Source organism: Ischnura elegans, chromosome 6 (genome assembly GCF_921293095.1).
Source record: "Ischnura elegans chromosome 6, ioIscEleg1.1, whole genome shotgun sequence".
Lineage (NCBI taxonomy): Eukaryota > Metazoa > Arthropoda > Insecta > Odonata > Coenagrionidae > Ischnura > Ischnura elegans.
In genome coordinates, this window is record NC_060251.1 from 121,740,878 (window position 1) to 121,991,373 (window position 250,496).

Here is a 250,496-nt window from a genome sequence, read left to right on the forward strand (position 1 = left end):
AGTTCACTGCACGTAGTTTCCTTTCAAATGCAGCCATACAAAAATTTCTATTCTTGTCACAAATTACACTACATAAGTTGCCTGCCTAACTTGAAGAATGCATTTTCGTGTTCTATTTTGTCACAAATACGTAAAAAACCATATTAGAATACAATTAGAACCGCAGTACGATCGCCCACAACGGTCCGCCATTGGTATTTTCCTCGTTTCTCCTATGGAGAAAATGAATCGCCGGGTCCCGGGCGGGTGACTCCGAAGCTCCCGTTCAGGGCGCGTCAGTTTCTCCAAATCGCGTTACGGACTTCAGTCGGGAGAAAGATACTCTCCAGGAGAAACAGTTTCTCCGTTACTGGGAGAAAGTTTTCTCCGTTACCGGGAGAAACGAGTTACAGACTTCAGTTGGATGAAACTGGTGCTTCACGAGTCTCTTTTCTCCCAACTCGGGAGAAAACGAAGTTACAGACTTAGGCCCCTGGAGTACGCATTTCACGCTTTTAGATTTTTTTCGCGATTAAATGTAAAGTGAAAATTTTCAAGCGCGCGACGGCTAAGTATGAATGCTGGGAAAACCCCGTGTGACGTCATTCCCACTGCCGCAAGTGAGGTGACCTTGGGGCGAGGCTTAGAGCGCTGATACGACGCAGGATTATAGCAGGTAGCAGATTACCCTGTTAGCAGGTAGCGCTTGGCTTAAATAAGGATTATTAATACCTTATCAAACGAGGAAAACTTTCCGACCTTAGCCAGTTTTAATAGGTGATTATTAAGATATGTTTCCCTGAGCTCTGTGCCTCATGCACGCATTGGTAATCTCAGACGATGTAAAACTCCTATCTACTCGTAACTAACTCGAAACTAGGTCCCTGTGACGTCACGTGGAATGGCATCGCATGGGCGCCAATCTGGTCTTTTTCAAATGCGGTTAAAATTGACTATTGCCATTCGTCTAAACTGGGATTTCTAAAACCAAATAATTTTTTACATTATGAATACACTAATTGTGGGTAACGAATCGCAATCAATGCCTTTCGTTTTCTTTGATGAAGGGAACTACCCAATTGCACACCAAATATCATCAAATGCTGTGTTTCCGGGGACATAGGCAACCTAGCCAAACATTCCTGCATCGATCGTTTTTTCGTCCATCCCCCTAAAAAAACGATAAATCGAGGTTCCACAGTACTTCCCAATACAACACCTGATGACATTTGGCATAAAAATCGTCGCCTTGGAAAAAATTATTATTACATTTAAATTGCCAGCCTCCGTGGCGGTAGGGTTAAGTCCTCGCCTGCCAAATCATAGGTCATCGGTTCAAGACCCACCTAGGTGAGTTATCCTCATCCAGGGCATGGATGTTGGCGCACCATTGATTGTTAAATTCTATCAACCCCAATGTAAAAGTCAAACAGGGCTGTTTTCAGTGGTGTGTGAAATAAATAAAACAAATAAATTACATACCTTAGCAAGTCCATCAAGACAGAATAGAACATTCATTTAAAGGAATTTTGATAACTCCCAGCGTAGATGTCGAGTGTGCAAATAAAAGACTATTTATTATAGTGTAAAGTGCAATGTTTACCTTCACACAAAATGTTTTTACAAGTTTCATTTGAAGTGATGATGAAAAGCAAAAGATGCAACCCAAGAGTTTAAATGTTGTTTTTCATCTTTATTTACCGGAGTGCTCCTTCCGTTGCATACACCAGTGCCGGCCTTAGGGTGGGGCGACTGCCCCGGGCCCCGCGCTTTGGGGGGCTCCGCGTTCGTGAAAAAAAATTAAAATATACGATAGTTTGAAAACGCAAATTCAACTATTACTGTATTGTTAAGTCCGTGCTAGACAAAAAATTATATTATGAAAAAGGAATAATAATGCAGTAATTTTTATTGTGCAATTGCGTTTGTCACATACTTAGCCAGAGAGTGGTAGGGATTCAAAATGCTCGAGTTTGTAGATGGGGTATAGAGTTTAATATTTTAAGTGAAGGGCCCCGCACTGAAGGTTCGCCCCTAGCCCCGCACCTGCTAGCGCCGTCACTGCCATACACACAACATTATGAAAATCGTTTATTATGATGAATGTAATAATTTTTTCTGAAAATTCAACCTAATTAGACCAAAATAACCCTTTTTGTGCCAGTGGGTAGTAATTGCAAAGTGTGCCAAGGGCCGATCTATCAGCCAGGCTTATTTTGCACTGATGCCTTTTATTTTTTGAGCTTCGTGTAGATTTTGTCTCTATTTTTTTTTGTATCTATCATGCTTTAACATACCCGTAAGTATTGAGAGTCAACGAAAAAAAAATAGTTTCAGAAAATGCATGTTAGGCTTTATATAATTTTTTTAGAGCAAACCTACAAATTCAGCAACAAAAGGCCAAAAGGCATTCTTCAGCAAACCAGGAAAAATGGGCTGGCACTAAAAGGGATAAACTGAAAAATACGAAAAAAAATGAAGCTATAAGCCCTACATACAGTCCAAGGAATAATGGGTTTATATATTTTGTGGCAGCTTTCCCATGGTAGTTTTCAGATATGGATGACAAAGTGATTTCTTCTTTTAGGCATTGAAGTGGTACATACCTAATAATGAAGTACACCATGATACAGCTATAGGGTAGGTCCAGGGGGACAGAGTTTGTATCCATGGTGTAGGCAACCCGCATTATCACATGAAAATTTTAGGGAAACAAAGAACTAACCTCTGAAGGTAAATTTAACCACAAAGTTGTCACAAGTAGAAGTTGAAAATTTTATTATACATGCCATTCAAGGTATGGTCCTTAATGTATTTTAATGGGGGTCACTAAAAAAGTCTTGATATTAATTCTAAAGCCTTAATATGCGCTTCAGGTTGGACAAATGTGCCTTCAACTATGGTACAGTTCTCTGCTACAGAATAAAAATATTTGCTTGATAATTTCATGGTACTAAAATTGTTAAATTGCCAGGGTTAAAATTTGGCAGGAAAATTCAAAAGGAAGCAGCAGGAATTCAAACAGGATCAACATGCATTATACGTACTAAGAAACTTAAGAGAAGAAAACAATCATTCCTCATCATCCACAGGGTGATGCAATGGAAAGGATAGGAGTTTCTAGTTTCTAGGACCTAAGCTGATTTCGGAAGAGCAAGGACACAAGAGAACTGCGATTGTCCTGGATATAAATTCTGGTACAATCGAGACTGGCCCCTACAATCGAGCACCGTAAAAACAATTCACACATAGTTGACACTTTTCCAGGCAGAGCTAGTTAGTAAAGGGAGGGACACTTAGGGGTGCAATGGAGGAGATGGTTGAATTGGGACAAGAGGGAAGACAGATCAATGCACTCATTGAAAAGACAGGCTTACGCTGTACAAAGGAAGGCCTCAGACACCAAAGCACCAATGATGATGGTGGGATACACCATCAGGATAAGAGTTGAGTGATTATCAGCTAGAGCCAACGAATATCCACAGCTATTACATGTCACTAGCAGAAAATATTCCCAACCAAGTAATACAAAGAATGAAACAGGGTAATAAGAGAAGTAAAAAGATGAGAAGGTTATACATACTTACAGAATACATTCTATACCAATAGAGATCATATGAGGGTCATTCAATAAGTCTTTATAAAAAAGTTTAAAAATTAATTTTTTGGGTCAGTTTCTTTTTATTTTTCAACTAAGTCTCCTTTCAGCTCCATACATTTTTGGAAGCGTTTCTCCAAGCACTTTAAGCCATCCAAAAAGTAAAATTTATGAATCTCCACAAAATAGGCATTAGTTTGGGTGATATCTCCTCGTTTGACATAAACATTCGCCCACCCAGCCATTTTTTGAGTTGGCTAATAAGAAAAAAGCCATTCTGGTGAATTTAGTAATGATGAATTGGAACTTTCATACCATAATTTTGGTCATTGCAACTGCACAGATGTCAATCAACCCATGCATTGTTTTGTTGAGAGAAGAAATTATTGAAATTATTGTTTCAAATGAAAATGCTTTCCTTGACTTCTACCATCCAGTGGCGCAGCGAGGGGGGGGGGGTTTAGGGGACCCCCCCCACCCCCAGAGCTCAGAGAAATTTTTTAGTTTAATCCATTTTACTTAATTGGATCATTATTACTTATAGCATAGTGCTAGGATTAATCAAATACCCCTCAGAAAGCCATAAAACCATTTTGAACCATTTATCTTTATTTTTTCAGGGGGAAAGGCACCAGAAACTCCTGCTTACCCTGGCAGGTATGCAGTAACCCCATACCCCCAAGTATTAGTTGTGCCTAAAACCCCCCCTAGCCTTAATTCTTAGCTGCCCCAGATTTCACACCCCTATGAAAAAATTGTATAAACCTGTTTCAAAATTTTATACAATCTTATACATTGCCATGGCAATTGTATAAATTGTATAAAATTTTGAAACAGGTTTATACAATTTTTTCATAGGGGCAGTCTTTGCCTTTCTTGGAGCCCAAAGGAGCTCTCATTAAATTAAAAAAGTAATTTTTTTTTACATCCATTGATAGGTAAGTTACAGTCATTTATGTATGCAAGATATGGCTTCATTATTCTCGATATTCTTGTCGCTACAGAGCTTCAAAGTTTGCGAAAATTACAAAATTCTTAGGCATTACAAAAACATCCTGTGCCGTCAGGATGCCAGTAAGCAGATTTGCTCCATGGCTTTAACGAACAGCAATGACGATACTGATTCATCACTTGAAAGGTGTTTCAAAAACAGTTTTGAATAGTTTTTAAGATTTTACGGTGTACATATGGCACAATGGCTGACACCTACTTACTATTAGTACAGGAGCATTCAGGGAAGATTCTGAAAGTAGACACATTCATGGTCGCTAATTTCTTATGTGGCAATAAAATTATGTTGGCACAGAATAGTAAAAAGCTGCAAAATTTAAAGGTTAGGTAAATTAAATGAACTGCATATGCATTTCATTCACCAGTAATCTAGAGCTTGGTTAACTACTGTCAATTACTCATTGCTTTTAATATGTAATGAGTACAATATTGGACTATATGAAGCTAACTTTTAGAAAAATTACGACGGAATATATTTGACGTCAATTTACAAGTGGACGCATTCCTTAGGTCTGGAAGAGAGACATAGGATGATTCAGCAGTTGGATACATTCAACTGAAAAGAAATTAGAGCATTTACACTGCTGGGGCTAAGGTGACACCAAAACAGAAAGTGAGAACAAAATCTTACAGTGTGAAAATCACCGTAGGTGAGAAGGATGAAAAAGAAATAAGCGCCATTTGTCAAGACTGTGCTGCATCTCCCAGTATGCATACATTCTAAAATCCTGTCAATTATTCAATATACATAATTCTATCACAAGGCTGATGATGAAATTCACATGTATTGCTATGAAAAATAAACTGTGCTGAGCACAAAGTACTGAGAGACACAGTTTATTCTAAAACAGGGACTAATTGTCAACTGGCATCACTAAACATATTGTTAACTGGACTCTGACGTCACACTCATCAAACATGGCATTGGGTCATGTGGAGTGCAATTTTCAAAGTGGAATTTTACAAATAATATGCAAGTAAAAAAAGAACTGCTTTGACAGTAATTTTCAGCTCGGAGGATATTTTTTTATCTCTTAATTAATTATTTTCAGTGGAATTCCCCATTGCCATCAAAAATCCACTGTTATAACTTTTATTTTGACTCTGAAGTGTAGTAATGAACCTATATGTCATCAAAAGTTATTTATCAATGCAGAAAGTCCTCAGGATTTTGACATAAAATCACCAAAGCAGCCTCAGAGTTGAACACACATTTGCATTTATTCTTCACTCTAAGCAAACACGGCAACTGTCTTGGAGAATTTTCTTTGCATACAATTTTTCGTGCAAAATTAAAGTGATTGCACCTTTCACTTTGCTAATGTTAGTTCTGCCAATCACTTCTGGGGTACATACTTCCACAGGGCATCCAGAATGATGTTCATTTTTTTTATCATTTACCCAGAAGTGCATAAATAGTAGCTAGCACAGGCACAGATGTACTTTGAACATCATCATCAACTCTGCTTTGATTTCTTTTGGTGTTAACCCTTTTAATAACAAGTGTTTGATCATCGCATGACAATCACTTTTATCAATTTGTATAAACAAATTAAATTTATCTTCCTTAATTGAGAACAACAATGAAATTATGGAATAGATACATCTGAAACTCTAACAGCTGACTAGTCACGAGTGCTGCTTACTTGGGAAAATTTATTCTTTATTCCAAAATAAAAATCCCTTGGAAATTCTAAGGACTTATTGAACAACCCTTGTAGTAATGTTTTTGATAGTAAATACTAAGAAAGACCAACTTCAAACAATTCCTTTATTATTGTGCCCGCAAATGAGGAAAAACATGAGTAACAATAGCGTGTGTGGAATGTTTCTCCATCAACCATTTTAGCACGACCTTTGACACAAATCAATCAATGAAGTTGACAGATGCACTGGATGAACAATTGGGGAAATGAAATCCTAAACAAGGGATTGAAAACAGCCACTCACACCACTTTTTTTGAGGAGCACATCACCCAGAGTATGGATTGTAACTACACAACAGAATCCTTCAATATCTTCCTCCTTGAATACTTTCTCCAGAGACTTTCAACCCACTGTCATGGTGATGAGTTCAGCCACTTCTGGATTCGTGGCCCTCACCGTGAGTTGCATCGTCACACCATCGCCGACAAGAGCCAACTTGGATCTGACAAGCACTTCATGGCTTCCTCGGAACACACCTATACAAAAAGAGCACAAACGCTTGAGCCATTCCCTACGAGCAAGCATTTGACACTGTATTTTATGCCGATTCAAAGCATTTTCATACAAATATTTTGTTGAGGAGATCCAAATCAAAGTGAAACTTTAAATCAATGATTCTTCCCAACTTTCTTATCTAAAGCCTGAATCACACCAGATCTTAAAATATGTCAGAGTACACTTGTGAGTTTAGAATTTATAGTATTCAAGTTGTACACAGAGTAGCAATTTCCAAATTTGCAGAAATTTCACAGGTTTTCCAGAAAAATAGCTATGTTTTCCATAGTGCTATCCAGTCCAAAAAATATGGATTTTTGGCAAAATATTGACCATAAAGGTAGAGAGATTACTGACCCCAAATATTATTGTCAAGTCATTTTAATAATGTTGTGTATAGCATCTTAAGCGATAAAAACTTATCCACTCATACAAGTTATCCCAATTAGATGAGGCTAAATGAACCTTCAGAATATTGTATGAAGCGTCAGCTCAAATTTAATTCAAAACAAAGGGAAGACAACAACATAGGAATTATCACAATACCCTCATAATAACAAATAAAACCATGGTGGATACTCTTCACTACCTCCTCCTAAAAATTCCTAACTCAAATGTTTTCAACAAGACAAATTGCCCAGTTAGAAGCTTAAAATGACCTGGAACTGAAACCCACTACAGTTCTGCAAACTAGTTTCCAAATATGAGCTGTAGGTAAGGGAATAATTGATGAAGTAGTTTCAGGTAAAGATGGGTCGGTTCCGGTACCCATTCTCGGTACTACCGGTTCTTGGCCAGTGGAACTGATTACATAAAGTCGGTACTTTGGAACTGACTCGGAACAGTGGCGAGGATTTCAATTTTTCACCCAAAGCCAAAATAGTCAGCAGCATATTTAAGGTCATCACTAGCGACTTGCACGAGATTATTCCGGTTTTCATTCATAACTTAAATACCGTATTGTAAGACAGCATTATCAGAAATTCTTTAAAACTCTTTTCGTATGTTCAATCCACTTTTCATTGTCGCAATCATGGCAAAATAACTATATCATCAGATGCCAATGAAGGCTGCCACACACCTGAGTAGCCGTGGTGTGTGGCTAAACAAGAACGTAGTGTTCGGTGTGTCCACATGCACTAGAGTGACCTGATTCGTGCCACCGCAACCTGTGCAGCGGTTGACCGCCGCGGTGGCAACCAAACTCCTTTTGAGTTTCGCCGAAGGCCACGGCGGCTGATGCCTACTAACAATAAGTTTCAACTTTCTAATGGGATAATTTGACAAAACTGGGCTATGCAGACATGAAACAGTTGAAATATTTATTTATTAATGTTGGCAATAGTTCGTCATTGCTTCCACAATCACTATTGATCCTGATGCTATGCAGTATATAAACTGCGCTCCAAGCATATTTTGCACGGCCCTTCAAAATCAACATCGACCACCACTATTTTCAGTGAATGTCTGTTTAGAACTGCAGGCAATATTTCTGCCAATAAAAAGAATACATTACACCCAGATAGGGTAAAAATGTTTAATTTTTTTAAATCAAAGCCTGGAGAAAGAACCAGTGCCTGACTGGTGTAATGTGACATATTGGTTTGATCATGCATTATTTATTTAACAATGTGTTAGTTTTTTACACTTAGTTTAAGTGTGCAACTTTTTTATTCCGAAAATAAAATTATCGAGACGATCTTAAGTTTTTTTAAAGATCTTTCCTGCTTGTTTACATCTCAAGTGAAATTATTTCCATTCTCTTCTTATGCTTGTTTATTTAAAGTTGCCATTAATTCAGATAATAAGAGTTCATCCTTGAAACAGAGGATCTAGTACCGATGGGGGAGAATCGGACTGGTACTGAGAACCAAAAAAATTTAAGAACCGACTCATCCTTCACATCAAGTGTGTCACTATCCCAACAGCAAGTATTTTTAATGGAAACTTATTATATGAGCTGCTCCCATTTAAGGGATTTCAAGGGCTGGCTCAATTAGAACAAAAATCAAAAAATATTTTGTTTTTTGCTAGGCATTGGGCGCAGTATCAGAATGCCACACATTGGGATGGTTTTGGCCACATGCTGCATGCGTCCCAAATCGATTTTTCCTGGACCCTTGACAAATTCAATAAGTTTTCCCCCAAAAACTGAAATTCCCAAAGTATTCCTGATTTTCCAGATTTGTAGACACTTTGAGTGCATATTGTGAATTTCAGATCTACCACACTGGAAGTGTTGTATCGTTGTATGCTTGCCCTTGTCATAGGTGGGATCCTTGAGTCATACTTCCTCCCAGTCAAAATTAAGTGGAGCTGCTAAATTGGCTGACATGAAACACATAAATGTGTGTCTTAAAACCAATTAAATTATCAGTCATACTATTTTAATTGGATTTATGACATACACTTTTAAATTTCTTTCTCCCAGAAGCAAGTTTGTAACCATCAAGTAATCAAGTTTGATATTTGAAACATAAATGTAAACTCTAATTATATTTGCCAATTTTATGCATCAAGATCTTGATTCAGTTGAGCAAAAAACAGCGCCTCCCACAGTAACACAACAACCCAAAACAAACTCTGAGCAAGTCCATGAAGCATAAAGTGATTCAGGCAATAAGGATAGCATTCAACGTTTGATCACGGTTATCTTGCGCTCTTCTCCAGCTTCCTCAGACTTGAGCCAGGAGGTCCTGCAGCATGTGACGCATATTTTGGCTTAAGCCTCTGCGTACGCAATTGCAGTTCCAAAAAAAAGGTCAGTGAATGTTATGATCAGCACACTGCGGCTTGCTCACCTGAGAGGAGGAGGGTGTGGGCACTGCGCCCTTCTGGCACGCGGTCGCTGCGCTCGCATGGCGCCATGCCCATAAAGCGAATGATGTTGCGCACCGCCTCTTCCAGGTTTCCACTCAGAGAGTACGTATCTTCTAGCTCAAACTGCGTGGGCGGGTCGGCGCTCAACCCTGTGCTTGCTTCCTCCCAGGCAGATGCAAAGTTCCCCTTGGTCACCTTCCGCATGTGGTCTGCAAGAGACACCTCTATGTCCTCCAACTGAAAGGACAGTGGAGAGAATACATATGCTACAGTCTTCAACACAGGTGAGCAACAAATTCATAATTTGAACAACTAAATGTGCTTTGGGAAAAATTCTCAACAAACAGAGCCACCACAAATCTGCCAATGACTGAGAGGTGAATACCCTCCACAACAGTGGCATAGCCACTTAGTACATACACCACAGCAACTGAAATGAGGAAAAAATCCAAACAAGTATACATATTTCCAATGCATCAAAGGAGCAAAACATCTCAAAAGAAACTCGAGGGAAGAACAAACTACAGGTGGTCAAAAAATCAACTTAACATCGATGGAACAAAACTACACCATTCGCAAAGCTTCAACCATGACTGTTTTTAGCCATATTCTTACAACCCAGCTGAATGTATTTTTAATGCATTGTCAGTTTTTAAGAAGTAATCATTAAAATATAGGATCTTACAATTGGGATCAATACCATTCCAATCTAAGCATTGGAGCCACATGAATACAGCGTAAGGGTTGTATAAATGCCTTCAGATGCACCGACCCTCGAATGCTGTGGATGGCCATGACTGTTAATCAACTATTGGCACACTGCTGTGCAATGCAGATGCCACAAGATAAGCTGGAAATGTCTCCATCTGAGCCACATGCTGAACAGTAAATCCTCTGAAGTTCACAGTGCTACATCATGGGCAATGCAATCTATAGCCTTCCAACATCACAGGGAAACACTTCATAGTATGTACTCTAATATTTACACTTCCAACAGGTAGAGGCCAATAGGTAGGTTCAAAACCGTCCTGAAATGCTTATCAGGCCTAAGTTTATTCTCACAAGACAAACCCCACCAAAATGCATTCACCCCCAGAAAAGTTATCTGGCCATAACCTTGGCTTGGACATTCGAAAGCCAAAAGTGTAGTCATGGGCCACAAAACAAACAATCATGAGAGCAGGTGGTTGACGGATGGTTAACGGACGGCACTAACAGGCTGTTCTGTAGATACTCTACAGACTCTGCAATGCGCTCTTTCAATCTTGTGGGGTTACACTTCGGAGGCAAGGTCAACTAGCCTAAGGGTAAACTACATCCCTGGAAGGGGCCGCATTTTGGCAAGTGAAGTTCATTCACGGTGAAGCACAAACCTGACACTGTTCCACAAACTTTAATTTGCTGTCGACTAGTTTCGACGGCTATATGTCATTCTCACGACATGCAGAAGGAGCACTTACAATGTCGGGATGATTGGGAGTTTGCTGAAGGTCTACCTCAAAATTGTCCATTGAAAAGTTTTTGGTTGGCAATGCAAATAGCATCCACTCATCACAACCCTTCAAATCAAGGTAATGCAAGGGAGGAGAAGAAGCAGTGATTGAACTCACAATGTATTCATCGTCATATCCTTCTTCAGAGTCAGGCTGTCCAGTGGCTGGGTCACAGTCCTTCACCAAGAACTTCAAAGTGGCACCAAACGTCCCTGTTGAACGGTCAAGATCACAACAAGTGATTAGAGAACGACATGAAATGCTCTCCATAAATTTAATACCCAGCATGAATCACCAACATAAAATAACACCTCTTCTCACCAAATATCATATTAACACTTCCATAGTAAATGCCAAAGTACAGAGATGCACTTCAGATACCATTATAAGCAATTTCTATTTCCGAAATGAACTTCATCAAATGTCCCATAAACCTGCAATCTTGACTGCTTCATGGAATGAATTTTGGAACTATTGATGAAGAAAAGCTCTTAAACTGCTGCATTGCTGGAAGTAAATCACTTCTAATTCAGCTATCATACATATGGACATGTGGATGATTCAAATGAAATAATTTCTTCTAAAGCAAGTAGTGCGTGGCTTGATGGAAAACAAAAACAATGGTTGAAATGCAAAAGGGTCTAGCAGGTTAAGATGGTGAAAAGTGCCCCCAGATATTTTGAAAAATAAAAAATATACACTTAAATTGCATTCAAAGTTTCAAGCCTCAACAATGGAAGAAAACCCCAAAAAAACATTGAAACACAATTTTTAGTTTTTTAACCATATCCCCAGTTTTTATTTTTGTAAAGTCGTTTTCTTGATTTTAAAATGTATACACTACTATGTTCTACCATCCTGATTTTTTAAAAAGTTTTTTGACCGAAAACTAAACTTTTACATTAGTTTGAAATTTTCAAAATGAAATAAAAAATTTAGGAAACAATAAGACACTCAGAAAAAAATATACATATGTTGTTACCCCTACATCAAAATATAATCATAATTTTTTTCAGATTTTTAAAATTGGTGGAACACAGTCAAAAACATGAATAACTGCTTTGCGCCATTTGCACCTATGTATTCCACGAGGATATTTGATTTGATTGTTGATCAGTTTGAAATATTATTGATTAAGCATACACATTAACATAAACAATGCCTATCACACTTAGATCAATCTTAATTAATGTTTATAACCATACTGTTAAGCATAAAGTTAGTCTCCAAGCTTCGAGAAATACAATGCCTGCCGAAATTGATTTTTTTTCATATCTTTTGGCTCTAATTAACCATGAAGCTATCGCCAGAATTTGAGCCAATTTCATAACTACTGTGCAAATATGACTGAATACTTGGGGACCAGTTTTCGACGAAGTGATGACACTTCATCATTGATGATGCCAGCAACAGACTTACTCTGAAGCTTAATTTCTCAATCAGTGAATGTTAAACAATACAGACGAGTCACGAGCAGCACCGAGAGAGAAAATTATTGTCCTTAATAAATCCAGGAACAATAATGTGGCTGACACAGTTTCCCTATTTACATGCATACTCGTAAACATGACGTCGACAATACTTCATTGTTTAACATGTGAGTAAGGTCGCGAGGGGTATTTCTTACACTCCTTCTTAAACCCTACACAACTGACTCATACCAAGAACATGCTGCAAGTCTACAAAAATTGCTCAAATTTCAACATTCTTGGCAGTAAATACCACTTTTCAACTCCACAGTTGGAAACATGAGGAAAGAAGAGAATTAAGTCACTCAGTGATAGAGGAAATATTTTTCATTTTAACGTTTCATTATAGAGACAATGTTACATTTTGGGGGGGGGGAGGGGGGACAGGCGAGGGAAAATTTTGTGGTTCCCCTTCCCTAGCATTTCCCACACCTCTCCGGTGACAGAGCTTGAGTGCGTCATAAAAAAACACGGCCCCCAAACGCAGTCTCAGGCAAGGCTGAAGGCCCTTTACTCCCCACCCCTCTACCTCCCACCCACTGCACCTCTCTTTATCCTGCCCCCACTTCCTCAACCAGGCAATACCCATCCCACTCTTACTTACCCCACCCCCTTTGAACGTTTTGTGGCTGTGGAGGACATGGTTAATCTCTCCCAGCAACAGGGATATGTTTCCAACTGGAGAGAGGCTGGAGAAGTATTTTTCATTATCAGGGAAAGGAAGAGGAAAACTTTGTTATCAACATTCATTTTATTGGCTACAACATTTGTTCAGTCATTTCTTGACATATTTTCAGTCTGTTCTTGCTCCCATGAGCTTGGCAGGGTAGCATGCCCTCCAATTCCATACAAGCAAAGATACGGCTGTGCTACATGCCTCGACAATTCAGTAATTGATCCTTTTTAATCATTTTAGCCAAGTTAGGAGGCACGAGTCGCATATTGGGGAAAACTAAATGAAACACTAACTTTTTAAAATCAATTATTTATTATTCATGGGATTAAAAAAATTAGCAATCTGCTTAATATTTGAGAAGATTGACTAAAACCTGACGTCAATTGAAATTATGAGTTTATTTTTTGATTTTATTAAACAACCATAAACATTATTGACAAACTTAAATGATGCCAGAAATACGTCCTGTTTTGGGCACATTATTTTCTAAATATCGTGTAGATTTAATATTTTGCAATATTGGTTTAGTTTCGTGAACTCGTGAAAATTATACCTCAATACGTTGCCCTTCTTTAGTTTTCGAGTTTGATTCTTCACCGTATTTAAAATAATGCTATGTAAAGCTGATATAGAAGAAAGGTTTTTTTAGTTTTAGCACTAGAAATAGGCGCTCCATAAGTGTAAATAAATATTAGCATGGAAGGAAGAAAGAAAGATCGAATTAAATACTTCTCGGGTGCCTGTCCGGGTATGGCGATCCATATACCTTTGAGCCAACGATTCAATCGAAGACTCTTCAATCACTATCAATGGCTTGATGTATGATTTTTTAACAAACTTTCACAGCATAAAATCAATAATAAGAAGCATTTTTTTTTATTTTCGCGTAAATAACAACAAAAAATGTTTAAAAGAAGGCCATTTAAGACAAAAAAAAGGGCAGTGGCAACAAAAGCAAACATTTTTTGGACTTATTAAAAAGGTTTGAAACTATGAAACTTGATACAGTAAAACCTCACCTTAACGAACTCCCGCTAAACGAAGAACACCGTTAAACGAACAAATGCTATTGGTCCGGCCAATTGTCTATGTACACACAATAGTGAAAAACCCTGATGAACGAAATGAAATTTTGGCGCGGTCGAGTGAAATTCACCTCTCAATGACAAATTTTTCCGATTAAATTTTTATTTTCATATGAATAATTTAATATTCGTACCGTTGTAGGGCCAATCAGAGTCAGACTTCCACTGAATGAGCCAATCAGAATCGTCGTTATTAATCGTAACCATAGCCTTCTGTAGAGTGTTTCTGCCGACCCTAACTCGCGGCGAATTGCGAAAAATGTTAATGCTGACTTTCGTAAATAACTCAATGTCCCAATATGTACATGCTCAAAGATATTAAATCTAGAGCTATGTACTTCGATTGCATTCTTTTGACGTTTGTTTAAGATAAGAAACTTAACAGAATTGCAACGCGTAAATTCCGAGAAGCATTTTTTCACTCACCGCCATCTTGGAAAAACTTCTTTCAATTACGTAAGATACAATGCGCACGCTAGAAGATGGAAGCCAAAATTTGTCTCTCTTAATTATCTTGAATATGACTCAGTAGTAACTCTTGTTTCAGTCACATTGTTTATTTCAATATCATCTAAAAACTAGGAGAAACTTCTGCATTTGCCGCAATCTTGGATAAAAAATATTCGCACTTAAGAGACGAAAGCCAACCTTTTTCCCATTGATCTAGACGTTACTTGAATTGAGTGCTTTATTCTAAAGGCGTGTCTCTGTCATACGATTGTAGCGATGTCCTAACGCGATGTGAAGCGGTGTTGATTTTCTGTAGAGGGAAAGGTTTGCGGCGGCCGTCGATCGTTGCATGAAGAAGGCGGCAATTTCGCAATTAAGTATGATATTCAATCATGATACTGTAGACAATTCTTGCATAACGGTCGGAAATTGTTAACGCTGCATCCCAGGGGCCTAACCAAAAATGCTCCATTACCAATGTCAATGGACAAATGTCTTCAACTATCTTTCTGGAGCTGATCCCCATTTCAGGGCCCATCCTGCAGGAGCAAGCAAGAAGTTGGGAATGGATAGCTGAATAAAAACAGTTCTAAGGAACTATTTAATGCTCATTTGTTTCATGTAATTTGCTTCCTGACCATACTCTAAAGGAATAGGCGGGCCGCGGAGGAAAAATGAGCAAAGAACGTTTTATAGTACTCCTATGCACCGATAGTGATGGCTCGGAGAAGTTACCTCCGTTTTTAGTGGGGAAATACGTGAAACCCTGCTGTTTTAAGAATGATCGAGTAATCGGTGTGTCCAGGAATTTCGTTCGGGGGGGGGGTCCAAAATATGGGGGGAATTTTTGAAAAACAGAGTAATAACTTATTACTACTAAGTAGAGAGTATTAAACCAATTTTAACACTATTCATAATCGAAAAAACTTCATTTTTCAAATGAATATTTTGTACCCCCCCGATCTCCTCCCTGGCTACTCTGGAACACTGGTGAGAGTGATGCCTCGCCCCTGGTAGCAGCAAAAATTCATGAATGACAGCGGGATTAATTCAGCGATGGTTGGCGGGAGTTGATGCACTCATGGGGAAAGTAGATTTATTCTCCGATAGCTGCACGGGCCACAACATAGGACTAACAAGAAGAAATGTGCGCCTTATTTTCTTCCCCCCAACTGCACCAGCTAAGTTGCAACCTCTCGACCGAGGGGTCATTTCTGCGGCAAAGTGGCATTACCATCGGATTTTAGTGGAGTTTTTGGTTTGTCGAATGGATGTAAGGGATCGGCGACATTGAAGAGGACCACTCTGCAGGTAATGCAGCGGCTTTGCAAAGCTTGGAAGCGTCTGTCATAATATTTAGTTATTTTGCAAAAACCGGGTTTGCAGTCAATAGCATCATCATCGCGACTTCTTTTACTTTGAGAACTCATGCATGAGGCCTTTCAAGCTGTTTTCTTATCGGCAGTTGTCTATCCGGTTCGCAGTCAACTGCGACCACGCGATGGAGAGTGATGGCGAAATCCGTGAATCCTGGCAGGGTCTCTCAAAAGACATGAATATTGAAGGGTCGTTTGATGAGTCCACTAGAGTAGACTAAAATTTAGCTATCCGCGAAGCCAGTGAACTGAGGGTTGCAGAATATAATTTCTCGAAAACTCATTTTTCAAAATCGTGACGTATTTTACTTCGAGAACTCCTGCACAAGGCCTTACAAGATTTTTTCTTACCGGCAATTGTCCACCCGAAATACGATGGAAGTGATGCTAGTTCAATGAATTATTTACGAAGCTCGCGACTGCAAATATTGCGATGGATTATTCTGGATTCGACTACTATAAAGAAATGCTGCCACCCACTACGCATTAATAGGTCGACGAAAGTCGCAAATCTCGTCGTTATGGTAGAGCGATCTAAATTTCATGATGAAGCTATAATTGGCGCTGTTACCTTAACTTTATATTAGTATTGGTTAAATCCATCAAATTCTTAATTTTTCAGTGTAAAACTCGCGAATACAAGTACTCTATTACAAATGTTGAGTATAAAGGGATGGCCTCGTGCTCACCGCTACGCTGCATACATTTTTGAAAACCGATAAAAAAGCACGCGAAGTGATTGAATAATGTGAACTGGGGCTTCCTAAATGTGGTCTATTGCCCGCGATTTGCATTGAAGTTGAAGAAATCAGCACTGTTTAGAAGTATGGGAAGGTAGACTGAAGATAACGCATGCAGACTTGCTTCAATTTCCGAGCCCCTAGGATGATGCAACGTGCGTATCACCTCCGGGGAACGAACTCCCGATCAACGAAACGGCAAAATTTCGGTCCCTTGAGTTTCGTTTAAGAGAGGTTTTACTGTATTACAAAGTGCCTATTTTCTGGTGTCGCTGACTTCGTATATTGAGAGTCTACTGTACAGCTTATGCTGTACCCACATTCTCTGTTGATACCATGTCCCCAAACAAGCCTACCCAGGATATATGTATAAAGCTGGAACCCAGCACTGGCACCATCAGCCCTGATTAAAATACAAGAGGATTTCATTAAAGCGTTGGCAGCGATGGAGATTGAGGATATTACCCGGATGAAATACTGAGAAGAATTTACTGCCACCATTCACCAGGGAAAAGTGAAGTCCCAAAGAAAAATATGTAATGGTTTCTTTGACACCCAGTACACAACGACTGACATTATAGGCTTCTGGAACAAATTATTAAGTGCCCAGTAACCACTCCATGAACCCATACAACTGTGAATCCTTTTCCCTAGCAATGACCCTGACTGGAACACCCATCATTTCCAGAAAACACATTACTCAAGCTTTTATGATGTTATGTACTTTGTTAAATTTATCATCTAATTGGCAAAAAAAATTTAAAAGTGCTGAATGCACAAACATGTAAATGCATAAAGTGTTGATTTCCAGGCAGACTCACCGGTGGTGGCGGAGAGCACTTGTGGGAACTGCAAGAGAACGTAGGAGGAATGCGTTTCGGAGTAGGGCAGGTGAGAGAGGGGCACTTCCTTGACCACCTCAAAGTCCTCTGGGCACTCGAGCTGAACGCGAACATTCTCCAGCAACTGGTCGTTCAGCGTGTTTGTGCACTCAAACTGGAAACACAAAATCAATCATCAAACGAATTGTGACCAACACACAGAGTCCCCTATGAGGATGGGCAGAGTGAGGGCAAATGAAGTCAATCAATGATATTCAAAAGTGATCACATTCACTTCATGGATTTAGCCCAATTAACGCATTTCTGAGTAAGCCATTCGCCATGTACTCACCATCTCACAAAATCAAAGAAACAACTTATCTAAGGAAGGACAATTGCATCATATTTAATGGAATACAAGACTCATCACCACTCAAGGTGCGACCCATTTCAGGAAAGTGCAATCATATGAAAATATGTAAATTTTTATTTATCATTAAGAAAAATTTAATTAAAAAAAAGAGAAATGCAATTGGTAATAAAAGCTCTGCATGACATTTAGTTGCATTGTTGAAATAAATGATAATGCAATGCAGCTGTTGTCATGACTAAGTGTTGATCAATGTAGCTGTACTACATTGCCTAATGTCACGCCACGCAGCATCACGCACCCATGGACGACTATTGCATGACGACCTGGGCTACCTGACCATGTATGTATGTAGCACAATTGCCCCATTTTTTTTAGATGTCCATGACGCTTGGAGACCAGTCACTATGAGATTCGTATAGGCAACTGCAGCACAATCTCTAAGTTATGCAGCCACAGATGAATGATTCTTGGGAACCATCTGAATAGTACACTCCATCCGTGAAGCTACTTAGTTACTACGCCAAGCAAGGTAACTTGTTTGATTGCAAGTACTGTGCACTAGAAACTTCAAGGTGCAGTGGTTGGAGAGATGAAGATTGTACGCCTGTGCTCGGAGTTTCTATTCCAAAAATGAGAGACCCAAGCTACTTTAAAGCTCACTCATTGCTCTGAGGAGGTGTGCCTCATTATGTCAAGCATACCCTAAACCCCTCCCCTTCCAGCCTTACAACACGGGCTACTGCACGCAATGCACACAGCATGAAACTCATACAAGTTACCTGAACATTCCATTATGTAATGGAAATTAAGTTGAACTCGATACATACGTATGTCTTTTTAGTGGAAGTTACAAAGTACTTGGAAAACAGTCCTAAAAATGACCCTCGTGACGTGACTTACTTGCAAGAGCAGGTGGTCCTTGTACACGTGTTTGATGCAGCGCACGACGTACTCCGTTTCCGACTCTGTCAGCTCCACTGGCTCCACAGAGCGGAACGGCAGGGCTGAGCCGAGCACCTCGAGGCCAGGGACTGCCCTCAGCCTCTCGGCGAGGCGAGACGGCTCATTGGTGGCCACACGCTGGTGGGGGGGCACGACCGTGGCCCCCGGGTGGTGCACCCCAACACCCTCCACCTCCACACCCCCCACCCTGGACTCGTCGGTGCCAGGGGGCTGCCTTGGCGGGGCTGCAGGCACTGAGGACAAATCAAAAGGCTCGTCCATGGGGTTCATTGTGTACTGGTGCAAGGCACACTCCAAGCTGGGAATGGACACCTGGGAATGAGAGAAGGAACCACTGAACCACTTCTGAAGGAATAAAACAAAGTTATTTTATTACATAATGAAGCAATTCCACAAAGTAATGCCTGAGACCATGTCTTACACTTCTGAATCTCTATCATATCCATGCTTAGGTGTTCCGAAAAGAATACATCTAGACATACTCAATGAACAACTCATCATCATCACCATCATTAGTCAACAATCCTAAGATTGGTTTGACACAGCTCTCCATTCCTCTCTCCCATCCGCTAGCCTTTTCATAGTGATGCATTTCTTCTCTTACACATCTTTTATAATCTGTCATATGTAACCCATTCAGGGTCGTTCCTTGCCCTTTTTCCCTTCCACTTGTCCTTCAACTATTGTCTTCATCAGACCATCGTGCCTCAAAATGTGGCCAACTAAGTCATCCCGTCTTGTGCTTAACGTTTATATGAAGCTTCTCTTTTCTCCCACTCTTCTTGGCACTTCCTAGTTACTTACACAGTCAACCTATTTTATCTTCATCGTTCTTCGGTAGCACCACATTTCGAATGCTTCCACTCTTGATTTCTCTGCTGCTGTCTACGTCCAAGCCTCGCTTCCAGAGAGATACATACTCCATATTGTGACGATACGTACCATCAGATGAGTTTCCCACAGATGGGGCAATCCCACAGTCAATTGCCCAAACGATTGTGCAAGATAGGAGTTGAATTTCCCCCTAATAAATTAGCACGCCAGAATTCAATAGCCATGCAACATCCTCTGGACCTCTTAATGGGTTTTGTGATGATTTAAGATCAGAAAAATGTCCACAGTGGGTGTGCAACATCCGTAACTGAGACTTGATCCATGGAACCTCTGATTCGTTGCATGAAACTTTAACCACTAAGCCACCGGAATAATTCTGTCCTAGTCTCAATGCCCAATATGCTGGCTGTGTTCACAGATGTCCCAACAAGAGTACCGTATAAGCGCGTGTAAGAGGCACACCTTTTTTCCCAGAAATTGAAGCCAAAAAGGGGGGTGCGCCTCTTACACAAACTTCTTATCTTCCCCTCCCCCTTCGCCGGCCGCAAGTCCAAGGGGAACTGAGTCTGTAACACCTAATTTTGAGTGGTTTGTTTTGGTATTTGGTGTGACGTAATACAAGCAATAATAAGCAGCAGAGGTGGAGTGAGGTAATTGTTGTGATTGTTGACGGCGCGGGAGGAGATGAAAAGGGGGGAGTCGGATTGTGATAGTTATGGCGGACGGGTGTTCCCTTGCTCCCGAGTTTGTATTATTTAAAGTGAAATAAAATATTTGTAAGTGACGTGAAAATAAGAGTGATTAAAAAAAAAACGTTACATTTTGGCGCCGCAACGTGTGGGGCACGACTTCTCGAGAGGATCGAGACCACGGAACGCCTGAGGAACGAGTCGCGTCGTAGAGAGCGGGAATTCAAGATGGCGGGAGTGAAAAAATTTTACGAACTGAAAAAGGTGGATTTACAAAGTTTGTTGAGGGATCGGGGATCGACGACCCAAGGGGCGAAATTTGAGCTGCAGGAACGTTTAAAACGGCTTTTGATAAAAGAAGGGGTAGATATAGAGACACATGAGTTTGAGATGGAGACGCAGGACCAAGGATACAGTGACCAACGGGTGCTACTAAGACAGATGCTAGAAGAACAGAAGAGTCGAAATAGAAAATGGGAAGAAGGACGGGAGAGTCGAGATAGAAAATGGGAAGCAGAACTGGAGAGACGAGATAGCAAACAAGAAGAAAGAGACAAAAAGTTGGAGGAGACAATGGAAAGCATCAGCGAAGGGCTAGCGGCGTTTCGGCGAGAATGTAAGGGGAGAAAGGAAAAACAAGCGGAGGAAGTGCCCGGGATGATGGCGGACGGACAACAATCCACCACAAAGGCAGCTGGGCTAGATGAGGAAGCAGTCCAATGCATCGTGCGTGAGAAAGGCACGGGACCCGACGTCGCAGTGGCATCCGCGGTGCAGTTGAGGGTCCCGACGTTCGATGGGGGGCATACATCGGGACCCCGTGAGGAGCGTGCGTGGAGGACGTCGGGAGGCGCGTTCCAGCCCAGCCAGCAGCACGGATGGGACTCGAGGAAGTCGCAGCAGCGGGAGTGGCAGGCGTCGAGCCAGCAGAGAGAGGGACGACGAGACAAAAACTTTCTCGGCGATGGATACGTTCACCGGCCGGGAGAGAGATCAGCTGATCAGCGGCCTGCACTAAACAATGTAGCGGAGGCGCGCCAACCGGAGCGACAGCACCTTGTCAATTCCATGATGGCGGAAGGAAACAATCACATAACCGAGCTTAGATCAGCAGGAAAAAGTGACTCTGAGAAGATCGTGAGAATATTTAGGATACGTGAAAATAACGTAAGAAAGGACGAAAATCGGGTGGAGAGAAGGAGGAGGAAAGAGAAAAGGAAGAGAGTAAAATTTAAAATAGGGCAATTAGATAAGTGGCGAAGGTGGTTGCACCCTGGAGGGACGGTGGAAGGGTGATATGAAGGAAAATGAGGGTAAATACATGTGAAATGGTTTGATATGGATGATTGCAAAAGTGTTTGTTGATTATTTATTAAGTGCATGGTTGATATTTGTATGCTTGGAATGAATGATGACAGTGATGAGTGAAGTGAGCAAAGAGGGGGAGTGATAAGTAAAGGAGGTGTGACAGATAGAATAGTGAAATGCCGGTGTGTGAGGTGGAGTGAACTGTGTTTGTGTGATGGAAAGGGGGAGGTTCAAGACTGAAGGCGTTGGGGCCACGCCCGTAACCCATAATACTTTGTTTTTGAAGGCTTTGAAAAAGAAAATTGCATGTCATTCCATTTTCTTTTCCAATGGGGCAAATGTAACACCTAATTTTGAGTGGTTTGTTTTGGTATTTGGTGTGACGTAATACAAGCAATAATAAGCAGCAGAGGTGGAGTGAGGTAATTGTTGTGATTGTTGACGGCGCGGGAGGAGATGAAAAGGGGGGAGTCGGATTGTGATAGTTATGGCGGACGGGTGTTCCCTTGCTCCCGAGTTTGTATTATTTAAAGTGAAATAAAATATTTGTAAGTGACGTGAAAATAAGAGTGATTAAAAAAAAACGTTACAAGTCGCCTTGGTTTTCAGCGTGAGTCAGTCATTTGAAACCCTGGGTCAAAATCAAGCAGCAGGTAGGGGAGTTTCTCCCTTAGTGACGTTTTTGTAAAATGCTCCTGTTTGCATTTATTGTAAGCATCGCACCGTCACGTCGGTACCCAAGAGGTGAACTTGGAAAAGATCGCGCTGGGTGATTCGCTCCGGAGCGTGCAATAAATTTACTGCCACGAATGGGCATTCCGCGGCATTTATACTGCGTATAGTAATCGCTTATCAAACGTAGAGAAACGCATATTTTTGAGGGACATATGTGGTTAATAGTCAACATCTGTCTTGCCGAGCAATTTCCATTACGCTGAGCACATGATTTTTCAAAAATTACCTTCAGACGCTTACATGAGGATTTTTGCAACTGAAAATTATATTGGTGTCAAAAGCTGCAGTTTAAAAAATTTGAACGAGTGTGTTAATTGTTGGACTAAATGGTGGATAGAAGCAATCGGAAATACTTATAAGTGAAGAGCGCTGAAGAAGAGGTCGAGAGGAAGGAGTGTATCCGTATTTCAAGCTACGAGGAGCGTATCACCTCCGTATTTTAAGCTACGAGGCTATGAGCCGCTATGAGCGAAGGAGCAAGGGAAACCACATCCGATTTTGCATTTGACGTCGTTGCCTTGAAAGCGAAGCGGCGAGGGCGCAGCAATGTGATATACGTAGTTTACGCGTCCTGAAGTTTCCAGTCCGTCTCGTCTTGTTTAAGTGCGCTTATGCTACGCTTGTTTCTTCCGAAATTGTGCTGTTAGGACTAAGTTGAATATTAGTAGCCTTGTTTTAACTTTAAATCTTTGTGTCAATCAATTCGAGTTCAAAAAACTTAAATGCCGTCAGATATACGTCGCGTTAGGTCTCATTCGTTTTAGAACCTCGTGCGCATCATACAATTGCTGAAAGATATTGAGATATCTTCGAGCTCAGTAGGTGACTCACCTAGTATTTGGCCTCCAAAAACTAGGAGAATTGAACCTGGTAGGCCGAAATAGGTCAGTTGGTGAGATGGGGTAGGGATGAAACACATTTCCATTGTTCCCTGAAATTTTTTTGATACTTTATATTTTCCTATTTTCCTGTGGGGTCTCGGAAAGGAAAACAAACGGCAGAGGCATCAGCTGATGGAGGGCCGAGTAGAGCTCCGTTAAATCTACGACGTGGTTATTATCCCACGGTGCTGAGATTGCCCTGATTGTTGTCCAATCTCTTGGGAAGGTTCATGCTATGTGACTGTCGTGTTTTGACTTAAAATTTTCCACGGCTGCAATTCTATTGCAAAACTCGTGCGAGAGCTTCTAAACAAAATTGTTCGTGAGTAGGACGAGCATGGTAGAGCAACGGCGTATGCGAAGAGAGGATCGGAACTCTTTCTACTCCCTCTTATGCCGCTATTACCGTCGCAGTTATCAAAATTTTCTCTTTCAATTAGCGTTGAAAGAGGAAATTTCGACAACAGTCGAAATACCAGGCATACGTCTGCAACACCGCACAATAGGATAAAAAAATGCCGCAAATTTATTTTCTTTATAGCTTCGATGCTCAAAATAGGGGTGCGCCTCTTACACGTGTGCGCCTGTTACACACGCTTATACGGTAAATTCCTAAATAAAGAGTGATTCATGGGCAAAGTATACTTCGGAGAATATTGGGAAGAATTTGTTGCTGGATCTTTTGCATGATGTCATAATGCAGCGAATATGATAATTTCCCTGGCATAAGGGGCATATAGCTTTTTGAAATTCCCGTTTGTATGAGAGCATTGTGAGGGCAAAATATTGGAAGGCAAGTAGTTCCTGAACTGGCTGCTTTCAGACACCAATGAGCTGTGCGTTAATTTTTTCCGCCACTGTACTATTTCTTCGATAAAAATATTGATAATTGAGTTTTAAAGAACGCACAAAAGAAAAAAAGGAAAGTTTCGAAACACCGGCCATGAGAACAGAAGAACTACTTCTTTAAACCCTCAAGCAACAATGCCACTTGGACAAACATAAGCAGTACCACTGGAACACTCAGCATGTCAGCGATCATTTAGTGAATAATTTATGAAAATCATGTTAAATGCGTAGATTATCACTTATGGCAATAGTAAGTTTTATCAAGATTCAAATTCATCCCAAAGTCCCTTATTGATGCATCAAATTCTTATCTTCAAATTGGGGGGACACCTATCAACATCCCTTTCAAGAGCTATCACGCTAAGACTGTCTCTGTCACTGAGGCAGTGGCAACAGGGTACAGTCCTCGCCTGCCAACCTGAAGGTCACGGGCTTCAGTCCCTCCTGGGTAAGTTTTGCCCATCCAAGGAATGGACATTTGTGAGTGTCCCTCTTTGTTGATTGTTGTATACTCCCCGTTAAAAGGCCTTTGAGCTGAGTACGGGGAGATGAAAATAAATACATAAATATTACACTGATTCCTTACTATCCTATACGCAACTTAGACCTTTCCACGAACAAGATTTATTTTTGTATTCACATTCATTTATGTATTCTTCATTTGTGTTTTTCTACACATCCACCATTTCTTCATCTTAATAATCTGTTTTAGGCATGTAAGCCTACATCAGCAACGAGTTTGATTAATATCTTCACCATGATCCTCTATAATTATCATTTCATCACATTACGGATAGCTTATCATGCACATAAAGGTGCACTTTCTACACATTACCCACTCTAACATCACCATTTTACTATCCTATGTGCACTATTCTATACCTCCACTCTACAAATCTCCCTCTTCAGGCACTGCATATTATGTACTATGTATTCCACAATGGATTTATTATCTGACAGGTTTCATCACTTCAGTGCCATTTTCGTGGGACTCAAAACTCTAAGCAACATTTGGTTCATTGCCATTGTTATCATTATTGTCTTCGTCATTATGACTATCATTAGGCTCAGCATTTTTACATCACCATTTAAAACTTACTACTTCTCTATTTTCTCAAAAATAAATTTGGACGAAGAGGCACATGCTTGAGTACAGCAGAAGAAATAAAAAATAATAGAAAGGCCACAACCTTAGTTACATTTAAACTCAATTCCATTCTAAAACAAAATTTGTTCAGAAGTCATTATCGAATGTCTCATGGAGGAAGAGAGCAATGATTGCATATTGCAATGAATATAGACAGATGAGCTCTTAAAATACTGCCACCAAAATATACATAAATTAGAAAAGTAGAAATGCCAGGCAAGTGCAGTCTTGGGCAAAAAAATGAATGTCACTCAGCAGGACTACTGGGGGCAACACTTTCGAAAGCTCAGCAATCAATTTGGCAATGCTGCAACCCCAAGCTGAGTCTTAGGAAGCCCCACCCCAAACAGCATATTGGCGAGGAAAAAGCTGGCTCAAGGGTCAGAGAAATCAGCCATTCTGAGGGTAAACTCGAAAATGTTGCTTGTGAAAAGGGCAGAGAGAAGAAGGTATCAGCATATCTCTGAAAGAGAGCACATTTGTATGCAGAAGTCAACTAGAACAACTCACTGCCGTTTTTGCACTACGCACGTTTGTCATTTTGAATCTATAAACAAAGACATAAATGAGTTACTTTGGATTGTAGTTTAGAGTAAATTATGCATAAGAGCATCACTTTAATAAAGATTTCTCATTGATTGGGATGTTTGTAAGATGTTAGCAAGGTGGGTAGATTGCAGATGAAAGTGATCTTTCAAATCACCATCTCCAGAATTTATCGCATGGGTTGCGCAAAAAATATCATCCTCCACAAACTTGAGTTGGTCACTGAAACACAAGATCAACTTAGAGGAAGACTACCATTTGTGCGCCAATAGAAAATAATTGAATACTTTCTGGTAAGAATAATTTCCTGCCCTTCAATTAGTTTTCTGATTGGTGATGTGGATGCCAAAGCCACCCTGGGGTCAACCAGTCTCCACCTCCTGAGACCATTATACGAATCACTTCACTCGAACCTTCCACAACAACAGGACGGAGGTGGGGGCAGGACCAAAGAAGCAACCTTACCACCACCACCACCACTACATATACACCAGACTCCCGATTTCCCATCTGCAGTTTATCCCTGTTGCGGCTCATCCATGCATGAGTTTTACACTTCTTTGATATTTTGCACAATTTTTATGAAATAAATTAATCCGACGCAAAAGCACCAGGATGTTAGCATTTTTAATGTGAGGCTACACCGCCCTTTATTATGTACTTCCACTAGAATCCTCTCCGTGAAATGGAACTATGAATTCTCTTTACTTTTTGACAGGGAATGTTTCAAGTTTACTTGGATGTCTGCTCTAGCATGCAGATGACAATTAATGGGGGGGGGGGGGGGGGGAAAACCTCTTGATTAATTTTAGGAGAATCTTCAATGGTTAACCAATCGCACATTAATAACCCCATGATGCAGCAGTTGCATTCCGGGCAACTTGCGTCAGACGCAACTACATGGTGTAGTGCCTGAGGGTGCAGTTTCCGACGTCACGCAGTAGTTTTCAGCATTCGTGCAAACTAAATTTCTGAATCCGTGATCTTGCAGATACAGATGTGCGGTTCGGAAACTAAGTACGTATTACATGGAAAAAGAGTTATACAATCACATTATCGCCGCTAAAAACATCATGTTCAGGAAAAGATAGGTGTGAATGATTCCAGAAAGCAACCTAAGTAATGGACAATACACATAAATAACAATAATTTTTTTATTTACATGAATTATGAAAATTACACGAAATTAAAGTGAAAGCTTGAATTATTTGCGTTTATTCCGATTATTTGTGCGACCTCTTGCCCTTACAGCCCATTTGGATGTATGCTTTAATTAATTCCACCCATTAGAACACGCAAACATAGCAGAGAATCATAGCTTTCACCATTATTCTAGTCAAATGGCATTTATTCTGGTTTGTTGATCAATGATCTACGATTAATTTTAATCATTGCACATATTTTAAGCAATACAAAACCAAGGCATTTGAAATACGAAAGGAAGATGAAAACGCATACTATTTAGCCTCATACTTGTAGTCCATCCATCAAAGTCCATCTCCAGCCCCTCACCATCCAGAGAAATTGCCCTACTGGAATCAGACTCAAGTGGAGAGGTCGCACACTTGTCGTCCTTTCCTCCGAGGCATGCTCTTTGGGATAACTTCTGCCTATCTCTGCACAAAATGGGTTCACTTGCTTTGCCCAGGACAGTACATAAATCCTTACCTAACATGTACACACTTTGCAATGCGTTCAATGAGCATGTATTCCTTTGCAGTGAGTGAGCAAGCCCAACAAAGTTGAGGGGAGAAAAATGCAGACACGCCCCTCACTCAATGTGAGTGAGGTCTCAGTGAGCTGCTCCACAGTCTGACTCCCATGCAATTCTTGTTTCATACTCACCAACCATTGCGCACTGGGAATGATTGATGGGGATAAAAAGACATGCAAACAAGATCCATATTTCCTCACCTGCGAGCATTCGCACCTATGAGCTCTAAGAGCCATCATGACTGAGGATTCAAAGAAACATTTTTGCAACCGAAATTTGAATCACAAGCATGTTATATTTCAGTCAGGTTTAGAAAACATAAATTGCAGGAAGAAATGAAGAATATTGGAGTGTTTCCAGCATGTATGAAACAGTTTCAATCAACAAAGTTTTCCAGAATACGCAATATATACCAGAGCAACTGCTTAAAGCTTGCGAAAAATCCACAGAGGAAAAATCATTCGCCTTGACCGGGATTCGAACCCGGATCCCTCGATTTCCGGCCGAGTGCTTTAGCCAGTTAAGCTACCGAGGCGTCATTCTCCCCTGTGGAAATTTGTGGACTATACCGGACAAGGTGGTATGGACTGCTGAGCATATGATGCGACTAGCAGTCCAGGTCGTGCGCATGGCGCCACAGCCGGAGAGCAAAGCCCGAACTTTGAACACTAGAGGTGTTCGCTCTGGACTTATGAAAGTATACCGGGACTAGCCACGGTGATAACTTTTTACGGAGTCACCCGCAATGCACCTAAAGCTTGTGCTCAAATCATATGCAGGAAAAGGTATTCACTAGTGATGGGTCGGTTCGATTCCTCGATTCTCAACCAAGAACCGGAATCGAAAACGAGTACTTGCCAAGGTGAAAAATCGATTCCGATTCCAGTAGTACTTCAGACAATAAAATATACGACCGCCTTTCCAACAGTCATTTGAATTTTTGCGCCACGTAATCGTAATGACAAAATACATATCTTCTAGGGATGTGCGAGTACTCGAAAATTCAAGTCGATCGAGTAGTTGGTACTCGACTCGAGCGTTTCGAGTAGCATTACGAATGTCGAGTCGAGTAGTTAAGGTTACAGAGCTTTCGAGGCTAGTAGGTCCAGCAATCTGCCGACAGGAAGCGCTATCATGAAACTCATGTAATAATGCAGTTTTTAAAGCCGATAAGTCATTCTAATGCCTTGGCCAGGTAGTTTCAGCTTGCCGAATTACACTACAGTTGTCGACATGGGCGCCGAATACCTTTACGCCAGCCGCGGCGGCCGATCGTCATCCTACCCGGCGCACACTGGTCCGAAATCGAAAAAAGCTGAAATGAAGTCCAAAATGACCTTTTTGGGGATAGAGACTTGAAACTTAGCGTAAATAATCATAAATCATTGCCAGATATAGATTTATATGCCATTTTACATACATACGAACCTTTAGTGAGATACAGAGGCCCAAACATGACCAGTTTTTCAATGCCACGCGAGATATAGTTTTTCCTCAAAAAATCTTTGAATTTATCCTAGTGGTTTTGCGTCGGTATGAGATTTATGGAATAAAAAACGCAATATTCCTTTGATCTGGTGCTTTGCCTATACTTTCAATGACTTTTGAAGATTTTGGCTCTCATCTGTCTGGTTTTACAACACAAAATGGCCGACCCGTTTTTCACGTGAAATTTGACATAAAGTAGACATTCTCTTTCGTTTACGAAAAATATAAGTCGGAAAATTTGAACAACAATATAAAGTAGAGATTTCTAAAGAGTACTACTTAGAAATCTTGGAAAAAAGTTCGCGACGAAGGAAATAAGAGCGATTTTTCAATTGCGAGTCAAGGCTGACCTAGACGCCGCGGACCTCTGAGGCTCAGTAACTGAGGCTGATTTTTCTAGTTTTTTAAAACATTAGTCTTGAAAATCATCATTAAAAGCATGGATAATCGTCTTCATTGACTTAAAACACTAAACTGAAGATGTTAAAAAGGATTATGTAAAGAACGACTAGTACATTTAGCGCATTACTCGAGTGAAAATACTAAGGATTGGATATTTTTCGGAACTATCGCACGCATAAGAAATATGCCTCTGGTATTGAAGTAAAGTGAAGAGATTATGTCAGCATGCTTACCCCTATGAAAAAATTGTATAAAACCGTATAAAAATTTTATACAACTTATACAGGTTGTATACAATTTGTATACAAAATATACAAATTGTATAAACTGTATTAATTCACATGCTGTATACAGCATTTACAATTTGTACACAATGTATACAATTTGTGTATAGTATATACAATTTGTATAACAGTAATTCAAAGTAGGTGCCAAAAACTTAAGTTCAAAAATCAACTGAGTAGGGGACCAAAATAATGTTCCACACTCAAAGAGTTCAATTGCTTCTAAAGATCATGAATCGCGTTTTAAACAAGATTCTTGGAGATCCATCAATGTTAGCCATTCAATGCCACTTAAAATTTTTCAACTGAGGCGTCAAAAACCTAAGTCCGAAAATGAACTGGGTTATGGCCCCAAACAAAATGTTCCACAATCAAGAGTTCAATTGCTTCTATAGATCATAAATCGTCTTTTAAACAAGATTCTTGGAGATGCATCATCACTAGTCATTCAATGCCACTTGGAAATTTTTCAACCGAGGCGTCAAAACTTCCGAGGATTTTCAGGGCAGCCAGAGAATGGCCGGCTCCCGTCCTTGCCATCCGTCCCCACTCTGTCCAATCTCGGACGACCAGCGGGCGTCCATTTCTCCATAGTGTCCCCGTGTCCCGTTTGTACGAAGCGGTACGAAGGTTTTAAACAGTACACTGTCAAATTCATATGCAGCGATAAAATTGTATCACATACGCCCAAATTTCCTAAAAACTTTGATTTAATATATGACACAGTAGTCATTTCGTATCTGGATACTCTGGATAAAAAAATTCATATCCGGTGTGGGACTATTTTCTTTTGCGGATGGGGCCATAGCCACCGAGAAAGAGAGCCCGCGGAAGGATCGCCCAGGATCGCCGTTGGAGATTACGTGGTTCACGTTATGTTTCACCATATTCCATGGATTTTTGTGGTTAATTTGGTGAAAATTAGAGTTTTTGTGAATAGTGAAGTTTCCGTTATTCTTTAATTTCATTCGGTGGGCTTCAGAAACTTGTTTGTGAGGCATTTTTGTTAAATATGCCTTTCTCGTGTGTGGTGCCGGTATGCGAAGGAAACTCCTGCAGGACTAGACCCAAAGTTCAAGTTTTTAGCTTTCCTATAGATCTTCATGGATTGAAGAAGAAGTGTATTTGGGCGATAAGAAGAGACAATTTCACCCCTACGAAAAACATTAAGGCATGTACCCTTTCTCCCTGAAATTCTTTGGACGTAATTTCTAGTTAAAAGTGGCTTCATGATGTTGATGTACAGGACAAAGTGGTGTTTTAAAATATTGTAGCAGCAATTCATTTGGAAATTCTTGCATTTTAGTTGTGTTCGTTGTATTCTGTCGTTCGGATCTGTCGTGCAACAATTGCTCTATGAAAAATGTTCTTAATTATAATATATGTATTACTAGTATATTTTATAACTTTCATTTATAAATATATAATGTATTAATATTTTTACTTAAAATCTTTTCTTTTTTAAGAAGAAGAAAAATCCAAAGAAAAGTTTCTAAAATGTTTACGGCCTAAAATGGACAGGTTTCCTAATTTTGAAACCTTAAGAATGTTAAACACGAGTCTAATAAGACTTTAGTTTCCTGTCTTATTTAATCTGCTTGTTACCTACAAGAGACGATCTCTTGCTACAATGAAATTTTTATATACTTCATTACAGTGCAACCTCGATATAACGACACCCCACGGTGCACTAATAAACACTCGCTATAGCGAATTGTCGCTTTACCGGAGGTGGAGCAAATAATAGCCAATATACCTGTTGCGAACAGATATACAGGAACAGGAGTGGTGCGGCGACAGATAAACATCTATCCGATAAACATAAGCATAAATCCAGATGAAAGGCGATGTATTTTTTTGCATCACTAAATTTCCTTTCTCAAACAATGACTAACTATTCAAACAATTTATAAGCGCCGCACTGAATAAAAATCATGGAAAGCATTGTTTCGTCAAACATTATGCCAATGCACAACCGACGAAGCCATTTTTCTATGCACTTAATCAGTTCATTTACGAGATCATTCTATTATTTTGGTATTTTCCTCTGAAAATTCAAAAATTAACTGATAAAACAGTATCGCGGTTATTTAATGCCTCAAATGTTTCCATTGGTGTATGTTTATTGTTTCTGTACGTTAAGCGGCAGTGACGTGAAATAACGCATTAAATTTGTCACTACGGGCAAAAACGGTGGAAGGTTGTATAACTTTCCCGGCGTGGAAGACTTTTTCTATCAGATAATGTAATATCTTCATCAATTTTTTCATTCTTTTTTTAATTGTGAAGAGCGAATAGGAAGATAAATAAATTTCGACACTCTCATATTGCTCCTTTATTTTTATTTTCTCGCTTAGACGTGTTTAGTATTTTTTTGGCCATGGTGACTGCCATCAAAATCTTTCTATTCACGCAACTCACGGACGTGCGGGTATGCTGCCGACTGCTTTCTGCCGCCCGAGGAATAAAAGAAGATGATGCATTCGCGAATGCTAATGCCACAATATTTTCACCAAAATTAACTACTTATTTATCGAACGACAGTTTACCACATAAATTTGAGACTGAGCACTCGATTAACTTCATTTCCAACAGATCGCTAGCAATTACAGAGATTAAGGAGTCTTGATGAAAGTCTTCCGGCGGTGAAACCCTCGCTATGGCGAGAGCCAACACCAAAAGGGTCTCGTAAAAACGAAATTTTTAACACGCTCATTATAGGGTCAATTGACGGTGCATCGGCTCTCTCGTTATAGCGGGAGTGTCGCTATAGCCCGTACTCGCTTTACCGAGGTTTCACTGTACTACAGTAGCAGTGCAGGAGAGCATGTCAGTCCCTGAAAAAGATGTGGAGGTGGCTATCAGAAACTCACTAAGGCACGCCAAGTGACTGCAACAACACGGTTGCAGGGGGAGAAGAAAATTAAGTACATAATACGTATGTACTTTCTTGTGTTGTATTATTTTACCAAAGAAGCCCAATAAATATTGTGTATGGAATTGATGCCTAATTTATTTAAATTCTTGTCTGGACCTATTATTTAGATACTAGTATCGAACGAAATTCAGTCCTAACCTAAACGTGTCTTGAAGGTGCCCGGAGCGGACACTTTCAGGAGGTCTGTGGGCATCCTTTTTTTACTGACATGCGGACTTGCGGCGAACATCCTCTGGCATGAATTCGGGCGGTCTACGGATGTCCGTAGGCCACTTGGCGGGCAGTCACCGGACGTCCTAAAGGTGTCCGTGTGCTGTGTGGGAAGTACCTTGTAGACGTTTATTTTTTTATGAGTAAATGATGTTTTACTTTGAATTAATTACATGCTATTCTTAATTTCTACTGTTTAACTTGAGTATCCCCTATGTATCATTTAAACATCTGGTATTGAATTGTTGATTAGTTTTCAGTTTAACAATGTGTAAAGGATTATAATGTTATCTTTTGGAGAGCATTCACTCCATTTTCATTTATGCCTTTGTATGCATGTGGGTTCCTAGAGGGAGTGTGGTAAGGGAAATGGTCTGTTGGTATAATTTTTATGAGTGTTTCTTTAGGACCTGAGATGAAATGAGGAAGAAAATGGGTAGTATTACTCCACCTATTTTGGATGAGGTATTCCTATGTCTTCTTTCATACAGTCCGTATACAATTCTTATGCAGCCCATGTTTAATTCTTATACAGCCTGTATGTAATTTGTATAAAAATGTATATTTTTATACAAATTACATAATATACATTAAAATGTATATTTTTATACAAATTGTATACACTCATTTTTGTATATAACTTGTATACAGACTGTATAAAATCTGTATAGAGATTTTATACAATCTGTATAGAGACTGTATACAACTTGTATAAAATTCTATACAGAATGTATACAAAAATTTTATACAATTTTATACAGGTTTTATACAATTTTTTCATAGGGTAGGTCTTCTTTCATACAGTCCATATGCAATTCTTATTCAGCCCGTATACAATTGTATACGGCCCATATACAATTCTTATACAGCCTGTATAAGAATTGTATATATACACTCATTTTTGTATATAACTTGTATACAGACTGTATAAAATCTGTATAGAGATTTTATACAATCTGTATAGAGACTGTATACAACTTGTATATTATTCTATACAGAATGTATACAAAATTTTTATACAATTTTATACAGGTTTTATACAATTTTTTCATAGGGGTAAGAGAGAGAAAAATGAACTGTTTCCGTGAAAGGCAACAACCGATACCCTTTTTCCTTTTCCACCTTCGCCGAGGTGAGTCGCGCGGAAGGGGGAGTTTTCACACCACAAGGCTCTTTTAGCCTTTTTTATTACTGCGTCCGTACGATGTGATATTCATTTGTAGCGTTTAGTTTCTTTCTTGAACTTAACACGTTGCGGACCGGCCACGGAGATCTCCGTGTTTTGCGTGCCGAACGCTGAGGACCGGCCACGGAGATTTCCGTGTTTTCACATGTGATAGTAAAACTTACTCTGCTTCTTTTAATATTTGTTACTTATGTTCGCATTTGCTTCTGGTGTATTTCAGAATGTGCTTTCATTGATTTAGATTAGTTTTATACCATTCAAATTATAAATTTATTAATATTTTTTTGATGAACGTAATCCACTTTTAGAGTTAACTAATGCCATAGGATCAGAATGTCACTAAGCCGTAACGTGTGAAAAAAAACTCGATCAAACATTCATTTTTCTATAACAGCAACTCTTTAAATTCTACAATGTTCTGAAATTACGAAAATTACGAATACATTATAATGAATGGCGCAAAGTGAATAATGTATATTTCACCTCTGGGTGCATTCGGCTGTCTTTCACACGCTCCATGGTCTGGATTCTCACAAGACATCCTATCTCCAGCGCTCAACGTAAACACATCAATGGGTCTCGAGGGCCAAGGACTATGATGGTCATTTCAGCGGGACCCTATCTTTCGGTCCTTGATAGAAAAGGACCAGATGGCCACAACGCTTATCTTTGTTAGTCTCTAATGTTTCCCTTTGCTAAGAATGCATATTAGTCTCCTTTGGGACGTTCTTGTGTTCTTTACTCTCTTCGTTAGAGATCTGAAGTCACGTAGTTTAGTGAGGAATCATTTCCTTGGATGAAAGTTGGTGTACGTTTACCCTATGAAAGTGCACGCATACGTAGCCTTCGTAAATTTCATTAATTTCCTGCAATAATTCCTGCGTATCTTGTCAACCGAAAAATTTCTCCAAAAACAATACGACCTTATATATAGTAATGGCGTCAACTAGTGGTGGTGCTTGCGGAATGACGGAGAAGGATATATACGAAGAACTTTGTGTGGATGCATTATCAGACGTGCCAGATGATTGTGTAGACGAGTGTGAGAGCTCAGATAGTGAAATTGGTTTTGATATTGGTGGAAGACTACATAAAAGAAAAGCTGCACAGTTAGTTTACACTGATGATAGTGACTCGGATGCAAGTGATAGCGATGGTAGCTTAGTGAAAGACACCTCGGTGACATGGAATAAAATTGACCTTCCAAGAAGTTTGGAAGATTTTCAGGGAGTGGCAGGAATCATCAATGCTCCTGATAATTGTGAATGTGTTTTAGAAGTGGCAAAAATGTTTTTTGGGGATGATCTTCTCGAAATGATGTGTAATGAGACCAATTTGTATCGAATGCAGAACGAAGGCAGATACAAGTCCTCGCAGAAAACTGGGAAGTGGAAAAATGTAACTGTGGGAGAGATGAAAGTTTTTTTAGCTATTATAATTTTGATGGGAAAAGTCAGGAAAGATTCAATCAAGGAATATTGGAGCACTGACGAATTTATCAATACACCGATTTTTAGTCATTTGCTCAGCAGGAACAGATTTGAACAAATTTGGAATTCTTGGCATTTCAGTGATAACGAATCAAATTCTGAATCTTCCGATAGGCTACATAAAATTAGACCAATTCTATCATATTTCTTAGAAAATTTTAAAACTGTGTATATGCCTAAACGTGATCTCTCTCTAGACGAAGGAGTAATACCTTGGAGGGGAAGATTGAGATTTAGAACATACAATCCAGGGAAATTGGTGAAGTACGGATTATTGGTGCGAATGGTGTGTGAGAGTGAAAGTGGTTATATTTGCAACATAGAAATATACACAGCCGAAGGAAAAAAATTAGAGGAAACCATATCGACACTTTTAGATCCGTATTTACACCGTTGGCATCATGTGTTCCAAGATAATTATTACAATAGCGTAGAAATAGCTGAAAATCTTCTAGTGAAAAAAACTCGAGTTTGTGGAACCATTCGTGCCAACAGGGGGCTTCCCACTGAATTTAGGCATGAAATAAAAACTATGAAGAAAGGTGACTACACATTCTGTAGACGGGGGGAAGTTCTGCTGCTTGCGTGGAAGGACAAGAGGGAGGTGAGGATGATTTCCACAATCCATAACTCGAGTATGGGCGAAGGAAAGCGAAACAGATGGACGGGGCATATACAGAAAAAACCGATTTGTATTTTGGAGTACAATAAGTACATGGGAGGTGTAGATAAAGCTGATATGTACTTGGCTTACTTTTCAGTACTTAGAAAAACTATGAAGTGGACAAAAAAAGTGGTGTTGTGGTTGATCAACTGTGCCCTATTTAATTCTTTTGTGGTATACAAAACATTGAACACATCTACCCGTTTGACCTTCAAAAAATTTGTTTTGGAAGTAGCCAAGGGCTGGGCTAAATGTGAGGAGGGAAGAAGTGCATCTTCCAGCGATGATGACACAGAGGGCGATATAGGAAGGCCGACTCAGCGAGCGCCTAGGCAGGATAACCCAGCAAGGCTAGCTGGGGGAATGATGAAACACACTCTAGAGAAGATAGTGGGGCATGGGAAGAAGAAATATCCATCGCGGATGTGTCGAGTTTGTTCTGCTAATATACTTAGGAAGGAAACTCGGTATATCTGTGGATTCTGCAAGGTTCCCCTGCACAAAGGAGCATGTTTCACCAAATACCATACAAAAACTAAGTACTAACACCTCTGGTAAGTAAAATGCTTCAAATTTTATTAAAATACGTTAAAAAGTAAAGATTTTATGAGTGTTTTCGTGAATCAGTGTCATTTAGGTTAAAGTTCCTTTAAATGCCCGGTCCTACCCGATGAGATTGGAATTAAATACCCGGTCCGCAACGTGTTAAAAAAAGCAAGAGATTTTAAGGTTGATTAAATGACGTGAGAAGTATAGAATTTTTTTTGGCTCTACAAAACTAAAGTTTAGCTCTATAGTTTGTTTGCTTCGTCCACTTGAATTCCATGAAGATTCAAGATCCAAAAAAATCGTTGATATAATTTTTAATAAAAATTCCAAAGTCTCCATAATCTTGCAATTTTGGTAGGAAAGTACTTGCCCAATCACACAAGTGTGTAGCAAAAGGCAATTTTCTACAGGCAGTAATACTGTAACATGGAGACGTCAAAATCTGCTGGCTGAGCATGTAGAATAATTGGTTTTTCTGCTTGAGAATTTGATTACATGGTTCATATATGTAGTATGTAATCTTTATTATAGCTATGAAAATTTCTGTACTCAGGGCTCTCCCTTGTAGTTTGGATACATATATATGGTCGACATATTATGAGTGCCAATACACCCATGTCTCGTATAGCGCAATTTCGATTAGCGCAAATTCGTTCCTCGGGGAAACATTGCTACGCAGTGTAGCCTAATCAAAAATCTTAAACGCTCTCGTGATAAAACGTGAACTTGCGCTAAGTACACACGAAATTTCTATCATTTTACGCATATTAATATTATTGCTTGCCTCAAATCTTCTTTTTTGTTCATACATTAATCGAAATTCATTGCTGTGCAATTGCCAAAAGTATTACTCGTCATTGGGTCCAGATAGCCGGCCTACCGAAGATTTATCTCGTCTCCTTAACAGAATGATAATAAATAATTTAGATCGTTAATTAAGCGTGGGGCTAGTGGAAATGAGTTTTTTTTCAGCAATACGGTTTGAGACGTAGTTTTGCCGTCGTAGGTTACCGGACGATTGACTTCCAGGTAGTGTCTACGCTGAAGCCTTCAAGGTCATCGGTATTCATGGGGGAGAAATGGAGCGGTGGCCGAGTTGCGCATGAATAGCATCGACACATAAAAGGGTCCGCTATAGAGTCTCAAACACAATGGCTTCGTTCCCTCCCCGCAGTCATAGGCCTTCTGCGTCTCAGGAATACAGTTCAGCAGAAGAAGGTGATTAAGATAGAGCCATACAGAGTAAAAACCAAGAGGATATGGCAAAAAATAGGAATGCGTGTAGAAAAATCAAGAATTTATCAAGAAAAACCATAAACCTAGAAGAGGACTTGAGAGAGGTCAATTGCTTTGAAAATTGAGAGCGTCAAAGCGATATTGCGCAGAAGTTTAAACTCACGATGCCTTATTCTGAATAAAGACGAAGCTAAAATATCAGTGACCTCAGCCGCACTAACTTCAACCAAGCGGTCTACACATACGGAAAGTTCATGGTGAATCAGTACAAAAAGACGAGAGTGGTAATCGCTCCGAGACATTTAGTGAAAGCTCCGGTTGGTTCCAGAATTTAAACGGCAAGCAGGTATTTTCAGTGCGACGATATCAGGTGAATCTGCAAGTGTTGATAGCGCAGCCACCACAACATTTTCTAATAAACTCCAAGCTGTTATTGAAAGTGGCTCCTTTCCCCCTCAACTAGTTTTTAGTGTTGACGAGACGATATTCTTTTGGAAAAGAATGCATTCTCGTTCATTCAATTTCAGGGAAGGAAAACCTGGGTCAGGTTTCAAGGTATTTAAAGACTGTTTCACGTAGCTGCTAATGACTCGGAGGACTTCAAATTAAAATGATTTATCATTCATAAACTCCGCTAGCTATGAAATGGCATTCAAAATAGCATTTTCCTGTCATTTCGATGAGCGACAAAAGGGCCTGGGTGACACAATAGTTGTTTTTAGACTAGTTTGAAAAATCGTCAACTGCCGGCAACGCATTACAATCCCCTGAGATAGCAGATGTTAGCCCACCCGCACGACAGGATGGAATTTCGAAAGCACGTAAGAATTTTTTTTAACGTGAATAAAAGTCTTCAAATGCGTGAATACTATCTTTAAAGATGTTTTAAACTACAGTAAACTCTTGATTTTACGAAGTCAGTGGGACCGGAAAATTGGCACTTCGTAAAATCGAGTTTCGTAAATTCAAACCTTTTTCATAAGTCACGAAAAAAATGTTCGCTTTTGTTTCTTCCGCCGTTTTTTGTCTTTAGTGGTCTTATTTAAATGTTTTCGGTGGTTATTCTCGGTATAATTCATAGAAAAGGCTTTTTGCTATCGATTTATGATGTGAAAAATCGTTAAATAATTATACCACCATAAAATTCCCATTTCTTGTTCATACTTCAACATCAACGATCGCTAAAGAAATTCCCGACCAGTTTAGAAAACGTAATCAAATAATGAATTGCAATGTTTATTATAAGAATTTACAGTAATAAATTTGTGGTTAGGAGCCAATAGCTACTATTAAGTATGCAAAAGATAGATATTTGTTTCTGACACCCACGGAATTTTAGCGGCAGCCGGCCTAACCGCCATTTATGTCGCCCTCTATCGCTCAGTGACGAGAAAAAAAGAAAAACAAGGGTCTTAGCCCGTTTCCAAAATAACCTTCGTAAATTAATATTTCGAGTTACTTCGTATTTTCAGCAGAATGTGCTCTATTTTCACTGAGATTCAATTACGATCATAAATAACGTAGGATGTGATTATCTTCTGGCGAATATTTGCAGTAAATTCTGTTTGAGTTCTCCGTCCGACTACTGTGTTCCAACATCTTCGCAGACGTTGCCATAAAAGACTTAATTCTTCATCAGGACTGTATTCTTCATACCGGGTGTGAGGTGACCTGTTCATATAGTATGTTTCTCTCCTTTTATGCCGACAGGAGCAAGGTTCCAACCGGAAAACGACAGGAGAAACATCTTACAGTATCGGAGAAATATAGATAGAAACGTTATTATCCACATTGATTGTTTTCCTACAAGAGACGTTTTATCATTTCTCAACGTGGTTAAGTATTGGTTCACTAGCGTGAATTCCCAAAAAATGACACGCAAAAACCTGTACCGTCACCTCATTTAGTTTTCGTGTTCCTTTCTCCGCCGTATTGAAAGTTATGCAAAGGATCATTGACATAGAGAAAAGATTTTCTTAGTTTTAGCACTAAAAATAGTCGCGCCATAATCGTAAATAAATATAGTGTGGAAAGAGCAAAGAAAATAATTTCAATTGAAAAGTCAGCTGAGAAGAAGAGAGACAATTATAAGCGCGGCACCATTTTCCCGATAGTGGAAGATACTTCTTCCGCCTCTCTCCGGTAATTAACTTCCCCCAGTTGCAGGTAAAGATGAACCATGCCCTTCTCCACAATCGGGGAACGTTCCCAGTGGGTGGGGTGAATAAGAGTGGGATGGGGATTGCCTTGAGGAAGAAGTGTGGTCATCACAAGGACTGGTGAAGGGGGCAGGACAAAGAAGGGTGGGGAAATGGCCTTCAGCTCTGCCTCAGTCTACTTTTGGGGGCCGTATTTTTTTGCGACGCACACAAGCTCAGTCACCTTAGGGAGGGAGTGAATGGGAAATGCTGGGGAAGGAGGGGTTTGGGATGCTTAAGGTGGGTGTCAGCAAGATCAGCCAAAGGCGGCAAGAGGGAAGTGACAAAGGCTTTTGAAAGACAGAACCCCAGCATGGGAGAACGGGGAAGCGCGTGAGAAGAAAGTTCATGGTTAGACTTGGAAGTGCGTCTTCATTACGAGAAGCCTGAAATATAAATTGGCGGTAAATAGAGCCTAGTACTTAAGATATTTAAGTTGTTCATTCACAAAGGCCAATATATACACGAAAAGATATTATGGCGCGGATTGCATTAATCAACGTCCATTTCGGGATGTTATTAATTTCTGTTCCCATTTATAAAAGTAGCAAATAGATTTGAAAGAATGATAATCATGAATAAAAATATCTAAATCGATATCCAAACGCACATGAGCAAAATAGATGAATGTATACATACCGATCCATCGCAAGTAATACCGCTCAAGCTTCTTCCGGTACAGGACTTTAAAATATTGGATAATGCCTTGGTCCAAGGGCTGGGACTTGCTAGTCGAGTTCGGGGGTAAAAAGAGGACTCGAACATTAGCCAATTTTGGATCCTCCACGTATTTATGAACGGTGGCATTATCCATTATTAAAACAATTTTGCTGTTCTCTCCAGCAATTTTTCTCTGTAGACGTATAACAGTTTGCTGGAAAATTTCTCGGGTCATCCAGCTGTTTTTATTTGCATGGTAAAAAACGGGGAGGGCTTCCAATTTTACATGTTTTAAGCACCGTGGCCTTTCAAATTTCCCAATGACATCGGGCTTATTTTGTCCGTGCCCGTTTGGTTGACGCACAGCCCCACAGTAACACGCACTTTACTCTTTTTCCCCCCATGGCACCTTTGCCCTTTGAAACCCAGGGTTGCGTCAGGTAATGCATTAAAAATAGCCCAGTTTCAGGGGCCAGCGAGGGTGAGCTCGTCGAGGAAAGGGTCCCGGATTAGGGACCCTTCGAAGTGCTTCGGCGAAAAGTAGTCAAGTAGTCTTCGTTGTACGTTCACAGCAGTGCAAAGGGTTAATTAGGGGTGTACGAAATACTCCGCGCGACCTTTCTGGCATGTTAAACTACGAATTATTGTCGATGCTATGTTTACGAACAGGCACGTAAATAGGGGCATAATGTCAGCCGCGATATTTTAACTGAACTCCTACTCCCCCTAAATTCCCACAGTGAGGTTTTTGGCGACCCATTTCTCTCCAAAGTTGCATTATCATTTACGATTTCGCACTTTTGATGGACCACAGTTGGAAGCGCTGATTTTTTAGCTACTTACGCCGGCGTAACTAGTTTTGTTGACAAATTTTTCGCCGTAGTTCGTATAAACGAATGCCATTTGTTCCTAGGGACCGAGCCGAGGTTCGTAAATTCAAAAAATTTCGTATAATCGAAACTTCGTATAATCGAATAGCGCCATGTATTTAGCATAGGCTTTTCACCGGGACCGCAATATCACTTCGTATAATCGAAAACTTCGTAAAATCCTGCTTCGTAAAATCAAGAGTTTACTGTATAAATATTTTTAGAAATAACGTTTTCTAAGGCTTTTTATGGGAATATAGATGTTTTAGAGGAAATTCAATACCCAAGATCTATGCTACCAGGAATGCATCCCTATCTTCCCTATGTTAAAACGCTCTCGTATAACGCAAATTCGTATAGCGCAAAGACCCCAAGGAACGCATCCCTTGCGCTATACGAGACATGGGTGTATTCTAAAATAATACCTATCATGTAACACCACTTTTCAGGTATTTTCTGTTTTGAAATTCAGCTATTATATTTTAATTACATAGTGATGATATGAAAGATGCTTTTGTCAACTGACTCTTTTACAGAGTAATATTTTTTAAAGTGGTTTTCTTGTTGCCTGGAATTATGTCATATTTTTCTTGGAGCCTACGGCATCAGAATCGATGGAATCGGTATCGGTAGAATCGGAATCGAAATGTCGGAATCGGAATCGGGATCGGAATCGATAAAATTTTGGAATCGACCCATCACTAGTATTCACAGAGGCAAGGCGGCAAAGTAGAATGCATCCTGAGAGGAGGCTTTTGACATTAGCTGCCTTGTCTGTTACGTGAAGCAAGCAGCTCAAGGTAATCAAAGGGGCAATCGCATCACTCACCTGTAATCCATCCAAAATGTATCGGTTGCTAAGAGACCGATCATGGCAAGCCAAAATGCTGTGATAGTATGTGGCGCGGTCACGAACCTCATCATCCGTATCCATCAAGCACCTGGCCAGCAACACCTATTAAACGTAGGATATATTTGAGGAATGGTTACACGCAAGCAATCACATACATGTGCAAACTCACAATAGAGTTAGCAAAAATTAAATCAAATCACTTTGACACCTTAGAAATTGAAATCTAACTTTAGGCCATTTCAAAAATCAATTCATCGTTTTTATCCATCATTCAACTCATTCACCATTACATATATGATTAAGTTCATTATTAAAGTAAGCTAACCATGTGATGGTAATTTTAAGAATTCCAGGCTTCAATCAAACATCCAAGATTAAGTCACTGAAATTACCTGGTTCTAAATTCAAGGATAATTTGCATATCTCAAGGCTAAAAGAACAGCACCGGCTGACACCTTGCAAAACATTATCATGCTTTCAAGAGTAATCAAGTTAGCAAGCAACTTACCTGAACATTTGGCAAAAGATCAGGGCAGGTCGCTCCAAATTGCGCCATAGCAGCCACCGCGGCAGCACGCACAGCTGAGTTCTCCAGAATCATGCGGTTGTAAATGAAGCGAATGTACCTGAAAGCGCAAGAGAACAACTTAAGTGCCACCTATGCTGAAGACCTTGAGTTGTTCACATATCGAACAGTTGAGTACAAGGGTAAGTTAAGATGGCTGCACACTAGATTGCTCCAATTGTGGCCGAGGGTGCAATGACCTTGTCTGCATCTGGATTACCTACTAAACAATTTCCATTTCTGTAGTGACTGATACATAGCTGGCAAGTAAGAACATATAATCTCTTCATCTCTTTCATCGATCACCATTTCATACTACTGAATTTAATAAAGAAGATCTACAACAACAATACTTATCTCCATGTAAATATAGAAATGTAAAAATCTGTAACATAAACATTTAATGACGTTAGTCTCCCCCACTTGTTTTAAGACAACATAGTCTTCAAGATAGGCCGGCTTCTGCCGATTCTTGGCAGGGTGCGGGAGGAGGCTACTGGTCGAAGGAGGCATGTTCGGTCGAGCCACTTGCGGTAGACACGGCACCAGCAGCAATTGGTGGGAATGGACAATCAGGAGACCCCCCGCAGCTCCTGCTGAAGATGGCACACCCATTGCGTGCTGTGGAAACAAAGGAAGGTAATTCCATTTCAAATCACCCAATATAAATAAAATTTGTTGCTCGACATTTTGAATTATCCTGATTGTTTTATCATTGATTCCCTACCAGTACACAATCACAAAACACTATTTGAAAAAAATTTCCTAGCTATTCTTTTTTTTGCAGCCATTTTTTAAAAGAGCAGCTGGGCAAATTTTGATGAAATGCGTGGTTTGCATAAAGTTTAATTTGTAAGCTATTTTAAAGGATGTGAGAATAATTCCAAAACCAGTGTGTTCAGCATGAAAAGAACTTCAGCAAAACATTTTTTGAATGTTTCTATCATAAAACACAGTCAAAATCTTTCCATAATAACTGGGGGAAAATTTGTCACTACCAACTTTGGGAGGAGAAATACTAATAATAATAATATATTTATTTCACCGTTGGCATATACATGCATGGTTTCGTCAAAAAGCATACAGATGGGACAAAGACATAAGTTACAATGTTTCAGGTACATATACATCGATATACCACATAATTCCTTAAGAATGAGTTTTACTGAAATTCACTGCTCCACTACTCTAAATGTAGTCGAGTTCCAGTCATAATTTTTTTGTGAGATATCATTATGGGTATAAGGTACATTCTGTAAAATGTTCACTTTTTTTCATTCAGTCCCTTTTTAGATATTGACCGGCAAAAATTCACGTTAAAAGACTTTCAGCATTGTTTGACAAGCTCTTGAAAAAAGGGAGTGCATTCTCAGAACTAAAACTTATACTGCTAGTAGTTTTTTAAGTATTCAACTCAGAAATAACATTTTATTGGAGAGTCTCGTTTCCTTCATAAAAATTCATGGTGTTTAGAAGTTAGTGCATACTGACAAATTTTCCCCGTGTTTTTATGGAAAGATTTTGACTAACTGTGTTTTATGATAGAAACATTTAAAAATTGGTTTGTTAATGTTCTTTTCATGCTGAACTCACTGGTTTTGGAATTATTCTCACATCTTTTAAAATATCTTCAAAATTAAACTTCATGCAAACCACGCATTTCATCAAAATTTGCCCAGCCGCCCTTTTAAAAATGGCTGCAAAAAAAAGTATGGCTAGTAAATTTTCTTCAAATAGTGTTTTGTGGTTGTCTACTGGTAAGGAACCAATGATAAAAAAATCAGGATCATTAAAAACGTTGAGCAACATTGCCTGGGTGATTTGAAATGGATTGACCCAAGAGCTAATGTGACTTGTTTCTCCCGAACCAATGTGGCAATTGTGTTGTTGCCGTAAAAATAAGTAAACTCCGTTCCTGGTTTCGGCCTCTTTATTCAGTAGCCACCTAGCAACTTTACACTGTCTGGTTTTACAGCAAAATAACCCCCGTCTGCCGCAAGACACGGCCTTTTATATCCGTCGCTCCCGCAGCTCCGCGACCTCGGCGCCCGCTGTCTATCCGGGGTTGTCATTAAATGGGGCCTCCGCGACAAACCCGCCACATCTCTCCTTCTGAAAAAACACTGAATAAAACAGGGAAAGGAACAGGGAAACGGGTCTAAGGAGTGTATCGTTGAGGGGGACGCACAAGTCGTCCGTATCTCGTCCTGAATACTCCCGTCTCTGGTGGGCTGTGGCTCTTCGCTGTAGACTCGAGGTCTGGAAAAAATGCTTCATAATCACTCGAAATACTCGGCTGCCGTTCAGCTAATGTCAGCGCCACCCGATTCCTCCTGATGACTCCACTACCCGTCTCAATGAGATAGGACCGGGGATGGCCCGACTCTCCGACAACCGTTCCATACTCCCGTCGATCTCTCACCCAAACGGTGGCTCCCGCAGGCAATAGGGGTAGTTCTTTCGTCCGGTGTCGTCGGTCGTAGTTCCTCTTCTGTCTCTCCGCGATGACCTTATTCTTATCCCGTAGGACCGTGAGGCTGGGCCATTTGGGATTCAACTTCGTAGGATGAAATGGCAAAGTCGTTCTCAGCTTACGTCCCATTAGTAGTTCCGCTGGGGAATACCCCGACTCCATGGGTGATGCACAGTATGCAAGAAACCCCAACCACGGGTCTCTTTCTTTCGCCAGTATGTTTTTTACCGTTTTCACCGCTGCTTCCGCTAGTCCATTACTCTTTGGGTAGTATGGACTGCTATTTACGACATCCATTCCGTATTTGTTCGTGAATTCCTGGAACTCTCTTCCTCCAAACGGTGGCCCATTGTCCGTTCGGACTACTTGTGGGATTCCGTGACGTGCGAATATTGATTTTATTTTTGCTATCACGTTCGTGGCCCGCGTATTTTCCAAATACGCGACTTCAGGGTATTTTGAAAAGTAGTCTACGATGACTAAGTACTCACGCCCTCTGCTATGAAAAATATCCATTCCCACCATCTGCCAGGGCCGTGCCGGTGTCTCCGTAGGTCTCAACGGCTCTACTCGCGATGGACGACGTTCGAGACATTCCGGGCACTTGCTTATCATTTCCAGTATTTGATGGGATGCTCCTGGCCACCACACCGACTGCTGCATCCGCCTCCGGCACTTTGAAATACCTAGATGGCCTTCGTGGATACGGCTCAATATCTCTTTCCTCCATGATTCCGGGATGTAAACCCTGGTCCCCTTGACTAGTAGCCCGTCAAGGAGGGAAAGATTTGCTCGTTCGTGGTAGAAGCTGGTATCCTCCAACAGCAGTTTCTCTTTACGTGGCCAGCCTTCTTTCACATACTTAGTTATTCGTCGAGTTCTTTCATCTTCTCGTTGCGCTTTCAACACTTCCTTGAGTTTGTCGCTCATTGGTAAATCCGCTTTCACAGCTTCGACGTACAATTCCACGTCTTCATCGGTGAGAATATCGCCTTCTTTTGGGGTTTTGGAGATTGGTGATCGTGAGAGAGCATCTGGCGTATACAATTTCTTTCCGGGAACATAAATTACCTCATAGTCGAAACGCATGAGGCGCATACGGAAACGCTGCACTCTGGCGGACAATTCGCTGAGGGGTTTTGTTCCCAATAGTGCCACGAGTGGTTTATGATCCGTACATAGAAGAAATTTCTTGCCTACTAAATAATTTGCTAATTTTTCACACGCCCAGGTAAGCGCTAATACCTCCTTTTCCAATTGGGCGTAGCGTCTTTCGGTATCTGTCAACGTCCGTGACGCAAAACATACCGCTCTCCAATCACCATCTGACTGCCGCTGCTCTAGTGTAGCTCCCAATCCATATGACAATGAGTCGGCTAATACTCTTGTCGGTCGATTTGTCTCGTACATGGCTAATGATGGGGCACTAGTTAATCTTTGCTTGATTTCTTGGAAAGCTTTGGTGTGCGTAGCTGTTTGATAATAATCGAGCGAGAGGCCGCTAGGTGTCGGCCTATAACACAAGACCTCCCAGGTTATAGAGGAGGAACTGATTGTTGAGTTGTATTGTCGAGTGGGCAAGGCAATACGTGACAGTACGGTGTTGTGCGTGGTGCGACGCGGACCGCGAGCCGAACTCATCGGGGGAGAGGGGAGAAGGCAGAGCAGCGGAAGGTAGGTGGACATCGGGGCGTTCTCTCTCTCTCATATTCTCATAATCATAATACAGTCCATTTTTTAATCTTTTCTTTTGGGGCGAATTTTTAAATTTCATATTTGCATGAAATTATATTGGCCCATACATTTGTTGGTCCTTCGGGCCGGATTTTATCCGGAATATCTCATGGTTGGATCTGTATTCCAATAGTGCTATAGCTATTTATTTTTGTGATAATGAAAAAAGTAAAGGGAACAGCAGGTGAAGTAATGGATGAAGCACGTGGTCAACGCTTCCTTAAGCTGAAGAAAGCTCGTAGGGACACGTTAATTCAATCTATTGAAAGACTTTATACCCTCACACTGGGACAACCAATTGATATTTCGATGTTTAAAGCAAGGTACGAATGTCTCGAGGAAAAATATAGCTCTTTTTTGGCACTTTGCGATGAGATTCGTGAAGACCTAGTTGAGAATAACATGGAATTCGGTGAGGAATTCAGCATTTCCAATCGCGTCGAAGAGCTATATTACGAGATCAAAGCGGTAGCAAATCAGTTGCTACCAACAGAAATTAGTAATGCGAACACGGAGCCGTCTAATGTTTCTCAAACGGCCAGGCTGCACAAGATTAATATTCCTACGTTTGACGGGGAGTTGGCTAATTTCAAACCATTTCATGATGTTTTTCGTAGCCTTATAAACGATAGCACTCAATTGACTGACATCGAGAAGTTCCATTACTTAATAAGTAGTGTTAAGGGAAATGCACGAAAAATAGTAACGGGTCTTCCACTTGTATCCGAAAATTACCCGATCGTATGGAAAACATTGGTACAACAATATGAGAATAAGCGAATTCTAGCTTTGCAATACCTAGAGGCAATAATAAATGTCCCTAATTTGAACCATGACTCAGTTGAAGGTTTTCAGTCATTATTCGAAAATTTGTCCGAAAATGTTACTGCTTTGAAGGCCATGAATATCCCAAATTTAGCTGATTTCATCCTTTTTGTTCTGGCAGTAAGAAAGCTGGATAAAAATTCGCGAAAGCAATTTGAGATGGAACACCATGAAATGGAGTTTCCGCTTGTTGAGGATCTAATGAAATTTGGCCAAAAGCACGTCAATATACTCCGATCAGTGGGATCGAGGTCAAGTGCTTCTTCAAATCCTAGGTTGGCTCAAACTAAGAGGAGCTTTACCAGTCCAAGAACCTCGCTCTTGGCAGCAAGTGAAAATATAAAGTTGTTCGCATGTCCTAAATGCACGGAACAACACCGTTTATATTTATGCAAAAAATTTATCTCGATGTCGGTAGATGAAAGGAGGGACTATGTAAAGTCAAATGGTATTTGTTTCAATTGTTTAGGTGGTAAACATAAAGCGAGTGCTTGCCGATCACGTATGTCTTGCCGTAACTGTGCTAAGGGGCATCATACATTGCTATGCACAACCAAAGTTTCGGAACCCAATTCACGAATAACCTCGCATGCTTCCAGCACAGCAAGCAACGATTGTAAGGTTCGGGAAAAAAATAACACCAACGACATGTGTGAAATTACAGCACATAGCAGTGAAAACAGCGTGTCGAACGAGATAGCTTGTCCAACGAGCCACATTATTTCTCAAAACTCAATTATATTATTGGGGACAGCTATTGTTGCTGTGAAGTCGGCATCTGGCATGTTCAACAATGTTCGTGTTCTGATTGATCCGGGGTCGCAAGCCAGTTTCATCACCACTGCTTGTCAACAAAGGCTGGGTCTCCCGCGAAAGCAATCCATGGTTGCATGCAAAGGCCTTGCTGAAAATCCCGTCACTACTACGAAGGGTATTTCTTCATTGGTAATTCGGCCTCGTCAAGGAGGCGAGGAATTAGTCACAAACGCCGTAGTAATTCAAAAAATTACCTCAAAGCAACCTAGCGCTCTAATGCCAGATAGTGTGCGTGATAGTTTCCGCTATTTGATATTGGCGGATCCAGATTTCCATAAGCCTGGGGATATTGATATTTTAATTGGTGCAGAATTATACTCGCAAATTATGGTTGACGGACCCCCGATTCGCTACGAAGGCAATCCTACTGCGTGGCCTTCCATTTTTGGTTATATCTTAATAGGTCCTGTAAAATCTGCCTCTAATCCTTTGAATATGTGCGCAAACATTTCCTCGTGTATTGTCACGAACGAGGAACGTGATTTGAGCTCTATGTTAGAAAATTTCTGGAAGGTCGAAGAGATTCCGAATAATTTCCCTGCCTCACCAGACAACGATAAGGCGGAATCGCAGTTCAAATCGCTTCATTACAGAGAAGAAAATGGGAGATATGTTGTACCCATTTTATTTAAGGAAGAGAACCATGACGATTCTCTTGGCCACTCTCAGACCCAGGCATTAAAGAGGTACTCTAACCTCGAACGGAAATTAGCTCATGACGCCAATTTACAAGCAGAGTATAATAAATCCTTACGAGAATATCTCACAATGGGGCATATGTCAACTTCCCAATGGGGATCTGGAAAATATCTCATTCCACATCATGCTGTGATTAAGGAGTCTAGCTCAACCACGAAAGTGCGCGTCGTGTTTGACGCTTCGGCGCGTACCTCATCCGGGTGTAGCTTGAATGAACTTCTTTTAAAGGGTCCAAAGCTACATAAAGATATAGCGGATTTAATTATGAGGTTTCGTCTACATGCCGTGGCATTTGTAGCCGATATTTCAAAAATGTATCGTCAAATTTTGATACGCCCAGAACACAGGGCTTATCAGAATATAGTTTGGCGCCCTAACGAGAATTCCACTTTGCGTGAATATGAACTGAATACAGTTACGTTTGATTTGACGTCATCTCCATACTTGGCTATGAGAGTGGTTAAGCAGCTGTCTCAAGATGAAGCGGCACGCTTCCCCCTTGCAGCTGTAGTACTCCCACAAGACGTATTTGTGGACGATTTAATATCAGGAAGCTCTACTAGCACAGAAGCAATAGAGCTTATTGCGCAATCGAAGGGATTATTAAATCGCGGAGGTTTTGAACTTCATAAATGGGCCACAAATTCTGTTGATGTTTTAAGGGCCATTTCACCGGAGCTGGTGCAAAGCAAGGTGGAATTCACTGATGAGGAGGGCTCAAACTTTCGAATATTAGGTTTATGTTGGGATCCTAAGTTGGATTTATTTTCGTACAATGTGAGGATATCCTCAAAACCACCCTCAAAAAGAGGTGTTCTATCAAATTTAGCACAACTATTCGATCCATTAGGATGGATCAGTCCGGTTGTGTTTTGGGCGAAACATTTTATGCAGAGCCTTTGGAAATTAAAGATAGGATGGGATGACGATTTACCTCCCGAGGTAATTGACGCATGGAGACAGTTTGTAAGCCAGCTGTCTTTGTTAGAAAATGTTAAAATACCTCGAGGTGCGTTAGGCCATGTAGTAAATAATGCAGAACACCACCAATTAGTGGGTTTCTGTGATGCCTCCGAGCGGGGCTATTGCGCAGTGGTTTATTTGCGCTGTGGGGCTCTACAAACTATGGGGAAAGTTCACTTAATGATGGCAAAAACTAAGGTCGCACCGATAAAAACTTTAACAATACCAAGGCTAGAACTTATGGGAGCAGTGTTGCTGACGAGGCTTATGGAATTCGTATTTGCATCTCTCTCACAGAAAATAAATATTGAGTGTGTTTACGCATGGACTGACTCCACAACAGTCCTAGCATGGATCAATACTCCAACGCATTTATTAAAAGCATTTGTTGCAAATAGGATTGCTCAAATATCAGAAAGGCAATTGGGTATAGTGTGGAATCATGTAGCTGGTAAAAATAACCCTGCTGATTCAGGCAGTCGGGGATTGCTACCCCAACAAATAATTAACCATGATGTATGGTGGAACGCACCTTCATGGGTAGCTAATAGTATTGATCAATGGGAGGTTAGCAGTTTTATGGGAATAAATGAGGAACTTCCGGAAATGAAATCTGTGAGGACCAATGCAGCTGTCACAGTCAATGATACGGTAGACATTACATTTGTGGAACGTTATTCTTCCCTGTCTAAACTTAATCGAGTGATTGCTTATTGTCTTCGCTTCATTGCATTCACAAAAGGGTTTTCAAACTTGAGCAAAGATAGTAATCTTAGCGCAAAAGAGATCAATAATGCATTAAAAATATGCATAAAAGTAACTCAACTTGCTTATTTTCAGACAGATATTGAAAACCTGAAAGGAGGGCGTGTATGTTCCAGAAAACTTCAGACACTGTCTCCATTCATAGATGGCGATGGTTGCCTCAGGGTGGGTGGTAGACTAATTAACTCTGACTTGTCCTACAATCGCAAACACCCATTACTGTTACCCAAGGAAGCTTGTCTAACTGCATTGATCGTGGACCATTATCATAAAATGTATTTGCATGTGGGACCCGTGACATTGCAGTACTTATTAGGATTGAAATATTGGATTCTCTCAGCACGTTCCGTGGTTCGACATCGAATCAGAAAATGCGTGACTTGCACCAAACTGAAGGCTTCGTGCAAGGTGCCGAGAATGGGAGATTTACCCTCCCCTCGGGTGGTGGCAACGCGTCCATTCTTACACACAGGTGTTGATTTTGGAGGACCGTTTCTTGTAAAGGAATCCTTCGGGCGATCCTCTAAATCTTGGAAGGCGTACCTATGTTTATTTGAATGTTTACCCACAAAGGCTATCCATTTAGAGCGCGTGTCGAACTTAACCTCAGATGCATTTATTGCTGCACTTGAGCGTTTTATATCTCGAAGAGGTTTATACACGGACATATATTCAGATTGTGGATCCAATTTTGTAGGCGCCAGTCGATACTTAACAGGAATTGATCGTCAATGGCGAGAGGTGCTGAGTTCAACGAATATGATAGATAACCTTTCTAACAGAAACATTCGCTGGCATTTCAATCCTCCCGCAGCGCCTCACTTTGGGGGACTGTAGGAGAACTAGTTTCCAAAATTATTTTTTTATTTTTTTTACTAGGTATTTAATTTAGCTGGAGGAGAGTGGGTACTCCTAAAGAATTAGTCATGATATTAGAATTTATGATAGTATATTTGGTCTTTGCATCCTAATTATCCGTACCGAGGGCTTCTTTCCTTAAACAAGTCTCTGGTGAAAGCCCCCTCCAGAGTGAAAACTACCTTCCCTTCCTTCCCCTTACAAAGACTAAATATAAGGCTATTCACTGGATACAACCATGAGATTCCTTATTGAATATTAATTTAGTAATTTTAATTGGTTTATTTTCAAAATTTGCTTCTCAAATTTTGGGGGGGAGTATGTTTGATAATAATCGAGAGAGAGGCCACTAGGTGTCGGCCTATAACACAAGACCTCCCAGGTTATAGAGGAGGAACTGATTGTTGAGTTGTATTGTCGAGTGGGCAAGGCAATACGCGACAGTACGGTGTTGTGCATGGTGCGACGCGGACCGCGAGCCGAACTCATCGGGGGAGAGGGGAGAAGGCAGAGCAGCGGAAGGTAGGTGGACATCGGGGCGTTCTCTCTCTCTCCTATTCTCAAAATCATAATACAGTCAATTTTTTAATCTTTTCTTTTGGGGCGAATTTTTAAATTTCATATTTGCGTGAAATTATATTGGCCCATACATATGACGATGAGTCGGCTAATACTCTTGTCGGTCGATTTGTCTCGTACATGGCTAATGATGGGGCACTAGTTAATCTTTGCTTGATTTCTTGGAAAGCTTTGGTGTGCGTAGCAGCCCATGGCAAAGGCTCTTTTTCCCTCATCAGCTCTCTCAACGGTTGGGTAACATCCGCCAAGTGAGGGAGAAATTTCAGATGATAATGCACAATTCCAAGAAATCGACATATCTCTGCTACCGTTTCGGGCTGCGGCAATTTCTCTATTGCCGTAATTTTTTCAGGATCTGGCTTGATTCCATCCTCGGCCGATATGACATGACCTAAGAATTTTGTCTCTGCGACCCGAAATCGGCATTTCTCGCGATTCAACGTGATCCCATTTTCTCTAAGGCGCTGGAGGACGGCGTTCAATCTCACGTCGTGCTCCGGCTGCGTCGCTGCAAATACGAGTATGTCATCCATAACGTTGACTACTCCCTTTAACCCCGTCAATGCTTCAGACATTCGTCTTTGAAAATGCTCTCCAGCTGAAGATAATCCCATCGGCATCCGGTTAAAACAATACCTTCCAAAAGGGGTAATGAAAGTAGTCAGCGGACGGCATTCCCTCTCTAGTGGTATTTGGTAGTATCCTCTGCAAGCATCCAATTTTGTGAAAATTTTCGCTTCTGAAGCCTTCATCAGTGTTAGACATTCATCCACGGTTGGCAGTTCGTGCTGTTCTTTCCGAATGCATTTATTTAATTTAGTGAAATCTACACATATTCGCACTCCTCCGTCTGCTTTAGGCACTACTACCATGGGCGCCCACCACTCCGTCGGCTCTTCTACCGCCGTTATTATTCCTTCCCTCACCATTTTCTTGATTTCTTTCTCAACCTTATCTCTCAATGGCAAGGGCACTCTTCTCGGCGTAGATACCGCATAGGGCACGGCTTCATCCTTGATGCGAATGACGTAAGGTTTCGGCATTCTTCCTAGCCCACGAAAAAGTTCCTGGTAATTTTCTTCCGGATGGCCAGTTGTTATTTCTCGCAGCCAAGTCAAAATTCCCAGGGATGATATAGCTGGACGTCCCAAGAGCGCATCTTCAACTCCATTCACCACGAAAATCTCGTCCTCGTACACGCGATCCTTCCAACGTAGAAGTGACCGGAATTTTCCTTTGGCCTGCAATCTGCTTCGATTTGGGCCGCGGAGGAATGTTGAGGTGTTTTCGAGTTGTATTCCCTTCAACGTTTTAAATAATTCGGCGCCGATGACAGTGACATCCGCGCCTGTGTCGACTTTGAAGGGGATTTCTTGGTTACCGATGACGAGTGAGACCCTCCATGGTTCTTCTCCCGTCGAAATGCTTCCCAAAAAGAAATGGTCGTCTTCACCCGGTAGCCGCTTGTCAATTTCAGCAACCGCCTTCGTTCTGCAAACTGCTGCCCAATGTCCTTTCTTTTTACAAAGGGCGCACGCAGATTGACGCGCCGGACATCGTGCGAAAGCGTGCTGCGGCGTTTTCCCGCACCGTGGACATTTGCGACCACTCACCTTCATTTGGTCGGGTAGGGCGGCTGTTGACGTCGATGCCTTCTGGTGCCGTGGAGCCTTCTTCCGCACCACGTCCACCTCAGATCCTCGTGCCTGCGAGTGGACTGTTTTATCTTCCCCTGAGTTACTCCTTATCAGCGTCTGTTGCCTGTGCACGTCTTCTGCTTGCCTCGCCTTTGTAACGGCTCTCTCCAGCGTAAGCTCCGGATCCAATTGTAGGGCTTCGGACCACTTGGCGTTCCGTAAACCAACTACCAGACGGTCCCTCACCAATTCTTCACGCAGGGTGCCAAATTTACAGTTTTTAGCGAGAATATGCAGATTACGAACGAATTCTTCCACCGTTTCGGTCTCTCCTTGCAGTCGCTTGTTGAAACGGGCACGTTCGTAAATTATATTTACCTTCGGGACAAAATGCTCTTCAAACTTTCCAAACACGATACTGTACTTCTTTTCTTCTTCCGCCGATAGGTTGAAGGATGATAGTATATCGTCCGCGTCGTCACCCATTGCATAAATCAATGCGTTGACTTGCTCATCTTCTGGCTTTTTGGCGAGTCCAGAAGCTCGTCTGTACCTCTCGAACCGTCGACTCCATCTTGGCCAATCTTCCGCCACGAAGGAAAACTGCTGGGGTATGGACCAGGTAGGACCTCCTATCCCTTCGACTTGCTTATTCGACATAATAACACACCTGACACCATGTGTTGTTGCCGTAAAAATAAGTAAACTCCGTTCCGGGTTTCGGCCTCTTTATTCAGTAGCCACCTAGCAACTTTACACTGTCTGGTTTTACAGCAAAATAACCCCCGTCTGCCGCAAGACACGGCCTTTTATATCCGTCGCTCCCGCAGCTCCGCGACCTCGGCGCCCGCTGTCTATCCGGGGTTGTCATTAAATGGGGCCTCCGCGACGAACCCGCCACAGCAATCAGCTGATTGATGTGACATTTTATGATTCAGCCATTATCCAACTCAACGATGTAATGACAATTGCTGAGCTTCATCAAGATGGTACGAAACTGCCAACTGTGATGATTTCCCGCATACATCTTTGTCTGCACTCTCTCCTTCACTTGGAGACTTCGAATATGTGAGTCAGTAGGTTTTGTTGGGGCAAGAGCTTTGCAGTTGGGAAGCAGAGTGTTGAGACGAGTGCGGATTCTCCTCTTAAAGTACAGCTCTGCAGGAGTCTGACCTGAGGCCAGAGGTGTTACCCTATAGCAGAACATAATGGCCCGTAACTTGGTGGTGGGTGGAGTGGGATCATCAGTGGCAGCCTTGAGTCTCCTCTTCAGCATCTGCATTCCATTTGTGGCTGGGTGATTAGGTGCACTCTACTTTTGGAATACCGTATAAGCGCGTGTAAGAGGCGCACCTTTTTTCCCAGAAATTGCAGCCGAAAACAAGGGTGCGCCTCTTACACAAACTTCGTATCTTCCCCCCCTCCCCTTCACCGTTCGCAAGTCTAAGGGGAACTGAGTGGCCTTGGTATTCAGTGTGAGTCAGTCATCTGAAACACTAGGTCAAAAACAAGCGGCAGGCAGGGGAGTTTCTCCCTTAGTAACGTATTTTTAAAATGCCCCTGTTTGCTTTTCTTTTAAGCATCGCGCCGTCACCTCGGTACCCCAGAGGTGAACATGGAAGGTCGCGCAGGGTTTTTCGCTCCGGAGGGCACGCTAAATTTACTGCCACGAGTGGGCATCCCGCGGCATTTATACTGCATATAGTAATCGCTTATCAAACGTAGAGAAACGCGTAGTTTTGAAGGAAATACCTGGTTAATAGTCAATATCTGCCTTGCCCAGTAATTTCCATTACGCTGAGGACCTGATTTTTCGAAAATCATCTTCAGACGCTAATATGAGGATTATTGCTACTGAAAATTATATTGGTGCCAAAACCTGCGCTTTAAAAAATTCGAACGAGTGTGTTCATTGTTGGACTAAATTGTGGATGGAAGAAATCAGAAATTCTTATAAGTGAAGAGCGCGGAAGGAGAGGTCCAGGGGAAGGAGCGCGATCCCTCCGTCTTCGAAGCAAGCAACGAAATACGGAGGGGAAGGAGCGCGCTTGCTCCCCTCCGTATTTCAAGCTACGAGGCAATGAGCGAAGAAGCACGGGAAGAACACGTCCGATGTTGCATGTGACGTCGTTGCCTTCAAAGCGAAGGGGCGAAGGCGCAGCAATGTGATATACGCAGTTTGCGTTGCCTGAAGTTTCCAGTCCATCTCGTCTTGTTTGAATGCGCTTATGCTACGCTTGTTTTTTCTGAAATCGCCCTGTTTGGACTATTTTTAATATTAGTAGCCTTGTTGTAACTATAAATCTTTGTGTCAAACAATTAGGGCTTAAAAAACTTAAATTCTGTAAGATATGCGTCGCGTTAGATCTCTTTCTTTTTTTGAACCTCGAGCGTGTCACACAATTATTGAAATCTATCGAGATATTTTCGGGCTCAGTAGATGACTCACCTAGCATTTGGCCTCCCTAAACTGGGAGATCGATCAAGGTCAATTGGTGAGACGGGGTAGGGATGAAACACGTTTCCATTGTTCCCCTGTAACTTGATGTTTTCCTATTTTCCTGTGGGGTCTCGGAAAGGAAAAAAAAACGGCAGAGGCATTGGCTGATGGAGGGCCGAATGTGGCTCCATTAAATCTACGACGTGGTTATTTTCTACGGCACTGAGATTGCCCCGATTTTTGTCCAAGCTCTTGGGAAGGTTCATGCTATGTGCCTGTCGTGTTTTGCCTTAAAATTTTCCACGGCTGCAATTCTATTGCAATACTCCTGCGAGAGCATTTAAAACAAAATTGTTCGTGAATAGAACAAGCATCGTAGAGCAACGGCGTATGCAAAGAGAGGATCGGAACTCCCTCTTATGCTACTATTACCGCCGCAGTTATCAAAATTTCCTTTTTCAATTATTATTGAAAGAGGAAAATTCGATAACAGTACGCCTGGAATTTCAACAGTTATTAAATATATACGTCTGCAACACCGCACGATAGTATAAAAAAATGCAGCAAAATTTTTTTCTTCATAGCTTCGATGCTCAAAATAGGGGTGCGCCTCTTACACGTGTGCGCCTCTTACACACGCTTATACGGTATCCCACGCTCATGGCAATATTTTAAGAACTCTTCACTCCTGAAGATGCTAGCACTGTCTGCAACCATTATGGAAGGATAGCTACGTACCGTAAAGATTCCTTCCAGCGTAACAATTGTTGCGGCAGAGGATGGAGTGTCACAAATCATGTGGACTTCTGCCCACTTCGACCTTGCATCCACACTCATCCGGAAAAAAATGGCTCTCAAATGGCCCTGCAAAGTCGATATGCACCCTCTCCCAATTCTCATCAGGCTGATCCCAGGGATGAATCTGCACTTTCTGAGGACTGTGGTGGACCTCTGCACAGGGCTCACAACCCTTCACAAGACGCTTTATGTCTTTGTCCAAGCCTTCCCAGTACACATATCTACTGGCAAGCTGTTTCATCTGCATGACTCCCAAATGTGACATATGAAGCTCTTTAAGAATTTCAAGAGACTATGGAATTACTGCACGATCAGAGCGGCAGAGCATGTAGCCAGATATAGTGTATGGGCTAACCTTGTGGCTGGTCTTGAGCTCCTGTAGAAGCGCTTGCAACTCTGGATCCTTGGCGGTTTCCTCAGCAACAATATCTGCAGTTATTGATGAACTGGAGTTTTGAAGCAGGGTTTCAGCATGCAGAGCGTTGATTTCTTGATCAACTGAGATCTCTAGAGAATGACTAGATGAAGAGGCTGGGGTGGGATATAAACAGTCGACATTCTCATTCTCTCTCCCCTTCTTGCATCCAACTGTGTAATCAAGACCACTGAGAAAAGATGCATACCTCAGTAAAAACGCAAAGAGTTCATCTGTGGTAGTGGACGATGTGGGTGAAAAATCCTCGAAAGTGGCTGATTATCTGTGATGAGAATGAAATGCTTTCCAAAAACGTAGTTGAAGAAGTGAGTTGTTGCATATACGATGGGCAATGCCTCTCTATCTAGCTGACTATAATTAGACTCCGCCTGCGTCAGAGCTCGTGAGGCATGAGCGATTGGGTGCTCATGACCATCAATTTCGTGGCTGAGCACTGTAGCTATCCAGTTGGCAAGGCATCAGTTGTGAGTATGACTTGCTTTAATGGATCAAACGGAATGAGTAGCCTATCCGAGCACAACTCTGATTTGAGATTTACAAAGGCAGCTTCTTCAGCAACAGACATAAAGAAGCGTTTGCCTGTTCTTAGCAAGTGGCGTAACAAATTTAGCATCTTGAATATACCTTAGAAAACAGATTAGAAGAGTAAATCACAACACCTTTGGTACGCTGTTAGAGTGCATATGCAATGCTGTAACCTTCTCATGACTATGAGAACATTCAAGAATTTTTAAAAAACCCCATCCCTGGAATCTGGTGAGGTGCATCTGAATCTGGTGAGAGGAATCAGAGAAAGATGGTGCATCACAAGAAAGAAGCCCTTACTCACCTGGACGGATGCTTGGTCCTGGGCCCTTCCTTGCCCAGCAGGTGGAGAATGCGAACTGCCAAGCTCGTGTGCTCACAATCCTCGATGAATTCACAGAGGTGGGCAAGGCCTTCACAACAGAAACAGAAACACAAGTCACAGCCACTCTCATTCATACATTTCACATAAAAAAGTTTTCCTTTCTTAGTTTAGGATGATGAAATTTCCACTGATGATGAAAATCTAACTTAATATTAAAAATGCACATACTGACAACAATCCAATGCTTATATTTTAAAACTAACGTTTTTACAAGCTTGATGAGAAGACTGATGCCATTTTCTTTAAGCTAACTAGGTTTCACTTAAACTATATTTAGTAACTTGCAAATAACTTAAAAAGTGTTCATATCTTATTATCATCATGATTCCTATGGCATAACCAATTGGAATACAACTATATTTATCATATCAGCAGAGACAACCAATTCTATTCAACTTTAGCAGAGCTCAGTGAGAGAAAATGGGTACAAAGAGAACTTTCCACCAGAAATGAATCTTAAGTCATCATCTGATTTGAATTTTGAAATTTTTTAAATTTTCATCAACAACATTAAGATTTTTTCATGACTTACATTACACTGGGTGAAAAAAGGCTCATAGATGGAGTTATAATGGCTAAACTGGCATTAACCTATTAAACGATATTTAACCAGCATGTACTTCACTATTTAACCACAAAAACTGGAAGCTAACTTGTGAGAGCTGTAAAAATGGGTGGATATGCCTGTTTTACTAAGGGTTGCATTCCCAAAAAAATGTTTGATCAGATTACAGAGTGGTCAGAATTTCAAATATAAAATTCTTGTTGCATAATGCAGTGGTGCAGCGAGGGGGGATTTTGGGGGATAATCCCTCCCCCCTCCCCCCCCCCCAGAACTCAGAGAAATTTTAAAATTTAATCCATTCCACTTAATTGGATAAAATTACGGATAGAATAGTGTAATGATTAATAGAATATCAATAAGAAATTTTCTGGGGAGGGCACCCGCACCCCTGGTATTCCATACCCCCAACATTAGTTACTTCCAAAATCCCCCGAGCTGCGCACCACGCATAATGCTTCAGAACTGGTTGTGCATGATTCCTTGAGGAGGCTGAAGAAATAAGCAATTTTCACTCACCCACACAGAACAATGAACCTAATACATAATTTGAACAAAAAAATATTGCTGGAGCCTATACAGCCAAGGAACTTCACCAGACAAATGTATATGTAATGATACAATCAGCAATGACGAAGTCCTGGTCAATTTTGATTGCACACAATATCATAAAAAATAGAACAGACATGAGAGAAGTTAATGAGGAGGAACTAACCAGTTTCCTTGGCATCTGGATTGTCTTCAATGACAGTAATAATAGTGTCAGCAATGGATGCCTTGTAGTCCAACCCACCCTCATCACGCAACATGCCCGACAAAAAGTTCATGAGGACACTATGCTTGCGTGGGAATTTCAGGCACAATGCTCGGATCGCCTAGGCAACAGGAGAAAAAAAATAAAGAGCAATCTACATTTGAAAGCCCTAATTTCCAAGTAAGGGTCAACTGAATTAATAATAGAAAAACAATGCAGGAAGGAATCTTTATATGTTATACAGGATTTCATATTTTTGATGTGTTAGACAAAATACTTCACTAATAATATCAACTGTTTATTTTACCACTATTTGACTATGCATCATTCACAAAAATATAAAAATCAACTAACTTACCAATTATTTACTAGGCAACATAATACTACGGCTTTGTTTCATTGAATTCATACTTGCATATTTCTTGAGGTTAAATGGAAAACTTACTAGAAATTTTTCACTAATTCAAAATGGCTAACTTAAATTTCTAGGGATGTGCGAGTAGCACTTTTTGATCCCGAGTCGAGTATTGAGCATTGAGTCGAGTTGAAAATTACTCACGAGTGCCGATTCGATTATGATAATTTCTGAACCAGGCAATACAGCAATGCATACTACAATATATGTATTCTACTCCAATTTTCTATGATGAATGTCTAGTCTAATGAAAGAAGGAAATTATAACGAGGATCATTGATGGTTAATGTCAGGAGTTGGAGATGAATGAAAATTAATGTGTCTTCAATAGTTCCATAGCCACACGTGAAATTAATTAACCCCAAGTAATATGTCGACCATTTAAGTCATATATGTATCCACACTACAAGGGAGAGCCCTGAGTATAGTCATTTTCACAGCTATAATAAATATTACATACTACGTATATGAATCATGTAATGTTTGGCCCTTTCAAATTCTCAAGCAGAAAAACCAATTATTCTACATGCTCAGCCAGCAGGTTTTGACGTCTCTATGTTACAATATTACTGCCTGCAGAAAATTAGCTTTCGCTGCACACTTGTGTGACTGGGCAAGTACTTTCCTACCAAAATTGCAAGATTTCGGAACCTATGGAATTTTTATTGAAAATTACATAAATGACTTTTATGGATCTTGAATATTCACGAAATTCAAGTGGACGAAGCAAATGAACTATAGAACTTAGCTTTAGTTTTGTAGAGCCAAAAAAATTCTATACTTCTCATGTCGTTTAAAGACTCTTGTTTTTTTTAAGTTCAAGAAAGAAACTAAATGCTACAGATGAATATCAAATCAGATGGATGCAGTAATAAAAAAGGCTAAAAGATGCCTTGCAATGTGAGATCTACCCTTTCCGACTCACATCAGCGAAGGTGGAAAGGGAAAAATGGTATTGGTTGTTGCCTTTCGTGGAAACAGTTCATTTTTCTCTTTCTTAAGCATGCCAAATTACTCTCTTCCTTAAAATTGACCTCAGTTACCGAGCCTCAGGTTCCCGCGGCGTGTAGCTCAGCCTTGACACGCGATTGAAAAATCGCTCTCATATCCTTCGTCGCAAGCATTTTTTTTCCAAGATTTCTACTTAGAGCAATTTATAAATCTTTACTTTATATTGTGGTTCAAATTTTTCGTAATTGAAAGATAATGTCTAATTTATGTCAAATTTCGCATGAAAAACGGGTTGGCCATTTTGCGTTGTAAAACCATACAGATGCAAGCCAAAATCTTAAAAAGTCATCGAAGGTATAGGCAAAGCACCAGGTCAAAGAAATATTGCATTTTTTATTCCATAAAAATCATACCAATACAATACCACCTCGATGAATTCAAAGATTTTCGAGGAAAACAGGATCGCGCATGGTTTTGAAAAGTTAGTCATGTTTGGGCCACTAAAGTCGCATTTATGTAAAATGGCATATAAATGTATATTTGGTAATAATTTATGAGTATTTATGTTAAGTTTCAAGTCTCTATCCTCATAAAGGTCATTTTGGACTTTGTTCCAGCTTTTTCTGATTTCAGACCAGTGTGTGCCGGGTTGGAAGACGATCGGCCACCATGGCTGACGCAAAGGTATTTGGCACACATGTCGACAACTATAGTGAATACAGCCAGTTGAAACTACCAAGGGGCCAACACATTAGAATGACTTATTGGCTTTGAAAACTATTATTACATGCGTTTGATGATAGCGCTTCCTGTCAGCAGATTGCTGGACCTACAAGCCTCAAAAGCTCTGTAACCGTAATGACTCGACTCGGCTCGACATTCGTAATGCTACTCGAAACGCTCGAGTCGAGTACCAACTACTCGACTCGAGTGTTTTTTTCGAGTACTCGCACATCCCTATAAATTTCATAGGCTGAAATTATAGCTGTCCTAAAATAAGCTTAAGGCCAGCTGCAACACCAAAATCCTTACCTGTACGACAACAATCTTGAATTCATCACTAATTTCGCTGACGAAGCTTGATATTTGCTTCATAAGACGATCCACAGATGATTCAGCACCAGTTTTTAAGAGAGTGGTAATTGCAAGGGTAGCAATGGAGCGATTTGAATCAGTAATCAGATTTTCAAGATCTAAATTACAAGCAGTGACTGCAGCTGGATGAGTCATGGCCACCTGCAAGTGAGAAAATCAGAATCACTCAATCGTCCCCACACACTTTCTCTGGATCAAAACCAAGCCCAATACATACTTTGTTCAACGTCCGCACAGCAGCAAATCGCAAAGTAGCCTTAGGATTGCTACAGAACAGCTGCAGCACACTGATGGCAGGAGCCAGTTCCCTATTGGCTGCTGTGGACGAGCCCGTTTTGCCCGAAGGGGTCTTCTTGCCACTACCACCACGGCGACTGCGATGCCTCACATTCACAATAGCATGGGCTGCTTCGTAGATGACCATCTCCGACTTGTGACGCAGGCAAGCCTCGAGGAAGTCGTGGAGAGGGGAGGGGGGCGAGGGCTCATCACTGCCGTCCTCATCTCCGTCGTCACCATTCTCCACCGTGCTCCCATAACCCTCCTCTTCAATCAGCTTGCACACAATTCGAATCTGCAAATTTAGAGGGATGAGGACTTCCTTCTCTGCTTAAGACAGACAAAATCCTTACTTTAAGACCAGCAAAAGTGAGCTCAACAGCCTTGACAGCAGGATGAAAGGATGGCCTCTAAAGACCATAATGTTTAAAACCTCGTCAATGGTACAAATTGGATAACGGTGCTTATTCCTGGAAGCAGAATACACCTACATCTACATGCTACCACACACTCCACTTCAATAAGAATGTGGCAAGGGGTATTAGCATACCAGATATTAAAAAATAAAAAAGAATTGCAAGTACCCTTGGAAGCCCTTTACTGCTCGGAGGAAAAATGAATTCATACGCCTGTCCGTTCGGCAAAATATCTCTGTTTATTTATCTTGATATATTGTGAAGTGCTAATATGATGTTCTCGGTGCCCCTCTGAAAGAAGGCCACTCTTAATTGCACAAGTAGTCTAACACTGGCGCAGAGCCTTCGAGTCTTGAGCAGTTCCTGGTTTCTGATTTACGTGAATACCCGTTGAACATCACATCGACAATACTTTGCAGTTAAACATGTGAGGAAGGCCTCGTGGGGTATATTTCTTACACTCCTACTTACACCCTACATAGGTAATTGAAATGACACCAAGAAAATGCCGCAAGTCCATAAAATTGCTAAAATTTCAATATTGTTGCTGGTAAATAAGCGATCTCATGACACCACTTTTCAAACCAACAGCTGGAAATATGAGGAAGGAAGAGAATTAAATTTAAGAGAAATTTATTCCTGGCAAATATTCAATATGATGCGGCATTGCTCCTTCATGAGGACAACAAAGGCAAAGACGGAACCCTGTTGTCAATATCAAATATCCGTTCATACATTTAACATAAATGCATTACCTTAATAAAAAAATGATACAAGTTATCATTTGGCGAATTGCCAAAGTAACGAAACGGACACTTACAGCGGCATTTTAAAATAATCAGCGATATCTGAGTGAAAACTACTTATCCCAAATATCAGCTACGCTCCAACAGAAAGGACAGTATTTAATATTGAATCGAATAATATTGCTTTACATTCAAAGTTAAATTCTTTCAATAATATAAACCTGATTGGCCAATTGTGTATGAAACCGATATTGTTAACTTAGTTTTGCTTTTCAAAACAAACACAGCCACTCTCATGCATCTTACTGTGCATGCGCCCAAGGAAAACAATAGCGAAACGTATTCCCAATTCCAAGTAAATGTGACAATACTGTAACTTTCGATAGCTTATTGACAATCGTCCATACACAATCTCACCTACAGCTTACGTTCAAATAGCGATTGCTCAATTGAGAGTGAACGGTCGAAACGTAGCCAAGTTACACAATCGGACCCCAGAACTCTCCCAGGTCATAAGGATCCATTGCCATGGTTCCATCAACACTGCCCCCACTTCACGATTCCACTCAGACGCCCCAAATGAAATGCTTGCTCACACACTCCGTGGGTTTAACTCAGAGGGAGTGTGCTGGAACTCGAGCAATGCTAGGGGGACCCAGGCATCCTTAGCAGGGTCCCGTCAGCCCTTGCAAAGGATTCTTCAAGGGGGGAGAGAGATGAGAGCGTAATTGAAAAGGGTTTGTAGTTGAGAGGCTGTGGTTGGTGACGACAGTAAATGAACACATTCCAACACAGTATATCAATTCATGCCATTGACAAAGATTACAAAAAGGCCAATGCAGTTCCTCCTCGAGTTAAGACCATTCTAACTTACCAGCATGCAGAAAGCATATGGTGATTTTAGGGACGTCCGAGTGTGTTTGGCGACTAATTTCTTCACTGCCAGTCGATCAGATTTCCTGATGTGATATAATACTCCCAAGGCATGGTATTGCACCATCACACTGAAAATAAGCCAAAAAACTTATACATAGACAGAACTGATTTCACAAATTCCAAATTAGTGAGATCAAATTCAATGATACTCAACAAATATTAATAGCAATAATTTAATTAGCTACCACCCAACAATTCGTTCTTCCAAAATGACAAATCATGCACAAAAGGTTCTAAAAAATGGGTAGCTGACATATCCTGATGAACCCGTCCCTCACCATACTGTGTGCTCATGCCTCAACTCTTTTCGCTTCCTCCTTTCCATGATTACAGAATATCAATTTTAATTTGGCTCACTCAGTCGTGCCCAACTTCACCAGTGATTCAAGTTTTCCATGAGTTACACATCGTAGTTCTTACAGGTGATTTGGATAGGCTTGCATTGCAGTCCAATTTTCAATGAGAGAAACAAGGTGCAGCGGTTAACCATTTTCTTCTAGACTTTATCGATGGTAAAAAAATACAGTGCAACCTCGATATAACGACACCCCACGGTGCACTAATAAACACTCGCTATAGCGAATTGTCGCTTTACCGGAGGTGGAGCAAATAATAGCCAATATACCTGTTGCGAACAGATATACAGGAACAGGAGTGGTGCGGCGACAGATAAACATCTATCCGATAAACGTAAGCATAAATCCAGACGAAAGGCGATGTTTTTTTGCATCACTAAATTCCCTTACTCAAATAACGACTAACTATTCAAACAATTTATAAGCGCCGCACTGAATAAAAATCACGCAAAGCATTGTTTCGTCAATCATTATTTATCGAAAGAGAGTTTACCACATAAATTTGAGGCTGAGCACTACATTAACTTCATTTCTAACAGATCGCTAGCAGTTACAGAGGTTAAGGAGTCTTGATGAAAGTCTTCCAGCGGTGAAACACTCGCTATGGCGAGAGCCAACGTCGAAAGGGTCTCGTAAAAACGAATTTTTTAACACGCTTATTATAGGGTCAATTGACGGTGCATCGGCTATCTCTCGTAATAACGGGGGTGTCGCTATAGCCCATACTCGCTTTAACGAGGTTCCACTGTAATGTAAACGATTGGTGAAGAAGTACAAAAAATGTATGCTATGCTGTCATATATGTCATATCCTTCATTTTCCTTAAACATTGATTGATATGATGTTTTCAGTGTATTGATGTCTTGTAAAACTCATCCTTTTCTTCCACCTTGTGTTACCTTTCATCATCATCACTGGTCAACAATCCTAGGATTGTTTGACGCAGCTCTCCACTCAGTCATTTTATCTGCTAATCTTTTCACTCCTACGTATTTCTTCTCTTTCACATCTTTCTTTACCTGTTCCATATATTTTGTTCGATGTCTTCCTCTTCCGTTCTTGCCTTCCACCTGTCCCTCGACAGTTGTCTTCATCAGTCCATCATGTCTCAAGATGTGGCCTATAAGGTTGTTCCGTCTTCTTATTAAGATTTTCATGAGGCTTCTCTTCTCTCCTACCCTTCTTAGAACTTCCTCGTTACGAACTTGGTCGATCTATTTGATCTTCATCATTCTTCTGCAGCACCACATTTCGAAGGCCTCTATCCGTGCTTTCTCCGCGGTGGTCATTGTCCATGCCTCACTTCCATTCAGGAGCACACTCCCAATGTAGGTTCTTATAAATTGTTTCCTTACTTCCATATTTAAGTTTCTTGCTGTAAATTGTCTCGCTGTAAACTCGCTGCTGTCTCTCTTTTGGTGGAGTGCTCTCTCCGCTTGGGCTATTCTGCTGATAATTTCTTTCTTGCTTCTTCCGTCGCTAATTATCATGCTACCAAAATAACAGAATTCGTCCACCTCCAATAGAGTTTGGTTCCCTATTTTAATGTTAGTCTTGACTAATCCTTTCCTGCAACATACTAATATCTTTTTTATTTTTAATAAGCTCTGTGGGGATATCATCATTTCCAGACGCTTTATTTATCCGAACGTCTCTTACAGCCACATCAAATTCTGATCTTAAAATTGGGATCCCATGTCATCCTCATCTACTTCCCTCTCGTTTACAATAGCATTCGTTCTTAGGCTGCTTCCTTTGTACAAATCTTCCAGATATTCCTTCCATCTCTTCCCTTTGTCTTTGTTTTCAATCATTAGGTCTTTGTTTTTGTTCCTAAGGGTATTACATCTTACACCCCTTTCCTTAAAGTGGTTCCTCACTATCCTATGGGTGGCCTATACTTTTCTACACACACAATTGTTTTGTGCAACTTCAAATATTTTTCATCCATGCTTCTCTTGCCTTCCTCGCTTTATGACATACCGTATAAGCATGTGTAAGAGGTGCACCCCTATTTTGAGCATCAGAGCCATAGTAAAAAAAAATTTTCGGATTTTTTGTCCCATCGTGTGGCATTTAAGACTTAAGCCTGGACTTTCGGCAGTCATCAAATTTTCTACTTCAATACTAATAATTCATGCGGCATTTTTCAGCAAAATTTACACAATATGTATGGCACTCTGAGATTAGTAGGTATTCACTAGTACGTTTATGATGCTTACCAGGGACGGTCGGATTGGATATCTCAGATTTAAATACATATCCACGAATTATGCCCTTCTCCTTAATGTACTTCAGATCCAAATTTGTCGAAGAAATTGAATTTCAATCCGAAATTTTCAATCATTGCTTTCGTGAATGCAACAACCCATAAGAGGGAGTAGAAAGGGTTCCAATCCTCTCTTCGCATACGCTACACTTGCAATACGATGTTTGTCCTACTCACGTGCAATTTCTTTTTAAAAGCTCTCGTAGGAGTTTTGCAATAGAATTTCAGCCGTGGAAAATTTTAAAGCAAAACATGACAGGCACATAGCGTGAATCTTCCCAAGAGATTCGACAACAATCAGGGGAATCTCAGCGCCATTAGAAAATAACCACGGCGTAGATTTCACAAAATAACCCCGGCCCTCCATTAGCCCATGCCTCTGAAGTTTTTTTTTCCTTTCCGAGACCCCACGGACCATAAATCACGTGCCTCATAGGAAAATATCAAGTTATAAGGGAACAATCGAGACTTGTTTCATCCCTACCCTGTCTCGCTTACTGACCTTGATCAATCTCCCAGTTTCTAGAGGCCAAATAGAGGGAAGATATTCGTCCGAGTTATGATGTCGCAGTGAACCACCAAGGGATTCCTGTCGGATTTTCGTATTTTTCCGCGCTCATCTATTCTACCGTGAGTATGCGGTGATTTTTTTTCCAGCATGAGCGATTTATTTAGAGTCATGGACCGTGATAGTTCATCAAAACTCCGATTGTCATTCTCTTTTGACATTAATTAGCACCAGATAAATATTTTTGAATCGACAGCGATATCAGCCAGCTGCATGTCGATAAATTGGCTCCGGGATATCTAAATTACGATGTAAAATAATGTTGTTCCGTAGGGAAAGAATGCTCTCACTCACGGTCATGACAGGGGAAACACTTCCTCTGTTCTTTCGCTGTTCCTCCGTGGAAACTGACCTTGGAATGGATTATAGAAAGAATCTTCTAGTGAACTGCGCAATTGATATTGAGCCTCCTCTTTTGAAAAGAGAAAGTAGCCGACTGAAAAAATATTGGGCTAATAATCGACTGCCCGTAGGAAGTAGAGTTGAAAGGGGCATAAGCCATCAATTGAAAACATTACGAGAAAACCATTATTGCAGCGGCCCTCGGAGGATAACTCGTGTCATCAGTCATCACGTATCATCGAAGTCAAGTTCAAGAAGTGAAGGATAAGGTAGTTCGAGGTTATTAAGGGATGACTTTGCTCCATTAGATTGGATCTGATACAAAAAGTGCCTGGTGTTTGGATCAGAAGGGGAGCAAAACGTTACGAGAAGACAAATCACCCAACTTGCGAGTTGAAGGTCGCAGCGCTGCGCTCGCGGAAGAAAGCAGTCGAAGAAGCGTTCCCTGGTAGATTCTATCCACTCTTGGTAAACTTTCATTAGACTGTTCTTGTTGATGAGCATAAATTCGAAGATTTGGACGAACCGTCATGAAAAAACGTTAAATCGGGCAAAAAAATCTTGAGCGGGACAAATTTTTACGACCATAAATGCGGAAACACTAAATACGGAAAATTTTTACATTGTCCTAATAGGGAATGAATCGGGACCCAAAAAAATAAACGCTAAATGCGGAAAAACGTTAAATGCGAAGACGTTAAATCTGGATCCGACTGTATATCACATTGCTGCGCTTTGCTTTGAAGGCAACGATGTCACATGCAAGATCGGACGTGTTTTTCCCTTTCTCCTTCGCCCCCAGCCTCGTTCCGGAGGAAAGACGGAGGGAGCGAGCTCCTTTCCTCTACCTCTCCTTCAGCGCTCTTCACTTATAAGCATTTCCAGTTTCTTGTACCTGCCATTCAGTCAAACAATGTACGCACTCGTTTGGATTTCTTTAACAGCATTTTTAACACCAATATATGTATGTAATTTTCAATCGCAATAAGCCTTATAAAAGCATCTGAAGATGATTTCTGAAAAAGCAGGCCCTTATCATAATGGATATTACCCGGCAAGACAGATGTTGACTACTGACCAGGCATTGTCCTTCAAAACTGTGTGTTTCTCTACGTTTGATAAGCGATTATATATGCAGTATAAATGCCGCGGTATGCCCACTCGTAGCAGTAAATTTAGCGTGCCCTCCAGGGCGAAATACCCTGCGCGATCTTTTCCATGTTCACATCTGAGGTACTGACGTGACGGCGCCATCCTTACGAGTAAGAAACAAAAACAGAAGCATTGTAAAAATACATCATTAAGGGAGAAACTCCCCTGCCTCCCGCTTGTTTTTGACCTTGATTTTTAGATGACTGACTCAAGCAGAAAACAAAGGCCACTCAGTTCCTCTTGGGCTTGCGACCGGGGAAAGGGAGGAGGGAAAGATAAGAAGTTTGTGTAAGAGGCGCACCCCCATTTTCAGCGGCAATTTCTGGGAAAAAAGGTGCGCCTCTTACACGTGCTTATACGGTATCTCATTCCTTATTCTCTTGTAACAAATCTGCCCTTCCTGTTTTCGCAGCCTTTTAATTTCTTCTTTCTTCAATGAGATTCAATTCTTCCTGCGTGAACCATGATTTTTTCATGACTTTTCTTTTACAAAGAACTTCCTCAGCTGTTGCCTGCAGACCACTGCCAATGGTTATCCAACTCTCTTCCACTGATTTATTGGTCGTATCCTATCTTTTCTACAGCTTCTTTCAAAGCCATTTTATGCTGAACCTCCTTCAATTTCTCAACCTGCCACATGTTTTTCATAGCTTTCTTCAATTTTTTGAATTTTACGTGATATTTCATCATAACGAAGTTAATGGTCACTGAGATATCTGCCCCTGGGTAGCTTTTGCAGTCCTTCACTTTATACCTGAGTCTTTGTTTAACTAGAATGCAGCCGATTTGGTATCTTCTAAGGTCTCCTGGCATCTTCCATGTGTATCTTCTTTACAGAGGATTTTTGAATGAAGTGCTGGCAACCACTAGCCTGTATTCAGTGCAGAATTGAAGTAGCCTTTCTCCTCTTTCATTTCAATTTCCTAATTCATATTTCACAGCAACCATTCCCTCATCTTCTCATTCTATTTTGACCTTTGCCAACGACGGTGTTCAGGTCACCAAAAATAATAATATTTTCTTCCCCTCTTTTCTGCTTGATAACATCCATTATATATTGGCAGAAAACTTCTACTTCTGCAGGTAGCTTTTAACACACATTTCAGCATTCTCATTTAGCGATCCTGTGTGTATCACTCTGTAGCTTCCACTCCAAAAGCCTCTTTCTTGCGGCGACTTCATTTCGCTGATGCCTTATTCGTTGAGGTTCGTTCTTTGCATCTCCACCTTCAAGTTCTCTAGCCCACCTCAGGTAAGAAGTGATCAAACATTTCTATCCTTAACATTCTATCACCTTTGACCGAAGTACCATCTTGAGTAGTCCCTGCCCACAGATTCGAATGGGGGACTAGTTTACCTTCAGAATATTTTACTCGTGAGAATTCCATCATGTCATTACATAAATTGAGTATAGTAGTTGCGACTCCTTGGGATGATAATTTGGTGGTTTCTCTGTGCCTTCCACATTGCAGTACAACAGCCGTTAAAGTAAATGTTACCAGAATTTAAGTATACCGGGACTAGCCACGGTGATAACTTTTACGGGAGTCACCCGCAATGCACAATTGTGCGAAAAATCCACCGAGAAAAAATCATTCGCCTTGACCGGGATTCGAACCCGGATCCCTCGATTTCCGGCCGAGTGCTTTAGCCAGTTAAGCTACCGAGGCGTCATTCTTCCCTGTGGAAATTTGTGGACTATACCGGACAAGGTGGTATGGACTGCTGAGCATGTTATGCGACGAGCAGTCCAAATCGTGCGCACGGCGCCACAGCCGGAGAGTTAAGTCCGAACTTTGAACACATATAGGTGTTCTCTCTTTGACGAATTTAAGTATACCGGGACTAGCCACGGTGATAACTTTTACGGGAGTCACCCGCAATGCACAATTGTGCGAAAAATCCACAGAGAAAAAATCATTCGCCTTGACCGGGATTCGAACCCGGATCCCTCGATTTCCGGCCGAGTGCTTTAGCCAGTTAAGCTACCGAGGCGTCATTCTTCCCTGTGGAAATTTGTGGACCATACCACCTTGTCCGGTATAGTCCACAAATTTCCACAGGGAAGAATGACGCCTCGGTAGCTTAACTGGCTAAAGCACTCGGCCGGAAATCGAGGGATCCGGGTTCGAATCCCGGTCAAGGCGAATGATTTTTTCTCTGTGGATTTTTCGCACAATTGTGCATTGCGGGTGACTCCCGTAAAAGTTATCACCGTGGCTAGTCCCGGTATACTTAAATTCGTCAAAGAGAGAACACCTATATGTGTTCAAAGTTCGGACTTAACTCTCCGGCTGTGGCGCCGTGCGCACGATTTGGACTGCTCGTCGCATAACATGCTCAGCAGTCCATACCACCTTGTCCGGTATAGTCCACAAATTTCCACAGGGAAGAATGACGCCTCGGTAGCTTAACTGGCTAAAGCACTCGGCCGGAAATCGAGGGATCCGGGTTCGAATCCCGGTCAAGGCGAATGATTTTTTCTCTGTGGATTTTTCGCATAAATGTTACCAGGCCCGTAGTGAAATGTGTGCCGCTGTACCGACCAAAATGGTCTCCACCTTCGCACATATGAAGAAGAGCTGCTGCCCTCTCCCCCAGGTGATGAGAGGCATAATTTTTGGCGGCCCCCAGTCGCCAAGTCACGGTATCTCCACAGGTTTTGGTATCATTTAAATGGTGTACCTTACCCAAGGGTAGCCCAATACCCCCTCAGAACACCGCTGCTTTTTGTCCATGACTGCTTATTTGACGAGAGAACTCGCTTATCTTGCAGCTAACCTCTATAACTAAAGGTCGACCCACTATCCACAACCCGGTGGATGCACTCGGTGGCTTTAAGCTCAGCCACGAGAAGTTACCTTTAAAATAATAAATACCTCCAATTCCACTCTCATTGAAGTTATAATGTCTATATCAAGTTGAATTTTGTAGTTCCTAGTTAGATCCATAGATGGCTCAGCGATGCCAGTTACTGTGAGTGTTTTTTAGAATAGAATAGAATAGAATAGAATAGTTTATTTGCCCAAAAGATACAAATACCAAAGTGAGTACAGTGGAACCTCGTTAAAGCGAGTACGGGCTATAGCGACACCCCCGCTATAACGAGAGGTAGCCGATACACCGTCAATTGACCCTATAATAAGCGTGTTAAAAAATTCGTTTTTACGAGACCCTTTCGGTGTTGGCTCTCGCCATAGCGCGGGTTTCACCCCCGGAAGACTTTCATCAAGACTCCTTAACCTCTGTAATTGCTAGCGATCTGTTAGAAATGAAGTTAATGGAGTGCTCAGTCTCAAATTTATGTGGTAAACTCTCGTTCGATAAATATAATGATGACGAAACAATGCTTTGCATGATTTTTATTCAGTGCGGTGCTTATCAATTGTTTCATTAGTTAGTCGTTATTTGAGTAAGGAAATTTAGTGATGCAAAAAAACATCGCCTTTCGTCTGGATTTATGCTTACGTTTATCGGATAGATGTTTATCTGTCGCCGCACCACTCCTGTTCCTGTATATCTGTTCGCAACAGGTATATTGGCTATTACTTGCTCCACCTCGGGTAAAGCGACAATTCGCTATAGCGAGTGTTTATTATTGCACCGTGGGGTGTTGTTATATCGAGGATTCACTGTACATAGGGCATGTCATGAAAAAAATATATATACACAAATACGATCAATGTATAGATGCCAGATATTCATTCACTGAGTAAAAACATTTATCATTTTATAGTTATGAATGTAAATAAGGATTCTAAAAAGGGAACCTAGAAAGAAAAACAATATCTGTTTAGCAAGTTTTAGGACTTTCAAAGTCTCTGCGTCATCAAGGTTGCAGGAAAAGAAGTTCTCAAGGCCATCGGGAAAGCCACCATTGAAATTTTATCTTTTACTGAAGAAAAGGCTTTGAAGATGACTCTAAGAAATACTTGGTGTGTTCCAAATTTTTCGAGATACATACCTATTTTCTTTTTTAGCTGCCCAAGATAGGAATGAACATAGCAAACTCCATTCCACAACAACTGAGTGTTGGCTGGAAGTCAATGGAAATGAAATACTGCGCAGAAGTAACGAGAAAGGCAGCTATTGAACCAGCTGTTCCCAAGAAAGAGAAAGGGTTAACATGTTTGAAGTGGAAAATTCGACACTGCAGCTGAAGAAGACAAGAAGGTATCACGAGAGAAGATGCAGACAACAAGACATGTGATGGATATGCTCAAGAGAGAGTAGTGAAAATGGCAAGAGAATTTGGTGAGCCATATCACATAGTGTACCATTTGGCACTACATAGGAGAGAGGCATCAAGGCCAGGAGAATGTTTTCCCTCTAATGTTGTGAGCCCATTCTGCAAATCCTTTTCATGAAACAGATCTTAGCACATGCAAGGACACTTGGGCATCACATTAACCCGTCAATGCCCACGGGTGCCATATGGCACCCAGTGCAGTGCTGAGCCAATACTCCTGCAATGCATTTAATATGTGAATTTCTGTGTACATTTCGGTGCATATACTTAGTAGAAGGTTTCCTCTATTATTCAGTAAGTCTGAATTGTGTTCATTGTGTTGAGCTCATATGTATCTTTTTTTTTTAAGTGAAATATGTGTGAATTTTAAAAAAAAAACTTTGGGCACTGACAGGTTAAAGAGCTTCTCAGTGACAATGGAGACGAATTCGACTGTGAAGAGATAAAGCTCATTCTAGCAGAGAGCGGAATCTCTCAAAGAGTGACAGTGCTAAAAACACCTCAGCAGAATGGCGGCAATGAGAGCAAGAATCAAACAATGAGAGCAAGAATAAAACAATCATTGAGATGGCAAGAACTTTCAAGTACTCAAACAGTGAAGTTGAACTTCCTGGTGCAATATGGGCAGAGCTAGTGACAACAGACATTTACATTTTTAACAGAACAGGAAAATTGTCAGAAGATGGAGTCAGTCCTTCAAATCCTTCCAGTCAGTCAGAAGATGGAGTAAACTGTGGATGGGAAAGGAACCGAGAATCAAACATCTGTGTATCATTGGGCCTTCCTGCTACATTCACATTCCATCCAAAAAGAGGAGAAAGATGGACAGGAAGAGAGAAAAAGGATTCCTAGTAAGATATGACAGAGATGAGCGATACAGAGTTAACGTTCCAACTAAACACAGAGTTATCCTTTCAAGAGATGTTCAATTCAATGATAGAATTAAAGCACGTACGGAGGAAGTCAAGCCATAATTGAAAGATACAAGGCATAGAGGAAGAAAGGGAGAAAAGGAGTAGGGAGAAGAGCCACAGATCGACATTGAGATCACATCATCAATGAGTGATGTAGAATCACTTGGTAAAGGTGAGTCAGATACAGATGAGGAAGCAAACACTGAGCATTCATCTGGAAAAACTCTGAGAAATCTATCCATCTTGAAGAGACCAAAATATTTTGAAGGTTACGCCCTGAGAGTAGAGGAGTTTTTGAATCAAGTGATAGCGAGACCGTTGAAGATGCACTTAGAAGCGAGGATTCAGTAAAGTGGAAGAAAGCCATGGATCATGAAATTGCTTCATTGAAGGAGAATCAAACCTGGATTTTGACGGAGCTTCCACCAAGTTCAAAGGCAATTCCATGAAAATGGGTCTTTCAACTCAAGGAAAATCCTGACGGTAGCATTGACAAGTAGAGGGGAGAATGGTTGTTAACCTCTTCCCTACGCAGGGCGTGATTTCACGGCCTGAATTTTCTGATGCTATAGAATGAAGGCCGGATTTTCACGGCTTGAAGTTTTCGAAGCAAAAGGCCAAAGGCCGTGTTTTCACGGTTTCGCGGTCAAGCATGCCAAGTGGGTCCCAACCGCCATAAGGGTCTCTCGGCGCGAGAGGTCCGACCCTTTCCTATTGTCCGTGTGGGGATTATCTCGGCCCAGTCCGGCACTTAGTGACCCACTCAAGGAAGGTGCTCATGGTTGCTTATTTGTTTATAAGTTAAAATAACTAAAAACGTTCATGTTGCATTTATTGAAAATCAATGCGAGAAATTACATTCTGCATGTTCTGCTGATTGGTTCCAAATTTTAAACGGAATTCTAGCGTTCATATTAACGGAGTTGATCATCACCTAGTACAATTTTTGGAGACGCTAAGGTTAGATGTTTAATTGTTATTTTTATAACTCACTAGCAAGTTTATAGGAGCGATATGGTAATTTTATATCTAAAAATTTACGATACTCTGTTAGCTACATTCTAAATGTACATTTGCGGTGAAATTCAATAGAATATTCGATTTAACTTCTATGAAAAAAAGCCCTCGTAATGTAATAAAATATGATTCTCTCAGTTCTTTGTCGTGAGCCAAAATTACAGCGACTGTTTTTAATAACCTCTTACCAACCTTTGAATACAAAGGTATTATAAATGAATTTCGCTATAAATACTGATTAATGCATATCCTAAAAATTCGTAAATTTAATGTACAGATAAGGAATGTTTTACGTAGGCACATGTTGTGAGAAGCATTCCATACCATTGCAGGAAAGACAACTGCTCTACCCAGGTAGTTATTCTTATATCTTGGATCAGGGCCGTCGCGTGGGTGGGGCGACCGGGGCAGTCGCCCCGGGCGCCGCGGCCAGGGGGGCGCCGCTACGGCAGGGAAAACGGGAATTTTGCGGTAGAATAAACGGGAATCTTGCGGCAGGGAAAACGAAAATTTTTACTACCAGAATTTTTAAAAAGTTGTTTTTACAATAAAAAAATTAACATTCTGCAATAATAACTAAAATATTCGTTATCTTAAGTCATTATCTTTTCAAAATTTAGTAATTGAACATGTGTGCTTTTCGTTTACGTTTTCTAAAGCGGCGCCCCCACGCACCAACCCTAATCACTGCAGTTGTGCGCCCCCCAACCGTAATGTCACAGGAAAGACTAAATTCACTAGCCATCTTATCTATTGAAAACGAACTGGCGAGAAAAATTGATTTTAAGGATGAGCTCATAAAATTTGCTCATGCAAAAGCCAGGCGAATGCCGTTCAGTGTTTAGTGCCTCTGTTTATTTCCTTTCAACTTTAACATTTGTAGGTACATATATTATCTTGGTAGGTATGTATATTATCTTGGTTTGAATATTTTCAACAATACTGTACGTGGATTGTGAATAAATGTTAAAAGCATATATGTTAGTTGTTATTTGGTGATTCGTAATTCCTGTAAACCTGCCGCTCGCATTGTGTTTGGTTTTGAGTGTAATTTGTGGTGCGGTCGCCCGGGGGGGGGGGGGGGGGAAGAGGGAGGGGGGGGGACGCTTGACAGAATCTCGCCCCGGGCGCGGCCACACCACGCGACGGCCCTGTCTTGGATCTCTGGTCAGGTTATATTGCACCTCACAGACTTAGTTCGGGACACATTAGCGCATTAATGTTTTCTTGGAAAAACTTATTATCCTCCAACTGGAAGACCCAAGAGTATATTGGTGTAAGCATTCTCCTACTGAAATATGTACGTTGAAGGTGATAACCTCACTCTTCTCGGAATAGCTCATTTTCTTTTCAAAATTTTCTTGGCGTATATTCAAATTAAACCGTAAATGTTCTGTATGCATTCCCCTTCCTCCTCCTGCAAGGATTTTTTTTCAAATGATTTTTCTTTTTTGAAAATTTGCTTTAAAATAATATTTTGCCATTTCAAACAACAAATTTGTATGATTCAAGTAGTTTTATGAGAATTTTTCGGGAAAATATTCTTCTAAAAAAATTCTAAATGTATCATTCTCATGTTTTCAGAGAACTGGAGAACAGACGCAAATAAGGAGAGTGTGGATTTTGGCATCATGGATCTAAATTATGTAAATATCATAAATCGTAAATACCTAGAAGTAGGCTAGGAACATTGAAAGATTTCATTCCTTTTAAAGTATTTGTTGGTCTATGATATAATGCCGTTTTGCTGAAAACCCTAAAAATAACCGTAGAACTTCGTTTAAAAGTTCTACAGGCATTGCAAAATGAAAGGAATACATTGATGAACTGACATTTAATGCAACAGTAACAATTAAAAAAATTAAAATTGCACTGGTAACAATTAACTGACCGCAAAAGTACGCCGGGATGGGCTGCCTTCGCGGAAGAGGGTCGAGAATTATATTTGACGAGTTGCCGAGGAAAGGGTCCTGGATCCCGCTACGAAAGGTCATCAAGGGGAGGAAGCGACTACCTGGTCAGTCCCAAGCCGAAAAAAAACTCCGTACGGGGCGAAAAAGAAAATCTCAAACCCTTCGTAGAGCCAAAAGACACTTACCGAGAAGGAGCTCGGCGCGAAAAGGTTAAAGGGTTCAGCCGGCATCACAACATTGATTACAGTGAGACCTTCAGTCTGGTGGCGAAGATGGGAACGATATGCTCAGTTCTCAGCATTGCAGCAAGTAAGAAGATGAACCTGACACAATTCAATGTGTCAACAGCACTCCTTTATGGAGAACTTGAAGAAGCAATTTTCATTAAGCAGCCTCAAGCATATGACGGCGGAACCAGCAAGGTTTGTGAGCTGAAGAGAAGTCTTCATGGACTTGGGCAAACACCAAGGTGCTGGAATAAACGACTTGGAGCATTCCTGCAACAACATCGGTTTAAGGCCAGTGATGCATAACCATGTTTATACATTCGAGAGAGGAGTGGCAGGAGGCTCATACTTGTAATCTATGTAGATGATGGCAAGGAGGCAGCAACCAATCTACAAGACATGGAAGACTTCGTGGAAGAGTTGAATACAGAGTTCAAAATGGTTGAAGAGCGAGCAAGCTACATATTTCCTCGGCCTAAGTATTCAGCAAGAAGAGATGTTCCTCAAGATTATTGCAAGAGCATATGCAAAGAAATTTTAAGAGCGCTTCAATTTTTCAGAATGAGGACCAGTTTCAACCGCATAAGTGAAAGAATTTCCACACCAGGGAAAGATGATGAGGCAGCAAGGTTTCCCTGCAGGCCAATGGATCTCTCAGGTATTTGATAATTGGAACAAGACCTGACATGGCTTATGGTGTCGGATTCCTTTCAAGGACAATCAAAAATCTAGCTCAAGGAGATGTGGTATGAGTCAAGAGAGTTTTCAGATACATATCAGGGATATTGGATCTAGACAAGCTGCTATAGCAACTTCGATGACCACAGCAGAGATCATCAGAGCAAATTAAGGGACCAAAGAGGCAATTTGGCTTAGTAGACTGTTCAGAGTAATTATGAAACTTAAAATGTTCCACTCATTTAAGTTGACATCTCCTTGATTGAATCATTTAATGAATATCATAATTACTTGCCAAAAGCCTGCATTTCCTGGGACATATGCAACCTAGCCAAACATTCCCGCATTGATCGCTTTCCTGCAATCATCATTTTTTCATCCATCCCTCTGAAAAATGATAGATCAAGATTTTACACTTTCCCGGCGAACAACATGTAAAAACTCTTCCCAAGATTTCGTGCGGGTAAGAATATATGAGAGCGCCGACGTTTCGGGTACCAACTCGCTACCCACTCTCACGGCTACTGACAGCAAATTTGAAGTGACCGTTGAAGCTCAGCATTAGGAGGGGCCGGATTGGTCGAGTCCCGATTGTTGTCGCAGAGGACCGTTAGGAGACTTAGCTCTGGCAAGCATAACTCTTTTAAGGGTTCTATTCCAAGAGCTGCTGATCGAAAATCCGGCGTCTCTGTTTACATTCTTATTCTCAAGTCTTATTTCAATAGCCTCTTTGGTTAAACGATCCCGGAAATGATTTGATCGCCATAAAACTCTGGTGTCATCCCACCGTATTTTATGGTCCTCATCCAGGCTATGCTCAACTATGGCTGATTTTTCCCGTTGACCAAGTCGGAAATGCCTTAGATGTTCTTTGGGACAAGCAGATATTATTCGCCCAGTCTCCCCCACATTTCCACACTCACAGGGGATTTTATGAACTCCAGGAGTCATAAGGCCAATTGGATCTTTTACACAGACGAGGCAGTCTCTTAAACTTGTCATAGGTCGATGGATGGTTTAGATATAATACCTCCTCAAACCCTAGAAATTTTGCCCGATATCATGGAAATATAGGGTAAAAAGGCCCTGGCTGTCGGTTTAGGTTGGTCTTCCTTCATATCCGAGCCCTTTGCTCTCTCATATCATCTTACCCGTGCGGTATCCCGAGAAGAGTTTTTACATGATGGATCGAGATTCCACTGTACATGAAGTTTACCAGAAGACATGGACAATATTCCCTGAATTTTCCCAGATCTGAAACAAGTCTGATATCGAAAAGTAAAAAGGTGTGCAAAAATGAAGAACACAAGAAAGCAGAACAAGATTAAGAGCATAGCAACTGGTGGGGTTTTCATGTGGAAGTGATATTTTTTCCAGAGAGGAAATAATACTGTCCCCTGGATACTAGGAGCAGGGCACTAGGATGGTAACGTTGTGAGTGATTTGACCGACAGGTATGAGGTGACCATTCATAAGAACTACTCTACTGTAGCAGCGATAACTTGGGTATTGATGAGATTGTGTGTTTAACACATAATAGGATGGAAGATGTTTATGGCCAATGGAAAAAATAGAAAATGCTCTTGAGATTTAAAAAGTGGGAATACCCTCTAGGCAGATGGTACTTCCTGTGAAGTAATAAAATATGTTGGTAGACTGTTTAAGCATTACAGTTAAAGCCTAAGTACATCATCTACAATCCTAAGAGCAAGGAGAGAAACAAGTAGCATGGAATTAACTTGTCTTTTTGATTCCTGAAATAGATGTGTGCGACAAAAGCCATACCTGTCTGAATTTACTGCTTCCTGGGCCTCATTCACCCACCGCTTAACTACATCGCCAGCAATTCTGGTCAGATGCAAACTACTGACTAAAGCTGCACTGCTAACGCCAGGATTTCGATCAACGATAGCTTGCTTCATGTATCTCTCAATGGCTTGCAACATGGTACCCTATGCGAAATAAGAAGTCCATAAATATTAGAAAATTTACAGAAAATAAAGGGGGTTTTGCAAAGTATTTCCTCATATATAGGTTTCCTAATTTAAAACAATTAGTCCACAAAAAACACTACATCACTTAAGATACACAATTTCTCAAGAAGGTGGATGGCAAATCTTACATCTGTAATGCTGCAAAGAGCTCGAATGGCGGCTGCTCTATATAGATCTTCTTTCCCCGTCATGTCACGAGTAAGACTGGATGTCACGATGATTACATCGTCTGCAATTGACGACAACTCCTTGATTCCCAGGTAAACCATGCGTCTCAAAATTACATCCTTCGACTGAAATAACTTTGTGACAGAGAAGAATGCTCCAGTGGCTTCCGCTGTGCCAAATTGCTCTCCCTGTTGCAATCAAAATGATGTGTCAGAACGAAAGAAAAAAAAACATGACTGTGATTAATGGCATAAGAAAATATTGAATGTGCTAACCTGATTTAGGAGATACAAGATTTTCGTCAGTATATGAGTACATTTTCTGGGATTGACAGGAGTGTCATTAAAAGTACGAGCCTCTTGCAATACAGTTGTCTTCTCAAGATTTTGAAAAGGATTGCAACTTCCTGAAATTTAATGGGGAAAACATCATTTCCTCGTAGAAATTCAACGTCATTCAGATAGTAAGCATAATAATAAAATTAAAACTATTTATACTAGGATAATATAAGATAAAATTCACAGTAAAAAATACGTCGTCCTTATCCTACTTCAAGTCATGACGACAGGCCGGCTGGGTAAACATACCTTCCTCCTCCTCTTTCTTGTCTCGCTTAAAAGAAATCATTCTAGATTACAAAGTATTAAACACAGCAATAATCCCAATCATCAGGGATATTGGACCACTAAATATTACAAAGGATTTCCTTCTAATTCAACCGTATAATTCCACTGACATCGACGTGAACACGTATTCAACACAAACTTGTCAATAAATGACGCTCAAAATGCGCTGACAAGCGCGCCAAGTTAGAAAAATTAATTCAAAAGGGAGAGAAAAAAGTAACCAAATAGAAGATATTAGACGCGAATTGCTGCAAAATTTTCAAGCATATATGTTCAGAACACCATAGTGATTCAAATTATAGAAAATTGAAGCATAATATGGGCACATTTTCCTTTTTTTCATACAATTCCTGTAGTAATAGTCAGCAGAGTTGAACAAACGGGTGAATTATCGTATTCTCTGGTGCTCCTCGGTGCAAAGCAAAGCTTGTCGGGTGGATGCCACGTCAATATTGACCCGATAGAAAACCCATGTAGCTTTCCAAAGAGCTGAGTTATCGTAATAATTTACAACGATTTCCGTTTGAACTTTGCCTTTCAGTCAATTCTCATGCTGTTACTTTTCCCAAAAACTACCCAGTCAACTCAAAAATTGTAGTTTACGTGTGGCAGTTATGGCTACGGCTAGCCTCAGCTTGCCGTATTATGGCCTGACTGTGGGTGCCATCCGGCAAGCCGTAGTTTTGGCTTGCCAAACACCTATGCAACTATGGCCGCAATTTGAATAGGGTGGTTTCCTATTATTTTTTTATTGCCTAAATCAAAAGATTATTACTCCTGGGTTACGTATTTCACACTTTTAGATTTTTAAATCACGATATCTATTTTTCCCAATTAAATGAAAAGTGAAAAATTTCAAGCGTGCGAAAACACGACAGCTAACAATCTACTAAATAATCAACCACCGTAGTCGTCTATACTCAGTAGTCAACCACCTTAACCACTGGACCAAGTCTTGGAGGAGACGGCAGGAAATACTGCTTATGTAAAGTAGTACTCAAATGTACACAAAACTTAAAATTAAATAACAGAGTAAAGGCCTATTCACAACAACTAAAATTGACTTAACCTGGCACAAGCTGTGGAAGTGGCTAGGAGTGTTAGAGAATAGTGGTGCAACAAATCCCTTTCAGAGTGAATTTGTTAAATTAGTCACCATCTGTGTGGAACAAAACTATTTTATTTTCAACGATGAGTATTACCATCAAAAAGAAGGTTTAGCTATGGGCTCCCCCTTATCACCCCTCCTCGTGGACCCTTTCATGAATAACTTTGAAGAAAAACTTTTTACCAGTGACTCAATAGATACAAAAAATATTCACTGCTGGTACAGTTACGTGGATGACATTTTAGCAGTATGGACAGGCTCAATTCAACAGCCTGACATCTTTTTTAACTCGCTGAACTCCCAATCCAAAACAACATTAGTTTCACTTATGAGATTGAAGACGAAGGGAAACTAAATTTTCTTGACTTGACTATATCAAGAACAACTGAAAAGTTTGATTTCACCATTTTCCGGAACTACTCCGCTACAGATCATGTCATACCATCCATCCACCTCCCGTCACCACTTCTCACAAAAACTATCCACTTTTCACTAATTAATTAACCGGCTACTGAACATCCCCCTTTCTAAAAACAATTTCGAAAAAGAACTGAATACTATTAAATTTTTAGCTTCAAGGAATGGTTATTCAGATGATTTGGTAGAAGAAATGTTAAAGAAAAAACTATCTGTAAGAGCCAACAGCATGTTATACCAAAACAGGGAAAAAAACAGTGAGTTTAAATGGTGTTCACTACCATATTACGGGTGGCTGACTGAAAAACTAACCAGTGTCTTCCCCAAAAAATATAGACCAGCGTTTTACAACCACGCTAACTTAAGGAATCTCCTAAATAGAACAAAAGATAAAGTGAAGAAGTTGGAAGGCAACAGGATTTACAAACTCAAGTGTAATGATTGTGACGCAGTGTATGGGGGCAGACGGGTAGGGCGTTCCGGACCAGGACAGAAGAACACAAAAGGTGTTTACGCACGGGAAATTTACAACAATCCCACTTTGCAAAGCACCTGTGGGAAGAGGGACATCACAGTGATTTCGAGCAGGACATTTTACACAAAGTCAAGAAGGGGAGGAAGATGGACGTCCTGGAGGAGTTGGAGATAAAAAGGAATTTGAGTTTGGGTCATGTCCTTAATGACATTGTCTTCCTAAGAAACTCACCTCTCACTTCACAATTTACCCCTCTCCAAACCGACCCTTTCCCCCCGCTGAGGAACCTTACCTGCCTCTCCTAGCGTAGGCTTATATATGTAGTCACGCTTCCCAACCATTCCCTAAACAAACCCTCCCACTCCTATTTCCCTCCCTGTATAACCCTTCTCCCTTTCCCCCCCTGCCAGAATTTTGGTATACATATATATTGGATTGTCGATATTATAAACAGTGTACTTGAGAATGACGCCTCAGCGTCGAAAATGCATTGTACCAATAAATAATTTTCCAGTGAAAAGTTACCAAGGTTTTGTATTTCCATTTTAACTGTAAGTTAATTAATACTTTAGTAACAACAAAAGCAAAAAAAATTAAAATGCTCTGTTTCATGCTCAAGTGGGGCAAGTAAATCCAAGAGGTCTTCTGATGGGCGGTGAGCTGCACTGTTCTTCGATCGAATGCTTTCCATTGCTGCTGATATGTGGGAGCTGGCATATATTCTGCAAGTATGTAGATCTACTCCACGAAACCCAGAGACAATATGCTCTCAACGACTGAGTACATAAATTTACTGACAGGGGCATTGAAAAAATCACATTTTTCCTACATTACTTTAGCTGATGATTTTTTTATGAGGCCTATTCCAAGGCAAGTACAAAGGATTTTTAAACAATGTTAAAACTTTATTCATCCTTTACAGTTATGTGCTCAACAAGAAAATTCAACCTGGAAAATCAATAACAATAAGTCCGCTATGGAGCAAATGTTAGAGAGACATGGGAAAACATAAAAATAATAATGATGACGATGGCTCACTCTTGAGGAGCACACACTTTCAACCATTTTCGACGGATGGTGGTGTATTGCCCTGCGAAAGCGCCCCATTCTCTGCGTAATATGCCTTGATGGTGCCCTCCAACTGGTCCAGCTCCTCTCTCGTGAATACATCGTCCTCTTCGACAGCCTCACCCTCAACGGCCACCTCCTCATCACCATCCACACCTGAAATCAAGAACACGCCGTGTTTTGGTGACCAAATTGGTGTCTCACATTGTGTTTAAAATTGCTTTATACGCAATAGCTCAACTTTGCAATTCCCACTTTAAGTGAATGGATTTTTGCTCGTTGATAACAACGCATTTCTATTAGCTGTGAGAGCTTTCTAGAGAATTGAGTTTTTGCTTTCTTTGTTTTGTTTTTCCGCACTGTGATATTCATTTGAAAATTGAATAAAGGGCTCAGACTGAGTAACAATCATTAAATTGGTTAACCCACGCTAAGATGAATACAACTGCGCGCCAAGTTCTGATTACAGTGGAACCACAATAAAGCGAGTACAGGCTATTGCGAGACCCCTGCCATTACGAGAGATCTTAACTTAACCATCATCAATTGACCCTATGATTAGCATGTAAAAAAAATTATTATGAGACCCTTTTGGTGTTGGCACTCACCATAGAATTTCCATTTACGGAAAACCTTCACCAAGAGTCCCTAATCTCTGTAATTTCAGGCGATCTGTTAGAAATGAAGTAAATGTGGTGTGCTCAGTCTGAAATTTACGTGGTAACCAGTCATTCGATAAGAAAGTAGTTAATTTTGTTGAAAATATTGCGGCATTAACAATCACCACTGCCCGATCTTATTTTGTTCCTCAGGCAGCAGAAAGTAGTCAACAGCATACTTGCACGTCCAAGAGTTGCATGAATAGAGAGCTTTTGAAGGTAGACACCATGGCCAAAAAATGCCAAACACGTCCAAGCGAGAAAATGAACATTATGGAGCAATACGAGAGTGGCGTAATTAATTTTAAACTATTTTCTCTTCACAATTAAAAAAATAAAATCTCCCAAGGAATGCAGACCATGAAGATTTAAAAGGTCTTCGGGTGGTTTTGCCCACTTCAATTAGTGGAAACTACTGAGAAAGGGGCTGTGCTTAAGGCTAAAGCAGATTATTTCACTGAAGATTGAGAATCGAGAACTTGAAGTGTTTAGAAGGTTGGTAATACTAATTTAAAGCACGAAAGAGTTATCTCCCTTCATAGTTGCTGGTGATGCCTGCAGTGTAAACCCGAAGCCGTGGAAGAAAGGACTCCAATCCTAGCAGAATATGTTAAGAAGTATGTATTCCCCACATGATATTATGCAGATGATACGGAACCCTTTTACAACCTACTCTCCAACAAAACCCTTGGGGAATGGGTGTTTCTTGCAATGATGCTTCTAGATGCAGGTAATGCGCTGATAGCGATGACGTATGGGAAAAGCTGATGCTGCACTTTTAATTTATTTCATTTTAAAAATTCTGCATTCTTTTTCATGTTTTGCTGTCATTATTGAAAATGTTAAATCAATAAATTCATACTTGTAAGTTTTGTTGGCCTAAGGGTTCATCAGATGCATATGCTTTTTCATGTCTTTGTTGCATATCTTACCCATGCATGTTACGTTAGTTGGCATTTCTTGCATCTTGCTTTTCTTTTACTTAAGTGACATCAGCATAATATCTGCATTATATTTTTTGTGAAATAATATTAAGTTAGTATCTTTTCTTATATTACCAATTTTAATTCAAATCATTTTCACCTATTGCAGTTCCGTGGATACATACACTCAATGTATTCTTTCAATGACGTTGCGGGCATAACACTCAAAATGGAACTTTTTTGAAGCATAGACAATTTTAATCACATCATTATGAATGTTTAGCAGACTTTTTAGTGCAGATAATGAAGATATTAGATTGAATGATAGAAAAGGTCTTCCGAGGTAGGATCATTCTACCACCTTCCACCTTTTTCATCAGCAAAAACAAATGTGATACATTGTTTTAACATAACTTCCGCAAAATTTACGGGAACAATAAACATAAACCAATGGAAGCATTTAAGGCATTAAATAACCGCAATACAGTTTTATCAACAAAGTTTGAATTTTCAGCGGAAAATATCAAAATAATAGATTGATCACGTAAATGCACAACGCACTCAGAAAAATGTGCTTTGGGATAATTATGACAAAGCAAATCTTTGCATGATTTTTATGTAGTATGGCACTTATAAATTGAATGGCTAGTTCGTTATTAAGGTAAGGAAATTTAGTGATGCAACAAAAACATTGCCTTTCGTCTGGATTTATGCTTAAGTTAATCGGATAGAAATGTCTCTATCGCCACACCAATCCTGTTCCTACATGAGTTGACAATACATATATTTATTGGCCATTATATGCTCCACCTCCGGTAAAGAGACAATTCACTAAAGTGAGAGTTTATTTGAGTACTGTGGGAGTCTCGTTTTATCAAGGTTGCACTGAATTCAGTTTAAGCCTGCCAACCCAAAACCTATGCTTGTCTAAAGAAATTTTTCTCTTTCATGAGCTCTCTTAGTTAAAGGCAGCCTTGGTAGATGCATTTAGAAACAGCTGTTGTCAAATTCAAAGCAATTAAGGTTCCCAACACATGAAAAACAAAAATCTGTTCTAGAAAAGCATCTTGCCTAAGAATGTCGCATTTTAGCATTGGCCCTCATCACTAAAACTTGGGCATCGTTTCCTGTCCAAACCCTAAAATGAATGGTTTCAACCCATCAGGTCAGGTGTACCTTTAATTTGCGGAGACATTTGTCTTGATGGAACTGGCTCCTCCAGCACAGAATACAAGTAATCGTAAAGGCTGGACGTGAATGACCCATTGCTATGGCAGTCCGTGTAGTAGTGGCATAGGTGCTGCCATAATTCACCTGCAAAATATAAAGAGGCACAAGAATTAAAACCTTAAATCCTCCAAAGAAACGTTTATACTGACTTGGCCAGCTCAAATGAGATATACCTTTTGAAGATGAAGTGCTACATAAGATGAATTATTTTTTTATGAATATTCTTACAAGCTACAAGCCACAAATCAAGTCCAGAAAGGATATCTAACACCATTCCAATGGTACAAAGGAAGGGTTCAGCTAAATATTTTGTATGAAGTTCGTCGTCTAATAGCATCATAATGTGGACCGACTGTGGAAAGTTTCAAAAGGTGGTAGTAGAGAAAAATACGCAATGTGAAATGCAATGATGCAATGGCGAACAACCAATAAGAATGAGAGAGGGAAAAAAACACTTTGAGGAAATGAGGAAAATGCCTTTGAACTATGAATGACTATTGAGGAAAAAATAGAAGAGAGGCCAGGATGGGAATGGACACGGATTCACACGTTCACTTGTACATATTACATAATTCATAGTCGTAAACAGGCATTAAGACAAATATGCACATGATCACCTATTGAAGTCAGAAGTTTTGCCTTGCAGTTGATATTGCAACAGATTTGAGACAAGGGTGAGGCTGGAATATTTCCTAAGTGCGATGTTCGGGGGGAGAACATCGGGGAGGAAGATTTGCTGAGATAGCTGTGGGTAACACACAAGACACCTTTTGTATCAGAACATCTTGGTGGATGGGTCGAGAGATCAGAGAGGAGACTGGTTAGGAAGATTAGGTGGATGAGAGGGAGGAGAGGAAACCATTATTCCCCAGTTCAATACATACATGGGCGACCCAATCCGTGAGCGGATATAGCATGATGCAAAATGCTGTAAGCATTACAAATTGGTGTGATGCAATCAGCCTGATGCATTACAAAACAGCATGATGCAATCTATGGGGTACATTACACTCAGGACAAAGTAACAATTAAAAAAGGCACTCCAAGATGCGAGCACACCCATTAGATGTGTTATTTCGTGTGCTGTGCTGTTCTGATGGGCTACTTCAGACTCTTATAACCGATGGCAGCACTGAAGGAATATCCCATTATGGCCAATGCATCATGGATATGTTGAGGATAATTTTGTGATGATAAAACTGGTGTAATAAGAGGAATTGTCGAGCTACTGGGATAAAATATATCAATATGATAAAATATGATAAAAAAGTCTTCCTCCTTCAGAAACATGCCTTACGTATTATTCTAAACCTGCCCTATAGAGAATCATGTAGACCCCTTTTCCTAGCTCATGAATTACTCACATTACCCTGTGTCTATATCCTAAATCTGTTACTCTTCATCAAACAAAACCTCCACCTAGTTGAATCAGATGCAAATATCCATACTCATTTCACCCGTACTAGTAAACATAATCATAAGGCCTATCATCTCTCATCAATAACATTACACAGTCCCTTAGCTATTGGAATTAAATTGTATAATAATTTACCTGTCGCCCTCAAGTTGGTAAAAGAACTAAATGTATTCAAATGTAATTTCAAGAACTATCCGATATTAAATGCTTTCTATAGCTTGGACAAATTCAGTGCAAAATGCATATAGTCATCCTTCTTTTGTCTATCTGCTATTAATCTTGTTTAAATCACCATGTTTCTTTTTACTTTTGTTTGTATCGCCTGATTTCATTATGTTTGAAAAAATTATGTGTATCATTTTGATGTATCTATGTATCATCTTTGTGTTTACATCCATTTGCTCTTTTTTCTGATGTATCCCATGTGATTTATGTCTGATAAAATCATATGTATCATTTTGATATGCCCTATATTTGCTTTTTGCAAATCGTTGGGCCAATAAAGATATTATTATTATTATCATAAACAAAGTAAAAAATATCAAGGAAGATTTTTCTGGTTTTAAGGGGGTACATACTAACTTTGGGTCCAATAATTTGTATCAAATTCAGTTTGGTCCAACAGGATAGTACAAGTTATAAATTTCCAGACAGTTGGATGAAACCAACCAATCACAGGGGCTTTGAAAAAAAGCACCCTCACATAGGTCATCACTTATTTATCGCTTGCATGAAAAACATAATAAATAAATGTACATACATATGTTTGTATGCTCATAATCACATATTCTGTCACTTGGTGACTTCCTAACGATAGAAATGAGAAAATTGCTTTCAAGAGGTGATGACAACTCTCATAAAGGATAACTGTAATAATGACTTTACATGTAATACGAAGCAAGTGACGTATTATAATGGCAATATGTAAGAAGAGGTGTTTTGGAAAGAATTAAGGATTTAATTATGGCATCAAGGCCAAAATCCAGGGCTTTGTGGAGGGCATGCGATTCCCCAAAGCAGCAAAGAGAAATGACTCCCTGAGAACCACTGGAGCCACCCGTTTCGATCACACACGCTATGGACCTTTTCACAACTGCTCATTTTGAAGAGAAAAAATGTGTTTTCAACTTAAGTTTACCGCATTACAGCAGCCTACTCATCACATCATCACAACTACTATATCCATAGTTTATTAATAACGTTTTCCTCGTGGGAATACACTGCCTCATTTTTGTGCCCCGGCATTTTATCCTGCCCAAAACCTTGCTGAGAACGAACATGAAAACATTTTCACTCATCCTCAAGTAGTTTTGATAATGCACGGGATCTCTGGCAGCCAACTCCTTCTCCAAGTTGCTTGGCACGCCTCCAACAATGCCTTAATCTCTTCTTTCTGGCCAAGGCCAAGTCAACTGCAGCCCACCCTTTCTTTTTACACCTCTTAAATTTTCAAGAGGCTGGCACAGAGAATTCCCACTGTTAAAACTGCAAAGACAAAATCCACCACATCAGAAGCTTCCATGTTTGTTTATATAAAAGTCATCCTTCATTTGTTTTCCATCTTTTGGTCCAAATTAGATGCATCATGGGAAACACCACCCCATTGTATACAAATTTGACCTGCTGAACATGCTGGCTTTCTTCAATTCCTTCAACCTACAAACCACTGTCACAGTTAATGATGAACTGGAGCAATGAATGGCAACTGAAAGGCATTATAAACTAATATGAAAGCATAAAATACATTACTCACGATGTTATGAATGCTAAATACTAACAAAATGACAAGTGAAATCAGAAGAAAACCTACAATGCCAACCATTTCCCAATTGGTTTTGTAAGGTAATTGCCTTGGAGCTCTACTACAGAATTTGCATCCATGATAATTGGCATCTCACTTGACTGGATTCTCCAATAACTGCTTTTTAATGTTGCTAAAAATTGTACGTCAGAGTTGTACTCTGACGTAAGTGACTCCATTGCAATAAATTAAGATGGCAAGATGAGTAACAGAATAAGATTCTTAAACAGTTTATAATTATTAGATGTATTCCACACCTGAATCAATAAATTTCTCTCTCTCTGAGCAGTCAATCTTGAGTTTGTAATAGCAAATGCTAAATATTCTAGAGACCATTTTGAAGAATAACGTTATCGCCTCACTAGGGTGACCTTGGTACAACATGTTCAGGGACATCGACGAGGAGAAGGGGTCATTTGCTTATCAAATGATACGTGCCATAAAACCTCCATAAAATGAATTTCTTGGGACCGGAAAAACATTGACTTTGGTGCAGGAGGTTTCGTTGTATGGCGGTGGCATGCGGGTTGCCATTTTGCAGGGCCATCCAGGTGTTCTGTGTGCTTTACGAGAGTTTATTTCTCAATCTTGCTTTATTCACTTTAAAAAACTTTTCCTAAAGCGATGATAAACAATTTTTATTACTTACCATAAAATACCGTGGCTATTACCGCATGATTTTAAATCTGTGTATTTCTAATTGAAATTAATGTTTTCTTTATCCACTCTACGCCTCATTGCTTACTTTCATTACTGTCTGAAATTAAAGGAATGCCAAAATTGATGCCTGTGGATGACGCATTCACAACTGGATAATTTTCCAGGGTCTCTAGTCTGTACTGCATATTCATTGAGTGCAATACAGTCAACATCAATTGGCAGTTTTATACAGCAATTATGCTTGTAAGAGCATACATATATTTCCCTAAGTACTTACGAAATAAAACACATTGTTAGAATGCCATTTAAAATAACATAAAACATCTATGTTCTTGACCACTATATATGTACTGTATGTATCGAAGTTAGGAGGGGTGAGTTAGTTACCATGAGTGAGTGAACACAAGGCTGATGGCAATGCAGTGACGTGACCAAGGCAATTGCTGATTGCTGATGGTGCCTTTAAAGAAGCTGAACACAATCGCTATTCTGTTTGGCACACCCGCTCTCCTGATAATGAACCAAAACGCAGTACCATCCGTGGTAATGAACCGATCTGATGAATCTGAGGTACACCAGGTAATGAAATTGTTACTACTTTCGCTGTCCATGTATGGCCAACTAATAAAACTTTTTACTTCACCCACGTCTTGTGGTTTAAAAGTCAATCTTTCTTCCTCCCTAACTGCCAAAGCACATTAGTCCTGAAGAGGCCCCGAGCAGAGGGAAGAAAGGTTGACTTTCAAACCAAAGTATGCAGGTTAATACAAAAGTTTCATTAATGATGCCAGGTGATATTTGAATCCATGCCTTATTGCCGTTTATCCAGTACTGCAAGGCAGAGCAATAAACGGAGCCGTGCAGAGCAAAGTCATAGACGGAGGTGTGTGGAGTGGAGCTTTGGGTTTCCTTGCATGTTTCTAACAGTGGGAACCATCAGCATGGAATATGGCCTACACCGAGCCAGAGCGTTAAGTTTCCCCATCCTTGAAAATAATAAATAAATGCTTTTGGGTTGGAATGTTGAAGAAGGGTTGTACCACTGAGGATAATTGGGGTCAGCGGCGTCCAGTCAGTTTAGCATATGTGAGTTTTCCACAGGGGCAGTGTCTAGTAAATCTATTTACACCACCAGATAACACACGGCATACAAAGCATAAGGCATTTTCCCTTCTGCTAGGAAACATAATGCCTAGAGCAGGTTTTAATACTGCATGCAAGCGTCTGTCAGAATACAGGAAACAATACCTCGAAGTTGGGACACAGCAAGCAACATATTATGCATTCCCAACCTTCCATCTCCAGAAGAGAGACAAAGCAAAAATCAAAACCCATCTCCATGTAGGGTAGCTATTGCATTCAACCTCAGTTGCCGTTCATGCGGTGCTAATATCGGTAGCCATTCAATCATTACGAATCAATTTACACCCATGTCTCGTATAGCGCAAGGGATGCGTTCCTTGGGGTCTTTGCGCCATACGAATTTGCGTTATACGAGAGCGTTTTAACATTGGGAAGATAGGGATGCGTTCCTGGTAGCATAGGTCTTGGGTATTGAATTTCCTCTAAAAAATATATATTCCCATAAATAGCCTTAGAAAACATTATTTATATAAATGTTTATAGTTTATAACATGTTTAAAAATAGTATGCGCGCATTTGAAGACTTTTATTCACGTTAAAAAAAATTCTTACGTGCTTTAGAAATTCCCTCCTGTCATGCGGGTGGGCTAACATCTGCTATCTCAGGGGTTCGTAATGCATTGCCGGCAGTTGACGATTTTTCAAACCAGTCTAAAAACAACTATTGTGTCACCCAGGCCCTTTTGTCGCTCATCGAAATGACAGGAAAATGCTATTTTGAATGCCATTTCATAGCTAGCGGAGTTTATGAATGATAAATCATTTTAATTTGAAGTCCTCAGAGTCATTAACAGCTACGTGAAACATTCTTTAAATGCCTTGAAACCTGACCCAGGTTTTCCTTCCCTGAAAATGAAGGAACGAAAATGCATTCTTTTCCAGAAGAATATCGTCTCGTCAACACTAAAAACTAGTTGAGGGGGAAAGGAGCCACTTTCAATAACAGCTTGGAGTTTATTAGAAAATGTTGTGGTGGCTGCGCTATCAACACTTGCAGATTCACCTGATATCGTCGCACTGAAAATACCTGCTTGCCGTTTAAATTCTGGAACCAACCGGAGCTTTCACTAAATGTCTCGGAGCGATTACCACTCTCGTCTTTTTGTACTGATTCACCATGAACTTTCCGTATGTGTAGACCGCTTGGTTGAAGTTAGTGCGGCTGAGGTCACTGATGTTTTAACTTCGTCTTTATTCAGAATAAGGCATCGTGCGTTTAAACTTCTGCGCAATATCGCTTTGACGTTCTCCATTTTCAAAGCAATTGACCCATATCAATTTCTCTTCAAGGTTTATGGTTTTTCTTGATAAATTCTTGATTTTTCTACCCGCATTCCTATTTTTTGCCATTTTCTCTTGGTTTTTACTGCGCATAGCTCTATTGAAATCACCTTCTTCTGCTGAACTGAATTCTTGAGACGCAGAGGGCCTATGACTGCGGGGAGGGAACGAAGCCATTGTGTTTGAGACTCTATAGCGGACCCTCTTGTATGTTGATGCTATTCTTGCGCAACTCGGCCACCACTCCATTTCTTCCCCGTGAATACCGATGACCTTGAAGGCTTTAGCGTAGACCCTCCACCTGGAAGTCAATCGCCCGATAACCTATGACGGCAAAAATTACGTCTCAACCTCAACCAGTATTGCTTAAAAAAAAGCTCATTTCCACTAGCCTCACGCTTAATTAATGATCTAAATAAACTCATTCTGTTAAGGAGACGAGATAAATTACTTTGGTAGGCCGGCTATCTGGATCCAATGACGAGTAATACTTTTGGCCAGTGCACAGCAATGGATTTCGATTAATATATAAACAAAAAAGAAGATTTGAGGCAAGCAATAATATTAATATGCGTGAAATGATAGAAATTTCGTGTGTACTTAGCACAAGTTCACGTTTTATCACGAGAGCGTTTAAGATTTTTGATTAGGCTACACTGTATTGCAATGTTTCCCCGGGGAACGAATTTGCGCTATATCGAAATTGCGCTAATCGAAATTGCGGTATACGAGACATGGGTGTATATGAAATAATATCACTTCTCACTCCCTAATGATCCATATGGACATATGTGTCCCAACAATATCTTAAGGATATCGAAAAACTTCAGGCAACGCAAACTGTGTACATCACATTGCCCACCTTCGCCCCTTCGCTTTGAAGGCAACTACATCACATGCAAGATTGGACGTGATCTTTCCTTGCTCCTTCGCTCATACCTAGAAAGTCGGAGTGAGCACGCTCCTTCCCCTCCACCTCTCCTTCAGCGCTTTTCACTTATAAGCATTTCCGATTTCTTCCATCCTCCATTCAATCCAACAATATACACACTCGCTTGAATTTTTTAAACCGCAGTTTTGACACCAATATAATTTTCAATCGCAATAAGCCTTATAAAAGCATCTGAAGATGATTTTTGAAAAAGCAGGTCCTTAGCGTTATGGAAATTTCTCGGCAAGACAGATGTTGACTATTGACCAGGTATTGTCCTTCAAAACTACGCGTTTCTCTACGTTTGATATGCGATTACTATTTGCAGTATAAATGCCGCGGCATGCCCTCTTGTGGCAGAAATTTAGCGTGCCCTCCGAAGCGAAAAATCCTGGGCGATCTTTTCCATGCTCATCTCCGAGGTACCAACGTGACGGCACAATGCTTACGAGTAAGAAAAGCATACCGGAGTATTTTTAAACTACGTCACTAAGGGAGGAATTCCCCTGCCCACCGCATGTTTTTGACCTAAGGTTTCAGATGACTGACTCAAGCTGAAATCCAAGGCCACTCAGTTCCTCTTGGGCTAGCTAACGGTGAAGGGGAAGGGGGGGAAGGTAATAAATACATATGTGCAAGAGGCACATGCTCACTTTCAGCTGCAATTTCTGGGAAAAAAGGTGTGCCTCTAACACGCGCTTATACGGTATTCCTCATCCATGCTTCTCTAGCTTTCCTCGCTTTACGGCAAATCTTGTTCTTTATTCTCTTGTAGAAAGCCTGTCCTTCCTCAGCTGTCACATTCTTATACTTTCTCCATTCTTCTATGAGATCTAGGACTTCATCCGTGATCCATGGCTTTTTGTTAACACATTTTTTTCTCCCTAGATTTTTACTCCCTAATTTTTACTTCTCTAGCAGCTGTAGCTAATACATTACACATTTCTCATTAAACACTCCAACAATACCCCTCCAAATTATCCTCGGGAAGACCCAGGTACATGGGGATGGCAATTTTCCCTTTCTCCTTAACCTCCTCCATTTTTGGTCGAAACTTTTAGGAACTCTTCCATCACTCCTTTCCTATCAATGTGCACACATACCCAACATTATTCGACAGGCCCTGTATTGTAATTTGCAGTAACCTTGCCAGCAATTTCTATTGTCACAATAACTAAAAATCTTGTGATTCATTCATTTATCAGTTCCTAACACCCAAAGCAATAAAGGCAAAGAGCACGAGGTTTACTATTCTAATTCATTTCTTTTTCTAGTATGTTTTTTTCTTGGGGAGAACTGTACAAAAAATGCAGAAGAAAAGAGGGGAATCAATGGATGCCCAAAAAAGACCTCTGAACGAATTTCTTGAGAGTTGTTTTGAATTACACGGAAATGAATATGCAAAGCTTGTCCTATCCAACTTTTGAACATGAACTTTTTTATACCCATCAGAAATTATGGCAAGCATATTCAAAATAAAGTAATCAAAATGCCCTCAATGTGTTATGTACTTATTTCATTCCTTATTATTCCAAACAGCACTACCTCAGTGGCCTGAAATTCGTACCTCTTCAATGTAAGCCAGCGTAGCCAACCACCTTACTTTCAGCAGTTTTTTTTTGTGATTTCATGATTTCAAACCTCATTACGTCATAGTATGCTAATAATTCTCATATGTGTACTTGCATATTTTGTCATAACTATCATTTGTCAAAGCAGTCTCATTAAAATCAGCTAGTTAACAAATCTAAATTCCACAAAACCTTTTAAAATGATAGTTTTTTTCATAATAGTGTTCAGCAGAAATGAAGATGGCACATTAAAAAACATGGAGAGTGCAATTTCCAAAGTAATCTGGCAATGATATTATTCTTGTCCCATTTATAAGCTGCAGACCATTGCTATGTGCTGTTTGATGGGGTGTTACGTGCTACACAAATGCAATGGAGGCATTAAGGTCTTTTTGCTGTTGAAGAGATAGAATCTCCTCTTCTTCTTGTAACCAAATGATTTCTTGCAGAGCAGTTTTATTCCTTTTTTGCAGGAGAGCAGGATTTCTGACCTGAAGCTAGAATAACTGAAGCAGCTGGAGATGGTGAGCTCAGAAAACTTGAAAATGACTCAGTTTATTGAAATCTATGACCTCAGGAAATCATTTCAATGAGTGCATTAACATTGCATCTTTCATAGACAATAGAAGTACATATTCAAGCTAATCAATTGACTTATAGCCCAATATGTACAATCAGGTTTCTAGAAACAAAATCTTCACCAAATGTGACCACATAATAAACACAAAGCCAACATCTACCAAGGGAACTCACCAATTGGAATTTTGTTGCTGCATAGAAATGAATGGATAGATTGTACGTCATCCCTTAATTTTTCATTTCCGAATGTGAAGTAGACGAGATCTCGCTTTGACTTGGCTGCTGCAATCAATTGGAGGAGGGCTTTGAGCTGAGCATCACCATGAAACACCCCACAGCCCCAGTTGCCCGTGGCAACAGCGGGCAAATCAGGCAGATTATCAGGGCAAGAGAAGCCAACATATGCCTGCAACACAAGACGAGGAGACATTATATAACACATTGAAAAATTAATGCACAGTTCAAGCAGGTGGTATACATATGTGTGTACATGCAACTCAGCCCCTTGCACTCAAACACCTTGAATTGGCACTAAGCAATAAGAGGACATTCTCCCACTGTCCATTTCAATTGTTTGGACACTTGCTCTGTTTCTTGATTTAAAAAAAATTACTAAGTCCTCAAGTGTTCCATGATCTAGGGCAGATTGAGGTCATTGTTTTTTAGGATGGGGGAGGACGAAGACTTTCTGTGATGCCTTGGTGCTATACCTCCCAGCAATAATTTGTCCATGGAAACAATTCGCTTTCAAATATATGTAATCCAATTATCTTCAAACAGTGTTTATTGAGCTGAAGAAATGAACATGCATTGGAGAGTCACCTTGAAATAGAACTGGGGGAGCCAGGCTCCCTTTGACCTTAGGGTATATTGTGCCCCCCATACACATGCCAACCATTCACATATCTTGTTCTTTCAGGAATTAAGGGACGGCCTCCTTCATTGAGGTCAAAAAGGGCAAGTCCATACAATTCCACACTCATAGCCATTGTAGGAGTGCATTGGTTTTCCGCAAAATAATTCTTGACCAAGAGAAAACAATAAACTACATAGGTATATTCCTTTAATGAGAATGCTGAAGTGATATTTCCAACAGTACGAAACAACCATTAGCCTACAAATAACAGGCCTATGAAACAACGAAGGACCAACATCAAATGCACTCCGTCTGCGAGAGTTTTTTTTCACATTTTTTTGAAAGAGAATTTTTGTTGGAGGTCAAAATTTTACATATTATTAACAATTTCCCACCATGGAAATTAGGTATGAGGGCAGAGAAAGTACTAGAACTACATGCAAACACACTTGAGTACATAAGCAACATGGCTATTCCTGAGCACCTAATTATAAAGTTTACTAAAAGTCTAAAGCCAAAATAAAATTTTCATCACAAATATAAATGCAGGGTGGAGAAAAATTGTGCCACGAAATTTTAACCTTGGATAGCTGACGTCAATGTGAACCAAAATTACCAATGAATAATGATTAGGTGGAAAACACACCGTGATTCAAACACAGAAAGTATGTATTGCACTCCTCAAGTTTGCCCTGCTGCGGATGCCTCCCACACACTGCCATCTCTCTTCCAGCATTCGAACTAATGAGTCGTCATCAGAGTTTCTGTAGTTTAAAGGTGGTGTGTTTTTGACACAAGGACACATCATTTGCAATTGTGGTTCCAATTGGCATCAGATATCCAACGCTATAATTTTGTGACGCAATGTTTCTCCAGCCAGTGTAATTACGAAGCTCACCTGAAATTGATAGAGCACACATGGATTTTACGCTGCTCCCAAGAGGAAATCACCTGAGGTTCAATCATTTTTAAGGAATTGAGGAGTGTTTCATGCAGGACCAATGCGGACATTTGCTTAGTTTTAGCCCATGTGGAGGACAAGAGTGTCTCAGATGACAAGTAGAGAGGCAATACGTTTGAGTGGAACCAAATCCCATGATGCATACCGCATTTCTCCGAATATAGTCCCCCCCAAATTTTGAGGCTTCAGTTTCGGGAAAAGTTAAAAAAATGTGTTTGAATATCGTCCCTCCCCTATACTTTTACATTGGGCATTTTTTGAAAAATAGGGGGGGCCTATATTCAGACATATACGGTATTTTTTATAGTAACCATAAATGCCACCAGAAATTTCCACCTTACATTGGAGCACTACATGCTCTCTGGGTGGAGTCCAACAAATTGCCATCACTGAGAGATTCCAGACTGGTGGAAGAGCATTGCGATGAACCTGGAAATAGCCTTATATGCATGGTGATTACCTTGTTCACCTCTCTAAGAAGGGCATCTTGAGAATACTGACGGCTTGGCATTGAGAAATTCAGGGCATCAATGGCAACAATTGACGTCAGAAGGCGACCATACTGATCCCTTGACACACCTGAACAGTTGGGAGACGATTTTTTGGCATCAAAATCACCCGTCCATCTGAAGGTGTCACTGTATCCCTTGTACACACTATATCGCTCACAACCTACAAATAAATAGAGAGTGGCAATGATGAGCTCATGCCTCTAGCAAGGAAAAAGAAATTTATGGTAGATCACTGTAAAACACACCATTACCCTGACTTCAAGCAAGCAAGGATTTTTTACCATAAGATTTCATTATTAAGCATATCTTCTACTTCATATTTAATACAGAAATATGGAGAAGAGATCATTTTTTTGCTAATATAATGTGGAGGGAGAATGTATAAAAAGTGAGAAGATAATTGACGATGTTCACACACCATGTTGGAGATTCATGCAATGACAATTTATGTTCCTCATTATGCCACATTTAATGGTGGAATTAGAGAAGTATCAATGAGGATTAACAGTGGAATGACCAGGGGTGGTCCATTGACCATTCAAGTTTTTCTTTCGAGCACCATTTCTTCATTTTCCGATCAATTATGCTGAGATTTTTTTACTTTTAATATTTTTGAACAAATAACCTGAAATGAGTTTTTTTTGGGGGGAAAAAATTCATGTCCAGAGAAATATCAGCTTTTACATAGAATGACCGCAAGCCGTCAATCAACCGTTTCTGTATTTTATACCGTAATTTAGCCCTCTTTGCCGATCCTTGGTGTCAACTTTGTCAAATATCATAGTGTACAAGATGAAGGATTTGGTGCTCTCCTGGTGAATCTTGTTGATGAAATCTTCACGGTGAATGAGCCGGGTAAGGATGGACATTGCTGCCAACGTTTGTTTCAATGGCCTTCTCTGCCATCGTCTTCGTCAGGGCGAATGATGGACCTGGTTAGTGCCAGGCTTACACACACAGTTGGGGCGGTCAAGTCATCTGTGATTGGTCAGTTTTAGGTGTATCCGTTCACGGATGAGCACTCGGCCGGCCCTCTCTGTAATTCGTTGCGCACGGGACGACTTGATTGATGTCCCAACCTTGGAAAAACTAGGTATGAGCCCATGGTCCCAACATGACAGGAGAAAGGTTAGAGATGGTGGCCGAGTAGTGCATGATTAGTATCAACACGGATCCCAGAGAAAGTCTTCAAGCACACTGGCTTCATTCCTTGTGGAGTGGAGTGTGCGGAAGATGTTTTGTGCCATTTTGAAGAGGAAGGGGATGATCTTTTGGACTCTATCACCCAGTGATTTCCACATGTTGCTTGCCCATTAAGAAACACTTAGGGGGGATGAAGTTCACGAGAGACGGCAAGGAGGTCAACGTCTATCTTCGCAATGTGGACGGAAGCTGGTATGACGACAGTATTCAAAAGTTCATCGTGCGGATGAGAAAAGTCATTTAGCACCAGGGTGACAACATTAAAAATAGCCGAAGCCAAGACCTTTTCAACGATTTATCAAACAATTTAAAACAATGTCACATTCAATGACAAAATAATTGAAGACCTCACCTTTAACCCATTTATGCCGAAGGTTATAAAAAATGTGAATTTTACCCTCATTTTTACAAATCATTGATAAAAATTCGTATGAAAACCATTTCCGAAAGAAAAAACAATGTATCTCTGCCAATTGTTAATTACGAGGTGTTCCAAAAATAGAACACTAGGCATATCCTCGAACTTGTATCTTTTTTTCTGCTTTTGAGAATAACGGCTGCCTGTTGCAAAAGATTGACACACCAACACCAGAAGATGCAACAGTCACAACACTGTTATCATTCCATCTACAAACAATCATGGCCTCATCAAAGCTGAAGTACATTTCAATTGGTACAAATTTCACACATCTGTCATTCAAACGCTCAGTTAGAGGTTGGAGCTAGGAAAACTTGCCCATGTGGCTTGCCCAAGTTAGAATTGTTAGCAAAATGCAAATTTGAAAATATTGTTTCAAATCAGTCACGTCTCATTACACCACTAACTAGAGAATTACGCGAATCTGGGCTTTGCTGGTCGTCTCGGAACAGACACGTAACCACTCAGGAATATTATTCCCATAAAACACCTGCAGTAGTAGTAGTAGTAGTAGTAACCTTTATTTGCCCAGCGGACACTGAACACAGTAAAAAATACATGAGTTGAGTGTATAGGACACGTCATATACATATAAATGTTGCAGACAATAATAAAATAAAATACACAAGTGTATGGCACCATAATTTGACCAAAAGAAGTTAATAAAGTACATAAAATTTATTCCATATTAAATATAATTATTTTTTCCCCAAAAATTCCTTTACGGAATAAAACTGTTCTTTCCTTAAAAACGTTATTAATTTCCTTTTGAACAGGACTGGGTCCATTTCGTACTTAAAATCAGTAGGGAGCCTGTTCAGCACAAGAAGGCCCATGGATTTAGGCCCCAAGGATGCATTTAAAGTCCTGCAATATGTTTGATGCAGATCTCTACAGGCTCTAGTTTGGTGGGAATGAACATTGTCATTAGACATATAATTAAATAAATTTCTTTTAGCAAACATGCTTACAACATAAATGTAAATGCATGGAACTGTCAAAATATTTAACCTTTTGAAAAAGGAAAGACAAGGTGCATTAAAAGGAGCATTACATATTAATCGTATTATACATTTTTGAGCTTTGAAAATTGAATCAGAATGGGTGGAAGAACCCCAGAACAGAATACTATAGATAATTAAAGAATAAAATTCTCCGTAATAAATTGAGAGTAAAATATCAAGGCTTACAGTTTTCCTGATACTTCTGATAAGGAAGCAAATAGAGTTCAACCTGTTACGAAGATTGCATATATGTTCGTCCCATGACACATTTTTATTTAAAACAACTCCGAGAAACTTGGAACTAGAAATCTGGGGTATGCGTGATCCCCCTAGATCAATGGTCAATAAAGCAGGGGGTTTATTTTTATTGGAAAAGTATATAAGTCCAGACTTGTCAGGATTGAGTTTCAAAAGATTTTGTGTACACCATTCACACAGGAGTTCAGAAACTCTAGATGCCCTCAAGGACAAATTGTTTAACGATGGTGCTGATACAATTACATTAGTATCATCAGCATATAAAATTGGCTCAACTCCTTGAACCGTCTGCAAAATTTTTGGCAGATCATTAATGTAAAGTAAAAATAGGATAGGGCCCAGGACTGAGCCTTGGGGTACGCCTAATGTAACTTCTTTACTGGGAGAAATAAAATTAGTGCCATTCTTTGATAAAATAACCTGTTGATGCCTCGCACTGAGGTAAGATTTTATCCAGTTATAAGGGATACCTCGAATACCATAGTGTCCTAATTTGGACAAGAGTAACTGATGATTGACTAGGTCAAAAGCCTTGGAAAAATCAAAAAATAGCCCCAAGGTTTCGATTCTGTTATCAAGATTTGAAAGTATTAAATTTACCAAATGATAGGTGGCTGTAGATGTAGATCTGCTTTTCCTAAAACCATTCTGTGAGCCAGACAAAAGGTTGGAAAATTCAAGAAATGATACAAGTCGATTATGGAAGACCTTTTCAAATAGTTTCCCTATCTGATTTAGTAAGGATATTGGACGATAAGAATTCATATCCTGTTCGCTACCTTTGCCTTTATATAGTGGTACAACTTTGGCAGATTTAATGGCATCAGGAAAAACTCCAAGTTGTAAGGATTTGTTAATTAAAAAAAGTATATGTTCCTTGATAGAATTAGCTGATTTTTTTATCACAATGCCTGGGATGCCATCTATACCAGGACTACTTTTGTTAGGAATTTTTTTAATGATGTTCATCAGTTCCAATTCAGAGCAAGGGAACAGGTACAAAGAATTAGGCAGGCTTGGGTTTAAAGAATGATTGACAGGAAGTGAAGTATTTGTAGTAGTCTGGTGGGACAAATAAAACTCATTTAAGTTAGATGCCATTTGAAAATAGTCAGAAATAATATTACCAGTGGAGTCCAGTAATTTGAAATCATGATGATCATTAATAGAACTCTTAGCTTCCTTTATGATCTTCCAAATTTCTTTAGATTTATTATCGGCATTAAGAATTCTACAGTTGTTAAATGTTTTCTTAGCCAATTGTAACTTTTGACGGTACATTTTTTTAAATGTTCTATACTCCAAGCAATCGATTGAGTTATATTTATTTTTATAGGAAATAGCTAGTTCCTTCATTTTCCGAGAGAGGTATCGTATTTCGTCAGTAACCCAATGGTTTCTATTACTTAAATACAAGTTTCTAGTTTTTTGGGAGACCAGGGGAAAACAAATGTCAAAATAATACTGATATAAAGAATAAAAATACTCAAAGGAGTCATTATAGGATCTGAGTTGATATAAACTAGACCAATCATGGGCCTTCAACATATTATTAAAGATGTTAAAGTTTTGCTCTGTAAACTGCCTTTTATAAATTTTCTTACAATAACTAGGAGATAAGATTAAAATCTTGCATAACAGAGGATAATGATCAGAAATGTGGGACTTAATTACTTCAGTATTTACATTTCCCAAGCCAATGTTCGTTAAAATATTATCTATAATAGTAGAAGAATGGCCATTTACCCTAGTCGGTTCTGCATTAGTAACACAAATATTATAAGAAGTGAGGATAGCTAAGAATTCCTGTTTAGCTTTGGAATTACTTGAGAAATCACAATTAAAGTCCCCAGTTATAATTAAATTAGGTTTTGGTATAGCATCATGAATTAACTCTAATAGTTTAGCAGTCAGTTCAAGGTTCACTTCAATATCCAGAAAGAGTTCTAAATATTCTGTATAGGTTTTCATTTTCGTGATTTTCTTCTTCTGAAACTCTACCTCCTACTGGCTGGGCAGTCAGATCGGCTTTCTTCCATTTGCGCACAACTTAAGTTACCTTTTTTCTTCGAGCAAGAAGAGGTTGAGGTGAAGCAGAAGCCGATGCACAGTCATTTTCAGTAGTTTCACCATTCGGCATCAGCAAAAGATCAGCATGGTCAAAGTTCTCATTAAAAGAACCATAAATTAGATGAGCAGAAGTGCGCAGCAATGAACGGGGAAGATTATTCATTGTTCCATATCTCATTGCTTACTAAATTTAAAATTAAAGTGAATATTTCAGTGTGCCTGAATGCACGCATAATAGAAGTGGATTTGCATAGTGTTCCAAAAATGGAACACTGTTAAATAAAAGCTTATAACTAAAATGTAATACGTTGTTTCAAAAATTTCTTCATTTAGCACTATAGGTTAACTGTAACTGAACATGCAAGGAAAAATTTTCAACATTTGGGCGTAATGGAAAATAGTTATTAATATAACATTTTAGATGGTCTCAGAAAAACTGCCTTGAAAAAAAAGACCAATATTTCTCAGCACACTGGCAGCGATGGTTTGGCAAAACTGACTAAATCTTTGCAACCTATAATACCTTATATCTTTATAAAGAGGTACAGAAAGAAAAACTGTGGCATATTGGTGTATAATGAGTCATAGTTATTAAATTAGAAAGTCGCGTCTGGTGTTCCAAAAATGGAACACTAGGCATAAATGGGTTAAGTTCACCCTCGTATATACCGTATAAGCGCGTGTAAGAGGCGCACCTTTTTTCCCAGAAATTGCAGCCGAAAACAAGGGTGCGCCTCTTACACAAACTTCTTATCTTCCCCCTCCCCTTCACCGGTCGCAAGTCGAAGGGGAACTGAGTGGCCTTGGTTTTCAGCGTGAGTCAGTCATCTGTAATCCTAGGTCAAAAACAAGCGGCAGGCAGGGGAGTTTCTCCCTTAGTAACGTATTTTTAAAATGCTCCTGTTTGCTTTTCTTCTAAACATCGCGCCGTCACGTCGGTACCCCAGAGGTGAACACGGAAGGGATCGCGCAGGGTTTTTCGCTCCGGAGGGCGTGCTAAACTTACTGCCACAAGTGGGCATCCCGCGGCATTTATACTGCATATAGTAATCGGTTATCAAACGTAGATAAACGCATATTTTTGAAGGACATACGTGGCTAATAGTCAATATCTGTCTTGCCGATAATTTCCATTACGCTGAGGACCTGATTTTCCAAAAATCATCTTCAGACGCTAATATGAGGATGAATGCAACTGAAAATTATATTGGTGCCAAAACCTGCGCTTTAAAAAATTCGAACGAGTGTGTTCATTGTTGGACTAAATTGTGGATGGAAGAAATCAGAAATGCTTATAAGTGAAGAGCGCGGAAGGAGAGGTCCAGGGGAAGGAGCGCGATCCCTCCGTCTTCGAAGCAAGCAACGAAATACGGAGGGGAAGGAGCGTGCTTGCTCCCCTCCGTATTTCACGCTACGAGGCAATGAGTGAAGAAGCACGGGAAGAACACGTCCGATGTTGCATGTGACGTCGTTGCCTTCAAAGCGAAGGGGCGAAGGCGCAGCAATGTGATATACGCAGTTTGCGTTGCCTGAAGTTTCCAGTCCATCTCGTCTTGTTTGAATGCACTTATGCTACGCTTGTTTTTTCTGAAATCATCCTGTTTGGACTATTTTTAATATTAGTAGCCTTGTTGTAACTATAAATCTTTGTGTCAAACAATTATAGCTTAAAAAATTTTAATTCTGTCAGATATGCGTCGCGTTAGATCTCTTTCTTTTTTTGAACCTCGTGTGTGTCATACAATTATTGAAAGCTATCGAGATATCTTCGGGCTCAGTAGATGACTCACCTAGCATTTGGCCTCCATAAACTGGGAGATTGATCAAGGTCAGTTGGTGAGACGGGGTAGGGATGAAACACGTTTCGATTGTTCCCCTGTAACTTGATGTTTTCCTATTTTCCTGTGGGGTCTCGGAAAGGAAAAAAAACAGCAGAGGCATTGGCTGATGGAGGGCCGGGTGTGGTTCCGTTAAATCTACGACGTGGATATTATCCTACGGCACTGAGATTGCCCCGATTGTTGTCCAAGCTCTTGGGAAGGTTCAAGGTGCCTGTCGTGTTTTGCCTTAAAATTTTCCACGGCTGCAACTCCATTGCAATATTCCTGCAATAGCATTTAAACAAAATTCTTCGTGAATAGGACAAGCATCGTAGAGAAACGGCGTATGCGAAGAGAGGATCGGAACTCTTTCTACTCCCTCTTATGCCGCTCTTACCGCCGCAGTTATCAAAATTTCCTCTTTCAATTAAAATTGAAAGAGGAAAGTTCGATAACTGTCGAAATTCCAGGCGTAAGTCTGCAACACCGCGCGATATATTAAAAAAAAAAATGCCGCAAAATTTTTTTCTTCATAGCTCCGATGCTCAAAATAGGGGTGCGCCTCTTACACAAGCTTATACGGTACATAGTACATATGTAAATACATAGTATATATGTGCACTATATGCATGTGTTTCATTCCAAAAATACTTAAGTACACCAACTGATGCTTGATTAACATGTTAACTCACCACAGATGACAAGAGCTTCTGTTTTGTCGAGGGCTTCCGTAAACAGCCTCGAAACAATCAACTCTGGAAATATCAGGAATTGGATTTCTTCTTGAACACATCCAAGACCTAAGACCCCACCACCAATGAACCTGGAGAGAAAATACGAAATCACAGCCAAGTCTAACCAGTTGAAATCAACATTTAAACAATGAAAATAAACACATTAGCTGGAATTCCAGACAAAAACGTTTTCTAAACCTGTTTCCTTATACATAATTATTACAGCAGGACCTGAATAGTCCCCTCTAACAAGTCCCAAATTAAGCAGGTCGCATGGGTGTTTCATCCAGGTCATGTGCCCTCTTCCCTATGATGGAATAATACACGTGTACATGTGGTTTTTAGCAGCTGCATATTATTTAGGACTCGAAAGCCTCACAAAGCTTTTTGTGAGTAATCGGCACAAGATTGTCAATAAGTAGCACTGGATTGGAAGAGTGGGTGTTGTGGGGGTGGGCTGCGACTCGTGTGTATGTACGTACGTGGCCTATTTAACTGTGGAACATGTGTGTTTGTCAGCATCACTTATAGCTGTGCAGCAAATTCTGCATGTTATTTGACCGCTTTGGCGCGTAAACAACATTCGGCACGTTTATGTTACTTTTATGGGTTCCTCGGCAAGTGACCTGCTTTCTTCTTGCCTCCTTCGCAGGGGTGCATCTCATTCCACTATTAATTATAAACATGTTCCCTAATGACAAAGAGTTCACTTAACAATTAATAAAGTCCAAATTTATTGCTTGCAAAATTTTTTTCCAAAATGTTGAAAACTCAGGGAAATAAAAACAATTGAATTTAAGCCACCAGTGTGGTCCCGAACCCAACTGCGTAACAAATTTCAATTTGGAGAGCAATACAAAACTATGGGAAGGACAATCAATCGTTGAGAAATAGGAGTGAAGTGCAATGGGATCTTAAATTTCAAAGACGGCCTATTAGGGACATCACTTTCTTTTCCACTGTCGAAATGTGGTCCGAGTAGTTTAGTTTGGGGCCAGTTATAACGCCCAAATCTTTCATCGTCGTAACTCTGGTCAATGGAGATGAATTAATGGTGTAGTTAAAAGTGACGGGTTGTGTTTTTAATGCAATAGTCATGATGCTGCATTTTTTAGGGTTTAGCTTTCATTTCCAAGTATCACACCACAGGGAAGCTTTATCTAGAGCAATTTGAAGATCTCTGCAGTCAGAAGTGTTCTTTATTCCCTTGTAGATCTTGCAGTTGTCACCATATAGAAGAGTACGTGTTTGGGAGGATGATGATGATTTGGGGCAATGATGTATGGAGTCATCAAATCCCCGTCGCCCTCAATAAGGGCTTGTGTGTTAGCTATGATATCATTGGTCATATCCTTGCTACCTCTCCCCACCTCTCGTCGTTGACAACACCGCAGTATTTTCCCCAACCTTTCCCCCTCTCCAAAATGTCTCTAGAATGAAAAATAGTTCCTCTTTCATTGAGTGGCTTAATCCTCTCCCTTCAATTCATATTTCCAACTGTTGATTTGAAAAGGAGTGTCACAAGGTCTCCTACTGATTAACACGCAACAACATTGAAATTTCAGCATTTTTATGAACTTGCAACATTTTCTTGGTATGATTCAATTTTGTAAGGTTTACGTAGGAGTGCATGAAATACTCCGCCAACCTTCCTCACATGTTAAACTACGAAGTATTGTCGACATGATGTTTCCAAGTAGGAAGGTAGGTTATGTCAGCCATGATATTTTTACAGAACTCCTACTTCCCCTCGATTCCCATCGTAAGCTTTTAGGCAAACCCTTAACCTCCAAAGCTGCACTATCATTTACGATGTATCACTTTTGATGGAACACAGTCAGAATCGCTGATTTTTTAGCTACTTACGCTGGCATAACTAGTTTTGTTAACAAATTTTTTGCTGCAGTTTGTATAAACGAATTCCATTTGCTCCTGGAGACTGAGCCCGATGTTCGCTATTTCAAAATATAAACTATTTTCAAAACTTTATATAATAGAATGTGCCATGTATTTACCGTAGGCTTTTACCAGGACCAGAATCGCAATACGTATTATCTAAAATTTTATAATATCCTGCTTTGTATAGTCGAGAGTTTACTGTATATCCCAAAGCGGATTGGAATTTGGCCACAATGAATGATGAGAATCAGGCAAGAGCACAGGATAGAAGCACGCAAGGAATTAGAAAGGTGGAGAGAGTGCTTACTTATTGGCAAAGTCCACCTGCAGCATGCCATAGCCCTCATCCTCAATGCGGCCCGTTGACGAGATGTGAAGCCTTGGAACCATCTCACGACTCTCTGACCATTTTGGCAGCAAACTCTCGGGGCAGTAACGCCTCGTGAATGTCAACACTCCCACTGGATCTAACAATCATGGAAAACATATACAGAGGCGATGAAGCAGAAAAAAAAGTAGCTTGAACCCGATGGCAGCAATGGATTTACCAATGGCATGCACACACTTGGTGTAAAAACATGAATCGGATGAAAAATGCTACCTCCAACTCACAACAGATATTCTCATAGAGCACCGATGAAGCACATTAATAGCCAGACTGATATGCAATCATACTAGAAGAATTTAAAAGGAAGATAGAAAAATTGGAGCTGCAAGCATGTTTGACTTTGAAATCACAGCAGTTAGAGGGCATACAAGCCACTCAGGATGAATTCAGGTGATAACAGTGTAGATAAAGCCAAAAACTATAAAACTTACATGAGGATGATATTTACAAGGAGTATATTTGCAAAGAAACACTGGCATCAATCCCTCATAATATGAACAACAGGCTTTTTGACACCTGGTGTTATAAAGCATCTTATGACTGGCATTGAGATCATAAGCTTCAGTTTTGGAAAAACATAAAAGAAATGGAGGTAAATATGTTTTACATGATTTAATATGCTCTTTGCTCCAGTAATTACACTGGCGATCACACTAACAAAATGTTGGCATTGGCTTTGAATCCACAGTGCAAAGACAAAATCACTTTAGGAATACCAGATGTAGCATGTGCATAATTTAGTTAATCTTGCGTCGTTTGGCACAATGGATCTGACAGGCATAGGGCGAGTGTTTTTTTCATTTCTCTTGATAAGCCATCAGGCAGCATGGACCCTTGGCGCTCATCATAGCTTCTTGTTTAGACATGCTCACGGCGGCCAATCGTCTTCCGACCCAGCAGTGTATTCCGAGTAATCTGAGTGGACCCCCTCCATCACTCATACTTTCTCATGCAATATTTTTGTACCCTACCCAACGCTCTTTACGCAAACAATGAGAGAATACATAAATATAAGTTAAAATTTCTGAAAGAAAGAAAACAATGTGAGTTTAAGGTTTAAGCGGACAATGTTAGTTTTTCCCGGTGTTTGAACTAACAATCTTTTAGCCTTTTTGATTACTGTGTATGTCCGATGTTTATTTTCATTCATTCCTTTGTTGCATTCATTTTCTTTCTTAGCCTTAAAAATCAAAAGTTTCTAAGGTTTATTAAATGACATGACAAAAATAGAATTTGTTTGGTCTGTAAAGATAAAGCTAAGTTCTATAGTTTGCTCGCTTTGTCCACTAAAATTCCACAAAGATTCAAGATCCAAATACATCGTTGACATAATTATTAATAAGAATTCCCAAGGTTCCCAAATATTGCAACTTATGAATTGGATGGATGAGGCAGATACTTTGTGGAGATCTGAAGATTATGAGATGTGAAGTGAAACACTTTGCACTTTCCACATGAAAATTTATTAAACTACACTCGACATGTTTCACTGCACTGCAGCATTATCAAGACTAAACCAAGAAATTAACCATACCCATATAAATACAACATTTGAGAAGGTGGGGGTGGAAGGTGGGGGTGGAAGGAGGAGGGTGGGGAATTTCAAACTGATTGTTGTCTCGGGTGAGGAAGGGGAGTGGGGGATGGTGACTATTTTCAGGTGCTCGGAGGGTTTTTTTCCCCATTAGCTGAGGGAGGTCAAGGAGCAGAGAATGGAAAGGAAAAACATGGTCATTAGTAATAATATCTTTCCTACTAACAGCCGAAATGATGCACAATTGCTCCCAAATGTCCATTTTTTCCCTCTTTTAACCAGTTTCATACCAGAAATGCTGCAACGGGTTAAACAGACAACCTTACATCAATTTTTCAAGTAAAATCTTGGTGGTATGGTATTTGGAGGAGGCGACCGACAGCTGAGGTCATTTGCGCCATGAGGGTAGGGTATGGAAGGAAGGGTGGAGAGCAACCCGGCGTCGGCATTAGCCTGCTCTTAACGAAAGGCGCCAAGGGGGTAGGGCTTAACGTCCCATCCGACGGACGGAGTGTTGCGCTTGAAATGTCCTCCACACAACACTCAAGCAGGGATCGGGCAGACTTTGAAAATTCTCTGCCACAGCCGGGATTTGAACCCGAGCCCGCCGGGTGGGAAGCCAACACTCTAGCCACCACACCAACCCGATCCCCAAGTAAAATCTTGTTTCCTTTTATACTAAGTCTTTATATAATTACTAGTGATGGGTTGATTCCAAAATTTTATCGATTCCGATCCCGATTCTGACATTTCGATTCCGATTCTACCGATAGCGATTCCATCGATTCTGATGCCATAGGCAACAAGAAAAATATCACTTAATTCCAGGCAGCAAGAAAACCACTTTAAAAAATATTACTCTGTGAAAGAGTCAGTCAAACAAAAGCATCTTTCATAACATTACTATGTACATAATTAAAATATAATAGCTAAATTTCAAAACAGAACATACCTGAAAAGTGGTGTTACATGAATTACTTTAGAATATTAGCACTCGTGTTTAAATTTAAAATAAAAGTATCTCCTTTAATATCTATCATTTATTGATAATATCTTATCATTATCAATAATGTCTCACAAATTTAGTCTCTTTTTATACAATTTAAATTTTTGCTCAGAAAGCAAAGCTATTAGTGAATGATGATATGCAAGTTAACCCAAATAACATAGCAAACACCCTAAATCGCTACTTTATTGAGGCTCCAAAAAATTCTGTCTCGTGTATTAAAAATGGAAATTTAAGAAATAGTCCTAATAACACGGTACTACATTCACTTTACCTTTTTCCTGTCACAGAGAAAGAAATAATTCAAATTGGTCAATCCATGGAAAATAAGAACTCTGCAGGAATTGATGGTGTACCAGACAGAATAATTAAATTCTCCATTCCATATATATGCAAAATCCTCGTCTATCTCATTAATCTTTCCTTAAGTGAGGGTAGCTTTCCCAAAAGATTGAAGGTAAGCAAGGTAATTCCATTGCAAAAAAAAGGAAATTCAAAGGATATAACAAATTTCAGGCCTATAAGCTTGCTATCAGGCTTCTCAAAAGTTTTTGAAAAAGTAATGCAAAAACGTGTTGTAAATTTCTTGGAAAAAAATTCAGTTCTCACTAAACAACAACATGGTTTCAGAAAAAACAAATCTACTTCCACAGCTCTTCATGAACTTATTACCAATGTTTTAAGTGCAATGGACACTGGTAAATCATCCTTGGGTGTCTTCTTAGACCTCTCTAAAGCATTTGATGTAGTAAATCATAATCTATTATTGCAAAAACTAATTAAATATGGAATTACAGGTAATACAAATAAATGGTTCCATTCTTATCTCAAAGGAAGGTCCCAAGTGGTTGTAATCCCCCATCTTGACAATTCCACAAATTACAGATCTGAATTCAAGTCAGATGAAAGGGCTATTGAAATGGGAGTTCCGCAAGGTTCCATTCTTGGGCCTCTGTTGTTCCTCTTGTATATTAATGACCTACCTGAGAGTGTCCCAGAAGCAAAAACTATAATATTTGCTGATGATACAAATGTTCTCATCGAGTCCAATAAAAAATCTGATCTACTAAAGAAAGTTTGTTCCACAATGAAATGTTTAGAAGACTGGTGTCAAAATAACATGATGGCCATAAACGTTCAAAAAACAGTCTGTGTTAATTTTGGCAGAGATCTAACACCTCCAGTAAAATTATGTGGAAATGATTTAAAATTTGTTGAAAACCTCAATTTTCTTGGAGTAAATATTGAATCAACAATGAAATGGTCTATGCATATAGAAACCCTTACCTCTAAGCTAAACAAAACTTCATGGTTAAATAAAAAACACAGTACTATTCCACAACCTTATATTTTTGCAGTCTACTAGTTTCAACGTTACAACGTCATTATCAAGACTAACTGAGAGAAGCATACAACATCCAGCCTTATTTATCCAACAATAGTGTGAAGGAAGAAGGAGGGGGGGGAACTAAATGAGGAGCAGCATTGAGCATTGTTGGTTGGGCATTGTTGGTTGGATAGGAGGTTCAAAACAAAAAGTATAAAAGCTTGGGGAGGTGGGGTGGGGGCAGGCAGATAAAAGTCAGGTGGTAACGAGGTTAATGAGAAGGGGAGGAGGAAGGATTGTCAAGGAAGAAGTCAGATTTTAAAACAGTAGATAAAAAGTTAGAACATTTGAATACAGTCATATCATTAAAAATTTCGATGTTACGTGCAAGAGTGCATTTGGTGATTTCTAAAATTTCTAAAATATCCAGTTTTACACTTTTGTCATGTACATGTAAAATTTTAATATTAAAATCACTGTTGTGGCCGGATTCGGACAGGTGTTTAGAAAAATGGGAAATGGAGTCTTTCAAACGAGCACTTCTTTTGTGTTCATCGACACGAGTTTTAAACTTGCGGCCCGTTTGACCAACGTACACACCGTTGCACTCGTCGCATGTCAGGGCATAGACACCACTTTTGTCTTCAGGATTCACTTTGTCCTTGGAGTTAAAAATCACTTTACCAAGGGAGGTCGGGGAGTAAAAACACACTCTGTATTTGTCTTTGGGTATGAGGTTGTGAACACTGTAAGACAGGGGGCCAAGGAAAGGTAATTTGCACCACCGTTTGGGTTCCGTTTTGGGGACCGGCAGCAAACTGGTTAGGGTGGGCGATACTCTTATTCGGGTTTTTTTGGCCAGTAATTTACGGATGAGGTCATCATGATAGCCGTTATTAGAACATATCGATTTAATAACATTAAGTTCCTGGTTGAAACTTGAAGCAGTCATTGGTATACAAAGGAGTCTGTTAAGCATAGAGTTAATGCCTGCAATCTTGTGGGAGTAAGGATGGTTAGAGTCTGCGGGGATAAGTACATCCGTAAAGGTACTTTTCCGGTAGATTGAGAAGTCATGTTTGCCTCCTATGAGGGAAATCGTAAGATCTAGGAAGTGGATTGAGTCACCTCCGAGTTCGGTTGTAAAATTTATGGATCGGTGGAGGGAATTGAGTAGCCCAAGGAAGGAGGCCAGTTGTCTCTTGCTACCGGTCCATAAGCAAATAATATCATCCACATATCTAAAGTAGTAGCACAAGTTTTTTAAAAGAGGGTGATGAGAGCTGAACAGTTTACTTTCAAGGTTATCCATAAAGATATCAGCTAGGATAGGCGAGAGGGGAGAGCCCATAGAGAGGCCGTGGTTTTGTCTATAAAATTGGTGATTGAATTGAAAATAATTTTGGTCCATGCACACTGATAATAGTTTTTTGAAGTCACTCACTAAGTCGTCATTGACGGATGATTTTCTGAGCAAATCTAGAGTTATATCTATGGCTTCTTTAGCAGGTACGGAGGTAAAAAGGTTGGAAACATCAAATGATACCAGTTTTCCATTAGGGGGGGTTATTGTTGAAAGACATTTTGCTAGCTCAGAGGAATTTTCAATGCTGTGCGTAGGCTTGAACCCCGAGAGGGTCCGTATGAGTGTATTTAGCTTTGAAGAAAGGAGGTGGGAGGGAGCAGAAAAATGGGAAACCACAGGGCGTATGGGCACGTTAGAATTGTGGGTTTAAATCTGTTGATTATATTCTAAATAAAACTTTTTTTCAATTAAGATATCTAAAAACAAGTACCAGTATCGATATTACAAAATGCCTCTATTATGCAAATTTTCAGTCACATCTGTCATATGGAATTATTTTCTGGGGTGGCTCACATCAATCTCATAAAATTTTTAAAATACAAAAACAGGCTATCAGGGCTATTCTCAATCTACCCTATAGGGAGTCATGCAGAGCACATTTTCAATCCCTACAAATTATGCCTCTTACTGCCTTGTATGTATTTAATTTAATAATGTATGTCAAAAAAAATCTGAACTCATTTGATCTAAACTGTCAAATACACCAAATAAACACACGACAAAAACATGATATACATATTGAACCGAGGTCATCTAAACTTGCTAGTGAAGGACCATATCATAAAGGGGCCAAACTTTTTAACTTACTACCACCAGATATTAAAGCAATCCAAAATAGCAACTCATTCCAGCACAAATTAAAAACGCTTATATATCAAAATTCAATTTATTCACTAGATGAGTACTACGACTTGTGTAAAAAAAATATGCTAAAATAAGCTAAAATATGTACCACTGTCATCTGTCCTTTATGTTTTTTATCTCATGTGTTGTTTGTCCACTATGACGTTTTCTATGTTACACTGTAACCAAGCAGAAATAAAATTATTATTATTATTATTATTATAAAGCATCTTCACTCTGTCAGGATAAAGCCTGTTGCATTTTGCATCACATATTTTTCCTGCAGAACTAAATGTCTTTCACTGAACACAGTGGATGGCGGTATGGCAAGAAACCTCTTCGCTAATACTTTCAGCCTTGGGTAGGAGATACAAGTCTTCCAGTATTTCCCAGGGAAGGAATTTGGTGGTGCATTCATCTATGATAAATAAGCTTCCACTTCAGCTTCAACAGTGTTTGCTATGGTGACTATGGGTACTTTTCCAAATGCATCACTGTATCTTGACTATGTACCTGTCACAGACTCCCTAGTCTGCATTTGCTCCTTCGGAATATAAAAGGGATTTCCAAGTAGCACTTTTTGATCTCGAGTCGAGTTGAAAATTACTCGCAAGCATCGAGTCGAGTATGATAATTTCTGAACTAGGCAATACAGCAATGCATACTACAATATATTCTACTCCAATTTTCTATGATGAATGTCTAGCCTAATGTGAGAATGAATATATAATGAGGATCGTTGATAGTTATTGCCAGAAGTAGGAGATGAATGAAAATTAATGTGTCTTCAACTGTTCCATAGGGAAAATTGAAATTAATTAACCCCAAGTAATATGTAGACCATATATATGTATCCAAACTACAAGGGAGAGCCCTGAGTATAGTAATTTTCACAGCTATAATAAAGATTACATACTAAGTATGTATATGAATCATGTAATATTTGGTCCTTTCAAATTCTCAAGCAGAAAATCCAATTATTCTACATGCTCAGCCAGCATGTTTTGGCATCTCCATGTTACAGTATTACTGCCTGCAGAAAATTGGCTTTCGCTACACACTCGTGTGACTGGGCAAGTACTTTCCTACCAAAATTGCAAGATTTTGGAGACTTTGGAAGTTTTATTAAAAATTATATCAACGATTTATTTGGATCTTGAATCTTCATGGAATTCAAGTGGACGAAGCGAACGAACTATAGAACTAAACTTTAGTTTTGTAGAGCCAAAAAATTCTATGATTCTCACGTCATTTAATCAGCGTTAAAATCTCTTGCTTTTTTTAAGTTCAAGGAAGAAACTAAATGCTACAAATGAATATCACATCGGACGGACGCAGAAATAACAAAGGCTAAAAGATGCCTTGTGATATGAAAACTCCCCCTTCCGCGCGACTCACCTCGGCGAAGGTGGAAAGGGAAAAAGGGTATCAGTTGTTGCCTTTCATGGAAACAGTTCATTTTTCTCTCTCTTAAGCATGCTGACTTAATTTCTTCACTTTACTTCAATACCCGAGCCATATTTCTTATGCGTGGGATGGTTCCGAAAAATATCCAATCCTTAGTATTTTCTTTCGAATCCCAAGTAGCCATGAATATCGGCTAAATATTGGTCCAATATAGGCTTCAGATTGGCATATCGGCCCTCATTGCCATCATTCTGCCAATGTTGGCCCGATATTGGCAGCCTATATAGGACCGACATCATCTGCTGATGTTATGTTATGAGTCAAAAATCTAAGTGCCAGTAAGATCATGTTTTAAAATGCAATTCATGAAGTATGTAAACTATTAAACATTAGGTCAAGATTTTTTTTACTCACTTTGGACTTAACCATTTTTTGGCCCAGCCTATTTGCCCCTCATTTCCATCATTCTGCCAATGTTGGTCCCATATAGGCAGCCTATATAGGACCGACATCATCTGCTGATGTTATGTTATGAGTAAAAAATCTAAGTTCCAAAAGCATATTTTAAAATGCAATTCATGAAGTATGTAAACTATTAAACATTTTGTCAGGAATTTGTTTATTCACTTTGGACTTAACCATTTTTGTGGCCTAGTGAAAAATTGCTTATGAAACAAATATTGATGAAGCAGTAAAGTATCTTTTGATTCAAAAACACTCTTTGAAATATGATTTTAATTTTTTTAACCCATTTGAGCGATGGAATGGATTTGGTACTTCTCCCAGTGGTGAATATTACTCAAGCCATCATTCCGCTTTTCCCATTCCTGAATGCCTATTTTCAAACTCCCGCTCGTAGTTTAAAAGTATCGACCTACCGGCTACCATTGATCTAATCGTATATCGATTGCTATCGATAGCAAATGTCCACTATTTTGCTGTTTCCTGCCACCGCATGCCACATTTGCATCAACTTGCTTAATGACTATGAGTTTTACCTCAGAATGCAAAGTTATAGTGCTTTAATAACTTGGAGTGTTACTGTGATCCAAATCAAGTTGCAATCATGTGCATTGAGCTGCGAATCAATGGTTATCTGACAATGCGGTGTTTTGTTTACATTCTGTGTACTTCCAGATCACTCGAAATGGTTTCGACCGTTGAGATTCTTTTTACTAGCTTCATCAGAACTGGGTGAGTAGATTTTTTTGTATTGAAATTCATACTAGGCAGCATTTATATCCATAATATTGTGAACCATTTTTACCTTGTGGACTTCTTGATTGTTTGTTGTCTGCGCAATTATCTTGTAGACTAGGGTTTCAACTTTAACAAGTAATCATATATTATCCTAGCGTTAAAACCAACAGCTTACTTAACCCTTTGAGTGCGGATGGCATAGCATTGATGCCCAGCGTAGGTCCTGCCAACGGGCGGGTGGCATCACATTGATGCCACGCCGGCCTATGTCCTTCAATCGCTCCCTACGCTCCTCCGCTCTGTTCTATCTACTCTCATGATGGTTTCCCGCACACAAAATGGATTAGGCTACCTGCATATGCCTTCCGTTTTTGAAAAATAGTTTATATTTTTTGAGTAAATTTTTTTACATTTATGGAGTACTTTTTTATTTGTAAGATTTTTCGCCATTACAAAAAAAATTAAATGTGATATTTTCTTTACTTTTCTGAATATTTGTACTAAGTGTTGCCACATTTGAAGGTTATTATTTTCGTTTTAGTCCTATTAAAATTTTACAATATTTCCTTTCATCTCATTGACGAAAAATATTTTCGTATTTCATATTACGGTCACTATACCTACACACGCTAAACACAGTTGAATAATCTGTTGCTGTTTTTATTAATGTTTAAACTTAATATTTACATAATGCCATTATAACTCCTAACATTCTTCTATAATATATTTGCCACTCATTTTCTGAACGATCCTTTCAATAGGGGTCTGATTATATTGGCTACGGAAGAAGAAATAGTTTTCGACTTTTTCTCATTTTTTTTCGTATGAGTTTGTTTAAGTTAATAGGTGGGAATAATTACGACCACCAATTCGTTATTCACGGGACATAATGAAGGTTCTAGGGAAACTTTTATATTTTTTCCATTTTGAAGGAGAAATTAGAATTGGGGAAACCCTTGGGGAAAAAATGATCGCATTTCGGGGCTCAAATAAAAAAGTCGTTTTCCGTCACCGCGGAATAGACTATAAGTCGCTCTGTGTCGCCTGTTATCTCTATTTGTAGAAGTATTTTTGCCATTCTTATTAGAAATCCATGCAACTATTCTGTTGTGTGCATGTCGTAGAAAAGGTCAGCTCTTCCTTCTCAGTTTTTGCGACTCTCGTTATTAGTATTAGTCAGAAGGAGAGACTAGAGTCTCTCCTTCGGACATCTTTCGATTGCGTGCATTTTCACTCCTCTATAGAGATTTTTTTTCTAATATTACCGTATGGCCTTTTGCCATTGGACATTTTGGTATTTTACATATATTTAGCCACTTCCGTGGAATGTGGGAGACATCTTCATTTTTAACTTTATTCCTATTTTCAAACCCCAAAGACCGTTTATGTATCAGCCTTTGGTCAACTAGGCTTAGAATATCTCCTCGCAATAAAACTACCTCTGACACAATTTACTCAAGTGTATGCATGGAACACTGCATTGGGTCTTCTCCGCAAAGGTTTTTTTTTAACTTTGAAGCAATTTACATATTTTAATTCAACCAAATAGAGCTATTATAATCAGAAAAGAAAGTCAGCAAAATTTCTATGCACAAAGAAACAATTATTTTTGGATTATTATACGTTGCCGTTTTATCTGGAGCATTCACGTTTAGATATTTCTTGTACGTCGGTTCTAAACTTTAACGCTTACATTTCTTTCTGACTGCAAAAGAGCAACCTCATCAGTCTTGTGCATTTTGTAAGTGTAATGTATTTTATTGTAGCATATTTTATAGGTGTTAACTGAGGTATACGTTTAGGATGCAAGTATGTGGAGCTGGAGGAAATATTGTCGTCTGAAAGGCTTTGGTCCATATTTCCAATACCTCTCAACATGCAGTTCTTCAAGGATAACCGAGCATAGGAATCTTACTCGTGGGGTATGGGAGACATTTTTGGTCCAATATACCTAATGTATGATTGTATGAAGTATTGTAAGATGGCCATCCATTCCAGATTATTGGAAAAGGTAGGAAAATATCTTCAATTTTTCCCTCCTTCACAGCACTTTTTCCCGAGACCGATTTCAACTAATTTTCCGTTGCATGCAGTTTGGCAGGAACCCTGGAGTAGATGATCCGATACCAAGAGACCCCTTGCATAAAATTCGACCCCTTTTGAAATTTTTCACTCAAAGAATGAAAGAAATTTATTACACGTTTAAAGAACTCTGCTTCATTAGTCCATGTTGCTTTGGAGTCACAAACGCGGCATAGCATTACATATGCTTTCTGAGCCTAATGGCCTCGTGCAAGATGCTATAATTTACACTGGGGCGAAGGATCCGGATGTTGGAGGCAGGGGACATGCAAACAAAGTCATGCGAAAATTAATCGATAGATTTCTCCTCAGTGGGCACAGTTTATACAGTCGCGTAGCCACGATTTTGAAATGGGGGGTTTTTGCCGGAGGTGTGAGGGCTCTTCTGGAGGGTGCGGGGGCCATTTTACCCGTTTTTGGCACCTCAACGGGGGTTGTTACCCATAACCCCCCCTCCTGTGGCTACTCTACTGAGTTTATGCATGGAAAATTATAATCATCATAAAAATTATAGTAATCTGTTCAAATATCTATTGAGTTACTCAAAAAGACACACCACTGAAACTCTAAGGACAAACAGAAGAAATAGTCCTCCTCACGTCCTTAGAACGACTAAAGTGGCGAATCAGTATAACTCTGATGGTGTATGATGTGCAGATGTTCCAGGGCTGTGTTTGAACCCTTTTTTCAAATAATTTCACAATTATTAGTTAATATTTTCAGCATTTACGCAAAAGAAAATGGCAAAAAGATAAAATAACTTTCATTTTTGCATCCAAATCTAAGTTACTAGTAAATTTAAAAATTTAGATGTGAAAATTAAAATTCGAAAACTTTTATTTACCCAAAATTTGATGCATGGATAGTGGATGATATCCGAAAAATTATTTATCTTATTTTATAATTCATTTCCGCCATCATTTCAGAAATTAATTCAAACTTCTTAGTTGCTATGTAAGATTATGTTGTCCGTCGTTTCTAATGTTTGTGTAACGGGTTGCATAAATATCCGGAGCATTTATCACATGGGTTCGGATGGCATCACTGTGATGCCATTAACAAATTGTTTAATAAATTGTCAAATTAATATAAAATCCCTTTTTCTATTGAAATTGTTTTCATATTTTCAAAAAACAAAGTGAATGCAGTGAAAAAAAATTCTCTGCCAATGTGAAACAACTCTGAGAAAATGTTACGCAATGAAAGGGTTAATATCAAATCATATATTTACTGTGAACGTGCGATTCCTCCTAGCTAGAATCTGTACAATACAATCCGCAATTTTGCAGAAAACATGTTATGCGAAAATAGTAAGGTTTTTATTTTATCCCAATGATTAACTGATTCCTACAGGAAATTTTAATAGGAAGGCAACGATTTTGCTCATGGCGCATGAGGCATAGTTGTTGAGAATAATTAAATTTAAAAACTACAGAATGCCAATAAGAATGCGCAGTAAAATTTTGAAATTTGGTAAACATGAAGAAAAACCTGATGGCTGCAGTGTGTTTAAGATTCATTTGGTGTCAAAATCTTCGAGTTGCCATGATTTCAACGCAAAAAACGTCCGAAAATTGCATTAAGAAATTGGTCAGTAGAAAAATTTATCTAATTGATGACCTGAATCACTTTAAAATGCAATGATCTGTCTCAGAGTTATTTAAGTTTAAGTCTGCAAGAGTTTGGCATGGGCAAAACATATTCTAGAAATCCACTTGGTGGAAATGGTTCAAAATGGAATGAATATAAAATCTGGCTAATAGGAATTTTAATAATCTACTCATCTAGATGCTGCTGAAGCAAGTAAATAAGTTTGATACCCTCTCGAGGAATCTGGAAGGATTCCTTAAAAGGCAAATGGAAAGAGACGAACATCCTTTCTTCTCTTGTTTTATTCCAAGCAATCACAAGTATGTGTCTGCCGGTATAAAGTTATTGTCATCAAAGCTGTTTCTTAGCTCACGAAATGTAATTTTGCTGTTCCACTTTTAATGGAGCAACTAGGAAAGTGTTAAACACATCCACTGATATGGATATTCAGACCTGCATAAGCAAGATTTTGGCTGGTGCTAAAGACAGAGGAGACAGGCATGAAAGAAGACTGACAAAAGCTGTGGTTCAGTAGTTTAGTTGTAGCAATAGAATGTTATTAAATATTACATTTACCTTAGAAGTGTTTTTTCATTCCTACTCATTATCATCATCAAATCAATCTCAGTCTCTGCTATGTCATCAACTAACCGTAGCATACTAATTCTTTATTCCTGGATATTAACACCCATGGCCTTCCCCTTGATTTCATTGTTGGCCGTCTCGATGTAGACATTAAATATTGTGGGGGACAATGCATACCCTTTCATCAATCCTTTAGCTATTCTTGCTTCTGCACAATTAGGTGCACAATTTTATCATAACTATTTGGTTTTTATACAAGATGTGCACAGGTCTAAGATCACTGTAGACCACTCCAATACCATTCATGACTCCAAATGCTATCATATTGATGTTTTATACTGGTTTTGGACACGTCTTGTTCAATTCTCATTTGGCATTCCAAATATAGGTCCAGCCCATCAATATTGGGTGAGCACCAGTGAACTGGGTACATACAGGCTGCCAATATCGGCAATAAGACTGAAAACGTCATAATATGGACATTGGCCCTATATTGGCTGCCAATATTGGTCCGGCAATGGCTGAAGAAAGCGGAGCAATATCGTTCCAATATTAGGTAAATGCCGGTACAGTGGGTAAATATAGTCTGCCGATATAGGGCCAATATAGGCTGCCAATATCGGCTAAAAAAACGCAAAATGTTACCTTTGGATATTGGCCCTATATTGGCAGACAATATAGGGCCGACATAAGAACACTGGCAGTCGATATTGGTCCGACATAAGCCCGATATCGGGTGGCTACTTGGGGTAATGCGCTAAATGGCCGAGTCGATCTATACATAATCCTTTTTAACATCCTCAGTTTAGTGTTTTAAGTCAATTAAGACGATTATCCATGCTTTAAATGACGATTTTCAAGACTAATGTGTTAAAAAACTTGAAAAATCGGCCTCAGTTACCGAGCCTCAGAGGTCCGCGGCGTGTAGGTTAGCCTTGACGCGCGACTGAAAATCGCTCTTATTTCCTTCATCGCAAACTTTTTTCCAAGATTTCTACTTAGTAATCTTTAGAAATCTCTACTTTATATTGTGGTTCAAATTTTCAGAGTTACATTTTTCGTAAACGAAAGATAATGTCTACTTTATGTCAAAATTCACGTGAAAAACGGGTCAGCCATTTTGCGTTGTAAAACCAGACAGATGAGAGCCAAAATCTTCAAAAGTAATTGAAAACATAGAAAAAGCACCAGGTCAAAGGAATATTGCGTTTTTTTAATTCCATAAAACTCATACCAACGCAAAACCACCTGGTTAAATTCAAAGATTTATTGAGGAAAAACGATATCTCGCGTGGCATTGAAAAATTGATCATGTTTGGGCCACTGTATCTCACTAAAGGGTTGTATTTATGTAAAACGGCATATAAATCTATATCCGGTAATAATTTATGAGTATTTAAGCTAAGTTTCGAGTCTCTATCCCCAAAAAGGTCATTTTGGACTTCATTCCAGCTTTTTCCGATTTCGGACCAGTGCGCGCCGGGTAGGAAGACGATCGGCCGCCGAGGCTGCCGTAAAGGTATTCGGCGCCAATGTCGACACCTAGGGGCCTATTACGAACAAGCGGGCGGTACGCTACCGCCGGGCGGTGTTTTCGTTCGGTATACGGTATCATACCGTCCCTTGCGATTACGAATGGGACGGTCGGAAAGTCACCGGCGGGCGGAGAGTATGTACATGTCAGGGGTCGGTAAGGAGCGATGCGGCGGAAGTGACGTTTGCATGAAAAATTCTGAGCTCCTTCAGCCCGAAAATGGTGTAGCCAATGGCAAGGGCGTGCGGTGTTCCAATTCCGCGGCAACTGTTCCTAGCAGACGAGTATTTCGGCAAGAGTTGTTGGGGCTTATTACGTAAGTCATAACTCCGGAGCTATGGAGCTATAAGAGTTATGATGGCTGCCATAGCTCAATTTGCGATTACAGTAGTCAAAATAACTCCGATAGGAGTTGCGAACTGGAGCTATCTCGGGGCTGGAATAACGCAGGCTTCTGACCCGTCCTTATGGTAACTCCAGCCCGATTTCCTTCGCTTCTCCACTGTCATTTGTTGATTTCTGCCGTCGGAAGGTCGGAATCTGAAGGATTTGGCAATGGATGGACCAATAAACATATTTGGGGAAGGATGATGAGGGTGTTTGCGGAGTATGAAAGAAGAAGGAGGCATCTGACTTTAGAAATGAGACGAATAAGGGGTTCCCACTATCCGATCGAATTATATGAAGACCATTTTCGAATGTTTTTCAGAGTGTCGAAAGACATTTTTCAATATCTCTGCCGATCTCTGGGACCCACACTAAGGAAACGCAGAATATCTGGACTAAACGTGGAAAAACAGATAAATATTATTAAAGAATTTTCATGATACCACTATGGGCGTGTGTAATGTTGAATCTTCTTATTCTGCGTCTGAGATATTCCGCGCTTCCTTCCTTACTGCGTGTAGTGTGGGTCCCAGAGACCGGCAGAGATATTGAAAAATGTTTTTCGACACTCTGGAAAACATTCGAAAATGGTCTTCATCTAATTCGATCGGATTGTGGGAACCCCTTATTCGTCTTCTTTCTAATGTCAGATGCCTCCTTCTTCTTACATACTCCGTAAACACCCTCATTATCCTTCCCCATTATATGTTTATTGGTCGATCCATTGCCAAATCCTTCAGATTCCGTCGGCAGACATCTACAAATGACAGTAGAGAAGCGAAGGAAATCGGGCTGGAGTTATCATAAGGCATTTTTATTTTCATTATTGGTATTAAATATATGTGTCGGTGTGTGTGCAAATATCTTCGTTCCGTGTAGGCATCTGTCAATCTCAGTAGCACATTTTAGTTAATTGTGGATAAAATATTAAGGTTTGTCACCCCACATTTTATTTATTGTTGCCTCCCCGTTTATTCCTTGGAATACGCCAAGGGCAAAGCTTCTGTGGTCACTCATAAAATTATTGAGCACCGCGTACTGCTTCCTGCTCATTTTCTCCGACCTTTGCCGGTATCTAAAATTGTATTCATTGCCATAATATAAACATGGGCAGAGAATAGGTTTGCATTCGACGATAAACGAATGACTGTATACAATGGATGACATATAACTGTATATGAATAAGCTTTAAAGTATAAACATTTCAACAATGTAGTTTATATTAATTATTTCACGTTAACTTACGAAATACAAGTTTGGGACTCCATTCCGAAATTCACGTTAAACCCGTCTGCTCAGAAACATTTACTATCGGATACCTAAGCTCCTATTGGTTGACTCATTTCTGGAGATTTGCTTTCCGAATTTTTCATAGCCACTGTAGCTCCGCATTCTTTCGGAGACCTGCTGGTACGTAATAGGGTTGGAGCTACAAATCAAAACAAATCCTGGCGGAGGATTACAGATAGCTCTAGCTCCGAGTAAAAGTTACATAATAGGCCTCGTTGGCAGTCGATAAAGACAATTAGTGGTATTTATGGATTAATAAGGATATGTCCTTCGCTAATTCACCTTAAAAGTTTGACAAATGAACGAATTTTGCTCCTCAATTCTTACTTATAGGATAAAAAGTTGAATAAAACAATAATTAGCAGTGACTTGCGGAAGATATCATCAAAAAATCACGTATGAGCAGACGCAGGTAGTGACAAATTGCATGGCAGACCATCGAAAAATTACGATAGAAGTACTTTTAGGGCCAACGGGCAAGGTGAACCACCAATTCCATTAGAGCTTTGACCGAAATGCCCATTCTTAAAAAATATATGAAAATTCACCACGAATACTTAGCTGGAGAGCCTTAATCACAGACAATATGACACTCAACATCTGTGAAATGACAAAATATCTGTTGCTCTGCATTCCTTTCGCGTAAGTAACGGGGTTTGGAAACCTAATGCAAATTCAGAGAACAAGAAAGGCACTTTTAAAAATAATGAAAAATAACTTTTTGGCTGTTATCTATGAAAAGCAATGGAGAATTAAAAAACACAAGATATGCACTACTGATTACAAGAAATTTTTATTTCAATATAATGTCACAGAGTTTCACCATTTCTTTGGTTTATTCACGGGTACACAACCACAGCAAAACAGTCTGCCCACAATAAGCATGTGAGATCGCGAATCGGTTCCGCGGCAATCACACACACAGGCTACAACTTATTTCAATATTTCAGGTAAAATCCACAATCGATACAAGCTCACACCATTATAAATAATGGTAAATAGGCAAATACGATTATCAAAAACTGGAAGTCACTACCATTCTTATATTCATCACGTAAACCTTACAATCAAGAGCTCGCTATGATGAAAACAATTATTTAATCACTGATTTTAAGCCTCACATTATCCTACGCAAGTGGCACAGGTGACTTTTCTCACTACAACTCCTTGGTACGATTGATATACTATAGTATAAACAAATTTCACACATGGCTTTGAACGTGATAGCTTGGTCTGAAGTCTAATTCACCGCTAGCGCTCAAAACCAAACTTCTGCTTTATAATTCATCCATCAAACCGCTTTTAACATATGCCTCTCCCGTATATACGGCTCCATATATATATGGCTCCATGCTGCCACCACCCATTTAAAACGCATTCAATCTTGCGAAAATAAAATTGTCAGGAAAATTATTGGAGCCCCATGGTTTATTAGTAATAGACAAATACGAAAAGACTTACGAATTACCCCTATTTTAACATTCCTAAAATCTGCAATAGACAAATTTCAATACTCTCTTGGCAAAACTAATAATGAGCTAATTATGAATCTCTGGGATTACGTAATTCAGAATAAACCCAAACATAAAACCCCTAAATTTGCCCTCCATCCTTCCCACATCCCTTTACCCTAACCTAAAGCAATGCATGGCCTGAAACTTCAACTGAGAAGCAAAATATAGTATATAAACCAACCCCGTTCCTGATTCGCTGAGAAGACAGCCCATTGGCTGGGAGCTTAGAAGAACGTATAAAAGAAAACTCCGGTGCGGTGCGGTCGTGAACTGTAATCTCTGCGGTGAATGACGAAGGTAAAAACGCCACTGACAATTTTTACATTACTATCAGACACTTCTCGATATCGTAAACCACTGCTTACAAACCAACCTAAATGGAACAGTGATAACTACAGCTCTTGGCAGATATTTGTCAACCTCGTCAAACTTTGTGCATTACAACAACTGGTACTGTGATTAACGGTAGTTGTCACATTGAAAATAACACTATTTTGAAACAAAAGATGTTCGTAGAAATCTCCAAGCAGCGAGCAAAAGTTACATTCACCTCGCAATTCAAGCCGTTATAACGTTGAAAATAACACTACTTTGGCACAGAAGATGTTCGAAGAAATCTCCAAGCAGCGAGCAAAAGTAGTATTCACCTTGAAATACAATGAAGTTGTCACGTTGAAAAAATAATATTTTGCCACAAAAGTAGTTCGTAGAAATCTCCAAGCGGCGAGCAACAGCTGTATTCACCATACAATACAAGCACAGGCAGTCCTTAACGACGAATTTTCCGGTACCTATGAAGAAATGGAAGAAGTTTTTGCATATAAAAACATTGCGGACATTAAAAAACATCCAAATTGTTCTAATTAAATAAATGAATGAGGGTCAACTTACAATCAACGTATCCATCTCCTACGGCCGTGGCTCAGACTGCTACAACGTTGTTATATGGGTATTATAAATTTTTTGTTCAACTGCTCCAGTCGGCTGTAGTTTTATATTTTATACGCTTACTCAGACATTGATATTATAAATAACACAAAATATGATAGCTTCCGAGTCTCTATCGTCGGATATTTTGTTTTAAAAACGCCAGCTCGACCCGAAAAATGTAAACAGACGTCCGCCATTAGGGGGTCGGTATCTCACCACCGGGGTAGCTGGCCGTGGTATCATACCGACCCCTAAGCCGTGGTATGATACCGACCGGTGGCCACTCGTAATCGCTCGGGGGCGGTAAACGCGCTTCGGGGCGGTATGATACCGTAAGCGATATCTCACCGCATGCGGTGAGCCGTTCGTAATAGGCCTCCTATAGTGTATTCGGCAAGCTGAAACTACCAGGCCAAGGCATTAGAATGACTTATCAGCTTTAAAAACTGCATTATTACATGAGTTTCATGATAGCGCTTCATGTCGGCAGATCGCTGGACCTACTAGACTCGAAAGCTCTGTAACCTTAACTACTCGACTCGACATTCGTAATGCAACTCGAAACGCTCGAGTCGAGTACAAACTATTCGAGTCGACTTGAATTTTCGAGTACTCGCACATCCCTAGAAGATATGTGTTTTGTTATCACGATTACGTGGCGCAAAAATTCAAATGACTGTTGGAAACGCGGTCGTATATAAATTTGTGGTTTGAAGTACTACTGGAATCGGAATCGATGTTTCACCTTGGCAAGTACTCGTTTTCGATTCCGGTTCTTGGTCGAGAATCGAAGAATCGAGGAATCGAACCGACCCATCACTAATAATAGGGTTGTTCACCATATTTTTTTTATTTAAGAAATCGAAAGATCGTGCTTCAGAAGGAGCAATGACAATTATATTATGCTATTTTCTTCATTGTACATGCTTAGAGAAGGCTTTAAACAGTGACAAATTTAACGTTACGCCAAAAAGCCCTACTTCCATCTTGAATTGATGTGTGACGTCACAAGCCTGTAGATGCCCTACTGCAGTGTTGTTTAAGTGGATCAGCAGGGTTATTCCACTCTTTTTTAAAGATCTCCAGCGTCTGCCGCCAGATCAGTATTTAAAGAAAATCCAAATTTATCCTTTAATAAGAATAATAATAAGCAAAATTACCCTTACTTGTACATATTTATTGCTCATCATATCACAAATAGCACTACAACGCACACATTTCACCAGCTGTCTTTTTGATACGTATAATCAGTATATTCCAAATCAACTGATTCAATAAAAAACTTGGCTCACAATAAATATAAAACACTATTATGTAACACTAATAAAACATGACAATCGGTTTTCCAATCACTCTGCACACACAAAAGAATTTGCACTCCTTGAAGTTCGAAAGGATTCTCCACACCTCACTTCCCACTCATCACTAATGACTTAGAAACAGTTTACGTTATTTCACATTGGCATTGCGAAGACAATGAAATGAATGGGCTGAAACAAATTATGTATTAAACTAGCCAAACCAGTTATTGTAACATCAAAAAACTTCGAATTTCACTTTCACTCTTACGGTAACCAAAATATGACCAAAACAAAAACAAACACCAGCGCAAAGAAATTCGTGAAATGTAAACACTGGCGAATGCTCAAAATGAATTGGCAATAGGTAATAAAATCAAACAGAACTTAGAAGCGAACAAACGAATGAAAATTAATATGCGTTCGATGTATCCCTAAAGTACAACTAGCTCAAATATGAAACATATCCCCTTCGCAATAGTTAGATACCTTAGATCGAAATGTATAGGGTTGATTGAACCAGCATGGAAGAAATAAATAATTTCGTCGAAGATGTTACATTCACCACTCACATCACTTGTCGCTTCACTCTTTACTTTATCGTCTATATGCAATCATTCACTTAGGGGTACATTAAGGGCACAAATTGTGTTCACTTGCACTAGAGGCACAATGAAAGTTCACTGCACGTAGTTTCCTAGCAAATGCAGCTATACAAAACTTTCAATTCCTGTCAACGCTACATACGTCGCCTGCCTAACTTGATGAATGGATTTTATGTCGCCTTGATCCATCCGGAAGTTTCATGCACAACATAGGCCATTTCAAAATATGGAATAACCTTGGTCAATGTCCAGTTGGCATGTATAGTGCTCAGCTTGGCATCGAGGGTACAGGCCAGGCGTACAGGCTTTCTACGTCATCACCTCCATTTCAAGATGGCGACCGTTTTTGGCGGCGTTGAAATTGTTCGAATTTTGATTGCTAATAATTCCACCATTACTTTTTCAACGCATCTGTAATTAATCCCAATCAAAATGAAATTACATCAGAAGTGATATCCATTCGTTTTTTGAGACTGTTCTGATAGGCTTGAACAACCCTATTACCTTTATATCCATCAATAATTTCATTTGAATTTAAATAGGAGCAACCAATATTTTGCAAGTTCAATTATTTTTTGTAATACTGGTAACACTTCCATTGAAATAATTACATTTTTTTCTCTCTTATCTTGACCTCATTCAATTAATGATGAAATAATTCTTGGGGTATAGGTCAATCAAATGTATATCATGCAAAGAAGTTGTTAGCCAACGTTTCAGTTTTCAGTAACATTTCTTTATGTGACAATATTGTACACGTATCATTGTATTTCATAGCGTTTTCATGTTTTCATTCATAGCCCTCCCTGATGATGGTTTCAAATAAACTGAAACGTTGGCTAACAACTTTTTTGCATCATATACATTTGATTGACCTATACTCCAAAAATTATTTCATCATCTATTAAAATAATTAACATATTTCATTATGTGTTTCATGTCTTCACACTCAATGCATGGATACTATGGAGCTGCAAGTGAATAACCACGTCCTCTCTCAGCCCCGAAGAGCCAAGTCGGCTGTATTGGACTGCAAGCAGCTGCTAAGTACGCTCGAGCCTTTCCAGATACCTATAACTTTAACAATTACCCTCAACAGAATGCTCGGGGCCTTCCCGGGGCTGCACTGGTGGAGGCGGGGATTATCTAGTTTTGTTTGGGCCGTGCGTCGAGGTGACGAGGAGAACCTAGTTTTGTTTGAACATACCTGATGCACACACCAACGGTTATGCATGTCGGGACCCCTCGGTAATATTCGTCTGACACAGCCATGAGCATTCGAATTTCTCTCTCCCTCTTCCCAGGGCAAGTGCCAACCGTATTTTGCGTCCCCTTGCATGTCTTTATGCGACTGCTCCGAGAAGTGTGTTGCGAGCGAACGTTCTTCCCCTCGCTGCTCCTTTGTTATTCAGCTACTCAATGTTTCAGACCCCATGGGATGACGTTGAGCGGGAGAACAATAACAAGTCCCTATTGCTTTGCACTGAGGAGGATCTTCAGAAGGGGGAAGCTATGCTACAGAAGACAAAGATGAGTCTGCATGGAAAGTCAAGGGTTTAGAAAAGGGCTGTCAGTACGAGTTTATCCCCTCAGATACTGCATATGACTACATATTATTATTGACCAATTCAATCTCCACATGACACCCTCTTCTAGGAGACAATGTCAATGCTACTTCCTTTACACGTGGAGATGGGAGACAGTAGGAAGCAGATGACAGGTGGGTGACGAAAGCAATGTGCAGTAAATCATTCGTGGAAATGTTGCCAACTACTATGACTCACTGGTTGTTCATTCCTTCACCTGTTGTCCATATATGTATTGTTTTAGCCTAAGTATCTCTCATAATGTCGTAAGCCAATTTCTATTAAAACGTAATTACTACTTTTATGCACCGTGTGTCATTGAAGTAATCGCGATGCATATATTATTGCGTTGGATGAAAAGAAAGTTATTCTTCACAATAGAGTAGTAAATATAATGAGTTAAATATTTCTTCCTTCATGTTCTCTAAGTCTAAGAAATATGAAGTCATAGAGATTGCGACTTCTATTTGAACGGTGATTAGGGGGCCGGGGATGAACATCTTGCATTGGTGTTCACGAAGTTAAATTCAATGCAAAAATTTACTGTATTAAATGTTAATTTTAATGATATGTTAAATAATATTTCAAATAATTTGAATCCAGGTCATTTCTCGTGAGTAAACTCGGCCCTGTGCATAGAATGGACTGGAGCTGATCTTTCTTAAACCGATTGCTCACCAGGAAATATGCGAATTCACTTTACGATGAAATTCACTTAACGATCATTCCCCCAGAACGGATTACCATATAAGCGCGTGTAAGAGGCGCACCTTTTTTCCCAGACATCGAAGCCGAAAATGGGGGTGCACGTCTTACACAAACTTCTTATCTTCCCCCCCTCCCCTTCGCCGGTCACAAGTTCAAGGGGAACTGAGTGGCCTTGGTTTTCAGCGTGAGTCAGTCATCTAAAACCCTAGGTCAAAATCAAGCGGCAGGCATGGGAGTTTCTCCCTTAGTGACGTATTTTTAAAATGCTCCTGTTTGAATTTCTTGCAAGCATCGCGCCGTCACGTCGGTACCCCAGAGGTTGAACATTGAAAAGATTGTGCGGGGTGATTCGCTCCGGAGCGCGCGCTAAATTTATTGCCACGAGAGGGCATCCTGCGGTATTTATACTGCATATAGTAATCGCTTATCAAACGTATAGAAATGCGTAGTTTTGAAGGGCATACCTGGTTAATAGTCAACATCTGTCTTGCCGAGTAATTTCCATTGCGCTGAGCACCTGATTTTTCAAAAATTATTTTCAGACGCTAATATGAGGATTTTTGCAACTGAAAATTATATTGGTGTCAAAACCGGCGGTTTAAAAAATTCGAACAAGTGTGTTCATTGTTGGACTAAATGGTGGATAGAAGAAATCGGAAATGCTTATAAGTGAAGAGCGCTGAAGGAGAGGTCGAGGGGAAGGAGTGCGCTCCCTCCCCTCCGTATTTCAAGCTACGAGGCTATGAGCGAAGGAGCAAGGGAAGAACACGTCCGATCTTGCATGTGACGTCGTTGCCTTTAAAGCGAAGGGGCGAAGGCGCAGCAATGTGATATACGCAGTTTGCGTTGCCTGAAGTTTCCAGTTCGTCTCGTCTTGTTTGAATGCGCTTATGCTACGCTTGTTTCTTCCGAAATTGGGCTGTTTGGACTATGTTGAATATTAATAGCCTTGTATTAGCTATAAATCTTTGTGTCAATCAATTAGAGCTCAAAAAACTTAAATGCTGTCAGATATACGTCGCGTTAGGTCTAATTCTTTTTAGAACCTCGTGCCTGTCATACAATTGCTGAAAGATATCGAGATATCTTCGAGCTCAGAAGGTGACTCACCTACCATTTGACCTCCAGAAACTTGGAGAATTGAACCTGGTAGGCCGAAAAAGGTCAGTTGGTGAAATGGGGTAGGGATGAAACACGTTTCCATTGTCCCCCTGTAGCTTGATATTTTCCTATTTTCCTGTGGAGTCTCGGCAGAGGCATTGGCTGATTGAGGGCCGAGTGTAGTTCCATTGCCCCTTGCACACACACCGATTTTGGACGGCCGGTAAAATATCGGCCGATATTTTACTGGCAAAGCGATGCTTGCACACACGCCGGATTTTTACCGGTCAAACGATAAGTTGCTATGTTTTTGAGCTGGCGCCGGCGATCCACAGTGACAATGGCTGGCAGCCAACCGGCATTTTGCCAGTGCCGGCGCGTGGTGGGTACGTGTGCAAGCTCCAATGCTCTCCCATTGTTCACTATTGGAATATGGATGGCCGATATTTTACCGGCCGTCCAAAATCGGTGTGTGTGCAAGGGGCCTTAAATCTACGACGTGGTTATTATCCTACAGCGCTGAGATTGCCCCGATTGTTGTCCAATCTCTTGGGAAGGTTCATGCTATGTGCCTGTCGTGTTTTGCCTTAAAATTAACACGGCTGCAATTCTATTGCAATACTCCTGCGAGAGCTTTTAAACAAAATTGTTCGTGAGTAGGACAAGCAACGTAGAGCCATGGCGTTTGCGAAGAGAGGATCGGAACTCTTTCTACTCCCTCTTATGCCGCTATGACCGCCGCAGTTATCAAAATTTCCTCTTTCAAATAGTACTGAAAGAGGAAATTTCGATAACTGTCGAAATTCCAGGCATACGTCTGCAACACCACAAGATAGGATAAAAAAAATGCCGCAAATTTTTTTTTCTTTATAGTTTCGATCCTCAAAATAGGGGTGCGCCTCTTACACACGCTTATACGGTAATATCATAAAGCGAGGGTCTAATGTACTTCATGACTCAACATCAAGAAGTAATCAAAATAGTGCAGGGGGGTAGAGACTTTGTCTCACATGCAAAAACTTCCTCCATGGGCCAATCCATTAACCAGTTGGAAAAAGTGACCCTCTCTCTCAGCTCACTGTGTGTTTTACTCTTGGCTTTGAGTGAGAGTTCAGCAGCATTGTCTATTTGCCATTCTGGTGACTCACCGCGTCGCTGTGAGTCACCAGAATTACTGCCACACTTTGACACGTGAGCTTTTATCTCCGCTCTTTCACAGCCGCGTTAAATTTCTTTCAGCACTTTATTGATCCAGAATAGCACTTTGAAAATGTTTGGCACCTGGATGGTAAGCTCTTTCTGTCCAGGAATGAACATGACTTCTGAGCTCAAAACCATACATATTTAGAGGTGAAAATTTGTATTTCAGTTAAGTTTATCTTCCAATTTTATTCAACAGCACTTAGTTCAAAGAAATATTTCTTACAATTTTAAAGTCAGTAATCTTAACACCCTCCTAAAATACGTGAGTAGAAATTAAAGAAAATATGTATACCTGGCCCTCAAGGGTAATCCAATTTTAGAACAATGCACTTACCTCTAGAACAGACTTTTCTGAAGTAATGGAATAAACATTTGAGCTTTTCAACTGCTATCTGAGCCTTGGGCTTCCACTTATGGCCTTGAAATAACCTGAAAAGATAAGATAAAAAATAATACCTTAAAATAATGAAAACCTGTTCCACAAGGATTTCAAAAAGTTTCTTCCCCAAACAAAAACCAATGGAATAGGTAATGTGTGCTGCCTCAGTACAAATTGGAATGAACAATGAGTGCATTCAGGGGGTGGGAGGGAGTGGTCAGAGCTTATGCTCAGCATGATAGTGTACTTAGCACATTCTCAGTGTCCTCGAATGGAAAAAGTTGAGTGGGTGGTAAGCAGGGGCCTTTGAATCATCCAGCAACTTACCATTGGTGGAGGTCCGTCAAAGTGGTTTTATTTTTTGCTAAAATTCGTTTTAAAACTACAGCACACTCCCGATCATCCTAATGGGCTATGATGTGGAGAGGTGGCACGAATAATCAGAAAACACGGATAACCCAAACGCTCACTTAATTTTCTTGTTATGTTCATGAATACGTAAATCAAACAATGAATTACTATTTATGCACTTACATAATCTGGTATTTAGAGTGCTTCCTGGACTCATTGAGAGCTGTCTTTGCCTTACCGCAATATTTTTGGCGGATATAATGTGATTGTACTTGTATGCCTCCTACTCCATATAAGACCTGGTTTCAAAAGGCATCCTTGGCTGTGTGATCAAGGATACAGAAAAGAGGTTTGCAAGAATGCTTCAAAAACTCTGCATGACTTCGGAAACTACACAGTCAGGCACCACGCCACGTAGTTGCGTCACAAGTTGCCCCGGTTGCAACTGCTGAGGGATGCGAGTCTGTGATCACAGAGCACAGTCACACACTGCGAGTAGAGGATTCCGTTTATGCAAATAATTAAATTTTATAAGAGGGAATTTTAAAAGAAATAATAAGCCCGATAGAGTCTATTATTAAAATGCATGATTCTGGTGATTCTGCATCCAATTTTTCTTTTTATAAAGAGCGTGGAAAACACCATGGAAACATACATGGTTTAGAGGAAATTAGATACCCAACACCTATGCTACCAGGAATGCATCATTTGCACTATACGCGTACGGGAGTATTTTATTTTAGTCTCTCCTGTAATTACACTTACATACATGGCTCTTTTTTTAATGATATAATATCTCTATGTTTTGTGTAGTTTATAAATGCATTTTAGAGTACATTTAAGTTTTTACATTGATTTTGAGCAAAATTGCAGGAATCTTTCATATATTGCTATTGAACTGTACATAGAATAACATGCTATGAAATAACAAATACAAAAGGCGCCATCATTTAGAATAGTGGGGTAATAGGGAAGTACACTAGTGTTTCAAATGCACCAAACACATTTTTTAAATTAGAGTTCAGAATAACATAATGTCGTAAAACCACAGTTTAAATCCTAATAGTGAATACTTGATTCGAGATGACCGTCCGAAATATGGAAAAATTCAAAGGCCGCTAAAACGGGTGTCCATGTTGAATATTGGCCGTGACGTCACAAGGCAGTAGCAGAAGGCAGCTTTTACGCCGTTTAGTTATACCACTATTATTGCATAGAAAAATTACAGAATTTGAGGGTATCCGTTTTTTGCTGTCATAAAATATTTTCATAATATATATGTGGCTGCTTCTCTTTTGAGTAAATGACTTCATCATTGCGTAATATATTAATATTCATTTACGTGTCAAATTCAAGTTTGGAAAGAGTGGTACGAATAGCACATTGAATCTTTAATAAATAGATGAAGGTATTTATTTTTCGCTGGGTATATTTTGGCACAATGCCGTTTATCATGCCAAAACTTTTTTGTAAGAACCGAGTCAAACTAATAAACCTATTTCAGACGTTTCCTGCAAGACTTATTCATTGCGTATGTATTCACGCCGGCCGGAACGTTCGCCCTTCGCAACTAGAATCATGGGATGTTAGCCTTATTTCCGTGCTGGCTGGTTGCTGCAATGGTTCGCTGTCCAGGATGGGTTCAAGAAAAGATAATCTTGGTTGGGAGAAGGAAAATTCCAACGATTTATAAATGGTATACCAAACTTTGATGTATTTATGGTCACTGAATTTTTGAAAAAGGAGGACAGGTTCAACGTTCCATAGAAATGCGAGACGTTAAGGCTAACAAGGGGAGACCACGTACCTTGCTCCATCTTTTTCAATTAGGGCCTTAGTTAGGCTGTAATTAATTAATTTTAGATACGGTGACTACAAGGGTTGGTGTACGCTAAAATGTTAATTTTTTCTTTGCTTATACTGACCAACTTCCACATTAAAAATGAAAACCACTCTTGCAAGAGCACATACCATTTAAGGCTCGCGGCAAGCAACAATATGCGTACAGACATAATTAATAAGAACACAAAGCGAATATAAAATGCCATATATCTCGAACACTTGTCATTCACATTACTCCAAAGGGAGTTTACTTACTCAGTACCTACCTCAGTACCTTGTACTCAGTACCTACCAGTTTACCTCAGTAGCAGTGCTAAAAGAACCATTCCGAAATATAATTTCAATTAACAAATAGGATGAAATAAAAGTTGATAACCCTGGACCGGGCGCGCTGGCGTATAAAATACGTTAATCTTTGAAAACCAAGGATTTCAACATGGTACGTACATCCTGGGCTAGAATGGTCTCCTGCAATGTACTTTGTGTATCCCTGCAATGTACTTTGACTGCCTACATTGCGAGTTTTCAAAGTTCGAGGTATTGTAGCTAATTTTTTAAATCAGCAAGATGAACCCGTCACCAGTGGAGTACAAATTACGCCGCGCGACCTGCCGTTTACCTTTATATCTGTATCACCTATAAATGTACTGATTTCAACAAATAAAGATTAACTTTAACAAAAATCGTTTGTTATCATAAATGCACATATCATGGGCAAAGTACGCATTTTGCCCGGTCGTGTAAAATAACAGTCGCGCCATAATTCTTTAACCAAACTACTTTCAGTTTATAAATTACGTAGGTCTACGCGGAAGATGCTATATATGGCTCAAACACTTTCTGATGTGACTGAGGTAGCTATTAAGTAAATTATTATAATATAAATATCAATTTGATCTTACAATAACTTCAAATGAACTTCAAAACAAAATATCATCGATAGGTAAGAGTCAGGAGCAGCCTTGAACCACTTATTCCGTATAGCTTGTGCTTATGGCACGGGAATGAATATCTTCTCCAGGCTTTTGTTTCGACGTCGAGATGAAATTTGGAACAAAAAATCATTTATAATTCTATTTTGAAATCATGTTTTCGGTACTAGACGACATTTTTAGGAAGCAAACTCCACCGATTCCCGAAAACTCTCGCCGCGCTAAAGAAGGCGACGGAATACAGCTACACTCCACTGGTGACTACTGCCTTGTGACGTCACATCTCAATCAAGATGGAGGCACTGTGTTTCAGCGCAACATGAAATTTTCTGACTTTCAAAACGTTTTAAAGTGCATACCCCAGATGCAGGAAATAAAAGTGACTATACTAATGTTTCTTTTTTAGGCTAAACTTTCAAATTCAACAATAAAAAAAAATTAGCGCACTTCCCTATTGCAGTTATAAAATAATAAAATTTATGACTTCAACTTTTATCCCTGCACTCAAATAATAAACAAGAATTTTTTTTTCTTCCCACCAACAGCTCTGCGGTGTAACTCAGTTACCCCACAAATCAAAATTGAAGTTTTCAAAAAAAATTTAAATGTAAAAAAAAATCAAACGTCCTCTAAATAAAAACGAAGTGGTTGAACTAAAATAAAAAAATATCAAATGGACAAAATTAAAAAATTATATACAGCAAATAATTTATAACATTACAAATAATTAAATAAATAAATAAATTACCCCGCACAGTCACGGAAGAGTTAATGAAAAGATAATTCATTCAGTAATGGCGCATATTGTTACATATACATTTAAATAAATGATTGGATAGCTTTATTGGAAGTTTCTATAATTTGTCAATAATGCATCACATGGTTTAAGGAGGAAACAATATACCATTGGAGCCCATGCAGTAAAATAAATGTAGAGCACTATAAATTGACACAACATCACAGAAACCTTGGAATAAAATTTTGGACGCTGCCTTACCTGTTGAAGTTAATGTCAGGGAATGTGGAGTACTCGGATGGCTCACGGGCTGTGTTCCTGCGGGGAAACGTGCAGAAGAATGCATTGGCCAGTAGGGAGGCCACCTGCTTCTGCGTCAGTGAGATCGATGCTGGCTGTCGACGCCTCAGCAGGGGGATAGGGCTCTGAACGAGGGCGGGAAGTGAGAGGGCCAAATGCACCATGCCCGGAAGGATGCTCTCAAAGAAGTACTCCCCCTCCGACGAATCCAGCACCTACACAAACAAAAGAGAATCAGATGCACATGCTCATCCATTCTCCTCGCAAAAGCAGAACAATTCAACCACAGAATATCCCTTTGGTGATTCTATTAGGGCAACCCATTCCTTTTTCAAACAAGATGACACTCCTTTGAGTCAACTGACATACAGACAAATCTTTCAACATGGAAACTCCTAGGCAATCCTGGCCTCATACTTGCATGCGGAGCAGTTCATCCAATTGGGCAGCACATAAGAGGAAAATGGACACAACATAAAGGACATTAGGAAGAAAATTGTGTTCATCATCATCACTGGTCAACAATCCTAGGATTGGTTTGATGCAGCTCTCCACTCAGTTCTCCTATCAGCTAATCTTTTCACACCTACGTATTTCTTCTCTTTCACATCCTTCTTTACTTCTTCCATATATTTTGCTCGAGGTCTTCCTTTTCCGTTCTTGCCTTCCACTTGTCCCTCGACGATAGTCTTCATCAGGCCATCATGTCTCAAGATGTGACCTATAAGGTTGTTCCGTCTTCTTGTTAAGGTTTTCATGAGGCTTCTCTTCTCTCCTACTCTTCTTAGGACTTCCTCGTTACTAACTTGGTCGATCCATTTGATTTTCATCATTCTTCTGTAGCACCACATTTCGAAGGCCTCTATCCTTGCTTTCTCAGCTGCTGTCATTGTCCATGCCTCACTTCTGTATAGGAGCATACTCCAAATGTAGGTTTTTATAAATTGTTTCCTTACTTCCAAATTTAAGTTTCTCGCTGTAAACTCGCTGCTGTCTCTCTTTTGGTGGAGTGCTCTCTCCGCTTGGGCTATTCTGCTGATAATTTCTTTCTTGCTTCTTCCGTCGCTAATTATCCTGCTACCAAAATAACAGAATTCGTCCACCTCCAATAGAGTTTGGTTCCCTATTTTAATGTTAGTCTTGACTAATCCTTTCCTGCAGCATACTAATATCTTTCTTATTTTTAATAAGCTCTGTGGGGATATCATCATTTCCAGACGCTTTATTTATCCGAACGTCTCTTACAGCCGCATCAAATTCTGATCTTAAAATTGGGATCCCATGTCATCCTCATCTACTTCCCTCTCGTTTACAATAGCATTCGTTCTTAGGCTGCTTCCTTTGTACAAATCTTCCTTCCATCTCTTCCCTTTGTCTTTGTGTTCAATCATTAGTTCTCCCTTTTTGTCCCTAAGGGTATTACATCTTACACCCCTTTCCTTAAAGTGGTTCCTCACTATCCTATGGGTAGCCTCTACTTTTCGACACACAAGATTGTTTTGTACATCTTCCAATATTTTTCATCCATGCTTCTCTTGCCTTCCTCGCTTTATGACATATCTCATTCCTTATTCTCTCGTAACAAATCTACCCTTCCTGTTTTCACAGCCTTTTAATTTCTTCTTTCTTCAATGAGATTCAATTCTTCCCGCATGATCCATGGTTTTTTCACAGTGACTTTTCTTTTACCAAGAACTTCGTCAGCTGCTGTCTGCAGACCACTTCTAATGGTTTTCCAACTCTCTTTACCACTGATTTATTGGTTGTATCCCAGTCCATTCTCTTTTTACAGCTTCTTTGAAGCCAGTCTATGCTGAAACTCCTTCAATTTCTAAACCTGCCAAATGTTTTTCATGGCTTTCTTCATTTTTTTGCATTTTAGGCAGCATTTTATCATCACTAAATTATGGTCACCATCGATATATGCCCCTGGGTGGCTTTTGCAGTCCTTCAAAATTGCGTTAGCGAAGATATATGAATAGGAGGGAACTGATGAGATAATCGTCATGTAAGAGTAAAAAGGAAAGACTAGTGAAGCATTTGATCTGGTGCGTTGCACTTAGTGTTCAAGATGTGGGTAGCACAGTAGAAAGGAGATGGTGAAATTGTCAGATTAGCACAGGAATGACAAAGTGCTGGACATGGTGGGTGAGGGGAATTACCTTCTAGATGAAATATGAAGAGCACATAGGGTTTGGATTGAACAAAGATGGAATGTTAAAAGTCATGTAAGACAGTGGAATCTGAGGTAAGTGAAGGAGGGGAAAGAAGAAAATAGGGTATATAGATAGAATGAAAGGAAGCAGGCCTTATTTTGAGGGGAACAGGCTAGGAAATTTGTAAAATGCTCCATGACCTTAATCAATAAAATACATACATAATAAAATTATACCCTTGGAAACTATGAAACCCCATGCACATATTAAACCCCACAGACTGGGAGTTAATTTTAAATGTTGACTTTATGTAAATGAGGAAACTTGGATTGAAGTAGGGATGTGCACCACAACGGATACACCAACTGATTTTGTGAAATTTTACCCTCTGGTCTCTTCGATAACAAGAGAAGCTTTACTGTAAGATTATTACTAGACAATATGCCATATTTTCAGACACATACATTTGTAGATCCTGTGTTAATGTAATGGAGGGTGATAAATCTGGTTGACCGTTGACCACAAGATGATTGACATGGGAGGAATTATTAAAAGGACTCAATGTCTCCATTCTTCCAGTAGTACCATGTCAGTTGTTGGTTTAAGACAACAGTTTCCCTGGCCCTACAACCAGTGTCTTCAGGTCGAAGATGCTGGTCCACGTTTCTCGTCCTCCTTATATACGGGCTCAGTCCCGCCAGTTGTGGCTCCTGCTGTCTCACTGGCCAGTTTAATCAGTCTCCTCTAATTGGCATCCAAGTGGTAGCCATCGTCCCTATTAAAAGAGTCCATCGCGGCTATCTCAATTGATTCTCGGATAAGTCTGGGATAATATAAGCCTGTGATTTTGAAAGCCTTGATAACTACTTGATCAATATTAATTGGCCCCAAATACTCTCTAATCAAAATATTGATAACGCGACTCACTCATTTTACAGTGTCCTCCACAATGCTATCCAACTCTACACTCCTATCATTCACATCAAAAGTAATGGCTTTCCAAAATGGTTCTCTGCTGAGCTCAGAAATTTAATATGTCTTAAGAAGCTGCATCATCAAACGTTTAAAAGAACTGGGAGTCATTTAGACTATGCAAAATTTTCTGAAATCAGAAGGAAGTGCAAAATCCTATCTAAAGAGTGCTACTCTAAGTATATGGACGAGGTTCAATCATCCATTTCACATAATACTAAATATTTCTGGACTTATGTCAAGAATACCAAACAGATGGACAAATTTCCTCACCACATGACCTACGACAATATGATTGCTGAAAATTATAAAGAAATAGCTGACCTATTTGCCTCCTGTTTTGTCAAAGTCTACAGCAATCAACAGCCTGACAACTTAGTTATACCTAACTATGACACAACACTCAATCTGAGCAAGCTTCACATTTCTTGTGAAAACATTATCAGCAAACTGTCTCATCTAGATCTAACAAAGGGTACTGGCCCTGATAACATTCCTGCAATCGTCCTAAAAAGTTGTCGTCATTCATTAGCCTATCCTTTGTTCATATTGTTTAATAAATCCCTGGAAAGTGGCACAGTCCCAAGTGCACTAAAGACCAGTTATGTTGTACCCATCTTCAAAAGCGGAGATAAAACTGATGTGTCGAACTACAGACCAATTATAATTCAGTCTGTAATAACCAAAGTTCTTGAGAGCATAATTGTAGACAAAATAGCTCCTGACTTAAACTCGCTGATAGTGGAAGAGCAACATGGATTTCGGCCAGGTCGTTCCACTGTAACTAACCTCCTAACATATCAAGAATACATAATAAATTCCATGTCCCAGCACTCTCAGGTTGATTCAATCTATACAGATTTTTCAAAGGCATTTGATAAAATTAATCATAAAATTCTAATTGCTAAACTAAAAGCATATGGTATAAGTGGTCAACTTCTAGCCTGGGTTGAAAGTTACCTACATGATAGGAACTTGTATGTTAAAGTGAGCGGAGTTCTGTCCTCTGTCTTCACTGCCAATTCTGGTGTACCACAAGGGTCACATTTGGGGCCACTTCTGTTCCTAATGTATATTAATGATATCAACTTCCCCCTGCATCCATTCAAGTACTTACTATATGCTGATGATTTAAAAATTTATGGCTGTATCCGATCACTTGAGGATTGTAAGAAATTGCAAAATTGTCTCTACAAATTTGAAAAATGGTGTAATGATAACCTCATGGTACTAAACGCATTAAAATGTAATGTAATAACCTTTCATAAAATTAAGTCTCCAATTATGTACGACTATAGCTTAAATAATGCTACTATCTCTAGAGTTAGTAGAATATGTGACTTAGGTGTTACATTTGATTCATCCCTGACATTTCAGTATCATATCCAATCCATAGTCATAAAAGCTACTAAAACAATGGGTTTCATATTCAGAATTTCAAGAGATTTTGATAATATTCATACTTATAAGATCCTCTATTGCACTTTAATCCGCCCTATTCTTGAGTATGCCTCTATTGTATGGTCCCCGTTCTATAACATTCACATCAAAGCTATTGAGAGTGTGCAACGCAGATTCATAAGATTAGTATCCTACAGATTTTATATCCTCCCTATTATTTATGACCTAACACTATCCCTTCTTAATCTGTTACCTTTGGCAACCCGTCGATTACACCTGGACATAACATTCCTTCACCGTCTACTGCATGGAGACATTGACTCTATTCATCTGGTAGAAATGATCCCTTTCCATGTCCCCACTTTAAACACTAGGCAAACATTCATGTTTTCACTCCCTCATTCTAATAGAAATTACGCCTTCCACTCACCCTTAACCAGAACTATGCGGAGCATTAACTACAAATGTAGTAACATTGACCTTTGTAATTTAAATCCAAAGAATTTAAAGAGAAAACTACCTTTGTTTGTGCATTGACTTAAATAATTTGTTCTTGTGTATAATGATAATGTCTATTTCCACTGTTTAAGAGATATGTGACTGTTCAATCTATTATTCTTAACTACTGTGTTTATTTTTTCTATTGTTGGTTTTTACAGCAAGTTTATACGATTATTACTGTATTTTTAAGAGCTTAAAAATATTTCATTCTTATGATAATTGTACATTTTTGTAATTGGGTAATTTTCCCGTCAATAAACCATTAAACCAACCAATAAACCAATATCTGCCTCCTTTTCCTATTATCCTGGCTTTGCCAAAAATGTCATGTCCTAGGGTCCAGGCATGTTCTGATGTGGCCGACAGCTGGAATTGCATATTCTTCATGGCCCTTTGGTGGTCTTGTGAAGTTTTAACCTTCAGTGAACGACAAGTCTCACCAATTATGTAAGTTTTCCCGCAAGAGCCAAAAATAAAATCCAGTACGACCTTCATGAAGGTGTGTACAAGGTGCCTTGCCCTCCCATTTCACTTCAACTGAAACAGAGCATTGTCATGAAATTTTGGGTTGGGTGGTGGAACTTAATTGTCAAAAAATCATTTAAGATGGAGGATCTGACCTGAGAGGGAACTAATCAGCTCTTATTTACTAAGGATTAGGATTTCAAGCTGATAATTAGTCTTCCAAAATATGAAGATATGCCAGCATTAAAGAGTCATCAGCATGGAACTATAACGACACAACCTAAGATTGGAGGTCGTTTCTCACAACCATCAACCCAACTCTCAGCCTGAGACAGAAAAGCTCCAGGAACACCCACAAAATAAACACTAAATTTTAGTAAGATTAAAATTATAATTATATACACACTTCTTCAAAAAAGTAATGAAGGCCAGAAAAGTCCCACTTCTGACGGTATCTTGTGTTGTAAGACAAAATTGCATCTTCAAGTTCTCTACTGCAAGTTATCTCTTTTGATAACGCCTCTTTGACAAGTTCCCATCTTGGCTTCAGTACTTTACCACTGGGCTATAATTTTGGGAAAAGAAAGGAGAATAGTGTCAGTAAACACAAGTCTATGCTTCATTTATCATCAGCAAACAACAAATTTACAGGACGTGGTGACCCAAGTTTGAATTATATGCATTAAGACATTAATCCAGGCCGTATGAAGAACTATATTATAGTTACCGTTTCAATAGGATAAAGGCTGTGATTGGAAAATGGCATCCGAACATGATGGTTATCCCAACAATCTTTATTTGAGCCAACAAACGGGTCAGGAGGTTTTCCGCTGCATACTGGAAGCTAGAAAAAATTATTGGTCTCCGCTTAGCTGCTGATCAAATGTAAGTACAAACATTTTTTAATGTCATAAGAATTAATCTACCTACTCCTATTGCCATAATATAGCAGGCATACCTTAAATAAAACAGAATGAGATGCACTCGGTATAATAGGCGCCATAGAATTAGGACCAAAATGCTTGTAATTATCCCAGCTATCCTCCATAATATGTTCTGTCCGCGAATATGATGAAGAACTAAAATTTTCCGGACGATTTTCCTCTTCCAGTAGAACCTGAGATATATCCTCGTCTGATAGGCTATTATTTTCCATCACTTGCCGCTTTTTATCAGGAGGTTCTCCTTCTATCATATTATTTTCGAGGAGAAAACATAAAGGTGTATCACAAGATCACGCAGATATGACTTATCCTTTACTCCAATCTGAAAATAATCTCCGTATATCAGAAAACACAGCTCGTTTGTCCACCAGAGGCCTGTTTATAAATACAGAAAATGCTGAAAATTAGCAATATTCAGAACAAAACGGATAAATTCTGAAGATCCCACCAATTCCACCTATCCGCACCACAACAAAACGTCGCTGTATGTGTTTAGCTTGTTCGAATGTATGAGAAATTTAGAAAAAATTATTTATGAAAAATTCAGTGAAAATTAATGCGATTGGCCGCCCCTTGTTTTGATTAGTTAAAGGTGTCTGTCACTAACGTAAATATGTGTTTTGGAACTTTGAAAAGGCTGTGCCACTTTGGACCACTTACTGCTCTTGGTAAGAATGAATATGTAGCGGTTTGTTTATGTGTTAATTTTTTGAGAAACCTTTTTTAATCTCCTAAGATGATTCAACACATTCGTTTTGTGTTGGGTTCTCATTATTTGGGTTCCGTGATCCGTACGTGATGTTTATTAATTTTGAGCTATCATACATTTAGATGGTTTTCTAAATTTTAAGGTATCATCAAGAGTATATCCTTCATGGCAGTTCATTGCTGCTCTATGTGGTGGCCTCCATCAGCATCTCTCGGTGGTTCCCTTAATGTTGGCTGCTTCCTGATATTTAGTGCTCTTACTATTTATAATTTTTTGAGCTCTATTTACGAAGGACCTGGATTCCTTCCAGTTGGTTGGAAACCGGTGAGTATTTGGCGAATTTTTTGACATTTTACACAATTTTTGTCTTTAAGTTCGTTATCCTGAGTAAGAATATACTTTTTGAGCTTAGATTTACACAAATATTAATGCGCATTATGATTTACATTAATTTGATGCTGCTCATTTTCATTTACTCCTCAGAAGGATGAAGAAGACGCCGAATTTTTACAATATTGCGGAGTTTGTGAGGGTTACAAGGCCCCACGGGCTCATCATTGCCGAAAATGTAAGTTTAGAGCAATTCTTTGGCCTCCAATTTTCTTCTTCCATATATTATTGTATTTATGGTTCTCAAACTGCAGTTAAGCAAGTGGTCCCTGCAAGTCTATGGTCAACTCATTGCATTTGCAGAGTTATAAAAATAAATATTGTTTATGATTTTCAATAGTTTTACTTGTATAAGAATAAGCAGTATAATATATTTACTTGTATAAGTAATAAGCTGTCACTTCCCTTCCCTCGTAGCTGTAGAAATTTGCACCATTCTGCCGTTAAAGGTTTTTCAAGTTATTAATTGTCCGTAGTACTTGTAAAACTGGACTCAGACTTAAGCTGTTCAATTATTCACTCCTGATCAGTGGCATTACAATTTGGATTAGGTACCGATGGAAAAAGAATGGGAGAGCAATCATCAATGTAAAACCATTTTAATAATTTATGATGATATGTATATGTTGACACAGGAACAGAACTGGAATTATACCACTGGAGAGTAGGAGAGAGGTCCTAGAACTGAAACTTTTTTCATTTAAGAGACATTTCTCGACAAGATTAAGAGTTAGTAAAATTGGACACTGCAATATTTCCACTGAGTTTTATTTTGATACTTCACGCTTTGTTGCTACAAACATCATTATCAAGTGTAACGTAAGTCTTAAGAGTTTTTCCTTATACTGGTCTTGGTGCTTGAAGGGGAGGGGTGTGGGTGTCAATAAGAGGGGATATTGAGGGTTGTGGGGGAGAAGGGTCGTTTTTTAGGGTTTTGGAAGAGGAGCAGGGTGGGGTGGGGGGAAGAGAAAGGTTCCAGTTGCCCAGATGATCTTTTTCTCCTGGGGTTTGGAAGATCATCTGGATGAGGACTCCATCTGGACGACCACAATATGAAAGAAGACAGAGAAGGCGTGCGTAGTACCCTCACCCACCCTGGAACCTTTCTCTTCTCCCCCCCCCCTACTCCTCTTCTGAAACCGTAAAAAACGACCCTTTCTTCCACAACCCTCAATCTGTGACGTGATTTACATCGGCCAAACAGGGAGGAGTTTTTCCATCAAAGCGGCCGAGCACCAGATGTGTCATAGACAATTCACATTTGGCAAAACATTTTATAGACATGGGGCACAATAGTGACTTCACCCCAACTATGCTTCACTTTGAGGAGAAAGGATGGAGATAATATGCCCTGGAAGAGCTGGAGATATTAAGATACAGGGACTCATACTACCTCATCAATGACCACCTTTACCCTTCGTCCTCCCTCCACTTACTCTACCACCCACCCCTCCCACTGCGACGCCTAACCTAACTCCAAACCCAACCCCTACCTCCCCCTAACCAACGGCTCCCAGAAATTTCCCTACCCCTACCTTCTGCTATATAAACTGTCAATTTACCTGCATTTGTCACCTTGATAATGTTATTCGGTAACGAAACCATGTGGAGATAGCAAAGTTGTTGATCAATCTATTCCTTAGAATTATCAGATTATATAAGCGATTTTATTAATAAACTATCATGGCTGAAACTTGACTCTTGATGCAGGCTACATACTCATTTTCTGCCTTATCCAATTCTAAACACAAAAACACCTCCTTACCTATCATGCTTAGTTTATGCCTCAATTTATGAGTCTTGACACTTTCCACATGACAAATACGCAAGTGAATTGCAGTCTTGTTATCATACTTCATCATTGAACTGTCAATTATAAGAAATCACTTACCATTACTGCGTGCAGGGAATGCAATAGTCTTAACTTTTCCATGAGAAATTCATCATCTTTGGGATCCTTTAAGAGGAGGCTACACAAAGCACTTTTCACAGCAACACAAACTGGTTAAAATACATGACAATGAGCAGCGCCTATGACCAAGTGATATGGATCACTAAATATTGATATAGGCATACATATATGTATATGTTATGTGTGAAATAAATGACTTGGTAATGTTCCACAAAATTTTTATTGCTTCAACCCAGCATTTCAACTAGAATATATATGTAGTCATGACATATGGAGGTGACCAAATGGATCACCGTGAGCCATTTATGTACGCACATACAAACAGAGAGTGTAAGAAGGCAGAGGAATGGGAGGGAGTCAACAAGCGAGGGGAGCAGTCATTCACGCCTCATCTCTTCACTCCTTCCCATTCCTCTGCCTTTTCACATGCTCTCTTTGCATGTATACATATATGTATGTAATGGGCTTGCAGTTAATTACTTGCTCACCTTGATAATGACACTGCATTCTAGTTGAAATGCTGGGTTGAAGAATTAAAAGTTTTTGTGGAACATTACTGAGTGATTTATTTTCCACATAAGATGTGTGGTGTCCACCAAGTGAAGCCTGAGAACTTGATACGTATATGTATGTTGTATTTTGTATGTATCATAACATTAGTTTTCACTCAATAGGATTTTCACACCCCCTCCCCCCTCTTGTGTGGACATTTTCGTGCTGTGGGTTTTTTCGCTGAGGGATATTATGTACTCATTTGTCCTCATGTTTTTTCCTACAAATAGTAATATTTTTTCACACAAAATTCCTGCGATACTTGTTTATCTTGTTTGACATTTTGCTAATAGTGAATATTGTAATTGTGTATTATTCTATTGCAAATGTTTATTTACCTTTTAGTCTTAACCTCGCCTGAATAAAGGCATCAATTATTATTATTATCACCTACCCAAACCAACATTTGGGTTGATGGGCTGTGAAGTTATGCTCTGGTGAATTCCATGAATGTCCATCCATTTTCGGTGTTTACTCTTGAAATTCTTCTTTCCGTCGTACTATCTCTTTCTTTCAAAGGTGGCCGTTGTGTTCTGAAAATGGATCACCACTGCCCATGGATCAACAATTGCGTGGGCCACAGGAATCATGCACATTTTGCTGCATTCCTCTTGTTTGCTACGTGCGGATGCTTCCATGCTGCCATTATTTTCTCTTGTTCACTTATTCGAGCTTTCAATCGGGTAAGTTGATGCTTCTGGTGGGCCAATTTTTTTTCATCACAATTGGCCCATCCATTTGAGCGCTTGGCATTGGTGTACATATGTTCTTCCACATTTCTCTGATTACAGCCTCCTTCTTATGTTAGCTCAAATTCGCTGAGGGAAAAGGGGATGATTGTGCGTAGCTGAGCTGACGTGACTTTTGTACACAGTGGAATTCTCAAAAATGTTTGGGGATTGCTGTGGTGGGAGGAGTGTGCTATTTGTGCCATTGGTAACCCAATACAAATGTGACATATTTAAAATGTCCCTCAGAGCTTCATGTTATTTTCAATAGAGATATCTCAAGATGGAATCGATTTTGGCAATATCCGATTTTTACTCCAACTGAGTAATTTTTTGCATCTAATTCCCAAACCTCAAAATTATGCTACATATTTTTGGTTTGGCCTGGGACTTGTGACAAGTTAGTCAGTGAGTTTGCAGATTTTATTTCAACTGCAGGCCATGTAGACATAGCATATTTGTCCATCTTCATTAGCTTTGGTATGAAACATACTTGGAGGCTCGGAGGGATGCAGAGGATGGTAAAACTCAAAAAATTAGAAGACATGGTTGAACAGAGTATCAAAAACTTAATAAAAAACAAAAGGGGTCGAATAAAAAAATAATAAATCAGCTTACAGAACTGTGGTGGTGACGATACCAATTAATGACTCGGGGTAAAGGCGAGGTAGGAAACAGGGATGTTACCTTGGCAGTAAGAGGTAGCGGTGGTCAAAAAGAAAAGGTGCCTTTGGTCGCCTCCCGGGGGCAGCTCTCCTCACGGCCAAACACTCGACAAGAGCTCTTGCAAAATAATGCCCACTGCTCGTGGACAAGCATTCCCTTAAACATGTTTGGACCCATTTGCTACCACTAATTTTAGGCCCCTACTGACCGGAGGCCATTTCCTTTTGGTGGAGGATTTCACCACCTACCAAGCAGCTCAACCGATAGCATAGAGTGAGGCACGGCTCCAGTATTCCCGTTCATTCGACTGATTAATTGAATATGAGGGTGGTTGTGTATTTGGAAACAATATTACATACATGCAACACAGCCATTTTCTTGTCCTCTTATACTTAAATCATAACTGATTAATTCCTGCAGTCCCATGGTCTTAAGGCTGTTTTACACGTTACACGGAATTGCACAATCTGACGTACGTGCAAAGGCGCAATCAAAATTGCGTCGTGTGAAGCGGTGAATTGCTAGAACACATGCGAGAATGCATGGATGCGAGACGGCAAAATAGCCCCTGTTCTAATTTTGTTCATGCATTCGCGCAATTCCACGCCATTTTAGAAATAAATGCAGCTCTAACCTGCACAATTCCGTGCCCCGTGTAAAACGGCCGTTAGAAACGATTTTGAATGTCATACTTCGTTCATCAGGAGTTTTATAAAGTTGGGTATCAGTGGTTGTTGATGTTCTATTTTATATCGGGTTAATAGTATCATGTAAATGTCGGTTTAATGAAAGGTGCTTCACAAAAAAGCAGTTTTACTCTGGGCAAATTGATTAGAGAGAACCTAGGATATAGACACCTGATAATGAAAGAAAGGTTTCCATGGGAAAAATCTTTTGAGTCCTTAATTTCAAGATGAAGGAGGTACATAAATACGTATATGTATTGCTCCCACAAAGGTTTTTTATCAAAAACAAATTTTTGAGATGCCAACTGGTATTGATATTGCCTATGTGGATACTGCATCGTATTGTTTGGGAATTTCCTTAACCTTCCTTGAGATTATCTGACTGATAGTGATTGTGGTGGCCTGGAACGGAGCATACATATACGAATGCATGAACTAAATTAGAACAAGGTCTATTTTCTGTTCATGCATTGGCACAAGTTGGGTGGTTACACAGTGCATTTTTGCATTCATTCATGTGTTCATGCATGTAGACATTGACTTGTATGAGTTAATGTACCGTGTACACAGCCCTTTGGTTAATAGCTAACATTTGGTATGCTTTCAAAGCTCTTCCTTCCAAAGGGTGTTACCAGAATTGCAGGAGGCTGTATTTAGTCCTTTGCTTAAAAATACAATGGGACACCGACGTCAACGAGGGGGAATACTTCACTGGGACAGAGGGGGAAGGGGCTTTGGTTCCAAGTCACTACAAGCTGAGTATTTTATGGGTGGGAAATCACTGGATGTAATGGTGGGCGTTGTGGGGAGGGAGGGGGTTCTCACGAGATGGCAATGACCTCATGTGACCACGAGTCCCATGCTGCATCAGTCCCCTGGAGTTGTCCCTCCCACCTTCTCAAGCTTCTGAGCACAAAAATGCTGCACTTTAAATTGGCCCCTGCCAACGGCTTAGTGGTGCTGCGAATCTCCTCTCTGTGAGATTGTTGAAGGTGTCCCAGATTCTTATGCTCCCAAACACCAAAGATACTGTGTTACAAGTGAGTACCCACCTACAGCCTCATTCGTATCATCTTGTATCTCCCCTCAGCAAGACTTAATTTGAGATGCTCGAACACAATTGAGGGTGGCTCAGAGCACCAAGATGCAGGACTCCCAATTGGCACTCCCTCCTGTCAATTTTACCTCATGTCATATTTAGCGTCTTCTTTCGAGAGGACCTCGTGTATAATTCTACCTCAGGCATATTTCTTACCTATTTATATATCCTTAGAAAAAATGGTACAGGGGGTTTAGAAGGCAGTGTCAGTGGGAGGGGGCCACTATCAGTGGGGATTGCCGAACAGGGGGTCCCTTCCCATGCCTCTCAATCATTGTTCATTTCAATTCACCGGCAATTCTATTCCCATGCACAATATTACTCAGTCACATATGCTGCAATTCACTTTGCGCTCTTCGGCGTGCTGGGGCCTTAAGGTGGAAGGGGAAGGAATGAAGTGGAGGGGGGAATGAACTCCGAGCCATACAATAGTTCGCTTTTAAAAATCCCCATATTTCTTATTGCCCCCAAAAATTTGTCTGTTACATGGTGGGTGTCCCTGGTCTTAACTTTCTTCAGCTCTATTTCAAGTCCAGAAGCTAGGAAGCCTGGATAAAAAATGGATGAACGCGGAAGAATACCCGGAAAAACCAGCAGAATTCGTCATAATCTCTGCGGAAGCCTACTTGGAAACTTAAGTAATTTCTACGGGGAAGAAATTTCCAACAAATTTCTGCATCAACACTTCAGTGGACCTGAGGAAGCCAACTGGAACGTTGGCGAAATATTGTCCTACAAAATGGATAAATGCGGAAGAATACCCGGAAAAACCAGCAGAATTCATCCACTTTGTTGTTCGCGTGTTTTTACTTTACCATGCTCGCCTTGTTGCTGGTTGCTCTCTCATGTGATGTGCACTCGTTTATATTTGCAGGACTGGTACCTTTACTATGGCAACCCTGAGGAGCCAATAGTGTCCATGACAGCGTACACACTTGTCTTTTGTTTGTTCTGCTTGGGTTTGTCCATTGGAGTTGCTGTGGTCGTAGGAATGCTTTTCTGCTTCCAGGTCAGTGGCAATGGGAACTGTTCTCATGATGATTAATTTGTCCAAAGACCACGTACCCACTTGGCAGATGGCTACTCATTGATGATGAGAAATTTTTATGTTCAAAGCAAGTGGTTGTCACCCTGTCATAATTGTGTATGTAGAGCTCGGTACTCAGCCTGGGGATTAATCATGTTCATAATACATAATCAAGTGTCATTTACAGGGTTGAAAAATTTCTCCTGAAGGAAAGTTATCGTTTCATGTAAAGCCACATCATTTTGATTTTATTTTTGAGTGCTGGGCTCAGAACAGAGCCCTGGGCCTGAGCCTACGACCACTTTGTCCACAGATGTATCTTACAGCCAGTGCTTTGCTATCAGAAACTTTTTCTCATAAAATATAAAGTAAGAGAAACCAGCAAAATATAAATATTATGCTTATTATATATATATATATATATCTCTGCTTGAGTTTTCTATTTGTTTTCTTTGTGTTCAAGGTAGCTTGGTTTTAATTTCACCTGCACACAATTACACATTTACTTTTTGTGTATGACTTTCATATGGTAGAAATCATAAATAATTGGAGAAACTTATAGCTGTTTGATTACTTAATTTCATTAGTGGTGAGCATTTGCAAAGAATAATCCATTGTATATGGTAAATTTGAAAAATCTTATTTTGTTGCATAAAAGCCATGACTGTATGACCTGGAAATTTTAAAAATATTATCCTTGTATGCCTGAGTTGTCCTTGGATCATGTATTTTGATTTTCGTGAAGGACACCCTGTACCAGAACTATGGAGTCAATAAAAATGAGTGAGAGCATTGAGCCATGAGTGAAATTGAGGGTGAGTAAGGGAGGCTTTTTAAGATTGAGGCGATTGTGTTGGATTCTGTTGCAGCTTCGCTCCATTTGGCGGAACCAGACGGGCATCGAGGACTGGATTGTGGAGAAGGCTCACCATCGTCGCCGTGGTGACGAAAGCAACAAGTTCATCTTCCCATACAATCTTGGCTGGAGGAAAAATTTTTCTCAGGTTGAGTAAAAGGAAACTTCTTTTTCTTTCATCTTTTATCCTCTGTACATGCAAAAGATACTTGTGAATAATCCACAATATAAGGATCATTGTCTCTTGCATACAGTTGTCTGATTTCCACAGCTTTTCATTTAATTTTTCAAGCCAGAAGTTAGTTTAAACTGATGAGGTTAGAGCTTACTCCAGACTAAGCCAGTGGACTCTGAATTTCACCCAGTCAGGGTAGGTGAGCTGTTATTAGTCCTCAGCAACCTCACACTTAGAGGACTGATTTTGAGGTAAGACTCGCCAGCCGTCGATAATATGATAATAATATTTATTATAATTTTGCCATGTTGTATCAGTAGAGATCCGTAAAAGTGGTTTTATTTTTTGCTAAAATTCATTTTAAAACTATGTGATTTTGGTGCTATAGAAAATCTTGGTGGTGTTATTGTATTGTTAAAATTTTTGCACATTTCTAGGTGTTTTACTGCTTTTGGTGCACATTTCACGATTGCTTATACTTTTGCATTTGCATTTTACATCACATTAAATACAATTTCAACAGTACAAAATTTCTGATAAAACCAAATGAAGGAAATGGTTCAAGGTACATATATCAATGGTTCAAGCATTAATGTTGTAAAACAAGCTAGAAAAGGTGCACCGTGAATCCTTCCCTTCATTAATTGTCTTTTGAGGAAGACTAGAGCAAAAATTGACCAAATAGCACTGAAATTTGTTTTCAGTTTCATTGCATTAATTTAGAGCATTAACACAATATTTAAGCTCTTCCTGCTTCTTTATTCCTGTAATCGGAATTTATTATTAGCAAATACAATCAGCAGACAGCAAATCCCCGCTACCCTTCATGCATGTACTTCGAGAGCCTTTCCCAAATTTTTGGATTATCAACTTTCTCTACACCAATGCCAGCATTTAAAAGTGCTTCTGCAGTGGGGACAACAAACTCCTCTTCCTTTCGCCTCCTTCACTTTCTTTGACTGAGTAACTGTCTCTTCAAATGTTAGCAGTCGTGTGCCGTCCCCTCTCTTTCGCACATTTATGTGTATTGCAAGTGATGTGCTTTAACCCTTTGAGTGCAGATGGCATAGCATTAATGCCCAGCGTAGGTCCTGCCAACGGGCGGGTGGCATCACATTGATGGCACGCCGACCTATGTCCTTCAATCGCTCCCTACGCTCTGTTCTCTGTACTTTCGAGATTTTTTCCCGCACACGCACTGGATTAGACTACCTGGATATGCCTTCCGTTTCTGAAAAATAGTTTATATTTTTTGAGTACTTTTTTTTACATTTATGGAATATTTTTTTAATTATTATTATTATTTTTCGCCATTACAAAAAAATTAAAATGTGATATTTTCTTTTCTATTCTGAATATTTGTACTAAGTGTTGCCACATTTGATGTTTATTATTCTCATTTTAGTCCTATTAAAATTTTTGTAAACAATATTTAGTCATAATCGTACTTCCATGTCATCGACGAAATATATTTTCGTATTTAAAAATACGGTCACTATACACACGCTAAACACAGTTGAATAATCTGTTGCTGTTTTTGTTAATGTTTAAACTTAATATTTACATTATGCCGTAATAACTCACAACATTCTTCCATAAAATATTTGCATCACATTTTCTGAATGATCCTTACAATAGGGGTTTGATTATATTGGTTACGGAAAAAGAAACAGATTTTTTAACTTTTTCTCATTTATTTCGTATGAGTTTGTTAAAGTTACTAGGTGGGAATAATTACGACCACCGATTCCTTATTCACAGGAAATAATGAAGGTTCTTGGAAAACATTTATATTTTTTTCATTTTGAATGAGAAATTAGAATTGGGGAAATCCTTGGGTAAAAAATGACCGAATTTCGGGGCTCAAATAAAAAAGTCGTTTTCCGTCACCGCGGACTACAAGTCGCTCTGTCGGAATTGACTACAAGTCGCTCTGTGTCGCCTGTTATCTCTATTTTTAGAAGTGTTTTTGCCATTCTTATTAGAAATCCATGCAAGTATTCTGTTTTGTGCTTGTCGTAGACGAAGGTCAGCTCTTCCTTCTCAGTTTTTGCGACTCTCACCATTAGCACCGTCTCTCCTGACATCTTTCGATTGCGTGCATTTTCACTCCTCTATAGAAACTTTATTTTTTCTAATATTACCGTATGGTCTATTTCTATTGGACATTTCAGTATTTTACATATATTTAGCCACTTACGTGGAATATCGAAGAAACCTTTATTTTTTATTTTATTCCTATTTTCAAACCCCAAGAACCGTTTATGTATCAGCCTTTGGTGAACTAGGCTTAGAATATCTCCTCGCAATAAAAGTATTTCTGGCACAATTTACTCAAGTGTACACATGGAACACTGCATTGGGTCTTCTCCGCGAAGGTTTTTTTTTTTTAACTTTGAAGCAATTTACATATTTTACTTCGACCAAATAGAGCTACTATAATCAGAAAGTAAGCAAAATTTCTATGTGCTAAGAAACAATTATTTTTGGATTATAATACATTGCCATTTTATCTGGAACATACACGTTTAGATATTTCTTGTAAGCTGGTTCTAAATGTTAACGCTTACCTCTCTTTCTGACCGCAAAAGAACAACCTCATCAGTCTTGTGTACTTTTTAAGTGTAATGTATTTTATCGTAGTATATTTTATAGATGTTAACTGATGTTTACGTTGAGGATGCAAGTATGTGGGAGCTGGAGGAAATATTCTCGTCTAAAAGGCTTTGTTCCATATTGCCAATGCGTCTCAAGATGCGGTTCTTCTAGGATAACCGAGCACAGGAATCTTACTCGTGGGGAATGGGAGACATTTTTGGTCCGATATACCTAATGTATGATTCTATGAAGTATTTTAATATGACCATCCATACCAGATTATTGGAAAAGGTAGGAAAATATCTTCAATTTTTCTGGCCTTCACAGCACTTTTTCCCGAGACCGATTTCAACTAATCTTCCATTGCATGCATTTTGGCAGGGACACATATTAGATGATCCGATACTAAGAGACCCCTTGCATAAAATTCGACCCCTTTTGAATTTACTCACTCAAGGAATGAAAGAAATATACTATCCAGGTAAAGAACTCTGCTTCATGAGTCAATGTTGCTTAGGCGTCACAAACAGGCATAACATTATACAGTGGAACCTCGTTAAAGCGAGTACGGGCTATAGCGACACCCCCGCTATTACGAGAGATAGCCGATGCACCGTCAATTGACCCTATAATAAGCGTGTTAAAAATTCGTTTTTACGAGACCCTTTCGGCGTTGGCTCTCGCCATAGCGAGGGTTTCACCGCCGGAAGACTTTCATCAAGACTCTTTAACCTCTGTAACTGCTAGCGATCTGTTAGAAATGAAGCTCAGTCTCAAATTTATGTGGTAAACTGTCGTTCGATAAATATAATGATTGACGAAACAATGCTTTGCATGATTTTTATTCAGTGCGGCGCTTATAAATTGTTTGAATAGTTAGTCGTTATTTGAGTAAGGAAATTTAGTGATGCAAAACAACATCGCCTTTCGTCTGGATTTATGCTTACGTTTATCGGATAGATGTTTATCTGTCGCCGCACCACTCCTGTTCCTGTATATCTGTTCGCAACAGGTATATTGGCTATTATTTGCTCCACCTCCGGTAAAGCGACAATTCGCTATAGCGAGTGTTTATTAGTGCACCGTGGGGTGTCGTTATATCGAGGTTGCACTGTATATGCTTTCTGAGCCTGATGACCTCGTGCAAGATGCTACAATTTTACCCTGGAGCGAAGGATCCTGATGTTGGTACATGGGACATGCAATCAAAGTCGTGTGAAAATTAATCGATAGATTTCTCCTCTGTGGGCACAGTTTATACAATCGCATGGCCACGATTTTCAAATGGGGGTTTTTGCTGGAGATTTTGGGGCCCCTCCAGAGGGAGCGGGGGCCATTTTACCTGTTTTTGGTGCCTCAACGGGGGTTGTAACCCATAACCCCCCTCCCGTGACTACCCTACTGAGTTTATGCATGGAAATTATAATAATCTGTTCAAATATCTATTGAGTTACTCAAAAAAGACACACCACTGAAAATCTAAGGACAAACAGAAGAAATAATCCTCCTCACGTTCTAAGAATGACTAAAAGTGGCGAATCAGTATACCTCTGATGGTGTATGATGTGCAGAAGTTCAAGGGCTATGTTTGAACCCTTTTTTCAAAGAATTTCACAGTTATTATTTAATTTTAGCGGCATTAACTCAAAAGAAAATGTCAAAAAGATAAAAATAACTTTCATATGTTTGCATCCAAATCTAAGTTACTAGTAAATTTTAAAATTTAGGAATGTGAAAATTAAAATTCGAAAACTTTTATTTACCCAAAATTTGATGCATGTATAGTGGATGACACCTGAAAAAATATTTATCTTATTTTGTAATTCATTCCACCATCATTTCAGAAATTATTTCAAGCTTCTTAGTTGCTGCGTAAAAATATGTTGTCCGTCGTTCCGAATGTTTGTGTCACGGGTTGCATAAATATCTGAAGCATTTATCACATGGGTGCGGATGGCATCACTGTGATGCCACTAACAAATTGTTTAATAAATGGTCAACTGAATATAAAAATCCTTTTTTTTTTAAATTGTTTTCATATTTTTGAAAAACAAAGTGAATGCAGTGAAAAAAAATTCTCCGCCAATGTGAAACAACTCTGAGAAAATGTTACGCAATGAATGGGTTAACAAGGTGTCATGTCTTATAATCAGAATCAACTCTTTTATCCCAAAATTTACCCCAATTTAATACTTTGTCTTTCACATAAAATACTTGTGAGCCGAATTCACTCGCCCTGGTATGACTGGTAACACTAGGTTTTCGGCATTTCAAAATTCCTTTCCTTTGTTTAATATTTACCACTGTAACTGTGATAAAAACAGTCCAAGTGCGAATCACGACCAATCATGATAGTGTTTTCAAACCAAGTGCTGGGTAGCAATGGTATAACCATAAGTAATGTATAGCTTACATTTTGATCAAAATTTTTCATGTCGTGGGCTCCCTTTCGATAGCCCTCACCTAGGTGCCGAGGGAAGGTGGCTTCAACAAAATCGCTTAGTATGAATTACAGCTGTTGCTAGTCAGTCAAGAAAGGCGGTGAAAGAAGCATGCATAACCAGGGGTGGCAGTAGAAACTAAATGTATGTCAAAACCAGTAAAATTTCAATAGTTTCGTTCCCGGGAGCGGAATGTATTTAACACAATGGATTCAAACCCGGGGAGCTAAACTCAAATGGTCGAAACGAAATCGGAGTCAAAACTACTTCAGGTCGAAACTAAACTAAAACTCTGGGAAGAAACAAAACGCAGGTAATGTTTCGCACCGGAAGGACCACGTACTTCACTTTTGAACAATTAAGTTTCGACCCACACACCAAGTACGAAGTATTGTTGAATGAAGTAGAGGTTCGGACCACCGCCATTAGATGCATGGGGCACTCATATTTTTACAGGAGAACGGTGAATGCAAACTGGCCATTCGATTTTTAAGCTTGATTCGATTTTTAACCCCTCTGCATGTATTTCAAACGCAATCGGTCGAAACTATTCCCCCTTATCCCCCTTCACTCACCCCTTATTCACTCAACTTCTGGGATCAAAACTTAACTATGAGCAGCAGAGTTTCGTTTAATTTAGTTTTGTTCCTGGGAGTTAAGTTTCGTTCCGGATCGAAACTAAACTCCGTGGTGATTTTAATTTCGTGCGGAAACGAAACTACGCCTAGGCCTCGTACCTCTTTTCGTTCGAAACGAAACATTTTCGTTTTGTTTCACTTTCCATCCTTGTGCATAACTAAACACAATTGGACTCAAAAAGCCTTAAACCAGGGGTGTGTAGAAATGATTTTTTTTCCATTGAAGCTCAGTGGAGCACCGAATATCTGAAGATCCATCCAATAATAATTATTATGAGCACCCCATCTCCTCCTATTCTTTCTGTTCCTTCTTTGCCTTCCCCCAAATGCTAGCCTTTCGTGCTTTCAAATAATAATAGGTCTTAATGGATGTCTTCAAACAAGATGAATCATGCCGTTGATGGCACGGCACTGTTGACGGCCGCCGTGGTCACCGGCACAACGGTGCACCATCTACAGCGTGAAATGCAGGCAGTGCTACATTGAGGCCACTTTCTGGCATTACGAATTTTTCCCAGCTGCTGTTCACGGCACGATGGGATGAAATTCAGGCCGCTTTCAAACGAGACAACTCGCTCGCCACACCGTATGCCGTGCCGTGAACAGTGGCTGGCAGAATGTCTAGATCTGATGTCTTCAGTGAATTTGGATCTGATGAAGGGCAACATTCATGGATATATGGATCCGAAGTATCTGATCCGACTGTCCGTCGGTTCAATTTAAATGTATATGCTCTAGTTTTTGAATGACTAATGTGTCCAAAGCCAAATACATTGGGTGAGTAACCATGCACATTATTTTTCATTTTAATAGGTCATCAATTTGAGCTGTGACCCCGTGGGTGATGGCATAGTTTGGCCTGTTTTGGATGGCTGTGACCAGTATGTGTTGACGGTGAGTATGCTGTCTCATTCATCTATGTGTACATCTACATACTACCCTGCAAGCCATCTAAAAGGCATGTGGCAGGGGGTGTTAAAACACCAGTCATTAACATTAAAAAAATGAAGTGCTATAACGAGGTTAGGACTAGAATTTATTAAAGTCATCATGGTTCGGGGGAAAAACGAATTCCCATATCTATCCGTTTAGCAAAACATCTCTCTTAATTTATTACTTCTTTCAGACTTTGAAATATAGTGGGGCTCTAATATTATGTTCTTCGGTTCGCTCTTAAGACTGCATCACACTAGCGACTGCGACCGCGACTGCGACTGACCCATCGACCAATCAGAGTGAGGCAGTCGCAGCCAATCAGAGAGCTCTATTTCAATCTCGTGCGCTTGCGGCAGACATGTTTGTTTTGGTTACCGTAGGGAGGGAAGTTCAATAAGGTTGTGAGATAACGCTGAGATAATTTCGGATTTTTAAAGTGAAGACGGAAGCCCAGCATGTTAGATATTGGACCCGAGTACACAGGTGACTAATAATGAAGTACATTTTGACATATTTTAGGAACCATTTCAATAATTGCTGCTCTCTATCCATTCTTTGGGCTTTCGTAAACAAACAAGCCACAAGCAGAAACGTTCATACGTGCGTATGTGCGACCGTGGCGTTGGCCGCAATGTGTGATGGGGTGCAGCCGCAGCTGAAATCGCGGTTGCAGTGCCGGCCGCAGTCGCTAATGTGATACAGCCTTTAAAGATATCCATTCTCAATTGTTCAAGCAATCTAAGCCTAGCGTGCAGCCTCCATCGGCTCCCAGCCTAATTTGCTTAACATCTGGATAACACTGTCCGTACGCCCGTAGCAGTTTTTGACATAAAATTGTTTAAATTAAATTCTGCAGAAGGTATTTCTTTCAAAACTCACTAATTATAAAGTCTTCTCCGATGTTAGTGAACAAAGGTATGGTATTTTATATACTATATACTCACACACACTTCAAGATGTTCCTCGATGAGGTGTATAACATATATATATATATATATATATGATATAAAAATAATATAGGATGTAGACCCACTACATTTTGGATTAAACGAATCAAAAAATTCGCCTTCAAATTAGCCCAATACACCTGCCACACAGAATTTCTCTCATCCTGCATTTCACTAGGTACTTTTCCGAATGGCCTTCGAGTAAAATTCGCTGTCTCTGGCATTCCACCTATTCTGCGTCCCTCCTTCCACATTCTTTCTTTTCAATACTCGCTTTCCCTATGCCAATTCACTCTCACGCAATACCAAGGGTTAGTTGATCAATATTATAACTCTCTGCTCTCTCTCATAAAATTAATTTCACTCTGTTCTCCTCACCTTCTTAAGGAAGTTAACACGATTCTAGTTTCGGCGCACCTCTTACTCGAGAAGAAACGCGAGAATTCACTGCACAAACTCTCTTCCCTATGCATTTCACATTTCCGAGATGGCCTTTCCCTCCCACTGCGTCTCTCACCCCCCGCACAAGCCCCCCCTCCTCTCATAGGCGTCAAACCAGACCTGGCCACACTTTTTAAACTCCCCCCTCCACCCCCACCTCCGCCGCGACCCATAGCAGCCCCGGAGCGCTCAACCCGGCCTCCTCGGCGCGATCCTATGCCAATTGACCCTAACGACCAGGACCCAGTGGAACCCACCGACCAGCAAGTGGTAAACCTTTCTTCCGCTAAGCTCAGCCCCGCCGAGGTTTCTGTCCTCAACCGCGGACTCTCTTTCTCCCCAACGCCTAGGATTAACCCCACCACTCTTCTCACGGACATTTTGCATTTTTGCCGAAACCTTCGGTGGAAGGTTTTCTGGAATTCCCACACAAGACAACAGGCGCCGGAAGGTATTCACAATGCCCTCCTCAAATTCCGCTCCCCTTCCTCTCACCAGCCCAAACCTCTTCCTCCCCACCACCCGCTTGAAATTTTTATCAACTGTCTCCTCTCTAGGGCTTCGAGTGAATCTTTCCTACGCTCCCTCCACCCGCCGCCAAACCTTTCCCCCTCGGAGTCCGCCGCCATCAGAAAACTCCAAAAAAACCCCAACATAGTGATTACCTCGGCCGACAAAGGCTCCACTGTCGTTGTACTTGACACCAGCGACTACATATCAGAGTGCAACCGACTACTAGGAGACCCTTCCTCCTACTCCCCTCTCTCATCAGATCCTACCTCTGATTTTCACACAGAATTGAATGCCCTACTAAAAACAAAAGCTCCCTCCGAGGGCCTAAGCCAGTCAGACATTTCCCTTCTCTTACCAGATCACCCCACTTCGCCATCTTTCTACATCCTTCCAAAAATTCATAAAGCGAATAACCCAGGCCGCCCCATAGTTTCCTCTCAAAACTCTCCTACGGAGCGCATTTCGGCCTTTGTTGATTTCTATCTCCAACCCTTCGTTCAGTCCCTTCCATCATACATCAAAGATTCCCATCACTTCCTTTCTAGACTCAATTCCATTTCCCTCCCCCCCAATCAGCCCATTATCATGGCCACTATTGATGTAACCTCACTTTACACTTCAATCCCTCATTCTGAGGGACTCGCTGCTCTCCGCCACTATCTTTCATTACGACCCACTCCTCAAAACCCTAGCACTGATTTTCTTCTTGATCTTTCCCATTTCATTCTCACCCACAATGCCTTCTCTTTTAACAATAATTACTATCTGCAAATATCCGGCTGCGCCATGGGAAGTAGGTTTAGCCCTTCTTATGCAAATCTTTTCCTTGGCCTGTTTGAAGAAAATTTCCTCACTAATTACCCCCTAAAACCTCTTCTTTGGCTCAGATACATTGATGACATTTTCATTCTCTGGCCTCATGACATCGACTCCCTCAATACCTTTGTTTCTTCACTTAACGCTTCTGCCTCAGTCTCTTTCACCTCTTCCATCTCCAAAACCAATATCAACTTCTTAGATGTGGACATACACCTTTCAGATAATAACAAATTCAAAACATCGGTTCACATCAAAGCTACTAACAAACAACAATACCTTCACTACAGCAGTTGCCATCCACCACACACCAAACGTTCCATCCCTTATTCCCTCTCTGTCCGGGGACACAGAATCTGTAATAACCCCGAAGACCTTCAAAAATTCCTCTCCAAACTCCACACCTCTCTTCTTCACCGCGGCTACCCCGAAAAACTCTTGATGAACAAAATAAGAAAAAAACCGGCTATTCACAATAAACCCCGCGCAGACAAACATTGCTCTCCTTCTCTGCTCACAACCTACTTCCCTGGTGCTCATTTGCTACAAAACTTATTGAAGGACCTGTACCCCATCCTTTCCAAACACAAGTCCACCTCTCAGATTTTCCCGTCCACTCCTCGGATAACATTTAAGAGACCACCGAATTTAAACACCATATTTAAAGCCACCCGCCCTCTCCAAAAGTCGCAGTCAGTCACTATCTCCACACCCTCACCTTGCAATCGTCCCAGGTGTAAAACCTGCAAGATATTCTCTCCACCCCCTGCCTCTTTTCTCCCCAAGCTTAAATGCCTACCGATTTTCCCCTCCACTACTTGTACTTCCACCAACATCATCTACCTTCTTCATTGTAATTTCTGCCCTGCTTTCTATATTGGCCTATGCACTACCCCTCTCAATCTCAGAATTAACAATCATCGCGCCTCCTGTTGTCCATCTTCCCCCCACTCCTCTCTACCAGTTCCTACACATTGTCTTTCACATGATTCCATTTTCAATCATTGCTACAAAGTATCCATTATTGCCTCCCTCCCTCCCACCGACTCCGCCCTCAACCTCCACACCCTCGAATTGGCGTGCATTTGGCACTTTCAAGCCAATAGCTCTCCGGGTCTGAACGTTGCATCCTAACCCCTATTCCTAACTCCCCCTCCCCATACACCTCTCCCCTTACCCCTCTTTTCCCTTTTCCAACCCTCTCCTTTCCTCACCATTCATTCTTCAGCTGACGAAGAAGCCTGAAGTGCTTCGATAGCTTCAAGTTTATTTATTCAATGTGAGTGTTTCTTTTTTGTGTCTCTGTGTGTATCGACATTAACTTAAACTATTTATATTACGTGCCACGTGCATTTCGGATTTTCCAATACATTGTATATATATATATATATAATATATATATATATATATATATATATATATATATTTCAAATTAACATTCACACAGGTCGCCACAGGCGAATATACAATCATAATAACATATAATAGAAATTGAAACAAAGAGATAGAAACATAAATGCAGGACGATGACACACTGTGGCGTGGAGATGGAATGAAGGCCGAAAACACATGGAAAAAAGTTCACCTGAACCGGGAATCGAACCACGGACCTTCTGCTTTCCGGGCAGATGCTCAGACCACCGAGCTCTCCAGGCTAATCTAATCTCCAGTGTTTTCGGCGGGGGTTTTATACACCAAATCCCCCGAGGTCTAGCCCTATCATTTGGCCAAGAGATGGCTCTGGGCGTAGGTCCCGCCACGAACGAAGAATTCAACGCGGACAGAAGAAGAAATGGAAATAAAGATGGTCACAATCACACACACAGTAGGGTAGATATAGCACATGCGTTTCGGGGACGTGTACAATAAAAATAAAATGAATTCCCACTAACTCCTCCCACACAAGAGTACAGGGCAAACCCATGCCACCACACACACAAAAACAAAAAAAAAAAATTATCTCATCAGGAGAAGATACAAGAGTGTGGTCCTCAAATGACTTCAACCCTTCATGCTCGTGGGCTCTACCGCTGGAGAAGTGGACATTGGAAAGGTATAACCAGGGTTAATTGGGAGTCTCGTCTCCTCAACTCGTTAGGCAAATGACACACAGTACATTCAGTCCATTCAACCACAGGTCAATTGGAAAGTTTTTGTAAAAATTTGGCATAAATATTACTTGAATGAATGATTTTCTACCGGCGAATATTTGAAGTAAATTCTTATTTGGGTCTCCGTCCAGGTGCCATGCTCAATCATCTTTGCGGACGATAAAAGGAAAGACTTTTTATTCGTCATCAAGGCCATTAATGACGGGTGTGAGGTGTCATGTTTATATAGTATTTCTGTCTTCTTTTATGCCAACAGGATCAAGGTTCCTACCAGAGAAAGGCTGGAGAAGCATCTTCCATCATTGGGAAAATAAAGAGAGAAACGTTGTTATTCACATTCATTTTTTTCCTACAACACGTTTTATCATTTCTCAAGGTACTATTTAGGTGAAGTATGGTTCATTTGTGTGGATTCCCAAAAATGATAATCCAAAGTGTGTACCTTGACGTCGTATAGTTTTCGTGTTTCTTTCTATATTGTATTGAAAAGTATGCACAGTATTGTTAATGCGTATTGTAATGGTTCAACGTCGGTTGCACGGATGAAAACCGCGAAAACCACCCATAAATGATAAACCTCCTTAAGTTGCCAGTCAGGACGATTTATCGAAAGATTTAATTTAGCATTACAATAAATGCGGGGGATTCCCGTTCGCAGCTTGTTTCGTGGTGAAGAGATCCAAATTGTAGTAAGGCGCGTGACGACTCGGCGGCAGGTGAAGGTAGATAAATAGGTTTCGTAGGAGTACCCAAAGAAATGCAAGGACCTTTTCATTCAGCATTCGCACAAATATATTCAAAAATAAGAAACATCTTACATTAAATTTTTAACCTGATGAGTGAAAATGATTGGGTTAGTGATGAATGGATGAAATAATAAATGATTTATGCAATGGTCGTTTGAAATTACCATGAAACAATTTAAAAAGAAAAAATCTAACAAAAGCCAAAATGTATGCCGTTAAGCGGACTTATTTCAATTATTAGACTTCGTTACACTTTTTATATCTGGGAAGTAATAAAGTCTGTCCCAATTACACATTTAAGTTCCGTTGCTGACTAAGTCTATAGAGAATAAGTCATAATGAGAAAAATCACTGAGGCATTGATGAATTGCACAAGGTGCCTTAACAGTGGCATATTGCTGCATACAGGGACAAGTACTCGGACTCAGGGGTGGTATCACGGGGGTCAGGGCAATATAACTTTACGTGACCTGGATGACCACCGGATGACTCCATTCCTTGGTGCCGTGGTTCGGGCTGGACGCAGGCTAGTCTATCTTTGTGCGGTCTCCTATTTTCTCGGAGACAGCAATTTGCACGGCCTGGCTGTCCCTGGAACCTCCATGGCGACCACCTTTGGATTCCGGAGTTGATCGTCCGACTTGGTTTCCCGTCGTACACCGCTCGCCGCCTTATGTCTTCTGTCTCATAATTTCACTTTTCTCTTAGTGCAACCACTTCTGGATATCGCACAGTCAGTAACACCATTAAGAATTCTCTGTCTTTCTTGCTGTGCATTCGGCTTATATACATCTCCGAGGGAAAAGAGGGGGTTCCGACACACACGCATACACAAAAAAAATGAAAATACCTTGGGCATTCGTCATAGCTGACCTTCACTCACACCGACTCACTCACATCCACTCCACCTTGCATACTTGGGTAAGAAAAGGGGGGGGAGGATAGGAAACGGGTGAGGATGGTGAACGAGGGGGTGAAGGCCAGGGTTGGGATGGCCGCGACCGTCACAGTATAGAGAAAAGATTTTCTTTATATTAGCACTAAAAATTAGTTGCGCCGTTGTCGTAAATAAATAGTAGCGTGGGAAGGACAAAGAAAATAACTAATTTCTATTGAAAGTCTGCAGAGAAGAAGAGAGAAAATTTTATAATTTCAGCACCTCACACCCAGTAGGTATAAATGGCATTGATGACGATGGAAAAGTCTTCGATTGAATCGTTGGCAGAGAGGTAGATGGAGTACCTTCCCAGACAGAAACTTGTGAAGAATTTAGTTTTATCGTTATTTAGGTTTTTCTTTCTCCCTTCCTCCCTAAGATATTTTTCTGTTTATGACGCACCTATTTCTAGTGGTAAAACTAAAAAATTCTTTTTTCTATATCAGCTTTACATAGCATCAGTTTAAGTACGGTGGAGAATGAAACCCGAAAACTAAAGAAGGGCTTCATATTGAGGTATAACTTTCAACAGTTCACAAAAGAAAACCTACATTGCAAAATATTAAATCTACACGTTATTTATAAAATAATGTGCCCAAAACAGGACGTATTTCTGGCATCATTTAAGTTTGTCAATGATTTTTATAGTTGTTGAATGAAACCAAAAAATAAACTCATAATTTCAGATTGACGTCAGGTTTTGGTCAATCTTTTCAAATAATAAGCAGATTGCTAATTTTTTAATCCCATGAATAATAAATAATTGATTTTAAAAAGTTAGTGTTTCATTTAGTTTTCCCCAATATGCGACTCGTGCCTCCTAACTTGGCTAAAATGATTAAAAAGGATCAATTACTGAATTGTCGAGGCATGTAGCACAGCCGTATCTTTGCTTGTATGGAATTGGAGGGCATGCTACCCTGCCAAGCTCATGGGAGCAAGAACAGACTGAAAATATGTCAAGAAATGACTGAACAAATGTTGTAGCCAATAAAATGAATGTTGATAACAAAGTTTTCCTCTTCCTTTCCCTGATAATGAAAAATACTTCTCCAGCCTCTCTCCAGTTGGAAACATATCCCTGTTGCTGGGAGAGATTAACCATGTCCTCCACAGCCACAAAACGTTCAAAGGGGGTGGGGTAAGTAAGAGTGGGATGGGTATTGCCTGGTTGAGGAAGTGGGGGCAGGATAAATAGAGGTGCAGTGGGTGGGAGGTAGAGGGGTGGGGGGTAAAGGGCCTTCAGCCTTGCCTGAGACTGCGTTTGGGGGCCGTGTTTTTTTATGACGCACTCAAGCTCTGTCACCGGAGAGGTGTGGGAAATGCTAGGGAAGGGGAGAAATGCTAGAGGAGGGGGGTTTGGGATGCGCAAGTGCAGGAAGATCAGCAAAAGGCGGTAGGAGAGTGTAAACAAAGGTTTTGGAAAGAAAGATGTCTCGGAAATGGATAGGAGTGCTACAAGAAAGTTCATGGTTAGAGTTGGATGTGCCTCATCATTACAAGTAGCCTGCAAAATAAATTGGACGTAATTAGAGCCCAATATTTAAGGTACTCCTCCTCACTTTCACCTTTGTCTTCACTACTATCATGTATGTCCGCTGCTCATACTCCACTGTTTGTTGCTTAGACATTCGCCAGGTACTGACGGAAGCCCTTTGCAAAGTCTCTCATGAATTAAGTTCAAGCCCGTATCTTACGATTCGGGGCTTCCAGGACGAAAGACAGCCAGACACAGCCCTCTTCGTGGATAGACAGTATGGTAATTATGCGAAAACTTCATGCACAGAATCATCAAATTCCCGTTGAAATTGGCAGTATAGGAGCCATTTTGCCCTCAATATGGGTTCATGTGTAAAGTAGTATATCATCTGTGATATACTTACAATCTCCCCACCTTGTCGTTGACAGCCGCAGTATTTTCCCCGACCTTTCCCCCCTCCCAAATGTAACATTGTCTCTAAAATGAAAAATATTTCCTCTATCACTGAGTGACTTAATTCTCTTCTTTCCTCATATTTCCAACTGTTGAGTTGAAAAGCGGTATTCACTGCCAAGAACGTTGAAATTTGAGCAATTTTATGGACTTGTGGTATGTTCTTGGTATGAGTCAATTATGTAGGGTTTAAGAAGGAGTGTAAGAAATACCCCGCGTGACCTTCCTCACATGCGAAACTACAAAGTATTGTTGAGGTGATGTTTACGAGTATGTGCATAAATAGGGAAATTGTGTCAGCCACAATATTTTTACTGAACTCCAACTTCTCCTCGATTCCTTTTTTAGGTGAACCCTTTCCCTCCAAAGTTGCACTACATTTAAGATTTCACACTTTGATGCACCACAGACAGAAGCACTGAATTTTTTGCTGCTTTGGCAGGAATAACTAGTTTTGTTGACAAATGTTTAGCCGTAGTTTGTATAAATGAATGCCATTTGCTCCTGGGGTCTGAGCCCGATGTTCGTAATTTTAAAACATTTCGTAAATTCAAAACTATTATCAAAACTGGTGCTGGTACTGTATAATATGAAGTACATATTATCGAATAACACCATGTGTTTACCATGGGCTTTTAGCCGGGACCACAGTTTCACTTGGTATTATGGAAAATATTGTAATACCCTATTTCGTATAATCGAGAGTTTACTGTGTATTACTTCATTCATAAATACATACATATATTTATAAAATAAATAATATATAAATACGTTTATACATATATTTAACCAAAGAGACTCTTTCCAATATATCTCTCTTAAAGGATTTACAATATATCTGCCTTAAAGCATCTCTTTGGTTAATGAAAAATCTGTTATTATACATATAATCTGGTAACTTTGAAAGCTCTCTCCATGTGGAATTAGTATATGTTTGGATGGAGGGAATGCAAATGCAAAGTGCCAAATGAGCTGAATGTGAGGATGTGTTGCAGAGGGAGCAGATAGAGCAGAAGCAGGAGAAGAGGGAGAGGACCAGGAGGTACCTGGCGATGGAGGATTACTCGGGCTCGTGGTTTCCCATCTCAAAGGGGCTGTCCGTGTGCTGCCGTCCTCCCCTCACCGACGAGCCGCGCATTCGCATCACCAAGGGGGACACCATTCTTGTCACTCGGTGGAAAGTGTTAGTACATTCATTTCTCACTTCCTGAAAGCTCTTTCACTGCCACCATGCATCATTCACATCTGGAAATGTGTAGTTTTCTATTGGCATGCAATATACATACTATATAAAGCTTAAGTCTCAATAGTGAATGATACATGTACAGTCGGATTCAAAAGTATTGCAACAAATGGAGCGGCGCCACTTTCGCCGCAGTTTGGAAATCGAGTTTCGGCATTTTCTATTGTACCAGTGGGAGGGGAATTTGAACAACATTCCCACCTCCCGTAATATTTTTACAATAACATTGTTAAAGGGAAATGAATGCGGGAAATGTGCAATGTTTAATACCACATAAACTATGCAGCTCCTGCTAGATAATATATCTATGTCCGAAACGAATAATGATATCAGCGGAAAGCAAAAAGAGAATTTTCTCCATTCAAAATTTTAAAACGACAGCAGTGTTTAATTAAGTTAATATGCATCAAAGTGGATTAAAAAAATGTTACTGCCATACTATCTAACTGAAAAAAAATTGGTGCGGAGAGGTTCGAATTAACGACTTCGGATTGCTGCCGTGGTAAGTCTTCTCCTTAACCACTAGTCCATCTCACTCGTTGACTCCTTCGTGCATTCATTACGAGCTTTGTCAGGCAAGGGAATTAACCAGTCTTCTAGTGTTGCTAAAGCAAACTGATTTTAAACACTCAGTGGCATTATTTGATGTGATATTGCGGCAGATATCTTATATGTATGTTATGTTCGATATCGCTGATTGAAAAGCTTCAGCGTTAATTGTAAGACAATTTACTTCGACGGATCGGCTAACTTGCAAGAGAAGGTAAATTGACGTTCTGGACATAGATATATATTATCTAGCAGGAGCTGCATAATTTATGTGGTAATAAACATTGCACATTTCCCGCATACATTTCCCTTTAACAATGTTGTTATAAAAATATTGCGGAAGGTGGGAATGTTGTTCAAATTTCCCACCCACTGGTACAATAGAAAATGCCGAAACTCGATTTCCAAACGGCAGCGAAAGTGGTGCCGCTCCATTTGTTGCAATACTTTTGAATCCGACTGTACTTGAATGGTCGAGATTCCAAGGATGCAAGAGTGATGACATGACTTCCAGGACCAAACGCTTGGAACCGTGCTTGCCTCAATAACAATGTAACATACGTACTCAGAATACGTACTTGCACGAGGTTTCTTGGGTTTATTTTCTTGCTGCCATAGGAAGAGCACAATGGAAGCAATGACACAAGCAATTGAGATTCGCAATGCACACATTACGAAAAACAAACTTGATTTGTCAATGACTTTTGAATGCTCATTAGGACAGGGGTGAAAAAAATCTTCACTCTTTTTACAAATAGAAATGCAATGTTATGAGAATGCAATACAATGATGAAGGATTCCCAGCAACTGGCTTTGAATCACACCATATGTACTGCTGAAAATCCTGTTTTTGCTTGTGTCATTGGCACTTGTGCCAGGCCAAGTGTAATGTTTTTCAGATATTGGTTAATAAATTACATTGATGGAAGAAGTTATAGCCAGAAGTGTTGTGGGTGGCTAGGTGTTGATTTCCTCATGGGATGTAAAAGAAAGTTCCAGTCTCACTGGAAAAAGTCTGGATAAAAGTGGAAGATTTGGTGGGTGATTTTGCATGGAATGTGCTCCTTTACAGGCATTGGCTGTTTGGTGAGAAGGAGGGTGAGGCATTGGTGGACGGCCTAGGGGACGGACAGAGGAAAGGTGGGAGTCGGGTGAGGGGTTGGTTCCCGAGGCGCTGCGTAGTGGAAGTGATCAACGGGTCTATGAGGAGTGTGGTGAGAGGATCGTCTACACCATTGCCAGTGCCTTGCGAAAACCATTCCAGGGACAACTCCGACAAGAAAGATAATTGATGCTGGTTTATGCCTAGTTGTTACATGTTGCTTAGGTGTTAGTGACGTTGTTCCTTTATGAATGAAAGCAGCCTTCCATTTTTTCTCACTGTGGTATTTTTCATGCATAGGCTAGCATGTTTTTAAGTTATGTGATTATAGGGTGGATTTATGATTTAATGTGACTAATGAGGACCATAATTTATATTGTGATGTGGTGTCAAAATATGCAAGGTTTACCTGCAAGTGCTGATTGATTTTTAGGTTTTAATCTCAGCTTGGTACTTCAGAGATATCAAGTTTCCTCGAACAATGTCTGTTTCATTGAGAGAGCCCTCAGGAAAGAAAGATTACCTTTGGATACGTTTAAATAACTATGTCTAGCTTTCTCATTTAATCTCATTCTTTAATTGCTCACACTACTTGAAAATCCAATCAATTTGATTCGCTTTCGTATCCATTGTGTTGAGGAACCATTGCTATCCGTCGAATTCAGTATGTGCCTCAGTTTGAGCCTTTTTTTTTGCCAGTGTCGATTTCAGCCGTGTTTTTGTTGCCCACTGTGAGTGTTTATTGCTGCCTCACAACACAGCATCTGCATCTTCACTACTGGACTGTCGTTCCAAAAGGATCTCTTGCAGGATGAGCCCACGAGATGCGGTGCCATCAATGTCAGCTGACCAGTTCCTCTGCCTGATTGTGGTAACAAATTCTTCCCATTCGAGTGCATTCTCAGTAATCTTTACTGTTGAATTTCCTCTTTATGGATCTCCTCAAGGGATGGATGTCTCCAACTTAGAATGAAACAGTTGTATAACTTTGATTATCACCCTTGCGTGTGTCTGAACATCCCCAAGGCCTGTCCATTGCTGCATACGACAGTGTTTCTTTCCCACCTCTCCTCTATTGCGTACCATGGCATCAGCCCTGGCTGGGAATTCTGAGCTGCAGCACCCTCCACTGGTCTTCCCCCATGTCCTATTCTACTCTTTCACTGTATCAGCTCATGTATCGTGGCCACATTGGCATTGCTTGTGTATTATCATTTTCATCTCACTAATGTCGAATCCAAAGGTCCTGCTGGAGATTGGAAAGCTCAATCCATGGGGAGCTGTCCCAAGGGTAAAATGATTCCATTCCCTGTTTAAACCAGCACTTGGGATCATAATATACGCCATATGGGTCAAAGTGTGTTCCACAACGAATACCACATAAGAGCACACGTGCCCTTGGACAATATTAGAACTCCTCTATTGCTTTGAATGTCATTCTGAGGCCTCACCCAACACAAAAGTGGACAATCTAACATCATAATGTTTTATGCTCCTCACCAAGATCCGTGATATCCACCACTCAAGGGAATGATAAAATTTCTATGCACATGATAACTTTTCCACTGCCTTACGTAGCGTGGTTAATGAAAAAGTGGACATTGCCATGACCTATTCTAAAGTAAAGAGGCACTTAACTTGTTTCCGTGTTAACCTTCTTTGTGAACAAAGTTATGGAAGATCCGTTGTGGAGTGGTTGTCATGTTTATGATGATGAGAGCATTTTAGTTGGAAAGACATTGTTCCATCTTGTATATTTTTCGCTAAGTTGATGATCCAGATTGTTTTTTAGGCTAACGTTCATGAATATGTATGCCATGGATGAAGAAGCTAAATTTTCAATGGAAGTGGTTGTGGTCGTAGGTAGCCAATGTGTGCCTGCAAAATTGTCAACAATACATACTCGGTCAGTATGAGCAACCATTGTCAATCCATTATGTTGCATGGGAAGCTCACTTTAATCTTTTCTGAACATTTTTTCACTTTGATTTGAAATTGAGAAGACACATGTCATGACTCACACTGTATTTTAGGAAATTTTTTCCCGTAGCATTTATCCAAGGAAAGCATTAAGAAATCAAGGTGCATTAGTCAACTGTTGGATGGAAATCATCTTCATGCCAATTCCCAAATGTATGTTCTTTAATAGGATGGTGTCTGGCGTAACTTTGTGAAATCTATAACTCATGTTTAACCAACAAGAAAAAATTAATTCACTTCCACAGGATTTTTTGGAATGCATTTCTCCTTGGGAAGTATGCATAAGTCTTCTGGAAGTGCAAGAAGTTTTCTTGTTGTTCAACATGTACGTATATTCCCTATTTAGCTCTCCTAACTTGATGCCTAATGGCTTTCTTAAACACACCTCTTCTAATGGAAGTCTCTTGGTGTATTACATATTTTGTTTGTCCTTGGAAGTGGCACAATCCAGGAAGAAATGAAAGAGAAGCCTTGAAGTGGGGTTCTGTGGGTGGATACGTATTAATTTTTAATGACATGCTTCCATCTCACTCCTCCCTCACATATTACCTGTTTACTTCTCTAGCTATCATCTTAAAATTTTCTGGATACATGGACGATACTCTTGTCAATGTTACTCAAATTGGAATATTTGACATCAGCATTTTCTCAAAGGCGAAATTGTTATGTCAGAAGTAAAGGCAAGTGTTTTCTAATTCTTTACTTTGTATATCAAGATGATGGCTTAAGTTTGAAGTGAGGTGGCTTAAGTTTGAAGTGTAATGAAAGAAGGCAAAATACAACAGGTGAAGTTGTAGAGATGTCCTTCACATCATTTGCCATTTGCTCATTCTCTGTCGTTTTCACTGAAGTTTGATGGAAACTCAGGCCCTCCTCCAATGCCACTCTAGTATATTACGAGTATGGAATAACCAGTGAATACAAAAATGCGCTTGCTCGGAGTAAATCAAGAGAAAAAACTTTCTTGCAAATCGGATTTAATGTATTTTATGCTACAAATGCCCTTGCAGCTCTTTCTGCTGATTTCCCATATCTTTCTGAATGGGCATGACTTCACGGCGCATATGCCTTGCCAAAAGGATCCTTGACTCGACAGAGGATATATTCCCTACGTAATAATCCATTTTCACCGTACAATCAGGCCTCCACTCCACAGCCATGAAGTGGCTCGCATTTTCCCATTGGCATGTGATGAGAGCATCCAGACTCCAGCACGCCACTCCACTATTTCCTTCCTCACTCATTTCCTCTCCTTTGCCAGGGACCTTGCACCAATGCCCAAGGTGATGGTGGTCCCAACATCCCCTTGACGAAATACCCCTTTTTTTGCTAGGAGGCACAGTTCAGTCTACCCTTGTCGATCTTCTGGCGTTCCATGCTACGTATATCCATGTTTGTCTAAGTAAGCCTTTTGGACTGCCATGTATAATGTGGAAGTGATGTAATTGATTCAACAAGGACATACTATTTAGGGGGAAGTTAAGGGCTTTTGGTAAAGAAATAAGTTTGCTGTAAGTGGCACTTTGATTTTGTTTTATTTTTTTACATCTGGCACATTATTTCAACCTTTATCTGACCCCGTGAATTGCCTCTTCCACTAACTTTATTCTATTGCTATTGTTGCAAAGTTTGAAAAATGGAGTCACCTATATTTTTCTGTTCCTTGGTCCATTGCCTGTACTCACGGCAAAAATTCAACTGCCTTAACCCTCTCTCAGAATAGCTGATGGCACCACTATCTCAATTTAAAGTGGTTCACTGCTTTTCAGCTGATCCTTGGCCTTGTGTGTGGTTCACTCTTACTTACTCTTGGATGAGCAATTCCTTCCCCCAGCGGAAAGTTCTTTGAGATCAAATAAACTTGATTAAACAAAACTGTACCTACTCTTTTGATCCACTCATGAAAAGTGGCAGGCAGTTTTGCATTTTTTTGCTTTAATCCTCTGTGGCTGGATAGGGAAGATTTTTGTTTTTGTCATAATTTATCTTTTCTTCCATCTGTACTGATTTCCTTGAATCAATTGTGATTCACTGAGTGCTGCTTGCCATCAGACCCTGCCTCCCTCATCTTTCATGTTTTCCATGCAGCATTAATTTCCATGATTGTCAAGTCATAACAGTCAACACAAACTGGGATTCTTTGTAATGTTAGACTGAAGTGTTGAATTTCTGTAGGTTTTGATTTTACTGAATTTTTTTTGCTGAATTTATTGTATTGTTTATATGACATTTTTACTGATAGGATCAGTGAATACTCTTTGAATACATTTTTCTTGTATGATTTGTTTGTGTGGTTCCCTGATGTTCAGTTGATTGCGGTGGATTATGGCTCCATTGTTGTTATTTGACTTCTAAAGTCTTCTTGTTACTTAATCCTTATTAAGCATTTATTAAAGTTAAGAGAGGAAACCAAAGATTATTATCTAATCCAATTAAAAACATAATGACAAGACTGCTTATTTGGAAGCATTTGCTTATTTATTTTGTTTTCTTTAATATGTTTTTGGAAAGTATTATTTATGTAAGTCTTTAATCATGTTTAACCACTCAATAACACACTTTAGGGCATTCCGTGGTGCATCTTTAACGTGGACTTCTAATTGTTAATAGCTCAGTTCAAAGGTCTTGCAATGAGGTTATCAATATAGTGTGTTGTCAAATTGTGAGAGTTGGCCTGGGCAGAAACTGCCTTTTTCTAGCTTTTATACTCAAATTGTAATATGACACTTAACCTGATGGGGATGCCTTTATATAAAGCCATATCTTCAGGTTCATAGCTCATTGTAAATGCCTACATATCTTCCTCTATATTTATGGAGTAAATTTGTACCTTTGAATGGAAATGTGGTCTACTTGAATAAATGCTTTATAAATCCAGAAGTTTGTGGGTAGTCATGTTTTGTATTATGTATGAGATGAATACGTTGGCATTATCTAGTACATATATATATATATTATATATATATATTGACTATATCAAGACTGAGTCTTTTACATAACTCCGAGGAAGGTGGTAATGCCACCGAAAATTATATATATGTATATCTATATATAAAAGCAAAAAGTGAAACAGCCAGGGAGTGGAAGAAAAGAGAAGTGAGTGGTCAACCCCTTCCTTCCTATGTCCAGTCTTCAACTGTGTGAGAAGGGTAACACTTGAGCAACCCTCAGAGCACAGTAGACGCACAGACCCTTTAAGTTGTGCTCTGCGGACCTTTTCTTGAGGTTCCATTGTGAGGATACTGGCTACTGTGTGATGCACCTTGTAATAATCACACTATCAGATGTTTTAGCGGGCTGTAGATCTAAGAAACAGTTACATACATATTAAGACACTTGAGTACTTTTTGTACTTTTCCTCCGAGAGGATCTCTCCCCTCCCCTCATTCTACCCCATCGAGTTTAAATTGGCTGCCCACACACACTCCGTGGCGTTCGGACGCTCTCTCATCGAGCTCCCGATTTTCAGAGTTTTTTGTGTTGTTAAGCGTGCTATTTTGCTTATTATTTTGCATCATCGTGTGCGCTATTACATTCTCTATTGATTGGTGTAACAACCATCATCGAGAGTTGAGCTGTTTTGAATTTGTTGCTGTTTTTGCTGTTTTGGTGTTGCGAGTCAACTCGGCTTGTCGGACCGCGAGGAGGAGGCGGCCGCCGGCCGGGCTTCGTCCCGGTCGGACTCGGAGTCGGCTGCGGAAGGCGATGGCGTGATTTCTACTCACCTTACTACTACTACTACTAACTCTACTGCAACAGCAACAACAATGGCGAAATCAACCCCGGAATCACCTAGAAAAGGCTCACCAAATAATGGATCACCAATAAGGAATATTGGACGCCTTAACCTTCTTGGATCTGCCGAGGAAACAACACCTGCCACTCGTCTACGACGAGAGCGTGGAGTCCTCGTATCTACCGTATGTACACCAGTGGTCCCAGTGCAAGCCCAAATCATTGTTACGAGTGCTGCTAGTGATAATTGTAAGACGAAAGTCACATCAAGTGATTTCGCATTAACCCCCATATCGCGTGCTGCTAGCCTAGAACGCCTTACTCCCAACCCCTCCCACTCCGGGCCTATGCATCGGCCGGTGACCTTGAAACCGTCGGCCGATCCTAGCAGAACATCGACGGACCTCACGCCGCTGCCAGCCGCCGCCCCCTCCTCTTCAGCCAGCGGAAGGAAACCAGTCCCCCACCCTCTCAGCGTGACTCCGCCTGCTCCTGATAACACCAACTCCGACTTCCCCTCCCTCCAGCCGCCTCGCGCGAGGACGTACGCTCGTGCGGCAAGGACCGGTGGCGCTGAGAACTACGTCAGCCGACCAGATGGACGCGTTGCACAAAATAACACTGTATTTGCTTTTCAAACCAAAAAAATTACACCTATTGCTGGACGGCCTAATAAAAAAATGGGGATAATTCTCCCCGCCCTTCCCGATACCTCTATCCATGTCTATGTCCTCAAGGTTGGTGAGATTTTGGGAGGGGGGAGAAATATTACGCACGCTGCACGTCTCTCTCACCAGAGAATTTGTATATATTTGAAATCAGAGAAATTGGTGGACACCTTTATGCTTGAACACGGAGGTATCACCATAAATGACACCTGGGTGGAGGCCAGGCGTTTTGTCACCAGGTCTGAAAAAATTATTTCATTTAATGTCCCTCCTGATGTGAGCGATGGTGACATTATTGAAATATTGAGTCAAGCTGTCAGAGTCGTCTCACCAATTTACCATCAAACCATTGGCATGAAGGATGAAGGCTATGACCATGTCAACTCTTGGAAGAGAATGGTTTATGTGGTCCGACGCGACGGCGTCTTACTACCCGATTCTTTTCTCGTAGATATCGGGGATAATCCTCACAGAATTTATCTTATGCATGACGACCAAAGGTGTCACATGTGTAAAGGGTACGGGCATTTCTCATCGGAATGCCCTCGCTTCTTACCTCCGGAAGCCGAGGGTGATGAGGCGAATGCCCAACACACTACACATAACACACAACAGAAGGAGGAGTCTGCCTGTCTACCCCCTCTCCCACCCCAGTCCTCGAATGACGCTGTCCCAGATAGCGCTGATTCCTCTCCAACTACCCTACCAACTTCACCAAATACCTCTCATCCCTCGACACACAGAAAAACTGCGGAAGAACTTCCGCAAAACATCAATGATGATAATTTGGGTGAGTCCCAAGAAAGAGACTTTGATACCCAATCCTTCTCTTCGCCATTATCAAATGTTGATGATTTGTATGACGTTCCTGGTACTTCTTCCATGTCTGAAAGATCGGCAAAAAGGAAGAAATCTGCTGACGAGGCCAGCACCGAGAGCCTTCCTGACTCCCCAGAGCGAAAGAGAGGTTCAAAAAGTTTGGACGTAGTAGGTTTGCAACAGATTGAGGATTTTTACTTAGAAAATCCTGATTTCAGTGCCATTCCTTTTGAAACCCTTAAGAGGTACCTGAATGCTGTAAAAAGAGCTGATCCTCACAAAAAAGCTAAAGAATTTCTCCTTGATCGCGGAGAATTACGCTCAACGCTAACTGAGCTTGATGAGAGGAAAATTGTAAGGGATCGAGCGCTCAGTATTAGGCTGCATAGGCTCGTGAACGCACTTAAGCAATGAATTCCTTCATCTGTTATGCATTTTATAAATACTTTTAACTAGTTAAATTTTTTATTGAATTTTTAGCGTCATCCAACGTATACCTTAATTGACTAAGGTTGATTTTAAATTGATATATATTTATAATTTATTTATTTATTGCTAGTAATGAGTGAGCTACGCGTGATGACTCTCAATGCCTGCTCGGTACGCAGTGTCATGAAATGGGCTCAGATGTCCTTGTATCTCAGGCGATATGAGCCAGATATAGTTTTCATTCAGGAGACTTATACCGACTCACCTACTATGCGATCCTTGCCAATGTACGATTTTCATTTTACTACTCCAATGGTTCCACATGCAGGGACCGCTATAGCAGTCAAGAAAAATGTTAGCGTTTGCTCTGTCTCTCGTCATATGATCGCACAAGGCTATGCATTGGCACTTAGAGTTTTGACCAATTACCCAGACCGTCAAAATTTCCTTTTTGTTACCATATATGGCCCTCACATACAGGATAATGCAGTTGAATTAATGCATTTAGTTAACCTGTACATTACAAACACTATTTCAACTCAGGGCAATCAAAACACATGGGTGATTGTTGGGGGTGATTTCAATTGCACTCTTGTTCCCAGAGCTGATAGAACAAATGGAATTGAGAGATACCCAAGGTATGCTGCCGCCTTAAGACATCTTGTAAATAGACACCGTCTCATTGATGTTTGGAGACGTTTGAGATCCAATGATCCTGGCTACACCCACCTGAGCCACAGCGGAATAGCTACTGCTTCACGGTTAGACCGCTTTTACATTTCTGAGGAGAAAATTGAACGTGTCCGACGGGTTGAGACATTGCCTTCATTTTCAGACCACAAAGCCGTCATGATGTGGTTGGCTGTGTCACACGCCACACATAAGTCACCTTACTGGCGTTTTGACAATACACTTCTTGAGAATGAGGAATATTGCAAGCATGCAAAACTATTAGCTACGTCCTTGCCAACACTGCGATCTTATGATGGACCGATCTCTGCTTGGGAGGTGATTAAGTCAGAGATTAAAGAACACGCAATTATTTATAAAAGGGGTATCAAGATGAATGCGCAAAATGATGATGGCTATTATGCTCGAGAAGCCAAAGCTCTGGTGGCCAAGGTGGGCTGGGAGGGCATCTTAGCAAATGATGCACCTGCCACTGCTCACTTATCACAGTGGGCATCAAGGTTGATGCCTAAGCCCATTACCAGACTTAAAATTTGTGGGAGATGGGAAAGTGATCCTTCAAAACTTGCGGCTGAGGTTCGTCGACATTTTTCTGATGTTTTTAGTCCACCGACACATTTAAACTGTGATCTTAGCATGGATATAGATTCCTTCCTCTCGACTCTCACTCCTCTTACCGAGGACGATTGTCGTTCCCTTGAAACTCCTCTCAGCGCTGATGAGGTGTTAAATGCGCTCAAGAGTTTAAGTAAAAGCAAATCCCCGGGAATGGATGGCCTGACCCCTGAATTTTACCTAAGATTTTGGGATGTATTGAAAGAACCCTTCCTAAGAATGGCTCATGCCAGTTTTGAAAGAGGAAGGCTTCCTCGAACCTCATCTACGTCAGTAATAACGCTTATGCCAAAAACTGATAAGGTCGAGACAGTTGACTCTCTTAGACCTTTGTCCATAACTAATACTGACTACAAAATTTTAGCGAAGGCTCTCTCTAATAGATTGTCAAAAGTTATCTCCTCTCTAGTGTTTGAAGAGCAATCTTATTGCATTCCTGGGAGAACCATATATGACTCAATTGCATGCACTCGAGATCTTGTTAATCTTCATAAAAATAGCCAAGAACCTCTAGCTGTGGTATCCTTGGATCAAAAAAAGGCTTTCGATAATGTAAGCCATTTTATTCAAAGTTATGGAAAAAATGGGATTTGGTATGAGTTTTATTAATATGATCAAAACCCTTTATGAAAACTCTTCATGCATGGTAAGAATTGTGACAAATCTCACCAGTCCCATTCCGTTTTGCAACGGAATACGACATGGGTGTCCTCTTTCTGGGCAATTATACTCAATTGCCTTTGAGCCCTTGATGAGGAAACTCAGACACGAGTTAACCCCTGTAATAATCCCTTGTCAGGTACATTCTAGTATTGTAGCAAGCACGTACGCAGATGACATTACGGTTTACATAAATAAAAACGATGACTTCAATAAAATCACTGAGCTTTAAAATTTATTCTGCACACAGCGGTGCAAAATTGAATATGTGCAAAAGTCGCGGCCTGTGGGTTGGACCTTGGCGATCACAGGATGACGACCCCCTCGGCATTCAGTGGTCTAAAGATGGCATTAAATGTCTCGGCGCTTGGATAGATGTGCAACCAGAGAGGCAGCAAAATATTCTGGATACAGATATACGAGAAAGAATATTAAGAGCCATTCGTAGGTGGACCCCAATAGCAGGGCCTATGTCTCTCAGGGGAAGGGTACTAATATGTAATCAATATCTGGCATATTCTACATTCCTATTCTCCCTCGGAAAATATAGTTTGGAGGTTACAGGCCATACTAGTGAACTTTGTATGGTGTGATAGGAAGCATTGGGTTACCAAAGAAATAGTGTCAACACCTCTAAATGAAGGAGGCCTTGGATTGGTGGATATTTTATCAAAGCTGATTGCTTTCCGGTACCTCACAGCGCAGCGTATTGCCCTCGGATCAATGTCCAGTATGAGGAGGGCTCTGGCGTTGGAGTGCATTAGAAGAGAGTGGGAGGTGGACGATCCTTACACTCTGTTCACTCAGACCGAGAGAATCGTCCCAAGTCGTCTCCACCCGAATGACCTACTCTATCATAGCGTCATGAAAGCGTGGAAAATGTACCGAGTGACACCGAATGAAAATCCACAACTTAGAATATCTGAGCGTCCTGTACCGACCGGTTGGCCACCACCAAGTCCTTCGTATGCTTTCAAATATTTCAGCCGCAGGCAAGACAAAAGTCTCGTTCTGCCAATTCAAAAAGCCTTTGTTTATAAAGAATGCCTCTACTTACAAAATAGCCACCTTTGGCCTTTGAAGGGCAAACATACTGACGATGGAATTTTGTGGCTAGCTTTGAGGAAGTGGCCAACCTTGGGAGTTGATGCAGACATTGCTTGGCGATTATGTCATGGGGCATGGACCGATGGGGTCTTTCTCTCCCGAGTGGGTCACACTCCTACCGACAGGTGCCCTTGGTGCCCTGACACAATAGCAACGGCATGGCACTTGGCCTTTGTGTGCCAGAAAGCAAAGGAAGTTTGGAAAGCAGCTGTGTCCTGTGCTAAACAACTAACGGGTATGAACAGCATACTAGTATTATATCTGTATGCTGGGATTCCCCTTCGTGCCTCGGTTCAGAAACGGGGCATAGCCCTGGCAAATTATTTGTTTTCACTTGTTAAATCCACAATCCATAGAGAAGTGGTACTTTATTACAAAGGAAAAATAAATGACGTACAATATGCACAGGCCCTTAAGAAAAGAATTATCAAGAGGCTTACCAATGAAAAGGCCTACCACTCTCAAAATGGAAATGAAAAACGTTTCCTAAGCATATGGGCACACAATAATGTGTTCATTGAACAAAATACCGGGAATATTAATGAACAGTGTCCGTTATTTTGTACTAATTAGCGGCTAATATTATATCCACCATAAATGAATTATTTTTTGATATTTACGCACAATCCTGGTCAGTAATATGATGGCTAAGTATTGGATATAAAATATTTTTAAGGCTTAGGATGATTTAGGTACTCCCCTACCTTGGAGTATAATAATAATAATAAACACACACACACATCCCCATTTGTACCCTGAAGATGATGCCGTCACATAAAATCCTGGCTGAAGATTAAAATTTATTCGGTAGAAAATTGCACTTTTGGAATAATTTCAGTAAAGTCCACTCCATCTCCAAGTGATAACTAAGAAGATTAAATGAAGTGACGAGGAAATGCTCAGAGAGAAGAGGGGAAAGCAAAAGAAGAAGATGGAACAGCCTAATCGTCCGTCATGAAGACAATTGCAGGGGAGCAAGAGGACGCGAAGAACGGAATACCACGAATGGAACTGGTGATGAAGGATTTGAAATACGCAGGCGTGAAAAGATGAGGCGATAGGAGAATTGAGAGGAGAGCTGCTGAGTGAAACCCATCCTAGGATTGTTGTGGATGTGTGATAATGAAGGGAATACATATTTACCGCTCCCTTGCCTTCAATAGGGTAGTTTCCTTCATCAAAGAAAACGAAAGGCATTGATTGCGATTCGTTATCCATCATTAGTGTATTCATAATACACAAATTATTTGGTTTTTGAAATACCGGTTTTGACGAATGGCAAGGGTCAAATTTTATCCTCATTTGAAAAAGGCCAGATTGGCGCCCATGCGATGCCACTCCGCGTGACGTCAAAGGGACCTAGTTTCTATAGGAGAAGATAGGAGTTATACATCGTCTGAGGTTACCAATGCATGCATGAGGCGCAGAGCTCAGGGAAACATGTCTTAACAATCACTTATTAAAGCTGGCTAAGGTCGGAAAGTTTTCCTCGTTTGATAAGTTATCAATAAACCTTTTTTAAGCCAAGCGCTACCATCCAGCTAGGTACTCAGCTACCCGCTAGCAGCCTGCGACGTATCAGCGCTAAGCCTCGCCTCAAGGTCACCTCACCGGGCGGGAGGGGGAACCAGAAACACGACGTACGGAGATATTTCCCGGCATTCATACTTAAGCGTCACGTTTTCGCGCGCTTGAAAATTTTCACTTTTCATTTAATCGCGAAAAATAGATATTGTCATTTAAAAATCTAAAAGCGTGAAATACTTACTCCAGGAGTAATAATCTTTCGATTAAGGCAATAAAAAAATAATAGGAAACCACCCTATTGCAGCTGATAGTAATATTAAAAAATGAAACTTTATTCATTACTGTGTATCACTCACTCAATTGCCTCTTGCCAATGTCTCTCTATGTTAAAAAACTTGGGAATTCCAAATAGCAAATATCATTCACTCATATAAGAAAGAGGCTTTTGGGAGGACAATGGTGAATTGAGAGTCTCTCTCCTCCTCCCACCCATCAGTCCTCTCGACCTTCCCTTGGAGCGTTCACAATCACACGAGAGCCACTTGTAAATCCTCTTAGTCCTCTTCAGTAGAAAATATGTATAACAGCATCGTTGCTCCCATTATGTGTTTACCTTGCCAACATTTCCAGCATTCATTGGAACCTTATCTCCTATAAACTTCTCTTGAGATTATAAGCGATAAGGCTAAGCTATGACCAAAATTTGAGATAATTTTCTACTCATGGCGAACCTTTATCGATACATCTGTCACACAAGTTTCATCCAAAAATAATAAAATTTCATGATTCACACTTCATCCATGTCACCAGCCACCAGTCTTAACTCAATCTATGTACATCATGTAAAAATTTATCTGCTTTACCACAACTCTTCCTCATTAACTATTTATGTATTAATACCTCTCATCAAAACACTATGGATTAAAAGAAGGAAAGAGAGAAGAGTGTGGTACATACATGATAATGTGCAGTGCAATGTGAGATTCCTACTCCTCCTCACAGCACCACTGAGCGACCACTGTGGGTCACATCATGTGGGTAAAGTGCCACCGCCAACTGGGCTCACTTTGTCTCAATTTTTGGATTTCATCTCATAAATAATGCTGAAGCAAGCCTTAAACTCCACTCTCTTGCGTTACATACATTATTTCCCTGTGTAAAATACTTAGTACAACATTTTAGTCACTGTTTAAATTTTCATTAATTTTGAGAAGTCTTCAGAATTTTCTTTAAAAAAAAAAAAGGGACTCTCTCTCCCCTCCCCTCGTAATGGGATCAGTCAGCACCATAGTATCAACTACACTTAATGTGTATTGAGGAAAACTGGCAGGTTGAATTAATGCCATTTTTAGTATTCTACATCCACTGCTAATGATTAGAGGCACTTTACCAGTGACAAAAAAGTTTCATATTTCCAATGTATGACATAACAGCTTAGGAGAGGAAAATAATTTCAGAATGTTGAGATCAAGAACTAACATGGGAAACATAACATAACTAACATCTGAGAAAATCTTGTATGTAGAGGTCAGAAAACTAGTCTTGCCTTTCAAATAATTATCAAAAAACAATTTGTAGCAACCTTTTTCAATCAAATCTAATGCATATTCACCTTCACTGGAAAAATATCACTTATGAAGGGTACAAGTCATCCCATAATGCAATAAAAATTCCACCTTCAAACAATCTTCAAAGTACATATTTCAATTATTGACGAAGAAAACCAAGATCTTAGTATGCAGCAGAAAAGAAGAAGTCAAGACCAACATTAAAATAGGGAGGCAAAAACTGAAAGAGGTGGATGAATTCTGTTATTTGGGAAGCAAGATAACTAGTGACGGGAGAAGCAAGAAAGAAATTATCAGCAGAATAGCCCAGGCGAAGAGAGCATTCCACCAAAGGAGAGACCTGCTTACAGCGGGAAACTTAAATATGGATGTAAAGAAACAATTCATAAGAACCTACATCTGGAGTATGCTCCTATACGGAAGTGAGGCATGGACAAGGACCGCAGCGGAGAAATGAAGGATAGAGGCCTTTGAAATGTGGTGCTACAGAAGAATGATGAAAATCAAATGGATTGACCAAGTTAGTAACGAGGAAGTCCTAAGAAGGGTAGGAGAGAAGAGAAGCCTCATGAAAACCTTAATAAGAAGACGGAACAACCTTAAAGGCCACATCTTGAGACATGATGGCCTGATGAAGACAATCATCGAAGGGCAAGTGGAAGGCAAGAATGGAAAAGGAAGACCTCAGACAAAATATATGGAACAAGTAAAGAGAGATGTGAAAGAGAAGAATTACGTAGGTGTGAAAAGATTAGCTGATAGGAGAACTGAGTGGAGAGCTGCGTCAAACCAATCCTAGGATTGGTGACCAGTGATGATGATGATGATGATGACAGAAAAAAATCATGGGATGTCTGTTAGCGATAAAAATCACTCATAAACTTCACCAACAAGAAAAGGGTGATGATTTCAAAAGTAACATGATGGATGTACACTCAACCTAACAATCAATTGTGGAAGAACTAGCCATACTTAATGCAATACAAATATGAGAATTAGCTCAAATTGTAACCACACCATAGAGAGGGATCCACTTTAATCTTTTAATCTCCGACTGATTGTGACAAAGACATTCAGAGGGAGACAAAGGCACCCCAATTGACAGCGCTCAAATGTGAAGCACAAAGAGACGACTCAATTCCCCAGAGGACGTCGTGCGATAGACTCATACTGGCCAGAAAGCTAAGCATCATAGCACAGAATCATGACAAGATGGAATAATCCACTGGGATAGAGGGAATTTCATCAAACATCACATTCACATCATCAAAATAGGGAAAAAAGAGTAAGTTATCCCAATCAGCACAAAAGATAAATTACCCCATTTTTACCCTTATTTTAATTATAAAATATGGTTATAAAGTTATGGTAAAAGATGGCAAACAGGTAAACTATCTGTAAATTTTAGTGGCAAAATTAGGGTAATTTGGTGGTAAAATTCATACTTTTTCCAGGTCAAACCTCCCGATATGACATCAGAGCCATCTATGGAGCTTGAAAAGAAACATGATACCACCCCCTCAGTCGGTTCTAATGTGAACTAACAGTACATTGTCTTCTACGCTATAGGAGTCATTGCATGATAATGAACAAAATCGACATTGATATTGAAGAATAATTGTTTATTGAATGACGAAAAGTTACTAAATATACAAATTCGATATCTACATAAGGAAATAACCAGTAGGTGAAAGAGAAATAATTACAAAAATAAAACCTACATTCATGAGGACCATACGAAACAAATATTATTTTTACGAGGAATTGCAGATTTGATTCTTTTTAACATAGACACAATGTTAGACTTGGAACTAATTTTCTTCCATTGAGCACTCGGTGACAACAGCTTCCACACCGAATGCCTCAGGGCATGATTAAGAGGAAAGAAATTCACCCAAACAAGAATCCAAAAAACAATGTGCTTTTCCAAATTCACCTGAATTATTCAATGAAATCACTGTAAATAAAGAGTGCTATACTTTAGCAGAGGTTGAGGGAACCAAATTACATTTATGAAGATTATTAAAAAGTATTGTCTCACCATGGCGTCACAACAAAAAGTGATGCAACTCTCTGGTTGAAATTTCCACTGAGGTAAAGTTTACTATTTTCAGCATTATATGAGGTAACTTAGTTTAGTATAATTCGTGCTCCAGTAATAGCGAGAAATTATAATTGCCAGGCATGTTACTTTGGGACTTGCATTTGCATTCATGTTCCACCTACTTTATTTATTTGTCCACTTGTAGCTAAGGTTACGGTCCACTATTCGCAAATCACATTGGATCCATTATAGCCAACCATCAAGATGTGAATACGACCTTTCATATAATTATTTTATGGAAAATAATTATCCAATGAAAATTAGTATTATTCTCCATGTATTTAAGAAAATAATCACGTAATTTTTAAGTAATTAATTTCTGTTAATGACCACAGCCTTTCATCGATATCGTGTATATAATGTGAAAATCTTCGCAAAATGAAATAGAAAATAATTTTAAGAATATCTCTACAGTGTTGGTGTGGATATATTGAACTTTAATTTTCTACTTTCAACTTTTCTTAAGCATATACAATTAAGTAAATGCCTCACTATGTATTTTGCATACTTCACTGTCGGCAATTCTGCATGTGAGTAATTAAGTGGTAAAGAAGACAAGAGTAAATATGCCCCAAATTAGCGAAATAATTTCTATTATAAATTATCTTTCGTGCTGACTGAGTACGGGGATGAATGAAACAGGTTTTCATAGTAAATGGCTTGAATTATTCTACGAATGTGGAAGGATGCCAATTTGCACTAATGCCTTTTCTCTGTTATCCTAATTTTCAATTACTCCTATTTCAGACATGCATGACTAGAGTCAGCCTAGACTGCAACACTAGCTTCCATTGATTTTAAAACTCTTGGGCTGCAATCAGGTTTCCCCTGACTATGGCCCTTATCGTGTGGCACATGAGAGACTGCAGTGAGCTCCCCCACAGCAAAATCAATTAAGAATGTTCACAGCACAGCCTATTGCGTGAACGTACATGTAACAAAGAAATAATACTTGATAACAAACGCCAGAGGCAATTTCTTCCTAAATTCATTGCTTTTGCAAATGATGGCACACAAACACAAATACTTTAAGTACATATTACGTATGTATGCAATGCACGGTTGGGATCAATCAGAATTTCTAATTCTGAGCCACATAACTTTTTTGTAGACAAGAGTAGTTACAAACGATCCAAAGAGTTCTGATACTTAAGGATGTGCTCCTCTTCAAAACCTTAGTAATTATTATTTTTTTAAACAATTTTGCTTCATACAAATTATGGCAGGGTTTTTATCCACTCCAATTGCCAAAACCCTTTGCCCTCTCTAGCATCATCATAAATCATATTCAAACTAAGCTTTTATGCTTTCTCCTATGTCAAAAGATTCCCTTCCAATGAAAAAGTCATGGATACACTACGTAACTGTTGACTTAGTATCCTTGCCATAAATTTCTCCTGCCTGGCCTTAACAAGATTACTTAATCATGCAAAGTAATTTTTAGCAAAGTAGTGATGATAATACAGCCATTCTGTGTGTGGTATTCCTCGGATTCTGAGTGATAAATATACCAATCTGACTTATGGGCTGGGAGGAAGAGTTCAAACAAAGTGAGGAGCCACGGAAACCTCATTGACAGGATTCCAGTAGATACTGGAAGAATCAAGCATTCGTACCAACTGTCAATTCCCTTGACTTCCATTCCCTCATTTCAAGTTTGACTCTCTTAAATTGTGGCCACAATGGCAAAGCAGTCATACAAACAAATTAAATGGAAAAATACAACAAGGTACATGCATTGAAAAATAGAGTCAAGCAGTGCGTAGTGGTGGTGGCAGTGGCAGAAACAACACATTAAGTGAACAGGCACCAAGTTGGTTCCACTGGATTTTATTTATTCCCTCGCAAATGCACCCACCTCACTCACTTGTACCAACACTCTGCATTTTCAGCCACAATTTGCTTCTCTTTACAGCACCTCTGCAGTTTTTTCTTGACCATGAACTTTCTGCCCCAAAATTTCTATGACTTACAACCTCCATTTTACTTCCCTGACATTCCCCTCACAGGTATAAGCCCTGGAATAGTCCTAAAATGGCCAGCTGTATCATTTGGAGAGAAATTAAGATGGGAATATTCTAGAGGCAACCAAGATTAGGGCTAGTTGGTGGACAAGGAAGAAAAAAGGACAAAAATAAATGCCATTCAAGGAAAGAACTTTTCTCAAAGAGATGAGAAAAAGAATGGCTAATTGTTGAAGGAAGGGAGAGGTAGGGGAACAAGAGGACAATTTGTGAGGTAGGATATTTCCCTAGATGAATAAGGTGTGATGGCATTTGGGGAAGACGACCAACCCACAGCTGACGTCATTTGCGCCTTGAGGAAATGTGGACTCATGGAAGGAAGGGTGGAGAGGCGTTGCCGTTGGCCTGCTCTCCACGAAGGGCATCGGGGGACCACTAACTGACTAATGCCCCTTCTGACAGTTGCGTTTGAAGCGCCCTACACACAACACTTAAATGCCACATCAACCAAATCCCACTAGATGAAAAATAATACTGTCTATGTACAATACCAATGCTGTAGGTATGTAATGTAGGCAAACCATAGGTTGAGGGATAATTTTGCTTTTACCTGAACCAACTGTAAACAGTAAACCATTGCTTTAATACATATTTGTACAGCCATATTTTGGTCTTCATCACCTGCCAAGTTTCAACTAGTACCTTTCCCTAGTTTAAATAAGAACATTAATTGGTCAACATAAACAAACTGATACAGTCCTTGTACAATTAACAGGATAGAAACTCTGCATGTTGATTCCAGCTTCTATCAACAGCCCTTCAAGGCATTTCCCATTTCATGCACACACACACACACACGGATAAATAAATAAATAAATAATATGAAAAGCCTCACTATGGACAAACATAGGGGAGAATGTTTCAAGGGTATCATACGATGAGGCTAACGGGTAGAAGGAGGCATGGGAGTGCAGCTAAGTGATCGCCTCATGGTTCCATTAAGATTCTTCAGGCAAAATAATTTGAACATCAGATAGATGCATTTTTACAACCCCCATTCGACTTTAAACCATAAGAAAAGCATAATTTCTACCCCAGAGGACTAAGAATGTTAATCCAAAATCAATTTGGCATTGGAAATCAGATTGAAATGAAGCCCACATTGAATCAAATTAATACTGTGCTTTAATGGCATTTTCAACCTTGAGACAAGAGAGGAGGAGACAAAGAGTCTCAGGAAATTTACTCAGAAAGCACTATGGTCCCTATTACATAAACAACAGTTACGCCAATATCTCTCATAAAAAACCACTTAATGTATATACTATCAAAATTCTCCAAAAAATAAAACATCATTCACCCTCTGAAACTTCTTGTGCCACAGTGAGAAACTCGCCAAATCAACATGCCAACGGCTGACACACAGGCAAAAACAATATAGAAGGTCAACTGCGGCAGTCGAGACGGCAGCCACAGCACTGAATAGTGGAGCACCATCTTCCCACTGTCCCGGGTGATACCATCCACCGAATCATACTCATCCTCGTATGCAACTTCAACTCCTTCAGCAACTGCCAAGATGAAGGAAAAAAAACTGTTTCAGTCAACATCTCAGTCAATTTGGGGTACAGGCCTTTAAAGCAGGGATCAACGAACCACTTTACGACACTACTTAGGGCCACCTAGAGGTGCAACCCGCAGAATCATGGGCGACTCAGTCGGCAACGTCTACACGGCAGCCAGTGGTGCAGCCAATCGCCCATTGGTCAGTCGCATGGCACGCCTCGCCAGCTGAGACACACTGCATTCCGTTTCATGCACATTCTTTTCCATGCTCCATTTTACTTACACAATTTGTGAGATTCATTGTGCCGAGTGAACTGAGGAGAGGGTTGGATTCACACGTAACACAGGACAGTGCTACGTGTGGGGTTTTTTGGATGGCTGAAGAACAGCAGCAGAAGAGGGGAAGCGACTCACCGAGTGGGGAGAGGGTGGCCGCTCCAAAGCCCATGTACGGCACTCCCATGCGGTACGAGCAAGTGGGCACCATTATCTCGTGCACAATGCTGTCCCCCAGGTAGAACATCCAAGAGGACACAGACTTGCCCTGAGCTTTCTTTGCGGCTGCGGTCTTCAAAGCGACCCTGTGAGCAGGAGGGAGCAAAGGATCAGCCGAGCAAACTGATGAACGAAGAAAAGCGACTTCAAGCACACTGCACGCCAGCCCCATTCCTTCCTTCCTTCCTTCCACACCTCAATCGACTACAAAATTCCATCCAAACGGAGCATTCCAGCTGGTGACTGTCGGGGGCCATCCTAATCTACACTCACTCCTGCTTCCCTCAGCACCCACACATACTTTGTTTTCTGTCTCAACATATGTATTACATACTAGCTCAAAACTTATGCCTTCACCTTAAAAGTTCTCAGCGTTCACAGAGTTAACCTCGGCAACCTTGGTATTTCCCTGAGGTAGACTTTTTATATCTGAGATATGGAGAAATGTTGACCAGGATCGACACTGTACATCTTGAAAATTTCAAGTTTTAAATTCAAAGTTCTCCCTTTGTGTGATGGAGCAACACTTGCAGAAGTAAATTAAAGAATCTGACAACTGCACAAAGGGAATATTGCTGTGTATTAGAAAACAGCCTAAGTCTAGTAGAAGTGAGTGCAGTTCTGCCCGGCTGATCACTTTCAAGCATAACTTCTTCAAAGCCAATTCATTTTTTATCATCTCAACATTATTTGAATCTTGGACAACACTGATTTTTAATCGTGGATCAAAAATTGTGGCAAAAGTGAGTAATTGTTCTTTTTCCAAAAATTCATCTTGACTTTTAATGGAAAACAGCAAATCACTGCCAAAACATTGCAGATGACTATTGGAAAATTTCTTTGTTTCTTGGAAATTAATAATGCTATTCTCAAAGGGGATAACTTAAGAAACTGTGACTGCACTTCCACTAGCAACAAATGTTGCTCCTTCAAATACATTCAGAACATCAATCAATTGCTTGATAGCATCCCACTGTGGTGAATTTATGTCTACATTGAAACTAAGATTAGAGGCAGCTTATGTTATTGCTTGCTTCTGTTCCGGAGGACGCCTCATCATTTACAAAAGGGAGTTCCATTATCTGGATTCAACATGGATGAGCTTAGAATAAGAAGTGGTGAAAATAATTTACTTATTGTTGGTGTATTGACAGTATCCGTTCAGCCAGGGGCACGCATAATTGATTGTTGAACTCACTGACAAGACCCCCCTCTCCATTTTCTAATACTATAGTAAACTCGTGATTAAATGAAGACAGAGGGACTGGAAAATTGGCACTTTGTAATATTGAGTTTTGTTATTTCAAACCTTTTTAATAAGTTACTGCCCTTTTTCTGTCTTTAGTGGCCTTGTTTAATGTTTTCTGAGACTATTTAAGATAGGATTTAAAAAGACACTCTTTCTAATTATTTTATTATGTGAAAGATAGTTAAAAATCAAAAAACCCTAAACTTTCCATTCTGTATAGTTAAATATAAACGATCTTAGAGCTACAGAAATTCTCGTCCATTCCCGTCCAAAAAATGTAATCAAATAACGAATTGAAAATTTTTGTATAGTAATTTAATCTTTGAAATTTTTGGTCAGTAGCGAATACCAACTATTATCTATGCATAAGATAGATACAGTGGAACTTGGTTAGTACGTTTCTGAAGGGACCACGAAAAATGAACGTACTAACCAGGAAAACGTACTAACGAGGAAAGTAAATAATAGCAGTCGGGGTTATTGCAATCAGTGAAAAAGTCGTCATAATTACAATTACTATCGGTAGTTCTCATAGGATCGCCTTCCTGAACTCTTTTCACATTTAAAATCAAGAAAATGAGCGCTACATTGAAAAACAATACCATGTGAATAAAAATCGCAATTTTTCATAGATTTCCGAAGACGATTCCATGATTACGGCGTCTATCTCCCGTGATTTATCCTATATATATTTACAGAACGAGGACGAGTGAAGCTCAGACAAGCGAAGACAAGTCATTTTTCTTTCTCACAGCGTACTCGGAGAATATAACAACAACCCGGAGTAAGTCAACTGGTTTTTTAAACATCATTGGGCAAAAATATATTGACTTTCAAATTACGGCAACAGCCGTAGACATTCGCTTCTGGAATGATACCATTTCGATTGTAAAATCGATCGATATATCGACTGATGACACGCAAGATTATTAGATTACGACGTAATTACAAGAAAATTTTATATTAGACAGTTGAAATTTACTTTCAAAACTTGTCTAATGTCGTCTGCTTTCGTTCCGAGATCAAGTATTTTTAAGCTAAGCTTCGCGTGGAGATCCAGAGGACCGTCTGCTCCCGCAACAGTAGTCAAGTAAATACGCACGACGTCGAGTTTATGGAGCAGTACTGCTTTAGATAATGTGGGAATTGTCTAATACCGTTAAGACTCATTTCTTCATCATGATAACTCGTGCAATAGCAACAATTGCCCACTCGCGAAATTTGTGCGCAGCGGGCACTCCAAAGGCAACAGAAGGTGAGGAGCTCGGGGTGGGGAAAATTGGGGCTTCTTATTGGCTGTAGTTTTTCGTAGTCAGACATTCCCGAAAAATGGGCGCATTTTATTTTTCATCACGTCACAAGAATTCAGAAATGCATTTGGATAAATTACGGTAGAAGAAAGAGATGTGGAATGAATGGAAGAATGTTAATGGCTAATAATAATAAATTAAATCATGAATTCAGACGTTTGCGACCCTTAAGAAGACACTAGAGAACGAATTGCGGGTTGCGTCACGGCAAGCAATTGAGCGTACTAACCAGGAAAGCGCAATTTTTTCAAACGTACTAACCAAATTCTTTTACCTGTATTTTGTTCGGATGGTACCGGGACCGAGGGAAATCGCCGTACTAAGGAGGAAAACGTACTAAGGAGGAACGTACTAACCAAGTTCCACTGTATTTGTTTCCAATGCCTACAAAATTTTAATGTCAGCCAGCCCAACTGCCAGTTATATCGTCTTCTACCACTCAGCGACAAGAAAAAAACAAGGGTTTTAGCCCATTTCCAAAATAACTGACGTAGGTTAATATTTGTAGTTCTCTCTGTATTGTCAGGTGTATGTATGATCTTTTTGATTAGTTATTTTCATTATGATTTACTTACGACCATAAATAATGTAGGATATGAATTTCTACCGGCGAATATTTGAAGTAAATTCTTATTTGGCTCCCCATCCATGTGCCATGCTCCATCATCTTTGCGGACGTTAAAATGGAAGACTTTTTATTCATAATTAAGGCTATTACTGACGGGTGTGAGGTGCCCTGTTTCTATAGTATGTCCCTCTTCTTTTATGCCGTGAGGATCAACGTCCCTCCCAGAGAAAGGCTGGAGAAGCACCTTCCATCATTGGGGAAACGAAGAGAGAAGTGATATACAGTGGGACTTGATTAGCACATTCCTCTTTAGCATGTTTTCCTCCTTAGTATGGCGATTTCTCTCGGTCCTGGTACCATCCGAACAAAATACAGGTAAAACTATTTGGTTAGTACATTTTCAATATTCAACCAGCAAGTTGTTTCCTAGTACAGTAAAACCTCTATGTAGTGAACCTCTTTACATCATAAACCTCCATACATCATACCACCCCTACGGTCCCGTCTGATTTACATGCAAATTTATAGGCAAACCTCTCTATAGTGAACCTCTTTATATCGTAAAACCTCCACTTATCATACCAAGGAGACACCCCCGAGATGGCCTAACTACCTCCGCAAATCGTACCGAGACAACAAGAGACCATTAACGCAGCCATGATTACGTACATGGAATGATACTTTCAGCTATACATATTTCTCTCTTTTTTTTCTTATACACCTTATTATGCTATCATTTTCACATTAATCATAAGTTGTGGCCATTTTGTTCAATATGAGACCATACCTAACAGTAAATAAGAAAAAAGGTATCCAAATATCCCAATCATTTAAAGTGACTGTTGAATTGAGAGATCACATCATTTTCTCTAAAATGATGGTAAAAATCATGTGATAGCGCTTGCTTTCTGTTATTATGAAATACTAAACACATGTTCACTAATTCATGCATGTTTGTTTAAACACATAAATATTATGGTTTAAAAGACAGCAGTGCCTTTCATTTCCGAAGGATATGAAAAAATGGTGCCTATCACTAAAACCTCTCTATAGTGAACCTCCATACATCAAAATGCCCAAATTTAGGTCCCTTCCATTACGATGTAAAGAGGTTTTACTGTATCTGCTGAAGGTGTTCAAACCTTAACCGGTGACGTGCGGTCTGTGAGTCCGCTGCGTTTCTAAAAATATGAATATTTTCAAAATTAATATTTCAAAATATCAATAATTCTCGTAAGCTTCATATTTTTGCAAAAAAAGCACATCCCACTCTTAAAATTTAACGTTCCTTTTATTAATTTCTGTAAATTTGCAATTGAATTCGATTAGCGGTCTGTGAGACTGCACGTCACTAAATGAGAAAAATCGATAAAGGCAATGCTGGTGGAAATGATTAAAAAAGTTGTTATAAACAATTCTTCTGTGATTTATTTAGCATAAGAATAATTAATATTTTGTTAGGAAGCATTTTTAGTCGTACAAAGTAGATATTTAAGCACATAATTTTTTCTAAAATTCAATGCATTAGAATAAACGACCATTCAAGTAGTTTCTGAAGGTGAACGCAAAACAAATGAAATCCAGTTTTTAATGGATATATCATTCATTTTGTTCTTTAAATGCTAACATTTTAATAGATGTTATCAATAATTAGAATAAAATAGTGGTGAATTTCTCGTACCCCTAGCAGGCAGTACACATATAATGTACTTCGTAAATTGGAACCAATTGAACCCCGAAATTTCGTACACCCATGGCTGGAGCGCAACATTTATTTACGGGTATCTTTCAGCAGTCGGTCTCGTAACTATTTGGGCACAGAACATCTTAGCATCGAGTTTTACCGCAAGAAGAAATAAAAAAAGCCTAGGAAACACGGAGAGTAAAACGTTGAAGTGCAAGTGACGTTTCATCTACATTTGTCCGAAGCATTTTTTTGGCCCCTTTTTTTCAAGCAACCAGAAAACCCTCGAGTGCGTAGTTTCTGAAGTAATGTAACTTGTCGACAGATGCCGGCAAATACAACTGATAGTAAAGGAGGTAGCACAGATGATGACAGAAGTGATGCAGTAAAAGATCTTCGCAGGCAAGAACAATTTTTTACAGGAGAAATCGCTATAAGTGATCATCAAATGAGCCAAAGAGAAAAAATCGTATACCCTTCCATAACACCGTTACTCAGAAACCTGGTTTGAAGGATTACATAATAATAATAATAATGCTTTATTTGCCATGATAGATCAGATACATAGAAAACATAACCGATATATGGCACGTCAAAAAAGAAAAAATAAATTTAGATACATAGGTATTACATGGATTTACATAATTAGATACATAGGTAGGGATATTGGGCTTCTTGATTAACAGTCTCAGATATTTGATGAGCGAATTTTACAATTGAATACGCTGGTACGATCAAAATAATAAAAGGGCCTAATGATTTTGCGTCATCCAATCGACGCATAATGGGCTCATCATTTTACGAATTTTCGGCAAACAGGACTGTAATATCCAATGTCCCCAAAATATATAAGGCTGTTTGCTTAGTTTCCTTTATGCACTACAGGGTGAGTGATGACATAGAGTCAGGGAAACCAGTGGTAATTGCTTTTTACAACGCAACTAAAGGTGACGTAGATACTTTAGACCAAATGTACTGTAGATACACATCCGGGAGGTTGTCAATGGCAGTATTTTTCAGAATATTAAATACATGTTTCCTTTGTCAACTCTTTTGTGCTTCAGCAGTCTGAGAAAGATAACAGAGATATGACACAATTTAATTGTATAAGTAACAGTGGAGATCTCGTTAGACTCCATATGGGAAGAAGAATGTCAAACATAAGACTTCCGAGACAGGTAGGATAAATTATTACACTAATTCTCCATCTACCGCATGAAGAGGCTGAAAAAGTTGAAAGGTTTGAGAAGCTGACAATATGTTCACTTTTTCCGCTGTACAAAAACATGGAAAACGTCTTTCTTATTTCTCCAATGCAAAAAGACTGAGTGTGCTTTTGTGAAAAATGTAATTTTGATCGCCTGCAGAATGCATCAAGAAAAGGAATAAGCGGGATAAACTTCATGGCTACTTGCTACTTAGCCTTCCAACTTTAATATTAAGGCTTTGTTTTGAAATCTGGCGAAATATTGATACATAAATATGATAATTATAATTCAAGTGTTTTTGGCATCAGTTTTTTGATCCTGCTTCAAAAAACAATTTTTTATTAACAAATTGGTTCGTATTGGGAAAGTAAAATTTTTAATACAAGTTTTAGAATATTTAAACATTTAAAGAAAAATTAAACAAAACAATAAAAATGGCATTGCAACATTTTATGAATTTTTGATTTATTGCGGTCTCTCAGACCGCATGTCACTGGTAGTGTCACAAGAATTGCACGTCACTGGTTAAGGGTTAAACAGTCAAATTCCGAAGTCATTTTACTTATCAGCCACTGACCTTCGTATCTTCATCCCATAACTCTCTACGACCATGATGCGTTCAAGTGGATTTCTCAATGCAAGGGGTACGTGCCTCATCACTTGAAGTGTCGCGGGAGTAGACGATGCATTGGATCTCCACACAAACCTTAACGCAAAAATACTTGATCTCGGCACAAGAAATAGAAAGTAGACTAAATTGGACAATTTTTTAGGTGAATTAAACTGTAAAATATTAAAATTTGCTTGCTCTTTAAGTGCATTATTAATTGTAATATCAATGCCAATATGTACATCAATCGATTATAGTTAAATTCCAAGAATGAATGAAGAAGGCAGTTGCCAGGAGTTATGGTAAATAAAGTTTTGCCAATATTTATGATGAATTAAAACAACCAAATAATAAAATCACGGAGCGAAATCTCGCCGACGAAGACATTGCCAATGCGTTGAATTGTTTCGACAGCGATAATAGTGAAAGTGATTTTGATGACTCAGAATGCGATGCTGATTACATACCCAGCAAAGATAGTTCAACAGGTAATTTCCATTTCTTGCGTATAGTAACGCAACCCACGTGACCTTTTTTTGGCTTCTTTTATATATTTTTTGGCGCAATATTTATTCATACAATTACTGTTTTTCATTGTTTATATGATATTTATTTTAGAGTCTGAAGGTTTGAACGAACCAGAAATGGTGCAACAACTAAGTAAGCGAGGAGAAGCTCAAAAAATGATGTGCAATCGTCGAGGTGCACCTAGAGGAAGACGGTCAACTAACAGAGGAGCGGGCCCGGGAGGTATTTGGAGTGATATTGACGCAGTTCCCAAGGTTTTTATTTAGGATATGGAACTTAGCTACTTTTCGATCCTCTATTCTAACGATAATCTGTCCATTATTGAAGTATGTAATCTTCACTGGTGACTATGGTGTGAAATCAAATACTGGGCTAAATAGTTCAAGTGAGGTGATGAATTTTTTTGAACATTTTTCGACATCGATTTGATAAATCGTATCAAGGAACATACGAACTTATATGCAAGGCAAAGAATTGCAAAACTGAGGAGAGGGAACTTACTATCTGCAAAAAGCAGATTGCAATCCTGGAAAACAGTGACTCAAGGTGACGTAAAAATGTTTCTTGCCGTTATAATGCACATGAGCTTTAGCAAACGTCCTCGTATCCCTGATCATTGGAGTACTGATCCCGTCTTGGCGTGTGGCTTCTGTCCTGGTGTTTTTTCTAGAGATAGATTTCTTTCAATCTTAGGAAATTTCCATCTTGCGGACAACCAATTATTCATTGAAAAAGGCGTAGATGGTCACGACCCCCTATTCAAATTGCGTCCATTACTCGAGGATTTTCGAAATAAATTTCAAAAATCCTACCAACCTGCGGAGGATATAACTGTAGATGAAGGAATTTATCCCTTTCGTGGTAGGTTTTGCTACAAAGTGCACATGCCTCAGAAGCCAAGCAAATATGGCATAAAACTCTACATGCTCTCAGAAGCAAGCAGTGGTTTTGTTTGGAATGTGGATGTGTTTCATTGCCAGGAAAACTCTGGATTGGCTATAGTCATGAGACTTTTGGCTACGCTTGCTAATAAGGGTCACACATTATATACAGACCAATTTTACACAAGCCCTGGCCCGTGAATTGGAAAGCCTTCAAACGGGATTAGTAGGTACTAGTATGAAAAATAGGGCAGGGATTCCATTGGCGATAAAAAATGCTCGCCTATCTCGTGGAGAGCATGTTTTCGCGCGACGCTGTAGGAAGTTATTCTTCTTCCAGAAATTCATTGCGACGCATTTTTCAAAATTTAATTCTAACTGCCAAGCATCGCACCAAGCTTGGATAGCAGCAAGGTCATTCGTTAGTTCATCTATATCTTTGCTGGAACGGATTTCTCTGTAAACTACAGCGTCGTCTGCAAATAATCGTAACTTACTCTGCACTACTTCGCCAATGTCGTTTATATAAAGAAGGAATAGGAGTGGGCCAATGACACTACCCTGAGGAACGCCAGAAGTGACTCTAACCTCATTGGAGACTGCACCGTCTAATACTACTCTTTGGACGCGGTCGCTCAAAAATTCTCTAATCCAGGAAATGACATCTTCGTCTAGACCGTAAGATTTCAGTTTTATTATTAACTTTCTGTGGGGTACTTTATCAAATGCCTTTTTGAAATCAAGAAAAATCGCGTATACTGGAATGTTGTCTTCCCCGGAGACTAAAATATCGTGGGCGAAAAGCGCTAACTGAGTTTCGCACGATCTGCTTTTCCTGAATCCATGTTGATTTCCCATTAATAAGTTTTGCGCGTCTAGGTGTTTCATTACCGAACTGACTACGCTGTGTTCAAGGACTTTGCAAGAGATGGACGTTAAAGATATCGGCCTGTAATGAGATGGCTGTTCCTTGTCTCCACTTTTAAATATTGGCGTTACATTAGCGATTTTCCAGTCATTAGGTACTTCGTGTTGCTTGATGGATTTACTGAATATTAACTGCAAGTAATGGGCAATTTCTGAGGCTAGTTCTTTATATACGCGAGAAGGGATTTCGTCTGGACCATGTGATTTATTTGGACTAAGCGATTTCAATATATTTTCTATTCCGAGCGTACTAATGTCAATAGCTGGCATCTTATGTATACAGGGATTGTCATCGGTCTCGGGTGAGTTTTCGGAAGGCTCCGTGAAAACGCTCTTAAAGTAGGAATTTAATAAATTGGCTTTATCTGAACTGCTTGTCAACACATCTCCATTGTCGTTTCTCAGCGATCATACGGTAGATCGTTTACCTTGAACTTCCCTAACATATGACCAAAATGCTTTTGGGTTATCCTGTAACTGCTCTACTAGTGTTTTTCTTTGAAAATCTCGTGAACGCATTCCTGAACGCTTCCTTCGTGGCGGCTTTAGTCATCCTATATTTTTTAATTATTAGCTCGCGTTCATTAGCGGATAAATCCGAGCTGACTTTTTTCATTTAAGCATGACATGCTCTCTGTCGCCTCAATGATTTTCTCACTTCCGCGTCGTACCATCTCGGTTCGCTGCCTTCTTTTACTATTTTACTAGGGATGTAGCTATTTACTCCCGAAGTTACGAGCGAAAGAAAAGCTTTCCAAGTATTCTCTACATTTAAATTTAATACTGATTCTTGAAACTCGGGGAAAGCATTTTTCAGACGACTCTTAAACCCATCAAAATCAGCTCTTTTAAAAATGAAAACTTTAAGCTCTTTTTTAAAGTTTACAGCGGTATTTAGAGAAAACTTTGCAGTTACTAACCTTTAATTTAATTTTAATACAAGTTATTTTAATACAAATAGGCAAGAATACTTGTCTTTAGAACTTTAAAATACTTGTCTTTTCGATTCACCAGATTTTAGAACATCGTTAAGAAATAGCGCTAGCTGTGTTTCGCATGATCTACCTTTTCTGAATCCGTGCTGACAGTCATGGAGGAAGTTACGTCTGTCCGAGAAAGTCATGATATTGCTAACGACGATATGCTCAAGTATCTTGCCTATGATCGATGTTATTAAAATTGGACGGTAGTTGCCTGGGTCATGTCTGTTTCCCTTTTTAAATATGGGTGTAACGCTTGCAATGTTCCAGTGTAGCGATAACTTTCCTTCTGATAGTGACTTCTTGATATTATCTCTTAGTAAGGAGTGATCTGTGGAGCTAACTCCTTAGTTATTGAGCGTTGTGGAGCGTAAATTTCTTTACCTTCAAGTTCCTTCAATTAATTACGTGACGTAATGGACTTTTTGTACACGTTGTATAAATTTCTCTGCTTCCTAAGTTCCCTTCTGACATCGTTGTTGAATTTATTATTTAATAAATGTATTTTTGGTTTTGAATTTCGTTGTACAATTAAAAATATGAATAGTTTCTTTTGCTCTCCCGAAAGTTGCTATCTTTGAAATACTTGTTTGTAGAACCTAGCCATCGCTCCACATAAGTTAGTAAGCAACAATACAAGTCATCTAACCATTTTGTGAGTTTTAACGCTGCTGTTATAGTCTCTATTTGATCGTGGAAAAGAAGATATTTTGAATCAGACTGGTCTACAGCCTATCTCACTTAATTTATTTATATAATCCGATTTCCTGTGGTATGTTGGCGCTCGTAATATATGGCTAACTTCGTCGGAAAATACACTGCTCTTAAATTTATCATATATTATTATAGTATTCTACCGATTAAGGTAGGTTTCCATGGAGTACTAAAGAAGTGATTTGGGAGCCTCACTTTTCGTTGAGCGCTGCCTTCTTCAATTCACTGTATGGCTTACTCCCGTTTAATCTATCTAAAAATCCTTTTCTTTTTCTTCCCTCCTCGTTTCCCTAACATTCTACCCTCTAACACCATTTTCAACATCCCCTCCCCGCTAAGTCTTCGCTCCATCCATACATTCTGACTCCTCCGTACCTCGTCTAAAAGCGACCTCTCCTCGCCAACCATATCCAGCACTTCGTCGTTCCTTTTCCTCTCCGTCCATTTTACCTTCTCCATATCCGCATCGTATGTGAAGTATGCAACAGTCACCCAAGACTATCGTAACGACTTTTCACGTACCTGGTAGCTCCTCTTTGCACGCGTTCTATGTTTTTAAGCATATTTCACGAGGATCCCAAACACTGGCAGCGTATTCTAAATGGAGTCTAATGAGGGAGAAGTAGCTAATTTCTCTCACAAAAATGAAAAAGGCACGTGTAGATCTTTCTTGTGTGAAAATAAAATAAATGCGGGACAATTATTAAAATCGGAAAATGATACAAAGGAAACTCTTCTGGGGGCATCAAATGAATTCAAACGAAAAATATTGGGCAAATACATAGACGTTAACCCTAAGGCTTTCTGATTATTCGTAAGAGAGGTACAGGTAAATAGCGCTGTAATAATAACGCTATAGTATATAATGGTTGAAAACCACCTGCCAAACACCCTAGAGGTGGTTAGGCTGCGTGAGTTTTAGACGGTGATTGCGAGGCCCTTTATATATTCTCCCCAGAGAAAGGAAAGAAAATTTTTTAAGAATACGTTAACTATCGCACTGACAGGTATTCTTTGAATTTGTCACACATAAATGCTCACATATACTACTCATTCCTCTTTCAGCCATTTCAGCAAAGTTCTTTGTAGATATGGACTCTAAAGCGCTAAGAAAATGCACCCCATTAATGACCATCCAAAATGTTGTGCAATTTGCATTATACAGGGAGGGTAGCAGGAATGAAGGCGATGTCGGAAATTCCGATCTGGAATCTCAGCCAAATGAAAGTCGGTCAGGACTAGCTTGGGTTTCGAGCAGGTAGCAAAAAATAAGCTAGACTTAAGAACAACCCCAAAGCATATATAATTTTTCCATGGGCATATGTGACAGCAATTCATACAATGAACTTAAACCGTCTTTGCCGATATTCTGAGCATTAATCGGTACAGTACAATAGTATCAACACTGTGCAATTTTATTTCAATTCTCTGGAGAAAATACGTAAAGGGACTCGCAGTCACCGTCTAAAATTCACACAACCTATCCACCTTTCTTTATCTCGACGCAGGTTATCTAATCGGAGACTATGTGGAACTGAAGGTAAATTAACTGAAGCCTTGGCGTGCAAATGAGCGGTACCAGATGGCAAAATCATGATCGTAACTTATTCAAACAGCCCGCTACATTGCCCATTCCAAAGCGCTGTTGCCATTTTCCGGTGGTCCACAGCCACGTGTTTAGCAAAGTTAACAAAATCGTTATTTTTCATCGCAGAATCACGCTTCAAAGACGTACTTGATTGCACAATTGACAGGAGCACTATGCAAACAATCATCTTTTGATAATTGGATTGATTGATTGATTTCCAAATTGCAGTCATAGCGGTCACTTTTCGGGAGGGAGGCTGGGAGGGTCCAAGACACGGGCCAGCGAGGGCGAATGCGTCGAGGAAAGGGTTGAGGATTAAGGACCCTACGGAGGGTGTACCACGCCCATCTTCGGACTACCTGCTCCATGGCCCCACCAAACGCACTTTAACCGGGAAATCTATGAAACATTTTGATTTTCATTCAGATGGTACTGTTTTTGCAATGCAGTGCTCACTTTCTTGATTTTCAATGTGGGAAGAGTTCAGGAAGATGATCCCACGAGAACTTTCAAAAGTAATTGTAATTACGACAACTTTTCCAAGGGCAATAACCCCAATTGCTCCTACATATCTACTTCCCTGGTTAGCAAATTTTCCTGGATAGCACATTCATTTGTATGGCTCCTTCAGAAACGTACTAAACAAGTTCTAATTTAAGTGCAATATAAGAATATAAGAAAAAAGACTCTCAGTTTTAGTCCTAAAAATTAGTTGTGCTGTAATAGTAAATAAAAAGTAGCATCGAAAGGACAAATCAAATAACTAATTTTGATTAAAAAGTCTGCAGAAAAGAAGAGAGACAATTTTAGGAATCGCAGCAACTCACGCCCAGTAGGCATCCAACGGCCATGATGACAATGGAAAAGCCTTCAATTAAAACATCGGCAGAGAGGTGGATGAAATGCCTTGACCAGACAGAAACCCTAGAAGAATGTATTTCGATCATCAATTAGTTTTTTTTCTCCCTTCCGCGCAAATATTTATTTCTGTTAATGGCACGCCTATTTCTAGTGCTAAAACTTAAAAATCTTTTTTCTATATCGACGTTACATAGCATAATTTTAAATAAGGTGAAGAATAAAATCCGAAAACTAAAGAAGGGCAAGGTTTTGAGGTATCATTTTCAAGAGTTCACGAAAGTAAACCAACATTGCAAAATTACAAATCTACATGATATTTATATAAAATAATGAGCCTAAAACACGACGTATTTGCGATATCATTTAAGTTTAATAAAACCAAAAAATAAACTCCTAATTTCAGATTGACTTCAGGTTTTGGCTCAATCTTTTCAAATACTAAGCGAATAGCAATTTTTAATCCCATGAAGAAAAATAATTTAAAAATTTTAAAAAGTTGATGTTTCGTTTAGTTTTCCCCATTACGCGGCTCATGCTTCCAACTTGGCTACAACGATTAGGGTCAATTACAGAATTAGTGAGGCAGGTAGCCCAACCGTGTCTTTGGATGAACCGAGTGGATGGGCCAAGTCTAACGGAAACTACCACAGACTAAAAATATGTCAAGAAATGACCAAACACATGTCGTAGCCAATAAAATGAATGTTGATAACAAAGTTTTCCTCTTCATTTCCCCGATAATGAAAAATACTTCTCCAGCCTCTCTCCAGTTGGAAACATATCCCTGTTGCTGGGAGAGATAAACCATGTCCTCCACAGCCACAAAACGTTCAAAGGATTAGGTAGGATTAGTAAGAGTGGGATGGGTGCTGCCTGGTTGAGGAAGTGGGGGCAGGATAAAGAGAGGTGCAGTGGGTGGGAGGTAGAGGGGTGGGGGGTAAAGGGCCTTCAGCCTTGCCTGAGACTATGTTTGGGGGCCGTGTTTTTTTATGATGCACTCAAGCTCTGTCACCGGAGAGGTGTGGGAAATGCTAGGGAAGGGGAGAAATGCTAGAGGAGGGGGGTTTGGGATGCGCAAGTGCAGGAAGATCAGCAAAAGGCGGTAGGAGAGTGTAAACAAAGGTTTTGGCAAGAAAGATCTCTTAGAAATGGGGAAAGGATAGGAGTGCTACGAGAAAGTTCATGATTAGAGTTGGATGTGCCTCTTCATTATGAGTAGCCTGCAAAATACATTGAAGGTAATTAGAGCCCAATATTTAAGATACTCCTCCTCACTTTCATCTTCGTCGTCACTGCTGTCATGTGTAGTCCCGGCCGCTGCTTATACTCCACTGTTTGCTGCTTAGATGCTCGCTAGGCACCGACTTTTGACCCTTTGCTCATTCTCTCATTAACTTAGTTCAAGCCCATACCGTACGATTCAGCGCTTCCTGGACGAAAGACAGCCAGACACCACCTCCCTCGTAGATAAATATGTAGCGAGGTTATTACGCGAAAAGTTTATGCACAGAATCGTCAAAGCCCCATTCATATTGGCAGTAGAGGAGCCATTTTGCCCTCAATATGGGCTGGTGTGTAAAGTAGTACATCATGTGTGATATCCTTACTACACCTTCCCACCTAGTTGCAGCCAACCACAGTATTTCCCCTGATCTTTCCCCTCCCAAATCCGAATCTGCGGAATCCGAACTTCTTTCACTCCCACTCCAAAAAAGTAGGATTGTAAGAAATACCCTATGCGACCTTATTCACATGTTTAACAAGGAAGTATTGTCGATGTGATGTTTATGCATAGGCACATAAATAGGGGCATTGTGTCAGCCACTATATTTTTCCTTAACTTCAACTTCTCCTCGATTCCTACTATAAGTTTTTAAGGCAAACCCTTTCCCTCCAAAGTCCATTATCATTTACAATTTCACGGTTTGATGCATCACAGTCAGAAGCACTGTTTTTTTTTGCTGCTTACGCGGGAATAACTAGTTTGTTGCAAAATTTTTTGCCGCAGTTCGTAAAAATGAATTCCATTTGCTCCTGGGGACCGTGCCCAATGTTTGTAATCTCCAAAAATTTAGTATTTTCAAAACTTTGTATTATCGAAAAGCATCATGTATTCACCATAGACTTTTCACTAGGACCACAATTTCACAATGCATTATCGAAAATTTCGTAATATCCTGCTTCGTATAATCGAGAGTTTACTGTATTTTAGTAAAAATTTCTTATATAAAGAAACAGAACTTACATCAGGGGAAGCCTGCATCTTTGTATTCTTTGAAACCATTATGATCTTTCTGATGAGTGGAGCAAAAGCTGAATGCGTGTCAGAAGGTACCCCAGAAGTCAATTTTTTCCACCATTTTCAATTTTTTTAGGGGGAAATGGAGAGGTTTTTGAATTTTTTACCCCGATCATTTCTGGTCCCCCATCGTCCAACGATATCTATTCACCACTCTTACCCCCGAATTTGATGTAGTTCGTCAACTTGCCTAAAACAGCACCGTATGCACTTAAAGGCTAGAATCCTCTACATTGTTTACCAGTCAACTACCAACAGCGTGCGTGCGTGCGACAATGATTGGCACCAAATTCAAAGCATTCAAGATCATACTACAGTAAAACCTCACCTTAACGAACTCCCACTAAACGAAGAACTCCGTTTAACGAACAAATGGTATTGGTCCGGCCAAATGCCTATGTGAAAGCACTAGTGAGAAACCCCGATGAACGAACTCCTCTTTTACGGAAACTCCCGATCAACGAAATGAAATTTTGGCGCGATCAAGTGAAAATCACCTCTCAACAACAAATTTTTCCAGTTATTTTTTTATTTTTATATGAATAATCTCGTATCCGTAGCATGGGAAGGCCAATCAAAGACTCAACAATCCGTTTTTCGCCACAACAATCGTCGTTTATACTCGTCAACAAAACCTTCACTCCGGCGTGTTTCCGGCGACTTACTGCACTGACTCGAGCATGCACTCGTTTTTCGACACAACAATCGTCGTTTCTACTTGTCAACAAAACCACTTCGGCGTGTTTCCGGCGACTTACCGCACTGACTCGCGCATGCACTCGTAGCTTGGTCTCAACTGCGAAGTTCAATTGTGGTGTATCTGTGGCTGTAATTCATCAGTGGCTCCTTTTTGCGAAACCGGTGGTGCTTTTCGTCCAGAATCTACATCATCCGGGAATAATAAGCTTCTTTTTCAGGTAAGCTGGTCATTTTTTAATGAATTGTGAAAAATGTAAATGGTTGATGCTGACTTTCGTAAAATAACTCAATAGCCCGATACGTAAATGCTCAAAGTTATGATAATTTATGGAATGGTAACGCGTCAATTTCAAGAAGCACGTTTTCACTCGCCGCCCTCTTGGTTAACTTAATTAAATTATGGTGAATACAACGCGCGTGTTCGAAAATGACAGCAAACATTTGCCTCTCTTAATTCTCTTGAGTCAGCGTAAACTCTTTTACATTCTCATGGTTTATTTCAATATTATATCAAAACTTAGGAGAACTTTTTGCATTTGCCGTCATCTTGGATTAATTCTTGTAAATAAAAGATATTAGCGCTTAAGTAATGGAGATCAAAATTTACTCATTCATTTAGACGTTATTTTAATTGAGTGCTTTATTCTCAATGTCAGTCTCTTTAATATATTTGTAGCAATGGCAGACCGTGGTACGAAGCGAAGATGGTTTTTGTTGGAGGAGAAGGTAGATATTTTGACGGCCGTGGATCGTGGAATGAAGAAGACGGACGTGGCGAAAATGTTCCATATTCGGCCGTCAACTCTGTCCACGATCCTGTCTCAACGGACCGAAGTTATCAATGCTGCCTCTCAGGGGGCAAACCGAAAACGCCTCATCACCAACATTAATGAGGACCTCGACCAGGCTGTCTTCAACTGGCTATCTCGGGCACGGGCGAGGATGATTCCCATTTCAGAGCCCATCCTGCAAGAGCAAGCTAGAATGGAGGCCCTGAAGTTGGGAATAGATGGCTTCACGGCATCGAATGGGTGGCTCCACAAATTTAAAAAAAGGCGGAACCTGACCTCTTTGAAGATTTGTCGGGAGGAAGCCTCCGTGAATCCGGATGTGGTGGAGAATTGGAGGGAGAATCTAAGTTTTTTAATTTGGGAGGGCTACAGTCCTAAGGACATTTTTAATGCAGATGAAGCAGGATTTTTTCTTCAATTTGCTTCCTGACCGTACTCTGGCTGTAAAGGGAGAGGCGTGCCACGGCGGTAAAAATGAGTAAGGAACGATTTACAGTACTCCTGTGCACCAATAGTGACGGCTCGGAGAAGTTGCCTCCGTTTGTGGTGGGTAAATTTGCAAAACCGCGCTGTTTTAAAAATGTGAAAGTGATGCCTTGCCCCTAAGGAAGCAATAAAAATGCTTGGATGACGGCGGCATTATTTCGGCGGTGGTTGGCGGGTGTTGATGCACGCATGGGGGGGAAAAATAGAAAAATAGTGCTCTTCCTTGATCGGTGCACGGCCCACAACATTGAAGGGCTGACTTTAAGAAACGTGCAGGTTATTTTCTTCCCCACAAATTGCACTAGTAAACTGCAGCCCTTAGACCAAGGGATTATTTCGGCAGTGAAGCGGCATTACCGTCGTATGCTAATAGAGTTTTTGTGTGCCGCATGGATGGAAGTGATAGCCGCAATTTAAAGTGGACTGTATTGCAGGCAATGCAGCGGCTTTGCGAAGCAAGGAAGTGTGTGACATCAGTCACCATTTCCATTTGTTTTACAAAAGCCGGGTACGTTGTCAACAGCGAAACCTGCGACACCTCGGCGAAGAATGATGCCGAAATCGGCGAGGTCTGGCGGGATCTCTGGAAAAAAATGAACTTTGAAGTGCCGTTCGGTGAGTTTTCAGAGGTAGACACCAATTTAATAACCTGCGATGAATCACCCAATCTGCAGGAGGTGCCAACAGAGGAAGTGATGCCTTTCAGAGAGTGTGATGAGCGCGTTTAGAACAGTGGAATCTGCTGTGGCGAAAGAATTGAGGGGAAAGAAATCTCAAGCATCTTTGCTATCATATTTCAAAGTTGAAATTAAATAAATTTGTTTTATAATACTTCATGTCTTTTTTGTATTATTTTCATCCGTATTCTCACACAGGTTTTCTCCGAGTGACCGACGATGATTCGCATCATTGAAGTAAGTAATTTGGTTTGTGTTTTGCATTACTTCACCATTAGAGTACGAATTGTCAGAACGGAGTTTTTTCGTGCATTGAAAGTTTCCCATTGTTTCTTGACATAGACTATCATCCAGAAATTTCCACCGGTGTAATATTGCCGTTAACTGCCCTGCATTCTCTAACTTATGATTTGAATGCTATCCTTATTCACGAAGTCATTCTTTTTGGAAATGGATGTAACTAGTGTGCGTATTCTTAGTCTGGGCAAAAAAGGGTAGTTCTGGGGGGTAACTAGGATGCATTCAATTAGAAAAATACATAATGTTTCTCAGAGTTTGGAAAAAATTTCCAGAATATTGTTAAATCCCAACTTCATTTTTGCGTTCGACTAAGTCCTCATACTCTTTTTGTCGATGCGTGCATATTCTTTTGGTCGGCCTATGCGTCCTCCTCATCGTCTATTCACCTTTCCTGAGTGGGTCTCTTGAACTTTCCTTTATGCCTACGTGGTGCGGATTGTGCTGATGGCAAGGAATGCATTTTCGGATAGACGTTGCCTGTGCACTCTCATAGAAGGAAAGCCTCGATGTCCGCACTGCGCTGATTCTGCTGAGAGTGGGAACCGCATTTTTAATTGCCGATGCATTTGCACTTTTCCGCAAGGAATGGCGTACCGTTGGAAGGTTCTCGAACTCACGGAGGGGGAGGGGTGGTCGGATGTGGGGATGCCTTAAAAACAGCACGCATCATTGACTCGGGGGCAATTCGTCATTCGTCATTTCGTGATTTGTCATTCGTCATTTCGTGATTCGTCATTCGTTTTCGTCAAGAGTTGGAGTGCGCGAGTCGGGCGCCCGAAGGTCCGTGGAGGGGAAGTTCAACGATTGACCTGGGGAAGCCGAGGGAGGAGATCACTCTCGTACAAGAATCATCGGAAGCAAATACACTTCTTGTGGCAAACCCGGGGCCTTTCATTTCTACCCAATACCGTCCCTCCTAGAGGACCACCTTCGCTGCTCGGAATCCCTCAGCGTTGGTCCAAGATCCCAATTCTGAGTCGCCCCTAGTCGAGCTGTCCACGGGAGGACACGACAAATTGGTGGAGACGCCGTGTTTAATTCAAGAATTTGAAGATTCGGAGGACGACGCAGGAGAGGGGCCGCAGAAGGACTTGGCCTAAGGAGTGGTCACGGTACCGTATGTATTCTTCCATACTTTTTTTTCCTCATTCTTCTTCTTCTTCTTCACGAGATAAGGCTGGAGTGGAATCAGCGCAAGTCCTGTCGGTCTAGCCAGGGGAAATTTTCAATTGCAAAATACTGATACCTGATGGTAACGAAATAGTAGCATTAGTAACTGTTTTTTTCCTCGTGATGTTAAATAAATTTCTTGGGTTTTTGAATTGTGTGTCAATTCGCGATGGCCGGTCGCTCTAGCATAAGGGAATTTTAAATTGCGTCATTATTGTTACCACGTTAAATCAAAATTTGAGTTTTAATAACGGTTTGTTTTTCGAGTTGTTTAAATGTAGTTTTGGGGGTTCTTGAATTGTTTTTTATGAGTAACGATCCGCGTTGGAGTCGAGGAACTGTTAGGCATTCAGACATGTATTTAGCTCTAATCTGTCTGCAATTGAGTGAGCCCGCGAAGACTTAGGACCACTAGAACAGGTCGCGTCACGGAATAACGTTGAAAAGCATGGAGAGCTAAGCGTATTCGAGAGTGAAACACAAACGGTAATCAAGAACATTGTGGAAGTAGCCTTGTCACAGAAGCAAGAAGTATATTTTCGGAAGGAGAACCACATGGGCGACCAAGAGTAGTAATTTAACACCTCCAACGGTCAGGAAGAACCCAACATAGGACATTAATGAATTTCTCTCAGAATTTAACAGAATAATGGCCGAAAACGCTTGGGATGAAGAAACTAAAATTCATTTAATACTGCATTTTTTACGGGAACCACGGGAAGATGACGAAATACATTAGCAGGGTACGATCCGGTAAATAGCACAATAGATAGATGTTCACGAATTTTTCCAACCCATCAGAATTGCATTCAGTGGGGTAATGGGTCGCGTGCATAAAGGAAAGGGGTACGGAGGCCTAATTGCAATTTCGGTGTGAGTCAATTGTCCTAAGTAATTTAATTGACCGTCTTCTACTTGGAAAAGGATTTTTAAAACAACACGTGGCATACTTGAATTTTGAGAAGTGCGAGGACATCCTAAAAAATGAGTTTGGAGAGTTAACGGTGAGAATGGGCGCGGAAAGCAGAGGAATATGACTTGTCGAGTCAAGATCCTACCGCACAGCCATGGGTAAATCACCATAATTGGATGCTGACGACTGACGTTATTTCACTGCCCGGAGATGAGGTTGACTGTAAGGTGGAAGGACCGATACTGGAAGGCGGGAGACGAATAACCCCGACCAGGCGCTCAATTGAATAGTGCCTGAGTCTGGAGGTCGTCCGACATGATGGTGAGAATACGGTCGCCACTCTTTGGAACCATCGAAGGGTGCCAGGGTGATTACTCGCGGGGACCACCGTTGGGGTATGGCCCCTGAAGGAGACACAGGGACAGAATGGCGAGAAGGAAGGAGATAGATAAAGGAAGAGGGAGAACGGACCTAGTGCATGTGGCACGTAATGAGTATATCTTGTCAGAGGACTTATGAAAAATGAGTATTTGTATATTAATGTTATTTTTTTATCTCAGAGGAAAGGGAAGACAAAATTAAATTACAATGGGTCAGGAAGGGATGTAGCGTCCGATCAGGGGATGTTAGTCTCTGTGTAACTTAACTAAACTTTCATGAGAATATTAGAGAAGATTATAAGCGGAGGGATTCGAAAAAGTATTAGAGTAGGAGCACACTAAAACCAAATTGGCCGAATCGGGAATAAAATGTGCAAAAGGAGGAGCTAAAATACGCGCATTTAAATACTTTCCTTAATAAAAATTGGACATTAAAACTGCTTCACTTAAATTTAACTAGACCGGATTGGTCATTGGAGATTTCAGACGCAACAGGGACCTCTCCAGATGTACAGGGAAAAGGCTTGGGAGGCATTGGACTGACATGGTGCATTTTGCTTACCTTGGGATGTGTGCACTACCTGTATAAAATCCAAAGTTTACAGAAACGCATGGTCTGCATAGTGGATACAGAAAACGGCACAGAATTGATAACGGTGAGAAAGGTGAGTGTGTTGACAATTTTTGGACTATGACATCTGACTTAATATTCCACGTAACGACGGTGAAAACATTTCAACTATGTTTTTAACTGTGGGGCTGTTACGCGGAAAGGAATCGTAACGTTTTGCACATGTTTTAAATCTAGCGAAGGGGATGAGGGAGGGATCTCGCCAAAATAAGTTGATGACGTATTTGCATACAAGGGATGAAGTGGGTGAGAATATCTGTACAATGCAACACCGCGACTCACCTCTCCCTCCCCTGCCCAGCATCCGGTGGGAGAGCGCTTGGGGCGAGGGACGGGTTGAATCGCGTCGCTGAGATACATTTGGAAAAAGAAAGGGTCGACCCAAGAGAGAATACTGGGGGAAACGGTATCGCAATTTGAATGGCCAAATCATTCAAATACAGCTGTAAGTCCCAAGACACCTTCCCTTCGTCCGAAAGGAAGGGGGAAATGAGGAGATTTGCCTCTTTTATGGAATTCCATGGTTACAAAACATTAGAGTAAACATTTAAAATGTAAGCGCGCATTATTAAGGTTGTTGAATCAGTAAATAGCAGACTTAGAATTAAGATTTTTAGATTTAAGATTAAGACTTGGGATTTTTTCTTCTCTTAATGTTTAACAATCCAGGAGGATTGTGTAATGAGATTTATTATACAAGATTAGTATGTAAGAGTGAAACAATTAGTAAAAGGGATATAGGAGTACATAAGAGGTAAAAAGGTACAATTAATTGCTTTGTGAAAGAGGACGGAATGGGTGGCCTGATCAACCATCTTTTCCCCTTTTTCTCAGGGCCAACCAAAGGGACTCCACGTGAAGCCCGTGGACGTCTCTCAAGATAATGGGGGAGACTAAATACTACACCTGTCTTTTGGGAATGCTGATTGGGCTTACCTATGGAATGGAGAGCATGGCGGGCACACCTACACACGTCACTGCGAGAGCCTCATTTAGAAAATTAAATAATATCACTATATACAAAACATCCTATCCTTGTGTTTGGAAGGTCCCCTTTAATCCCAGGAGGGAGTTGGATTATTTCAGTTTTTATGCATCCAACTGCAAAAGAGAAAACCACCCTGGAATTTGTGAAGCCATACGCACCACTCTGGCATCAGCACAGGAGAATTGGAACCCGAGACATTGGGCCGACCCACGTACAGGGGCACCATTGTCACCAGATGGGGGAGCGGTTACGTCTCCTTTCGCTCTTCCGATGCGGCAGCTCGCGGGGCGGTTCGTCGTATCGGAGGGAGAGGCGGAGGAGTTCGAAAGGACAATATGGACCCTGTTGACTTACTCTCACTACAGGCACGACGCAGAATGACACCGGGGTATGCAGAAAAACCTGCAGGACATGGCCGCAATATTCTGGCTCATCTCCAGGACACTATCGCTTCGCAGACAGGAGTCGTCAGGGCTTGCCAAAATCACAAGCTCACCCCGGCGCTCATCAGTCCCCAAACCCTAGCGGAGCGACTTCAATTAGCGGAACGAACTAATGAGGCGGCGGGTTACGAACTGGCCATTAGTGACATCTCCCGATACTACACCCTACCCTTATTGAACTGCTTGCTATCTCCAACACACCTTTACCTTGTCCTTTTCATTCCCTTGCACACGACGATGCATTCAGTAACCCTACAAACTTTCCTACCCATACCTTTTGCCCGGGGAGAGGACACCTGTCTAGTACGGAGGAACCCTGTCCACTTAGCAGTCACACGTACCAGCACAGGTACGAGCCTCAAGGTTCTCGCGTGCAACATCTACATGGATGAGCTCTGCATGTTGAAAAATCCAGTTGGGGACACACTAAGGACCGTTGAGTGCGCAGAGACGATGGTCAAGGGGGCCTCGGTCAAAGCAATGGCCGCAGCGTGCCCCTTGGAATGTGAGAAGGCGAATGACACCATCGTCACTAGGGTCGGTAGTGATGTATACGTACTAACCCATCCCCCGTCCAATTCAGCCATTCACTGTGGTGGAAAAATCAATGCCACTTTGGATAAAAAATTGGATTCGGTGCTTTTAAACTCACTGTCCCCTGCACATGTGTATTAAAAGTAGGTGAATCCCATTTTTCGGCGCAATTTCCATGTGAACCAAGGGACACAAAGGCGGGAGTCCACTGGATCATACCAGCCTCGTGGGCTTCCCTAAACTCCGTTAAACAACCCCCTAACGACCATAGAGTTGTTGCAACTTGTACTAACTCGAGTGAATGCGGACATTTAACGACGGGACCTGGAAAAAACGACTACAGTAGTGAGGGGGCATCACCCTATGTGCTGTATGCCAGTAGTTTCTCTTTAGTGTTCTCCTTAATGAGCTTTGGTTATATGGTGCATCGCCTTAGTTGTAGAATTAAAAATTATTACTTCCCGACGGTGGAGAGACCTCGGGAAAGTGTTAGTTCAAATAGTGACCGTGTGGAGGTAGGAATCATCGACGCGCCAGTGAGGTTTAGTAGGCCCCCTGAGAGTAGGGCACCCATTCCCCCGCCCATTTCAGCAATCCCGGAAGAGACACATTCAGTTTATACGTCAACATAGACAGTGTTTACGAAAATAGTTACCTAGTGATGAAGAATTTAAAGACTAGTGAAGACTAATGGTGTTACGTGCTTTATTTGTATGTGTTTTTATGCTTTCACTAAAGAATTTTAGAATTGCTTTCAAAATGTTTTCAAATGTGTGAATTTTTCTTTTAGTAGTGGACTGGTGAATTTTATGATTTTTTAAAAAATGTTATTGTTTGCAGTTCTTTTGGTTAAATTCTTAGAGGGGAGGGTTATGTTAAATCCAGACTTCATTTTTGCGTTCGACTAAGTCCTCATACTCTTTTTGTCGATGCGTGCATATTCTTTTGGTCGGCCTATGCGTCCTCCTCATCGTCTATTCACCTTTCCTGAGTGGGTCTCTTGAACTTTCCTTTATGCCTACGTGGTGCGGATTGTGCTGATGGCAAGGAATGCATTTTCGGATAGACGGTGCGTGTGCACTCTCATAGAAGGAAAGCCTCGATGTCCGCACTGCGCTGATTCTGCTGAGAGTGGGAACAGCATTTTTAATTGCCGATGCATTTGCACTTTTCCGCAAGGAATGGCGTACTGTTGGAAGGTTCTCGAACTCACGGAGGGGGAGGGGTGGTCGGATGTGGGGATGCCTTAAAAACAGCACGCATCATTGACTCGGGGGCAATTCGTCATTCGTCATTTCGTGATTCGTCACTCGTTTTCGTCAAGAGTTGGAGTGCGCGAGTCGGGCACCCGAAGGTCCGTGGAGGGGAAGTTCAACGATTGACCCGGGGAAGCCGAGGGAGGAGATCACTCTCGTACAAGAATCATCGGAAGCAAATACACTTCTTGTGGCTAACCCGGGGCCTTTCATTTCTACCCGATACCGTCCCTCCTAGAGGACCACCTTCGCTGCTCGGAATCCCTCAGCGTTGATCCAAGATCCCAATTCTGAGTCGCCCCTAGTCGAGCTGTCCACGGGAGGTAACGACAAAATAATTTCTCGAAAACACATTTTTTGAATTCGCGAATTATTGTAGTTGAGAGTTCTCTTGAATGAGGCCTTTCAAGTTGCTTCCTTAACAGCAGTTGCCTATTCATAGTACGGTGGAATTAATGCCATTATAATATATTATTTAAGAAGCCCACGACCACAACTATTGCAGTAGAATTTAATTGATTCGATGGCTAGAAATGCCACCCGTTAGTCGGTCGACGAAAGCCGCCACTTTCGTCGTTGTGGTGGAGCGATCAGAATTTCATGGCGATAAAACAATATTTGGGTCTGTTAATGTAAATTTATAATGGTGATGATAGAAAAATACGCATGAGTCCATCCATTGATTTCGTAGCTTTCCAATTTAAATCTCGCAAGTGCATGTGCTCTAATACAACTATTGAGAATAATTGGATTGCTTCGCGCTCACAGCTACGCCGCATATATTTTTGATAACCAATTAAAAAGTACGCCACGTGATGAAATAATGCAAACTGAGACTTCCTAAATGTGGTCTATTGCCCGCGGTTTGCATCGCAGTTGAAAAAAATCGGCATTGTTTTGAAGTATGCGAAGGTAGAATGAAGATAACGCATGCAGACTTGCTTCAATTTCCGAGCCCCTAGGATGATGCAACGTGCGAATCACCTCCGGGGAACGAACTCTCGATCAACGAAAGGGCAAAATTTCTCTCCCTTGAGTTTCGTTTAAGAGAGGTTTTACTGTATTAGAAAAATTATTCGAGATCTTGAATATCGAATTCTTTCTAGCATTCGAGGTATTTGAGTATTCGCAGATACTATTCCCAAATCTCTAATAATTTATACTTTGAATATGCTTCATGTGCATAGTATTGTATGCACATACTTTTTGCACCAACCTAAATGAAAAATGCTTTGGTTTATTGCCCAACGACAATAATAATTAGAGTATATCTAAAGATATTTTACTTCTGTGAATGTATGCAGTTTCAGAAAATGCATAAAAATTATATTTTATCTATTTATATATTATATATGTTTGCATGTGTACACTCTTGTATGCCTGTTTCTATTGGCATGCATATATGTGATCAAAATGTTTTGTATATCGTTGACGAACCGAAACAAAACCTAAAATTTTGAATTGTAACCCTGTTGGATAGAATACTAGTTCCAGAACAATAAAAGTTCTATAACAGATATTTCTCTTCTGAATTGCAGTGAAAAGATTCAAGAAGTACTCACTCGGAGCCACCAAGGGGGAAGACTCGATAATGGCCAACTATTTTTCCAGATCTCACGTCAATGTCTGCATCAAAGTGGAAAGACTTGTGGTCATGAGCAGAAAATATAAGCTGAGGATGCAGCTGCGTTATCACCTACAAAAAAGGAAAGTTGACTTAAACCCATAAATAATTAAGTAGATTACATTTTCCCACCACTCAATGCACATGTTGATACAACACATATCAAGAGATTTCAAGAAGTTCCATAATTTGTAAAGATTATAATTCACATAAATATTCAAAGCACTTTCGGTCGAGGTAGGGAGAGACATCACTTTTTAAAACAAAAGACATTATTTTTGAAAATTGTCAAACTTTCAACACTTTTAATGGAGGCAGGTAGATTGCTATTCAGTTTAATGGACATAAAATCAGTTAATTTTTATGTATGGGCTGAATTTGTTAATTTCACATGAATGTCTTCCTTTCTACCGCTTTCAGATGAATGGAAAATGATATTCCCAGTTAGAAGGCCTAGCATGATAAGGTGGTGAATTTGGCCTCCAAGCCATCTGAATTTGAAATACATAAATAGTCCAGGAAATGAAGCTCAAAAAAGTGAAAAACCTTGCAATTTTTTCAAACTCAATCGATTTGCACCAAAATTTGGGATTAGACTAATTATACCCTCTACTTCAAAATCTATATCATGCCGAAGGGCGCTTTTTATTTTTTAGGGGTGAAAACTACCCCTAAAAGCTGGAAGTTAAAAAATTATTTTTTAAAGCTAAATACGTGTAAAATTTAGTTTAAATTATGTATATGTATAATTATTTTTTTATGCTTGGAAATGCTTTACCCTAAAAATAAAAATAATTTATCACATTGTATCTTCTTATTCACTTTCTTACTCCTTTCATTATGTATTCACTTTTTTCTCTCATGATTTTAATCACAGCACAGAAAAGATATAACAATAGGATAAACAGAACTAACTTCGTCATGGTAACATAAACAAATAAATTTACATTTATGTAGACATTACATGAAACACAATCAAACGGAGACTGTATGGCTTCCAGTCTTCCCACCACATGCATGCTCACAGGTCACTGTAAGCGAGAGCTCACATACTCACATATGTGTATGTATATATACATCTTATGGGTATGTGTGTTTATTTTGTAGCAAATTTGAGTGTATCGTTAGCTTCTAACGTAAAGTACACAAAGTATATGCTGATTATGAGGAATATTATGCTCTGAATTGTGGATTTCGAATTTTTCGAAAATAAATTTGATTGGTATTTCAAACATAGCTCCTTTATTTTGTATGATAGAAAGTTCATTTAAATTGTATTTTGTAGGACTTTTTTCTGACTACAAGGTCATGTGAATTAAATTTTTTTTCGAGTCATTAATTTTGAAAGGGGAGGGATTTAAGGGTTTAAATAAGGTGGAGCTCTCTTGGAAATAGAGGTTTTAATTATCAATATCTCACAAAATATTTATTGCATAGAAAATTAAAACACACCAAAGTATTTGAAAATAAAGAAGCTACAAATTATTACTCTTGCATTTTTTTCATATCTCCAGTTTTTTGGAGTTATTTTGAAAAAAAGAGCATTTTTAACGAAATTGTAGAAAATGACTTTTCACTTTTTCCTCCATTTTTTTCAAAATTTAGAGTTGTAAATTAAAAAAACTTCTAGGATCAATTAATAATACTTATATAAAGAGAAATACCGAAGGGCATTGATCAATTTTGTCTATTGTGGTAATAAGGAGTTGTTTTCACTGATTTTTTCGTACAAAAAAGTAGGGACTGATCTTATTTTTAATCATAACTTGCTCAAATTTCATGATAAAAAATATTTTTTCTCATTATAAGAAAGTATTTTTTTTTAATTTTTAAACAGATTACATAATTTTTCCTCGAAAATTACATTTTTCCCGCTATTTGGTATTGAATCTTTCAAATTTAGCGTATGACAAACAATAGATAACCATCAACAAGTTGTAGCTCGGTCCGAATTGGTCATAAAGGGAATATAAAATAAAATTTTTATTTAATTTTTTACAAGCTACAGTTTTGTAATTTACAATTTTCTAATAAAATTAATACTTTTCAAGTTATTTGCCTATAATCGATTAAAATCGTTGATTTTTTCGTCAAAAAACTGTTACTTTCAATCGCAAATAACTCGAAAAATATTGATTTTACGCAAAAAATGGAATGAACATTTTATTCTTAGAATTTATTTTTCTATCGATTCTTGTACTCAAAATATAATTAATATTTTCCAACCCCGAGATGGGGTGGAAACCACCCCCAGGGTAAAAGCGCCCGTCGGCATGATATAGATTTTGATTCTTGGTATATTCCCTACTTATTGTGAAAATTTCAAGAAAATCGATTCAGTTTGAAAAAATTGCAAGCCAAAATGCTTCATTTCCTGGACTAAAAAGGGAATTCAGAACTTTAGCCAGGTACTATTGATGGAAGCTGTACTAGCAACTGACATTTGAGTAACAATCTTTAGGAAGTACACGACAATGATTCAACAGTAAGTTTACATCCTTGACTGAAAATTTTTAAAGACGTACACAATACAATTTTGAGCAGACATGGTTTCACGCCTTGGATCAGTTGCCGGTTACATAGAGAAAAGATTGGGTTCACCTTTTGTCCCCCAACATCACTCTCCCCTTCACTCATTACTATTCTCAACAATCTAAGATTTTTTAAGTATACTGGGACTATCCACGGTGATAACTTTTACGGAGTAACCCTCAATGCACAAATCGTGCGAAAAATCCAGAGGAAAAATCATTCACCTTGACCAGGATTCGAACCCGGATCCCTCGATTTCCGGCCAAGTGCTTCAGCCAGTTAAGCATACCGAGGCGTCAATCTCCCCTGCGGAAATCAAGGGATCTGGGTTTCCAATTCCGGTCAAGGCGAATGATTTTTCTTCTGTGGATTTTTTGCACAAATCTAAGATTGATTTAAAAATGTCTTTGGTTTGACCTCATTGTTAATTGTGCAGTTTTGTAATAACAAAGGTTCCCTTTACTTTTAAGCCTATTTATGATTGGCATCAACTTCAATGATAAACCTTGTTTTTAGTTCATGTTCCTCCTCGTAGTTTACAATTTCTGTCAACATATGTCAACAGTGGCTCGTCACCTTAGGTGTGCCATCAGCTAGAAGTTTTCCTGGAGATTGGAGCCATCTTATATGTGATTTAGTTCTTAAGCTTGAGTTTATTTTATAGTTGATCACCTAGGAAGAACTGAAGTATGAGTTAGGATTTAAACAGAGTTTTAGCGGCTGTGATATGTATTCCAGCATAAAATCTGCACCCCCCTCCCCCCCCCAGTCAGGCAGAAGGTTTGCTGTTTGGTCATTCACTAAAATAGGGATGATATTGGAAAACTGAAAATTTTCTTCGCAGAAATAACACAAGGGATTTATTTCCACAAAATATTTTCCAATTGTGCAGCCAAGTATGATGGTATTGTATTTAATTTGCCAACCCCAAGGCCAACAAATGAAATCCAACACCAGCATTATGCACTATGTATGTGCTAGGAGGAAACCATCAATAGTTAACATCCGAGTCCATCTTGGTTTGTTGGATGGTTGAAGCTTGTGGATAAAGGTTTCACACAATCATAATCACATCTACAGGAACCCCTCTACATATTCAACTCGAGTTTGAATTTTGTGCTGATGCCATTTTTAAACTAGACTTCACAAGTAGAAAACAGTTTGTAAAGCAAAATTTTGTTATTTCCGTGTTTGTTATATGTACCATGGCTCTTCTATAAGTTATTATAATCACACCACATTTGCCTGTCTTACACAAGAAATTAATAGGTATCAAGCTGAGCGATGGATTCTTACGTAGGACATTTTACTGAGTATACTCTTTGTTATATCATTAATAAATGTTAAGAAGATGAAAGGGCCCAGCAATGACCCCTGAGGGACTCCTCTTTTGAACTTTTACTACGTAGTGAGATTGATTTTGCCATCAGTTTTACAAGCCATCCTTTGTGTTCAGCCGTCCAAACATGACCAAAGCCAACTTGATAAGCAACGCCCCTCATGCACATTGATTCACACCAACAAAGCAAGAGGGCACCCAACAACAACAACAATCACTTCCTTTTTTCATGCAGATTCTCAAGCATGCACATATGAGCAAAATACGCAGGGAACAACAGCTTTGAAGACAGACTCACCCTATCGACAAATCCACCCGAGGCCGGGAGTATTGGAAGGTGAGAGAGCAATATGCGAGACAAATTGGTGCTGAGGGGAGTGTTGACTTTCTCATGGGGGAAGCTCTCGATCAGACGATTCACCTGCACGGACACAAACACTTGATTGAGAACAAAATGCATAATACATGACATGATATAAAAAGTTCACTAAAAAATTTAAGGTTTGTCTCCAGTTTACCCCAGAAGCAGTAAACCGTGCTCAAAAGACAGGCAAAGAATAGCCTCAGGCAACATTCCCTCTCTCTGCACTCAGACATCAGCTGCTCTTGTGAGAAATGTAGAACATGAATGTCCTCCACTCCAAATCCTCCATCCCATTCTCAGGAATGAATGAATGAGTTTTCCTGATTTTTACAGCTGACACATCACTCTAATTCACCCAAACATGATTCCATCCATTCATCATTAACACAAACATTTAAAAAATGAATAAAGCCATTAATATAATTATACATAGTCACTACATAAATGCCTCCATCAGCACTAATTACCAGACAGTGGCTTGCTACATCACTATGCTAAAACTCTCCATGGAGACAAGTCACTGAACCAGATTCTTTTCCAAATTATTACCTACTAACTATGAACAAACATATATGTAATAAAGTACATTTATGAATATGTTAACTCTCTCATCATTAATTAAGAGTAAGTCTCCTCTCAAGTTAAATTTCAATAAGCCCTGTCATCAATGATCAGCTCAGCTAATTAGGCAGCAGCAGCTTATTGGGCAGCTTAGCTAATGCATGTTTCATGTATAAATTTAAAAAAATCATAAAATATAAACTACAAAAACATTGCCAACTATCTTTACAAGGGCTAAATTTTCACCGATGCTTCTACATGTATATCTTAGCCAATTTAGGAGGTTTTGAAAAGATGTTTTTCATTTCCACTTCAAAAGCACACTTCACAGAAGTGGACCAATAATCAATGCATAAAAAATACTTAGCCCCAAACAGCATAAAGTACAGCAATTTGAAGTGATAATGTTGTGAAATGTATTCTGTTTCCCATTAAATTTAAACCTCATTAATTACTAAATACTTGGGGGAAATTTTGGGTGTTCCTTCAAATGGCTGTAACTTCATGAAATATTAACTAAGAATGTTGAGAGGGGGGACAACTTGAATTGTTCTTTAATATCTACGATAGTTTTTTTGACAGATGCCCAAAATGGTGACCTCAACTCACGTGCAATGGGGATCTACACTTATCAATCAGCATTAAAATTTTACCAAGATTGTACAGGATTGGTAATTGGATTTGAAGACTTGAACAACTGATATATTGAACAATATAGTACTGGATATTCTAAGAAACCAAATTTTCAACCCCTCAACCCTGCAGCGCCTGTGCACGATACAGAGTCATGAGTACAAGCACGGGATACAGCTGTAGTCCAATGCCTTTTTTTCAATTACCACATAGGCAGCATTTTTTACCTCAACATATATGTTTGCGTATTGAGACTCCTCCCCACCCATGACAACATGTGGCAAAATCACAAAATAACAAATTATTAAAATTAAGGCTAAAGATGGGAGGATGCAAACCGAGCGAGAAGAGGTACAGAGTAGACGGAAGGAATATGTGGAGGATCTGTATGACGGAAGAAACAGGCCGGAGAGATTGAGTTTAGAGGAGGAAAGTGCAGTGGAGGAGGATAATCTTGGGCCGGGGATCTTAGATTCGGAAATAGATAGAGCACTTCGTGATATGAAGACTAGAAAAGCAGTAGCCGTGGACAATATCCTAGGTGAGCTTCTGAAGAAACTAGGGAAGGATACTAAGAAAAGGTTTTTCGAACCTGTTCGCAGGATCTATGAAGAGGGGTGTTGGCTGGAGGATTTCGTGAAGACTGTTTTAATTCCGATACCGAAAAAGAAGAAAGCTGTGGAATGTGGAGATTATAGGACTATTTGCCTAATATTGCACGCGGCGAAAGTGGTAGTGAGGATATTGAACAGACAAATGGAGGCAAGGGCAAATGAGTATTTGGGCGAAGATCAGTTTGGTTTTAGAAAAGAAAAGTCAACGCGTGATGCAATAGCAATAATGAGGTCCCTCGTGGAGAGGAACTTAGAATATGACCAGGACGTGTAAGCCTACTTTGTGGATTTTGAAAAAGCATTTGATAGAGTGAACTGGGTAAAGTTAATGGATATTCTTAAGAAAATAGGTGTAGATTGGAGGGGTAGGCGACTGATTTGTAATCTGTACATTGCCCAGACTGCGCAAGTGAGGGTAGCGGACGGAGAATCTGGGTGGGCAAGCATGGGACCAAGAGTGAGGCAAGGCTGCCCTCTATCGCCGCTACTCTTTAACGTGACGCTGAAGAGATGGTAAGGGAAGCTGGAATAAAAGTGGGAGGAATGATGTTCAAATCAGTGAGATTCGCGGATGATCAGGCGTTGGGTAGCCAGTCAGTAAGGGGGTTTCAGGCTGTAGCGGATGTGTCATACAAGCATTGCAAGGAATATGGGATGAGGATTAATCACAAGAAGACCAAGGTAATGCGGTTTTGTAAAGCATCATGAGCAAGGAATGTGAGACTTAAGATAGAGGTCGGTAGTGAAAAAATTGAGCAGGTTGAGCCGTTCAACTATTTAGGCAGTACGTTAGATGAAAACGGATACAGTAGTAAGGATATTAGGAAGAGAATTGCATTAGCAAGGCAGGCGTTTGAGAACAGGAAGGAGCTTATGCCAGTATCTTTATATACGAGTTTAAAGAAAAGGTTAGTGAAGAGTCTGATCTGGAGTGTATCGCTTTACCATGCGAAAACCTGGAAACTTAGGAAGGATGAGAGAAGACAGGAGGCATTCCAGATGTGGGTGTGGAGAAGAATGAAGAAGGTGAAATGGACGAAGAGGAGGAACGACAAGTGCTGGACATGGTGGGCGAGGATAGGCAGCTTTTAAATGGTATACAGAGGAGACAGAAAGTATGGATGGAGCGAGTACTTACCGGGGAGGGGATGTTGAAAACAGTGTTAGAGGGAAGAATGTTAGGTCAACGAGGGAGGGGGAGGAAAATAATAGGATTTTTAGATAGAATGAAAGGGAGTATGTCCTATTGCCATGTAAAAACACGAATCAGGAATAAGTTGATTAAGTTTTCTATAAGAGGCCTAAAAAAACAGTACATTATGTTTAAAAAGCACTTTCACCAAAAAAGTGTTACTTGGGTGGATAAAATCATATTTTAAGAACAAATATGCAATACACCCATGCATTTGAACTATGCCTGCCATATTTCTATAAGAAGGCAGAATGCTAAGGCTCTGCAGTTCGCCTTGAGCTGTACCAGCCATACCACGCACTGTATTGGTCGTGATGTTAGCCAAGAGTTGAAAAATGTGTCATCACTTCCAGAAACTGGGGAAATTGAAATACAGCTACATAGCGGATATATCGCAAAGTGGATTGGAATTCGGCCAAAGAAGGGCAAAAAGTATTTACCTCCATTTCATCGCTTAAGATGCTATTCTATGGAGGCATCACCCTTACTCTACATTAAGCGGCTATATCGCTCTTAGGAGCACAGGGAAGAGGAGGGGTCAGTCATACCCCCCTAATTCATTCCCATTTTCCAACTGCCCCTCAGACATTCGTTTAGGGGACTACATAGTTATAGCCCACATGCACCTTCACTCTCTCTCAGCTATTAAAATTTGTGGACTGAGATAAGAGTTTCAGATCTGAAATGTTCTAAAAATCAGATACATAATAGTAATTACTAGTGCCAGTGCCTCAAGTTAAATTTTTTTTAGAATAATCAGGTGAATTTTGGAAACAAATTCATGCACGCGAGCATCATTCACTGTATTGAATGGAAAATTCAGCAAATTTTCCAACATGTCCAAGAAATAAGAGCATGCTCATAGAGAAAATTGTAGAATAACAGATCGATTGAAGAAAAGCAAGAGGAAAATTCCACTTTACCTTAATGAATTCAGCAAATCCAATGTTAACAGGTTTTTCTTCTCCAAAAGTTTCCCTATATCTTTCCAGTTTGGCAGAGGTAACCGATTCCATTTCACCACCAATATCATTATCACCTGGTATGAACAACATCTGGAACAGAAAACCACTGAATAAAAACAATCCTCAGTCGTTTTACTCAGTCACGCACCCATGTGCAAAGTTATAATAATAAAACATCTTTGTTGGGCGAGATTGGGACTAAAAAGTCCCGTCTTCCATCTAACCCCTCGTCAAACATGAAATGTATGCAGTAAAATACATAATGAAGTTGCTCATGAAATAACATGGAAAGAAATTACATAAAGAGACAGAAATTCCATTTTCAATCACAAATAAAATTATAATTTAAAAAAGTTACCATTTACCACATGCAAAAAGATGTTAGCAAACGTGGGAAAAACCTAAGGATATCGTCCTTATTGGAAAAAAAACCCACCGCAGGAAAATGCCCACACAAGAAGGGGGGCGTGAAAAACCTGCAAAAACCTACTAAGAGAGCTAATGTAAACCTATCTACAAATACAATAAAATAATATTAATCAGCTGAATTAATAGTTTTGACAAAAATTCTTGTAGTTATCATCGTGTTAGGTGCATGTGTCTCGTGCAGATGGCTTGAATGTTCAGGCTGCAGTTGGCCACCAGGCCATTCTGAAAAGGTATGGTGGAAACGAGAGAGAGAGAGAGAGACTTCCTTCCTTGCAGTCAACAGTCTATTCTCAAAATGAAAGCATTTGTGCTACAATTGCAGTTGAAGATAAAGTGTAAATATAAATTACAGTGAAAATTCCACTACCATTAGACTGGAGATAGATGTGCTGGTGAACTTTGTGTTGTCACTCCACCTTGCCACACTGAGTTGCCCCATACCCAACGTTTAGGATGGATTTAGGATTTGGACCCTGTATGAACTGCTCTTGCCCACGACTGAATGCACCCCCTCCCCTTGCTCCTTCCCCTCCTCCCCTAACCTCCCTCCTCCTACTGCTCACTCTGGTTACTGAAGTTTCTAACGAGGGCGTTACTCATTTTGCGCACTCTTTCAGACATGCTCAATGATCAATACTCAAGTGATTAATTTTCCCATATCCTCTGTTTTGAGCATTACGTACTCTGAATTGCAGGATAGAACTTAGTAGAGCAATAAATAATTAAATATTCCACGCGGCACCTGCCCATAAACAAATGATATCATCAAAAATAGTACAAGACAGATTTCAGGCATGAATGCTAGTGGAAAATGTGGTGATTTCTCCAAATTATCCATAAATATCAACTAGCAGAGAACCATTAGATAATTTATGTACTATCAAATAGAAAAGCCACTGGAAAAGAAATAATTCTGCATTTTGATGCATTAAAACCCTAGGAAACTCACAGATCATTAATTATGCTGTTATCTTTAAATAATGTACAAGAAGACGACTAACTCTGAAAGATAATGTGAACATATGTCAGAAGTGTTGTGTTGGCAGTTGTTTTTCTTTATAAGCTAGCAGTGCCGGGAATTAACTTTTCATTCTTGTTTGTTTCTTCTAACCCTTTTTTTCCCCAGATTAAAATGGTGGTCGTCAGTTGACGTTGTGTGATGTAACAAGGTGAAGACCCAAATATATTTCGTTAATCATGCAATCTCTCACCCTTTTTATTCCACATCTTACCTGAACCTTACAGATAACAGGTTGATAGGCAATTGAATACACTTTATGGAGCAAGGATGGAGCTGAATGCATACAGGAAGTGGAATGGGATCGGAGGTTGACAGACACTGACTCCTATCAACAGAATGAAAAGTTAAGTCAGTGCCATCTTGGAACAGTGCATGAATGAAGCCAAGAAAAAAGGTCACGTCATCAAGCAATTCAGACACTTTCTTGTTGTCCAATTCTTTTCCTCCATCACACCAGAATTGTTTGATGACATGACCACTTGTCTTGACTTCATTCAGGAACTGTTCCAAGATGGTACAGATTTCACTTTTCACCTTCAACAAAAAAAAAATTCTGCAACACTTGCTAAAATCATCTTTAAAACAAATGTAGCAGCGTGCTCTTCCAAGTGATTCTATAAACATGGGTCCATTCACATCAGTGTGAATTTGCTCACTGGTAACCATTGGGCGATTAACTCGAAGGTTTTTTTTATCTGCAATTGGCTAAAGCCTCTAGTCCAGACATAAGAGTTTGCAGTGAACAAAATAGCTCGGGCCATGGAAGATCCTACAATTCAAGATTGGAATCAAGTAGAATGCATCTTTAGGCATATGAAGAATAGATTACGGCATTATTTACAAGAACAATTAGAGGTTTTAAAGATCAACAGTGATGCTGACTATGCCGGTGACAAGGACACAAGACATTTAGCGAGGGGTGTTGTCGTGACACTCACTCATGGGGCTGTATCATGGATCAGTGAGCTGCAAAAGTCAGTGGCAATGCTATCCACAGAATCCATAATAGTATCAGCAAGTGAAGGAGCAAAGGAGCTGATCTGGTTGAAAAGATTGTTAACTGAATAGGGTAGTCAATCAATTCATCAAAGAAAACGATAGGCATTGATTGCGATTCGTTACCCACCATTTGTGTATTCATAATACACAAATTATTTGGTTTTTGAAATACCGGTTTACGCGAATGGCAAGGGTCAAATTTTATCCTCATTTGAAAAAGGCCAGATTGGCACCCATGCGATTCCACTCCGCGTGACGTCACAGGGACCTAGTTTCTACACGAGAGGATAGGAGTTATACATCGTCTGAGGTTACCAATGCATGCATGAGGCACAGAGCTCAGGGAAACATGTCTTAATAATCACCTATTAAAACTGGCTAAGGTCGGAAAGTTTTCTTCGTTTGATAAGGTATTAATAAACCTTTTTTAAGCCAAGCGCTACCATTCAGCAAGGTACTCAGCTATCCGCTAGCATCCTGCATCCTATCAGCGCTCAGAGCCTCGATCAAGGTCACTTCACAAGGAGAGAGGGGGAACCAGAAATGCGTCGCACGGACTTTCATACTTACGCGTCGCGTTTTTGCGCGCTTGAAATTTTTCACTTTTCATTTAATCGCGAAAAATAGATATCGTCATTTAAAAATCTAAAAGCGCGAAATACGTACTCCAGGAGTAATAATCTTTCGATTTAGGCAATAAAAAAATGATAGGAAACCACCCTATTAAGTGGAACTAAGAATCAAGAAACATCTCCTATGCTTTGTATTGACATATTTTACACTGTGAAGTTACCTAAAAATCCAGCATTTAATCGAAAATCAATAAATTTGTCACTCCTACGTCTTAAGGGAAAGATTCTTGAATGGAGAACTTGGATAAGAACACATCAATGGAACTACATACTTAAATTGTTAACTAGCAGGCAGTCAGCTAGCTGTTTACCCCACCAGCAGACCTACTAATCAAGCCATTGGAAAGGGTCCGATTTGAGATGCTGCGTGAAGGGATTGAAGTACAACAGATTAAATCTGAGTAACATTTTTAAAATTTTCTATTGGAGGAAGTTTTGATATCATATAGAAAGAAAAATATGAATGTCATCAGCATGTGAGTCTAGAAAAAAAATGTAAATAAGTATTGTTGTCATTGTTGTAGTAACAGCCAGGGCTGGATTTACCGTAAGGCAAAATAGGCACGTGCCTAGGGGCAGTAGCGCAGAGAGGGGGGGTTTTGGGGGATAAACCCCCCCAGAGCTCAGAAATTTTTTTAGGTTTAATCCATTTTACTCATTTGGATCAGTATTACTTTTAAATAATGTTAGGATTTATCAAATATCCCTTAGAAAGACGTAAAACTCGCCATTATTCTTAAACTTTTTTGGGGCACGGCGCAACTCCTCCTTACCCTGGTGGGTATGCAATACCCCACACCCGTAAGTATTAGCTACCCTAAAACCCCCCCTAGCCTTAACTCCTAGCTGCGCCCCTGTTCTGGGAGCCTCCCCTTCCAGTCGCAGTCCAAGGGGTGCCTTCTGTTAGGCAACCGGCAATGATCTGTACTGGAGGCACCTCGCAGGGCACCACCATCAGCAGCCTGTGGGTTCCGTCTGCCTGCAGGTGTCCTCTTTCATATTGTTTAGGTAGTAAAGTGTTTTAGTTGCATAAAATTTAAACTTTTTCATGTAGTTATACTTGAAGTTGTGTTTTCAATTGTATTGTCAATGTTTTCCCTGCATAAAAATTCAAGCATGAATTTATGCTGCCAGCCATTTATCTGTGAATTCCTTTTTTCCGAACCTCATGCGAGTGGCTATGCCCTATCATAAAAATAGGGGGGGCTCAAGTGAGGGGCGTTCAATGAAGAGGAGCCTATAGCGTAACTTTGGATAAATACGGCCCTGATAACAGATATAATATTTAAAGGATGTACTTGTGCGTGCTGAGCAACTGTTTTTCTTTCATTTTAGGAAGATTTCAACACTACAGCTGAAATAATGCCAAAAAATGGCACTAGGAAGATGAGGAATATTAATTAATTAGGATAAACATTAAAAAAATATTTTGCTGACTTTAAAACAAACTTTGTTAAAACAAAAAGGATCCAGATAGTCAGTGAGTATCTTTGCTTCACACAGATAATTGAGAGTCAATAATGAGACATATGATATAATGGAGAACAGCAAGCTTAAGGTTCAGTGAATAAATATGCAAAATAAGTGGTTAGCTTAATTTCTGATTATTAATTGTAAGCATTTTCAAAAAATACTACCTTAACGTTTCCATCAGTCCTATAAATTGAAAAGAAGCGCTCCTTGTACCGCGAGTACTCATCGGCTGATGCTCGGCTTCCTTCATCCATCAGATCTCCAAGGAATAAAATAATGTCTGGCTTCACATGATTTAAGGCAAGAAGAAAATTTTTCGACAGGTACCTGCGTAGATCAGTTTGTAAGAGTGTATTTCACATTAGAACGAATATGCAATAATCGTATTACACAACGCCTTACCTATCACAATCCCATCTCGCAATCGCCGACTCAGTCTTTTCGCCCAAAATTTGCGGGTCGGCTACGAGAAGGAGTTTTAGGCATTGAGAGGAGGAGCATTTGATGGACGGCCAGTTCCAAGCATTAGTGAAGTAGCTTACATGCTCAATGTAAAAAATTATGACTAATATGAAGCATATCACTAGAAGTTTAGGCCGTCCCCTGTAAATAATAAGAATTTATTCAGGATATAACATCAATGGAATGAAGAGCACATAACAAGCCTATACAAACCTTAGCTTCATGAGAAACACTAGCCGATGGCGATCATGGCATATAATTAAATTAGAATGTTACTTCCGCTCAAGAAAGTCATCTCTTTTGCAAACTAAGTGCCTTAAATTGAGTGAAATCACAAATTCCATATCTCACACACACATCCCTCAAAGAACCAAGACATATATCCTTCTTTCGACATTAGCGAATTCGCAATATAAATTTAGCTAGCCAGAAAATATTAATTCCCCGAGCATGATTATTACAATGGAGGATTACTAATGAAACGTTTTAAACCACGTCGCATATAAATGAGTTTACAAAACTTGCAGCTAGTAGCGCTGACTGTACAATGATCCGAACCGATCCGAACGATCTGAACTTTATAGGGAAAGAGTTATACTTAGGACTGTTAACGAAAATTAAAATAATGATTATATGATCTATCGAAATAATAACTATTTTATTTCATTACTCGCGTTTATAATTACTCTGTTGAAAATATTGAGGATGATCGGAACGCTATGCACTTATTGCTGCGTTGCGGACATTTTCAAAAACCGATAAAATGTGCTTAAAGTGGCGACATAATTAAAGCTTTAATACGATGGAGTGAAGCATCCTCATTGAAACTTCCCTGTTGCCGAGTTACAAATCTTTTACGCTTCGTTTTTTTTTCAGCTGGAGCTGTTTATGAGCGTGTAGTCTGAAACAGTCTGAAATCGGCTTCGTTCTTTCGGTTTTATGTTTGAAAGGACTCCGTCCGATGAGTGCTGTGTGGAGAGCTTTAAGTATTCAAGCTCTAAATAATGGTGAGATGACGATTAATTTTGTGCGATTTTAGCATTTCCCTCGTATCATAGAGGAAATATTTCCCTTATAGGGCGATGCATTTCACTCAGGCATGCAGTTTTTAATCGGGAAAGTACAATGAGCACTGACCAAGAGAAGCCGACCGAAAGTTCAATAACAGTGAAACTAAGTACGCATTTGAAACCTGAGCACTTGGAGGTTGTTAATGAGTCGTTTATGCATAATGTTCCAAGAGGATCGGAGACGCATTTCAAAGTTGTAGTTGTGTCGAAAGATTTTGAAGGAATCCCTCTCATTAAAGTAAGTTGTAATCGATCGCAGCTGTCAAGGTAAATAAAATAGTGTTGTTGATATATTATTATCGGTATTTATTTTTTCCAGAGGCACAGAATTATAAACGAACTTCTGCGCGATGAACTTGCAGGAGGCGTGCATGCCCTTTCAATAATCGTAAGTCTACATGAATCGTTGTCGTAAGCTCGCCTTACAGTTTCAGGTATTGTTGCCGAAATCAAATTAGTTTTAATCTATTCTTACAGCTTTTTTTATGTTGCTTTATTTTTTAAGTTTGTCCTCTTTACACTGTAGTAGTTGCTATGGTGTTATATAAAATATTCACATGGTTGCGTCAGGGTTGACCGATTTTAATCATATTTATTAACCCTTTAGCTGCGGGAGCGTCATAATTTTTCTGCCACTGTGTGCGGGACATGAACGGAGAAGATATTTTTCCGTCGACCCCGGGCGTGTGTCTAGCAGGTAGTGGACCCTCATAATCCGGGACTACCCACCCTACCCCCTGACGACAGACCATGAATACAATTGAGCCCTTTCAAAGAATAACAATTGGAATTGAAATATTTGATCGTTACTTTTTCTAAATTGAATGTAAATGAATTTTTTTCCTCAAATTTGGCCAGCATGACATTTTTATGAGCGATTTGATATCAAACAGTAAAAAAATCCATTGATTTTTAACCATATTTCTCAATATTTCAACCATACTTCAGCCGATTTGAACAAAGGGGAGCATTTGGAACGTATGTTTGGATGCGGTAGGTAAAGGTAATGGATAATAAAGGTTATAATAGGTATTCTCATGAAGGTGGTCCGATATTACACCAGATGAGGAGCTGTCGAACTGGAAAATCTGAGGAGTAAAATCATCAGTCCTGGACCAAGAAGATGATGCGGATTCAATGTCTTCAGCCAAATTGAATGGACCACCATCGCCGGAATCATTTGCATCATCCTCATCCGTCTCAGTATCCCTGGTAGACACAGACACATCGGAAAAATTTCTGTCCTCACTCTCACAATCAGAGTCGAATAAAATATTGAGAACTTCATCCTGGAGAGAAACCTTTCTCCTTTTTGGCCGAGATGGCAAATTTTCACTATCCATAGTGACAATAAATGAAGAGATTCACAATATGTAGTCACTCGAGTAGGTACTTGATTAGGAGCAAACGTACACCACCGAAACTCTGGAAAAACTGAGCAAAGATCAATAGAGCATGTGGAAAAGACAGGATATTCGAAGGGAAACCCATTCGGTGGGAAATCCAGAACGAGATTATAATACTCAAAGGAAAGAAATGTCCTTGGTAATTACGCAGGTACGACTGACCCACCACCGAAAGTATAAGAAAGAATAACCAATGCTTTCAAATAAGTTTCCCCGGCTAATGGACAATGACAAGATTAAAAAATTCCTAGGAAATGTAAGGATTCATTGGAATTGTTTTCTTCGTGAATGTGCCGCGGAGAGCTGGGAGCTCTCTCCCTCGGTGAAGGGATAATCTGGGTAGCGCTCCCCGTGGTGAGGGTATCCAGTCCTCGAAAGACGCCTTTGTGCTCTCTGCCACTAGGTTGGGCTGAGTTCAAGCAACTGCGGAAAGGACGGCAATAAAATCCTTAGGAAAGTCTGCCAGTGGTAAGAAAATCTGGTCAAACGTAGAAAAACGTTTTTCCCGCACTCACCATGCAGAACGTTTAAAAACGTTCCCGCAGCCTAAGGGTTAAAATCGTGACTCACTCACCGATTCAACCCGAAGGTTAGTTGGGAATCGTGACTATAACTCGAGACGTGAAACTAACGTGACAGAAGTCAAAATATTGAAATAAAAATTTGGCGACTCAAATCATTATGTACACAATATGGTTGATTTTTTAAGAGCCAAAAAAGGAAAGTATGATGTGCGTCTTATTTTGATTTATAATTCTTCTTTTGTAAACTTAATGGTCAGATATCATGGTAGCACTCGAATACCAATGATGCTGTAGGTTAATAAATGCTGCAGATGTCGATTATGAAGGCGTGGTGAGGCAATGCATTAGCCCTTGCCATTTAATGTCTAATCGTTTCACACCTACGTATTTCCTCTCTTTCACATCCTTCTTTACCTGTTCTATATTTCATTCGAGGTCTTCCTTCTCCGTTCTTGCCATCTACATGTCCCTCGACAATATTCTTCATCATGTCTCAAGATGGATGTGCCCTATAAGGTTGTTCCTTCTTCTTATCAAGGTATCTTATGAGGCTTCTCTCCTGTTCTTCCCTGGATTTCCTCATAACTAAATCAGTCGATCCATTTGATCCTCATCATTCTTCTGCAGCACAACATTTCAAAGGCCTCTGATTTCTCCGCTGCTGTCATTATCCATGCCTCACATACATAGAGTAGCAAGCATACTCCAAAAGGAAGTTCTGATAAATTGTTTCCTTCTATGCGTATTTAAAATTTCCCACTGTAAGTGGATCCTAATTTTGGTGGAATGCTGTCTTTGCCTTGGCATTTCTGCTAACGATTTCCCTGGCTTAGAGAGCCTTTTTAGCCAATATAAAAACAAAAGTCATTACCTGGTTTAAGGTCATTAATGGTTCTCTACAAAATTATCAAACCTATTGCTCCACTTCTGTGCCTTACGAAGACTGTATTCAGCTTTCTTCAGCTTCAGTGCATTCCCAATACATTCGCCAACACTCTGATGGACTTTAATGTATCTAAACGAAACTACCTAATTTTCTATTTAAAAAGGTGTAATGTTGACTAATGTTGGAAATGCTCCTTTTGTGCTGATGAAGCATTTGAACAGAAATTGCATCTGTTTAGTCTCTGTGAGAAGGCCATGCATCCCCTGCTAATTTGTACTGTTTCCTGTCCGCAGGCCAAATCTCCCAGTCAATGGGAAACCGGTGGCAAGGCAGTGGAGCCCAGCCCAGCATGCAGGGGTGGCTTTGGGAAGTGAATTTTGCTCTTCTTAATTTTGTTTCTTGCACCAAGGCCACAGCAATAGGCTGGTGGCCCTTTGTAAATATTATTTGTGAACTAATTATGTAGCTGAATTTGTATTTAAGCTAGGTTTAAATAAATACCTATATCTTTCATTTATTACAAAATATGATTCATCATGGATGATTTTTCCCTCTTCTAATTCATTTGCTAATGTAGCATTTGATCAGTGCTGGGCTATGGTTCAAAGTCCAATGATTATTGAATCATATCCGAATGGTGCCTGTCACAAGACAGCCATTCATTTGTATGCTGCTTACTGACTCTGTGCTATATTTCATTGGTGCAGTGTTGCAGCGAGAGGGTTTTTTAGGGAATAAAACCCGCCCCAGAGCTCAGGGAATTTTTGAAGTTTAATCCATACCACTTATGTAATTGGATTAATATTACTTTTAGAATAGTGTAAATATTAATAAAATGTTGCTCAGAGGGCCTCAAAACTCTCCATTTTGAACCATTTGTATAAAAATTTTAGTGGGTGGGGGAGCCACACCTCCCCCTTACCCTGGTGGGTATTCCACACCCTCAGACATCCCAGTACTAGTTGCGCCTAAAACCCACACCTAGCCTTAATTCCTAGATGCGCCCCTGAATTGGTGTTCATTGTGTTTTCTTAGTTCCATGTAATATTTTTATTTATTATGCCTTAAAAATGGCTCGAAAGAAGAGTAAAAGTGAAAGTGGTCAAGTGAATAAGGAGAAAAAGAAAAAGGAAATTATCACTAAACATGAAATTGGAGGGGGGTCTTGGATATTGCTGTCGAGCATTCTTTCTCTAAGTCGACGATATTGATCATTTTAAATTGTTTAATTGCCAGAACATCTTATGGAGGGAGGTACCACTCCAAAACTGTGCGTACAGCAATGCTTTTCTGGGCCTCAATGTGACTTTGTACTGCCCAAACACTAATGAGCAATTCCTTACTTTAACGAAAGATTCTCTTTGAACAAGAAAATAAATTTGATCTCGACGACATCATCAGCTCATGAAAGGAGGGTAGTAACATTCTTGTCTTCATATTTTAAAATTATGAGAAATTTTTGTTAAATGAGGAAGCATACTTTTTCTTCGTCATAATTTTTCTTTCATCCACCGTATTCTGTTGATGAATTGCAATGTCAGGTGTTAGTGAAGGACCCAAATCAGGAGCTCGCTTAGGTAAATACATAGTCAATTCTTTTCCTTCTTGTATAACATTGTCCTGCCCAAGTACTCTTGGAGGGGGGGTTGGATTCATGTGAAATCTTGTTTGCTTTCAATTCACAATAGAGAAAACAAAAGGCATAGATTGCGATTTGTTACTCACCATCAGTGTATTCAGAATACATATGCAAATTATTTGGTTTTAGAAATCCCAGTTTAGACGAATGGCAGTGGTCAATTTTAACTGCATTTGAAAAAGTCCAGATTAGCACCCATGCGATGCCACTCCACGTGACGTCACAGGGACCTAGTTTCTATACCAGTAGATAGGAGTTTTACATTGTCTGAGATTACCAATGCATGCATGAGGCACAGAGCTCAGGGAATCATATCTTAATAATCACCTATTAAAACTGCCTAAGGTCAGAGTTTTCTTCATTTGATAGGGTATTAATAATCCTTATTTGAGCCAAGCGCTACCTGATAGCAGGGTACTCTGCTACCTGCTAGCAGCCTGCATCGTATCAGCCCTCAGAGCCTCGCCCCAAGATCACATCACACGGCAACAGGGGAACCAGAATGACGTCACACGGGGTTTTCCCAGCATTCATACTTAGCCATCACGTTTTCGCGTGCTTGAAAATGTTCTCTTTTCATTTAATCGCGAAAAATATATATCATCATTTAAAAATCTAGAAGCGTGAATTACCTACTCCAGGAGTAATAATCTTTCGATGTAGGAATTAAAAAATAATAAAAAACCACCCTATTTTGTATTTTTTAAAGTTCAAACTGCCCCACTGTTAAACGAAATTGTATCTTCAACGTGACACTTTTCCCTGGGTTGATGTTGTGACCGTTGATGGTGTGCTTCAATTGATGGACTTGTGCGAGGGAGTTATGGGGTGGCATCCATCTGTTGTTTGGGGTTCTTCTCAATGAGGATGGGATGAGTATTCAATAAGCAATGCGTTTGCACACATAGAAAAAGGAAGTGAAAAATTCTTTAATGTTACTTTGAATTCGTGAGAATCCAACTTCCAATTTAGTCAAATATGAATTGATCTCTTAAGAGTTTGAGATAAATAAGGTGCCTATTTGGCAATAGGGATGTCTTAGCACAAGTCCATTGACTCCAGACAATTCGACAAAGCTAAGCCTCATCATTCTATTACTTATGGTGTTAGGCTTCTATACAAGATTGGAACCTTGAGTATTTTGCACAGATATTTCTGCTGGGACCATTGAGTTGTAGGGACAACCTAAGCTCAAAACGGAGAGCCTTAGGTGGGTCTTCAACACGTTGTACAGAAGATCCAATCCAAAATTTGCTTGAGAGACAATCATATGGTGATTCATCACTGGCTGCATACTGAATGGGCAGTCAAGATATCCATGTATAAAGATACATATTTTGAGACTAAATTTCACACTTTGTTGAAATAAGTTTTCAAACCACGCACATCACTACTCACAAATTTGCCTGCTGGATATCCTTTGGTTGACACTTGGACATTTCAACTCTGATACTTCAAAAAGTAAGCTGGCATTAAGAAAATACAAGAAAATGATATTCACTTGGGAATTTTAGATCCAGTAGAATTGATAATATACAATAACAAGGCAAATAACCATCGTTTTCCATACAATATATCCCTTCCCACCAAACTATGTGAAGAAAATACCCCTTATTCACAACTTATCACTAAATTTGAAGAATGGAAATGGTGCAGAAGAAAAAACAGCTGTAAGGGAATAAAGAGCCCAAAATCTGTCGCATACATAACAGAGGGCAAATGATTTAACAAAATGATTGATTACAAATATGTAAATGTATTTCAGGACCAATAATTACATGGAAAGAGAGAAAAACATGCCTATGCATGATTATATGATGGCAAGAGGAGATTTTCAGAAGTAAACCATTAACAGTTGATTCATAAGAACAATTGCCTTGTGCAGGCAAACCAAATTCTGATAATCCTCTTCCATAGATCACAATAGCAAATAAAAAGAGACAACTTATTGCATTTTTGCTAGGGTTTATCACTTTAATAGTGACAAAATAATCATAGCACAAGATTCGAAGAAAATGCTTTATGCAGCCACTTAGAAATGAATATTAAAAAAGCACACAAATAATAATGAAAAATGATTGAAATGTTTATCCACATGTTTCACAATAAGAAACTATCCATATCACTGGAATATGTAAAAAGATACATAGAGCAATCAGTCACACATTTTTCACAGCTGCCTTGTTTATCATCACATCACAGGCGAGAGATACTTTGCACAATATTTGATAAATGCACAAAAAAGTTCACTCAGATCAATTAAATGGTAAGCCTGGGCGAGGCAATGGTACCATCTCCCCCAAAAATTCTCATTTATACAGCTTCTGTCTCCGTGAAGATCAGCCTGCGTGTGAGCATAGATGTAATGCATGGGATTTGCTTCTTTCTGTTCATCGCCTCGTCTGCTGGGACGTTTGACTCAAAATTCAATGCCACTCTCTGGTTGACAAAGGTCAGAAGCGTCAGTATGTCCAACTTGGCTCCCCTCTCACGGAGTTCTTCGCAGAGGGCCTGGATAAACCATGATCCTTTGGTGGCGTTCCTCCACGAGAAGAATCCTGGCACAGAGAAAGAGGTTGTCAAAAAATGTTAAGCCACTAGATATCCTTCTAAATTTTGGGCTTTAATCGACAATGCTTCTGGTACCTGAAAGCACCATTAAATGGTTGAAAGCAGTGGAGTCATTTTCAGTACATTTGAAGAGAAAGTTTACCAAACAAACCACCACCCTGGATTCCTTCTTTTCTCCGCAATATTAGCTCAAGAAACAAGTTTTTAATTAAATGAGTTTGCAATTAATTTCAAAGATTTAATGAGACAGATAATCCCATAACATGTTACCCGCTTTCCGTCATAAGAAGTTCCTCATCTCAGAAGTGTTCAAACCACTTGTCCCTTGAATCAGGGTTCTCCTATAGTTTCCAAGACATGCATAACAATGCATACATTTATCCCCACAAAAATAGCAAATGATGAAATGTAACACAATTACCAGGTATAGTGGAGTAGGCAATGAGGAAATCAGCATGGCTGGGAATCGAGTATTGTGAAGAGCCGTCCACCTCCGTCCTCCGCAGAATGACCCCTGAGTCAAACCGGTCACCCTGGCAAGCCTTCAACAAGAGAAGATGCAACCCATTTAAGCTTCCAGCACACCTGAGGGAAGCCTATCATATAAGCCCTTACTACATGTGTACTCCCATAACAAAGGGAACATCTAACAGGGCACTTACAATAAGACCTCTTGATGCCACGTTGGCTGGACTCAAGTTAGAATTGGGCATTTGATGAATACTGTTGAAAACAAATGTTGAGAATCAAGATTTATTTTATGCATGCAGAGAACCAAATGCAGAGGTGAAGCTAAAGGGATATATGTCGGCATTCTCACTCAATGGACAAAAAGGCTGCTTTACAAGCTGCAGTTAAACACCCTTTGTGCAACAAATGAAATGAAAACAATGTACCGTATTTGCACGAATCTAAGACGAACACGATTCTAAGACGACCCCCCCTTTTTTGGAACTCCACTATGGGAAAAAAGTTTTCTAGGGGAAAATAATCAATGCGCGAATGTTTGGCTATGTTGCCTATGTCCCAGGAAACGCATGATTTTTGGCGCGTAATGAAAGGAATAGTGGTACTTAATCGAGACACTTAGGTCTTATTGTTGATTCGACTAATAGTTTCTTCGGAGGGGCCATGGTCCGAAGACGAATAAAATTAAACTAGTGAAAATGAAACCTGACTTTATTAAACCCACACGGAAAACACTCCGTGGTATGAAGGCAAGCCACCCTGGAAAGTATGTAACCACTCGTACGAGCTATGCTATCGCGTTCGGCGTACACAGAGCATACTGCAGGGGGTGAAGCATGACCATATGACTGCGCCATGAAATTTTTGTCCCAAAGATAGGGCAACTTACCTATTCTTCTCTAATTAGCGTAGCGTCAGATGGGCGGATGAATTCGGATTGTTAGTAGGGAGGAACAAAATATCCTGAGAAGATATCCCTTCCTCAGTAACTCTGACAAGTGAGACTTATGGTATAACTCGTAAATTGATAACTGATAATAACTTGATATCCTGTTTTCGGAAAAAATGCCGCATTAACTGCCGAGAAGCTCAGCAACGAGGATATCGAGTTTCGCCAAAAATCACCATCGTATTTTTTCAAATAGTTCCTTGCTTAAAAATGCTTAAATAATGTTAGAAATACGTTGTGTTTGGTCTCGTTCTTTTTTGAATTACTAGCACATTGCAAATATTCCAGCCTAATAAAAGTATAATACCAATTGCCGAAATTCATTGTTAAACACCTTTTGAGCTAATACGTTATTGGATGCAGCGGTTGACCTCCAGAAACCGGGAACTTTAACCAAGTAGGCTGAAAAAGGTCAGTGGGTGAGAAAAGGCGGGCGTGAAACGCGTTTCTATTGTTCTCGTGTAACTTGATATTTTTTTCGAAGCTAAGGTCTTCGTAATACGATCCCTGCGCTAGCTGGGACCTTTTGTTTGATTTTGGAAAAGAGGAAAGCGTCAGAGGGGGGAGGCAAGAGATGTATGGAGGTGGATAGCGGATCTTGGGAAATGCGCTTATGCTACAACCCCAAGGCTTTTAGCTTCTCTCAATGGTAATTTCATTTCGTGGGGAATATTTAATCTATGTGCCTGTAGTTATTAGCCATAAATGACACATTGTATTTATTTCGTCTCATTTTCGTCAAAAGATTGATGTGGGAATATTATACGTCGGGACCACGATCTTTACACGATCAATGCGTAAAAACGATACTTTTGAGATGCGGGAAAAAATTACATTGTCTATATGGAACCTTATTTGTGACCAGAAACGGCGAACGATGAATGCAGGAAAATGATCAATACGGGTACGATAGATCGGAGTTCCACTTAATACCTTTTCTTTTGAAAGCGGCAGTGTAATAATTTCTTTTCTCTGCCATCGTAATACTCTGAAAGGCACGGAATCACAACTAAATCGATTTCTCTAATCAGAGGCAAATCATGTTGCCATCTTACCGTTGCTCTGAGAAAAATGCGACGACTTTGTAGCAGTTTATCCCACTACGGCATTGAGGCTTTAACGTTACAATTTAGGTAAATTGTAACCGATCACACGAACATTTTGTTAGTTGATCAAGCTTAAACTTGAATGGAGCCGAACCCAGGGTAAAGCAGGCAATCTCGCGGACTCGGCAGAAGTGCACCCGGCGACTGATCGGCACGCGCCGAATCTTTGCCTGCTGCCCAAAAATGAATTTCTTTTTACTTGAACGCAAAATTAAATAGGCTAAATTACTGTTAATCTATTTTTGATGTTGATTTTTCGTTGTATTGCAATCAGGTGGCAACCTCAGGTGTCCATAATTTTTCCGGCGTAAATTATGCAACCCGCTTGACGTCAAAAATTTTGCATCCGATTCTAAGACGAACCCTCTTTTCCGCAGGAGTTGCGAGGGCAAAAAACCTCGTCTTAGATTCGTGCAAATACGGTACTTATCCACCAATTTATTCTCGCGGTACAACTAGTTTCGATGCAGCGGCATCATCATCGGGTACTGGTTCATTTGTTATAATGAACTTCCACAAAGTTGAGCTGGGGACTACAGAGATTACCCTTTGCGCAATTTTCAACTGAATTCGAAATTTGTTATTCTAGATGTGCGGAGGAAGCAAGGGAACACAAGAACAGGGGCATTAGCCCAGGAACTACTGATTAATGCTTCCTTTCCTGCACTACCATTCATTGAATTGAGGACGCCACTGTACATGAAGCCACTTTTCAAATACACTCACGTTTCAAGCTACAACTTTTTCCTCTTTTCCAGTCACAGCTTCCATATTTCATGGTATTTTCAAGTGTAATACAATGCTGCTCAAGGAATATTTTTTTATAATACAGTGGAACTTGGTTAGTACGTTCCTCCTTAGTACGTTTTCCTCCTTAGTACGGCGATTTCCCTCGGTCCCGGTACCATCCGAACAAAATACAGGTAAAAGAATTTGGTTAGTACATTTGAAAAAATTGCGCTTTCCTGGTTAGTACGCTCAATTGCTTGCCGTGACGCAACCCGCAATTCGTTCTCTAGTGTCTTCTTAAGGGTCGCAAACGTCTGAATTCATGATTTAATTTATTATTATTAGCCATTAACATTCTTCCATTCATTCCACATCTCTTTCTTCTACCGTAATTTATCCAAATGCATTTCTAAATTCTTGTGACGTGATGAAAAATAAAATGCGGCCATTTTTTGGGAATGTCTGACTATGAAAAACTACAGCCAATAAGAAGCCCCAATTTTCCTCACCCCGAGCTCCTCACCTTCTGTTGCCTTTGGAGCTTGGGAGCACTTGGGAGTGCCCACTGCTGCGCACAAAGTTCATGAGTGGGCAATTGTTGCTATTGAACGAGTTATCATGAAGAAGAAATGAGTCTTAACGGTATTAGACAATTCCCACATTATCTAAAACAGTACTGCTCCATAAACTCGACGTCGTGCGTATTTTTTTGACTACTGTTGCGGAAGCAGACGATCCTCTGGATCCCCACGCGAAGCTTAGCTTAAAAATACTTGATCTCGGAACGAAAGCAGACGACATTAGACAAATTTTGAAAGTAAATTTCAACTGTTTAATATAAAATTTTCTTGTAATTACGTCGTAATCTAATAATCTTGCGTGTCATCAGTTGATATATCGATCGATTTTACAATCTAAATGGTATCATTCCAGAAGCGAATGTCTACGGCTGTTGCCGTAATTTGAAAGTCAATATAATTTTGCCCAATTTTTATGATGTTTAAAAAACCAGTTGACTTAGTCCGGGTTGTTGTTATATTCTCCGAGTACGCTGTGAGAAAGAAAAATGACTTGTCTGAGCTTCACTCGTCCTCGTTCTGTAAATAGATATAGGATAAATCACGGGAGATAGACGCCGTAATCATGAAATCCTCTCCGGGATGTCCATGAAAAATTGCGATTTTTATTCACATGGTATTGTTTTTCATGGTAGCGCTCATTTTCTTGATTTTAAATGTGAAAAGAGTTCAGGAAGGCGATCTTATGAGAACTACTGATAGTAATTGTAATTATGACGACTTTTTCACTGATTGCAATAACCCCGACTGCTATAATTTACTTTCCTCGTAAGTACGTTTTCCTGGTTAGTACGTTCATTTTTCGTGGTCCCTTCAGAAACGTACTAACCAAGTTCCGCTGTATACATAATCAAATGTCATGCCGAGACAACTTTTTTTGCTCCGAGGAATTCATGTGTATATTAATACAGTAAAACTTCGATTTTACGCACTTCGATTTTACATCAAGTCTCGTTTTTACGCAGCGGCACTCAAGTCCGGCCGGAAAGCATAGGGAATTGCAATGGTGAAACTTCGATTTTACATCTTTTCTTGATTTTACGCAGTTTTTCGATTTTGCGCAGCATAACCCCAGCCCCTAAGAGGTCGCTAATCTTGATTTTACGCAGTTGTCTTTCGGCTTGTTTTGAAAATCCGACTAGAGCAATATGCAGTTAGGTTATTATTTCGTCTCAATGAGTTGCAAAAATGAATACAGGAACGGTTGAAATGACATCGCGCTGTTGAACGTGAAACTAAATACATCGCGAATCTAATTATTGCTTCCCCGTGAGCCCTCTCAGTAATATTTCAGGCTCCATTACGAACGCGAATGTCGCTCTTAGTTCAAATTCGCCGTAGAAGGATATCAAAACCTAAAACACACGGCAATCGCCGTGTATGCGTAACTACTTTTGATTAAGACATGATCGCTGGAGATATTAACATTATCACCTTTCGTTTATTATTCGACTTATTGATCGACGCTGTTTATATCCAGAATTATGAGCTACGGAATATGTATCCCCAACGCAAGGCTTTCTAGAATTTTGCCAACGCTATGTTTTCCGTCGCCCCAGCGAAATATAACGGCGAAATGAGTCGTTAAAAATACTCCCGTGCCAGAATTTTGGCTTCCAAGGTGATCTAAAAAAGATAGTCGTACTTCTAGTATTGACGTAAGTCGATGGTGATTCAACACGATGGTAAAAGCAGCATGCATTGTCTCATTCCCGGGCTAACCCCACATCTGCGGGACAAATGGAGGCGAGGGAAAATTGCTTGCGCTGCACGCTTATCAGATCCGACTCAACTTGTATCTCATTGTCAGACGGTTTAAGTTTAACATGGTTGGAACTTGAATAGCTATTAGCTTAACTCCACTAGGTGGCAAGCGTTTTAACGGAACGGGAGTTAATGCCCTCGGAGAATAACTCGCGTCGTCAATCGTCATGTAATCATTGAAGTCAAATTCAAGACGTGAGTGATAAGGCAGTCCCTTTAAACTCAGGAATGGCTTAGTACCATTCAATCGAAATACAAAAAGTGTCCAGTGTTGTTATCAGATATGGGGAAGCAAAATATTACGTGAAGCTGAGTCACACGGCTTGTGAGTCGAAGGTCCCGGCGCTGAATTTGCGGAAGAATGCCGACAGAGAAGCTATTCCCGGAAGAGTCAATCTACTAATGCTAAAATTTCATGGGGAAATGCTTTTTTAATGCGTATTAATTACAGAGAAGGAAAAATTTTCAGGACTATTAGTCATTTTTTATTCATCACGGGCGGCATGACGGCAGTTGCGCGGTCATTTAAATAGCTCACTTCAAAAAAAGTGATCTTAGCACCGGAAAAATCTGAATTTCCGAATATCCCGGGTCCTGTGTGCTCCGTATTATCTATGGTATGCTATTTGGAGGTAACCAACTACTGGGGTCATTAGCGCCGTGAAGTAAGGGCTGGGGGGATAGGAACCCTATGTTGGCATTAGCCAGGTTGTAATGATAAGCTCAAAAGGGACCAGGACTTAACTTCCCATCTGATGGACATAGTGGTGCACTGGAAGTGCCCTCCACATTAGACTCAAGTAGGGATAAGGCCATCTCTGATAAGTCTTTGCTACTGCCAGGACTTGAACCCAGGCCCACAGGGTGTAAAGCCTTTGTGATGTATTAGCAAAATTTTGCTCCCTGTTAATGGGGTTAATTTGGATGACTATTCTCAGGTATCTCATTTCTTCAATCTCCAATCTTTGTTTGTCTGCTGGTGGTTAAACGGATATCCTGAAAACTGCTTTTAATGAGAATATTTTCGAAAATTAGCTTCTCTGTGACCATTTAGTATCACCATTCCGAAATTTCTCCTGGGTAACAGAAGTAATCTTAGTGCCAGAAATGTTGGCATTTCAACCATGGGAAACACTGTTCAGGAATGCAAAGATATTTCTCTTAGGGTAACACGTCATCTGTGGTGTTGCTTTTGAGTAAATAAGATTATTAGGCTTCATTTTCCGAGCAATAATGAGCTAGTGTTATCCTGAAAACTATACTCCTCCTCAATACCAACTCTTGATTTTACACACTTTGATTTTACACAGTGCCCATATTTCGGTCCCTCCAACTGCGTAAAATCAAAGTTTTACTGTAGTTGCTTAAATTTCTATCAGAGCATTACAGTTCAAACAGGTGATGGAAATGCCCAGCCATTTGGAAATTGCCCAAACTCAATTTGTAAGCGTGATGAGGGGCTGTGAAAAATATTGTGAGAGTTTATCTACAATAATATGTTAATTACTCATTAAACTTCCATCAGGTGCAATGTGCATGATAGGCACACACGCATTAAAAACATTATTACGTCTTAGCATGGCTCAGTGGAACAACTTTAAAATTTCAATTACCATTAGTTGTCTAGTCAAACACTTCAATGGCATTTGACATGCTATGCATAGATAGACCTCTGCACACAATGTCATATGGCCCCAAACCATTTCAGCTAAGTGTGGTTTAAAATGCTATTAAATATTACTACATGTAATGTATTTTTCCAAATGAATTGTATTAAATTAAGTTATAATTTAATACAATTCATTCATTCAATATAATTATATAAAATTTATAATTAAAATTCTTTCTTTTACCAAGACATTTAGCTAATTGTGCTAAATAACCTGCCACTGATGAGTCAGCAAGAGTGGAAGAACTGCAAAGTGTGTCAAAACAAACGGCTACCATGAGCGTCAAGGGTCTATGCTGCCCAGTGACAGGACGGAGAAATCAAAAAACATCCACGCTGCACCTGTCAGATCCATTGCACCGACGGAATTTTCATCATCAGCATTCGAATTATTCAAGAGTCTTTACTTTCCTGATCTGTCTCCGGATTATTCACCGAAAATCAGAGGCATTCAAGCGACCAACCTCCTTGAGCTCAAGTTGAATACAAGCAAAGAAAGAAGAGTGTTTTAGCCCATGATAACCACAGAGTCACTTGTGAGTCCCAGACTTGCTAACCCATCCATGCATTCTCTGAAATAATTCATGGTTTAGAATTGCATTGTTGCAGGAGCAACATTGATAGCTACTGACCTCGGCGGCCATCTTTTTTCAATTCACTCAGCTTCAGTCATCTACAATAGTTTACCACCGAACATAAAATCCATTACATCCATATCCAATTTTAAAAAATGTCTAAAGGAGCTTCTAATTAAGAAAGCATACTACACCTTAGCAGAATATTTTGATAATGACTGTGATTGTTGTAAAATGTGACCCTCTATTTCATGCCTTGTATATATTTATGTATGTATGTATACCTGACGATTTCTATGTTGCATAATGTAACCAACAGAAATAAAATTATATTATTATTATTATTATTCTAGATATTGCTAGTCCCTTAAGTTACTGCTATTCTTCGCCAATGCTAAAGTGTTATCTTTTGACAGGAGCATTGAACAGCAGAATGAATCTTGAAAGAGAGATTGGGTGCGTGATTGTCCACTCCTCCCCCCTCGATAGACAGAGCAATTGCTCTAACATACATACCAACTATCAAAAAGACACACAACTACTTGACAAGTAAAATATGATCTACTTACCTGAATGAAAAATAACTTTGGTTTCCCAGCGAGAGTTGCACATTTATCAGCAGTGAATGGAGTCCACAATACATCGGGCTTGTATCCAACATCCTTGGTGTAAAGAATGTCTCGTTCTCCATGAGATAGCACAGCCATGAAAAAGCAGTCGCATTCAGAATGGTCGTCAGCCGCCGCTGTGGGCAAACAAGAACTATGTCAAGAAAATTTTCAACATTAAAATCATTAAGATCATAATCCCGTGGATACAAAATATTATGCACGTAAGGCGAGATAACTGACTGAAGTTATCCCGCAAAGCTGAGGCAATTTATGGATGAAGGCTAAACGAGAGCCTACTTTCCCTAGTTAGAAAAATGATCAGGGATTTCTTCGCGAAACTGGAATTAGGACTCTGATAAGTGGTGGCTTCAGTAGGAAGTTTTGTGCACAAGCTTCACCTTCAGTAACGTGCAAGGTTGAGCATAAGAAACACAAGCACACCATTCAATAACTAAGTCGGATGACTGGGAAGATAGATTGTTTAAGAAACCTGTAACACCTCGGACAAACATGCAAACTAATCAATGCGTTACGAAATTTTCTATGTGTCATCCCGAATGCAGCGGGAAAAGGTTCATTATCATTCAGCTGTATTACCTTGGTTCACCTTTTCCTTAAGCTCAGTAAACTTCAGATCGTGATACATTCTAACCCGAAATCCCAACTTTCGCAGACGCTCGGCTAAGTTGACACAATCTAAGCTGGTTCCCGACCGTGATTTTAAGGTGCTGTCGTCGAAATGTTCATGGTTAAAAATAATCGCTTGGCCTCTGCTTTTATGTTTCATATTGTAGAACTCCGAAAACTTATGGACAGGCATCTCTGCCACAGGCACGGGTTCTGGCTTCCTAAAACGGAAATAAACAGGAGTAGAATAGTTTCTTGCACAATTGGTACATTTCCAGATCACCTTTCACAGAAGACGTACGGAGTTCTTCCCCAAGCATCTGCCTCATCTTGCGAGTTGGCGACCTCTTTTTTGGCATATTTCGTGGGTGAAACTTTACTGTCACCCTCCATTCAAGCGGCTATGAAATAAATAATGTCCGTAACGCACTCCGCAAAACTCAACTCGTCGTTTAGCAAGAACGGATGACCACGGATGACAAGTACAAATAAAAGCCGCCCAAATATATAACCCTTACACTTAGACTTGAAATTCACGTATGGCTAGAGGCAGCGCTAGCGCTTGAAAAATCAACAAAGTAAACAGTCGATGCGAATAAGAATTCATGAAATATTAATTTTCACTAAGTAAATGAGGAATTTGTCATGAATGTAAGATTTTTTTGAAATAATTTGAGCTGAATTACATGAGATTGTTTCTTTAATCACTAAACACATTCAGCAATCCTTCGCTGTAAGCACAAAAAGTTTTGAGTTTCATATCTGCGGATAACAATAAGTACATTTAATTTCCAACAGGTGGCAGCAGCTGAACAGTAATGGAGTGCGCCAAATTGAACATAATCAAGAATTTCGACGGAGAGGAATTAATGAATAGTAAGTTAGTCAGGGTGAGTGAATGCTTTGCATCTTTTCCTGTATTTTTTGTGGTGCAGTATGTATGGTGGAAGTCTATTAAGTGAATCAAGTAAGAGTAATGTTCCTCGCGTTAATACAGAGCCCTGTTCCTGCTCCCGAAGTTAATAATTTCTCTGACAATGAGCCAAACATATTGGTGAATGTTAATTGAAGTGTATCCTTAAGAATTTTTCTTTCTCGGATTGTATTCTCATCTCATATTCCTGTGCTATTAATTATCTCAGGGTATCTTTTCAATATAATGGCCAAATAATTCAATTAAAATTGTGTTTGGTGCGATACGTGGTTTTTGCAGAAAGAGTATATAACGTAGGCATTATGTTGAGGGTCCCTTGAAAGCCTTTTACATGTCAGAGACTCTTTACATATAATTTTTCCGTATTACAAATGCTGTATTTTTTGTGAAACACCAATGCTTTAACTTCATTAAAAATTTCCTATTTTTATAAATTATGCAGAGCACATGTATAGGAAAAAAATGAAGTAGACATAAGAGAGTTTATGACTCTATTTGATATTTTATTTGTGATTACTCGGAGTCTTTGTTGTAAGAACAACTTCAGTTGAATGATGTTGAGAGCAGATGCAGGGGCGCCGACTTATAAAAAATATTGGGGGGGCCCATATCGGAGGTCTTTCCCCGGGAAGAGGTTAAATCCAAAGTGTGTCGCAGCACGGAAACACTACCATGATTCACACTACTTGATTCAGTTAACCTGCTTAACCTTATAATTATTTGTTTCAACACACATTGTTGAATTTATTTAAAAGGTAACTATCGTCAAACATGGGAAATTAAAATTAACAATATATGTTTGTGATTTCACAAAGCATAATATAA

General features: G+C 39.9%; 6 protein-coding genes across 7 annotated transcripts; 2 read left to right on the forward strand and 4 right to left on the reverse strand.

The window, feature by feature from the left end:
• Positions 1-6,345: 6,345 nt before the first annotated feature.
• Positions 6,346-82,060, reverse strand: LOC124160077 (coatomer subunit gamma). Its single transcript, XM_046535795.1, has 16 exons — positions 81,873-82,060; positions 81,561-81,691; positions 81,246-81,473; positions 80,909-81,075; positions 65,377-65,506; positions 63,279-63,635; positions 62,999-63,202; positions 60,562-60,721; positions 59,204-59,312; positions 43,295-43,412; positions 42,763-42,888; positions 18,994-19,368; positions 17,721-17,895; positions 11,221-11,315; positions 9,592-9,847; positions 6,346-6,771 (listed from the first exon to the last, which is right to left on the reverse strand). Exons 1-16 carry the CDS (start codon positions 81,910-81,912, stop codon positions 6,638-6,640), a joined length of 2,805 nt encoding a protein of 934 aa, XP_046391751.1. The 5' UTR covers positions 81,913-82,060; the 3' UTR covers positions 6,346-6,637.
• Positions 82,061-84,793: 2,733 nt separating this feature from the next.
• LOC124160078 (poly(ADP-ribose) glycohydrolase) lies at positions 84,794-145,852 on the reverse strand. The gene is made up of 11 exons (XM_046535796.1): positions 145,387-145,852; positions 145,156-145,272; positions 144,835-144,993; positions 138,895-139,148; positions 134,728-134,822; positions 109,217-109,376; positions 106,969-107,099; positions 99,452-99,663; positions 97,349-97,580; positions 87,738-87,875; positions 84,794-85,135 (listed from the first exon to the last, which is right to left on the reverse strand). Exons 1-11 carry the CDS (start codon positions 145,621-145,623, stop codon positions 84,969-84,971), a joined length of 1,902 nt encoding a protein of 633 aa, XP_046391752.1. The 5' UTR covers positions 145,624-145,852; the 3' UTR covers positions 84,794-84,968.
• A 91-nt stretch (positions 145,853-145,943) lies between these two features.
• Positions 145,944-176,983, forward strand: LOC124160079 (palmitoyltransferase ZDHHC6). The gene is made up of 9 exons (XM_046535797.1): positions 145,944-146,040; positions 146,224-146,405; positions 146,565-146,649; positions 149,455-149,618; positions 152,989-153,123; positions 154,011-154,145; positions 160,663-160,743; positions 170,225-170,412; positions 172,094-176,983. The coding sequence occupies exons 1-9, from the start codon at positions 145,986-145,988 to the stop codon at positions 172,311-172,313; spliced, it is 1,245 nt and encodes a 414-aa protein (XP_046391753.1). The 5' UTR covers positions 145,944-145,985; the 3' UTR covers positions 172,314-176,983.
• A 14,173-nt stretch (positions 176,984-191,156) lies between these two features.
• LOC124160081 (metallophosphoesterase 1 homolog) lies at positions 191,157-232,041 on the reverse strand. Its single transcript, XM_046535798.1, has 8 exons — positions 231,779-232,041; positions 231,506-231,706; positions 231,268-231,430; positions 226,508-226,639; positions 222,519-222,641; positions 218,288-218,421; positions 191,970-192,136; positions 191,157-191,560 (listed from the first exon to the last, which is right to left on the reverse strand). Exons 1-8 carry the CDS (start codon positions 231,787-231,789, stop codon positions 191,346-191,348), a joined length of 1,146 nt encoding a protein of 381 aa, XP_046391754.1. The 5' UTR covers positions 231,790-232,041; the 3' UTR covers positions 191,157-191,345.
• Positions 232,042-232,424: 383 nt separating this feature from the next.
• Positions 232,425-235,964, forward strand: LOC124160082 (bolA-like protein DDB_G0274169). 2 transcript variants are annotated; one of them, XM_046535799.1, is made up of 4 exons: positions 232,425-232,572; positions 232,644-232,873; positions 232,955-233,023; positions 235,745-235,964. In XM_046535799.1, the coding sequence occupies exons 1-4, from the start codon at positions 232,527-232,529 to the stop codon at positions 235,823-235,825; spliced, it is 426 nt and encodes a 141-aa protein (XP_046391755.1). In that variant the 5' UTR covers positions 232,425-232,526; the 3' UTR covers positions 235,826-235,964. The 2 variants fall into 2 exon arrangements, with proteins under 2 accessions (XP_046391755.1, XP_046391756.1); XM_046535800.1 differs by having other exon boundaries at positions 232,450-232,572; positions 232,624-232,873.
• Positions 235,965-238,826: 2,862 nt separating this feature from the next.
• On the reverse strand, positions 238,827-249,245 carry LOC124160083 (caspase-1-like). Its single transcript, XM_046535802.1, has 5 exons — positions 249,039-249,245; positions 248,708-248,958; positions 248,069-248,244; positions 240,083-240,203; positions 238,827-239,648 (listed from the first exon to the last, which is right to left on the reverse strand). The coding sequence occupies exons 1-5, from the start codon at positions 249,128-249,130 to the stop codon at positions 239,404-239,406; spliced, it is 885 nt and encodes a 294-aa protein (XP_046391758.1). The 5' UTR covers positions 249,131-249,245; the 3' UTR covers positions 238,827-239,403.
• Positions 249,246-250,496: the final 1,251 nt, after the last annotated feature.

Coding starts and splice junctions, on each gene's coding strand:
- LOC124160082 (XM_046535799.1), top strand. CDS start 232,527: ATGAGTGCTGTGTGGAGAGCTTTAAGTATTCAAGCTCTAAATAATG. Junction 232,874..232,954: donor AAGGAATCCCTCTCATTAAA/GTAAGTTGTAAT, acceptor TATTTTTTCCAG/AGGCACAGAATTATAAACGA. Junction 233,024..235,744: donor TGCATGCCCTTTCAATAATC/GTAAGTCTACAT, acceptor TCCTGTCCGCAG/GCCAAATCTCCCAGTCAATG.
- LOC124160083 (XM_046535802.1), bottom strand. CDS start 249,130: ATGGAGGGTGACAGTAAAGTTTCACCCACGAAATATGCCAAAAAAGAG. Junction 248,959..249,038: donor GATGCTTGGGGAAGAACTCC/GTACGTCTTCTG, acceptor TTTCCGTTTTAG/GAAGCCAGAACCCGTGCCTG. Junction 248,245..248,707: donor TAAGGAAAAGGTGAACCAAG/GTAATACAGCTG, acceptor GTTTGCCCACAG/CGGCGGCTGACGACCATTCT.
- LOC124160079 (XM_046535797.1), top strand. CDS start 145,986: ATGTGTTTTGGAACTTTGAAAAGGCTGTGCCACTTTGGACCACTTACT. Junction 146,406..146,564: donor TTCCAGTTGGTTGGAAACCG/GTGAGTATTTGG, acceptor TTTACTCCTCAG/AAGGATGAAGAAGACGCCGA. Junction 149,619..152,988: donor TTATTCGAGCTTTCAATCGG/GTAAGTTGATGC, acceptor TTATATTTGCAG/GACTGGTACCTTTACTATGG.
- LOC124160077 (XM_046535795.1), bottom strand. CDS start 81,912: ATGATTTCTTTTAAGCGAGACAAGAAAGAGGAGGAGGAAG. Junction 63,636..65,376: donor CATATGCTTTCTGCATGCTG/GTAAGTTAGAAT, acceptor CTAAATTTGCAG/ATTCGAATTGTGTGCAAGCT. Junction 19,369..42,762: donor ACATTTTGGATGGATTACAG/GTGAGTGATGCG, acceptor TCTCATTCCCAG/GTGTCCATTCCCAGCTTGGA.
- LOC124160078 (XM_046535796.1), bottom strand. CDS start 145,623: ATGATAGAAGGAGAACCTCCTGATAAAAAGCGGCAAGTGATGGAAAAT. Junction 134,823..138,894: donor CCTGACATTAACTTCAACAG/GTAAGGCAGCGT, acceptor TTATCTTTTCAG/GTTATTTCAAGGCCATAAGT. Junction 85,136..87,737: donor AATGTCTCCGCAAATTAAAG/GTACACCTGACC, acceptor TCTTGATTTCAG/GTGTGGATGGTGATGAGGAG.
- LOC124160081 (XM_046535798.1), bottom strand. Junction 222,642..226,507: donor GATTTGCTGAATTCATTAAG/GTAAAGTGGAAT, acceptor GTGTCCGTGCAG/GTGAATCGTCTGATCGAGAG. Junction 191,561..191,969: donor GGCCACCCTCTCCCCACTCG/GTGAGTCGCTTC, acceptor TCATCTTGGCAG/TTGCTGAAGGAGTTGAAGTT.